Source organism: Balaenoptera musculus, chromosome 4 (assembly GCF_009873245.2).
Source record: "Balaenoptera musculus isolate JJ_BM4_2016_0621 chromosome 4, mBalMus1.pri.v3, whole genome shotgun sequence".
NCBI lineage: Eukaryota > Metazoa > Chordata > Mammalia > Artiodactyla > Balaenopteridae > Balaenoptera > Balaenoptera musculus.
The window spans coordinates 91,961,558-92,249,915 of NC_045788.1; the positions used below are offsets into that span (position 1 = coordinate 91,961,558).

The window sequence follows — 288,358 nt, forward strand, 5'->3', positions numbered from 1 at the left end:
AAAAGATAACTTTCTTTTCTATGTGCTGTTGCTTCCTTCCTGACCCATCTTGAGTCCCATAGTTGATCATCTGAACTATTCTTTCACCAAAAGCCTTGACTTCTTCCATTCTTGTATTTCTGCAGCACTTGCTCAATCAAAACACAAACGTGTTTTGAAGCGACAACCTTACTTCCCCAGTGCCCTGCTAGAGAAACTTACAGATCCTGCCAGGTTGGCACCACTACCCAATGCATCGTCTCCAAACTCCACCGTGTATTCAGAATAGATTCTCAGTCTTTCTTTTTCTTGTACTTTTCCTTTTCTTCGACTCAAAATCATCGTTCTCCTCCAGTTCTCTTCAATTTGAGATGACAATTTTGTCTACTATTTCATCCAGAAGAGTTGGAAGCCATCAAGCATGATCGACCTCCACCTCTAATCATCTCTAGAAATGTATTCATAATAAAACTATGTGTATATAGTTTTATAGATATTATTATTTATATATTTCCCTATCTTTACCTTTTTTGTTCTCAGAGGTCTTTTTTTTGTTGTTCATTCTCATAGGATAAGGTGTCCTTTAATGTCTTTCTTTCTAATTTATCTCTCAGCATATTCACTCACTCTGAAATTTCTCATTTCTCTTCTCCATCCTTATACAGATTTCTTAATAGACTAATCTCTACTTTTCAGTTCCTCATCTCCCATTCCTATCAGTCCATTCTTTAATTGACGTCGTTCCCACCAAGGTCCCAAATGATCTCTCAGTTGCTAACTCCAATGGATGTTTTGTAATCTTTTTTTTTTTTTTTAATTGGACCTCTCTCCTGCATTGTTGTTTGCTCCAGGGAAATACTGTACTCCCCTGGTTTCCAGCATGCCACACTCAACTTGTTTCTTTTGTGATCCTCTGTTTTTTTGTGATTTTTTTTTCTCTGCTTTTCTCTGAATGTTGATCCTCAGGGTTCAACTCTCAACTCTTCTTATCCCATATGATCTCTCTTTATGACTTCGTAACTCTCAGGTATTTCTCACTTGTCAGTGTTGCCAAACCTATGATCACATATGTCCCATCATCTAACTAAAATATCCTTCTGCTTACTCAGTGGATGCCTGACATTTTCGAATTTTAAAAAGCAAATTCTCCCTTTTCCCTAAATAGACTGTCCCTTGATATTATTTATGATAGTTGTTGAGCCTATCTTTTGCCAAGTCATTAAAGCTAGAATTTTGACCATCATTCCTGACTCCTCCATTTTCTGCACTTTTCATATTTCTGTAATTATCAGTTACTACAAAGATAACTAATCTGGTTAATTAACTAATCTGCCTCAGTTGCTAATTAGGATCACCTGGGAAGTTTCAACGCTATACTAGCTCAATCAAAGCAGAATCTCTGATAATGGGGCCCGGAAATTTGTTTTTCTAATGGGTAGATGGGAACTACTTTTCTCAATATTTCTCAAATATGTCACTTGTTTTTTATCTCCAGTACCACTGCCTCATTTTAGGTCCTCATCATTACTTATTGCATATGTCCTAACTGGCCACCCTGCCTCAGTCTCATCCCTCTGCAATCTATTATCAATCTGACCATCAGGGTGATCATTTGGAAATATAAATGTCACAATGTCATCTCCCTTACTTTTCTAATCCAGAACACTCTCCCCTGGTTTCAAACACTTTAATGGCTTCCCATCAAAAAAAGGATCACATCCAAGTTCTTCAATTGGGCACCTGAGGCCTTATTTTAATTTACTCATCACTTGCCACTTTTTGCCTTTTATTTACCTTTCTCTGCTTCCCACAAAATGGACCCACTTATTCCCTGTACATACATATTTGTTTTCTTTCTTTTTTGCCCCTGCTCATGAGGTCACCTCTGACTAGAATGACCCTTTCGTGCTTAACTGTTAATCCTATTCATTTCATAAGTCTCGGCTTTGTAATCACTTTTTCCAAGCTGGGTTAAGTGCCTTTCCTCAGTTTCTCATAATGACTTCTGCCTAAAGAAATTACTGTTTTTACCACTTAAGTTTATAATGATCTTTTATATGCCTGCTCTCTCTTTGGAAACAATGACTGGTGCTTGGTCATCTTTGTACTCTCTGGTGTCTAGCATAATGTTTGGCATATATTAGATGCTCAGAAAAGGTTTGTTGAATAAATGAGTGAATGAGCAGTTAGAAGTCGCAGCTGATAAAATAAAAATGGATACTAATAAATGTTGTGTCCTGAAACAATCAAGAGATTTAAAATAGAAAAGGATAATTACTGTACCTTGAGAATGGGAAACTGTGAAACCAGTAGAGAAGACCTTCTGTAGGTCTAGAATATATTAGAATTTATTGACATTATTAGACTTACTCCTGCAGGTAATTTGCTTCTGATCTATACATTCATTTTGGAACTTTCTGGTCTTAATTTGGCTTCTTGAGGAGAAAAATGAATATATAACTGGTCTATATTAATACTGGTCTGATTAGCAGTTATATTTCTCACATAATTACATGGTTTTTATACTACACATTAATCTGTGAATTTGAATTTATTGTCTGTATTTTTTTAGGGTCCAATCACCTTGAATAAATTTGTCAGTTTCCAGATCTGCCAAACTGAGTGATGTGATCAGTAATGAGATGCCCTTCAGCCTTGAAATTCTGAATTTATATTTTGTTTAATTGAAAAATAAAAATTCAATGTTGTATTAATGTGGTATAAATCAAAATGTGTAGGGACTATAGATAAATTATTGTGACAAATTCTATCACATTTTACATTCTTCACACAAACTCTTGAGGGAAAAGAAAATTATCCATATATTTCTGAATCAAGGCATGTTAGGGAACATGGAAAATGTACTGTGAAATAAAAAGAATGCAATGGGGTACAAAAGAATACGGAACTGAGACAAAGTAGTAGGTTTATTCCAAGTTTTAAAGTAGCTATATTTAACACTTTGGTATAAACCCATTTTATCCCAAAGAATACCTGCCAAATAAATCACAGTCTGGAAAATAATTAATCTGAGAATCAATAGCCTGGGAAAGAAAATCACAAGGAAGTGATTTTGCAGATGTTATTTTTTCCAAATATGCAACTATTTAGTCTGATATAAACTTTAGGATAGAAATGTATTAAGGAAGCTGCTCACTTAATTTTGCTCATTCTGCACCCTGTGATGTTGAAATTGTTCAGGATTACTGGGCTCACATGTTGTAATGAGAATTGTATATAATTTACTATGTTTATTTACATATAATAAACTTTAATGATATTTGTGTCCAGTAATAGCAAATAGCAGATGCTGGTTTCTTCTAAGGAATGTATATATATTGTGTGTGTGTGTATATATATATATATATATATATATATATATATATATATACACACACACACACACACATATATACACATACACACATACATAGATGTACCTCATATATATAAATATCTCATATATAAATAAATAAATTTACATATATAAAACATATATATGTTATCTGGTATCTGGTATTTCAAATTTTTGGTATCTCATTCCACCTGCAATCTCTAGTTTTTGTTTCAAGAACTGATTTATTAATCATAAGTTTAATTCTTGAACAAGACCTTTGTGATAGTATTGGCTGGTTTCTTGCCAAACATCTATTCACTGCTTTCTCTTTAGAAACAAAATTCAAATGTTTAGCTGGTTATATTGTTTCCTATAATAAAAAGCACATTGCTTTCCAGATATTTTAGCAGCTAAGTTGACCATGGGACTGAGTCCTGGCCTTGAGCTATTAAAGAGAAATATTTGTGGGAGTTCTCTGAAAATTACTTAAAGGAAATTGATTCAGGGAGAAGTTTGTAATACCCTTCTACCTTTCCTCTTAGCTTTTAACCTGAAAATAAGTGATGACAGCTGCAGCACCAATAGCTATCTTGGAACATAAGGTGATCTGAGGGTGAGAAAAAAGGTGCTGGGATGATACAGAGGAAAGATAGGAACTCGGGATCTTGAAAAAATTGTGGAGCCACCATTCTTACCTGTAATTTCTACTTTCAGACTTTTTCTACGTGTGAAAGAAATAAGAGTCTATCTTGTTTAAGGCATTGTTATTTATTGTTGCTTTTGTTGTTAAGCAAGAATTCCAGTTGATCCCAAACTAGTACTTAGATTCTGGTTCTATCTGGTGAATCCATAGATCAGCATACCTCACTGCTAGCTATTGGTATGTGTTGTTAAGGAAAGATGGAAATCTATTACCCTTAATAAGGGATGACTTGTTATACCCCAATATGACTAGGTAATAATCCACTTATTTATCTTTAACCTGTGAATTTGTGTCCACAGTCTCCCTGGGAGATTACTGTTTTGTGTTGTGTCATTCTGATTTTGAGTTGGAGGGGCATTGTAAATCTACCTGGTAGGAAGAGTAACATCTTGCTTGAAATTGTGAATAAAGTGGACACTGCATTGCACAGAAACAGGGACAACCTTATACTTCCTATACAATATCCTCAAACAGTCAATTCATTCATTCAACAAATAGTTTTTGAGTAGCTATTTATAGATCAAATAAGTTACAGGAAGGCTTTGTTACTTAGTCAACTAGTCTAATATCACATGGGTCACCTGTGAATTTGGAGAAAGTAGAAAAAAGAAAAGAAGAAAAATTGAACCAAATGAAAAAAGTATAAATATTTGCCCAAATAGGTGTCTTCTTTTTAAAAAACTTTTCCTGTGTTTAAAGACAGGACTCTAATCTGCATTTTCTCAAATGGCACCAGCCTGTGACTACATATATTAATGTCTAATATTAATGCTCAGATGACAAGCGTTCATATCTGCCATTACAGAATTTCTCAGTACCCCCGCCACAATGTCTCCCAGTTTTTTCTGGGAGTCCTAAGGGAAGGGTCTCACATAAACTTATAATCAGTTTGTTTATATTATTCACTTACTGGCTGTTATGGTGCTTGGAAACTCTTTGTTAGGAGTCTCACCATTCTCCCTCATGCCAGGATCTTCCAGGAAAACACTCCTCTCCTATAAAGGTGTCGTACCCAAGTTCCCTCTAGGTTACAAATCATCATGCTGCTGAAGGATACTGCATTCACCTTAAACTGCACTACGTTGGAGATTGACTTGTTCTATGCAGAAATGAGGAGAGTATTTCTCTAGCCAACTCTGTCACCTTGAAGTACTACTACTTATGCTCTGAGTATCACAAAGTCTCCTATGAAAACACTTCTTTGTGCTTTTATTTATAGCCCTCAGCATGCAGTCCTTTATTATGTTTTAGCTCTTGTGTCTTCATTGGAAGCATCTGGGATATGAAGGTTCATCCCAACAGGTCTTTATTCTCCCACATACATCAACTCATGCTAATAGTTTGCAGGGAGGGCTACTACTCCCTCAGTTCATCAGACATAAGCAAATCCTGAATCCTAGTAGGGTTCAAATGGGAACTCTACTACACCAGAATTTGACCTGGATTCAAGATGGCTTTGATAAAATAGCTAGTGGAGAATGAAGCTGTAAATCCTTGGTATTATATATATACGTATGTGTGTTGTGTGTGTATGTGTTTAATATATATATGTATATATATATTTATACACACACATATATATAAAACTATATCCCACAAAACTTGTAATTTGTTTCAATATGATATGCTTGATACCATAGGCAGTGCTATTTTCTCATTAAGTCATCTCTTTCAGTTGCAAAACTAACATCAAAGGAATGCCACATGCTATAACATGTATTTTACTTATTCTGCATTTATCTAGATATGAATATGAGTAATGTACTTAGTTGTAATATTTCCTTAAGCTACTCTTTTCCTACGTGCTGAAAAACCTTCTATACATATATTCTTTTTGGATTTATTTAAAAGGTGACCCAATATGTTTTTTCCTCTTGCAGTCTTCCTTTAGTAAATTTAGCTACTGTTACTATGAGTAAAGGAGATAGGCATGGGTGGAGGAGATATGGAGAGGCCAGTACTTATGTAGATAAACGCAATGTGAAAACAAGGAACTATTCTTTAATTATTGGCATAGAAAGAATGGCAAAGAAACAAAATTACTTCCTGAACCACATTTTATCACCTGACTAGTTGCAAAGAGCACGTTTTGCCTGTTTTAATCAAATGAAAATCTTAACCACCTGAATTTAGGGCTGTAAAGAATGTTTATAACAACTCAGGATCCTTGACAGTAATTACCACAGTACTAAAATGGTTATTTAGGTAGAAAGTGGTTAGAGCCATTAAGAAACATTTTATCGGGTTAACTGGTTAGAGAAAGAATTAAAAAAAATTTTTTTTGAATACAAAATATTACAACATCTGAGAAGCCCAAGGTGTAAAGTGTATTCAACACTACCAACTGAGGTGGAAAGAAAATTCCGAAGCATGACAATCTAGAGCAATTGTTAGTAGCACCTGTGGTGGGGCTGAAGTTAAATAGAAAGAAATAGAAGGCATTTGTTTAATATATGATCTTGCTGAAAGAAGGATCCCAGCACAGTAGCTTTTTCCTTTTAAGATTAGCCAGATGTGGACGTTTCTAAAGACATAAGGATGGAGCCACAGAGAGATTACAAATGCTGGGAGAGAATGGCAGACACAGAGTAAAGGTGACTGACAAAATACAAAAGCTGTTTCCTCTTCAGTCATTTACACACAACTTGCACTAAATAAAAAGGTACATTGTATACATTAGCAATCCACATAGTCTGGTTCTTTCACTGCCCTGGCACGATTAGTAGAGACAATTTGGCCAGCGGTGTCAACTATTTACTTTTTCATCAGCCTGATGTTTGATCAGCAATTCTTTAAAACTAACAGTAAAAGGGAAACACACGCAGAAATTTAGGAAGTTCTGATTGGCAATCAGGTGTTAACCCTAGTCTAGTCTGTTCTATGAAAGGCTTATACTTCATCTTAGAAGCTGAGTGACTGCTCTTTTTTTGACAGTCAACAAGAAGCCGTGCCTTAGACCTGTTTGGCTGCTGTCCTGGGTAGAAGAGTTTGGCAGCCCTAGGGAGATGAATTCTTCAGCCTCGGATCCGCCCAGAGTAAAGAAGCAACACCCTCTCAGCCACTACTCTGTTGCTATGAAACAAAAGACTAGGAAAGTGAACGAAGCAGGAAGTCCCGCCTTTTAGCCGGAGTCCGCTTTGGCTCCGGTTCCCAACGCTCACGCCCACCCGCCCACTCCTTATTGGTCAATTCCCTAGTGCCTTGCATCCTTTCTTCCATTTCCTTTCCCTTTTCCACTTTCGTTCTTGGGTGAGTCCAGTCCCGCCATTTCCCTCCGAATCCCTTTCCATTTGGGACGTGCGGCGAGCGGGCCTTCCTCTGGGGCCATTGTGTACTGTGGGAGACGTGGACCGGGTGGTAGTGCGAGGAGGACGGGCGCCTCCCGCCCATTGGCACCGCCCGCTGTCGGGCAGGGCACGGGTGCTCGGGATTGGCCCAGTCGCGCGCGGCCCCGCCCCCGACCCCGCCCCGCGCCTGGCTCTCTCTGTGTGTATCCTACAGGGGTGGGGTGGCCAGCGAGTGGTCTCTTCCTCCGGCTAGTGCTGCTGCAGCGTCCCGCGGCCTCCCCGAGAGTCGGGCGGGAGGGGAAAGCGGGCGTGGACTGGTCTTGACGGTAATTGTTGCGTTTCCCTGTCTCGAAGGCCGGTGCTCTGGGTCACTCCTTCCTCGGGAGCGGGGCTTTCACGGCGATTACACACTCCCTGCCCGGGCTGCCCACGCACCCTGGGCTCGTGCGCGTAGAGTCGGACCCGCGCACACGCGTGTCTCTGGGCAGCTACTGCGCCGAGAGGCCAGGAGGGAAGGGGGCGCCGGGGAGGCTTGACGCTGCTTTCCGCCCTGGGGGCCCTGGGGCAGCCAGGCGCGGGCCACAGAGGAAGAGGGGACAGCCCCGGCTTCCAGCTGCTGTCGCCGCCGCCGTCACAGTTTGAAGAGGGGTATTTAAAGCCCGGACCTGGGCAGGGCCAGGGAGGGAGGAAGAGGGAGTAAAGGGAGACGGGCGGCTGGGATTGCAGACAACCCGGGGAGCCGAGCGCAGAGCGCCCGAGAAGGACCGGGCTGCGGGCGCTGGAGGCGCGAGGCGATACTTTGTCCTTTCTCTGTCTACCTTCCTCCCCCAGCTGTTATCCGAGAGTGGCAGGGGAGGGGCCTGAGCCGGGAGGAGGCACAGATGTCCCGAAACAAAGCTTTGGACCCCTTACCCCCACCCCACTTGGATGAGACAAGAGGCGAGGAGCGAAAGAAGTGAACTCTCTCCTCCTTTCTGTGCCCGCTCTTGTCAGTTTCTCAGTCTCTCTTTTAATATGGGTTATTTGTGTGTTGGTTTATTTGGCTCTTAACTTGGGCGCAACTCCTCAACCGCGTTGGTTAAAGAACTGTGTGTTCGTGTGTCCATGTTCATGAGTCCGTAGTTGGTGGTTTTAGCGGGTAAAATCCAAGTCCTAAGCCTTTGTTGACAGCAGACTTGCCCCTTAAAGCTCCTGTAGAATTATCTTTACGTTTATATAACTTGACGAAATCTAACAGAGTGAAAGTGCGGTTTTTGAGGGAGGCTCCCAAAAGGTTTTCTGGGGGCTTCAGTTCTAGTCTTTTGAATTGGGATTAAGGCAGGGAGGGGAAAAACAGAACAGTGTGTTCTTATCTAGTTGGAGGAAATCTATGTAAGTTTTTATTGTTATGAGTTTGGTATTAATCAAGCCTTCACTACTTGCATATTTAACTCTTGGTGTTCCAAAAACAAATCTAAGGTCATTGCTACTAAACCTGTTTGTTGTGTGTAAAGATTGAGAGTGTAAATTCACACGCTATTGAAAAGTTGAATCTGGGGCCCTGGATTTTGTTCTCACTGATGGAGGAAGATGTAGTGGGTACAAGTTAACCTGTTTTCTGTTGGGTAAATATTTTCATCACCAACTAACTTTTTTTTTTTTTTTTTTTTTTAATTTCCCTTTCAGAGAACTAAGATTCCAGATGGCAAATTCTATGAATGGCAGAAACCCTGGTGGTCGAGGAGGAAACCCCCGAAAAGGACGAATTTTGGGTATTATTGACGCTATTCAAGATGCAGTTGGACCCCCTAAGCAAGCAGCAGCAGATCGCAGGACTGTGGAGAAAACTTGGAAACTCATGGACAAAGTGGTAAGTTCTGTCTGACCGTGTCTGTACACAGCAGGGTTGACCCTGGATGTGGCTGGTTTCTCCAGTTTTATTTGTACTGTTACTTAATAATAGTTATTGTTGTAGCAATAATCTTTTGCTTTGGATTGACCATCTTTCTTATATCTGCTCTGGGTGTTTAGAAAAGTTGGGTTCAGAGCTAAGACTTGTTTTTTTACCTTTTGTCCTACTCTTCAAGGTTCAGAGTTCCTCTACGTGACTCAGATATGCAAAGTTTTTACTGTTGGCTGCTCTTTGTTGGTGCATGGCATAGAATAGTTTGGATGTGTTCGTTACATCTTATGTAAGGTTGCCTTGCTGTTAGATAACAAAAGAGTGTATACAGGTAATTTAAGAAAAGTCTCTGACGGACCACTCATGACAACCACAGTGTGTGATGCTGAGAATGATTACTGGGGAAAGAACCAGATTAGTCCTTAAGTGAGGAAGCAGTGTTTGAGAGTTTCCATTTTCATCTTTGAGAATTCATCTTCATTAAGGAACTTTTTTGCTGTTGTTAATGATAGAGTTACAGTTTCTTTCATCTATTCCATTTTGAAACAGGAAACCTTTTTGATTGCACATTGTTTATTGTGAAAGGAAAATTTATGATGGAGGTGGTGGGACTGAGAGTATCAGAAACTTCTGTGGTTTCTGCATGTTGCTTTCAGATGAACTACAATGTTATAAGAAGAAATCATGCTGGCTGTCAGTGCCCAGAGAAGTCTAGGCAACCTGAATACTTCACAGGGGTCTATGGAGAAAACTGTAGCTGTGTCCTATTTTACTAAGTAGGATTATGAAATAAATATAATTAAGATGTAGCTTGCTGCTGTGCAAAATTAATAGTTTTTCTCTTGAAGCAGTAGTACTGTACCCTATATATTGGTAAATGTTTGTAGCGCCTTATGGTTTTATTTCATAGATATTTGGGGCTAATTATAAAGTTAGTTGATGCAGGGCTCTTGATGTCTTTATAACTGCAGAAATGGAGGTTTAAAAAAATATTTCTTTGTAGGTGTGTGCTAAAGCCTTCACAAAGTCATATGGTAGCAGTCAACTTTACTTTGGTTTGTAACAGTGTTCAAATATTTGCCGCAAAAAGCCACTGTCAGTGGTATTAGCAATACAGGAAGGGGATAAGATTTACTTTATTTTCATTTATCCTTATGAAAAGCACAGATGGGTAGATGAACAATGGACCTGGCATTATATGGCTGGTGATGCTAAAGGCAGAGCCAGAATATTTTTGTTAGATAAATATCCTTAGTTTTAGGCTTCAGTGTGACCTATTTAAGCTTCTGCCAATTTATTCAAATTGTGATATTAAAGTGCTCCAGACAGAATGATGTCATAGTGTCAGAACATTGCAACTTGCTGCTTGAGGTCAGGTTTTGATTTTAACATTGGATACTTAAGAATGAGAAGCATGCAGTTGGAAAAATTGTATATATTTGACAGGCACAATACTAGCTGTCTTTGCTTTTCTAAGGAGTAAGCAATTTAAGGTCACTCTCATGCCTGAACCGTTAGTTGGGCATAAGAGAAGGAGATTCAGGGTTTTTCTTTAACTTATCTGTTGTATGAGTGTGCAAAAATGGGTCAGATTCTACCAGGGAGCTGCTCCTCTCTCCCCACCCCTTCTTTGAGTGGTCAGAATTTGTACAATTGTGAGTAAATGTTAGAACATCAAATGAAAAAGATTTATGTAAGGAAGTGGTAAACTGTAGGTAATGTAGAGTCATTATCTTTGAAACATTAAAAAATGTGTGTGTAATTCTGGTCTCTAACCGATTGTTAACCTAAGTTTTATCCTCTTTTAATTATTTCACCGTGGGTTATGGTAAAATAGATGGTTATTTGATAGTTAAGCTTCTGCCATTGTTTGTTTTGTTAACCCTTTTGTGGGTTTGTGTTTAGCCTCTCTAATTGAGAAACTTGACTCACAAGGAAATCTACTACCTAAAGTCTCTACTCGGTGGAATGCGGGCATGGGGGTTGGCCACAGGTGCATTGTGTGGGTTTCCCTATTTGTCTTCATTATTTGTCAAGGCTGAAAATTGTTGCGTTCATTTATGAATGCATTCGTGGGCTGTGTGGAGGGAAACCATATAAATCATTTTAAAAGAGTCCAGTATGTTTATTGCTACTCTATCTCACAGTAATAAAAAAAGCATTGATAATTACTATTTGGAAAGTCTATTTTATTTAATTGTGTAATGCAGAAGAATCACCCACATGTGTTTGTCTTTCCTTCCTTGTCAGTGGTGAAGGAAGTGGTTCATGATATCAACACTGTCCTGGTGATTACATCAGGAACTTTCTTATTAGTCCAAAAGTTAATCCCTTGACACATTACCTGTTTTGTAAAATAACTGCAATAGTAGGAGTTTAGCTTCCGAATAACGGAAAATAGTAACGTTCAACTCTAACTGGTAGTTATGTAAAAGGCAAGGTTAAGCATTTGGCATTTTTTCTTTATGAAGCCTCTGCAACAAGGTCAAATCTTAGAAGTATAAATTTGTAAACAGGCTCCAAGTACAATATGTCGTCTCAGCCACTTATAAAGTAAAATAACATCTCACAGGGCAAAGAAGCAGTCTTAGACTGTAGGGGAAATATCTAGTAAATGTGTAGTTACACCATTCCGTGGCCTCTAGAATTTAAAAGTCAACTGAAATTCCAGTTCCAACTAATTGTTATGTTTTCAGAGGGCAGGCTTTCTATACAAGGTCACTGAGAGTGGGAGGGAGTAATTGCTCAGCTGTGTTCCTTGTAAGATGTAAAGTGTTTTGTAAGAAAACATCGGTGGCACAGACTTAGCAGAGTACATTTATTGAGAAAAAGAATAGTAGCATATCCCAAAGCATCTCATTTAGACATATTTCCTGGTTTTAGTTCTACGTGTCAGTGTAAGTCAATAGCTGACCCCAAACTCTTCAGGTCAGTAGATGCCTGTTTGATATAGTGACAGAACTATTACTCATGAATACACCGGAAGGTTCAAATACACCTGAAATGTGGAGTCTGTCCCAAAGCTCTTACAGAGATGGAGGTTCTTAACACTTAAACATTTCTTGAGGACCTACTGTGTTTCTATGAAGTGCTTATTACCTGCGGATGCAAAGCTATACAAGATATAACTCTGCCCTTGATCTGTCAAGGAACTCAGAGACCAGCATCAGAGCCAGGCATGTAAGTGGATGATTGCCATGTAGTATGGAAGGGGCTGTAATACAGACCTATACAAAGTACAGTGGGAGCAGTCGAGAACATCTGTCTGGTTTTTCTGGCCACTGCTCAGACTGTTGTCTGTCTGGATTATGCTGGCCACTGCCTTTAGGAATAGCATTATTGTACTCTTGTTGGAAATGCTGTGGTGAGGGTAAGGAAATGATTGCTAATCAGTATGGTAGGAATGATGATTTATTAATGTGAGGTTCCTGAGCATGGTTTTCACAAGCATCTTAGCCAGGTGATGGAAAGTGGAAGAAACAATTTTCCATCTAATAGATACTAAATGTACTGAGCGTACATGGCTGTTCAGGAAATTAAAAAGTAATTAATTGATGCCAAAGAGCAAAGCAAGTTGAGTACCTGCCTACGTTTTTGTCTTGCTGTCCTTGTCATTCATTTGAAATTACATTACTGAAAGAGTTTTAAAAACATTTAAAAAGTGATGATACCGAACAGCCTTTTCCTGCTTTTTACCCTCAGTACATTTAGTACATTTGTCAAGCTTGGAATATAATTTATTCTCTATCTTTATAATTTCATTTCAACCATAATATATTTTAAAGTTTGTCAATCAAAAATGCTTAAATTATATGCAGCTATTAAAAAATAAGAGTAAGTATTCTTTTCTAAGTTGAATTACTCATACCTCTGAAAAATATTGCATGTGGAATATAATTCGGATTTTGGATGCCTATTGTTTGTGTTTGTTCGGTTTGAGAATATCAGTCCTTGGGCCCTTGGAACAGGGAATATCATTTATTTGAATTATTCTTCACATATTTCTTTTTCCTTAGTGAGGTTGTTCTATATTAGCAGAATCATGGGCCCTAGTAGACTTTGATAGATGGTAACACATTACGTGTCTGGGTTATTTTGTTTACTACTGAGTTAGATTCTGATTTGTGCTTAGATAAAGGAAGTGATCCCAAAGTTTGCCTCTTGTCACTTCTAGGTAAAGCTTTTGGATAAAGTAAAAGATTTAAAGGAATCCTCCCAAGAGTTGCCTGGGTTTTTATCCATGTGATATGGAGCATACCTTTAGCAGAAGCCTTAATCAGTTATTATCTTTTAACTCCTGTAGAATTTTAACCATTCAGATTTTGAATCAAATTCTTTCTTTCTTTCAGAGTTGCTTTCTGTGCTATCTATTTATTTCATCATTCATTTATCATATCCTAAGTATGGAAAGATAGAGAATCATAGATAACCATGTTATCCTGTAGGGTGTAGTTAAGTGCTGTAATACGGTGTAAATAAAGTGCTGTAACACAGCATCTGGTAGATGTGAGTGTTGCTTGCTGGGGTGAAAAGTTGGTGTAGAATGCAGCATAGTGGAGGTATTATCCAGCTATTTTTTAGAGGATGCTTTGGATTCCAGTGAAGTGAGGACACATCAGGCAGAAGGAATGATGAGTAAAGGGAGATTGCTGAGTGAAAGAAGGTTAGTTAGAGAAAGATGAAGAGGCTTTGACTGTTTTGTCAAGGAATTTGGACTTTATTTGGTAGGCAAAGAAACACTGAGATGTTTGAGCAGAGTGAGAGAAAGTCAAGGCTATGCTGTGATAAATTACTGTCTTGACTCTAGAAAGGATGAATTAAGAGAAAAAAAGAAACCCTTGAAAGTAGAAATAATGATCAAGAGGAATTAAAACAGACTGGGCAAGAAATAATGAAGGGCTGAGCTAGAGAATTGACAGTAGATATAGCAAGTGTTGGTTCAAATGTGGGAGGCATTTTGGAGTAAAATCTAAGGTCCTGGTGACCCTTCAGAGATAGAGGATGAACGAGAAGTTGAAGTGAAAGTGACTCTTGAGGTTTTCAGCTTAGTTGACTCTAAGGCAGTGATGCACTTAATGAGATAAGGAACATAGGAAGAAAAGAGGAAGCTTGGGGGCTGGTGCATGATAAGTTTGTTTTTGGCCATGTCGAGTTTGACTTGCCAGAGTGAAATCCATTTTGAAGTCAGAAAATTGAATGTGCAGTTAAAGAGAGAAGTTGAAACTAGAGACATATGTTTGGTAGATACGCCCATAGAGGCAGCATTTCAAGCTATAGAACAACAAGAGAGTTGGAGGGCAGAATAGAAGGTGAGAGGTGGAGAAAAAGTTAGAGATTGGAATTCTCAGCTGTATCAGGTGTGTATCTATAATTAGATGGCAGTGAAGGAAAGAGAATCCTGCAAAGAACAGTGATGAAACAGATAGGAGAAGAATGAGAGCATACTGATTTCCTGAGTAGAGATAGCTTTAATGAGGAGATAGTTTCAAAGTCTGAGAAAACCAAGTTCAAATGGAGAAAACCAAGCCTAATGAAAGTTTAAGAAGTCATTGAATTTCTTGAGTCGAGTCCATTGTTGATCTTTCAGTGTAGTTTTGCTTCTGTGAGAGCTAGATGAAAACGAGTATGTGGATTATTTAAAAATTGTTCTAGAACTGGGACAACTAGTGCAAAGAAAGAAAGTTCTGATAGATAGCTTGAGGGTTTGAGCAGAGCATAACTTTGTGTGTAGGTGCTATTGGAGAAGTTCACGGATTTAGGGGAAGGAATGTAGGTAGGGAGTGATTTAAGATGTAAGGGAAGAAAAAATAATTGATAAAGTGGCATCCTGGATTACAATGTGAGAAGGAGAGGCTAATAACAAGTAGAAGGGTAATCCTTGGTAGATAACTGTAACTTCCGCTTAGATAAGAGGGAAGTAAGGAAATATACAGAGAAGTTTTGGGGAATTTTTAAATTTTATGTTGGGCTGTCAAGAAGTGATTTAACTTGTAACATTTGTAATGTCTAAATCATGTTTTAAAATTGTATATTGTAGAATAAACAATATATATTTAAACTAGTTTTATAGCAATTAAGTGCATAAATAAGTAAAAAATTGAAATGAAAATCAGTCCTGAGCCTTTATATTAAGATCACCTTAAAAACATGCTGTGACTTAAATGATGCCACAATGCTGTTTTTATCTCCTCTGCTTGGGCATATATTTAAGATTTTTTAAAATGTATTTGTAAGTGCTGATTTTCTCCTAGTAATTAAAGAAGCATTTTGAAAATATCTGACTAAATTTTTAGCTTTTTAACATATTAACATTTAAATAATTGTTAAGCTCACACGGTTTTCTAAGAGGAATTACAAAAAATAGTTCTTAAGTATTCTACCTTTTAAATGATTCCAGATCAGCTGAGTACCTATGTACTGATTCCAAATCAGGAGTAGTGACCTGGGCTTATTAACCTTATTTGCTCCTATTCTGTACAAAACAGGAGACTTTTTAAGGATTTCAGGTAGTATAACAAACTTTAGGAACTAAATAAAAGAACTCTTAATGATCCCCAACAAGGTGGCCAGTGCCCTTGGTCTAATTCTAATATCTTTGCAAAATCTGCAGGGATTTTGCCATGTTGTGGTATAATATGGAAGGAGAAGAAATCCTAAAAAGTTGCCAGTGCCCAGTATGTGTCAGGTATTGTGCAGAGCACTTTACATTTCCTCTTCTGAGAATTTGTAACATCTTTAGAAGTTTTCATGGTTTCCAGAAGAAGAAACTGGCCCAAGGTTGTAAAGCTAGTAACTGGCAGGGCTAGATCCCAGGTTTGATTGATTCTGATGCCTATGTTTATAGTATGAAGATTCAAGCACGCTGCTTGAATCTTCCTCTTTCCAAGAGAAGTAAATCAAAAGGATCTTTACCCCCTATATTTGAAATGATCAAGTTCTTTTCCAAGCTTTGTATTCATTTGTAGACAGGTTTATTCAATATAGGTATGGATATCCTGTTTGTAATATTACTTTACTTCTGAGAGGTTCCTCCTTAAGTTGTTCCTTTCCTCCTTTCCTCCATCAAATATTTATTGCGCATCTACTATATGCAAGATCCTACATTAGGTGATGGAGATAGACCAGTAAGATAGATATGTGAACAGATGAATAGTGAACAAATGAATACACAATTGACATCTTAATTACAACTAGTTAGTTATTTAATGGTGCTTTTTATAACAATAAAAAGGTTATAAAGAGGTTATAAAGGTTATAAAAGGTTATAAAGGTTAAAGGTGTCTTTCTAAAGAAACCTTCTTTGAAAACCATAAAAGAATTGGTAGTTTCCCCCAAATCCTGCTATGATTAATTTCTAGACTCATAACCAGTTAGTTATATGCTAACCTTCTTGTTTTGACCAATTAATATTCTATGTAGAAAGAGTTCTGTTTTATTTTTATATTTTTAAAATTTTATGCTGTATAAGTTTTTATGCTTTTATATACTTAGTGGTGTGATTTGCTGAACTAAACTGTAAAGAACCCAAAGAACTCACAGACACTTTTTTGTCATAATGACATACTTTTAAGTAACTGCAATAAGGAATCTCTTACAGCAGTTACCTGAGGAGCACAGACAAGGGATTCTTTCAGGCTTCCCATACTGTCTTTAAAAAATGGGATATTTCGTTTCGCAGATACAATACATGATTTAATATAACTGAATGCTCCACGAGGTGAGGTGTGTTTTATAATGAAAGTCTTTTATGGTATGCGCACAATTCCTTACTGTTGAAGTTTCCATTTGCTTCAGTAGAATTTCTTTCATAGGTTTCAGGGGCTGGTTTGAACCTTGTTTGCAGAAAATATGTTAGCTGACCTAATATTTCTTTGTTACCTTTTGGCTGGAAATTTTAATTAAAGCACAGTCAGGAAACTGTTTAAATGCAAGGGTGTTCCAGAATAATTAATGGCTTTAAAGATTCTAGTAGCCCTAGTAAATCCTGTGTTTATATTTGCGCCTTTGCTTTGATATGGTTGAATATATATTTTATGTATATGAATACATATTCATGTATTTACTGAAATACACATGTAGTGCCATATTAAATATGAAATATATATTTTTATGTATGTGAGACGATGCATATATAGATATGATATATACAGAGAGGTCTATTTAAAAATCTTTAAATACATTTTCAAGAAATACATCAGGCAGTTGTCTGCTGTTATGGAGAGAGTGCCTGACTTGTAAGTCCAGACAGCAGGGTTCTGAGCAGTAAACTTAACTAGGTTCCATTTCTGTGTTTAAGTAGTGTTATGTCACAAGGAAGGAGTTGGTCTTGGTGACCTCCAAGGTCCTCTTTAACTCTAAAATCCTTTGAGCCAATGACTATAATGGAATTTTTAGCCCAATTCCAATACTAAATGTTTTACCTTTTAGTTCAAAAGCAAAGAGTAATGAGCCAATCCTTTAATGTACCAGTTGGTGCCCTAAAAAGTCCATCAGTGTATAATGTGACTGTAGATGTGTTCTTTGTGAAAGCTCTCCTGTGTTGGGACCCGCTTTCATTCTAGGCAGTGACTTAGATATTTCTAGAAGAAGTCTGAGTCATTCGAATCTGAACTTGAACCTTAAATGGTGAGCTTGATTTTTCTCCTTAAAATACTGGTTTTAGAAAAGCAATTTTTCTCGCCCTGGCTTTCGCAGTTCCTTGCACATAGCAGGCACTCAATAAATATTTATTGAATGGAATTGAATTTGACCTGCTAGGAAGTCATAGTCCTGGCATAGGGTTATTCATTTTCGGCAATTTTCGGCAAGAGTTGTCATAAATCACAGAGTTTAATACTAATCCAACTGATGAACTGCACAGTCAGCGGCATACAGTAGTAGTTCAGCATTTTATGTTGCACTTGCCCAAGTGCAGGTTTAGAAAACTGTGCGGCCTACAAAGGCCTTGATGAACTGGCTCTAGCCTATTGAAGATCTCTTCATTCCACTCACTCAGGGGCTCCAGTGCCCCCACCTTTTAGAATGACTGCACTGACTGCTCTTCACACACCCTGCTCTCTGGGGCCTCTGAAGCCTCTGCACATCCCTTTGCCTGGAATACTCCTTTTGCAAATTTAGGTATGCTTTTCATGGCCCTGCCACGTAGATGTGTCTGCTTCATTCCTCCTCTAGCACTTCGTAGTCTCCTCCATTATAGCACTCTGATTCTCCTGTCATTCTTTTCTAAGCCACCAGTCTTTTTCACTAGAACACTCCTTGAGGACAGGTGTGTGATTTATTCATTGCTGTACTCCACAGGGCCCGAAACAATGCCTGACACATAAACGTTTGTAGAATTAACAAATGGGCCCTCAAGTGCATGTAAATTCGCAAATGGAGTAAAATAAAAATGTAAATGAGTTTAGCCAGGGATCATTAATTATATGTCTAATTCTGATTAAATTGTGATATAGTTAGAAAGAAGATCAGCCTGAGATTCATAAGATGCAGACTCTTTTGCTGGATTAATGATTTTTCAATAGTCCCTTAATCTTTGTAGTTCTTAGTTTCTTTATCTGAAAAATGAATGGATTGGACAGGATCTTTACTAAGATCCCTTAGAGCAAGAATTACATTGCTCCTAAGTTAATTATAGAGAACTAGGTCTCTTCTGCCAGACTCCTTGAGGCATGAAGTATGCTCTAGTCATCTATAATTTCCTGACACTAAGCTCAGTACCTGGTATACAGTAGTTATTCAAACAATTTTACTGAATAAATCAATACTCAGATAGAATTATAATTTAAATAAAACAAATGAGAAAAAGGCCAGGTAGCAAATAGTAAATTAAAAATCTGTAACATTTAAAAGAATCTATTAAAGAACAGTAATTTGGAATGTCTGAAAAATTTTTTATTTATCAGTTAAAAAATTCACCAGTTGGAGGAAGTGAATTTAAAACTGCCTAGCCCCCTAACTACAAGTTAATAATTTATCAGTCTGCGACATGTTGTACCAAGTTTTGTGTTGCTGAAATTAAACTGCCTGCTATAGGATGTTGGTGGTGATAATTTTGAAATTTGTGTATGCTCGTGATATTATCTTTTAGTTTTAAGAATTGAAAAACCATCTTGTTTCAAGCAGGATTTGTTAAATCATTGATATATTTGGGACTTCATCTGTCTTTAGGGGAGAAAATACTATTATATAGTTCAATCATGAAAATAAGGAAGTAATATAATAACATCTGTGTGTAAAAATACATATAAAGAATTTCAGAATCAATCAACCAACCATCTCTACATCCATTTATTAGTTCTGTACTGTATGCTAGACTGTTCTGCTTTAGGCACTGTGTACAGAGAGGAGGGAGATAGAACGCCCTTAGTTAATGTGAGAAATGGTTGTCTTAAATTAGGGGCTGATGCTTGATAGTTTGAACCAGATTTTTCCCCCACAGAAGATAGGGTCGTTTCTCAGAGGAAGCAAGTGAGAAAGTAAGTTTAAGAGTACTTTTTCATTTGTCATTTCCTTGATTTATTTGTTTGTGGTTCTTGAAATTATTAATGTTCAACTCTTTTTCATTTGGCCCGGGCACTTTTATCAGTACCCAAAAGTGGATCCGTGTTTTGTGGAACCTGAAATTTAGAGTGATCCTTTTAAAGAAAAAAGTACAAATACAAAATTGGGTATGAAAAGAAAGACCATTAAAAGAAATGGTTAAGTCCACAAACATCAGAGAAATAATCTAGACTCTGTACACTTTACTTATTTAATTTTAAAATTTTATTTATTTTATTTATTTACTTTTGGCTTCATTGGGTCTTCGTCGCTGCACGCAGGCTTTCTCTAGTTGCCGTGAGCGGGGGCTACTCTTCGTTGTGGTGCGCAGGCTTCTAATTGCGGTGGCTCCTCTTTGTTGTGGAGCACGGGCTCTAGGCGCGCGGTCTTCAGTAGCTGTGGTTCTCGGGCTCTAGAACGCAGGCTCAGTAGTTGTGACGCACGGGCTTAGTTGCTCCGCGGCACGTGGGATCTTCCTGGACCAGGGCTCGAAACTGTGTCCCCTGCATTGGCTGGCGGATTCTTAACCACTGCGCCACCAGGGAAGCCCTCTGTACACTTTATGGTTTGATTCTCTTCCATTGCCCACGTATGCCTCCAATTCTGTGGGTACCATTGGACACATTCAAATTACGAAATTTAAACATGACCTTCCTGCTCCTGTGCTCGGCTGGTCAGCACCATGAACACTTGAAATATTCCCGAAGCCATTCTTGTATCACAACTGCTGGCAATGATTTAACTAGTTCCACAAGTGACTGCCTTCCTTACATGTACCTTCCACTTAAAGCCAAACTAGTGTATTTCAGCTCAAATTCCCATTAGCCAGACTCCAAAAATGCCCCCAGCTCCTTCAGTGCCACCCAACAGAAGGTTAAGTTTGACAGAAAGGATGTTGTACTGGGAAAAAGACAGAAATCTTAACTAATTGTATGTAAAGTATCTTGCTCTTGAAAACTTTACAAAAAAATTTATGACGAGACCTTTAGAAGAGGGCCAAGTGTCTGAGGGACCCACAAGCTTACGCTTCATGAGCTTCTCAGTAACTCTGCTTTGATGTGTACATTTTGCCTTTTGTAAGAGTGTGTGCCTTTACACTATGTACACACTTGTGCAATTCCCAATGAGTTTATTTAAACAGTCGTTTAATTGGATGGTTCTTTATGCTGTGATTGGAGGGGTAAGAATGAGAGATGGGTAAACTTACTTATGACTAAATCACATGAACATGTAGAAAGAAGTGAATGTAGTAGTAGAATTACTACCTTTTCGTGCTAGCAGAAGGTATGGTTCTGCAGGCAGCCCTGAACGCCCCAGTCGTTGGGTGGCACCTGATGGAATGACTGAACCGTTATGTAACGTGTGTTTCTAGGCCTGGGATGTAATGTGAAGAGGAGGTGGAAAAGACTTGTTCTGACCTGACACCCATTTACTACTTAATAATTCAGTTATTAAAAGAGCACCTGTTTTTAGTCTTCTCAGGGTTTGGGAACAATACACCAAAACATAAATTAAAATCTATCAAAGAACTTTAGCTGGGAAAGTAATCTCTGAATGTGAAATGTTAAAATGGGCCAGCAGATGAGGCCCATACCCTCATTTTTGTTTAAAAAAGAGACTGTTAGTGATATATAATAATTAGCACATTGGTGTTCTGTTAAGCCATGAACAATGGGATGTTGAAGAGAGAATGAAAACTTTAGGGGTTGAAAGTTAAGGTCTGACATAGAAAAACTGAATGAGAAGAGAAGAAAATAGTATTTAATTGTATGAAAACAGATGGGAATGTAGATTCTTTGTAGATTGCTGATCATAATTTAAAAATCAAAATGTATATTATGGAAGGCAAAGAAATAGTACATAGTTTGATAATTTTCTCAGCTCTTCTGTGAAAGAAAGTGTTGCAGTTCATATGAAAATGTTTTATTTCTGTCTTTGTTTCTTTTAGGTCAGACTGTGCCAAAATCCCAAACTTCAGTTGAAGAATAGCCCACCATATATACTTGATATTTTACCTGATACATATCAGCATTTGAGACTTATATTGAGTAAATATGACGACAACCAGAAACTTGCCCAACTCAGTGAGAATGAATATTTTAAAATCTACATTGATAGTCTAATGAAAAAGTCAAAAAGAGCAATAAGACTCTTTAAAGAAGGCAAGGAGAGGATGTACGAAGAGCAGTCGCAGGACAGGTAAGAATATTTCACATTTTATTTTTCTAAGGGTTAAGGTCATTTATGTTGCTTTTTGTTTCACAGTTAGGATAAATGTTACCATGTGTTTGTTTTGGGGGAAATATCATTGCATTTGTGTGTTCGCTTTTCATATTATTTAAACCTTGTAGTTTTACACAAGGTTTACACAAATTTATCTGTGTCAATAGCTAGTTCCTGAGACAGTGTTCTTATTTTGTTTTAATAGCTTTATTTTTTATTATTTTTTTTTAGTAGCTTTATTTTTTAGAGCAGTTCAAGGTTTGCAGAAAAATGACTCAGAAAGTAGAGCTCCCGTATACTCCGTCCCCTCATTTGCCGTTTCGTCGATTATTAAAAGCTTGCAAAAGGTGGTACTTTTGTTACAGTGATGAACCAGTATTGATACAGTTTTATTAACTAAAGTTCATAGTTTGTATTAAGGTTCACTCTTTGTATTGCACGGTTCTCAGAGTTTCCACAAATGTATAATAATGTCATATATCTACCATTATGGTATTATGTAGAATACTTTCACTGCACTAAAAATGCCCTGTGTCCCACCTATTCATTGCTTCCCTCCCCCACTGCCTCCACCATACACCTCTTGAAGCCCTGGCAACCACTCATCTTTTTACTGTCTCTATAGTTTTTGCTTTCTTCAGAATGTCATATAGTTGAAATCATATAATATGTAACATTTTCAGACTGGCTTCTTTTACTTAACAATATGCCTTTAAGGTTATCCCATGTCTTTTCATAGCTTGATAGTTGATTTTTTTTTTTATTATCGAATGATACACCATTACATGGATGTAGCACAGTTTGTTTGTCCACTCACCTATTGAAGGACATCTTGGTTGCTTCCAATTTTTGGCAGTTATGTATAAAGCTGCTATAAATATTGGTGTGTAGGATTTTGTGCGGACATAAGATTTCAGCTCATTTGAGCAAATATTTAGGAGCATGATTTCTTGATATTATGATAAGCCTATGTTTGGTTTTGTAAGAAACTCCCAAACTGTTTTCCAAAGTGGCTGTACTGTTTGCATTCCCACCAGCAGTGAGAGTTCCTGTTGCTCCATTCCACCAGCATTTGGTGTTGGACAGTGTCTTCAGGACGTAGTCTTGATTGGAGGTGTAGGTGTGCAAGATGTGGGTGGAAGGTGTAACTTCAGTTCCTATACTTTGACTATTAAGTGAGAAGCAGGGGCAGTGATGACTGAAGTGACATCAACTGAATCCTCATTTTATAGCCAGGATTTTTGACTTAGAGACTCTTCATTGAAGTTTGTTGTTTGGCTATTTCAACGTTAAATTTCATGAGCTATTTCAACGTTAAATTTCATGATCTATCTTAAACTAAATAGAGTTTTCCACTTCTGGGACATTTAAGTTCTATCTAGAATATTCACTGATAGTGATAGTCTATTTAGATTTCCAGACTGGAAAATAAATATTAATTAAAATATATAATGTCTTAATGTAGTTGAGGTGAATTTTAGTTTAAGACTCTTAACGTCTCTGGATTTTAGTTTTCTTAGATGTAGGAAAAACCTCTAAGAAATCTCTAATGTTTCAGGTCAGAAACAGTAGTCTCATATAGTCTAATGAAACATAGGATTGTATAACAGAAAATTCAGTTATCTAGGTATGTAGACTCTGAAGTTGTCTGTAAATAGCAGCCAAACAAATACCCAGAGTGAGTAAAACCGTCAAGTTCAAGCATAGTAAAACCCTCTGCCAAAGGTAAAATGGCATAAATGTTTACTTATTTATAATTTGCTCTCTAAATTAGTGATGAATCCTAACATAATCATAGGACTCTAACCAATTATGTAACTGTGGGCTCATCACTTAATATTCTTGGACCACAGTTTATACATCTTGAGGGTGGTGACCCTTCCAGTTAGCTGCCTTTTAGCTTCAAGCTCTAAGACTCTGTCCAGGACTGTTAATGGGAATTTTGAATTGCCACAAGGTTCCAGAAGTAAGGAATAGAAATATCATAGTGATTGCTTCTCCTTATAGACTTCCCAAGAATGGCCAAGGTTGTGGGAAGCCAGATGTTTATGTTTAAAACTGTATTTTTGCCTTGTAGTTTTACCGTTGATCTAATAAAACTAACTTGTTTTAGAAACATCTTTACGCTTCTTATTCACATTTGGTAGCCCTGAGATTCTTCTTGATCTAGCAACGTAATCCATGAAATTTTACTTTTTAAGTTATTAGATCAGTGAGAAGGTGTGTAACTTCTAGGACTAGGAATTTGAGTGGTGTAAGTGTTTTAATTGGATGTAGTAATATATGATGGAGTAAACTTGTATCTCACTTTTACATCTTTTTTAGAAACTTGAAACATTTCTAACTCAGGAAATGTCTTATAACTACCATTTCATAAATAAACTTAGATTTTTTTGGCTTTTTATGTGGGAGCATATCATGGTGGAATCTTTATAAATTTTGGTTGATTGTGTGTAGATTTCCATAGATGATGACAGATTGCATAATGCTAACTGATCACAATGAGGCAACTCTGTAAATTCTGTGTTTTAAGTGTCCAAGTAAATTTTGTCACTGTCCTAAATTCAGTTCTAAAGTAAAGTTTATTAGCTTCTATGCTGGTATAGCATATTTCTAATTGGATTTTTCTTTCATCCATGTTCAATTTTCTGATAATGTTCAGTGGCCACTGTGTTTATGCAAAACTTACATTTGATAAATGATCATAATTCATAATAATGTACTATTCTTGGTACACTGTAACAAGACAAATTTTTGATTTATGTTTCTTTTAGTAGTAATATATTTTTAAACATTCACTACTGTGTTCCCTTAGATTTCCAAATGTAACTGAGGCTAAAACGTGCCACTGTACACGGAACTCTGGATGTTTTGCTCTATAGAATATAAAAGAAACTTCTTAGAATGTTCTCAGGGTTGGTAGGCAATTGAATATTCTTTTTAGTAGTATGACTCTTACCTAACATGTATTACACACTGCTAATTGGGAATATTATAAATTCTCTGAACAATCTTTTTTTTTTTATTCTGTAAATAACGTCACTAGGGACATTAGTATTTTTAAGCTAAAAATGAAGGACAGTAATACTAGAAATAGTAATTTGGAGTTCATTGACTAAACCAGCATTTCCCTGAGAGATTCTGTACTTTATGAGTACATGAATCAAAATGTTTATTTTAATGTTCCTGTTGTATCAAAAATAAACTTCTTTGTGGATTTGTTTTAAATGTAAGGGCAAGTGCGAAAAAAATCAGGCATCGGTTTTGAACTAGCTATGCTTTGATTGATTGCTAAAATATGAGTAGCCTGAATTTTTAAGGCAATTTCACACAAATGTGATAAATATAATAAATAGAAAAATAAATAGATATAGCAAATGGCATGCAGTGTATTCCCTGTGTAGCGGGTGAAAGGTAGAAATTATAGTTAGGTAAGTTTATTTGCTGTGGAAATAGATATTAAGAGTGCGTAATGCAAGCCTCTTGCTTTGAGAACGGCTGGAATAATGATTCCTGGTAGAGGCAGCTTGCATGCCTCGCTTGACGTTTATAGTAAACCTCTTCCTTCTCCAGTATCACTTTTGCCCCAGTTCCCCCTCCCCCCCAAACAGCTGAACCTCACACTGAGTTGGTGCTTCTCCAGCAGTGTCTAAACCATTCTGAGCTGGTATTTCTGGGAAGAGTAATTCAGTGATTTCTGGCACACATAACGTTTTCAAGTGTATGTGTGGAGTGGGCTTCAGGAATCATGTAGAGAAGGGACAATTTATAGTTTCAAGCACAGAGAAGAGGAGAAACTTTATAACATATTGCTTAAAGTTTTAGTGGCAAAAGTCAAAGTGGGTGTGAAGGTAGTTACAGGTGACAAATATGAAATTGACAGGAGATGCCTTTCTTCAGTGATGTGGCTGGCAGTTTCGTCAGTTGACCATTTTAATAGAAAAATATTTACTCTTTCATATAAAAAGTTATGTATTAATCTCCTGTTCTTCAAGCCCTGGTGTTGGACACTGTGTTTTTTAAGAACACCCAGAGGTGATGGCATAACGATAATCAGATTTTCCATATTTTAGAACTGCTTCAGTGAACCGGAGTGCTAAAACCCATTTTTCCCTCCCACACTCCGGTTTGCAACCACCGGAACAAAACCAGAAGTCAGCGGAGGTGGAAAAATAGCTCTGAGTTTGATAACCTGTCTGTGAAAAAAATAAAGGCTTTTAAAAAATTCATGCCAAAGAGTAATACACAGATGTTGTCTTAATATTAATATCATTTGAAAGCCCCTGGACCATTCTTTATGCACATGTGTTGTAGAAAACAAATCATAGTGTGCATAGCTTGTATAATAATACTCATTCTAAATGATATTTTTTTTAAAAAAAGTATTTTGACATTGAAAAATTAGTTCTAGAAGATGCTAGCCTTTATTTAAAATCCTTCAGGAGCATCAGGCAAAATCTTTTTCTCTATTGACCATTTGGCTGAACAAAGAGAAACATATAGCCTGCTACATTAATAAAGTGCCTTTCCCTCTAAAGAACTACAAATCACTCTACTTGCTGTTTATGCCGGTGTTGTAATTCAGGAGATAGTGTACCAAGAACATTTTGAAACTGATACACTAAAGAGAAATGGTTAAGTTAAAAGTTGAAACAAAACAACATCAGCTACAACAATAATAACAGTAAGGGCAACAACAAAACACAAAGCTGCAAACCAACCTGCTTGCATTCCTCATACCACTGTATGACAACATTGCTTTGGCCAAAGAATAGTGCATTAATTGAAATGTTTAAATTGGTATAAACATGAATACTTGTTGATTACATGGTCACAGGAAGCAATTTTGAAATTCCTTGTGGGTTTTCAGTTTAACCATACGAAGAGATTGACCTGTGTACACAGTTTGGGTTCTGTGTAATAGTTTTAATTATCATGGGATCTCACAGGTTAATGGCCTTGTTTATAATCCCACATCAAGTTCCACATTTTCTCCTGGGCAGCCCTGTGCATTGTGAGAAGGACATGAGGAAAGAGTGCAGGAATCTCGTGGTGTGATGCCATTTCTCCTCCAAGGGTTCTTTGTAACCTTGGTTGGTTTCCTGACTCCAGTAGTGTTTTTTCAGTCTTTAAATTATTTTCTGGATATTCACAATATTTGTTGGCTAAGACATTTCAGCATCAACAAATGAAGATGTGGTTTGTTTCAGACTAAATGTTACTGTTGCTCCATCAGTCTATTAAATAGTTTTGCAAATCCAATAATAGTTTCTAGTAAAAATACTTTTTTTTTTTTTTTTTTTTAATTACAGTAACCATTTGCAGGAGAATTAATCTTAGGGAAGTTATGTTATCTATAAATAATTTGTACAGTATTGAATGCATTCCATTTATTCTATGAAGTATCTATTGTTTAATGATGCAAGAGAGGGAATGGTTTATACTCCTTTAAAAAAACAATTTTATATTTTAAATATTAACCTAATCTTTCTATTTCTCTTTTTGTTTACTAATGGTGAAAACTGCAGTTCTTTTGCATTTCATGAGGACAAGGGACAAGTTGCAAGTAGAAAAATATGATTTCTAAGTAAGTCAAAATAGGTTACTGATAGGTTTGAACACAAGTATTTTAATATAAACATACTCAGTTGCTATTTAATTTTTTCTATATGTATCTGCATTCTAGGCACTTTTTTTCTTTTCAGTGGAAGAACAGAGGAAGTAGAAGATTAATTTGTGACATTTTAAAATGATAATATATAATCTGGATTCAGAGGAAGATAGTAATCAATCCTTTTAAGTAGAAATATATCTGCCAAGTAGGAAATGGAATTTTCTCTAGAAAAAGTGAATATCTTCCTGAGATTAATTTATCACAAATGAATAGAAAGTTTATTTAGTCTTGATAAGAATGCTTTCATTCATATTTAAAGCGTCTGAGAGATGTGAATATACTTTTCTAAAGTTTGGAAATGAAGGGGCTTATTTCTTTAACACACTATGAGAGTAGAGGCCACAAGAAAGTTTTGTAGACAAATGTTTTCAAAGTTAAACAAAGGGAGTCTGTCAGGGTGGGCAGGTGAGAGCTTGCAGAATCTTTGACTCTTAAGGACTTTATGGCCAATGACATCCATGCTGCTTTGCTAACTGGATACAAAGTAATTTATGTGTTGATTTTCATGTAAGTCAAAAGTGAAGGGTTTCTCTAGCAGTTTCCTCTTTGGGATATATTTTCAAAATATGAAAGAACACAAATTATTCTGCTATTGAGATATTCAAATTTAAGACTAAATCCGCTGTCCACTGTTTTTAAGTTTTAAATAAAGTGTTTACAATTAATCCATTTATTTGCTGTGTATTTACTTTTTTTCCCAGCCCTGTGTTAATACCATTCAGTCTCTAACACCTGGTTTATTAGGTATTAAAAATTTTATTGCAATTCATTTAAATTCCTTCCAGGTCAAAATATATATTATATACACGTGATATTTTGATTTTAAAATTGGAGAATTTTTTTCCCTGCAGTTTAGAGTTGATTAAAGGTTCATAAATTGCTGAGTGATAACCATTGTATCGTAAGACAGTAAGCCAACTCACAAGACTCAAGTGCACTTTATGGTTGAATACCTTTTATGTTTTTCAGTCTTAAGGCAGTTTATTAAAATTGATGTTTTCCTTTCAGTAAATATCTGGTGACATTCAAATTTGATAATTAAAATCCTGAAGCACTCAAGAAAGAATGCCTGTTTTCAGTTTCATAATAACAATACTCCCACAAAGAAGGTTGATGAATGATGTCTTTCAAGTGGCAGATTTGTTATTTAGTTAAAGAGAGCTCCTTTGGCAGATTTTTAGGCATCTAAATTGAAGTTTGTTTATAAAACAGACAAGCTGCAGTGATAATTCTATAACCTGAGGAATGCTTGGAAATCTAGTCCAAGAAGCGTCTTTTTTCCCCAGTGATTTAACATAGAAGTGGAGTTTCCAGGAATCCAAACAGATTAGCATCCAGCACTAATTGGGTAGGTCGTAAAATAGTACTTATATCTCACAGTTTTGAAATAAAGTGCTTCAGGAATATTCAGTTTTCTAAACCCATTTTAATATTAATCTTTGTCTCTTTAAGCTCATTATATTGTCAGAGCATGAGTTCTTGTTGGAGTTTGCATTTATACATGAGTTGTTTATAGATGTGTTAATTATAGCAGGGTACGCATAGGTCATTACAGAAAAGTACCCATTTGTAGATTTAAATCATAAAGAGAGATCGAGGCTGCCTGTCTTATTTGGTAGAACCACTGAGGAACAGATTAAACTCAGAGACAATTTAGATTTATTTTTGAAATGTGTTACTTTGAACATCTGATCATGTGATGTAATCACATGTAATCACAGATGTGTGACTATGAGTTTCCTAGGGCTGCTGTAACAAATTACCACAAACCTGAAGTTTATGTTGTCTTAAGTTGATTCTCTCACACTTCTGGAGCCTAGAAGTCTGAAATCAAGATGTCATCAGGGCCATGCTCCCTCCAGCTCTCCAGGGCAGGATGCTTTCAGGACTCTTGTAGCTTCTGATAGATAGCTCCAGGCACTCCTTGGCTTGTGGCAGCATAACTTCAGTCTCTGCCTCTGTCATCACCTGGTGTTCTCCTCTCTGTGTGTGTGTCCAAATTTACCTCTTAGGAGAGCACCAGTCATATTAACTCAGGGCCTAGCCTAATGACCCTATCTTACCTTTATGACATCTACAGAGACCCTATTTCTAAATAAGGTTACATTCCTAGGTAGGGTTGAGGTTAGGATTTCAACATATCTTTTTAGGAGGCACAGTTCACCCATAACAGTGACCGAATACAGCACAATTTATACTATGGAAGGGAAAGAAAACTGAAACTCAATAGAGTATATGTCATGAAAGTGTGAAAAACTTTGCTCGGTAGAAGATGATGCTAAACAAATTACTTAAAATTATTTTTTGAAGGGTCTGTAGCTCAAATAATTATGTAGTTTTTTTTCAGGTTTATAATAAAAAGCTCGGTGAATTAATTTATTGATTAATTTTTATGCATATATTGAAAAGCATGGTGAAATTGACTTTCATCAATAATAAAATTTTTATATAAATTGAAATAAATGAATTTATAAGTATCTTGTTATAACATTCTTACTGATTTCAATGTATAAAATGCCATCTCTTTAGAAATTATTAGTACTATGAATATGTATATTTAATTAATTTACAATATTAATAGTAGCCCTGATTATCCCTTGATTAAGAATCCCTGTTTTATTCTTTTATTTTTGTGATAAGCTCTGGATGATTAATTAAAATAGTTAATTACGACTTACATCATCATCATTAAATCTATGTTTACGAAGTTTTCTGTATTGCAAATTAAAAAAAAAAATGTGGGAGGTATTTTCCATGTTGGTGGCATAGAGGAGACTACACTTTCACTTTGTGTCTTTGCTATTAAGATATAAAGTATTATAAGTATGATTTCAAATTAAGACTTTAGAGATCAACTCAAGGATTTTAGAAAACAAGAGTAAATTATTTCTGAACATGGCATGTTGAGTGGCTTAAACCAGGGGTCAGCAAACTGTACAGAGCTAGACAGTAAATATTTTAGACTTTGCCAGGTCCCTGGTAACTAGTCAGCTCTGCCTTTATAGTAGGAAAGCAGACACAGACAGTATGTAAATAAATTGGAATGGCTGTGTTCTAATAAAACTTTATTTAGAAAAACATTGTGGTAGACTAAATTTGGCCTGGGGGCTGTGGTTTGCCAACTGTTGCCTTAAAGTATTAATCTAAATTTTGGACAGTACAATTTTAAAAGGGTTTTATCAACATGGGCTGAGTATATAAATTGCATAAACTAGGAATGTGTTTGGATAAAAGTAATAATACCTGAGCAACAGTAGTTTACATATATAGGGATATATAATTCTCAGCAGTGCTGTCAGAGACTAAGCTCTTTCTGACTTTGTAATGTCCTTCCTTAGTGTGTTGGGTTTGTCCTCATTCTAGTCACCTAATGTCTGTAGAATTCCTGCTGCAGCTCCATATTTTTTTAAGGCTACAAGACTGAGGAGAGAAGGGCAACAGTATGTATGCCTGTCCTCTTTATATTATTGATCAAAAAGCTATCCAGGAACCCTTCTACCAACTTGTTCCCTCCAGCAGATTCTCTTAGGTCTTTTTAGGCCTGAAAAATATGATATCCAGAACAATAGTGAAAACATTTAGATATAAATTTTTTCTATTCTTGTTGGCTTTCTAGGGAAAAATATTTAAAATTAAAAGAAGGAACAAATTTACTAAGACAGTTTCATCTTGAACTCATTATCTTTTAAAAGAGAAAACAATTCTGTTTCCTTTTTTCATTGAATAATACCTCATTCTCTTTTAAACTTTGATGACTGGAAACTTATGTTCAGACCCAAGTAATTGAAAGCAAATAATTAGTTTCAATAGGTAAGGAAGATTGAAATTATGTTTTATAAGCCTTGTATTATTATCTTTGTTATCAAACATACCTCAGAAATGTGTGGTAGGTATTCCAATTCCATTTTCTATCTGGAGAAGCTAAATTGGAGGTTACATGACTTGATGGGAATTTTATATATTCACGTGTGATGTATTTCTAAATGATGTCTTATTACCAGTCGGCATGTGTGAGCCTGAGGCTGTTGGCAGCTGAAGGGTATCAGCATTGTAAACCCTTTTTAACTTTGTCTCAGGAAGACTCATTCGAACAATTAGCATATTTTATACTTGTGAAAATGAGGTGTTTTCTCATCTTCATTAAACCAGTATTGATATCGTATGTCAGATGGTCAGTAAAAGGAACTTTTTTTTTTTTTGCAAGACAGCTTATATTAGTTAAGTTCAAGACTGTTTATCTGAAACATGCTTTTTTGTTGTATTTACGTGTGTGTTTGAGAGAGACAGAGAAATATTGCCTGTGACTTTTAAAACTTTTAATTTCTCCAGATGAACAAAGTCTTTTCCTTTGAGGAAATAGGGAAGGTTACCTAAGTATTTCCTTGCTGAGATATATTATTGAAAATAAAATGTTAACTCATCTTGCGGACACTGCGAACATTTCAGTTTTTGTTCTAAAGGTTTTTTATGGGGTATATTGATTTTCTATGATTGTAACAGCATGTGGAGCTGTCACGTTTATTCTTTTCGAGAAAAATTTAGAAAAATTTAATTTGACTAAAGATCTCTATTCTTGTCAGCCAGGTCTCATTTATCAGATTAAAGTAGGTTTGCACGGATTCAAGTCCTAAGAAACAGAGAATTCTCCTTACCAAATTTTTTGTGTTTTTTTTTTTTCCCCCTGTATAATTCTAATTTTAGTTTATTCTCCACAGAGTTAGATATGTAAAAATTTTGTTTTTATAAAGCAACTGAAGTCGTAAATTTGGTAATTTATCACAGTCTTTCACCCACTTTACCAGTATTTGGTAAACTACAGCCTGTAAGCCAGATCCAGCCTGTGCTTTCTGTAAATAAAATTTCAGTGGTACATGGACCTGTCTTTCTGTGGCTACAGTGACAGACGTCACTAGTCGCCACAGAGACTATATGGCCCACAAAACTGAAAATATTTACTATGTGAGCCTCTATTGAAAAAGTTTACTGACCCCTGCATTATTGATATAATCTTCTATGGCAGTCTTAGAAACTTGGCATTTTTAACATAAACGTTTTCTTCCTCTTGATTTTCTATTGTGTTCTGCTAGTGATGCTTTATGAATTACTGATCATTGTGATCTTCTGAGGACAATAAAATGTTAATGGCAGGGAGTCAATGATTGAGAGCTAAATCTTTATTAGACCCCTATTTTCTATCTTGTGTCAGTATGATGTATTTAATTTGTATATAATTTTAAAGTGCGATAAATTTAAACTTTTTTTGTAGGGTTTTTTGGTTTTGTTTTGTTTTTTTTAAACACAAGGTACACAAAATATGTCATTAATGTCTTTGGCAATCATCTAATCTAAGGGCTTCTGTACATAGCCCATGGACCGAATGATGCATTCTAACGCTCTAGAATAGTTAAGTATAGGTCCCTGACTTCCTACAATAACTCTGCCTTTACCAGTTGGGATGTGAGTTTCCACGTTTTTAAAAGTACCCTAGCTATTTCTGATTTCCTGCCTGCTCTTAAAATCCCCAAGTCAAATCATCTCATTTTATGTATGCAGTCACCTCGGATCATTGAAATGGCACAGGTGAGGCTAAAGCCCAGATCTGTTCAGAACTCTTTTCACTCTACTAAGCTTCCTTTATCACCACTGTAGGTAGGTGACCGCTCCCAGTTGTAAGTCATTTTAAAGGATCCCAAGACAGATAAGTTTCTGAAAGGCTTTTGGAAGAGTTTTGTTGGAAAAGAAGGATTGAAATTCTTTTTTTATGTTCTTTTCAGATTGGCCTAATCACTATCCTTGGAATTTACCTTTGCATGCCAGCCTTTTCGCCTGCCATTTCCCCTTCATCTTCCTATGCCCTCCCCTCCCCCATTTAGCAGACCCTCTTTCTTATTATTGGTATAGCTGAAGCTCCCACTCTGCCCCATTCATATCTTATTTCAGCATTTTCTGATCATTCCAGCCAAAATATCTCTTTTCCCTCTGACATTTATCAAGACCTTTCTTGTGACCCTTAACCAACCGTATATTATCAAATATTGCCATCTTCTTCAAATGGTAATAAGACAGGTCATTTTAAATGTCTCATTATACGTTGTTTAAAGGCAAAAATCACTTCTCCTTTGTATCTCCCACAGTATCAAGAACAGTGCTTCAGAGGTGGCCAACACTCACGAAAATATAGGATTGTTTCTCTAGAATTACTGTAGGATGATTTGAAAATTCTGATTTATTCCTCGTTTATGAGCTACTAGGGCCTAGAAACACGAGAAAATGAAAGTGTTACATGGGAAAGTGTCTGGTGAAGTGTCCAAAGGCTTAGCTTTTAGAATTTGTAGGCAAACTCTGAATATCAACTTTTTCAGATTTGGCAATAAGTGCCATTGATTTTAGAAGGAAAAAAATGTCCATAAGCATAGTAATACCACTATTATTTATCATAGAATGGTTATATTTTACAGCAATTCTTAATTTTTTTTTTTTTGGCTGGCCTGTGGAATCTTAGTTCCCCGACCAGGGATTGAACGCGTGCACCTTGCAGTGGAAGCGTGGAGTCCTAACCACTGGACCACCAGGGAATTCCCAATTTTTAATTCTGTGTGTATGCAAAATATCCTTAATGCAGTGACATTTTTGGATAAAGTTGGTGAAATTACTACGATTTGGAATCACTTTAATGGAGTGTCCTTATGGCTACCCTTAGTACCTATGAAATAAACCCCTGAAAAACCCATAGTGCCACCATGCTGCCTGTTCCTACAAACTACACATGGCAGTGAACATATTTTACAACTTTCCTATTGACATACTAGTTTTCCATCTGAGCTCTTATGAATGTTTTCACTTCCTCTTATTTTAACATTTCTTCAAAGACTGTTTTTGTTTTTATGCTGTGTTGTATTTATGACCCTGAATGCACAGAACTTTTCAGCAACTGGGGAATCCTCCAAAACTCTGTGCTTTCGACATGAATAGTCCAGTTTCGTTTGGTATATATTATTGACAGAAGTGCTTCATCCTCTTCATTACTTGCTGTGCAGCAGATCGTCGTTACATCATTTCACGACTCTTCAGGGAGTGCATAAATACATGTGCACAAATGAAAAAAAGTCTTATTATGGTGATCATCTTGTGTTGTTACTGATGGAGTTCCCTGTTACAGATAAGGATTTTCAAACTTGAAAATTCGTTTTCAATTTTCAGCTAAGATTTTTTTTTTGGTATTTATGTATTTCCTTAACCACCATCTTTTTTTCTTCCCTTTTAAAAGACAGGGTTGGACAGTTAGATCTGGTATTCTTGCTGTAAAGCTGAAAGCTTTTTCAACTTTTTTTTTGGGGGCGGGGCACGAGCATACCAGCTCTGAGGGACATCTGAGACATTTTGAATATGTAGACAGGGCTTTTAAAGAAAGGAATTGCTGTTCTCTTACATCAACCATGCAGACTTAGAAACAGACTTTAAAGGAAAACAGAGACATGTGTGTTCTCACTGTGTATCATTGTTACGCCCCCTCACATAGCTGTGAGGATTTGTCAGCAGTTTGTTTTGACTCACTATACAAAGGTGGGGGTGGTTTTGTGTGTTTTTGTAAGTTAACTAGTGTGGGATGTCAGTAATCTCAACTTTACCATTTTGATTGGCCATGATCCATCCATTTCTCAGGCCATATTTTAATACTGAAACCTGCCCAGAAATCTTTGCCAAGTAATTTTCCTCTTCCTATAACCGTGGAGGTCAAAACCCGGTCCTTAAGATTATATCCTCTTTTTTGTTTCGTGTTGCCTCTGTGATGTCTTCACCGTATCTCCCCAAACTAATTTGGGAACCTCCCTCCTTGAGTTCTTTTCAATTTATCTTAATAGTTCTTCTTACATAATAAAATTTAATGTTATTTATTTTGGCAAGATTGGGGACACTCCCAAATCTACATTTCATTTCCAGGGAGGTGGTTTTAGACACAGATAACCACAGTAGATTTTTTTGATGGGGGATGAGGAAGTCGTTGGTAGCATCTGAATGGGTCTTCTGATTTCAGAAACCATTGACAGAGGGAAGGTGGCCTAGGCAGATCTGTCTTGACCCTTTTACTGTTTCCTAAGAGAAATGACACTCCAGGAAGTTGTGCAACATGGTGGTCCTAGTACATCTTTGGCAGGACTTTATGGTTGGAAGGAAAAGTTTTGCAGATGAGACACAAAAGGCAAACAATATTTTCCTCTAGTCACCCAAAGTACCCATTACATTTAAAGATCAGTGTGGATGTCTTTTGTCCCTGACAACTTTCCATTATGTAACTGCTCTTTATTTACTTCCTCTGCTATACGTGTGGCATCGTTCCCACAGCAAGTTAATGTCTTCTTAGTAGGCATTTATTGTAAATTGTCATTTATGTGGGAGTAAAATAACTAGAATTCTTTCGTATTTTCAGTACTTGACATTTAAGAAAGAGACAGATGGCAAGTAAACAAGGTGAGAAAGGGACTTTATTTGCTGTATTACAATCTCAGACTACTGTAAATAATTTTAATTATATGTTATTTTAGGAAGTTTCCAATTCACTACAGGTCATTGAAGCTTTGACAGAAGCAGAATCTACTGCATGTAGTTGAGAGTTCATGGGGAACTAGGAGGTTATATTTTTAAGAGTGTGAAAAGTTTTCTGGGTCCCAGTGTGCCTTAGAATAAAACTATTTTTCTATGTAATTTTAAATAATATTATTTAAAATTCCTAGTTGGAGTTCAGAATTAAGTTGGTTTAAACATTTAAAAATTCATACTGATATCTTATCTTTCCTTTTTTAGTAAGCTCGTGTTCATTTTTCTTCATGGTGATTATTATTATTTTTTAAAACAAGATTGTTTTATTTATTTATGTGGACCATTTTTAAAGTCTTTATTGAATTTGTTACAGTATTGCTTCTGTTTTATGTTTTGGTGTTTTGGCCCTGAGGCATGTGGGATCTTAGCTCCCTGACCAGGGATCGAACCCACACCTCCTGCATTGGAAGGCGAAGTCTTAACCACTGGACCACCAGGGATGTCCCCATGGTGATTATTTTTAATTTCCCATAGCTCTACTGGAGATTTTCTTCACTATGAGATAGTAGTTGTTACAGATAATTCAAAATTCAGTTCTTCAGTTTTCACAAAGAATTTCTGTGAAATATGACTTCAGAGGTTTTTTTTTTTGTTTTAGATTGAAGCTGGTTTTTAGAGCTATTCATGGTATAGGAAAATAAATTCATATATGATGCCTTTTTAGGTTATTCTTTGTAGAATTACATATTTCTTTTCATCTGTACAAATAATATGAAGATCTTGGATAAACATTCTCACCATTAAAATAAAAATAAAGAGCTGGTGCTGATAGTTCATAGAGGTTAACAAGTGATACGCAGAAGGCAGACTGTCCTTCAGTTGCAAAATGTTACAAAGTGTACAACTCACCAGCTCTGGGGATAGCATGTATTCACAGTTTGGTGAGTAAGAAAAGCTTCCAATGAAAGGTCCAGTAGATGATTTTTCCCCTCAAGAGGACAACATTTCTGAAGAATGTAGAGCCTCTCATGATATGGTAGTAGTAAAGTTAAAATTGAAAAGTGACTTTCTTTGATTGGTATACACTTAGAGAAAAGATAAGAATTTTGAAAAAGACTGCATATATTATATGTTTCGTTTTGTTTTTTAACATGATTGAGTCCTTTTTGTTTCCTTCTCATTTTGGGTTTGTAATTAATTTATATAGTGAATTTTGTGCTAAAGTTTGTTGTAAATACAACATGATATCAATATTATGTAGCACCCCCCTCCCATTTAGTTATATTAACCTCCTGGTTTCTCTTCAATTGCTAGGAATATATTTATGCTTCCTTCAGCTCTTTTGTCGATTTAAGCAGCACTTAACATTGCTTATCTGAATAGTACCACCTACTGTGTATGACTGTGTAGGAAATAGTGTCTTGGATTCTGAGTGAAAGCCTTGGAAAATTACCATCAGAAGGTCTGCTGTACTATTGCATATTATGGAGTTTTAAGAACTATTTCTCCAGATGAAGTCAATACAGTAAAAGAAGTGCAGAGTCCTGACATTCTAGGCTTGATGTTCCCTATGTAGTCTGTTCTTTTATTATTAGAGGTTAACCCAGTCCTTAATGTTTTGTTTTCAAATTTTTGAGCTCATTTTAATGTACAATGAGGGTGTTTTGGTTGATATAGTTTATGATGATGTAGAGTTAAAGATCTCTTTTGTGGTAAAAAAGAGAAAAAATCAGTAGTAAAACAGAAGGACTATTTTAATGGATAATTTGAGGAAGCCAGTTTATTCTGGACCTGGTAATCTTAAGATCTAGAAAAATAGTAACTTTTCAGTTTTTTTTTTAAATTAAAGGTTTCACTTAATTATCAAGTTCTAATTCTTTTGGGATACTGGTCTTTAGTGATTGTTTAAGTATTTCAGAGGAAACTCTTATATAAAGCGTAGAATTTTCATTTTAAAATTTATGCTGCTCCAAGATTTTAAAAGAAAACTAATCTCTGAGTTGTTCATTACTGATGTCAGTAGATTTAAAAGAGAAGCATATGAGATTTTTGAAATTTTGATGACTAATAAAATTATTTGAATTGTAAGGAAAATGCCTAAGAATGTCTTACTTTTTTTTTTAAATCAGAATTAAACTCAAACATATATACTTACAGTACCGAAAACAGATCTTAACAGCATTTCTTATTTAGAAAACGATACTGATTACAAGCAGAAAGAACATATCCTCCTGAGTGTTTGAAAGCCAAATGAGTTGTAAAAGGAGTAAAAATCACTAATTTTTATCTTGCATTAAAGTTTCCAATTTTGTCTTTAGTTTTAACTGGTCATGGAAGTTAATAAGCCTACTGGTCCCAGAGAAAAATGTTTGGTCTGTTTTCACTATTCTTCTTGAATCAAGAGTCCGGAACGTTCTCCAGAACCATCATGCTGAATGAATTGTCGTTTTTATTAGCTAGCCTCAAAATCTATTCTCATTATACAAGAGTATCTGGTGGAAATGAATGGAAACTGATGGCTATAACCTTGAGTAATAACACTACGCAAAGCACTGTTTATTCATGTGAGTGGTTTATCTTTCATATTTCTTCATGCTTTGCTTTTCTAGCCCCATCTCAAATCAGTCTCCCTCAGGTCTTTTTGCTGTAGCCACTCACCATTTTCCAGTGTTTCAGGCCTGTAGAAGCTCCACATCCACAGCTTCTTCTGCCTGAAATATTTTCCACTCTCTGTCTAACTCTTGCTCATCCTTTAGATTGTAACTTAAATGTCAGTTCCTCAGAGAGGCCTTCCTTGACCGATCACTCTAAATTATTCTGTACATTATTTTCTGTCATGGTCCTCTATTCTCTTCTTTCCAGATCCTATCATAAAGTATGTATAGGGTTCTTTCTTTTCTTCACCACCCTCTCCCTGGTGCCTACTCCAGTTCCTACACATAGTAGGTACTCAATACCTGTGTATTAAAGGGATGAGGGGTGAATATACACTGATCTCAACCTATACGCTATTTAAGCAGCATCATGAAACTTGCAGGCATCGTTAAACCTATACACGGACAGGAGCTGTCATTGGTTTTTTTTTTTTTTTAAATACATTTATTTATTTTTGGCTGTGTTGGGTCTTCATTGCTGGGCGTGGGCTTCCTCTAGTTGCGGTGAGCCTGGGCTACTCTTTGTTGCTGTGCGCGGGCTTCTCATTGTCATGGCTTCTCTTGTTGCAGAGCACGGGCTCTAGGCGCACAGGCTTTAGTAGTTGTGGCACGTGGGCTCAGTAGTTGTGACTTGTGGGCTCTAGAGCGCAGGCTCAGTAGTTGTGGCACACGGGCTTAGTTGCTCTGCGGCATGTGGGAGGGATCTTCCCGGGCCAGGGCTCGAACCCGTGTCCCTTGCATTGGCAGGCAGATTCTTAACCACTGCGCCACCAGGGAAGCCCCTGACATTGTTTTTTATTGCTGTTATTCAGTTTTATTTTCTTCCTGGTAATGGAAGGAGAAATTTAATAGTTATTAAGCTGGAGAAATTGAATTAAGTTGGGCTTGTTAATCTTGTATGGTCCAGAGATATTTCTATTTATTTATTTATTTATTTATGTATGTATATATGTATGTATGTATGTATGTATGTATTTATGGCTGTGTTGGGTCTTCGTTTCTGTGCGAGGGCTTTCTCCAGTTGCGGCGAGCGGGGGCCACTCTTCATCGCGGTGCGCGGGCCTCTCACTATCGCGGCCTCTCTTGTTGCGGAGCACAGGATCCAGACGCGCAGGCTCAGTAATTGTGGCTCACGGGCCCAGTTGCTCCGCGGCATGTGGGATCTTCCCAGACCAGGGCGCGAACCCGTGTCCCCTGCATTGGCAGGCAGACTCTCAACCACTGCGCCACCAGGGAAGCCCCAGAGATATTTCTTTTAATCAGTTGAGGATTATATTTTCATGTGACATTCTAGAAAGGATGAAAAGGGCCTTGGAGCCACATGCATCACTCTTTTTGCCTGTTGATCCATAATTAGAACCAGGGTCCAGAATCTGTTTTAGCATAGAACCAAATAGCACAAAAAACATCAGATTTACAAGTGAAACCACTTTCCACATATTTAATTATTTGTTGTACTTTACTGCTTAAAGTTAGCATATTTAAAAGTTTTACTGAGAAGCATGAAACTGGAACCTGATGCATCCATGTTATGTTTCTTCTTGATGCAAATTAAATAAATTTTTAAAATCGCTGTGACAAAAGCACTATGGGGTAGTTTCTTGGTTGTAACTCTGAAGTTAATGAACATAATATTATGAATATATACAGGGGTCTTTGGCACACACCTCTCTTCATGAAACAGGTGAATAGTATTCAAGTGTTACTTTATACCTTTTTGAAAGAATTGCTGTCTTTTAAGAAAATAATTATATCATGCCAGATTATTTTTTTAACAATTTTTTTTTTACTGGTTCCTTGTTTCCAGGTATATCAACCTGAAACACTTTGAGTAGCTTTTTGGTTTCCTCCTACTTTTCTGAACCATATTCTGTACCTCCAACCATTACTCAGTATCTCATACAGTATTCCGTCTTTATTGCTTTGTTTATTTGGTTCTCTTAATTTGAAACAGTTTAAAAAGAAAATCATGTTACTCTCTTGCTTACTCTTGAATAACATTTAAACTTCAGGCTTACTTGTCTGATTTCAATTCCTGGATTGTGCCAAGATCTTTTCTACCTTGTTGCCTCTTCAAGTTGCTTCCACTTCCTGAAAAGCTCTTCCTCTGAGTCTTCACATTTTTAGAGGAGGGGCAAAGATCCAAGTGTAAGTATCACCTCCTTAGATGGGTCTTATTTGCCCACCCTATCTAAAATAGGTTTTCCCACCCAGTTAGTATTTTGAATGCTGATGGTTTCTTTCTTTTCCCAAGTGTGTTACCTGTCTTTCAAGGTATAATTGAAGTTCTTAATCCTGAAGCATTTTCTGAATAATTGAGTGCTAGAATTTGAGTTTTTTGAAAAAGCTTTTACTATTTGTCAGAACATGGTAGTTGGTAATGTAGAAGCAGAGTTCTGTCTTGGTTCTTCAATGTACTGTATCTAGTTGAGGGACATTTAGGGTCCTCCGGACTCACAGCAGGGCACCTGAGCTGACTTGGGGGTCAGGGAAGACTTGGGTGGGGAGTTATGTAGGAGTAGCAGTTAGATACAGGCAGGGCGAGAGTGTCATGGAAGACGTTTTAAAGGAGTGGGAGGGCACACCTAGCTGAGAGTGTGAGAAAGCATATTGTGTTGGGGTTCTGAGGTATTAGGTATCTCAGCAGGGTGGGAATCTGGTGATTTTGGTTACCTTTTTATACTTTTCATTTTCTCTTCTGATTTTTCAACCATGAGCATGGTTATGTTTCTGATAAGGGGTAGAGGGGAGAGTATACATCAATAAGAAAAGAAAGAATGGAAATTAATAGTGTACCATACAATTTCATATTTAAATGACTAAGTTTTGCATTTTGGATATTCACTGTTAGCTGTTCATTTTGAAGTTTGGTGTTACTGATTAGTACGTTTGGTGCTTCACTTGTTTTAGCTTTGTACTAGACCACATGCCATATGCACTCTGGGCACTCAATGAACACCTAAAAGAATCGACCCAGATTTTGAGAACAGAGTTTGACTTTTAAGTGTGGTGAGTTTTCTTCATTGTGCCCTAATTGAATTTCCAGTAGACATTGCACTTCCCATTAGGCTCCTCATGAGATAAGTGTTTGATTATATGCAGGTGTGTGTCTTACTTTGCTACCCTAAAATGGTTTTGTCTCTGAAATGATATAATCAGATATTTCACTGTCTTATAACTTCAACTTTAAAATTTAATCTTAGACTGCAGGGTTGTTTGCTTGTTTGTTTTGAAACAAACTTTTAGATACGGAGATGGTTCCTTAAAAGAAAAAAAGTAGTTCTCATCTGTGTCCTCTCTCATCAAGATCTGATTGATCTTTCTTGTTATTATGTGATGCTTCATATGATTGATCCTGTATCAAGGTTGCCATCACATTCCCTCTCAGAAGAAGAACATTCAGATCCTTGTATAGCTGATTCAGGGGAGGTATTACATACAGAGGAAAAGCCTTTGATTGGAAACGTTGCTTCCTCTAGGAAATGAAGTACAAGGATCTAAATGTCTGACGTATAGACAAGGGCCAACCTTATTAGGCAATTTTGGACACGTATTCAATGGCTTTATTTATTTATTTTTAATAAATTTATTTATTTATTTATTTTTGACTGTGCTGGGTGTTTTTGCTGCACGTGGGCTTTCTCTAGTTGCGGCGAGCGGGGGCTACTCTTCGTTGTGGTGCTCGGGCTTCTCACTGTGGTGGCTTCTCTTGTTGCGGAGCACAGGCTCTAGGTGCGTGGGCTTCAGTAGTTGTGGCACACGGACTCAGTAGTTGTGGCTCATGGGCTCTAGAGCGCAGGCTCAGTAGCTGTGGCGCACGGGCTTAGTTGCTCTGCAGCATGTGGGATCTTCCTGGACCAGGGCTCGAACCCATGTCCCCTGCATTGGCAGGCGGATTCTTAACCACTGCACCACCAGGGAAGCCCTCAATGGCTTTATTAGAAGGCTTTTCCCATCATGATTTTTGACGAATTATACAGTGATTATACCACAGATAGTCTTAAAAGTTGTTTTGATGTTGACAACAATGCATTATGGAGGAGGAGTAGAAAGTACAGATTATAACTGTACATTGTTGCTCTCTTATTTGTTTCTTAACATCTAAAGCAGTAGAATTCCTGAGTAAGTGTTCCAGTGAAAATGGAGGCAAGTCAACTACATTTGATTGTTAGGGTTCTTGGGTTTACAGGTGTGCTAACTACATAATTACATATGAAACGAGATATCCCTTTAAGTCAAAACTGTCAGTATTTGAAGATAGCATTTCAAATACTGTTATTAGGGCTGCATTGATTTAAATTTTCAGCAGTAATAAATAATTTGCCCTTCTTGTAATGACTTTCAATAGCAGGAATTTCTCCTACAGGGGGATGATCAATAAATGTGAAGAAATATTTCCAAAATCATAATAATGTATCTTAAAAATTTTTATGTACTATGCTAGACTAAGTGACAGGAAATTTTAAACGAAAGTAAATGCTAACTAACTTTGAAAGGATATTCTTTTTAGAATTTAGGTTCACCCTAAAGATAGTTGGGAGAATTGTGAAGTGACACAGGGTTAGGAATTAGTACTGATATTGGGTCTTATTCCCATAGAAATGGAGAAGAAAGGGATAGAGAATTTTGATTTTAGAAGGAGATCTTCCATATCATGAAGACAGCTGCAGTTTTGTGTGTAGGAGTTGATCTTCTGCCTTCACTATGAGAAAACAACCGTATAGACAAACAGTATTCATTACATCTATTTCACCTGAGTATTTGATGCTAAAGTGTTTGTCATAAGCTCCAAAACCAGATTGAAAAAGTTCCCTTTATTTCCTGAAGTAGGCATATTTCATGAGCTTTATAAAAATGATATTTTAAAACATTATTTTATCATTACATTAGAGGATATTACAGTGTCTCTTTAGCAGTTACTATATAGGGGGATAGGAGAAAAAAATTGATTGTTACTTAAATTGTTCTTTGTTTGCAGGAAGACTATAACTTAAAAAGAATTGCAGCACGTTGTTCATGTTAAATTTTCTGGTCTAGAAATTTGGCATAGAAGTTCCCTAGAAGCTTCTGTTCCATTGTGGTTGAAATGTTTTCTCACCTTTTTGAACTGCCTCATTACTGCTGATGTAGGTGAGATCTTGAAATGTGCCTGGAGAAAGTGGTGTAAAACTTCCTGTGACCTTTTCTGGACTCAGGGTTGAGACACCTTAGACCTGCTGCTTATTTTTAAAGATCCACGTAGGTTGTGTTCAGATGAGAAAGTTTATTTAAGAAACTTCAATTTATGTTTTCTGTATAATCATCTTTTGCTTCTAAATTTATCACGGAAAGAAAGGTAGAGGGTATTTCGCCCTGGTATTTTTTATTTTATTTTATTTTATTTTTTAGGTGGGTATACCATATTTATTTTAATACATCTCATTTGTTTGCATCCTGCTAGGAAAGGTACCGTCCCACCGTCCTGACTGTTACTGCAGCCTGGTGTTATCAGTGTAAATGTCATCCAAGAGATAATTAAAAAAAAAAAAAAAAAAGCTAGGCAAAGAGTAAAAAGGAAAGCTTAATAATCACTTTATGGTGTAAAAAAAAATCCACTTAAGGCTCTCAGGGTCAAGAGTAATGTTATTTAAGCTTATTGATACATATTTGTATATTTTCTATTCTATGCTAAAAAGAGCTTGAAACTAAAATGGGAAAATATTCATTTTGGTGGTAGTTTTAAAAGATGTTTAGTATTTCATACAATCCTACCTTTAACATAGTTTGGCATCTCTCTTCATATTTTTTTCCTTTAAGGAAAGGTGTTCTAATTTGGCTTAATTCACTCAGTGAAACTTCAATTAATATCTAATGAAAATCATTTTGTAGTTTCCATTGTCATCTCTATTTAAGTCTGTTAAGTGTTCCGAAAATTCATTTTGCTCCTTTCTCTCATTGTATGTTCCCCCATTTTTATCCACCCATAGTAAAGAGTATTTCCTGGGCTCGCGTGGACCTGATGCGGCCTTGTCAGTAAGTTCTGACTTATTGGATGTGAATAGAAGTGAGGCTTCTAGATCATGTCCTTAAAGGGAGGCCACATGCCCTGCTCTCCCCCCTTTTCCTGCTCCCTGCTGACTACAGTGGTTCTGAGTCATCTTAGGCCACGGGGAGGAGAGCTATGGCATAGGAATGGCCGAACTCCAAGAAAGAAGGAACCTCAGTCATTGACCACCTCATAGACTAGAGTTGCTATACTTCTAGGTGAGAGGGAGAGAAGCATCAGCGGAAGCTGCTACTATTCTGTATCTCTGTCACACCCAGCCAAAACTGTATGCTAAACGTCACCTCCGTGCTCAAAAGCGTTCACTGTTTCTGCCGCATTACTTTGAGATTTAAGTTCCAAATCTGTTTAATAGTAATAAGTGAAGTCATGGCCATTTGAAATAAAGCTTTATTAACTCTGCTTTGCTTATTTAAAAGAAAGCGCTGGAATCATGCTAATAAGACTCTTTAATGTTATATTATTGTGATTTATATTATACATTTACTCTATTGTATGTTAAACGAATTTATGACCATCCCTGTGTTGGGTTTTATGACGCATTGAGGGTTAAACAGGATATTGTCTATCGATGGTCCAGATTTCCTGTGTTTTTGTCTTTGTGTCTGCTTTACTATACCTTCCTTCCTTTATCTGTGTCCCCAAGTCTTTCTCTTCCCCTTCTCCATTTGGCTGATGTCCGGGGAGGCTCTGGTGTAGCTCTGCCTGGCCAAGTTCACTAGAGCTCTAGGATCTTAATAGAGACCAGGTGCCTGGCCCTGTTTCTGAACACACACACACTGGTGAAATTCAGTTACTTGCTTGGGGGGTTTGCAGGCTTATACTATAATGGATGGAAAAATGCCCCGTGCTTTACAACCTTTTAGACTAAATAATACCACTTACAAGAAATTGTGAATGTTATAGGAACCACCTTCTGTGTGGGAGATGAGTACTAGGAAAAAAAAGTTTCAAAATGATGAGTGAGAAATTTTCAGAAAGCATTGTTTGGTTTGTCATTTTCAGTCCAAAAGGCAACTTACATCCTCTCACTGGGGATGTGATATAGCTTCACTGAATGATCTGGTTCAGTTTCAAGCAATTTAGTTATGTTTCATTATGTTAAAATACTCTGTCCTTGCAGAATCATTGTAAATTACGTGTGAAGCTCTAGGTGGGGAAAGCTGAAAGGAGGGCAGTGTTATATTATAAGAACGCGTATAAGATGTTTAGTATTTCATACAATCCTAACTTTAACGTAGTTTGGCATCTCTCTTAATATTTTTTTCCTTTAAGGAAAGGTGTTCTAATTTGGCTTAATTCACTCAGTGAAACTTCAGTTAATATCTAATGAAAATCATTTTGTAGTTTCCATTGTCATCTCTATTTAAGACTGTTATGTGTTCTGAAAATTCATTTTGCTCCTTTCTCTCATTGTATGTTCCCCCATTTTTATCCACCCATAGTAAAGAGTATTTCCTGGGCTCGCGTGGACCTGATGCGGCCTTGTCAGTAAGTTCTGACTTATTGGATGTGAACATGTCCTTCTGCTGATGTCCTTTCCAGTCTCTATATTTATGGCCGTGCCAAATTCCATCGCATTCTGTATGCGTATCTATAACTGCATGCAAATAGCAGGCATCTTGCATTTTAAAGAAAACCAGGGAATGGCCACATGTAATCTTACTTGCCTATGACTCATTCACATTTTGGAATTCATTTTATATATGAATGGAAAAGAAGGAACATTTCCTTCCATATCAATCTATAAAAACCTTCACGCACTATAGTCTATATCCTGATCCTTGGAGCAATATTGAAAACCTCTTGTTTCTCTGGAGCCACTTACAGACCATTGCTTTTCTCTTTACTTTCAAACAGTTTTCCTGTCAAGGCTTTTACAGTCTTCCAGCTCCCGTTGAAGGCACAGCCTTGAAGATGTCAATATCCGTCTTCATAGTGTACTCCACACTGTTTAAAGGGAACTTTGCCCCACAGTCTTGTTTGCACTTCAGATGTTACCTTCATTCTAGGCAGCTGTAATTCTCACCTGGTTGACTTCATTCTCAGGAGCTCTTATCATTATTCCACTCAACCGTGTGTACCCCTGGCCAAGTCATGCTACCCTCAGGAATCCTTAATTCCAAAATCTCATTCTGCAAACACACTCCTAGTCCTTCTACCTTTCTTATTTCCTTGTACCCATGAAATCTGCTCTTAAATTTCATTGGTATTCTCCGTTATTCCTACTGCATTCCCTGGTCTCTTGATTGTCTTCAGGCTTCATTCATTTCCATACCCATTTTGGATTCCACTAATCATTAGCCAGACAGATATGAGTTCAAACTCTAGCTCTCCAAGTTACTAACTGTGTAACTTACATAATTTACCTAACTTCTCTGTATCTCAATATTCTTACTTGTAAGAAGGATATTATAATATCCATCTTGTGGAGTGGTTGAAAGTATAGTGTATAGAAAAATGTTGGTTAATTGCCTAATACAGTTCAAGGCCATTAGTTGTTATTAATGTGGGCTGCTTTTATCTTTAATATTATTTGAGAGAATGATAAAAGATGATGAAAACGTGAATGAAGTTGGGGACAAAATAATGGAGAATTAAGGAATATAGATTTGATTTTACAAAAGCTGTGGAGAACTATTGTAGGTTCTTCAGCAGTGAAGTGGCACCATTTAAAATTCATGTGAAAGGTTACTCCAAAACAGTTTGTGTGATTGTGATAAAGACTAGAGAACAGAGTAGGAAATTTGTTGGATTGTATACTGGAGCTGTGATGTTTCCATGTTAGTGTATCTTGTTTCATACTTTATCTTTTTAAAATTTAGATCATGTTTTGTACTGTATTGTTACATTTTGTACCACATGGCTTTATTACTTCTTTATGAATGACTTAGTAGAGAACATTTTACATATGTAGTAAATGTGAGTTTATTTCTGTAGTCAAGGAGATAATGGATTTCTTTTGAAGTATCTACTATCTTGTTGTCCTAATTGAGTTGTACAATGAACTTGAGTCTCTGTAAATAAAACTGGGCACAGGTCATGCTGGAGCCATTTAAAAGCCCAAAGTGCTTGGCTTTAAATTTCCAAAGCATTTGGATTTGTTGTTTAGGTGCTAAATCGAAGCAGTCTCCTCAGGAATTTCAATCTTATTAAATTGATATTGTCCAATTTCTATGAATTTATATGTTACCAAAGTACTCTCAATGGTGCCATTCAGATTTGAAATGAAATATGAGTGGAAAGATTGGGGTTCACTTGATGATGTGGTACATTGTTTATTCTACTGGAGAGTGAATGCTTAGTTAGTATCAGCCTAGGATTAGTGACATCGTACCTTCTTATACTGTTGTCTTCACACATTTTCATCAGGAACAGTCAGTGAGAAACAGATAAGAATTTTAACTAATGGCAAGTACTTTGTACCTTTAAAACACTTTACTAAGGAGTTGTTTTTAATTTGAAAACTGAGTTAAGAGATACATGGCGGTAAGATCTGCTGTTGTTAATTTACCTTACTCTCAAACTTTTATGAATTCATTTATTTACTCATTGGTTCCTTCAAGATGTCATTTGTTGAGCACCTTCTCTGTCCTGGCCCTGTTTTAGTTACACAGGATAATTATGAATTGTTGAGCCTGATTCCTCTTCCATATGGATTAGACAGTAGACAGAAAATACCTGGAAAACTAAACAGTATCTGCATTTTGCTTTGAATGTTTTTTTCTTCTCCTCTTCCTTCTTCCCTTTGCCCTCTTCCTCTCCTTCTCCTTTCCATCTCAGTTCCTCCCTTCTTCCCCATCTCAGGGTTCAAGGAGATGAGGAGATGGGAACTTGGAGTGGAAGATTGATTTAAGTAAACTATTTTCCCGCCATGAGTTTGAATCTCAGCATAGTGTCTGATAAGCCATTATCTGCAAAACTGAAAGGAAGAGATGACCATGACTAGATTGGTCCCTTCATCCAGCTCTTGTCTGGTGAGGGCTCTCAGGGCACCAGTTATTCCAGGCACGAGGATTCACTGGTGAACAAACCGACTGTGGCTCCCATCCTCGTGGAGTAGACATTCTAGTGGGGGAGGCAGACCACGAAATCAACACACATAACACGCTAGAATCTCAGTTAGGGATACGTTCTGTGAAGAAGAGTAATCTCTAGGATAAGGGGCTAGATGGTTACACTCTAGGATTGTGGGCATGGCTCTGTCATTTCCTAACATTTTCCCAAGTGTGGAGATAGGTCCTCTTCTTGTGAGTCTGAGAGGGAGATGGTAGAAGAGTGGAATCTCCCTCTCAGGGGTGGTGTGAAGTGCAAGGACGTTGGGGCTGCCCCTGCTCTCAGTGCCCTTGCTACCCAATCAGGGTTACTGTATCAGGCTGAGCTGTCAGCTTCTCCTCCATTTCCACCACCTGGACGTCCACAGTTGGTATAAAAATCCTCTTTTAAGTTGTTATTACCGTAAGCCAGTTGTGAGTAAGAATGGGCTAGGTGATGGGCACCAGGGAAGGGTACAAAGAAGAAAGGGGCCCAGAGAGTGGAGGGTGGAATTCACTAAAGACAGCCTGAGTCTACTTCACAGTTGCCCTGAGCCAAGGCTGTGTTTGTGCTATTAAACCCTCTTAAGGTGACAGAAATATGTGGCAGTTGGTTTAGTTTCTATTTATTTATTTATTGAAGAATAGTTGATTTACAATATTGTGCCAGTCCCTGCTGTACAGCGTGGTTTAGGTTCTAGATACATGTTTGTTAACTACAGTAGCCTTGCTTGGACAGCAGAACACCAGCCTGTTGTCCATCGTACATGCATAAGCAGAGGAGGTGTTTGACATTTGAATTCAAGGCTGTGGTTACAGCCTCCCCAAATTGTACCCTTTGCAAGGCCCCTTACACATAAACTTGCCTTTTAAAGAGAGAAGATTGGAGCTACCTCACATTCATCCCTGAAGAGTGAGCAGGACTGTAGAGGGAGTTCCAGTGGATTTGACAACCCGCAAATCTGGAGTTTGGGGAACACAGGAAGAAAACACATGTAGGCTTAAGTTTTCAGATTCCCAATTAACTGCATACTCCTCTGAAGACTGATGATGGGGAGGAGAGTTATGAAAGAGGGGGAGTTTCAGGGAACCTCTGACTTCAAAAGGTAAAGTAGGAACAGAGACCATATGGGGAGAAATGGGGAGAAAGAAGCTTACTTGGTTCTTTTTAAAGAAGAAAGTGAAGCCTGGTGGGGAGGTGGAGAGCCAGCTCTTTAGAATTAGTAGTAGGGCCAGAGTTGGGGTGGGGGAGGCACTGAAGAAGGTGAATAATGGAGAAATGATGAGTGTGGAAGTTCAAGGGCACCCTGCAGGGTGCTTTTTACCCTGAGCTGGGGAGAATTTCTGGACTCAGAGTTTAGGAGACCTTGGCAAGTTATCGAGCTCAGCACAGGAGGAGATTAGTTGCAACTTGAAACAAAGAGGGTAATTGTGACCAAGACAGAAAAGCATCCTCCTTTCAAAGGTCAAGATCGCTGAGGTTCATGGCTCAATCCATGTTGGGCAGTGAAAGAGTAAGCCAGTAGGAAAGGCAGTAATAACCTGTTTATCAAAGTGTGCAGGCAGCTGAATGGGGGGGATTTGGAACAGACTGATTGATTTGGAAGTAGGATACAAGCTAATCACGTAACATGAAACCTTCCATGTGTTTCTTAAACTGATTACTTTGAACTCAAGATTTTCTTGTAACATAAAAGTAGTTTGTGGATCTGAAAATGTCTGTATTGAACTCTTGTGGCCTGGAAGGGGGCCTGGGGTAGCAAGAGAAATGCAAATCCTAGTGGTTCTGTATGGAGGGGAAACCGTCCTTCTCGCCCTTTCCCCTTTGTGGTGTGAATGGAAGGTCTCCAAGAGAAGCAGAGACGAGATCAGGCCAGGGAGCCTTCTGTTCTGTGTGGTTTTATTTGTCAGTGACACTGATCGTAGCCAGAAACAGCTGTTTCAGTGAAGTTCAAACTTGCCATCTATTTTTGGTAGAAGCAGGAAGAATGTCAGAGGCGATGTTTGAATTTTAGGGCCTTTTATAAGGGCCTAAGATAAAGCTGTTTAGACCTTCTGTCCTTTATCATTTCACTTATCAAATTCAAGCATGGCCTTTTAATTTCAACACACTTAGCTTCTGGAGATGAATAGGGCATTGAACGGGTTCTATAAACAAGTACATTTCTGAGCCATAAACAGGAACACAGGCAGCACAAATAGAGCATGTCAGCAAGACAGGGGATGTGACGAGAGGGACAAGGCAGGAGAGCTTTCCTTGCTCCAATCTGGGGAAGCAACTCTGTTGTCTTTGATTTAAGGAGCAGTGAAGTTATAAATCGGAAGATGCTGATGTACCTAACCACCATTAGTCAGGTCTACAGACAGTGCTACGGGGTGAAGATATATGAATAATATTATAGGTTGATTAAACACATGTTGCTTTTTAAAGAAACCACAAGATGGAGAGGCAAAACAAAATGGATAGAATTGTTTGGGTACTAAGAATAGCAGAGGACCTCTGAAGAAAATCTTAAATCCTATCACATGGGAGGTTTATTTTTCCATCCTCCTCTGAAAGGGTCCTACTCTTATCCTCTCACTCTATTTTAGATTTAATTTGTTTGCTTACTTTGGCTCTGAGTGTTCCTTGAAGAGATACCACCCCCCAGCAAATGTAACTGAGTGAGAACATTATTTTAGTTCACTCTCAAGGGGAGGAGATATTCACGGTACCCAAAATTGAGAGTCCCAGTTCATTCCAAAATTAACCATGGAAAGACTTAGCATCTTTGCCTGGTCTCATGCTCATCCTGAGCATAGGACCTGAGCTATTGGAGTTGTTAAAGAATTAGTAGGCCTGAGAACTCTTAAGGCATTTTATTTCTTTCGTGTTTACCAGCTTTTCTTGAGCAGTTTTCCTGTGCCTCTTGCATTTAGAAATATTTTACGTTATCCCATTCAAAAGTGTAATTTGTTGTTAAATAGGTCAAACACCTGTGACTACGTGCGTGTGTGCGCACACACTATCTATTCATATGTAAATGCATGTGAATAAAAATAATTATAAATAAAAATGATAATTGTAATTTATAGTAGCAAATGACAAAGAATCAGTTAAAGAAATTATCCGTCAATACGATGGAAATTTATGTTTGTAAAAATAGAGTTGTATCTATATTTGCTGGTCTAGAACAATTTTTAAAGGTTTTACAGAAATAAAAAGAAAATGAAACAAGACGCAGACAGATGTGTTTAGTATGGTGACATGATGTGAACAGGAATGTGTACACAGACAGACAGGTTCACATCTATGCTTCTTTATATTTGGACCATGAAAAGAGGTGAGAAGGGACGGAGTCATGACCTTGGAAATGAGAAGCTCTGTTTCTTCCTCTGAGTTAGGAGGGAAGGAGGAGTCGAGTAAAGATACAGAGAAATACTGAAATACTGAAAAATTAGTTGAGGAATAAAAGAAGGGAAGTTAGTACAAATCCTGTGTGTGTGTGTGTGTGTGTCTGTGTGTGTGTGTGTGTTAATTCCTGGGAATCTAGAGAAAGCAGTGTCATCGGTTAGATGATTGCAGCACCTTCTCATATGTTCACGGAGGACAGTACAAACACATACTAGCATGCTGAAGTGCCACTGACCTTTGTAAATCAGTTTCTTTTTCTACCTGCCTTGCAGAAATTTTCTTTTCTTCTCTTTCTTTGCAGTAACATTTATATGAATCTGTACTCTGTGAAATTTCAGCACCCTGTCTATAGATTGTTCTTTGGGATAGGATACTGCCTATTGGTAGAACTAGAAAGGGCTTATTGGTTAGTCATTTTCTCTGGCATTTGGCTTTTAGGAAGGTGAATGTGTAAACCTTTGAACTGTTTGGCTCTGAAATATTGATGGATCTCTTAGGCAGATATCTAGTATTTGAATAGTAGGTTATGTGTCACTGATCTTTAAGGGACTAGGATTTTGAATAATGTTAACGAGGCACCTAAATTATTTTGTGTTTGTATGTAAGGGACAAAATGACTACCCAGATCAATTTGCTGAATCCCATAAAATTAAGAAAATAGAAACAATGGAATATTTAATTCTTATTTGGCATTTGTATAAAAATTTAAATGCTGGTGATCACTTCATGTCCTACCTTTAAGGAATAGGTAAAATTTAACCCGGATCTTATGAACCTCTATTAAAATAGTTGGATTATTGGTTTTCTGAAGTTAAAATTTCTCTTCCCCTAGTAGAGAACAAAATGGAATGGGGAGTAGCAAAGATGGAAAACAAACTTTCTGGGACTTTTTAAGCCATATGAATATTCATCTTATCAGTTCTGTTGAGTTTCTTAGTGGGGCAAAGTCTGGTTTTTCTGTATGTATTTTCTTGATTTTTATGGTACAAAATTCTTTAAAATTATCCTAAAGAATTTCTTTCTGTACTTGTTGAGGTTTCACATTTTTAAATTTTGTGGACGTGTGAGAGTCATATAGCTTAGTTATGATGACAGGTTTAGAACAAATGCGTTGATGTTCTGTCTATAAGCTGGAGTAGGTTGTTTTCCTGCATTACTGCGAGACCGAAGAAGGGGGTGAGTCGGGGCGGCGGGGAGAGAACTAACTGCTGATTGGTGAGGATGAACTTTGATATCTTAGGCATGCATTTATGTATGACAGTGTTTTTTCTTAGAGTCGAATTAAATGTCACTTCTCCCACCCCCCCTCACCAACCTTGCTTCTACTACTGTAAACTTTTTCTGCTGGCTGCTTCTTTATGAGCCCTAATATAGTTAGTTAGCATCAGTGGATTTCATGTATAAAGATAACATTTTCATTTTAAGAATATTTTTTCTATGTAATAATAGGAAAATAGTGTGTCAACAGAATTTTGGGATTGTTTGCTACTCTATAGGTCGGGTGAGTAAAACTGAAAGGCAACGTGGTATCCATTTAAAGAATTTTGCAGTATAGCCATTTAGTGAAAATGACCTTGTGTTTCTAGAAATGAAAGTTGAAACTTTTCAGGAGCAAGGAAACAAAGACACAAGAAACACAACAACAAAAAACTATACTGTTGATTAGTTCTGAAGTTGAGTTGTAAAACCTCTCAGGAGTGTAGAAACCAAGTAGTATTACCTACTTTCACCCCATTATGTATTTTTGAGTCTATTAATTTGACTTTCTGAGAAACTTCATGCCTCTACTTTAAATATTTAAATTTATACTTTTCAAGTGGTTTTCATAATGGTTGACTGTATTTAGCTGATATATGAGTCTAGACTTAGTCAAGTTATATCTAACATTTTGCCCAGTATGTTGAAAGCATAATGGAGTTACTGGTTACATGTAAGTAGAAGGATTCCTGTTTTGCTGATTGACAGGTGCAGTTATGAAGTTAAGGCAGAGTTAAGTTGAAACAAACTTTTTCATTTTCCTTTTGCTCATGAACATAACAGGTTTCTCTGAGAATTTTTTTTACAAGTCAGTAGCACAGGGCTGATCCTCACTTTTCTAAATCTAAATCTCTGGTCTTTAATTTTTCTATACCTTACCCTACACTTCATGAACTACTAAAGCTCTTAAAGTGATAGAGTAGCTTAAAATAGCTGTATACTTCATTGTTTATAATTGTTTAAATAAAAGTAACCTTCACAATTATCCATTTTTCTAAACTTCTATAGGCTTTTCATATTTTAATTTATTAGTTAAAGAATTCTTAGCTTCTGTTGTGTTTAGAATTATTTAAACAGTATTTGCATTAAATTCAGTGGTATGGTAATGCACAGTTGAATTTATGGTATATTTATTATCAACAGTAATCAAAATCATACATCATTTTTTCTGCTTTTAATTTAAATCTGACTTTTAATTTATTGCCTTAATTTCAAAAATGTCAGTGCTGTTCCTCAGCATTTTTATGATGTACAAAAACTGTGTAATCATTGTGCTTTATTTTTAAATTGCTTTCTTACTTTCAATAAGGAATACTATTATCATGAACGCATTCCATTACCTTTTTAATGTCTTTCCAATTTCCCTAACTACATTGTAAATACCTGGAGATTTTATGTCTCAGCCATACTTTTGTCAGTACGGGAATATAATCTTAATAAATGTTGATTGTTGATGATGGTGAACTGTTAAAATTAATGGCTTATTTTCTGTATTGAATTATTATGGAATTAAATGTTTGTTTAAGTCTAGGGTCTGATTTTACAAGATTATACCTGTAAATACATTTTTATTCTTACCAATTTATTAGTTTCCATTCTTTGGAATAATTATTGTCTGAAGTTTTTTCAGAACAAGTTTTCACTAATTCTGACGAAGTTTGTGGTATTTTTTAAAAAGCCACTTTAGTAGTATTGTGACATATTTAAATGAAAGCACATGGATTTCTGGAAACCAGAATATTTAAACAAGGGATAATTTAATTAAACCTTTGGAAATAATAATTGTTTATTTTCACAAGTGTATTTTTATTCCTGGAAACAAGTTTCAGCATAATAACTTAAAATGGTAAACTGATAGACATAAAACTTTAATAAGGCAAATTAGATTTTTATTGGCTGTGACTGTGTTCCTTGCTTTATGTATATTTATATAGTACCTCAGACATCCACAATGCTTACTAAATACCAGTTTCTTTCTCACATCAACCTGAAAACTTGCATTAGTCACTTTTCTGCTTGCCTTTATTGCCAAACTAGTGGTGCACACAGCTCTTTAATTTTTCCTAAACAACGCCTTCTGTTATTTCTTGGATTTGGGCTTCGGTATATTCCCGTTTTCAGAACTTGTTCTAAGATTTCCTTTGACCTTATGGTTCAACTCAGCGGCTTGGCCCCTGCTGCACCTCCTACTGCTTTTTGAAATAGTCACGTCTCTGGTTTTCAGTAATGTTTATCTGTCTCAATTCCTTTCTTAACTCTAAACTATTCCATCTACATTCCTTTTGTTGGGTTCCTAAATGCTGGTACTCCCCAAGGCTCAGTCTTTGACTCGAATCTACCCTTTTCTTGGTGATTTCATTTAACTCTCAACCACCTTTGTCATGCTTAGGGTTCTTTTTGTCTCTCACTCTTTCTGTTCAACTTAGCGCTCTAGTTCCATATTGCCTATGAACATGTGTGCTTGGAAATCGCAACATTATCTCAAATTGATAGGCCTGAAGTCCTCCTCTTACACCCCGACATCCTTGCTTCTGTTAGTGTCATCAAGCTTCGCGTCATCTATGACTACTAATCCTTTTCATCTATTTCGCCTCTTCACGTAGTCCCGAGTTCTATTGAATCCTCTCTTTTAAAAATACTCTTCGCTGCTGCTTCTTGTTCCCTATTCTTGCAGCTGAGTTATTTCAGCCTTCCTTCACTCATGGCTAGATCACTGTTGATGGTTGGCCTTCCAATATCTTGTTCCTCCATTGTGCTAAAGCTAAAGAAGTCTTTTTTAACACTTCATTCCCCATTGGAGTCATTTGCCTTTGTTGCAGAAGATTAAACACCTTCTTTGTAAGCTGGTTTACTTTACATATCCTATCTCATTTCTCACTACTTCAGACTTGTCTCCATCTCTTTTTCATTTGCTCATGATCCTAGCAACATGTCATGCTAATTTTTGTCTCTATCCCTTTGGCCATGATTTCCCTTCCCACCCATCTGGAATCTCTTCATCATGCCCACCCAGTTCCTGTTCCAGCTCTTCCTTGAGTCTTTAGACCTTTCTGATTTCTCCTTTTTCTGAAGCAGTTTTATCTCTTAAAAGCTGGATACTGATGTTTGCCAAAGTATACCTTGTTTTACATTGCTTGCAGTTGTGGTAGACTTGTCACTTCAACTGAAATTTGGATCCCTTTGGAGAAGATCATTTATTTTTGATATCCCCTTCAGTAGTACTGGGTCCATATTTTGGTGCTCAGTAAACTTGATGGTTGATTGAATTGATTAAGGAGGTGATTATTCAACATTCAAATACAGACTTTGCTTCTTAAAAGCACTTAGCTTGACATTGGGTAAACAGCCCATGCGCACAAACACATAAAGTAGAATTCAATTTATGCGCAATTTACTTCTGTACTTCTAAAAGATACTTTCTTCTTTTTTTTTTGAAGACCACTTTCTGGAGTGCTTTTATATTTTTTAAATGTATTTTTTAGCATAGGGAATAATGAATAGTATTTGTAAGAGTTCCATTAATGCACTTGGGACCTTAGGTGTACTAAGGAGCTTAAAATAGCAAAATTAAATTTTGAAGGAAGAAAAGCTTAAGTGCTAAATATGAAGATTGGGCAAACCTGCTTAGTAGTTGTTTAAACCGTTTAGGTGAAATTAATTGACAGGTTTGCTTCAAGTGGCTTTGAGACAGTCAGCTTGCTCTTTTTAATTTTATAGTTTAGCAAAGTGGAAACCAAGACTAAGTCAGATGACACCATGCAACCTTTGTATGTTTCAGTGGAACTGATAAAAGTTATCATTGATATTCCATTTTAATATAAATCCATTAATAGCCTTTCTTCCTGTGGTATTTCTTGTCATCCTTTGAATGAGATGGATGCTTTTATTTATCTCTCTTTTCACTACTACACTCAAAGGGAAAAAAGATATTTTTATCAATCATTCAATAAAGGCATAGGTGCCTATGGGTGTGTGAGGCATTCTCCCTAGATTTAAAGCTCAGACTGCCCTGAAGGAGTTACCAAATCAGGGAAATAATGTAGGTATACAAGAGATATTATGATTTTGTGGCGAAGGGTGCTGGAGATTGATTTGAAAGAAATATAAATAAAGAACTCCTGAAGAAGGAGAGATTTCTTGTGCTAGGCTGGCCTGATCATGGAGTTTTGTGGAGAGCATTTGATTTCATCTTCAGAAACAGATGGGATATTAGTGGGTAGAGAATGGGAGATGGGGGGACTGAACTGTGCAAGACACAAGTGCAGCAGAAACGAGGTTTGTGGTGGTCCTGTGGGGAGGGGTAGGAAATTTGGCTCTGCAGGTGGCTGATACCAAATCTTGGAGGTACCTGAATCTTAGACTAAGAAATACGTCTCATATTCATTAGGACGTGAGGAATAATTGAAGAGCAGTGACATTACCAGAGGTGTGTTTATGAAGATTTGACACCACTGTGCAGAATACATTGAGTTGATGAAATTGGTAATCAGCACATTTATAGACAGTGTTGGTGGTAGTACACATAAGTCATAATTGAAGCCTAAACTTACAATAGTGGCAATGAGAATATTCGGTAAAGAAGGAATGGGTACAAGAGTGATTTCAGACGAATCATTGAAATTTGGTACCACATCCCTTTACGCTTCCATGAAAGTATTTAGTTATCTTTTCATCACATATTATACATTTATACTGTTCTCCTCAAATGTGGTCAGTGGTGGCAGATAATTCATTGATTAAAAGATTATACTAATAGCATCAAAGTCTGTTTAGTCTCACGATAAGTAACTTAGATCAGATTTGTTAAAAAATTTAAATCAAGTTAAATATGCTACTTTGCATAAAACAAAACTAAATGAAACCAACAGTTTACTTAACCTCCATGATGCTTGTTAATTGATTTAGATATATTGACAAGTCCTCATATCTGTGTTCTATCTAATGTTTTGTTTTTTATCAAATTATATTTTTCTTATTATCTCTTATGAACATATAAACATAAAGCACATAAAAGCTTTGGTTGAGAGAATTTAATCCTGTCCAAAATCCTATTCTGATTTTAAGTCTCACTCCTTTATTTTTCAAATTCGGGGCACGACTATTTGAGTTTAAATCCAGATGATCTTTCTTTTCATTTTCATTGAAGAGAATTTAAAAAAAAAAATCAAAAGTGCTTCTTTGAACTGCATTTTAAGCCAAACTGCATTTAAGTTTCAATATACCATCAATCATCTTTTTCTATTCTAGGATCTTTCTTCATGGGGGAGTCTGATAGGCTTTGCAGGCAGCATATAAGGCAGATTTTCTTTACTGAAATGCTGCCGTTGATGAGAAGGAGGAAAAAAGCATATTTCCCAGGAGTGGGGAAGACAAGCAAACAGTTACAGTTTTCTGAAAGTAGCTGAGTAATACCCAACTTGGAGTTCTCGTTCTTGAATTTTTTTGATATAGGCTTACCAATTATCCTCCAGTAATTGGTTCTGTATGTATAGCTGCTTACTTGTGCCTCAGATGTGAGTCTTCACAAAATTATGTATTCTCTAATATTTCTATGATAAACTATAAATGCAGTATTGTTTTTGGCCCTTGGGGACATAACCTTACAGACCTTGAAAGACAAGTTTGTAATTGTTATTTGGACTAATATTTTCATAGTCAAAATGCTAATGTTTGGGAGGAGGAGAAATGATGGCTTTTTATAATTTTACTCAGAAAATCTCTGCATAAAAATTATGTTGTAAATGTAATAAAGTGGTTAAGGAGAACTTACCTTGTATTTAGTAAAAACTCAGAAAAATCAATAGTTATCGTCTCCAAGTTTTCCTTTGTTCCCATAACTGTCATTACCAGTATTTTAAAGTATTTTCCCCCATGAAACAAGCCAACAGAGATAAGCCCCAAGATACCCATGTTGGGGATTTTGTTTGATCTAATTAATTTGACTTTTTCCTGTTTTATGTTTATATCTGTTACTCAGAAAGAATGTGTTATTATATAGTGAAATATTCTCTAGAGTTTTTTCTTAAGAATTTTATCATCCTTCTTCCTTCCATAGAAAATGACCTACCATGGTTTCCTTCTTGAATTTGCTGAGTTAGCTGAGTTTTACCCATTTAAAAATATTGTTTTGGTAGGTTAGTTTTAATAGTATTTGAAATATTTTTGAATTCATACACTACTTTATTCTTTGCTTCATCCTTTAAAATGCAATTTTCCGTTTAATTCTCTCAATATCTCTGAGACATAGATGGGCTTGGTGACTTTATTTACATTTTATAGATAGGAAAATTGATAGACTGTTTAAGTGAGCTGCGTAAGATGACTAAGTTGAAATTAGGACTCTGAAATTAAGATATTGATTTTATTTAAACCAGTTGTCAAGGGAAGCTTAGCAGTCTCCTACATAAAATTTTTATAGGACTAGGAAGAACAAAGAGGAAGAAATCTCAAGGGCTTTGATAGGTCTCAAATCTTAAACATAACCTGTAAGGGCCTCCCAAGTCTGTCCCTTGTTACCCCTCTAGCTTCATCTCGCACCAGCTTTTCCCTTGTTTCTTTGCTGCATCCACACCGACCCTTTTGTCAAGTCCCCTGGAATTGCTCTGTTCCCTTTTACCACAGAGCTTTCACGTCTCCCTGGAGCAGTCATTTTTTCCTTTCAGTATCAATAACTCCAATTTTTTCCTCAGATCTGATCTTTCTCAGGAAGGATGTTTCAGACTTCACTAGGTCAAATTCCTTTGAATAGTCCTTGGTATGGTTGAAGTGTTAGTAGTTTCATTCGCCTGATGGTTTGACTCCTGCCTTTCTTATACTGATCTGTTAGTTCTTTGAAGACTGTGATATGTCTAGGTCTGTTTTTATTCACTCTTGTCCACTGCATTGACTAGCACAGACATTGAGACATAAAGGGTGCTCAGTAAGTATTTGTTGGATGAGTGGATGGGTTTATGAAATTATCTCCACCACAGTCTTTTAACATTTATCATCAACCAGTCATCTTTGTCGGTTTCTGCTTTTACCTACTGTCCTATTTTACTCTGGGTGCCACTAGCAGCAAAGTAGTAGTATAGATATTACTGGTAGGCTTAAGTTAAAACAGCAAACAAACAAACAAACAAGTTTAAGAAAGGGGAATGGAAGAAAGGGAGGGAAACCAAGTAGAAAAAAAACGGAAGTGATTTTTGCAAGGTTACAGAATTTCAGAGCTAAATAGAATATTGGAATTTATCTAGGCAAATATTTTTTTCCAAATTTTTATTTTGAAGCTTCATCCAGTCTTCCCCAATGTTAACATTTTGCACAACTGCAGCACAATATCAATAGCAGGAAATTGGCATCATCCATGGAGCTCATTCAAATTTCTTCGCTTATGCACACACTCATTTGAGTGTGTGTGTGCGTGTCTGTGCATGCGTATGCACGCACATGCATAGGCAAGTCATTTTTAACATGAGAAAATAGGAGTTTATAGACTTGTTACAGTGACTTGCTCAAGGTCACCAAGCCAGTAGACAAAGTAATTCTTAAACTCCATGTTGCTATCCATCCACCAGGCTATGAGTTCTGTCATAGAATTCTGCATGTATCAGGATTGTTCATTAGCATTAGTGCCAGAATTGGACTAATCTTCCTATATTGAAAGATATTAACTATGCCTCTTAGCCAACTATATTCACACAGACTCAAAACATTTAGTTTTATCAACTTGGGTCTATGTCAAAAATTGGAATTAAAGTCCTACTCTTATTTTTGCCCAGCAGGAGTCCTCTGATATTCAGGGAAAGGCCTAATGAAGGTTTCCTCAAACTACTTTTTAATCATTTGGATTAGAATAAAAAAGAAATGTTTTTAATCACATACATATATGCTAAAGCTTTTCTTCTGGTAACTAATTGCTTTGATAATGTAAAGTAGTAATCAAAGTGGAGGCTTAATAGATTTTAAACATGTGGTTTCTGAACTATATATTTTATAGAAAATACATATTTAATGCATTAAGCAGTGTTTTAAACTTATACCTGTGAAGTGCTTAATGTTTAAAATTGATCAGTGGGAAACCTCAGCATTTCCTGGAAGTAGCAGGCCTTTAATCCTAACAGGAAGTATAAAGAAATGAATATGAGTTTGATTTGGTGTTGGAATCTGATATAAAATCAAATTTCTTCCTGTGTTGCAAGCAATTCTATTTAATCCTTTCTACATTTTATGATTATAGAAAAAAAAAAAACCAGCGGCTTATAACTATGAATTATTTTGTCAAACTGGAATATCTTTGATTAGGGTAGTTAAGTTTTCAACCATTTGGTATGATAGACACAATGTTTAAGCTTCCCCTGATTTTCAATTTTGAGTTTTAGAAATAAAGTTTTACCAGGTTTGGTTATTTCTCCCCTCAGTTCAAGTTACACCTGTACAATAGCTTCTAATTTGTTTTTGTAATTTCACTAGGGATAGGTTTCTTCGTGGACTATAGAATACAGCTTGTCTTTTTGAATGTGTGATTCTTATGAATTTAAAATGAAAATATTAAACTGCTTTAAATTGATTCACAAAAAAATAATTCTGGGTGTTTTAACTGAATGTTTTACTTTTTTATAAGAAAAACATTTTAAAGATTTTTGGGCTAAGAAACTTTTATTTTAGTAATAAAATAGAGAATACTATAGTGAATATAATTAGAAATATATACTATATCATTAAATTCATTGAATAAAAATGAGGGAAAAACATTTCCCAAAAGAAAATGTCTTTGGATTGGCACTATTTCCAGGCAATCATTGATTTTAAATGGGCGTAAATCTATAGCAAAACCAGTGTCACTTAATTTGTAGAGCTCCCAGCAAGACTTAAAGTATATTTCTGGGTGTATGCTTTCTGTACTTGGTGTAGCATTAGCTCATATGTCTTCTTCTTGAAGCTAGTGCGAGTTTTAAAAGTTTCTTTTTTCTTCAAATATCTACAAACGTGTTTCTTTAGGAATTTTAGACTTGCTATTTTTGATATGCTAGCTTATGCTTTGTTATTAGAGACTGTTGGTTCCGTCTCTAAATGTCCCATCTTCATTTTTTACTGAATCTCTTCATTTCAGGTGCATAACAATGAGGCGTTAAAATCACATTGTGTAGTTTACCATTGCTTTATTGTTTGGCTACAAACCATTAAACGGTGTTATGTGGCCTTTGCCCTGTCTGACCCCTCATCTGTTTGAGAAAGCAGTTAACCAACCAGGATTTGCAAAGAAAACAATAAGAACAGTGTTTGGCAGTTTGCTGGGTCTGCCTGGGATTTGTACACATTCCTATCTCCCAGTCCTTGATTTTATGACTCTAATAACTGTAAACAGCAGTGAGCATAAAACAGACCTTTTAATTAGATGTGTCGGAATTTTAAAATATACAAGACAGTGGTGAGGTTATTATTATTCTTTTGATTGACTGTACTTTTGTAGGTTCACAGCAAAAATGAGGGGAAGTTACAGAGATTTCCCCTGTATCCCCTGCCTATCAGATGCACAGCCTCCCCCATTATCAACATCTCCCATACCAGAGTGGCACAATTTTTATAACTGATGAACCTACATTGACATGTCATAATCAGCCGAAGTTCATAGTTTATATTATATAATTCACTCTTGGTGTGTACATTCTCTGGGTTTGGACAAATGTATAATGACATGTATCCATTATTATGATACCATACAGGGTATTTTCACTGCCCTAAAAATCTGTGCTCTGCCTACTCATCCCCTCTTCCACCGCCACTCCTGGGCCGCCAATCCCTAGATCCCTAGCGAACACTGATCTTTTTACTGTTTCCATAGTTTTGCCATAGGTGATTTTTTGGCATGTTATTCTTGACAGACTACATGTATGCTTAAAAATAAGAAAAAGTCTGAAGGCACTGTCCATAGGCTTACGAATGGCTACGCAACAGAAGCATGGCACTGAGTTGGTTGTATGGTCTCCTGCTAACGCGGTCAGCTTTTACGCTTTCACATAGAAGTCAAATGACTATTGACACAAGTAATATTTTTCAAGTAACAGTACTCCATTCACGTCATCCAGTTGGGCTATATTAATAATCTCCTATAATTGAATTCATGTTTTGTATATATTTGTTTCCTGAGCTCTTTGTAGATGGATATATGTTGCTTATATATTTCTTTTTTTTTAACTACCTCTGATTTTGTTGTAGCAGTATAATAAAACCAAAGTTATTTTTTATTTGTCTGTCTGTTTTCATCTAACTCTCCATTCATTCATTTATCCAATTATCTTACGTACATTAACTGCTATATCACTATTGCCCAGAAGTGTGCTTGGCAGATGGCCAAACTCAGTAAATATTTGATGAGTGAATGAGTCAAAGAATCTACTTAAATGGTGGGTTATTTTGTGTTTTCATTTATCTGCTGGCAGATAGGATTGATTCTGATCTTATAATCTAAAAGCTACGGTTACATTAGCTAATACATTACTTAGTTTTAGGAATTTTTCTTAGTCTACTTTCAGTGAGCCTAGTACTGGAGTATAGTTTAGTCTTGGATTTGTCCTAAAATGATTTTTTAAATTGTTACATGAAAGCATTTGCATCAATAGTTACTAACTTCTTTAAAGAAAATAAAACCAACTAAATAAATAACCACAAATAATAATAATTTAATATTTGGAAATATTGGCAATGAATAATGTCTACTAATGCTGTTCTTACCTTTAAAGTACTTTAAACTAATGGGTTATTGTTGGTGGCCCAAAGAGTACAATCTAAGTCAGACCGTTACTTTTAACTAAGAACAGCTAGTGCACATTTACTCTGTACAAAGCATGTGGGGCAAAACAAAAGAAATGGAGATTATGACTCCTTCATGAAACTTCGGAGTATAGTCGGATAGGGTACAATGTGAAACTGTTGTAAAGTTTATATTATGAAAACACGAAGTTTGCCCTAATGGGATCTCTGGTGAATGAATGATTACTTGAACAATTTACCACTAAAATAAACTGCAAGACAAATGCACATACTGATCCTTAGAGAAACAAGTGTTTCTAAAGCGTATGGGACAGGGATTGGGCAGGACATAAAGCTGAGGTGGGGAGAATAAAATTAGTAATTCAGCTTAGTCTTTTATAGTTTTCATGTTAAGGTAAGGTCGTTTAAAATAAATTTTCTTTTTTAGGGTCCTTAAGAATTTAACAAAAACACCATTTTAGATGAAAATTTTAATAACTTTTGTAGAAGGGATGGAAAATTAAATGTTTTCTTTTTAAATTTGTGTGAAAAATCCTTTTCCTATTGGTTTTAGAAGACTCAGTAGAAGAAAGATGTTAGTACAGAAACCTAAATAGCCAAACTGGTCAAACAGATCAAAGGATCAATAATCTCTTTTGGGAAAAGTTTTATAAACAGAGATTCCTTCCTGGGGACTTGTTTTCTGATTTTACTACATAAAGCAGTGGCATATTTATTATATCCACAGTGATAGTATAATGAACAAGTACTGATTGAGATGTTTTGAGATTGGCATTCCAGTTCAACTAGTTGTGTGATGTCAGGCAAGTGTCCTGGGTCCTTTTACTGATCTATAAATTCATGGAGTTGTACCACATGATCTCCAAAATCCTTTCCAGCTCGATATTGATTTATTAGAGTCTACCTCAGAAGCAGTTATTCTGAATAATCTTTGAATTAACAGCATAATCCTGAGAAAAAAAATCCTACGAATTTTTTTTTAAACAAGTAAGATTTTTTGTATTTGTTATAAATTTTATTATGCTTTGTGCAATCTATCTATACTCTGTTTTCCCTTAATTGTATGCTTCTCTGAACATTGTTATTTCACAAATAAAACTATATATTGAACTATTAAAAATGCTTACTGAACATATGCCAAATCCTCAGGATTCTTTATAAGATTATGTTGCAAGTTAGCACAATAATTGAATTGCTGATAATGGAAAATATTTTACCCATCATAATTTTTTAATGAAAAGTAGACTCTTTAGGACAAAAAGTGACTAATCTTTCTGTAAAATTTGATCTGGTAAAATTTATTTCAGTGAAATTTAGATGAATCAATAGAAATTTACTTAGAAAAGGTAAAGCTTCTCTTTGTATAATGGTATTCTATTAGATACATGTACGATGGACTGTTCTAAGTATTAATTGACTTAAATGTTTAGTTCGGTATTTGTTTTAACCAAAGTAACTCATCGTTGTAGTTAGTGAGTAAGCTTAAAAGAATCTAGATTTGTGTCTCTGAGTCGCTCAAAAAGTAGCTTAGTAATTCATATGGTTCCACTTGTAGGTTTGTAATGAACATGAGTTGCTTTAAAACAGGGTTTTAAAAAATTTTTTGGGCAGATGACTGAATGTTTTATACAAATCCATATTTAGTTTCTTTACTCTGGTAAATTAAGATGTAGTTTCTAAACAATTCTGTATTATTGATTTATATTTGAACAGTTTTGAGTTTTTTTTTTCTGCATCTCTTTTTTGGAAATTTCTACCCATTAACTTTTAACTTAAATACACCCTGGTATAACGTGTGCTATTTCCTGTGGCATATCTTTTTTTTTTTTTTTTGAGTTGCTTTTTAGCCAGCTATTTGGCGAAACTTAGTGAGGGGTTTAAGGCTCATCATATCTTTATGACCTTTAAAAAGAATATCAGCTTGGTGATAACAGATAGGGATCTCAGACTTTCTATCTCTGCCTTCTGTGAGATGTTTTAATGAGTCAGTTCATTAGACCCTATGAATAAAGTATCAAGTTCTACTTTTGCTTTCTTTGAAGTGGAGTTGGTGGATATTTGAGAATATAGGTAGCTTCCGTTGGAGGACTGTGTTCATTGTCCTAAAATTTCATTTGTGCAGTAAACATGGTTATGTTTGTTGAAACCTTTCCAGGTACAAGGTGTCTGTCTACCTGAGCTATAGAGAAGCAATTTATTTATTCATTGACTCAACGCATGCTGTAGAGAATGCCACGTTAAAGTGAGAATTTAAAATCTCTTTGAATTTCTAAGTTTTTAAAACCAGAAATTTCATTCATATTGTTCTTCATTTAGCAAACATTTATCCTATTGAGTCCCTGCTATGTGCAGATCATGGGAATAGGTACTGTAGGAACATAGTTGACATGACCTGCTTCCTATCCTTCATAATCTTTTTTTTTCTGTTTCTTTTTTTCCCCTCTCCCTCCCTCTGTTTTATTCTTTTCTTCTTCTTCTTCTTTTTTTTTTTAAAGACTCACAGCAGAGGAGACAGATATGTGAATATAATTCAAGGGAAGAAAAAATATAAATGCTGTACTGTTTATACTAGCAAAGGGGTATGGGGCTTTAGAGTGTAGAGTGATTAAGTGCAGCTTTGGGAACCGGAGATAGCTTCACTAAGGGATGAGTGGGATTTTTCAGCACCCATGTGAGGGAAGGGTCTTGCAGTCTAAAGTATGTATAAAGATAAGGGGTTCTGAATGTACCTGGTACTCCAGGGAATTCTAAATAATAATATAAAAAGTTCAGTTAAATATTTTAAGGAGAGATGTAATGAAAAATGTGGCTAGGATTATCCGTTCAGGCTAGAGAGAATGAATGCCATGCTCAGAAATGTGAACTTTGTAAAAATCATAAGGTTGACCTTTATTCCAGGAGGTGAATGAAGTGATCTGACCTGTGCTTTAGAAAGATGATCATGGGGAAAGTATGCAAATGTACCAGAGGGGAGAGACTGGAGGCAGGGGAACCAGTGTGTACATGGCTGTCGTTTGGATGAGAGATGATGAGATGTCTGACCTCTGAAGAACCATTGTGGTGGTGGATATGGAAGTTACTGTGTGGTGAGGACAACCAGCTGACGAATAATAGTGGTGGTGATTTTTTTAGGTATTGGAAGTGAAGGGTATTAGAGATGAAATGCTCTCTCACTATGGAGTGAGGATAGAGGAACAGCTGTTCTATAGTAGAGGAATATCTAAGTGGATTCAAAGACTGTTAGATGAAAACTAAAGAAAAATGGAAACAAAGCAATAGATATAACAAAAGGTGGGAGAAGATGAGCTCAAAGGACAGCACTGTCCAATAGAAATATAATGCAAGGCATGTGCAATTTTAAGTTATCTAGTAGCTATATTTAAAAAAGTAAAAGGAAGATAAAGTTAATTTTAAAAATATAGTTGGCTTAACCTAAAATATCATTTCAACATGTAATCAATATAACAGATTCTTAATATTTTACATTGTTTTTTTCATACTAATTCTTGGAAATCCAGTGTGTACATATTTGCACTTACAGCAGATCCCAATTTAGACTAACCACACCTGAAGTGCTGAATAGCGCGTGTGCCTAGTTGACTGTCCCCATAGGATAGAGAAAATTTAGGAAGCCCTTTTTTTTTTTTTTAAGTCATCTCCAGTTTATACATATTAACAGTATTGGAGGCAGGGACTTAAAGTGTGTGACCAGAGTGCTATGTGAGAACTGCTCGTTTCTAATTAATAATTAATATAATGGAGTAAAGTTTAACTTAAGAGAAAAAACACAGGTTCTTGGATGAACGGAAGAAACTTCCAGCATTAACCTAAAAAGTGCTCCTGTAATTGAATATCTTGCTAGTTCCAGTAACTATTCCTGGGTTCAAATATTTTAAAGCCAGCAATGCATTTTTTTTTTTTTAGGTTGTTTCCAGTTTTTGCTCTTTTTTTTTTCCTAACATCTTTATTGGAGTATAATTGCTTTACAATTGTGTGTTAGTTTCTGCTTTATAACAAAGTGAATCAGCTATACATATACATATATCCGCATATCTCTTCCCTCTTGCGTCTCCCTCCCTCCCACCCTCCCTATCCCACCCCTCTAGGTGGTCACAAAGCACCGAGCTGATCTCCCTGTGCTATGAGGCTGCTTCCCACTAGCTATCTATATTACATTTGGTAGTATATATGAGTCCATGCCACTCTCTCACTTTGTCCCAGCTTACCCTTCCCCCTCCCCACGCCTTCAAGTCCATTCTCTACGTCTGCATCTTTATTCCACTCCTGCCCCTAGGTTCTTCAGAACCATTTTTTTTTTTTTTTTTTTTTTAGATTCCATATATATGTGTTAGCATATGGTATTTGTTTTTCTCTTTCTGACTTACTTCACTCTGTATGACAGACTCTAGGTCCATCCACCTCACGACAAATAACTCAATTTTGTTTCTTTTTATGGCTGAGTAATATTCCACTGTATAGATGTGCCACATCTTCTTTATCCATTCATCTGCTGATGGACACTTAGGTTGCTTCCATGTCCTGGCTATTGTAAATAGAGCTGCAATGAACATTGTGGTACATGACTCTTTTTGAATTATGGTTTTCTCAGGGTATATGCCCAGTAGTGGGATCAGCAATATGTTTTTGAGGGGAAAATGTAACTTTAATAAAAAGTATAATGAGAAAATAAGTGGCCACTTCGAGGGGTATAACATCATAAATTTAAGTTTATTCCATTATCTTTAAGAATATATACCCAAGTTAATATTAACTTTGTCATATAAGTCAACTTCTGGATTATTTTAATTTTATTTTCCACCGAGAATCCACTGCTCCCCACCCCCAACCCATTGGAATGAGAGAACAAATAATAAAAAGTAGCACTTGAAAGAATTCTAGGACTCAGCTGAGGAGGGCACAGCTGAGCCACAACTCCACCGTGGGCCACTTGACCTTCCACTCCAGAAAGATAGAAGGTGTGAACAGAGTGCTTTGAGGTGGGCTCCTTTATTCCGAGCTTTGAGAAGCTTGAGGAGGTGGTTCACTGCATGAAAATAAACTCAATGTCTTTATGGTACCTTGGAACTTTGAAAGTAGCTGTATTTAACAACAAATAGCAGTTATGGGGGGGGAGTCAGAGACATACATACTGCCATACAAAGGTATCTCAGTGGGGGCTTGAAAAATAAATCTCAAGCCTCAAATTTTCTCTCCTCAAATGCTGAGCCTAAAGGAATAAATAGAGGTTCCATAATTATTCTACAAATTGTGTATTCTAAATCTCTTGGGTAATTATCACAACTAAAAATTACACATTACAATAATCACAACTAGCAAATTACCTGGAATTGCTTGCTCAGTAAATATCTTCAGTAACCAAAATTTGTACATCAAATGACTATGCATGAGTGCTATTTATAATGGAGTGCTTGCTAGCTTTGGCTGATGTGAAGACTTTGCTGATTTCTCTAATTTAATTTTCATCAGCACTACAGGTTTAAATGTAACCTGCCTCAGTATCTAAGCAAATGAATTGTCCTGTTTTTAGAATAAAGCAGTTAAATTGGTGACATCAAATACTATATTAAAATATATGCATATACATTTATAAGTTCCAAGAAAATATTAACTTATTCATCTGTTAATACTTGCTACCTTCATTAATTTTTTCCCATTATTAAATGCAAATTTTAGTGTCTTCTAAATGTTTTAGGAAGCAAGTAATTTAATAGTAGAATCCACTGATACTATAAAATGTCTGAGCTACTTCAGCTGGGCCAGCTGCATCCTGGAGTGTGATTGAAGGTATGTCTAGATGGAGACAGCTAACCATCTCCCTCTTGCCTCTTTCTGACCTTCCCTCCCAAAACAGAAGGACAGGGGAATGATTTTTATTGGTAGACTGTTGGGATTTGAACACTTTTTTCATCTTTTAGTCCTGGCTGTGAGCCTCTTGGAAACTCTGCGGGACCTGCACTGGTGACTCTGTCTGGGACTTTAATTTGGTATTTGGCACCTGCACATAATAAAACTTTCACTTAACTTTTTAGTTGACAGCTCTGAAGAGCACTGGTTCCTAACCTCTTTTGGCTCACAGACACCTTTAAAACTCTAGTAGAGACCTATGGATTCTTTTTTTTCCCCCAAAAAGCTGGATATAAGCTCATGAACAATTTTGCATAAGGCCAAGGAGGAATTAGTGAGACTAAGAAGCAAACTGGGAACTGTTTCAGCTGGAGAGGGCTGGATATGAGAAGGAAACAGAACCATTTAGGTGACTGCAAATCGTGTGTGTGTGTGTGTGTGTGTGTGTGTGTGTGTGTGTGTGTAGGTTGTGGTGAAGAATGAGGCTAGAGGCAGGGGCCAAACAATGACAAGCAGGAATCTGTGGGTGTGGGAGTTTCTCCTTGAGGTGTTGTATCACATTAGTGGCTTGCTTACAGGATTATCTTGAAAATTCTTCATATGATTCAGCTAGTTATTTTTGGCAAATTGCTTTTTTTATCATCTCTGATTCAGATATGTATGTTTCCCTTTATATATTTGAAGAAAACTGTTTCTATTCCCTCTTACAACCCAGGCAACCTCGTCATCTTACTCCAAACATCCCTGGCATCTTTCAGGATTCTGTCCTCGGTTACAGCTTTAAGGTGTCTTGCTGACAGAGGTGGAGTCCTGAGCTTGTCGTCATTCTGAAACATGTTTTTGAGTCAATGCTATTTTTAATTCTTACCTTTAGGAGTTTTAACAAGTTGCTGTTGTTGTTAGCACTAGGTTAGCTTAGAGTTGTGTCTAGCCATTCCCAAACAACAACACGCTGCAAAGGCACCTTCAAGCCGAGCAGTGGGCCAGGCCCAGCCTGTTTTAGGAAGTCCCCTGGCTGTTCACCGTACTACATGGGGTAGAGGAAGAAGACCATTTCATGTAAATGAATTCAGCGATGTGGTTAAGCACAACAAAGTTCTTTATAAAATGAAAATTAGAATTGTTCAGACCTGTCTTAATGTTTAATAAGTACTTAAAAGGCTAAATGACTAATTTGACTAGCCATTTGTTACAGGATTACTCATTTTTAACCTTTGAGTTCATTATCCTTTAAGTAGCTAAACATATTTTAAATAGTCTGTAATACACTGAAGTCTTAAAAATATGATATGCTTTCTCATTAAAAATAACTGTCTTTTTCCCCTTTTATAAGTATGGTATTTAATACAGTGATTAAATATCATTTAGTCTCCTGTACCTGGACTTTGCAAGCTATTAAAGTTATAGACTTTTTATGCGTTAATACTGGCTGCTGCTGCTTCTTATGTTATTTTCCTGGGTGTTTTAAAGATTACTTTTATTAATAACCCAATATTTCAGTGCCAAAGAGAGGGTAATCCTCTCTAAAATTTAGCTTTTAACCTGCTCAAGTCATGAGTGATTAAAAAAATTTCTTTTTGCATGAAAACTCATTAGTCACACATTCAGGAAGTCTAAATGTCTTAAATCTCTTCCCAGGATTTTTTTTAACATGTTGAGGTAGCATTCTCTCTCTCTCTCTAGGTACTTGAATAAGCCAAATGGGTCAACGTTATTTTCTCGTAAAGTACGCATTTGACTGTCTTTCACAAGTTGTTTTTGTATACGTTTACTAAATTTGATTTGTGCAGTAGTTTTCTAAAGCCCAAATTATGTCTTTATACTTGCTCTTTTTGTTTCTAGGCCAATACGCTATAATTGTAATTTCCCAGTAAGTCAGATCATATCAGGGATTTCTTTCAGAATTACCAGTAGATGTCCAAAGGATATTACTTGGCTCATAGTTTCGGATTGGGGTTAGTGGTTTCATGTATATTTTCTTTTCCTAGAAGTTTGTATGTAATTCGAGGTTTTTATCAACAGACCTGTTATCATCAGATAAGAGCTTGCCATTTAAAGAATTCTAAAGTTAATTTTTCTGTAAATTAAAAGTGTGAGTCTTGACAGTGAATCCCAGCCACTGTGATCCACCAGAATCATCTGCAGAGCTTTTAAAAGCGGCACCAGTGCCTGATACGCTCTGAGGCTCTGATTGGCTTGGCCTGGAGTGGGCCCTGCCAGAGGCAGGCTCTACGAGCTTCTCAGGTGATTCTGATGTGCAACTCACCTTGGGAACCACTGAGTGTTAGAAGGCACCTCGAGAGCCTCCTACTCAGTGGTTTTCAACCTTGGCTGTACAACGATGTCACTTGGGGAGCCCTAGGCAACTCTGATATACGGGTCCCACCCCCAGAAGTTTTGATTTAATTGTCCTAGGAGATTGCCTGGGGCATGGGCTTTGATAAAACAGCCAGGTGATTGTAACACAAAGGCACATGGAGAACCACTGGTCACAAACTCCTTTTTTTGTTTTTTTCAGATGAGGAATCTGAGGCTCATACCAAAGCGATTAAGTAACTTGTCCAAGATCCACAGGACAGAACCAGAATTCTGATCTTTGGACTTGGAGTCAAATGTTTTTACCAGGACATCCCATATTTTTATGGAAGTGTAGTTTTTGGTATGTCAGAAGTACCCACAAAATTATGTTCCTTGGCTACTTAGTCCAGAAAATGACAAATATTTTCTCTATTTTAACACTGGAAATGTGGAAGTTCATAGCCAAGATTCAGCCATTACCTCAGTTATGCCATAAGAGAAATTAAGAGCTAAGAATTAAGACACATTCGTGTATTCTAGAACTTGTGCACATTATCTGGAAGGAAATTAGGCAAAGAGATAATCCAACCGAAAATGCTTTAGGCCAGGTTAACCCCATGTCATTATTGCTGTAGCAGGAGGTATAGGTGATTGTGTTTATAACATGAGTCATTCTTTAAGAGAAGGTTGTGCAGGCCTGTACGGTTGGAGTTACAACTACAATATACATTACGAAGTGTACTTTATTAGTAACGTTAATAGCAAAGGTAAAGATTAGAGCAGTGGTTTAGAAATATAATTTCTAATGTCACAGAAGGGAAAAAGAAATATTGACAAAATATAGGCTAACTGTATAGTCTCATATATTTGAGAAACAAATGTGTATTTGATACTCTTAGGGCAGAGGGAAGGTGTTAAGGTGGCTGTTACTCTTTGGCCCACATCTGATTACCTGCCAAACACACAAACAAGCCTTTCACTGGGTGCACCTGTAGCCCCCATAACACCTGTACCTTCCTTTACTTACTACACTTGTTGTCTTTCTGTAGCCTGTAGCCTAGCACCTCCATGATCATAGGGTGTGTTTAAGAAGTATTTGTTGAATGAATGTTGGAGACTGTAAATTCTTAGGGTGGTGGTTTGCAAAATGTGATCTGCAGACATGCAGAATTAGCAGCAGCTCTTGGGAAACCTGCTGGAAAGGCAGATTTTCAGTCTCTACCACGGAGTTACTGAATCAGAGACTCTGGAAGTGGAGTTCAGTCATCAGTGATTTAAGAAGCCTCCAGATTTTCTGAAGTTCCCTGTTATGTGGTGAGGATTACCAAACCTTTTTGTATTCTTGGAAGGACCTAGAATAAAGAATAAGATGGTAGCATTTATAAAGCAATCATAGATGCCAGGTACTATGTTAGATGCTTTATAGATATTATTAGGGTGTTCAGTACTTAGTATCTCTATCAGTTTGCTTTTTGCTGCATAGAGAACCTAGTGGCTTAAGAGAATGATTATTATTTCTCATGACTCTTAGGCTTGACTGGATGGTTCCTGTGGTCTGGGCTACTCGGCTGAGGCTAGATGGCCTAGGATGGCCTCCCTTTGTGTGTCTGGGGCCTCAGCTGGATGGCTGGAGCTTCTTTTCATGTGTCTTTCATCCTCAAGGAGGATAGCCTGGGCATGATCACATGATTGCATAATGGTTCCCAGCATCAACAGAAGGGACCCACCAATTCACAGGAGCTTACAGCCCTGTTGCATTAACTAATGGCTCATTGGCCTAAGCAAGTCACATGACCAAGCCTTGATTAAAGGGGTGGAGGAAAAGATTTCCCCTCTTGTGGAAGGAGTGGTCACATCACAAAGGTACATGAATATAGGAATGAGGAATTCGTAGCTGCTTTGTGATTCAATAAATATTTGTCGACTTTTATTCTTATTAATATTAATGGTCTTATTAATCTTAATGGATTATTAATGGTCTAAAGGTACAAGATAGGTATACTTTGAAAACAAAAAGGACATTTTAAAAGAATTACCTTTGTGATTATTTGTTAGCATCTTGCTCTTTTTATAATGGAGAACTGTTTTATTCCTGCCTTCTACAGAAATAAGGTCTTTGTGGACATCATTTTAAAAAATTGTGGCTCTATAACAACAATGGGTACAATAAATGACATGTTCAAATTCTGAAATATTTCAGTATAGCATACTTCTTTTCTTTTAAAAATATGATTATATGGATGTGCATTTTGGAGTCTTGGTGAGGAGCTTCCTTGGAGTAGGTTTATCAGTTATAACAATAGCCTTAAGACTATATGCACCTGATTCCAAGTTGGTTGAGGGGAGGGGTGATTGGTGTAGACACCAATTCAAGGTATGTAGTAAAATCTCAGTTGCTAGGAGAACGTTTTTTCATGTGGTGCCACCTCAGACCTCAAAACTGAACGTTTGAAAGTATATTTGATTCTTGTTTGGATTATAGGGTGAATACATACTCATTATAGAAAATTTGGTAATGTGAGTATAAACAAAACAATAAAATAAATCACATGTATGTAATCTTACCACCCAGAGATAACAGAACACAAATATTATTTGTGATCAAACGCTGAAATACCTTTTATTTTTTTGATTATTCAAGTGTTTTAATTGTGGATGGGACTAGTCTGTATAAGATACTAAAGCTTCATGATGCAACTATTGCCTCATCTATTTAACAAATGTGTACCAATATGCCTATTTTACGTAGCTAATAAAAAATGGAAAGACTCTCAAGAGTTAGCTTTTTCATGCTTAAATGTTCTCTTTTATAACTTCTACATTAAATCCTTGTTTGTTTTTCCCTACCCTTTATTGTGTTTAATGTGTTTATTTTGTCAATTCCTTTTTGGTGTTTTTCTTTTTTTTTTCAATGTCTCAGTTGCGGGAACTGTTTTCTTTCTTTGTTCTTGCTCATTGTCACGTGTTCTTTCTCCCACTGCTATTCTTCTTTCCTACTTTTCCATCTTTATTACTCTGGTCATTTTTGTACATTTCATTTTTCCATCTAGTCATGTTGTTTATTAGACCTTGACAGATTAGCAACAAATAATCACCCTGGAGTTCTCATTTTATCTTTTACTATATATATATATAAAATCTTTCAAATATATATATATATAAAATCTTTCAAATATATATATATATAAAATCTTTCATATATATATATATATTTTTTTTTTTTTTTTTTTTTTTAAAGGAAGTGGGTGCTTCCTTGCTGCTTAGCCCTAGCACTATGTGGTACTCTTCTGAGGAGTCCAACTTAATCAATTTTTGGCTTTCTTGTGATGCCCTACCATCCCCCAAACAAAACGAAACCAAACCATAAATGCCTCCTTAAATTCCTGACCTCCCTACATACACACATTCACTAACAGTTAGGAGGTTTTGACATCTAGGCTGCAGCTTTTCATTTGAAACCTTGTATGTTTGCATAAAGTCATGTCACTCAAAATAAGCAGTACGGGGTGGGGGGGGATGGGGGGGAAGGGTAGTTCTTGGGTTAAAAGGGGAAGTTTCCTTTCTTACCCCTAATCTCAATCTCTAACATTTGGTTCTGACTACAGATGGGGAAAAAAAAGAGACTTAAATCCCCATTCAGCCTGCTCTTAGCCCCCAAGTAGTTTGCTTTGTGATAACATTTCTATTTTTATTGTGATCTGTAGGGTCAGATGTTTTGGTTAATGACTTGTAACGGGAGATCTGAAGGTTTTGCCTAGCACCTTATTTCTCTGAGTGTTTATAATGTAACATGCCAACATTTCAGATCTCTGGATAGGGTTAAATTTAATCATCCTTTAGTGAAACTTTGAAGGAAAGAAATTATTGTTGAACTCCATGTGCTTCTGTCTTGTTTTAGAGACAACAAAAACCAGACATGTTTAATTCATCTGAAGGCATTTTATTTTTATTTTTTAATGTATTTTAACTTTTGAATAGGTGATACATTCACATGAATAGATTTCAAACAGTGCTATGGAATATCTGTGTATTTTTAAAACTCCACTTTTTAAAAAAATTTAACTAGCACTTTACATCTCTTTGTTTAATATAACTAGTTTAAATTTGCATTTTTGAAAAGGAAATGTTTTATAATTTCCTGAGATTACTCTGGAGGTTAGCTTGTATCTTACAAAAACTAAATGTGTGCCTGCTTCTGATAATGGTGTCACCTTAAAATTTGGAATGACCAAAATGAGGTGGTCTGGATCTGCTTTTCACCTGGCACCTGAGCACAGCTCCACAATTAGCCCTTGCTGCACTTTTCCCATTGTAGTGGGTACAACCGGGGAACTGCCTTGCTCGAGCTTCAAAAGCTTGATGAAAAGGAAAAGGCTTCCACTTTGCATTATTTTTTCGGCTTCAATGTGCAGCGTTAGGGGATACCTGAGGAAAGATTCATACCAAGAAAATCCAGTTGTCCTGATATCTGAATTTATAAATTAGAAACTTAAATTAGGCCTAAGTTTACCTACAGTGTTTTGCCTATTTATATTAGAAATTCAGAAGCATTTTATGGGAAAACTGAATTTTTATTGAAATCTTGAGTTTATTATGTGAAATTGGTGGTTGGGTTTTTCAGTGGAAGGAAGATTTGTCATAAACAAATAGACAAAAGTATTATGATACCCACAATGGCAGGTTGAAAAAATGGTGAGACAGCTTTCTTTCTGATATTAACCTCAATTTATGGATTCTGGCAGTTTCACATTTAGCTTCAGGGGTGTTGAAAGATAACCTGAGGCATACTAAAATTTTTGAGAGTCGATTTGAGCAAAATCACTCTGAATCTGGCAGCATCCAATCTAGCAGAAAGAAAGGAGCTCCAAGGAGCTGTTCAGAAGGAAGGACTTCTACAGGCAGATGGGAGCAGGAACAAGGAGGTTATACTAGGCAAAAACAGTGGGTTGGTTATTACAAGGTTACTTTCCTTTGAGGGATGGCAGGGGTCTACCAGGCAGATGACCTAACTAGTGCTGATCAGGTGATTCCTGATTGACTAGTTTAAGATTCCATTCCTGGGAGAGCCAAAAACTGTAATTGTCTCAGTTTGATGATCTGGAATTTAGCATAAGTGACTCCACTTTGGGCCTGTTGTCTTGTTTTTAACAGGGGGTAAGCTTGGACTGGAAAGTAGCCAGTGGGGAGGTTATAAACTTACATTTCAGGGAGTGAATGTAAAGAAAAGAGCAGAAGTCTCTTTCTCCTTTACCCAGAGCATGGGGGGGAAATATATAGATATATATTTTTTACATACACACTCAGCACATGTCTATTCACATATTTATGGATAGCTATATCCCTTAGTTGGTAGTATATCCCTATATAATCTAAATAAGTAAATATTAAGAAGTGAAATCTTATGGTAGATACTCTTGAGTCTGGTTGCTTTGGCCCAACATTATGAGTTGAGAGTCATCCTTATTACTACATGTTGCTGCAGTTTGTTCATTTTCATTACTGTTTAGTGTTCCATTTTACGACTATTTCACACTTTATCCATCCTGCTATTGATGGTCATTTGAGTAGTTTTGGCTTTAGTGTAGTGCTGTGAAGGTTCTAGAACATGTCTTTTGGTGTACCATATGCATGTATTTCTGATGGATACACATACCAAAGAGTGAAATTGCCGAGTCCTAGGGTATGCATGGATTCTGTCTTAGTAGAATATATGTGTATATTTTTAACATATTTTAATATATTTATGTGGTATCTGTTATTAACTTTTTTGGTCATTTAAAAATGAGTTATGGCTGATTAATTGGTTAGTTCACAAGAAAGTATTGCCTATTTATATTGGGGGAAAATGTATGTGTGGTTTCATTTAGCTAGGAGTTTGAAGATTCAATTCTAGCCCCTAATTGGTCTGTGACATTGGTCCCGTCACAAACTTTTCAAGTTGCAATTCCATTTCTATAAATGAGAAGGTAGAAATAATTATATGATTTCTAAGGTACCTTCATCTCTACATATCTGTGATTATTTTGAAATGTCCTAAAAGACTATTATATAGGTATGCTTTTGTGATAGCTGCTAACTCAGGCAGAAAAAAACCAAACTACCCAGTAAGGTTAATGTCTGATTATATCATTTTCACAACAATTAAGTAGTATTGGGATATGCAGAAATCTATTTGGGTTTTTTAGTAAGCAGGGATGACTTTTAGTAATAGTCTAATTCAGCAGTCCCCAACCTTTTTGGACCAGGGACCAGTTTTGTGGAAGACAGTTTTTCCATGGACCAGGGTGGGGGAGATGGTTTCGGGATGATTCAAGTGCATTACATTTATTGTGCACTTTATTTCTATTATCATTACATTGTAATATATAATAAAATAATTATACATCTCACCATAATGCTGACAGGAGGCAGAGCTCAGGTGGTAATGTGAATGATGGGGAGCGGCTGTAAATACAGATGGAGCTTTGCTCGCTTGCCCACCACTCACCACCTGCTGTGTGGCCTGGTTCCTGAGAGGCCACAGACTGGTACCAGCCCATGGCTCGGGGGTTGGGGACGCCTGTCTGATTCACATAAGACCCATGTAAAGGAAGAAAAATCATTAGTTTAACATGGTAACAGTTATCACGAAGCTTAACAGAATACTTGAAATTAACTTACAGCACTAAATTTTACTCCAAATAATTTGATAACCTGGAATTTCATGTCCATAGAATCTTTGTGTTTTATGTTAAACTTTCATTCAAATCAAATGAATTAAGTGGGAATGGTTGTCTTCAGTCTTACTTTTAGGGTTGGCTTTGTATATTTTAATAGTCCATTCATTTTCCTCATGGCCTTTTCCCATGTGTAATCTGTATTTGCAGGTCATTTCCAGAGTTGGAAAAAAAAATCAGCTAATATTTCATAGGTGAATAATAACTACTTATTAGCAGTCCATATTATTTCATTTTTGTGAGAAGCTTCTTTTTCACTTTTTGTTTCATTTTTTTTTTCAAAGCTTGTAGTGTGTCCCCAGCTCAGTTCTTCAGCTGTGATTAGAGGCACGCGGAGGTACAGTGGGGTGAAACCTTTACGCTCTTCATGATTGGACCGCTCTTGACAGGGTTACCTGTGGAACTGGAGGTTATAGCAGGCATTTTAGTGAGTCTTTCAGGAAGTTAAATTTATCCAGTTTAAAGGAATACCCTTTTTGTTCTGAAATTATTCCCCTTTTGTTCTTGTGGTGTGAAAATATTTTTTAATGTCAAAAAGATGATAGGCTTGGTGTTAATGCCCTTTTGGTGAAATAAAGAGGAATCCGAGGTTAGTTTCCCCTATTTTTGTTGTTGAGCGTTGTTGAACATTTCAGTTTAAACATTTCAAGAAAATGTATTCTTTTAAATAAAAGCATCTAGGAACCAGCCATGTATAGGACACCTTCCTCCAGCACCCCTTTTATATTGAGAAGGCCAGCTTCTCTGCATCAGTTTTTCAGAGCCCCTTCGTTAACTTTATCCTTGATTTAGTACTCCTCACTGGCCTCTCGAGAGCGCTGGGCACGCTGAGGTGCTCTGCCGAGAGTCTCCCGCTGCCTTTCCATTTCCTCTTCTCAGGTGCCAGAATGGAGCAGCGTCTCCCTTAGGCTTCCGCAGCTGCTCCTTTCCACTTCCCACACTCCTGGCCTTGTTCCAGCCTCTGGCGTTGCGTTCATCACTCCACCACGGGCTGTGCCAAGATATTTCTCTCCCTGATTAGAGGTTCTCATGATAAAATCAGTTAGCCTGGCCTGATTGACGTTTTCCAGGGATATTTATGCTGGTGGGTAGGCAGGCAGGCCCTGATTGCTCTTTAATTATTAAGTTACAAGGAGATACATAGCAGTGGGAAAACTCAGTTCTAGGAGGAAATAGCACCTTAGTGGCATTTGGAGAAGATACTTTTTGTTTCTCAGCTGGTGGGTCTGACATCCCGCCCCCCCCCCCCACCTTGCTGTTCTTAAGGAGGTGGAACCAAACATAGCAGATGAATTCCTTGCATTTAGGGATCTCAAAGGTTAATGGTGATAGAGGGAGATTATTGAAGGGAGAACTGGTCTTTCTCAAGAGTAGGCATAGGTGAGCCACACTTAGGCTGATCCAGTGATGTGTGTGGTCGTCTTCTATTTCCTGTAGTAGGAGGAAGCAAGCCCGCTCCCTGACCTCTGACAGTGTGTTAACCAATCAGAAGAATTTAGTTCTTCTCCCAGGGTAGAGATGAGTGGGGTGAGCTGGGGTGTGGTGATGAGGTTATTATCAGTCTGATGTTGATATTTACAAATGTGAAAAGTACAGGCTGTCCCAGGTTGGGGCCATCAAGGACTTAGGGGTGAGTTCTTTAGGGTTATTGAGCAAGAGGGATGAGAAATGAAAGTCCCATCAGCAATTAACCTTGACGTCTGTCCTCGAAGAGAAGCTGAATCACTCTAAAACAATGATGTTCCAGCCCAGTAACGATGACTGTGACTCCCAGCGTGTTGACAGCATCAGGGGAGGGACTGATGGATAGTATGTGGTGTGGGACAACAGAGTGGAATCTCTTTGCAGATTCCACTTTAAGAAGGTATTTAGATCTTGAGGCTGCCTTAGATGCAGTTTTACCTAGAGGCAGAACAATGAAAAATAAAGTACCTCTTGAGTTTCCTGCTAACCCTGTGCTTTTCAGATATTAAACATGCACATGAATCACCTGGGGGGCTTATCAAAGTGCAGATTCTGAGTCAGCAGTTCTGGGATGGGGCCTGAGGGTCCGCATTTTTGACAAGCTGTGGGGTGACATTTAAGCTGCTGGTTCAAGGACTGGATTTTGAGTATAACTGTTAGATAGCAATATTTATTTTTGTTCTTGCCCTGGGTCTTGACTGCGGAACTGAAGCTCACTATTATCATTCATTCTTCTTCATGTTTAGTCTTCCTTTACACTTGACTATGAAAATGCTATTCACAGTGAAGAAGATAATACTTTATTATTCCTGGTGGTATGTATAGTATGTGTATTATGGGAAGAACAGTGATTAGTAATAGATATTAATAGGATCCAAATTAAATCCACCAACCAACCTACTGGAAATTCTTTCTGATCAGAAACCAAATGCTAGGCTACGCATTGCTATTTGCAGACATCTCCATGCAGTACCATATTCACATGTGTGTTATACTAAACAGATGTCCGAGAAACAGATTTTTGTGACAGATTTTGACACAGGAAACGCGTCAGGCTCCATAAAACTTAATGGAAAATGTATTGCTTAACTACAGTCCATTTTTTTTTTTTTTTTTACTGTCCATTTTTAAAGAACGTATTGCAGTGCTTTCAGTGGAATCAAATGGGTCTTATACTTGAGAGCCTTGGCAGTCTCCCTACCCAGAGAATTCACTCTGAGAATGTCACCTGGTGATGGTACTTGATGGGTTATTGATAATGTTGTGTTTGGGGTTGGAGTTGGTCAGCTCAGCGTTCTACTTTAGATCATGGAAAAAGGATATATTTCTTTACTACACTAAATATTTATCTGCTGAATCATTTCTGGAAGTGAGGGAATTACTGTGGTATTTTGAAATGGAAGCACATCTTTTCAGATGTGCATTCGCAATGTGATCTCTGAGTCGGTTTCAAATGGTAATACACCAGGGGCAGAGAGCTTGCCAAAGGAGAACATCTGCTTCTGAGACATAGGCTTCTGGAGCATTCCTCTCTGAGAGCTTTTCTTTTGCTTGTTTTCTTAATTTGTTAAATCTAGATTATATTCTATTAAGGACACAGGGAAGAAACCCTCAAAATTCAGTTACTATCTTACAACAGAGAAGTCTTCAATGAAAGCTTTTAAATTTGGATGAAGATCTAAGAACTCCTAGTTATTCAGCTATAGCTTGTGATGCATTTTATTGAAAGTGGTGTTCTTTTTCAAACTCCCCCTGGAGATAGTGCTCCCTTGTGGAGTCATGGTTGGCTATGTAGGCTACCGCATCCTTGAGCAGCCTGAGTAGGTGGTGGGACTGTGCTGGTATAATGGGCAGGCCTGCAGAGCGAGGTGATTTAGTGTCTGCAGTGTGGTCTTGCTGCCCTTGCAGTCTCTTCCGTGAATACAGATCACTTCTGACCCTGCAGTCTGTCATATGGCCAGGCTGATCTACACCCACATACATTTGTCTACCAGCCTTGCTGCTTTTATCTGGCACGCTCTTTACCCTTTACCCTGCTTCTCTGAACCCTTTTTAAGAGGCCCAGAGTTGAATACACTCTCCCCTGGGCTCCTGTGTTGCTGAAGCACCTTGAATGTACTTCATTTGTGCAGTTACACTGCATTGTAGCTGTGTGTTTTTATATCTGATTACCCACTTAGATTATAAACGCCTGGAGGGTCATCTCATTATCCCCATTGCCTAGTGTAGTGGCAGATCATAACAGAGCCTCAAAAAATATTTACTGAGTGAATAAACTTTATTTTAAAGTCACTGGAACTTCATATATGCAGATCACAATTTTTATGCATATAAAATTATTCCGAAAAACAGGGAGAACTGACTTTTGTGCAAGTAAGCTAGACTTTTAGAGAAGCAGCGAGCTCCATCGTAAGTAAGATATGCCAGAAAATGAAAAGATTAATTGGTGCTGCTTTTACAGTCTGATCTTTGTGGATTATTTGTAGCTTTTCTTTCTCTTAGTATTTGATTCCTTAAGAAATACTTCATTAAGCAGGAAATAATTAAGCAGGAAATAAAATGTTCATAAGTTAATACATGATCCTTTGCTCATCATTCTAAAATTTAACTGAAATATTAAAAATGGTTTCTTTTTAAATATTTGGGTATTCTTATTTCTATTAAGCTTTAAATGATAGGTATCACCAGGAGAGGAATAATGATTGATTCTCATGCTAAGTGTATACATTGAATCTTACAAGTCTTGGGTATAGCAATATATCTGTTGAATAACCATTTCAGTAAATTTATTTACATGGATAGACAGGTACAATAATCTGTTCAACAGTATCTTTAAATGTCTTCTCAAGATTATTATAGTGATGGTATAGGTACAGCTGGAAGCCAAAAGAATTATGCTTAAAAAAAAATCAGTGTGTACACTTCAGTGTTGATAAGTAAGGGATTCTTAATAGTGCTTGACTTTTTTTTTCTTTTAATAGATCTTTAATGGAGTAAATTGCTTCACAATACTGTGTTAGTTTCTGTTGTACACCAAAGTGAATCAGCCATATGTATACATATGTCCCCTCCCTCTTAAACCTCCCTCCCATCCTCCCTATCCCACCCCTCTAGGTCATCGCAAAGCACCGAGTTGATCTCCCTGTGCTATGCTGCTGCTTCCCACTAGCCATCTATTTTACATTTGGTCGTGTATATATGTCGATGCTACTCTCACTTCTCCCCAGCTTCCCCCTCCCACCCCGTGTCCTCAAGTGTATTCTCTATGTCTACATCTTTATTCCTACCCTGCAACTAGGTTCATCAGTACCATTTTTTTTAAAGATTCCATATATATGCATTAGTATATGGTATTTGTTTTTCTCTTTCTGACTCACTTCACTCTGTATGACAGACTCTAGGTCCATCCGCCTCACTACAAATAACTCAATTTCATTTCTTTTTAAGGCTGAGTAATATTCCATTGTAATATGTGCCACATCTTCTTTATCCAGTCATCTGTTGATGGACACTTAGGTTGCTTCCATGTCCTGGCTATTGTAAATAGTGCTGCAGTGAACATTGTGGTACATGTCTCTTTTTAAATTATGGTTTTCTCAGGGTCTATGCCCAGTAGTGGGATTGCTGGGTTATATGGTAGTTCTATTTTTAGTTTTTTAAGAAACCTTCATACTGTTTTCCATAGTTGCTGTATCAATTTACATTCCCACCAACAGTGTGGGAGAGTTCCCTTTTCACCACACCCTTTCCAGCATTTATTATTTCTAGATTTTTTGATAATGGCCGTTCTGACCAGCATGAGGTGATGCCTCATTGTAGTTTTGATCTGCATTTCTCTAATAATTAGTGATGTTGAGCATCTTTTCATGTGCCTCTTGGTCATCTGTATGTCTTCCTTGGTGAAATGTCTATTTAGGTCTTCCGCCCATTTTTTAATTGGATTGTTTGGTTTTTTGATATTGAGCTCCATGAGCTATTTGTAGATTTTGGAGATTAACCCTTTGTCTGTTGTTTCATTTGCAAATATTTTTTCCCATTCTGAGGGTTGTCTTTTTGTCTTGTTTATGGTTTCCTTTGCTGTGCAAAAGCTTTTAAGTTTAATTAAGTCCCATTTGTTTATTTTTGTTTTCATTTCTGTTACTCTAGGAGGTGGGTCACAAAAGATCTTAATGTGGTTTATGTCAAAGAGTGTTTTTCCTATGTTTTCCTCTAAGAGTTTTATAGTGTCTGGTCTTACATTTAGGTCTCTAATCCATTTGGAGTTTATTTTTGGGTAAGGTGTTAGGTAGTGTCCTAATTTCATTCTTTTACATGTAGCTGTCCAGCTTTCCCAGCACCACTTACTGAAGAGGCTGTCTTTTCTCTGTTGTATGTTCTTGCCTCTTTTGTCATAAATTAGGTGACCATATGTGTGTGGGTTTATCTCTGGGCATTCTATCCTGTACCACTGATCTATATATCTGTTTTTGTGCCAGTACCATACTGTCTTGATTACTGTAGCTTTGTGGCATAGTTTGAAGTTGGGGAGCCTGATTCCTCCAACTCTGTTTTTCTTTTTCAAGATTGCTTTGGCTATTAGGGGTCTTTTGTGTTTCCATACGAATTGTAAGGTTAGGTACAATTTTCCTAGACTGAACCAGGAAGAATTAGAAAATATAAACAGACCTATCACAAGTAATGAAATTGAAACCGTAATGAAAAATCTTCCAACAGACAAAAGTCCAGGACCAGATGGCTTCACAGGCGAATGCTATCAAACATTTAGAGAAGAGCTAACACCAATACTTCTCAAACTCTTCCAAAAAATTGCAGAGGGAGAAACACTCCCAAATTCATTCTACGAAGTCACCATCACCCTGGTATCAAAACCAGAAAAAGATATCACACAAAAAAATTGTAGACCAATATCACTGATGAACATAGATGCAAAAATCCTGAACAAAATACTAGCAAACAGAATCCAACAACACATTAAAAGGATCATACACCATGATCAAGTGGGATTTATCCCAGGGATGCAAGGATTCTTCAATATACGCAAATCAATCAATGTGATACACCACATTAACAAATTAAGGAATAAAAACCATATGATCATCTCTATAGATGCAGAAAAAGCTTTTGACAAAATTCAACACCCAGTTATGATAAAACCTCTCCAGAAAATGTGCATAGAGGGAACTTACCTCAACATAATAAAGGCCTTATATGACAAACCCACAGCAAGCATCATACTCAGTGGTGAAAAACTGAAAGCATTTCCACTAAGATCAGGAACAAGACAAGGATGTCCACTCTTGCCATTCTTATTCAGCATAGTTTTGGAAGTTTTAGCCACGGCAGTCAGAGAAGAAAAAGAAATAAAAGGAATACAAATTGGAAAAGAAGTAAAACTGTCACTGTTTGCAGATATGATACTATATATAGAAAATCCTAAAGATGCAACCAGAAAACTTCTAGAACTAATCAGTGAATTTGGTAAGGTTGCAGGATACAAAATTAATGCATCTAAATCTCTGGCATTCCTAGACACCAACAATGAAAAATCAGAAAAAAAAATTAAGGAAACACTCCCATTTACCATTACAACAAAAAGAATAAAATGCCTAGGAATAAACCTGCCTAAGGAGGCAAAAGACTTGTACTCAGAAAACTATAAAACACTGATGAAAGAAATCAAAGATGACATAAACAGGTGGAGAAATATACCATGTTCTTGGATTGAAAGAATTAATATTATGAAAATGACTATACTACCCAAAGCAATTGACTTTTAAACAGAGTCCTCAGTGATTAGAACTAGACAAGCCAAAATCCAGGATGATTTCTTATCTAGACATATTTCAAATCTAGTTATGTTAAGTCGTATTTAGAAAATGTGATTTAAATGGCAGCTCAATTAAAAGACTGCTATACAGTCTATAAACATTTCAGGTCTTTGCTTACATTTTATGTACATATAATATTAAGGGTATTCTCTACCTTTGAGCATTTAAGACTTGTAGAAATTAAGTCTGTTGTCGGTATAAATCAGTGGATTTTTTTTTAATATCTTTTTTAAACATCTTTATTTGCTTTACAATGGTGTGTTAGTTTCTGCTGTATAACAAAGTGAATCAGCTGTATGTATACATATATCCCCATATCCCCTCCCTCTTGTGTGTCCCTCCCACCCTTCCTATCCCACCCCTCTAGGGGGACACAAAGCACCAAGCTGATCTCCCTGTGCTATGCAGCTGCTTCGCACTAGCTATCTTATTTTACATTTTGTAGTGTATATATGTCAATGCTACTCTCTCACTTCGTCCCAGCTTACACTTCCCCGTCCCTCTGTCCTCAAGTCCATTCTCTATGTCTGCGTCTTTATTCCTGTCCTGCCCCTAGGTTCTTCAGAACCTTTTTATTTATTTTTTTTAGATTCCATATATATGTGTTAGCATACGGTATTTTTCTCTTTCTGACTTACTTCTCTCTGTATGACAATCTCTAGGTCCATCCACCTCACTGCAAATAATCAGTTTCGTTTCTTTTTATGGCTGAGTAATATTCCATTGTAATATGTGCCACATCTTTATCCAGTCATTTGTCGATGGACACTTAGGTTGCTTCCATGTCCTGGCTATTGTAAATAGAGCTGCAATGAACATTGTGGTACATGACTTTTTTTGAATTATGGTTTTCTCAGGGTATACGCCCAGTAGTGGGATTGCTAGGTCGTATGATAGTTCTATTTTTAGTTTTTTAAGGAACCTCCATACTGTTCTCCATAGTGGCTGTATCAATTTACATTCCCACCAACAGTGCAAGAGGGTTCCCTTTTCTCCACACCCTCTCCAGCATTTATTGTTTGTAGAGTTTTTGATGATGGCCATTCTGACTGGTGTGCGGTGATATCTCATTGTAATTTTGATTTGCATTTCTCAGTGGATTAACCTAATGGTATTTTCACAGTTCAGTTCATTGTATGCTTATCTAAATAAGTATGTTCTGGAAATTAAATTCCTTCTGATGCAAATCTGCGTTAGACTACTTTCCAGTTAGTATAGTCCGGATTTCTTCTAAAAACCTCTTTTGGTTAGTTTGTTTTAGTATCTGAGAAAATACAGAAGATGTAAATTTTATAATTTCCAGTGTAAAAATGCTTTAAGTAGGAAGACTAGTTTTAAATAGTGTTTGATCCTTTATCTTTAAGTTATTTACTTATTCATATTGACAGAGAGAAGAGGGCCCTAGCCTTTCAACTGCTACTATTGATGACAATAATGATAATGATAGTAAGCTAGTAGCACTAATAATACTAGTAATAATGATAAAAATTTATCAAATGCTTGCTGTGTGTCAGTTTCCTAAGCCAATTATTTACTGCTGTGTATCAAACCACATAAAACTTAGAGGCTTAATTTACCAACAACTATTATTTGTTATGATTTTGTGGGTTGGCTTCTATTTTATGTTGTGTTGGCTGGGGTGTTGGGCCTCCCTCACATGCCTAGCGCTTGTTGCTTCCTTGCAGCTGGGGACTCACTAGGGCCTTTCTGCATGACTGCTTGGGCTTCCTCACAGCATGACCACTAAATTCCAAGATCATTTTCCAAGATGCAAAGGCAGAAACCACAGATCTTTTAGGGCCTAGCCTCAGAATTTACACGGTATAATTTCTACCACATTCTACTGGTCAAAGCAACGCACAGCCTAGCCCAGGTACAAGGGGAGGGGGAATAGACTCCACTGCATGATGGGAAGAGTGGCAAAGAATTTTTGGCCATCTGTAATCCTCCACGAATTCTTTTTTTTTCTTTTTTGTATTGGCGGGATTGAAGTGTTATATGGGTACTGACAAAGTCAAAGTCGGATTAATTGGTTTTTTTTTTTTTAATTTTATTTATTTATTTATTTATGGCTGTGTTGGGTCTTCGTTTCTGTGCGAGGGCTTTCTCCAGTTGCGGCAAGTGGGGGCCACTCTTCATCGCGGTTCGCGGGCCTCTCTTGTTGCGGAGCACAAGCTCTAGACGCGCAGGCTCAGCAATTGTGGCTCACGGGCCTAGTCCCTCCACGGCATGTGGGATCTTCCCAGGCCAGGGCTCGAACCCGTGTCCCCTGCATTGGCAGGCAGATTCTCAACCACTGCACCACCAGGGAAGCCCCTCCACGAATTCTTTAAGTACTGTTGTAATTCATGTTTTGGAGATGAAGGAACTACGGCTTAGAGGGTAACTTCGTACCCAAAGTCATTCAGTTACTAAGTGGTTTAAGCTCAAGTTTAGATTAATTTGACTCTAGAGCTGGAGTTTAAACTTGAAATATTTGGCCTTCAGGGTGTGGGCAGATTAGATATGTTTGTCTTTCTACTCCAAAGCCAGTGTCTAAGGGTGGTCTTATTGATGTGTGGCTTATTTCATTTGCAGACTAAAATAGTAAAGGGATTTGATTCATGTTATTGATCAGCCATCATGTGGTAAACATTACAGTCTCCCTAAATTAAGATATTTCTAAACTCTCAGTTGAGATGAAAGTTAAAATTCTTAGACGTGATAATGTCCTATGCTTACTATTAGCACATTTCCTTACCAAGGACAAATAAATAAAATCAACTTTTTAAACCATAAATTTCCCACTGAGCATACTCTGCTTTAGTAGTCTACGTTTTTCATATGTTCTAATGTTTACTTTTCATTAACATGAAAAACAGAGTTTTTAAGTTGCCTTTTATTATTTTGTTGTTATTTCTGCTGCTTTGTGGTTTTGATTTGAAAGACAGTGTTATTCAGGGATTTTCTTTTGTTGAAAAGGAAAGAAAAAGTCAGAGATGCCTATATGGTAATAAACAAAATAAAAATTAAGGCTTCCAAATATACTAATGAATTTTTATACTTACTATAATTTCAATTTTCAATGTTAGATTTTTCTATCCTGACTTTAGGATTTCTGCAGTCTCAGATTGAGGAAAGTCTGTACACTGAAAATATTTTATAGCAGCTTGTACTTCGTATTGATTTTTAGGTTGTGAAATGGATTCATAATTTTTGCCTAAAGCATATGGGCTTTTTAGTGCCTGAGCTGTCTAGTCACCTCCTACCAGCCAGAAATAAAAGTGATGACAGCCTCATGGAATGTTATGGGACCTCAAATTATGTACCCACAGTCTCCTCATTTTATAGAGGACAAAAGTTTGGATAAGAGAAGCTTTCGGCTCTTTTCTTATCATGGAGTAATGAGACAGGCGGAGCTGTGTCTAGACCCCTGTGCTCCCAGTGCCATGCTTTCCTCTACCATATCCCAGTACTTCCTTCCTGAGGCTTGATATTGGAAATGTAGAAACCAATTGTCTACAAGGTCCTGCCGCCACCACTCGGCTACAGAATAAGCTACATCCAATTTAACTTTAGCCAGTTTAAGAAAATCTTAAACCTTTTTTCAAATTTAAAAAATATACCCGTTGTTGCTACATTCAGAAAGTTTAAGAAGTTTCTAGTGGTCCAGGGAAATTGTACTGCTAACAACTATTACAGCCATGTTTTTCTATGATTATTTTACCTTTTTTGCATTTTGAAAGAAAAAAAAAATTCCAATTTTGAAAGAAAAGTAAGTCAGTCTTTACTGCTTAAAAAAACCTAGCATTTCTTTCTGAGGCTGCAGACATCTAAATTAGCCCACTTGTCTTGAACCACTATCATATGTCATATCTGTATCGGGTATGCTGAAGGGAAAATGTGGGTTACTCTGGTCATATGTCACTATACATTTCTTTTATGCTGTTGTATGACAAAGAATATATGTGATGTGCTAATTTATCTATAATAACTATCAGGGACTCTCTTGTTCCTAAAAATAATTCAACTTGAATTGTGGTTTTTTTTTTTTAGGAGATTATTGTAAAGGTAAGAGATAATGTCACCAACTAGCTTTGAGGATAATGAGATGTAAGCAGAATTGGATGATTCCTCATTCAGTTTATCAGTTACTGGACTCTTTGACCTTTGTATTCCCTGCTTTATATCCTAAAAAAGTGAAATTATACTATGTGCCATCGGTGAATGTTCTATGGTGGAAGGGCTAATACTTTGTAGAAAATTGGGACTCAGTGGTCAAGTAAAAGGTTTGGGGTGACTGCACCAGAAATGCCTTCTGGACTTGAAAGCCAAGCCTGGGAACCTGGGTGCCACTGGGGCCTGTCAGAGGATGGGCTGTTGCAGTGGGTGTGGAAATCTAGTCACTCTCTCTGCTTCAGGCACATTGCAGGTTTGCCTGAGAAGGTCAGTATGATGGCTTGTCAATAATATTTTTGAAAATAGGAATATTTAAAGAAAAAAAATAGAAAAACCATTTATAAACTATCCAGAGATTACTACTGTTTATGTCTTTTTGTGTATATTCTATATTTGTTTTCTGTTTGTCTGTAGTGTGATATTTAGCTTTTTAATAGAACTAAGACAGTACTGGGCATACTATTTATTGTCTTGCCTTTTTCATGTCACACTTTTATTGAGCACATTTGTGTGTGTGCATGCATACACACACACACACTCTGTGTTATAATGTGGTATCCATGTCAGATTATACCAAAAATAAATGAGAATTGCTTGGCCAAATTATGTTTATTTTTATATTTGCCTCAACCGTTTGAATAAAGTAATTTTAACCCCAGGGAAGAGGTGGAATAAATGTCATGATTTTAGTTTTCTTGTCAGTAATGCAGAACATGAGCACCAGAGAGTGAGCTTCCTCTTTGCTCTGTGGTTCATTTGTTTTTCACTTGTTCCATTCCTGGGGAGCAGGGTTGAAGTGGGACAAAGGTATCAATGAGGAAAATTTCCAGAGTCAAAAGGAGGAAGTAACTGTCAGGGAACAGGTAATGTGATGGAAACTATGTTTACGCTTCCTCAGAAAGTATGACAAATGTGTTCAGTTTACTGAGATTCTGGAAACTTCACATGGGGCATACAGCATTAATTTCCTTTCATTGCTGTTGTTATATTTTGCAATTAACAAAGAAAAAATAGAGAGGGAGAGAAAAGATACTACAACTCACAGAGCAAAGATTTTTGTTTTTTCTTATTTAGAGTCAAACACTAGATTTTTAATTCTCTCTTAAAGCAGCTTTTGGTAAAATTCCTTTTCATCAAAGTTTGGAAAGTTGATGCTTCACTATGTAGTGTTTCTGTAAACTGTTCTTATGTACTGCTCGTATCGATCTGTTCATTAGCACTGTTTGGGTCAGGAAATTCTTATGTGTTTTTTCTTTAAATATTTTACTGGTCATTGACATTAACATTTATTGGGTATCTATTATGTGTAAGAAGCTGTTACAGGTATAATAAGGCTTTTTCTTCCCCAACAAAGACTTTTGCTCTGATTGAGGTGAAGTGCAATATGTATATACAATAACTGCGGTACTCTTCAGAGAGAACGTCCTGCCGCTGCAGGTAACGTGAAGTGGTGGCATTTAATAGCCTGATAGATGACATCCTGGAAGGGGGATGGAAAAGATACCGTGGACGTACTTTGACATAAAACTGGTGCAGGTGAAAGTTCAACAGGCTGAGACATTGGGACTTTGAATCAGTAAGGAGGAAGATATGGCTTAACCCGAGGTTAAGAGCCGGAGAGGTCAGGAAGAGCAGGAGGCCATTCAAATGCTCGAGGAGAGAACAGAGAAGTGGTGTGAGAAATGGTGGAAGGTAGCTTGGTCCCATGGACAGGAGAAATCCTCGAAGAAAATATTGTAGGAAAAATTTGAACCATATTCTAATGAGTAGAAGTGAAAGCTATCTCTGAAGTGTAAATGTGACAAAAAATAAAAATACTGGACTGGGGAATGTAGCAAGTAAAAGTAATTAAGAATTTTCATTAGAAGCAATAAGTACTGACTTAATTGACGTAATTCAGATTGCTACTTCACTGTATGTAATTTTTCTTATGGCGATCTACTGGGAATTGCAAAGAACAAAAATGAATCTAGATTTTTAAAAAAATTGTTTCAGGGTCAAGTTTGTCTATTTGATGATGAGACTCTTCTTTTATCAAAGTACCCCAGGTCATAAAAGTATAGTTTAAACTTCCAGTGTTTCTTTTTCTTTTGAAAAAGAACCTATCAAAGAAACTCAAAGAAAACAAAGTTCTACTATGATTACTTCTGGCTGCTTCTATTTGAATCGTTGCAATGGCAACTTTCCACATGGTTCACAGAATTTTTATTGTATTGATATTTTATCTTAAATAGAAATGAAGGAATAGTTTTTTCTTTTCTCTCTCAAGTAATAGACTGGTCTACATTTTTAAGGTTTATTTTATAAAAGGATACTTGTTACAGATTAGGTTTAAAAATCAAAAGAAGTCCAACACTGAAGACAAAAGTGTTTTCTTTATTGAAGTAGATATTGTTAAACTTTTAAACCAGATGAAAGTACGAGTGATCATATCATACTGTCATAGTTTCTCATAATAAATTTTCCATATAAAATTATTTGTTGAAATCATCAAAGGGATAATCCTACTCTGCATTGCTGCAAAGTTTAAATAGCTAACATTTAAAAAGATTATTTGGGAAGTTTTATTGAATGTACTGAGATAAGGCTTATTGTAGTCCTTTTCTTCATCCAAACTGCTGTCATAATCGTAGGAAATTTCAAAATCCCCATGAAAGACCCCATTCACCCTTGGAGTTTTCTAATTCCTCGCCTAATTCATCTTCACTGTACCGTTCCTACCCATTGCAGGGCCATTTTCTGGTCAGAACTGCATCCATCACCCCCAAAATTGTAGACTCCTCTGTCTCTCTCACTGATTACCACCTTTGTTCTGCTTCTATCTCAGTTTTATTCCCACTATGTTGTTCTATACCTTTGGCAATCCCTAAGCCCCTTAAATTCATTAAGAGTAGGATTGTGTCATCTTCACCTTTGTATCATCAGTGCCTACCTAGACATAGTCTAGTAGACACTCAGTCAAGATATGCAGAATAAATGAATGGATTAATCAAATATTCGCCCATTGTTTGCTGTGGAATTATAAGAGGCCACCATGACAATTGATGATCTTAATAAGGTGAGAATGATGGCCTTAAGATGGCCATCAGTTTAAGTAACAATAGTATTATATGGGGAAACAAAGAAAGACTACTAGGATATTTATACTTTTAAACAGAGGTGGCAGGTAGAGTTAATAATAACTCTTATTTATTGAGAGTTTTAAAAATTAGTTGTGTTAGGCTCTTACCTTCATATCTTATTTACTCCTCACAACAACTTAGTGAGACAGGCATTTCTATTTAAAACTTTTAGAGATGAGGAAACTGATACAGAGGGAGAGGTTTAGTAACTTGTTCAAGACTACCAGCAGAGTAAGGATATGAACCCAACATGCACTATCAAATTTCAGGGCCAATCTCTTTAATACACAGCAGTTGAAGAATTAGACAGTATATCTTTTGAATATCTCCTGGGAACTTGTCAAAGGATATTACATTTGAATGTGATAGGAACATTTCATGTTTTAGTTGGGTTTAGGTAAGGCATTTGTAAATTGTCCATTCAAAACTGTTTATTTTAGAAAGCAAATTTATTTACCCTGAGTGCATCATTCTTATTTTGTAAGATGGCCTGCTGCTCTTAATAGACCGTTGTGGGCAACACGTTTGAGAGTATACTGCAGAGATCAAAGGATGCCCAGGGTTCATCTTTCCCAGCCACAATTTTGCACTTGGTCTCCCTAGCCTTGTTAGTGGTGGATGATTTGTCCTTTAAGAAAGGAAAAAGACCTTCCTTGGTTACCTATTTTAGTGCAGCTTTTGGACTGACATAGTTTGCTAAATTCTTTTAAAGTGAGCAGTTCAATGGAGTAACATGGAGCAGCTTAAAAAATTGTCCTACTGCCTGTGTCTCAGGTTAGAACGTTTCTGTTCACACTTTACTTCTCTTATGACTTGGGGTAGACTCTGAGTCTTCATTGGGATTTGGACTATTAAGATCTGCTTCGTATTCCTTGTAAATTGGTGCAGTCACTATGGAAAATAGTATGGAGGTTCCTTAAAAAATTAAAAATAGAGTTGCCGTATGATCCAGCAATCCCACTCCTGGGCATATATCTGGAGAAAACCATAATTTGAAAAGATACATGTACCCCAGTGTTCATTGCAACACTATTTACAATAGCCAAGACATGGAAGCAACCTAAATGTCCATCAACAGATGAAGGGATAAAGAAGATCTGGTATATATACACAATGGAATACTACTCAGCCATAGAAAAGAATGAAACAATGCTATTTGCAGCAGCATGGATGGACCTAGAAATTATCATACTAAGTGAAGTAAGTCAGAGAAAGACAAATACCGTATGATATCACTTATATGTGGAATCTAAAATATGGCACAAGTGAACTTATTTACGAAACAGAAAGAGACTCACAGACATAGAAAACAAACTTACGGTTACCAAAGGGGAAAGGGGGTTGGGGAGGGATAAACTAGAGTTTGGGATTAGCATATACAAGCTACTATATATAAAATAGATGAACAACAAGGTCCTACTGTATATATAGCACAGGGAACTAGATTCAATATCCTGTCATAAACCATAATGGAAAAGAGTATGAAAAAGAATGTGTATATATATGTATAACTGAATCACTTTGCTGTACACCAGAAACTAACACAATATTGTAAATGAACTATACTTCAGTTGAAAAAAAAATCTGCCTCGTATTCCTCTTAGATGTATGGAAAACTTTAAAGCACTTAGGCAAGAGAATGGATAAGATCCAGTTTTATTTAAGACTCTCAGGAGTCATCTTAATAATAGTCTCTATTCCCAAGAGGGGGAAATGAAAGGCAAGGCTTGCATCAGCCTAGTATCCTCACTTTCTTAGGAATCAAAATGTTCCCAAGGTCAAAAACAGTGTGAAGTAACGCCCTAAACCCATCTTGGAAGGCACTACATCAGAAATAGAGTGAATGGTAATTGCTCTTTAACTGGACGTGAGTCTCGTTTTCAATGCCACTGTTTATATTCTTTGTGTCCTGCCTTTCTCTTTATGTTGAATTTGTTCCACCTTGTAAAGATTAAGAAGCACATGTTCTAGCTTTTAAATGTAAAAATTGAATTATTAATAGTTTTTGGATAAAAAATGGGCTCCCATTTCTTCTACCAGAAACAGTACGTTCTCAGAAACTTTGGAACTCACTGATATGAAGTGTCATTTAAAGTTTTTCACTAATTCAGCATTTAAAGCTTTTTATTTCCTCCTTGATTTATGACACAGCTGTTTCTTGAATTGAGAAGAGTCAAGGACTACATGCGATCTAATTAGATTATTCTCTTTGTGTGTCTCCTACATTTAGTGGAGGCTACTAATCAAGTCTTGATGTATTTTTTATTCATTTTTCAAATTCCTCATCTCAAGATGGCTATCGTTGGCGCATTGCCCCTACTATATTGTATGATAATAATGTAGTCATGTCCTTTTCTCCCCTACTATGTGATAAGTTTATTAAGGGTAGGATCGTGTCATCCTACATCAAATCTTGTGTACCTTCAGCCTCCTGATGATGTTGGCTGTAGCCACTTAAGCTACTAAGACTTATTCGTAAAGAGTGATGCCCCATCATTCCGACCTCACATTCTGTGCAGTAATGTAACTTGAATTTTGGAGAAATTGATTCATACTGTTTTAAAGAAGGACAGTTTTAGGTGACCAAATTCAGGATAAAAGAGGCACCTTGCTTCTTAGGTGATATTCTTGACATTGCTGATGCATTCATTACACTTTTTAAAAAAAAATGCAGATAGTTTTCCTTCTCATCTTCTCCCTATCCTTTGTCTTTGCTCCTCTCTGCCTCCCCTTTCTCAAGGCTCCTCTGTATATTAACATCTTTACTGGTTTACCCAGTATTGACATCTAGAAGATACTTTTTGCTTACCTGGTGTATCAGAATACTTTTACTCCAAAATTATTTCTTATAAAAAAATCTCACACAAAACAAATTTTAAAAATGGCTTAGCTTTTGATGGTTAATGGGAGATAATGTGGTAATAATTAGTCAAAATAAAGTATTATTGAAAGTATTATTGAAAGTGAAAGTATTGCAAAATTTCTTGTAAATTAAAGTTATGTTTAAGGTTATTGAGTCTTTGTAGATAAATTTTATTTCCTTAGTTGTTCTGGGGTAGGGGCATTTAGTAATAGATACATATCTTAATTAGGATGCTTCAAATCCTTTATTAAGCAGTCATCATTTTTGGTCTTATGATGAGCGGCAATCAAGCGGGCTTAGGGAAAATTGGCAAAGTATGGAAAAATATCATGATAGGAAAAAAATTCATCTACAAAGAAGATGTGGAGTTGTTGCCTTTCTTCCCTCTATGTCTAGATGATTAGAGATGACTGTATCCTTGGATTTTATTTTCAAAATTGGAGGTTATTTATTTTTAAAATGGGTATCTAAGAGTGCAGAGTGGGGTGGGGAACTAAAGCTTAATGTAAAGCAAAATATAGTAAACAAAAAACTCCCACACAGTCATATAAAAAACAAACCTATTTGCTATGACAGTAAATTTAAATGACATCAGATAATAGAATTAACTATAAGCTTTTTTCATTTCTTGGTGTGGATTGCAACATCTGTAAATCGATATTTCAGATAAAGGGTTTCCAGAATAATCATTTACATATGTATGGTGTGTTTTTAAAAATTAGATATAAAATAAATATAAATATGCTTTCTGGTATATGTGAAAAATAAAGTAACACAAAACTGTCGCATTCACATGTTTTTAACAACTTGAATTTGTGTTTCTTTAAAGACTAAAGTCAAAATAGATCTTTTCATTGCCTTAGTTTATGCAAAAAGTCGAATAAAAATGTGGTGATCTGTTTGTAGGAACAAGAAAATTGGACTATACACACAGTTTATAATTTAACAGTGATTAGTTATATAGTGATTATTAGAGCTTCTAGACTGTAAATTATAAAGATAAAATGTTACTATTTCTGTTTTAAAGTTTAGTGCCTACATAGCCAGTGGATCAAAAATCCAAGATGGGTAATCACTGGTATTGTGCTTCAGGCTTTAGATTTAACAAATAAAAATGAAAAACATTTGGATATGATTAAAGAACAGAGAAACAAGGGGATGGAGAGCAACCAATTCAGAAAATAAGGAACAGTTGGTTTTCCCTAATTACAGCCATCTTGATTTTTCTTTTTTCTTCTGTATGTATCAATTGGAAGTTTGGTAGAAAATTAACTCGTTTGCCTAATTATAGAAATAAATTCGTTGCAGATTTTCAAAAGTGACTTTATGTTTTTCCTTAAACTCAAATTTCAAAAGTCAGTTGCAGTTTATATTGGCTGCAATTCTTTCCTTGGATATAGTTCATCAGTTTACTTTTCATTTCCTAAGACTGGATTTCTTAAATCTACCATCACCTAAATGAGGGTGTGTTGACATAAATGAGAAGATCAAAGATTCAACTAATTAAAGAAGTTTTACCTTGGAATTAGGCTGAGTTGTGCAGAAGTGTGGCTGAATCTAAGAAGATGATGAAACTTTTTTTTTTTAAAGATTTTGATTAATTAATTAATTAATTTATTTTTTTTGGCTGTGTTGGGTCTTCGTTTCTGTGCGAGGGCTTTCTCTAGTTGTGGCAAGCGGGGGCCGCTCTTCATCGCGGTGCGCGGGCCTCTCACTATCGCGGCCTCTCTTGTTGCGGAGCACAGGCTCCAGACGCGCAGGCTCAGTAATTGTGGCTCACGGGCCTAGTTGCTCCACGGCATGTGGGATCTTCCCAGACCAGGGCTCGAACCCGTGTCCCCTGCATTGGCAGGCAGGTTCTCAGCCACTGCGCCACCAGGGAAGCCCAATGATGAAACATTTTGCATAACCTAACCATAATGATCTTGCAGATTGTTTGTTGTTGCCAGTCAGCACTAAAATAAGGCCTAAGTTCTGACCCTTCTTTCCCATAAATCTTCTCATGGATAATAAAGGTTATGGAAATTGGGACTTTTTGGTTTTCCAATAGAGATGAATTTTTTGAGATGTCAATTACTTTATACTTTATTGCTTTCTGTTCATTCCTATTTTTCCCACTTTTTATCACAAGTACCTTATTTATTCCGTATTCATATAATATAGGAAGTTACATGTTTCCTTTCAGTGACTTTACGGAGAGGTGCATGTTTTATGATCTTTTTGGTACCTAACATGTTTCTTTGCTTGTTATTTGAGAGTCATTAAACACAGATACATGAGTAAAAAAAAAAAGGCAAATAAACACAACTTTCAGTGTCAAAGTCCTATGGAGACATTGTATGGTGTTATATGCATTGCAGATTTGATGGCTTTCTTTAGTTTTCCTCTGTATTTACTTTGAGTGCTAATGCAAGTGCCTCCTCCCCACCCCCAGCCCTGACCCCTCAACACACACACAAAGCAGTTAAAGCTTCAAAATGGAACGACAGGAGATATGTGCCTGCTGTGTTCTGGTGATTCTGAGTAAGCAGGAGTATAAAGAGGCAAGGTCAGCTCAAAACTGAAAAGTTCTGTAGTATGTTGTCTTTCAATTGCTTCCTTACTATCTAGCACTAACAGTTTTGGGCTGATTAACATAATTAATGTTGTAAACTTATGAAAAGCTAAGAAGGAATGTAGATGATAACTGTTAAAGTGTTAGTCACGGTTTGAAGCATGTTCTAAATCATGTCAGAATTCCCAGAACTTAACATGGGAATTAGAATAGAGACAACGCCTACATTTCCCTCCCTTCCAAACCATTGTTTTCATACTACCATAACTTTTTCTTTCTAAAACAGAGATTTGATCATTTCCTTAATCTTTTTAGTCCATTTTGGCTTCCCATTCCTTATCGCAGTAGCGTTTTATGGACTACATTAGAATTACCCAGGGAGCTTCTAAAATATGCACATATCTGAGACTTATCAGAAACTCTGATATTTAGGTAGAAGTGGCAACAGTATTTGACAAAAACTTTGTTCATTGGTTCAGATGCCTCTTTTTGTCATGTCCCAACCAAACTTTCTCATCTTGTCTCAAGCCGTTTCCTCCACTCTCTTTCTGCTCTTCTCTAGCCATGCTAAATCTAGATATTCTCCAAATAGTTCTATTCCTAACCTCTCCTCCTTCCCCTCCTCTCCACTCTAAGTCTTTCATCTGTTGAACAACTGCTTATCTTGCTAGGTTTGCCTTAAATGACACATCTTTCCTTATTCCCCGTGTAGAAATAATCACTCTGTCTTTTTTGTTTAGCGTTTATATTTGATTATGAGTTTTTTAGGTGTCCGTCTCTCCCATTAAACCTCATGTAATTCATCTTGTTGATGTTTATATTAAATGAATACATGGATGACTAATAGAATCCCTGTTAGGAATTTAAATGTACAGTTTTTATGAACATTGTTTTTAAGGGCTTTATTGAGTTGACCTAGGTTGATAATTTCATTTTTAATAATATATATTCCTGTTAAATCTTACATGCCTATATATTTACTTTTTCATTCATTTTTCCCTCTTTGTATCTACAGACGAAATCTTACAAAACTATCCCTTATCTTCAGTCACATGTTGGCAGAAATCAAAGCAATCTTTCCCAATGGGCAATTCCAGGGAGATAACTTTCGTATCACGAAAGCAGATGCTGCTGAATTCTGGAGAAAGTTTTTTGGAGACAAGTAAGTACAAATTTGGATCCATGTTTGAAGAATGACTAGACCTGCCTCCAGTTCCATATGGTGTAGGTCTTACCTGAGTATTTTGAGAATATACTGCAGTGTTTTTGCTAAGTGTTTTGATTGCTATTTTTTCTATTTAGCCACCAGAAGTATACCTCAGTAACGGAATAATTTTGTTGTTACCAAGTAAATATTATATGACATTTATTTATTTGGTGAGCATTCATTGAGTTAAATAGTTAGCTCTAAGAAGCAGATGTTTGTAAGACAGAGTATACATGGGAAGCTCATAACTTTTTATAACTTAGTGTACACATAAAACACATATAGAAAATAAAAGGCAGAAAGGGAAAGACACTTTAAAAATTGGCCTAAATAAATTGTTCTGACAATCCAGAGGGGGGACACTTACTTCAGGACTGCAGGCATTGGAGACTGCTTCCTATACTAGGAGGTAGAGTATAAGCTTGACGAAGATCTGAAATTGAAGTGGTAAAAGGCCTCAGCACTGGCATTCAGGTTTTCTCTGTGTCATTGCGCAGAAAGTATGCACGTGTAAACAAGATACAGAAATGAGGATAATGTTATCACAAAGTTGCATTATCTCACAAAAATAGCTAAAGATGTTTTCCTTAGGTATTTCCTATCCAGACACAAACCCAGGTGAGCTTGGTAAATAATAGGAATTAAATATCTGAAGTCTGCATAACGTAAATAAAACGTGCAAAACTTTTATCAGGAATCTCTTAGTAAGATGCTTAAGAACTGAGCATCAGGAGACAGATGGTTTCTTCAGTTTCTTTTAAGGGTCCCCTTTGATGAGAGAACACCCTCAGAATGTCCTTGAATGTAGGCAGAACTGTAGCTAAGAATTAAGGAGGGGTGATTGCTTACACACAGATTATTGTTTTCATCCTGTAGTTAAATTCTATATTTATACAGTAGCTGATGAAATACGATGTAAAATGTTGGCATACACTTTAAGTGATCTGAGTCCTGTGACACTGGTGAATTAACTGTAACGTTGGGTTTCCCGTTTTTTTTTTTTCTCTATGATGTGCTGTGTTTATCTATAGCTACCACATGATTAGGACATACACAGAGCAATGCACATTTGATTAGATGCGTAATTTTTTTTTACTTCAAAAATGTTAAAGCCTTTTTCCCACTTCTTAAATAAAATGTATTCTGAATTATTTTTAGGCACTACAGAGGAAATACTATTATTGCCTTTAACACAAGACATTCTGTGTTCCAGAAATCTAGCTCTTTGTAATGCTCCTATATCCATTCACAAATGAGGACTTAAAAAAAGAAAAGGTTCATCCTCATCTGAATTAGGCTAACAGCCAGGAGTGTACGGATTAAATATTTGTGAATAGTAGAAAGCAGAAAGGGACCGCAGAGTTCTGGGAGTAACAGCTGAGGATGTCTTGAAGCTACAGCTCATATATTAACACTCTGAGCCTAATGTAAAGAGTGAGTAACCTTCAAAGTAAACTATCTTACAATTTTAAGAAAATCTATCAGACAAATTGCTTGCGGTATTTCTTTTTGAAAACTGAAAATCCTGGTGAGTTAAAAATTGCTTGCTTGTCAAAAGGTCAGTAAAAAATGGACCTTTTGACAAAAGATTGCTCACATGTTTTTCAAGAGAGGAGTTTGTTTTGCCCGGCACCTCAAACCACAAAGAATTATGCATTTGAGACATTGTTACTTCCCTTTATTTATAACCATAGACATTAAGGGGCTGAAATTTCTGTCCAACTGCTACGTGACTGAAATCACTACTAAATCAAATGGGGGATTCTTGAAATGCTGATTAAACGCTCTCCCTACCTCCTAAACCCTTGTACCTTTGTCTTCTGTCTTTGCTTACTTGAGAAGGCTTCTTAATTTGTCTTTAAGATTTTTATTTTGGGGTTGAGAGCCAAATGTAAAGCTCCTTCTGGAATTCAGACATATTTCTGTAGTCATCAAAATTAATGCTTCTTTTATTAGATCATTGGAGAAACCATCTTTATATTCTCTGTGGGTTTTCACCTTATAGTTCCACAGTATTTTATTGAATAAATGGACGAATGAATGATGTAGCCCTTTAGAAGGTTGAATTCTTTTATCTTCCTTATACTAGTTTGCATTTTTGCATAACTGAGTTCTCATACAGAAGTATTCCTGTTATTTATCTACATATTGAGGGCATATGAGAATGCTTTCATCTGACCTAACCGGTGCCTTTAAACTTGAATGCATTATTGTTTCCAAAAACAGAACCACTGAGCGATTAGTTCTAAAAACAGCCAAACAGATTATGATTTTTATAAAGCAGGTTTTAACTTAAGGAGTATTATTGTGACATTTTTCCCAAAAAGAACTGTCAGTAAGAAAAAAATATTAGGATTGAGTTAAAATTGGGAAATAGTTATCGTTCAAAGGGCTTTATAAAACTCCTAAAGGCAATTTTAGGATTCAGACCTAAAGAACAGGCAGCAGACAAAAATCTTTAGGTGTCATGTGACTAATGCTTCATTTCTGTGCTTCTCAACCTTTTTGAAGTCATGGCAGGGCCAGCCTCTGCTCAAGATCCAAGCCCAGCTGCCAAGAGGTTCTGCCTGTCTGGAGCCTTAGGGGATCAATAACATATCATGTGCCAGGGTAAACTGGTTGGAAAGTTCTGTAGTTGTTAGATTTGGGGAAGTCCTGTAGTTGGTAGATTTTTATGAGAAGTTATTGAATGTTTTAATAGTTGAGTTCTGCTTTTGCTTTCTTAGTCTGTTGACCAGGAGATAGTAGAAATATGTGGAAAAGAGGAGTGGCATTTCTGAGTGAATGTGTCTAAGTAAATTCTGCCAAATGAGACCAATACCAAACTCTGGGTTAGAGGGTGAAGTTTATAATCCAGAAACTTTAAGCATGAGGCTCAAAACATGTATTATTAACTGTTAAAAAAAGACCCATTAATGTGATTAGACTCTGGGTGACAGTCATTTTTCTAATAAGCAAGTCAGGTAGCAGTTTCTAGGCTCCTCGTACTATAAGCATTTCTTGATGTTGAGGAGATTTAGACATGTGTTTCCAACCAAATTATAATTCAACAAGAACCATTCTAACTCCTGAATCTTTGTATGCACCTTCTCCCCATCCTTACTTTACTTCAAGTTCTGTTCTTCAGTTTCATGTTCAAGTTCAAATTCTTCCCTGGACTACTGCAACAGCTTTCTGTCTGGTCTCCCTAACTTTAATAACAACCTATCCCATTGATTTTCTTAATGAGGCCAGTGAGCTCTAAAAAGCAGAACTATTCATTCTAATTTATTTATTTTTTGCCTGAAACGCTTCTATGCGTCATTACTGAATCTGGGTTAAAGTCTATAACCCCATTAATATGACAAGCTTTAGGAACTTTTTTTTCTAGCTTCATCTCTCTATTCAGTTCATCCTCAAAGAAACAACCTCCTCATACTCTATACTTATTTCCACACCTCATTGTCTTTGTTTCCCTAAACTGCACCCTCCTCTTGGGAAACCAGTTACCCACACCCTACCCAGTGTCACACCCTACCCAGTGTTGCCACTTTGGAGGCGTTCCTCAGTAACCCTAACCTAAGGTGGGCATGCCTGCTCTGTTCTTCCAAGTACCTGAGCTCACATCTTGCACACTAGACTGCAGTGAACTGCTGACATGCTTGCATTTCCCAATAGACTACGAAGCTTCCTTGATTTTTATTTCTCAGAGCCTGGCGTGTTTCTTGGAATATGTGAGCTCTAATAAGTGTTAACAGACTGGATGAATAATTGGATGGATGGGTGAGTGGTTGGATGATGTCTATTGTCCGCTCAAAAATTTCAATAACTTATTATCTACGAATTGATTTTTTTTTTATCATCAGTTCCTACAGTTCCCCCTGGCATGCCCCTCTTCCCTCCTCTTTCTTTTCTACAGTCCCAGAATCTTGGCACCCTTCCTTTAAGTCTAGTTCAGAAGTCTCCTTTTCTGGGTTCTAATATATACCCTCCCACATGTTCAACTTTACCCCATGTTTTGTGTTTATGTTGTATTTTAAATATATTTATATTATCAAATGTATTTATTACATGGGTCTTTCCTGCTCAAATATAAAGCTCCTGTTGACTTTTTATCCAAAAATTAGTAAAAACAGGTACATTTATTAGAGTTATTATATGTCAAACTCTGTCAAATGCTTTCACATAGATTAGCTCCGTTTTGAGTACAAAGTTTAAACATTATTCTTTAAATGGCTATCAGATGAGTCCTTTGGGTACTGTATACATAACAGACACTCAGTAATTATTGGTTGAGTTCATGATGTATTTTTCTACCATTTTAGTCCTCTTTTCCTTTACTTATATCCTGTTCTTCAGGCAAGTGGGATTATTTGGCTCTTTCCTGACACCTTAGCAGCTACAGGTTTCTATGTCTTTGCCCACATTGTTCCTTCCACTTGAAGATTTTTATCTCTGGTATAAAAGTTCTCACTAATCCCTCAAAGTTCATCTTGCTCATGATTCTGTCCCTTATTATTATACTGGATCTTTTAGTTCTTAAACTCCCATAAGCTCTTGCTCATCCTCCATATTTATTAGTTTTCATTGATTTTTAAAGTTATTTGTCTAGTTATCTTTCCATTAGACTATAAGCCCCATGAAATAAGGCTTATTTAATCAATCTTTGTGTTTCCCAAGGTGGATCAGCACAATGTCTCATTTGGAGACTTTCAGGAACTGTTGTTCATTTAATTCAAATGAGTTGAGGAGCAGAGGCACGTGTGTGAGTATGCGCACGTGGGAGGTGTACAGCGTTTGCTTGCTTGCTTGTTCTGGGGGCAGCGTGCTTAGTGCAGGCTCGCAGGCGGGTCGTCTGTGTTCAGGTTCTGACTGCAGCATTTACTAGCTTTGTGACTTCGGGCAAGCTACGTGCTTTCTTCATGCATCAGTTTCTTCATCTGTAAAATGTGGATGGTAATAACAGGAATACCTACTGTGTAGGGTTGTTGCGAAGGTTAAAAGAGCTAAAATCGACATTTCAGGCAGGTAGGAGAGTGTCTGGCACTTTGTATGCAGTCTGTGTTGTGGAATAATTAACCAGTTTAAACCTTTAATCTTGCTCAAAGCCCCATGAATATATTTATTATTAATTCTACAAATAATATCATTAATATTCAACTTGGCATGATAGAGTTTCCATGGTCCCTAGAAATCTAAAAGCAAAATCCAGAAAAAGTTAATAAAAGTTTTCTAAAATTGTGTATATCCCTATGTAAAAGTGAGGTAGAATATAAGAAACTGTCCTGCTGACCATGGGAAGAAAAAAAAAAAACCGATCTGTTTAAAATTCAATTCATTACATTTACCTTTGATTTCCTGGGGAAGTGGTAGGGACCTTTTTTGGTTTCCTGTGTTTTCTTTTCACTTTTAATAAGAAACAAAGGACAATGGTTTCTTTACCTTTGCAGTGAGTAAGATACATGTTTTTAGCATATTAGCTAGATCAGTTTTCCCTCTAATCAAAGAAAAGGCAACTTAGTCATATTTAATTAAAGGATGCACAATAGAAATGAAGAACTTTTATAAGAAAAATGTGCAGCAGGAGATCTAGAGAGAAAGAAAGAAAAAAAAGAACTGAAATAGAACTAAAAAAATTGCTATTTAATATTTCTGTTATTTAGTCAACTCTTATTACTGCCTGTTTCAAAAAAGCAAAGTATCTTTATTTCATACATAAGGAAAATAAAATGACAGGGCTATTTTGTTCAACTCACTGCAATAAGATCCAAGACAGAAAAAAGCAAATAAGATGTAAAATTATAATTTTCTACCTCTAAGCAGTATGTATTCAATTTGGGGAGGGCAGTATATGCAAAGATGATAAATATTTAAAATCAGTTCTGTCCCATTACAGAAGTGCTTAAGGAATGTCACAAATAGTAAGTGAATTATTTACTAGAGCCATCAGAGGAACACTCAGGCTGTATGGAGGAGTTGGTATTTTGTATGGGTTGCACATGTGTTAATAAGGAGTACACAGGGGAGAATGCTGTGAGAGGGATGGAATTCTTATGGTGTCTGCTGTCTTTCCAAAGAAAGATGCAGAGTAACTTCAAGGTTCCATAAATGGCATTTTTTTTTGTTGTTGTTCTCTTTTTCCTTCTTTTCTTCATGTTGAACTCCTCAGTAAGTGACATTTACTTCAGTGAAATCACCGTGAATTAGGTTCTGGTTCTCAGCCTTGAAACCTGATTTCATTAGAGCCATATGTTTAGAGACTGAGCATACTTTATTGAGCTCACAAACTGATCTATAATCCAGAATAGTGGTTTTATTAATTTACAATGATTAATGCTACTGTCAAGCAGATGGGAATGTTCTCATCACTGTTAGGTAAATTATATGTGGAGCTATATCATATACAGAACATTCCTTAGTGAACATGGAATCTAAATATGGGGTGGTGGTTTATGACCCACTATAGGAATTCCCCTGCCTCAAGGACCAAAGTACTTAAAATTGTTATTCTCTCTCTTGGACTATGCTTTGAAAGCTCTGTCCATTTTTGGCCATTTGGACTTTGTTTTTCCATATGCAAAGTTGCACTTTTAAAACTCTGTTCTTTGGAGCCCTGAGAACAATGGGAGCCCATGATGGGTTTTAAGTAGGGAAGTGGTCACACTTGGAGTATAGGTGGGCTACTCTTGCTGAAGTATGGATAATGAACTTGAGCAGTGGTTTCTAAACCCATTCAATCATATTCCTTATTACTACCTTATTATTAACTACTTTTTGAGCATACATCATCTATCTATGTATATCATCTACATACCCACATATGTATAAAATACATATTACTATACAAATAATGTATATTCTCATATAGAATATAAAGGACACATTATAATATAAATTTTTAAAATTGAATTAAAAATGCAAGTAGAATTTCAGTCCTTTCTTCTCATCCTAAATAGGGTCATCTTGTATACCCCCGGGGTCTATGACTGCCCTGCCCACCCTCCCCCCATTCCACTTCCCACTTTAGAAACTGATAAATTAGGAGAGAAATAGGAGAGAGATAGGTAGGAGGCTGTTGTAGAAAACTAGGTGAAGATAATAATAAACTAAATAAACAAATAAATAAATAGAAGTGCATGAATTTGAGAATTATATGAAGATAAAATTAACTGTACTTGATTATTAAGATATATGAGGTACAAAAAAATGAGCCAAATGTGATGCCTCAATCTGCGATTTGAACAACTGGGTACCATTTACTGAGACAGGAAAAGTAGGAAGAAGAGATTTGGCAGTCAGATGAATTCAGTTTGGCATATGTTCAGTTTTGTGAGTCCAGACAAATCCATGTGGTGATATTTATTAGTAGATTAGATATACAACCTTGAGGAAAAGAATATAGAATTAAAGACAGAGATTTTAGGATTGACAGTACATTTATGAGTTTGCAGATTGACAGCCTGTAGAATGTTTTCCTTGGCCTCAGACAGTATCTACATTAAAAAATTAGTTGGTAACTTTTAAAATTATTGATTTTTACACAAAAATATTGTATTGAATTTCACTGAGAAATTGGAAGTGATGGCAACACTAGATAGGAACTCTGACGTGGCGACAGTTGGCTAGACCTGGGTGCCAGCTGCCCAGTTTAGATGTGTCCCCTCCAATTGATTGCAGTCCTTACCTGGACCTCTTTACTCATATACATTATCTGCCTGGTCTCCAGATATCTGAGTTTGTAATCTCTAAAAGTTGTGTGAAGCCATTGGACTGATTGATGGAGACCATGGAGAATGTGCAGGGAGAACAAAGAGGACAGATCCTTAAAGAATTCTGATGAATGATGTATGCACAGAGGAAATTTAAGGAATGGAGGCATCACCAGGGAAGTAGGCATAAAACCTGGGGAGTGTGGTATTATAGTTGCTAAAGGAAGATAGGATTTAAAGAAAGAGGGAGATGAATCAGAATATAGTATTGAAAGATCAATTAGATAAAGACTTAAAAGATTTCAGAAGATGTGGTACAACAGGCTTTCATAACTTAATTTTCTCTTTAACATTCTGAAAGTCTCCTTTATAACCAGTCTTAATAGGCTCCACATGTTGCACTGAATAGATGTGTTGAGTTTTTGGTGTACACTGAATAGGTGCGTTGGATTTTGCTGTACACGAAGTAGATAGATTAAGGTGTCTGGCCTTCCACCAAGACTTGTGGTGCATTATCACCAGCCATCTAGGTGGTAGTCTGAGAATATCTTTTCTTATTTTGAAGTTTCTAAGCTCCCTAATGATAAGATAAAATTCTAACCTTGTCCTCTGTAGTTTAACCTGTTTGTATCCAGATTTTGGCTACTTATTTTACTTCCCCATCTTGAGAAGTAATTGGTTTTTGTTTTGTTTTGTTTTAGCTGCTCTACCAAATGAGGAAAATACTTTCATGCCACTTGCTGAGACCATTAATGTTTTTTAAATAATTTGGAATATTAAGCCAATCACTAAAACTTCCAGAAATTGTGTTTCTAAAATATCATTTAAAAAGTTCTCCTGTGCAGAGCCCTGTTTTTTTTAAAAAGCAGACTTCACATTTCTCCATCTCTTAGTTCTAGCCAGCTCATCAGTTTGATTTAATTAATTAAAACAGTTTTTAAGCCACTTATATTCCCATTCTCAGAAGTTCTTATATTGTATTCAGAGAAATAATTATTTTCTTATTAAGTATTTAATAATGTGCCCCTGGAATCTAAAAGGTCCTGGTTCTTAGTCCCTTAGCACGTTTGTTCCTTTCTCTGTGGGATGTTTCTACCTTGGTAGGTGAAGAGAGGCAGTTCCTCCTTCTGAAGCAAAGACGATGCTTGTTTACAACCCTGTAATGTAAAGATAGTATTTCTCTGCATATCCAGGGACAGGCATACTTACTAACCATTACAAAATATTTGAGCTCCCTAAGCCCTGAGTTCCTCTCCAGTTACAAAAATCACTGTGTGTGTAGGTGTCACCTGACTCTCTTTGCATCATCCTGTGGGAATTAGAGCTCAGGGAACAAGTTCAAGAAAATGGTGATACTCTGACCACTGCTTCCTGTGAGTAACGAAGTCCTTTGGCTTTGACGCCCTGACCCACAAATACTCTGTCTTCTGCCAGCATCCATGCAACTGTGATAGGCTAACTTGTTAGCTTAAAAATAGGGTAGAATCTCAGATTCTTCACAGTTCTTTAGAAACATGTTCTGCTGGTGGAGAAATTGTTTGTGACTTGAAAGCAAAGTAAATAAAGCTTCATAAAATTAATATTTAGGATTTATTTTTCATTAATAGACTGCTAATGCTTCATCTTCCTGTTTTCCTTATTCTGAATGTTGATTATCAGTAGGAAGTGACAATAATTGTTTTTCTTTGTAGCTTTGTTTTTGCCTTGTTTATCTGCAGTCATCAGTAGTTTCTCTTAATAAAAAGGAATTTTGGGGGATCTGCTTATGCACAATAGTATGTATATAGTTTCTCCTGTGAGGCTTTAGTTATTGGAAATTCTATATTTTTTTGCCTTAATTTAACTTAACATATCTAGCAGACTTCACCCATTGCTTGTTAATGTAATTGACCTATGTAGAGAGATTTCTGGGGAATTTTCTTTTATTACAGACTTTTTAATTTGTTTGTAGGACAGGCTGGGCTCTTAATGCTAAAAGGAAGATCTGTGGCAGAACTTTCTAATTTTAGGGTATATAACTTACTAATTTTGTTTAATCTGACCTCAGCAGATCAGAGGCGTCTTGCTATGGTATCTTGTGTGTATTATGAACCTACCAAGCATCACTGAACCTGCAGAGCAAATCTCCTGAAGAACAGTTGTCATTAGAAAGAAAAGAGCAAATATCCATTAATTACTAAAGTAATTACAAAGTATAAAGTAATTTCCTGGTTAGAGTAAGTTTACTGTTTATGATGTTCAAAAGTTAGGTTGTGAGACCAGAAGTTAGAAAGCATCAGATCTATCACATGAGAAGTTAGAAAGCATCAAATCTATCACGAGTGAGTTTACTGAAAAAAAGCAAGGATGATACTAAAGAATCTATTTCCTTGTTTCTGAATCTTGTAAAAAATGTTTGATTCTAAATTTAAGTTTCAGAATGTGAAAATGAGAATACTTGTCCCTTATACAGGGAAATAATGCTTGTCTACTCTATAGACAAAATGTTATAAACTTTTTTGACAAAGAAAAAAATAATCTATCACAAATATCCAGCATCTTGCTGTATGAGAGTAAGGAATTTTCACTTATGAGGAAGAATGGTTAGATCTAATCATGAATATCCTTGGTAACTGTGGTTACCATCCTATCTATGATGAGTTGTAAGGCAGCTATTTGACCAGAGTGGTTTTGATTCGTTCTTTCTGTGGGTTGCTGGAAAACAATTGTTTTTCTCTTATGGAAGAGCAACAGCTGTAATAGCTTGTTAAGCTTGTTAATAGCTTGTTAATAGCTTGTTAATAGCTTGTTTCATATCCATTAACAAATAGTCATTACCAAAAAAAGATTGGATTTAAGGAATAACTATATACAAACTGTATACAGACTTAGGAATCACAATACTAATATTTGCATCCATAATAAAAATCAAAACATATCAAATAGCTTATGAATGTTTTATTATCTTATGAACAAAAGCACCTTAAAGGTACTGCCACTGAACATATCTTTGTTGATCAAGGTGAATTTTCTGAACAAAATTCAGATGAAATTGAAAATAGGAATGAGTTAATACAGATAGAACAGATTTTCATTTTGTTTAAAGTCAAGATGACATTTTATATCCCTGAACTAGAATAGATTTTAAACAACCACCATCACAACCACCACCAGTACCACAGCAACAGAACCGAAAACCAACCAACAAACACATTAATTTCCTTGTTTATACGACGGTGGATGCTTTGTCCATTCCCACATTTCTTGCTCTCTTTTAATCTTAGAATTGTACAAATTTTTTAAGTTTAGTATATAATTAAAGCTTAATATGCATACAGAAAAGTACACAAATCATAAATGTAAGACGAGGAATTTTCATAAAGTGAACACATCAGTGTCAATGCCACCCAAATAAGGTAATAGTATTTTATGTATGGTTCAGAATCCCCCTTCCTCCCAACCCCTCAGCAAGTCCCATGCAATCACTGCCTGCCCACGGTATCCTGACTTCTAGTATCATGAAATCATACATAATTGAAATCGTACAATTACACTCTGAAAAAAATCTGGCTTTTTTCACTATTATGTTTATGAAATTCATCCATGTTCTTGCATATAACAATAGTTTGTTCATTCTCCTTGCCCCATTGTATGGCTATACCACAATTTACATATTCATTCCATTGGTGATGGACATTGGATTCTTCCTCCTTTGGATTTTTATCCGTGGTGCTGCTATGAACACTTTCTGTACATTTTTAAAAACATATGTATACATTTCTGTTGTATGTATATCTAGGAGTGGTATTGCTGGCTCCTAGTTTATGCATAGTTTTAGCTTTAGTAGCTTTTAGTAAACCACCAAAGAGTTTTCCAAAATGGTTTGCCAATTTAATCACCTATGAGGAGTGCCTGAAGGTTCCTGTTTTCCATATCCTTCCCAACATTTTATGTATCATTTGTCATTTTAAAACTTTTGGTTTTGTTTTTTTTTTTTAAATTTATTTATTTATTTTTGGCTGTGTTGGGTCTTCGTTTCTGTGCTAGGGCTTTCTCTAGTTGCGGCAAGCGGGGGCCACTCCTCATCGCGGTGTGCGGGCCTCTCACTATCGCGGCCTCTCTTGTTGCGGAGCACAGGTTCCAGACGCGCAGGCTCAGTAGTCGTGGCTCACGGGCCCAGCTGCTCCGCGGCATGTGGGATCTTCCCGGACCAGGGCTCGAACCCATGTCCCCTGCATTGGCAGGCAGATTCTCAACCACTGTGTCACCAGGGAACCCCATTTTAAAACTTTTTAATAAGCCACTCTGGTGGGGATGAGTGGAATCTCATTTTGTTCTTAAGTTACATTTCCATGATGACAAATGAAGTTGAGTGTATATTTGTGTGTTAATTGAATATTTTGATTTTTTGTGTGAGTGTGAAAATTATTTGCCCAGTTTTTGAGTAGTAATTATTAATATTTAGAAGTTTTTATATATTATAGATGTGAATCTTTTGTTGATTATATTTATGTGAATGGTTTCTCCCAATATGTGGCTTTTTTTTTCACTTTGTTAATAACATTGTTTCATGAACACAGGTTTTTAATTTATTTTTTCCTTTATCCTTTGAACATTTGGGGTCCTGTTTTAATTATTTGCCTGTAATGCAGGTATTCTCTTCTGTTTCTTCCAAAAAACTTTATTGCTTTATCTTTCATATTTAGGTCTAAGGTTCATCTAAAATTGATTTTCATATGGTATTAGTTCAGGGTCAAGATTCATTTTTTTCCATATGTATTATATTCATTTGACCCAGCAGCATTTATTGCAAACATCATCCATTCCCTACTGCTGTTTATATATAGTTGTTACATAACCAGTATCCAGATATGATTGCATTTGTTTCCAAAATTTGTTTTAGTCTATTGTCTGTCTCTCCTTGTGCCAATACCATGCTGTCTTAACTGATATGAAGAGTATAACTTTGTCAGTGTTTTTCTTATTGAAGTTCCGCTTGATTATTCTTGGCTCTTGGCATTTCCCTATGAAGTTTAGAATCAACCTATCAATTCCTACTATGAAAATGTCTCCTGGAATATTTGATTGGGGTTGTAATAAATCTGAGAATCAATTTGGAGAGAATTGACACCTTTACCATATTGAGTCTGCCAGTCCGTTAAAGCGTTACATCCCTTTATGTCTTTTACATCTCTGATCAAGTATGTCTATGTGTTTATGTTGTGTTTTTGCTTGTGTTTTGTTAGCTTTATTCCCATTTATTTGATATTTTCAGATGCTATTGTAAATTTTTTAAGTTTTATTTTCTAATTATGTATTGCTTATATATAGAAATACAACTGATTTTTGCATATTTTATATTTAGCAGCCATGTTGAATTCTCTTTTCTTCTCATAGTTTAATCTGTAAATCTTTTTGTATTTCCTAGATAGAAAACCATTTCATAGGCAAATACTATTCTAATTTTTGTTTTTAATTGGTTATTTCTGTGATTGCAAAATATACTTTAAACAGTTTTAGTATGTCTTTTACTCCTTTAAGCCACTAGAGCATATTAGAAATATTCTGAAAGAAATTGCTTGTAATCCTACCATGATCTAGATATCATCAATTAAAATTTGTGTTGATCTCTCCAGACATTCCAGATAGTTTTCAGCATTGGATCATAAAGGACATACAATGTTTTTTTTTTTTTTGGCCACACTACGTGGCTTGTGAGATATAGTTCCCCAACCAGGGATTGAACCAGGGTCCCCGGGGCCCTTGGCAGTGAAAGCACGGAGTCCTAACCACTGGACAGCCAGGGAATTCCCAAGGACATACAATTTTAAAAATGCTGTTTCCATTTAATGCCATGGACACTTTTCCATGACAATAAATATTTTTTCCGTATACAATTGTTAATTGCTGTAAAATATTCTAATCTATAGATATATGTCATATTATTACTATCGAACATATTTGTTTTAATTTTTTGCTATTATGAACAACACTGTTGAAGAGACATGGATGAGTCTTTGCATTGCTGTGTATTTTTTTTTTTTTTGACATAATTTCCTTGTTGAAATCCCTAGAAGTAGGCTCTTTCTGGGTTAAAATGTATAGGTTTTTGAAACTTGCTGCCAAATTGCCTTCTAGAAATGTTGTGTAAATTTTCATTCACACCAGAAGTACACAAAAGTTCCTGTTTCCAAACACCCTAGCCTTTGTTGAGATTCACACCTTTATTATATGGATTTTTTTTACATATGAGTTAAAAATAAAACCTATATAGCCTTTTATGAGAACTTGTGGTTTCATGGAAATGTTTTGCCCTTTTTTTGAGGATCAGTTGCCTTACATTTTTGTCTCAATTCCTTATTCGTTTGTGTTAAAACTGCAGGGTTTTAAAATTTAGCAAGTTATTATCTCTCCTGACATTGTGTGAATACACTATCACTTTTTTTTTTAAGTCATCAAACCACTTCTGTTTAGTAGGAGAGTGGTAGTACACTCAAATTTCTAGGTTCCTCCTCTGTGAAACACTCCCTTGCCTTGCCTAGACACAGTTTAATAGTTGCATACTCTTCTGTCTTAGGCAAAGATGAATAAGATACTGTCCCTGTTTGCGAGGATCTCCATCCCCTTGGGTTCCCATAGCACATGAATCTTTTTCTGTGATAACCTGAGCACATGACACAACATAAGTTATTTACAAATCTTTCCACTTATTAGACTGTGGCTTTATTTAGATTTTTGTTCTGAACCTAGTACAATGCCTGGCACATATAAGGTCTTTCTTGGGTGAATCACTTAACCTCGTTAAGCCTCAGTTTCCCCATCTCTATCTTGAGGATAAATATATTATCTGCCTCACACTGTTATTTTGACAAACTCAGTACTTAATTTGGTGATTGGCAGATAGTAAGTCATCAATAAATGGCAGCTCTCATTTTTTTTTCCTATTGGAAGTCTAAAGATCCTGAACTCACATTATTATTATAGGTGCCAGGCTACCCATTGGTCTATTATTCAGTTCTTTGTGGATTGATGGCTACTTGAGCTTTTCATTGGATTTTAAAGTTAATTCAACGTGTAATTAAAGTGATTTATAATTGTAAGTGGCAAAAGGACAAATTAAAATACTTCTGGATTGGTGGGAGCTTGAAGCTTAGTTGGACCTTTTATGTTCTATTCCTTTTCTTTCTCTGTCTCTTTCCTTTTCCTAGATCTCTGCCAGCACACTGAAGTTCCTACATATTTGTAAAACAATTTGCCATTAACGTTTTCTCTCACTAGGTTCATATCTAGGGGAAGAGGTTATAGAAACCACCACTCTGTGGTATTGCTACAGTTAGCTGAAGGTGTGAACAGTCATCCTCTGCCTTCCCTCCTCCACCCACAAACCTCAGGAAAGTATGTGGTAGCAACTTGAAATCCTCTTTAAAAAGTTAGATCCTTAGTGCAACAGTTTTAGAACTTTTTTTTTTTTTTTTTCCAGAAATCATTGTACTCTATTTCTCTTCTTCACTCATGAACCTGCCCGCCCCACCATTGCTCCCACCTTCTTCCATGGTGGGTATTTGCCTCAGCTGATCAAGGGAAGGGTATCTATTGTACAAAGTTTTATATATAGTAAGTTAACCAAATAATGCCCTTTCTTTTTAATCCCTGTTACTCCCCTTAATTAAGGTTCCGGTGAATGCCTGTTTGGACTTTAGGTTTATCACAAGGGAACTGGGGGAAAGTCTCATTTGCACAAGGAATATGCAAATGTAGCTTGCCCCTTTGTAAACTGTCGTTCCAAAGTGGTAAATTAGACTACAACTTTAGAAGTTTGTTCATTTTTTAATAATTCGCTCAGGGAAATCACTGGTTATTCAGAAGACTTATGATCTGCATGCACCTTAAATATTAGGATGAGGATAATTTTTATGGTAATGGATATCGAAAGGTGTCTGTTTGGCCAGTCTGTTTACTTTTTATAATACATACACAAGACAAAATTCTCTGAACATTTCTATACAAAAGAGAAAACACATACCCTTCTTAAATCAGTAGTTCTTTGTTTACTGGGTTTTTGTTTTTTTACTTTGAGTATTATGGTTCATGTTTCTTTTGTGTATTGAATATTTGAAATTTTAATTTGGAAAAGAAAACTGCTTCTTAGGCACTACTTCCAAGGTAGCTATAATGAAGCTGGACATAACTGCATATCTACACTTTGCCATAAATCAATAGCCTTCTAATGTTATCAAAAGTTTTCATTGTTATTTTAAAACAGCAGCATCTTGTTAACCTTAATCAGAGCCTGATGTGTGTTTCTTCTAAATGGCTTCTGATGTGGTGTCTCTCTTCGGTTCTCTGTGGTTTCCTGTTTTTTTCATACATAGAGAAAAGCCTTTTGAGGTATTCAGCCTCATAATCATTTTCTTTTAATAGCATATCAAACACAAACTTTCTTATATATACAGCATAGCATTGTAAGCCTGTTTCACCATTCATTTATTCATCTTGCCACAGATCACGCTTTCTCTGGAATTCCTCCAGCACTTCCTTAGATACCCTTTCTGTATTCCTTAGCATTACAGGTCCCATTTCTACCCTGAAAGAGTGTGTTCTTCAAGGGCAGAGATAGTATCTCATATTTCCATACTTGTATTTCTCCACAGTGTCCTGCCTTAGCAATTAATAGATCACATAGACTGGTGACGCTCAGTGAGTGGGCCCCAGCCCAGCAACATCAGCATCACCTGGGAACTCGTTAGGACTGTAAGTTCCAAGGCCCCACCCCAGTCATACTGAATCAGAATATCTTGGGTTGAGGATCAGAAATGTCTGTGCTAACGAGCCCTTCAGTGATTCTGATGCATGCTCAAGTTTGACAGCCACTGCAGCAGATAATTATTGAATGAGTATGAAAGTTTTACATTTATGGTGATGCTTCACTGGGAGGATTAGTATCAGATGGGTCCAATTTTGTCCATTCAGCCTGAGTCTTATTTCTCAAGAGATATAAGTAAAGAAAAACCTAAGATTTAAATATTTGCAATCTTAGAAGAGGGTGTATATAGCTTTTATGCTGTCCTATTATGAAAACTGCAGCTTAAAATTTTAAAAATATGAATGATTGCTTTCTTCCACCTGTTCAGGAATAGGCATTTAACATTCCAAAAGGAGGAAAAGTAAGGAACGAATAATGAATGTTACTCATTTTCATGGTGGGGAAGAGGTGGGCGAATGTTGGAAACTGGTCAGGTAGAGGATGGGTTGGGAGACTTTCTCCTGGGTACCATTCTATGCTCTTCTAAACTTTTGAACTGTGTAAGTGCATTATATAGTAAAATGCTGATATGGGGTATTTAATAAGATTAAATTAATGAATAAGTTGAATAAATAAGTTTCCATATGATAGCCAGTGGGGTTGGTTAAAAGTTATTAAAATTTCCCTTTGCATTAATATGAAAGGTTAGATAAAGTGGCTTTCCATCTCTGTAGAACATTATCGGGGTGGTGGCAGAAATGTCTTAATGACTTTCCACCTGAACTTTCTTATGCAATGAACAAAGAATTCTTACTGTTATATGAATCCATCATCTTGTTATTATTTTAAGAAAATAAACGGAGGGGAAGAATTTAACTTGATTCAAAGTTACATAACCTTGCATACACAAATGAAGAGGTCAGACCTACAGGACATTGATCTAATACCTTCTTCTGAAGTACTTTTAGAAATATCTTGATAGGCAAGGAGAGAAAAATTGATTTACATTTTTGTCACATTCTTAGCAAATGGAAAATAATCCGGTTAGCAAAACCCATTACATATGTTCTGAATTATGAACAGTATTCTCAACTGTTTGTCTTTTAGTACAAATGCAATTATATTAATGGTATGATTGAATTGTGCTGTTTCAATGGAAGGTATGTCTTAAATGACAGTTGATTCAATTTTTTTTTTTTTTTTCTTCTTCTCTTGCACAGAACTATCGTACCATGGAAAGTATTCAGACAATGCCTTCATGAGGTCCATCAAATTAGCTCTGGCCTGGAAGCAATGGCTCTAAAATCAACAATTGATTTAACTTGTAATGATTACATTTCAGTTTTTGAATTTGATATTTTTACCAGGCTATTTCAGGTAAGCTTTGTATTTTCTTAATCCTGCCCTCTCTTCCACTTCCCTCCCTTCTGCGTGTGTGTATGTGTCTCTCTCTTTCACACACACATGCATACATACGGGAAATGGTCTCATTTTTGGTAGTCTACAATTTTAAAGCAAGTTTTTTTGGTCATTGCTGTAAGTTTAGAGTTTAAGTTTGGAGGATCTGGTGTTCTGAGCCTGGAGGTTGCTTATTAGCTTTGAGAAGAATGATGTAAAGGAGCTTTACTTTAAAGTCCCTATTTAGTTTCTCACTTTACTTTGTTGCTCATTTTAGCCCAGTAACTGATAGAATGCAGGTTTTATAGGTGGACATTTGCTGAGGTTGTATCCCAACTTCTTCTCCCCTTTGCCTCCCACATTCATTAGGTGAGAAGGGAAAATAGTAAACCTGGAAATAAATAGCAAATTCATCCTTTTCTGTATAGGAGATTACTGTGATGTGTACTGTTTTTACAGCTTGCTTTGCTCTTTCATCCGTATATCACAAACATTTTTCCATGTCAGTAAGTATTTTCATCAATATAATTTTCAATTTTCAGTTGCTACAGAATATTCCATCAAAATAGTCTGTCATTAATTTAGCAAATCTCTCATTTGGGAAATTTAGATTTGTTTTCCTGGTTTTTTTCCCCCTAATATAAATGACTTTGAGATTAACCTTCCTGTTTATTGTTTTTGGTTTTTAATCATTCTTTTATAATTGTCTTCACATAGCTATTCAGAAGCAGGTGTCACATAATAAAAGCTGGGTGCCATTATTTTGTATTTTTGTATGTGTTGATAGAATTACCCTAAACATGAAGACTTGAAATATGCTTTGAATTTGCCTCTGCCACTAAATTGCATATCATCTATGAGATTCATTTCAAGTAGTCACAAAGTGAGAAGCCCACCTAAAATCTTTATGATTCTAATAATATAAATTATATAGCAAGTGATGTTAATTGATCAAAAACCAGGCTTGCTTATATTCTGACACAATTTTTTTTATTATTTTAGTCTGCAGTAAAATTTATTCTGTTTGAAACCTGCTTTCAACAAATGTTAGAGTATAATATTGGTTTTCATGTTTCTCATGTTGTAAGAATTTTGCTTCTCTGATTTATGACGCTGCTTGGTACTCGCCTGCAAGGATAGGGTAACTGAATTATGTAAGAAAACAAGATTGCATGGGATTAACTTTTAATTTATGAAAGAATCCATTAACAGAGGGCAAATTAACTCTTGTCAACAATACTTATAGAATACATTTTACTTTATTACAACTTTATAATCATAATTCTACCTAGACGTATAGAATAGGAAATTAGATAAATGACTACAGGAAGTATGCTTTTGGATATTTTCAGTTTACGGTAGTTTTATTATTATTCCCTTGGTATATGTACGTTGTCAGTTAATGTTTTTCCAATGAGTTTAAGATACATTTTAGGAAAAGGTTGTGTTATCTGATACTGATTATTTTATAATGGAACCTCTCCTTTCTTTAAAAGTTTCTGGTAATTTTACAAATACTTCATTTTATTTAACATGATACCAAGACATTCTAATAGTAGATGCTTTGCTTCTTCCCCTTGGGAAGGAAGAGAACAAAAGTTATTTTCATACATTAAGCCCAGCTGTTTATTCTAGGAAGAGTGTATTTTCTGTGGGGAGCCTGGATGACTTTTTAGTGAGGATGTGAAATACTAGAATGCCTCAGAGTTATATATCAAAGGTATGAAGGCAGCTTAATGTTGGTTAAGCACTTACCCAAACAGCTACTTAATATGTGTACATATTTTCTTATAAGCTGTTTCACTTTAAAACAGCCCAAGTAATCTCAACACTCTAAGGCACATATATCTTACTTATGCTCATGGGGATGGGAGAGGAAAAGAATCTTTTAAGTAGAGCTACTATGAAAAGTATTAGATAACAAAACCAAAACCTTACTAGTGAACCAAAGAACGCCTAGTGTCTTTTAAAACTCATAATTACAGCAGTAGCTAAAGAACTCTTGTTAGCCCCTGTGTGTTTCTGAGATTCTTCACCTCTCCTGATTTCATTATCCTTAGACTGTAATCATATATGTGCTTTAAAATACAATAAAATTGGTTGTGTGCACAGAAAGTACATGTATTAACTTTTACTGATCTTTTATTTTCACGTAACTTTAAAAATTGAATAATATTTTCTTGTTATAGTTGTGTATTCTATATGAAAGATGTAAGTTTTGTGGCTACTGTAACTGCATGAACATATATTCTGCTGCAGCTGTGATATTGGTGGTTAATTGGCAGTGACTCCTTCTAGCTTTAAATTGTTGGGAATAGGGTATTTAACGGAGTGGCATCTGAAAGGGGGCAAGGTACACCGTCAGGATTGAGGTTTGACATAGAAAACTAGCATAAGGGTTTGCAGATGGTGTTGGTGGAGGTGAGGAGATGAAGTTGAGACTTGCCTAGGAAATGAAAGAAGCAAGAAGCTGGTGGATTCTGGTTTCCCCTTTTTCCTGTCTTCCCTCATCCTCATATTTTGCCAGAACTTGAGCAAGTGCTGGGAGTCATTGGAAAGATCTTGCAATGGCTACCTTCCTCTGTCTGCCTTTAACCTTATCTTTCTCGCCTCCAGGTAGTTCAGAGATGCTGGGATTGGCAAGTGCTCAAGTCCTGGAATGGAAAGACAGGGCTTTTGCTTTCCTCTCCCTCTCCCTGGGGCCGCTGCTCCCTTCTCCTTCCATTTCCCCACTGTAAGAGAAGACTGGGTTGTTGAGAAATGGGGCAGTAAATGGGATGAGTAGGCGCAGGATAAGGAATGAGTGGTTTGAGGTAATATACTATTGACTGTGGAATATATACCATTGTGGAACAGGGAGAAAAAGAAGAATAAGAAACTCATCTATTGTAGTGAGGATTAAGAGAGTGTCTGGGCAGACCATCTGAGGCCCTACTTCCAATGTAGGTTGTAAGTCTGTAAATGGTGAACACAGTGGCCTTTGGGAGAATGGAGGGACTAGTCTTCTTAATTCACTTTATTAATTTCTGTAGTCATTTAATAATCTCCAAATAACTTCGTGTTGGTGTGTGAGAAAAGATTTCCTATAATCTAAAAACAAATTGTGAAAATAATCATTCTCCCATCACTTTGTTTTGCCTCCTTTAAGCCATTAGTTGGCAAAATACTTTAAACACACACACACACACACACACACATACACACACACACAAAATACAAAACTACCACGTGTTTCTGACTGTGGGTTGCATGCTCGAGAAAAATAGTACACAGACTCTTTCTATTACATAAATATTGTTGCAGTTAGAATCTGGCCCTCTGGATTATTACTAAGAAATGGTTGCTAAATACTGCAGCATTTGGCTCAAAACTCCAGTTTCATTTTTTTTTTTTTCACTTGTATTTGATCTGTGCATTGGCTCTCTATAAAGTTCAGCATTTTGTAAAACAACTCTTTCATTAATTTGTGTGGATTTTAATGGAAGTGACCCAAATATTTTGTATTTTTTTCATCCTTGTCCTTTGTAGATGAGGAAGTAGAACAGAACAAAACAAAACAAAACTCAGTGACTATAATAGTAATTTTTCAGTTTTTCTAAACATATGCTAATACTCTTCCAAGTATTGTTTATGTAATTTTTAGTCATCCCTTAAGAAGAAAATTAAAAACATGTTGTTGTTTTTTTTTTTTTCAAGTACATAGACAGAACCTCTCATAATAAGTGTTCTCCAGAGCTCATTTTTCCCCAATTAGGTATTTTAGTGTGATGGGGAAATACCCTAAAGATTTTTCTTGTTATTTTGGAAAAGGTTAAACTCTTCATTACTAAATCATTCTTTCCCTTGTTATCCTCATCTCAAGGGATACAATCCTTAAAGAATTGCACCTTGTAAATTTGAAACTTGCTTAACAATCACAAGGAACAAGTCTCAAAAGAAACAAAAGCAGGAGCCCTCCACCAATAATCATGTCTAGGATAACTATTTCAACAACTATCACTTGGCAACACAAAATACCTTTTTTTTTTTCTTTTATGTAGAAGATTTGAGTTAATAATGTGGCACATCAGAGTATGCTGCCAATTCCTTTGGATAAATGTAGCTTCAGCCTTAAAGATACGGCAGAGATGATTCATTCACACCCTCAAGCAAAGTTGTCTATTACTGGCTGCCTTTTCTCTCTTGCCATGGTAACTGGAGGGACAACTAATCCTATTCAAGAGAGAACAATACAAACCCTGTATGTGTGCGTGCATGTGTGTTTGTGTTTATTTCTGTGAAAGATTTTTACAGAGCTCACCTCTAAACCATAAACTTTTCTGAGTTTATGATTGTACACGGATAAACCAAATGTGAGTACAGTAAGTCTGTTACCATGGGAGTCGAGGCCTTGCAGACAAGTCACTCAGTAGAGGACCTCTTCAGCTATTCCCCCAAGCGGATCACTATGCTCTGACACTGTGCATTAGTGCTTGGTCTCCCTTTGGGAAGCAAGACAGGTGTGTTCCTTGTTCTCATGTAGCTTATGGCCAGTGTGTAGACTTTGCCAAATCATTTACATTCCATGGTAGATTTTTTTGTTCTACAAAGTGAGATGATGTCTAAATGCAGAGTAGTGAACAAAACAGACACACAGGGAGATGAGGCATGAGATGAGAGTTAGTGATTTTAAATAGGCTGGTCTGAGAAGGCCACATTGAGGAAGTGACATTTGGAGAGGAAGCAGTCACATGGATATTTGGAGAAAGAATTCAGGTATAGGGATCTGCAAGTTCGAAGGCTCTGGGTGAGAGAATATAATTATGTCCAGGCCAGCAACAACAAGGCCCGCGTGTCTAGAGGAAAGGCAGAAAGTGGGAGAGTCACAGCAGATGGGGACAAAAAGGGAACTGGGGCTCAACCCTGCGAAGGTCTTTCTAGGCCATTTATAAGGACTTCGGCTTTTACTCAAAGTTAGAGAGTTTTGAACAGAAGAGTGATGTGGTTTATGTTTCAAACTGATCACAACTGCTGTACTGGGAATAGAATTTGTAGAGAAGAGATTATGTGGTTTTCCTTTTTGCTTTCTGTATTTTATTCCTAAGAAATCTGTTTTCTGCATAATCATATTTCTCCAAAAAGAAAATATATAATTGCATGTTTGCTGTTAGGTAATAGAAGTTGGCCTAAACCCCGTGAGCTCATATTCACTTTAAAAATATCCAGGAGAATTTTAGTATGTGTATTAAATGATGGGTTGTTGTGTAATTGATAGTTGATATTCTCTACGTAATCTTTTAATTTATTTATATTTTTAGCCTTGGGGCTCTATTTTACGGAATTGGAATTTCTTAGCTGTAACACATCCGGGTTACATGGCATTTCTCACGTATGATGAAGTAAAAGCACGGCTACAGAAATACAGCACTAAACCCGGAAGGTAAGACTTTTTGGCAGTAATATTATGTGATGTACGTGAAGATGAAATGTCCTCTGTGGTTCATTCCTAAGTAAATCAGTAACACCCATGGGGATGAGGGGAGGGAAATGCTAATAGACCAAAACAGTGCTTCTTTTTTTTTTTAAAGCGCTCCTGACTTATTTATTATTTATTTATTAATATTTTTTTTGCTGTGTTGGGTCTTCGTTTCTATTGGAGGGCCTTCTCTAGTTGCGGCAAGTGGGGGCCACTCTTCATTGCGGTGCGCAGGCCTTTCACTATCGCGGCCTCTCTTGTTGCGGGGCACAGGCTCCAGACGCGCAGGCTCAGTGGTTGTGGCGCACGGGCTTAGTTTCTCCGCGGCACGTGGGATCTTCCCAGACCAGGGCTCGAACCCGTGTCCCCTGCATTGGCAGGCAGATTCTTAACCACTGTGCCACCAGGGAAGCCCAACAGTGCTTCTTAATTCAGTTCTTCAAATTAGTACATTATGCTTGTTCTGAAATTTAGTGTTCATAAAGTGAAAGAGGATATGGTAGTATGTAATTTGATGAATTTAGAGAGTAAGTCTCAGAGTTTCAAACTGGAGTAGGATATTAGCATATTAACTGTTTTCATGATACATGTTTATGTATAAAATTAGATGTGTATATTTAAATACTTGAATATTGTGCTAATGACAAAATAAATCAGTTTCATATTCATTATTTTAGGGTGTATTTCAAGACATTCAATTTGGTTCTATGATAATCACATAATTACATATAAATACATATTAATGCATGTAAGTACATATAAGTGTACATATACATGCATGATAAACACATGTAAGTACATAGACATATAAGCCCATTGTTAACAATCCAAACCAGTTTCATGTCCTTGAGAACGTCTTCCATAAGACCTCATGCTTGATGTTGAAATTGAGTGAAACTCAGAGCTTGGCTGTGTGATCAGCCCCTCTGGCTTTGACCGAGAGAACACACCTTATTAATGGTAAATCTGGGCGGGAGAAAGTCTGTCTCTCTCCTGGTGCAGGCATTTTCCCCACATGCGGTCTAAAAACGCACCAGGCACATAGTAGACATTCGTGCTGTGGCAAGCCGTGTGCTGGGTGTGACGGTACTGACAGTGGAGATCTGCCCTCCTTCACTCTCATGTTTTAGTAGGAGACACCATCCCAGTGTTTGTGAGTGCACTGACTTTCATATAGGGGTCATTTCATTTTAGGAATGAATTTGGTGGTTTTTTAAATCTACCTTTTTCTTCTAATATCGTCTTATTTGATTTGTAGTGCAAATGTCATTTGTCCTTTAGCAAAGTCTTTTTGAGTACAGTCATTGATGATTACTTTCTTCTCTGCCATAATGAAAAATTCCCACCTTTTTTATTTTTAAGAATTTATATGGTATATTAGAAGGAGGTAATGGGTACAGAAAACAGTGTGGCTCCTTGGGAGTCGTTGGTTTAGACTGAGCTGGTTCTCATTGTGACCACAAGAGCAGGCCAGATATTGTGCACATTGACAGTGGCTTAGGTGAGTCATTTTGTTTCATTCAGGGATCTCATAACCAGATTTTTTCCATAACTTTTACACCCTTGATTGGCATCAAAGTATCTTCTTGCTTCTGGAGTATGATTTGAAAGATGTAATATGGTTGGAATCACAGAATCATGCAAATTTAACACAGAAGTCGTTTGGGAAATTATCTTGTCCAATTCTAAATAAATAAAGTAACTGAGTCCTTTTTGTGTTCTCTTGTTCAAGATCATGGAGATAATTAATGACAGTGTTGGAAGCAAAAGCCAGGTCTCATTGCTATTGGAATAGTTCTCTTAAGATAGTACCCTCTGAAAGGATGTTTTCCTTTCCTTCCCTTCTTGCCCTGTAACAATGATTTCTTCTAAGTTTTAGGTAGTTAAAGATGAAATGATTAGACTGTGGTAAACTGTTACAGGTAAGGTGTGATAGGGTGTTTAGGAAAACTCAGTGAACAAATCGAATGATTTGGACAAATATTTGCTGGATATGTGTTTAAGTGGTCCTTTCTCTTGGAAAGTGGTTCATCTCTTTGGCTTCATGGTAAAGAAAATAGTTGGGTCTATTACAAGGACATTTGAGTTCTTCAGGATGTACTTTATTTGGGATCCAACTGACAGTCATAATAAGTCTGTGTGGAATTACTTTGTGTGATTACGATTAAGGATCCTAATAGGTGACAGGTTGATATTTATTTTCCGGCTTTCTAGGAGAATATGTTTTTAGAGTTTCTTGAAAAGTCCTTTCCAAAGTTTCCAAAACCAATATGAAGTTCTTAATATTTAAAAATCACAACTTCTGGGACTTCCCTGGTGGCACAGTGGTTAAGAATCCGCCCACCAATGCAGGGGACACGGGTTCGAGCCCTGATCTGGGAAGATCCCACATGCTGCGGAGCAACTAGGCCCGTGAGCCACAACTACTGAGCCTGCGCGTCTGGAGCCTGTGCTCCGCAACAAGAGAGGCCGCGATAGTGAGAGGCCCGCGCACCGCGATGAAGAGTGGCCCCCACTTGCCGCAACTAGAGAAAGCCCTCGCACAGAAACGAAGACCCAACACAGCCAAAAATAAAATAAAAATCAATTAATTAATTAAAAAAAAATCACAACTTCTTCCTTTCTTTAAAAACCCAGTTTTCTTCAAAGATGAAACCACTTAAATGGAATTATTATCATTGCTTCTTTTACAGATCAATAAATGGAGAAGGAAAATGGTGTAAAAATAAGTTTGAAGATAGAAATTTTAAATGATTCTGTATATTCTTTCACTTAAGAAAAATCTAACAGTTTGTTTAGTAGTAGTTAGCTTACATTTTGAATGTGATTAAATGTAATTTTCTTATGTTTCACAGCTACATTTTCCGGTTAAGCTGCACTAGATTGGGACAGTGGGCCATCGGCTATGTGACAGGGGATGGAAATATCTTACAGACCATACCGCACAACAAGCCCTTATTTCAAGCCCTGATCGACGGCAGCAGGGAAGGATTGTAAGTATGAGACATGGGAGTTGGGGGTGCTTATTACTCACAGATGTGGAAGATAGAGACCGCTTTGCGATGGAGGGAATGGATAGTGAGGCTGATGTTCAGGCTGGTTTTTTATTTCAAGACTAAGAAATGGATGTTCCTTAGTTTCTATTGTTCATCTCTTAAAATCGTCATTTTAAGGTAACCTAATTATTTGATATATTTTTTTCTAGCATGGTCTAAACAATCTTCGGGTCTCAATATTGTCTTACAAATATTAGAAGTATACAGTTGTATACTGTACAATTGGAGAATGGACTCAGTGGAATGATTATTTGATTGTTCCCTACCTAGCTCTGCTCCTGTGCTCCCAATTTGCACTCCCAGACAGTGTAGGGCCTCTTAATCCTGTTGTTGGGCTCATGAGCAGATTCTGACAGGCTCTGTTTTGGGGCCATTGGTGAAGTTGCAAGGGGTTCCCCTGTTTATGGGGTTGCTGCAGACAGCTCACAAAAGCAACCCCCCAAAGAGCCATCCATCAGCTCTTCTCTCTCAGAAAAATACAACTGGTTATTAAATGGGCCTGGGACTTCATGTCCATGGGGAGCACCGTGCTGGTATGTCTCTGAAATGTGTCTTCCTTCTCTCCACCTTCCTCCCTCTGTTGCTCCCTCTCTTTTGTCCTTTTGTTCTTTGTTTTTTTGTGTTGTTGTTGTTTTTAATTGAAGTATAGTTGATGTACAATATTATATAAATTACAGGTGTACAGTATAGTGATTCACAATTTTTAAAGGTTGTACTCCATTTATAGTTACTATAAAATATTGGCTATATTACCTGTGTTGTACAATGTATCCTTGTAGCTTATTTTATACCTCTTACTCCCCTTCCCCTGTATTGCACCTCCCCCCTTCCCTCTCCGCATTGGTAACCACTAGATTGTTCTCTGTATTGGGAGTCTGTTTCTTTTTTGTTATATTCACTAGTTTGTTGTATTTTTTTAGACTCCACCTATAGTTGCTAGCATAGAATTTAAGTGTATAACATAGCAAATAAATTCCAACATCAAATTACAATGAGTTTTTGTATCTTTCACAGGAAAAGAACTTATTAACTGAAGGTAGTTTAAAATTAGATGTAAAACGGTATATATTGGGATAATTCTTTAAAATAACTGACTCCTGTTGCCTCACGTAACCCTTAAATTGCTAGTTCTACTTTTTATTTTCACCGGTAATACCACATTTTCTTTTTCTTCTTCTTATCCTTTTCTCATCCCTTCCCTTCCTTTCTCTTCATGTCTCCCTTCTTTTACTGACATCAATAATAAGTCCATATTCCAGAATTGTATGTTAATAGCTAAGTTCAGTTTATCTTAAGCTGTTTTTTTAAAAAATTTAGAAATAGATAAATTCTCCTTTGTTTTTTAGGTTAAGAATGCCTTTCTTCTCCGTACATAAAGTTCAGACAATCTGATGAGTCCCTTCCTAGTAAATATGTCTTTCATTCATTTTAGTCATATGCCATTCCCTTCACCCTTTTGTGGTATTTTCAGTGTCACTCCATCTCACTGCCTTTTCTTGTCCTTTGCCTTGCTGAGTAACGTAGAGACACATGTGCTCCTGCTTGCTGCGGCATGGACTGTGATAGAAGCCTAGCAGGAGAAAGTCCACCAGGAAGAGCAAATAGTTTAAGTTTTCCAATAGCAAAAAGTTTTACTTTTCCAAAGTAATTGCAAAAACAGAAAGAAGAAAACGTGATGAGATCTATGTGAAGAGATAAAAGTTGTGAATTTTCAAGAAATAGTTACATAAGAACTGTATGGCAAACTGGTACCAAATGTCAATTTCTCTCTCTTTTTTTTTAATTATCATAAATTTGCTATTCTGTCGTTTATACCTTACCTCTGGTGCATCAAAGATTCATATGTGTAGCTTTCTATTCACTATGATAAGAGGATTTTTGTTTTGAAGAAAATGTGCTTCAGAGTTTTAATTTATAAAAAAGAGGTTATGAGTGGGCACATCTGTAAATGGAGTAATTTTGATACAGCTTTTTTTTTGTTAAATATCTTTATTGGAGTATAATTGCTTTACAATGTTGTGTTAGTTTCTGCTGTATAAAAAAGTGAATCAGCTATATGTATACATGTATCCCCATATCTCCTCCCGCTTGTGTCTCCCTCCCACCCTGCCTATCCCACCCCTCTAGGTGGTCGCAAAGCACCGAGCTGATCTCCCTGTGCTATGTGGCTGCTTCCCACTAGCTATCTGTTTTACATTTGGTAGTGTATATATGTCCATGCCACTCTCTCACTTCGTCCCAGCTTACCCTTCCCCCTCCCCATGTCCTCAAGTCCATTCTCTACGTCTGCGTCTTTATTCCTGTCCTGCCCCTAGGTTCTTTAGAACCATTTTTTTTTCTTTAGATTCCATATATATATGTTAGCATATGGTGTTTGTTTTTCTCTTTCTGACTTACTTCACTCTGTATGACAGACTCTAGGTCCATCCACCTCACTACAAATAACTGAATTTTGTTTCTTTTTATGGCTGAGTAATAATATTCCATTGTATATATGTGTCACATCTGCTTTATCCATTCATCTATCAATGGACACCTAGGTTGCTTCCATGTCCTGGCTACTGTAAATAGAGCTGCAATGAACACTGTGGTACATGACTCTTTTTGAATTATGGTTTTCTCAGGGTATATGCCCAGTAGTGGGATTGCTGGGTCGTATGGTAGTTCTATTTTTAGTTTTTTAAGGAACCTCCATACTGTTCTCCATAGTGGCTGTATCAATTTACATTCCCACCAACAGTGCAAGAGGGTTCCCTTTTCTCCACACCCTCTCCAGCATTTATTCGTAGATTTTTTGATGATGGCCATTCTGACTGGTGTGAGGTGATACCTCATTGTAGTTTTGACTTGCATTTCTCTAACGATTAGTGATATAGCTTATTTATATTGTTATAATGCCTTACATCTATTTTTCAAAAGTCAATCAAAACTAACAGATTATAATATCATAATCAGTAGTCTAGCCTCCAAACTCCTGTGCAAATTAGCTGCTAATATTTACACATACACACACACACACACACACACACACACACACATCTTCAGAGGGGTTTAGCTAGTTGAATTTGAAATTTAATGATAGATTACATTAAAATCTGATCAGATTAGGTTTCAGATTAGATTAAAATATTAGCATTTTAATTAGATAGGTTTTTTGTTTGTTTGCTTTTTTTCCTTAAGATCAGTAAAAACACGAGCTATCATCTGGTCTAACTATCAGGGTCAGCTCTCCTTTCCGTATAGTTAATCTGATATTGTAGGACGTAAGTGATAAAGAAGTTTACTTTGATAACCAGCCAAGATTCCTTATTCCTTCACTGCCATTGGAAAGGGCTCATCAGTAGCACCCCGGTGTACTGAGGACAGTAATCACTGAAAGCTCCTTATACATTAAATAGAACCATTTAACCTTTCCTCTAGCAACCTTATTGTCATTTTGTAATCTTTCATTTCTCAATTCTTCCTAGAATTCTACGTTTTTGAAGTGTGATGAACAAAATATATAATAATATTTAAAACTGGCCATTTTAGGGTATAAAAAAAGAAAGTTACCAACTTTTGCTTATCACTCATTTAATATTTGTAGAATTGTATCCCAACCCTATAATGACATTCTAAATTTGTATCATAGTCAGATGTAGTCAACTCCTTTCCCTAAATCTTAAAAAAAAACCAACACTCACTGATATGCTCCTTACCATATGAGAATTATCTATCCTCTAGGTTCATTTTTTCCTGGTTTACTTGGGTAATTTTAGATACTTACTTACATTCTTATAGACTCTTTATTTAAGGATAAATAGTTTTTGTTACTTCACAGAATAGTTTTAGTATAGTTTTGCCCTTTAAAATATTCACCACTGTAGTATTGTGTTCTTAATTTTTCATTCAAAAATCTAGAACAGAAAGATAGTAAACAAAATCAACTGTAACGTAATGAATTGATGAAATCCAGCAGTAATATTACTGCTTTCTTAATCTAAAATACGTGTTTACCAACACAATAAACTTCATTTCTTAATGAATTTCTGAATGAGTAAAAAAAAGCTGGTTTAGTACAGCAAGACAGCACTATAACTTTTAGTTCTTATTTTAATTCTCTCTAATAATGGAACCTTATGTTTATAAACCATTCTGTTTGTAGCTTGATTTGAAGTAAATGAAACATGGAATTGTAACATTTTTAAATTTCTCCAGTAAACGTGTATGTATGTGTGTATATGTGTCAGGATAAGTGGAAGGTGAAACAGAAAGAAAGAGGATGGGAAACTGGAGAAAGAAAACACCACAGAAGTGTTTGAATAACTTTTGTGGGAAAATTGTGGGCTTTAATTCTATTTTTCTTTCCTTGTGGTACTAAACTTCGTGTAAAATGATACAGTTAATGTTAACTGTGCTTCAGATGAAAGACGTAATAATTGCAAATAGGTGTATATTCAGAGTATTTTGGAATAGAATGTGAGTAACCAGGAAAATAAATTTTTAACTTACCTATACATATAGTAAAGTTATTTACTTGAAAATGATTGCTTAATGGCTGAGTCCCTATTCATTGTATATTTCCTTTATGAAAAAGATTCCTAGATTTTAAATGTCCTAAAAATAACTTGTAGTATTATGGAAACAGTGATAGAATAAGTTCTTGATGTAAGTTACATAAAAAGGAAACATCCAAATGTCTGTTTGAATATAGAAGAATCTGATTAAATAACTTTAAATGCAATTAAGACTTGTATATGTTAATAAAATTTCTGTTTATAACCCAGCTATCTTTATCCTGATGGGAGGAGTTATAATCCTGATTTAACTGGATTATGTGAACCTACACCCCATGATCATATAAAAGTTACACAGGTAAGGACAATTTCTGGAGACATTTATAATAAGTATCTATGATGCCTTTGAAATGAATAAGATTCTTATACTATACGTAAAATCATGTGCAGGTATTTAATGCAAAAGATATTTAAGGAATTTTAAGAGTGTTTGGAAAGAAATTGCATTACTTTCTCCATTTTTTGGATAAAAGTTTCTGCTTTTAATATTCTTGCTTCCAATATAATATTGGCATTTATGTGGGGAGACAGATAGATAAATCCATAGGTAGGTAGATGGATATGAGGGGAGAGCTATAGTTTTAGAAAACTCCAAAGAAGATTAGGTTAATTATATGCATTAGTTTTTAGAGTGAAATGAGTAATTGAAGCCTATTGTAGACAATGATTATATTCTTATAAATCGATTGTTGGCAGCCTCATAGGTTATGAGTGGGAGTATAACTTGGTAAAGCCTTTCTTGAGGGTGATATTCAATAATTATCAAAATCTAAAGATCTTTGACTCTAGATTCCATATACATATCACTTGCATATACACATGAAGATCTATACACCAGGATGTTTACTTTAGCATTTTTCATAAAAATGAAATATTACAAAATACCAAAATATTCAATCATAGGTTAAATACCATTGTATACTCATACTGCATTATACCATAAAGTCTTTAACAGGAGGAAGGTAGCTCTACGTACTCACATGGGAACTTCTGCATCTTGTTATGTGAAAAAGTTATGTAAAGCTTAATTACGTAACACTTTATTTTGTAAAATTATATTAAGTACAATTTTGTAAATAAATAAAAAATTACCATATATGAACATATGAATGTGCTTTTAAAGAATAAAAATAGGAAAACACCAATCTGGCAATAGTCTTTAACTGAGAGAGAACTTGAATATTTTATTTTACATGTAGTTAAGTTTAAAATTTTTTATAATTTAGATATTTTCTGCTTTGTATAATAATAAGACTGTAATAAAAAGAAATTATAGGTTTTGGGGAAGACAACAGATAAGTTTTAATTTTATTTCTAGTTCTCCAGATTTCAGTCTCAGTGGTCTTGATATTATTATGTGAAACACACTTCCCGACATGGGTACTGTGTGTGGGCAGTTTTTAAAATATATGAAAGCCATTTTAAAAATTATGTAGTGATTCTCTATTTTCTAATATATGTAAAAAGACATGAGACAATTCCTCATTATAAATCCATGGTTTAAAAATTGTTTTTTTTAATTGTTTAAAAATTCATATTCAGGAGTAGCATCATTCTCTTAAATTACTCATAAATATTTGATTAGCTTACATCTTAGGTTGTACTGAATTCTGCAGCTGTGATTTTAGCCTATTTTAATTTTTTTATAATTATAAATTGGCCCTTTGGATTTCATAACCAATATAGATACTTGTCTATTACTTTAGGGATTTCAATGATACATAATTTATTTTGGATTACTTTAGACTTCTTTTCCATCTTGATCCATTCTCTTGTCTTTTTCCTTAATTTATTTTAAGATTATTTATATAGTCACACATACATATATCATGGTAGACACAATTTATATGTGAATGTGTGGGTATATGTGTGCATGTGTATCTGTGTATGTGTTTATATATATATTTTTTTCTCGAGATTGTAAGATCTTTCATTAGGTTAGGGATTAAATATTGTCATTTATTCATCCTGTCCAGGGCCGTGTATGTAGTAGGTACTTACTAGACTAAAACATTGCCTTATTTAAACAAATTTTTATTTCTATATTTCCTTTTCTTTGTATCCCTATTAAATAACACTGTTTTTTCATACTTTTTTTTATTCTTACCAATATGTTTGTATCTTCTTTGTGACAGATCTTTTCGTTATTTGAACACTGAGAGTTTTACTGTGCCAAAAGCTTCTAAACTAGTAAATCAAGAGAATAGATGTTGAATAAAACAATTTTTGGTTGCTGAAATGATGAGATTTCTTGATGGTGTTAGACTGGGAAAAGAATATGCGAATTAGAGGTTTAATATAGAATTTGAAGAAAACAATTTAAACTTACTGACCCTCAGTTTTGTTTTGTTGTTTTTAAATTCAGTGTATCTTATTATACTTTGGAGATTAGATGACATAATAAATGTGGACGACAGTACCTAGCGTGCAGAAAGGCCTTGGCAAATGCTGCTTTACTTCCATTCTGGAATTTCTACAGATAGCTATCTAAGAAATAAGATTAATGGTCAGCCATATTGCAATTTGATATTAAAATTAGATGAGTACGTGGCATTTACAAAGAAAATAAAGTTATTTATTATTGCCTTTTAAAACCATAAGTTGTGTCTCTTAAATCACTCTATTGATGCAGGTACCTTCCTAAAGGAACAGTACAAAATGTTAAATAATCCAAAGTATTCAAAAAGCTTATGCAATTGCTGATAAAATCTGTTTAATTTTGTAGACCAAATTGTGATGACCAATTTAAAACATGTCTTAAATGGCAACATGATCTGACAGGATCAAGTGTGAGGAATTTACTGTAAGTCATTGTATTTAAGAAAATTCAGTATTATCACTTCATACTAAAAATACATTAACATTGCCTTTTTTCTCCCCCCAAATTCCAGGAACAATATGAATTATATTGTGAAATGGGTTCCACTTTTCAGCTCTGTAAAATTTGTGCCGAGAACGACAAAGACGTCAAGATTGAGCCTTGTGGGCATTTGATGTGTACCTCTTGCCTTACAGCCTGGCAGGTATAATCAAGATTTAATTAGCAACATTGATGTCTTCCTTATATTCCCTGTGAATATTTCTCTTTTCAGTTTTCTTCATCTTAATGATTCAGGAAGTAATACTGATAAATGCTTTGTTTGAATGGTTGTTAGAAAAAAATCTCATGTTTGAATCTTTCATTTATATGATATGATTTCTTTTTGTTTTTGTTTCCTTTGCATGTATAACTTAATTTTATGATATTAATCTTAAGTAGTTCTACTTCTGAAACACTGTTGATTTCAGAATTTAACTTATCAGTGTTACCAACTAACCATATTTATATTATTTATCATAGGTCAGATTCTATTTATAGTAGGTCAGATTCTGAAGCAATAAACCCTAGTAGATAAATCTTACGTTGATGTTTCAACACCTCTCTTCTCCTGAGAAGGTGTGGCTCCTGTCTCACATATGTCTACAGTTGCTCTGTAAGGCTAAAATAGAATCAGACAGAAAAAGTTTCCCAAATACCTTTAGTTCCCACAGAAACAGGCACTAAATTTTCCAGTTTACAGAAGCAGAATTTAAGGTGAGTTGCCTTCCACTCTGTAGGCATTCAATAAATATAAATTGATTTGAGGTTTTAAATTAAGGCCTAGGGAATAATTGGTTTCCCCAAGGGCTTTTTTAAAAAAAAAAATTTCTTTATCTGTAATAAAGTTTGGAGATTTTAAAAATAGATCTTTGGACAGATTTCTAGTTTTGAGTATTTGGAGGATTCACAGAATATTTTGCTCAAGTTATTTTTAAATTGCTCTGTTTAACACAGTCAGTATTGAAGTCAGTATTGCTGATTGGGTTTAGAAAACAAATAATTAAAATTTCAAGCCTTTTAAAAGATTTTCAGTTGAGCGTATCATCGGCATCCCTACCTCATTCCTGAGCCTTCTCTCCAACCCAGAACCTGTTTATTGCCTGAGGAAGGATGGCTTCAGAGGATCAGGAAGGGGCAATGCAGACTCCTAGGAGCGTTGATGTTTGTTGAGCTCATTACTTGATAATAAAATATGAATGATTCTCACATTTTCACAGTCTTACAAAGAGGGCCTCTTTTTTCCTTTGGGGACATTTTAAAAATGGATAAAAAAAAAGTGGAAGAACTAGGAAATGAATTACAATTGATTTACATTTTCAAAGCCGTTTCTGAACTCCCAGACATCTTGGCTACCTCGGTAAAACTTGCTCAACATCCCTACACTTCTCTCTTTCAATATGCGTTTGGTTTATATTTTACCTGAGGTTTTCCTTGTTATCCTTGCCCTAATTTCCCTTTATCCCTTTGTGAATTTTGTGTAGTACAGGGAGAAGTTGGAGGAAAAGGGACGCTAAGTATGGCATCGGCGAACTCTCAACATAATCACGTGATTGCTATTCAAGTTACGTTAGCAATAATAGTACTGCAGACGTGGCAGTGTCTTTTTATAAATGAGTTTCAATAAATTTAGTTACACTGATAGAAGACAAAACTGTCGGTTTGCAAGTGGGTTTCAAATGTATCAGTAGAAAGTATTATAGAGATGTTATTGACTCAGTGCCTGGCTGACTGGGAGGGGACTACTTTAGGATGATTTGTTGTACCTGAAACCCATTAACTCTTTCAGGGTAAGTATTAAACTGATAGGGGCCAAATGTATATGTCACCCCTTTAGGTTGACTTATGTCCTCAGTGTGGTAGTATGGCTCTCACAGGTATGAAGAAACTAAAAGTTTGCTTTTCTCCCTAAAGAAAACCAGAATTTTAGGCGGGTACAAACTCCCAGTACTCTACCTCCATACACGGCCTGTGTATTTCAGCCCCTTCTCTGGGGGCCCCCGGCTTGGAGCATACAAATACATACATATTGCAGGACTCAGCATCTTCAGCTTGAAACTTACCTAGCATTTGGAAGTTAAGAGGGTTAAAAGTCGGAAGCTCCCATTAGGTTGGCAGAACCTTTGATTAGTAAAGATTATTGTTTATAGTGTCATGCAAAGTAGTTGTTTACCTTGTGGCTCAGGGTGGGTAAAAGAGTAGGGCTGAATGTAAAGCAAGGAGGTTTTACTTATTTTACTTTCTGTATACTTCTTAAATGAAATTTATCTTTTAAAACTTTAGGGCCAGTGCTATATATTTAATTTAGTGATAAGTCTGTGAACTATTTGCAATAGGTATGTTATGTGCAAAACACACAGGAGTATTTCCCAGTTGTCATGGCTATGTTATTAACCCTTTGCCCTTTACATCACCACAGGTTTTCTATGTATTACTCTGTAGTCTCCAAATGGTGCAGTTCTCTTGCCTGTAGCTAAACAATTCCTTGATTCTCTTCATGATTTTTTATGTTGATCTAATGGCCTTATATTAAGATATGTCCAGTCATATTTGTAAATTAACATTTGCAATTTCTTTCTTTCTCTTTTTTAGTCTGAAGTACAGTACTTCTTAGTTTTACTTTTAGAGATTGAGGAAGTGCATAAATTGCCAAGTGCTAAAAACTGTCTTTGAGTAAAATTTTAGGAGAAGCTGTCTGAAAAAGTAGTACTAAAGTAGTAGTTGACTAAGTGAAGTAGTAAAAAACTGACAGATTCAAAAGTGCTTATTAGAAGGTTGAAATAATCAAAATAAATCACACTCATATCACTAGTGAATAATGTTATTATCGTAATGTAATTATAGAATTTTGCATATAAGTTAATGAAAAATATGCAAAGGCATTATTTCAGCATCTTTAAAATTCTTCTCACACAAGACAGTTCATGATCAGTAAATAGTTTTCTGATACATCTTGTATATGTCCCTGTAAGCTCTTACCTCCTTGTATTTGTATTATAAGAATTTACAATACATATTTATCTGTTTTTCCTCTAGGATGTGGATTGCTTTACCTGTTTTAGAATTCCTCTCCCCTAGCATGCTACCTCCACGTTGGTAGTTATTCGGTAAATAACTATAGACCGTATGCTAGATAATGTAAAGGAAAGAGAAGAATAGGGCTAAGAGTACAACAAATAAAAAGACACTGATATTATAGATCAATTGTGAAAAGCCCTTGTAATGTCTCAGTTCTGTCCATTTCTCCTCTGCAAAGTATCGGTGGACTTTTCAAAGACCTTTTATCATGCTTAAGATCTGAGAATGATTCCTAAGAATATTAAACCTCAGATCCATTTGTTCCATTTAGTAGCTGCTGGGTGATTCCCTTCAACTTTTCACATTTTGGTTTTTTTGCACTTTTTTGTTTTTTAATTCTTTGCAATATTACTGGCACTAACCTACAGGCAGGAAGACCAAGTTTCTATTTATTGCTTTTTTACACCAAGAAACATGCACAGTGATCCCTGATTCAAGTTTTCTCTACCCTGAAAAAAATTGTTAGGTCAGTGTTTGAGAATTTCTAAGTGATGTTCCGTAGTCTCTACATCTCAATGGGATTTTAGTGGTTAAAGAAGCTTCAACTTTTGAACATTTCTACTTTTGGATAAACTGAATATTTCTACATTTTCATATAGGTTTCACACAGTGCTGCCTCCTGCCAACCAACAGATCTGTTTTGGCAGTTTTCATATTTTTGTATGAACAGCAGTATTTGACAGTCATTTAAATATGTTATTGCAAAATGCCCCTGTTATTTAATAAAAATAAGTCTTATGAAGTTAATCCATTTAAAATACAGTTAACAAACATTAGCTATACTAAAAACCTCACATCTAGCCCCAATGAGCTGCTCACTGGACTTAACCTAATTGATGGTCAATGTGAGGACAAAAAGAAACAAAATTATGAAACATTTCCATAGTTCTGCACTGTATTGTCAAACACTGTATCTAAGCTTGTAGATGTAATTGGAAATGTTATGTGAGTAGTAAGTCTCTGGATATGAGTACATGTAGTAATATGTGTCTTTTTTTTTTCAACTTTTTCCTTATTCAAAATGGTAAAAGGCTAGAGTCTGTTTTCTAATTTTAAAGCCAGTGTTTTTGTTTTTATATGCTTGCTTGTTTTTTCTATCAGAGAAAAAATTAAGTTTTCAAACGTAATTGTGCACAAGGATAATTTGGTTTCCCTTAACTGGCTTGGTAGAAGCTGACATAGAATATTTCATCCATCGGGCTCCAAGATCTCAAATCCATTCGTTTTCATTTATTTAGCAAACATTCTTTAAGCAGCTTCTGTTTCCCAGGTTCTGTACTAAAGACACAGTCCCTACCCTCAAGAAGTTAAAATTAAATCTAAAAATTTTATCGAGGGGTATGGTACTAATAATCACTTGAAATGAATATCCTGTTATCTTTCAAATTTAATTATGGATTTGAGACATTTTTGTTACTTTCTACTACTTTGGTTGGGCATGCTGATATGAAAAGGATTTTAAAGGCTGCATGTCTGCCAAGAAGCTCTGATAAATCAGGTCCAATAGGAAATATTAAATCCTGACCATAAAATATTATATGTTCAATCAACCATTGTGCATTTTTAGCAAGTAGTTCTTCACCAACTTTTCCTTCCATTTGATGCCCTACTTTGGTTTAATTGAAATTCATTGGAGATTTAAACTTTGTAATTAATGGAAACCCTAAGAAATGCACAGTAGAGGTGTCAGTTAGTTGTTATGGGCTGCAAGTGGTTACTCTTTAATTGCTGTCATAATGGCCCATTAGTCATGCCTCTGAAGAGGTGTCAGATACTTTTTTTTCCTTCTGAAACATCTGTGTTATTTAATAGATTGAACTGGCAAGTCTGAGTTTGCACAGAATACTAAGTAAACTGAGTAATCACCTCTCTAGAGGCATTCTTTGAAGTAGTATCACTCTGGGTTCAGCATTTCTTTCTTTTTTTAAAAAAATAAATTTATGTATTTATTTTTGGCTGCATTGGGTCTTCGTTGCTGCGCGTGGGCTTTCTTTAGTTGCAGCGAGCGGGGGCTACTCTTCATTGAGGTGCGCAGGCTTCTCACTGTGGTGGCTTCTCTTGTTGTGGAGCACAGGCTCTAGGCGCACGGGCTTCAGTAGTTGTGGCACACGGACTCAGTAGTTGTGGCGCACGGGCTCAGTAGTTGTGGCGCACGGGCTTAGTTCCTCCGTGGCATGTGGGATCTTACCGGACCAGGGCTAGAACCCGTGTCCTCTACATTGGCAGGTGGATTCTTAACCAGTGCGCCACCAGGGAAGTCTGGGTTCGGCATTTCTATTCCATCCTTGGCAATGAAACTTGGAGAGTTTTCTTTCACTTCCACACTATTACACGAATATTAACAAAACATGTTCTTTACTTTGAACTCCTCCATGTCTTCTTTTCTGTAATAACATACTATGCATCAGTGATATTGCAGGGTGATCACATAAGGTGTAAAGTAAGGAACTGTTTTTGTTCTATTTTTCTTTCCAGGAATCTAGAAAATATCTGCTGAATACAGACTCTAAACTGTGTTCTTCAAATCTTCCTTCCAAAATAAAAATGGATACACATATGCCAATTGGATATGCAGCCTTTGTTTGAATTATTGCCAAGGACTTTAATTCAATTAAAAGCAAAATTAATTTTCCTCTAATTATTCCTCCTGCATATTTTTTCAAAATAATTTAAAGGAAAGATATTGGAGTATTCAAAATACTTGGCAAAAAGTCAGTAGATGAAAATTAATAAGCTCTGATTTTAATATGACATGTGATTAAAGAGATTTATAGGTGTACCATATTTAGAGAGCATGGTTGGGGAAGAAATGTGTAACTGTCTAAGAGAGGTGAGAAGCCAGCTCAAAGAATCACATTCAAGGCACTAAGAAGTAATCTTAATATATCTGTTTTCAAAAGCAACCAGCCTTTAAATTTCTAGCCTCAGTGAAGCTTCATAACCTTAGTACTACAAATAAAAAAATATTTGCCTTTAAGAATGTTATAAATTAGTATTTGTCCTTGATTATATGTTATATCTTTTTGTATAAATGTGATAAAGTGTTGGAGCTCCTCTTTCACTTTGAGAGTCCTGTAAGGGCTGTGGTATGTTTCCTCAGCTATCTTACTTCTTTTCTTTGTTCTTGAGACTATTTTTGTAGTAATTATACCAACTGGAATTTAAGTGGCACTTTGGAAGGCTTTGAGTTAATTTACCTCACTTTATCTTTAAGATATCCCTTAAAATGTGCATTCTCTCATTATACCCTACAAAGAAGATGAAATGGCTTACCCAGTGTCACACAGCTGCAACTGGTCGGTATAGGATTCCAATCCAAGCTTCCAGATACAGAATGTTTATGCTTCTTTCCTGATTCACTGTTTTCATGGTCCTTCCAAATTAAAACTATAAGAGTCTAGATTTGTCAATGTCGTCTTCCCTTGCCCACCATAAAAGAACACCAAAACCAAAGATCTCTCTCACTGTTACTTATTCTAAGATCACTATTAACTATCCTCATTCATTCTTTATAGCAAGAAGTTACTAAGTTTTTGTGGGATATATTGTGCTCTGAAAATGCTTAGTATGGACCCAAGCTACTCTCAGTATATGTATGTGCATATGTATCTATCTAGTTATTTATCTATAATTGTTTCATGTTTAGAAAAAGAGATTTATGGTAACTTCAGATCTGTGTGAAGTATAGCAAAGTAATGTACATTAGAAGTTACTGAGATGGGAAACACACATATAGTAAAAATATAAACTGCACTCCAAAATGAGACTCATGAAGTCCTATGTATTCTCTAGGGCCCTCCATTTATATTGTATTTGTGGGAAGGCATGAAATGATTGACCTTAAAGTGTGCCTTCAAATAATTAATCATCTTGGGAGCAAAAGAAATTGTACTATATATGATGTTTATCTTTTACAAAATTAAAAGAAAGTATTTATTTAAGAGATAATATTGATCTGGACAACATTTAAACAAATACTATGGAAGGTGACTGATACACATGATGATGATGATGATGATGAGATGATAGTGACGATATTTATTTGGATTTTTACATAAGGTGCTATTGGGGAATGGGAATTTTGGGGGGAACTTAAATTTTTTTTCTATTTCTCTGTCAATGTTAATTTGTTCTCAGGTTACCTAAAGTTATATTTAATATCATTAACTTGCACTATTTATGGTTGCCAAATGAGTCTGAGTAGTTTTATCATGAGCATATTACATAGTTAAGTTTCAGATGGTGTAGAACTCACTGATAACTTCTGTCTCATTTGGTTTGGGAGGATTTATTTGAGGAAGTGAAGTCTACTGAGTGAATTAGAACGGATGGAGTCCAAGTACTTCCTCTTAACTTTCTCAGAATGTGAATATGTTGGGGACTAGAGAAGGAGTTATTTATTGGTCCTTCTTCTTCATTAACATATGTTCTGTGATCTTGCATTAAGTGTATATTGACAGAAACATTATTTTAATTATTGAGGCACAATCCTGATGAGTTAGGTGTCTATCGAAGACATTCTTCATATGTGTTTAATCAACCATCTGACAGAAATGAGGGTGGAGTACCAAAACAGCACCACAATTTGAGATTCTGAGTACCAAATTTAACAATATGGTCAAACTTAATTTGCATATGACAGTAGTCAGTTTACAGAAAAAGTGGTGGGTGAAGTCATATTAGAGGAGGCATGTTGTGTGATCTATGTTTTCAAATCAAAATGGAAGTACATTGCAGCTGGATTTTGATCCTGGTAAGTAATGTAAACGCTCAACAAAGATAAAGCTTAACAGAAAATATATTTTGTGACATATACTCATAAAGCAGCTACTCTCACATCAGTAATTTGTATAGCATTAAACTTTAAGGTAGGAGAGATGGCGAAAAACCTAAATTCAGTTTTAGATGAACTGTTCCCAGTCTTTTTCTTGTACCATCAAGATGCTATTATTGCCTTTCACCTCCTTCCCTTTCCAAACACAATCTTTCCAGTTGCCCTTTATCAGGAAATAGATCACATAAACCAGAAGTCATCCTTAACCAAACAGCATGCAAACTGACCCTGGAGGTTCTAAGGAAGCCTTTGAAGGGGAATACAGTTGCTTATGCATTCTAGCCACTGTACTCAAAAATAATATGACTTAATTATTTAGATTGAATAGATTAATTGTAGTTATGATAACTGTATTATAGTTAGGTCTTAAAAGATTTTCTGGTTTTTAGGTACACATACTAAAACATTTACAGATGAATTTATGTAATGTGTAGGATGTACTTCAAAATTATCCAGGGGCGGAGGGAACAAGTAAACATATAGCTGAAACAAGATTGGGTGTGAATTGGGGTGGGGGGTGTGATGAATTGGGACATTGGGATTGACATATATACACTAATATGTATGAAATGGATAACTAATAAGAACCTGCTGTATAAAAAAATAAATTAAATAAAATTCAAAAATTCAAAAAAAAATTGGGTGTGAATTGATAATTGTTGAAGTTGGGAGATAGGTACATGCAGATTCATTACACTTTTTTCTCTGCTTTTGTTTATGTTTGAAAATTTATGTAATAATTTTTTTAAAAAATGTATAAATGCATGAAGTGTCTACTTAGGGCCCAGAGTACAGCTTTCCATCCTTCATGCATTAAAGACACAGGGAACATCAGCTCTATTATATTTTAATTTTTTACTTAGTGGCATTCAACTTACTTAAACTAAAGAAAAAAACTGTACACCCGTTTCTTCCACCACCCACTCCCCTACCTCTGGCAAACACCAGTTCTCTGTATCTGAACTTATTTTTGTTTTGAGTTAATTAATTTTTAGATTGCACATGTAAGAGAGATCATATGGTATCTGTCTTTCTCTGCTTTATTTCACTTACCTAATGCCCTTGAGGTCCATCCATGTTGTGGCAAATGGCAAGATTTCATTCTTTTTTATGGCTGAATAATATTCCATTGTATATATGTACCACAATTTTTTATCCATTTATCCACTGATGGACACTTAGGTTGTTTCTGTATCTTGGCTACTGGAAATAATGCTGCAGTGAACATGGGGTGTGCATATATCTTTTCTAATTAGTGTTTTCATTTTCTTCAGGTAACTATCCAGAAGTGGAATTGCTGGATTGTATGGTAGTTCTTTTTAATTTTTTGAGGAGCCTCCATACTGTTTTCCATACTGCCTGTACCAATTTACATGCCCACCAATAGTACACAAGGGTTTTTTTTGTCCACATCCTCACCAACACTTGTTATTTCTAGTCTTTTTGATAACAGGCATTCTAATAGGTATGAGGTGATATCTCACTTTGGTTTTGATTTGCATTTCCCTGATAATTAGTGAAGTTGAACATCTTTTCATGTAACTGTTTGCCATATATATATCTTTGGGAAAATGTCTATTCAGATCTGTCCATTTTTTAATCAGATTGTTATTTTGTTTTTGTTTTTGCTGTTGAGTTGTCTGAGTTCTTTATATATTTTGGATATTGGCCTGTTATCAGGTCTATGATATGGAAGTATTTTCTCCCATTCAGCAGGTTGTCTTTTCATTTTGTTGATGGTTTCCTTTGCTATGCAGAAGCTTTTTAGTTTGATATAATCCCGCTAGTTTATTTTTGCTTTTGTTGCTTCTGATTTTGGTGTCAGGTTCAAAAAATCTTGCCAAGACCTATGTCAAGGAGCTTACTGTGTATATTTTCTTCTAGAAGTTTTATGGTTTCAGTTCTTACTTTCAAGTCTTTAATCCATTTTAAGCTAATGTTTGTGTATGGTGTAAGATAATGGTCCAGTTTGTTTATTTATTTATTTATTTATTTATTTATTGCCATGTGGCTGTCTAATTTTCCCAACGCCATTTATTGAAGAGACTGTCCTTTCCCCATTGTATATTCTTGGCTCCTTTGTTGTAAATTAATTGACCATGTATCCTTGGGTTCATTTCTAGGCTCTCTATTCTGTTCCATTGATCTAGGTGTCTCTTTTTATGCCAGTTCCATACTGTTTTAATTACTATAGCTTTGTATTGCTCTGCTTAGGGCCACGAATACCACTTTCCATTCTTCATGCATTAATGATGCAGGGTACATCAGTTCTTTCTCATCTTGCTCTTATATATTAGAACTATCTGTTTGAAATTATCTTATGTAGATCCGTAGGAAAATTCACTGCAGACACACAGTATGGGTCCATTTTGACTTTTATAATAAGGGGATTTTACGTGGATGACAACCTATATTGAAAATGTACTTACATTTAATGTTCTTGTTATCAAAAGATAGGAGAAAGGTTTAGCTTTCCTTAAATATTTCCTACTGTGTTAGAAAATAATCAGTGTAAGATGGGAGAATTAAGTATCAGTTTTATCATCTGTAAAATGATGGAGCAAATAATTGAGTTGCCTTGAAGCTCACCAGACTTGAGCACACGTGGCAGTAAACATCAAAGGATTTTGTATTAGCCTGTCTGTATCTCTTCATACCACCTTAGTTCAACTATTTTACCATTCCAAGTTTCTTTCCCAAATTATGTAGCAGTAGATGAATAAGGAATTGTTGCAGTTTCTTTTCATTAACCAATCCAGAAAGCATTTGTTTTTCTTTTTTTGACAATTTGTTTGGCGAAGGAGATGTTCAGTTTGTTAATCAGAGTGATGCTTGGGAATGAATAAACTACGTACCACGGAATCTGCCACAGAGTGTATGCTAAGTAATTGTCCAGTGAAAGGAGAGAGAGTGTTACTCCACCACTGATCAGAGTATCACTGGAGGGCAGGTAGATCACCACGTTCCCATCATACCAAGTGCATGGGACAATCTTAAGTACTGAATGGTTTCTTTAAAGATGTTAGCTCTTTTCATTCATAGTTTCATCTCTAAAAGTGATGCTCTCATGCCATTTCTGCCTTAAAATGATCTTATAATTTTTACAATTTTTTAAAATAACATACTACTAAAGTCAGGGTATAATGGAGAAACAAAAATATGGTGGTGAATATCATATACCATCTATCTCTAAAAGTCAGCATTATCTGCAGGGCAAGAAAACAGTCTTGTCCTGTTTCCCTCCCAACTGTGAATTCTTAATGTAGTTAGTTTTTGAGAAACGGAATTGGGAGATTTTCAGAAAACTTCAGTAATCACCAGTAAATGAATTTCTGGCCCCAAAGTATTTGCACAAATCTTTTTGCAGTATCTAGTTTGAAAGCAAGATGAGGGGCAAAACTTGATATCTCACGTATTATTACATTCCATATGAGCTGTGTCAGGATGACAGGCTCTCAGGACAGATGATGATTTCTGAAAATAAACTTATTTTTTCCCACTGATTGCTTATAAATCAAGGCTTTGAAAGACCTAGGCAATTAAAATGGAAATATGTAGCCATAGTTATGTGCACAGGAACTTTTCCAGAATTGATTTTGAAATGGATTGTTCTAATTGATACTACTACTTTATAATGAATTTTTATCAAAATGTCCTTTTTATAGAATGTTTAATTAGCACTGGTGCCTTTTGGTAAAGAGGGACATGATTCAATTTCCAGTTTTCTGCAGGATTCTAAAGTTTTGATACATTAAAATTGTAAATGAACATTCAGTAAAATAAAGTTAAGCTCCTAACTTTTTGATTTATCCTAAATCAAAGGTTTTTGTAAAGAAATTTTTCTTCAAAAATTTGAAATTTTAAATACTGAACATATATTTTGTTGACTCCCTGTTCTACTCTACCACCTTCAAGGTAGATAGATCTTCCTCCACCCCCACTGCCTACCTGAAAACCTATTTTTTGCAACTTCTTTTTATAGTAGAACTTTGGCCCCTCTCAGTAGTGTTTTATTTGAACAAAGACCAATCAGCACAATTTTTGTGTTTGTTCAGGAGTCAGATGGCCAGGGCTGCCCCTTCTGTCGCTGCGAAATAAAAGGAACGGAGCCCATAATCGTGGACCCCTTTGATCCAAGAGATGAAGGTTCCAGGTGCTGTAGCATCATCGACCCCTTCGGAATGCCGATGCTGGACTTGGATGACGACGATGACCGAGAGGAGTCCTTGATGATGAATCGGTTGGCTAATGTTCGAAAGGTAAAACTAGAAAACATAGGATTTTTTCAGTTGTTGTGTGGACATGAAAAAGAAATGATGCTGTCGCAAGTTGGGTATGACGGAGTGTGGGTTTGGGAAAGAAAGATTCTGGAATCAAAAGAAAGGTGAAGATATAAGTAATGTTGAAAGGCTGATGGGATCATAGGCTGAGAAAGAACTAGACTAATCAGAGTGCTTTTGCTGGTTTTAAACTCCAAAATGAGAGATGGTGAGAGCTTTCGTATAGAGACAAACATCATCTGAGACTGGCAATAGCCCATCTGTGAAGAAAAATTTAAGAAAGAAAATTATTAAAATTAGAAGTGATGAAACTGATGAAAAATAGTCTTTGTTGAAGTCTAAAAGAAGTGTCTGATAGTTATTTTTCTTATCAGGAAAGCCAGCCTCCTGTTTGGCTATTAAGAGGTCACATAAGATTTACCTTTATGAATTTACCATAGTCTGGGGTTTGCTTATCAATGTTGCAGACTCAAAAAATTAACTTTGTCAGTTCACTGGGAATGGATGCTGCTGCCCAGTTGGAGTTTATGTAACCGAGCCCACAAGAGACTAGTCAGTGAACCAGAATGCCAACTGAGTAATTAACAAACCAGAAACATAATGGTCAAGAGAGCTGGACCCTGAGCTATCAGGCTATTCTCTGTACAAAAAGATACATGAAATTCAGATTACACTCAGAAGTTTTTTGCTGCTAAAATCAGAGAAATGGCAACGAGTGTTATGAAAGCATCTGCACACACAGTATGAAGGTGCCCCCCGCTTCCTTCTGACTTACGGCAGGCATGGCTAATCAATCATGGTTCCCATTCCTGCTGAGTTCAGACTTGGCCTGCACAGCCTTATAGAACCTCCACTGCAATTCGTTAGGATTTGGCAGGTAACATGCAGCCTATTTGCCATCTAGGTGGAACGATGACAAAGTGTAATGGCAGCAGATTGTATTTGCCATATGCATCCATCTCTGTGGTAGGGAAGCACTTGGTGCAGGAAACAGATGAGGTGTTTTGGGGGTTACCCGTTCTTTACGGCTGTGTCAAAATTTACTTCTTGGCCTCCTGCATCTTCTGTGTTCCAGTGTTCCATGCTCACCAGGTACTTATCCTTAGGATTTTTGATTGATTGATTGATTGATTGATTGTAGAGGGAAGGATTTTTTATTTATTTATTTATTTATTTATGGCTGTGTTGGGTCTTCGTTTCGTGCGAGGGCTTTCTCTAGCTGCAGCAAGCAGGGGCCACTCTTCATCGCGGTGCGCGGGCCTCTCACTATTGTGGCCTCTCTTGTTGCGGAGCACAGGCTCCAGACGTGCAGGCTCAGTAGTTGTGGCTCACGGGCCTAGTAGCTCCGCGGCATGTGGGATCTTCCCAGACCAGGGCTCGAACCCGTGTGCCCTGCATTAGCAGGCATATTCTCAACCACTGCACCACCAGGGAAGCCCTCCTTAGGATTTTTAAATAACAAATTTCTACATATGGAGATATATTAATACCACCAACATGGGTACTCTCAAATTCTACTTTGGTCTGGGGTGATTTTTATTATTCACCTCATTGGTTTTTCATAAATGTCATAATTTAACTCTCATAGTCATAGTTTCTCTCAAGAGAAACTACTCTTGATTCTATCCTCTAATGCTGACAACTACATTCAGTTTTTACTTTTGAAGTTTGTGATCCCTTTGGCCCAAGAGATGGAAGAAAGGACGTAGTTATTCCTCAGTAACCCTAAAGGATGAACAAGAAAAAAAAATCTCAAATTGAAACAGGGAACTGAGACTTGATTTTAAGATGAACTCAATCAGTAACCAACATTAATATGTATATGAGCAAAACTTTTTCACATTTTATTCTCTCAACTTGAAGAGGTAAATATTCTTCTCATCTTCAGATAAGGAAATGAGGCTCAGACTAGTCATGTGACATGGCCACATTAGGAGGTTGTAAAGCCAGAATTCAGAGTTGTGTCTGCTGGATAAAAATACAGTGCTATATCCAACACTCCATATGTAGCTTTCGTACATGCTGAGTGATGAAATGCTTTCTACCAAGTCAGATTGTGGACTGTATCCTAAAATATTTGTCATATGACGTTATTTTAATAAAGTAGTAACCTTTATGATTTCAGTGAACTGGCACTGTTCTGTGTTCGTTAAGTCCTTGATCTCATTTAATCATGACATCAATCCAGTAGAGAAGCTACTGTTACTGCCCTGTTTTACAATGGAGGAAATTGAAGAAGAAAGAGGTAAAATAACTTGCCTAAGATCCCAGTACTACTCTAAAGCAGAACTGGTGCTTTTTTCCTAACTTCAGAACTGTAGTTATGAGCCGTCATGCAACACACCTCTTTTGCCCTCTTTGGAACCTGCTGCACACATTGTACTTCACAGAGTACAAGTCTCTGTTCTCTGAAGGTCTATAATATAATGTATATCAGGAATAGTTACCAACTTCCAATGAAATGTTAACCAGAAGTTAAGAATAATTTGAACTGTGATCTGTTGGTATTAACCTGTTAAAGATATTTATGCCCTAATTGGTCACCAAAAACCCAAGCAAATTCAATTAGGCCCTGCTAATTGATGTATAAAAAACTGTTACATCTGTTTTTCCATATACTAGCTGTATGTGGCTATTTAAATGTAAATTTTCAATAATTAAGATTTAATAAAATTTTAAAGTTTTGTTCTTTAGTCCCACTCAACATATTTGAAATGCTCAACAGCCCCTTGTGTCTAGTGGCTACCCTGTTGAACTGTACAGATGTGGAACATTTTCTGTAGGTATTGAAATATCTAGTATAGATAGATATAATAGAAATAACTAATATCCAGTAGATAATTATATTGGACAGAACTTTATTAGATCATTCCTGCAGGTTCTTATTAGAAGCAGCTAGGTCTTGTTGCAAAAGACCTTTTCTTTTAATTTAGTAGCCTAATGGTCTTAGCTTGGTCTGAATATTTGACTGTGATCTAGCACTAAAATCAGCAATCTGTGCCCTGTTTTTGTTTTTCTGTGAGCTAATGATAATTTTACATTTTAAATGGTTATATATTTAAATGATTTTTTAAGTACCTACATAATTTCCTTGATTTTGCATCTTGCCTTGCAAAGCCTTAAATATTTACTATCTGGCCCTTTAAGAAAAACATTTCAGGCCCCAGGTCTAGGGCACCTTAAAGCATTTAAAGAATGTTTATTGAATGCATGGATAATAGGGAATGACAGAAAAGTATTTGAGAAACATACAACAGCCCAGGTAGTTCCAGTGAATGAGGTGGTAATGTTTTCTAGCTAGGAAAAAGGCATTTCAATTTTCTTTACTAAATGGGCTTTCTTCCTTCAGTGATTGCTGTCAGGGGACGGGGAGCCGGGCCTTAAGGGTAATTCTTTCAAGAACTTGGTACACTTTACTGCTTTGGGGAAAATGGAGTTTACCCTATATGAGTTTGGGAAAGGTTGCAGTTTCAGCCTGATTTCCACTGAATGAAGTTGAAGCTTGAGCTTTGCTTCAGTAGTAGCACTGACAATTGAAGGGAATCACTGGTAACATAAAGTGAGCACAGGACATTCAGAGGTGACTGGTGGTTTTCCCTGATCTCTCACGCACTCTCAAACCATGCATGTTGTGTTCCCTCTGGCACACTGGTGAGCTTTTTTTTGAGGGAGCTGAGAGATTTTGACAATGATCTTCTCTTTAGTTTACCCAAAAAAGAGAAGGCTGGTGCTGCTCTCAGACATTATCGTCCCAGCAGTCAGCAGTGTCATTTAACAAAGCTTTCACTCGAGTCAGTGTCATTTCTATACTTTCTTGTGACAGTTAGAGATTGGAGAAATTTAAAGAACCTGTAATCATTTAAGTTGAGGAATCATATTTCAATTAAATGTCTTTATATGCACTGATCTGCCTCTAGTCAATTTTAAACAGATTGTGAATTTTATAATATTTTGTAAATCACTGCCACTTAACTTTCAATAAAACCTAAATTTTACTGTAGATACAAGCATCAATTCTTTCTGAATAATTGGGAAAAACATTGCTATAGTATTATGCTCCCATAATACTTTATAGGTACTTCTATTTCAGGAGTTACACTAAATTGTTATGTTTTATTTAGAGGACTGTCTTCTCCATTAGACTAGTAATTCTTAAGGCCAGTGCCAATATCTTATTTATCTTTGTGTTTCCTGGTACCTAGCATTTATTAAGTGAAATAACAAATGCACATGCATGTTCACATGGTCTGTGAGGGCAGTGGCCTGATTCTGTGCACCTTTTTCATTCCAATCTGAAGACTGAGTATATCTGTACAAAATACCAAATTATAGATTCTATTCAGTTCTGTCTTATAGATGAGGCTATGAACAAATATCACAGATCACTTTGACACAATAGCGCTTCTACCTGCTTTTCTTCCATTCTGTTTTTTTCAGTCGTTCTGTTGCCTCATTCATTCATTCATTTTAAAAACATTTCATTCTCTCAACTCCACGAGTGACTGTCAGTCATGGTCCAGCAGAAGGAATCAATTTTCTTTTATCTGCCATTTCAAATACTCATCTCTGTCTTTCTCCTCTTTTATGAGCAGGTTGATGACTATATTGTGAAATTGTTTCTGTCTGTCTTAAGCATATTGCATTCTTTAAATTAGTAATGCTTCCATCATAGCATAGAGAACTGAGCTGTTTGTATATTCCTGTTGCCATGGTGATGTCCTGCAGCTGGAGTTTATAAATAGTAGCATACTGAACATATAGAATGTAGTTTTATTGTCTGTTTTATATGTTTATTTAGTAATGCTAATCGTACAGAAGCAAATAGAACCTATAAATCTATAATACAAGTGTATTGGTTGCCTTTCTAGATATAGGCTATTTTATGAGTTTCACTAGAAGATGTTGCAGGTTTTGCTTGAAATTGTACCATTGCCTGAGTTATCAAGCTGTCAGAATTTCTAGGATAATTGGATCTGAGTGAGCCCTTGGAGGAAGTCCAGGGTGTGATCGATAAGATCACATCCTTCTCTTTGACTTCAGTCAGATCAAAGCTAAGAAAACATGTCTGTTGCTATTGAGAATTTTGTTTCATTTTGCCAAAGGTGTACAGAATCTCAACAGTTCCTTAGCAATTACTCTGATAGAAAATGTTATTCATGAAACACATAAATTACAAACAAATGAAGATTTGATACAAGATATGTTGACAGGCTGACCTAGTGTATGAACTGAGATTAATTCCTTTGCTCTTAAACATTATATTTTCTTAAAACAATATTTAAAATTTTAATGAATGACCATATAAGAGGAAAAACAGGTGTGACCAGAGGTCAAAGGAATTATTCTTCCTTTATCTTTTTTTATACATTCTCCTAATGCTGCCATCACCAATTAAAATACATATTACTAATTGAAAACTTAATATATCATCTAATTCTTGCTTTTCCTAATAATGTGTGAAGAAAGGATCCATAGTACTCCTGATCCTGAGGAAAGAATTCATGTGTATAGATCACAGTATTTTTGCAGTGTTCTTAGGCGACTGTTACCTTTTTAACGTGACTTAGATTCCAACCACAGGGCTCAAGTACATGCTGGAGCAGTAAGGACAAAATCTACAACAAAAGTGAAGTTCAAAAATAACAAGGCATTTGAAATGTAGAACATGGTTCTCAAGTATGGGCAGTTCTACCTCCTGAGGGTATTCAGAAATATGTGGGGACATATTTTGTTGTCACAATGACTGAAAAGTCGAGGGAACCACTGATATTTAGTGGATGGGGTCAGAGATGCAAAACATCCTGCAACCGTGGGACAGTCCCACCTAAGAAGAATTATTCGGACCACATGCCTACGGTCCTCACCTCTCCCGCTGTGCAATACAGGCAGAGTCATGGATGACAGTGAGCAATCCAAAGTCACAGGTTCATTGTTTGCCATTTAACTGCATTTTGTTTACTGATTTTCTTAAAGTTCTCCATGCAGAATAGTAGCATTTTCTATATTAGTATGTGAATATCAAAGGAAAAAACTGCCTTGTCCAAGTGCAATGTGATGACATAGGGCAACGGTCCCCAACCTTTCTGGCACCAGGGACCGGTTTCGTGGAAGACAATTTTTCCACGGACTGGGGCCAGGGGCAGTCATGGTTCAGGTGGTAATGCGAGCGATGGGGAGCGGCAGGTGAAGCTTCACTCGCTCGCCCGCTGCTCACGTCCTGCTGTGGGGTCCGGTTCCTAACAGGCCACGGACTGGTACCAGTCCTCAGCCCAGGGGTTGGGGACCCCTGATATAGGGGACCCTGAAGACACTGTCACATATTCCTCAAAAATAGTTTGAATATGTAGTAGTTTAGGAGAAGCTAGCACTTGAACTCTTGTACTTAGTTTTGGGTTGGCCTCCTGTGGTGTAGACTGTGAGCTCATGGAGGGCAGAGGCCGTGCCTTGCTCTTCTTTTCATTCTCAGAGACTTGCATAGTGCCTGACCTATGTTATATGCCATTGAGAAAGTTTTGTTTTTCTTTTTTTTCATTGAATGATCAGTGGTGACACTGTTCTTTACTGTTCTTCAGAGAGCTATGGTCCCTGGAGTCCAGCAGCCTGAGTTCATGTTCTAGTTTTGCTACTTAGTATCTATGTGCCTGCATTGGTTAGTTAACTCCCTGTGCCTCAGTGACCTTGTCTGTGAAACCCTACCTCTGAGAGTTGAGGTTAAATGAGTTAATGAATGTAAAGCCATTGGAACAGTGCTGGTACATAGTAAATGTTAAGTATCAGTTGTTATTAACATTATTTTTTATATAGTGTTATTTAAGACTCCTATAATATTGCTGTGCTTCTGAGAATTAAATATCAGTATTTTTGAGATGTCTATGGAAGTATTTTTTCTTTTAGATACTATTACCTGTCATTGTTTAGGAAGAAATAGACACCACAACTGGATTGGTTTGGCAAGAGTTGGTTGTATTTCTTTACTGTATTAATGTATACATAATTATGATTACATTACATGACCACATTAAATTTACTGTACAACTATCTTATAGATTTAAAACTCAGAGAAAATGCAACATTGCCAACATGTCTGCTGGCATATTATTTTAAGGACTATGTAATTTAGATAAGCTTACAATAGTCTTATTTTCTACATAAGTGAATTAAAATGATTAAGTACAGGGAGCTCTAATCAATACTCTGTAAATGACCTATATGGGAGAAGAATCTAAAACAGAGTGGATATATGTATATGTATATCAACTATACTCCAATAAAAATTAATTTAAAAAAATGATTAAGTATATATTCTCTAAAGTAGGATGAAGAACTTAAGTAACGAAATAGCAATTGCTTATTGTTCAAAGCAACTGTAACTGGTATTTTGCCAGCAACAGGGCTTTCACATGAGGGCATTTTTCAGTGGCTAAAGTTAATTCCCTTAATTCCCAGGGTGTTCTTGTTTCTCAGCCATTTTTATGGAAATATTTCTAAATTGTATGTCACTCTTCCCTGACTTCTCAAAGTTGGTTATGCGGCTGAATGAACCAAAGGGCATAAGAAGCCACTATAATCAACGTGACATACTTCTTCAGGTTTACGTTTTGCTACAGGATTTAAGGGGAGGTTGCACGCAGACAGGGGAAACATAACTTTGAATTAAAATCACATATATATTTGGATTAGAATGCAAAACTCATATAAATGTTTAAAGTAAAATATGAAACTTCAAAAGAAATGTCAGGGTTATAGAGGCTGGTCACAGGCTAGGAGGTTATGTCCCTCTTATAAAAGGTACTTCAGGGAGAAGCAGTATAGCTCTATGTAGCTAATAATGTTTAACATTTTAATGGAGAGGGCCCTTGGGGTTATTCCACTTGCGAGGCTGTTTGCAGTTCTTTAAAGTAGACCCTATTGCAGTTTTATTGACCACCTCCCTGTCAAACCTCAAAGAGAAGTCAGCTCTTACTCCGTATGTAAGTTTCTAACCATTTTCCTTCTCTTCATTGCTTTGAATTTGTAGTGTCTAAAAATTTTACCAAAGTTATTAGTGGAATGTCAACAATAATAATAATTTAAAATAGTGAACCTCAGTTTACACACAAATTTAATATCCATATTCTTAGTAAGCTAGCAAGGTGCTTATTCCTTGTTACTGTTCCTAGAGGGAGAAATACAGCAGAATTTTTCCATTGAGATGACTTTTCCTTTTTTTTTTTTTTTTGGTTGGTTGGTTTTTGTTTTTGTTTTCTAAGACTGTTAGAGCAGTTTTAGGTTCACAGAAAAAATTGAGGGGAATGTACAGAGATTTCTCATGCACCCCCTGCTTCCACACATGTGTAACCTCCCCATCATCAACATCCCCCACCAGACTGATACATTTGTCATAATTGATGAACCTACACTGACACAGCATTATTGTCTAAAGTCCATAGTTTACAGTAGGGTTCACTTTTGGTGTGGTGCATTCGTGGGTTTGCTCAAATGTATAGTGACATGTATAGTATCATGCAGAGTATTTTCACCGCCCTAAACGTCCTCTGTGTTCTGCCTATTCATCTCCCCCACCAAAACCCCCAGCAACCATTCATCTTTTTACTGTCTCCATAGTTTTGCCTTTTCCAGAATGTCCTATAGTTGGAATCATACAGTATGCAGCCTTCTCAGATTGGCTTCTTTCACTTAGGAATATGCATTCAGGTTCCTCCATGTCTTTTCTTGACTTGATAGCTCATTTCTTTTTAGCACTAATAATATTCCATTGTCTGGTCGGGCCACAGTTTATTTATTATCCATTCACCTACTGAAGGACATCTTGGTTGCTTACAAGTTTTGGCAGTTATGAATAAAACAGTTATAAACATCTGTGTGCAGTTTTTTGTGTGAACATAAGTTTTCAGCTCCTTTAGGTAAACACCAAAGAGCATGATTGCTGTATTGTACGTTACGAGTATGTTTAGTTTTGTAAGAAACCACCAGACTCTTCCAAAGTGGCAGTAGCATTTTGCATTCCCACCAGCAATGAATAAGAGATTCTGTTGTTCCACATCCTCATCAGCATTTGATGTTGTCAGTGATCTGGATTTTGACCATTCAAAAAGGTGTATAATGGTATCTCGTTTTAATTTACCTTTCCTTGATGACATATGATATGCAGCATCTTTTCATATATTGATTTTCCATCTGTATATCTTTGGTGAGGTATCTTATAAGGTCTGCGGCTCATTTTAAAATCTGATTGTTAGTTTTCTTATTGTTGAGTTTTAAGAGTTCTTTTTATATTTTAGAGAACAGTCCTTTCTCTGATGTGTATTTTCCAAAGATTTTCTTCTAGTCTGTGGCTTGTTTTTTTGTTATTCTCTTGATAGTTTCTTTCACAGAACAGAAATTTCTCATTTTAATGATGTGCAGCTTGCCCATTATTTCTTTCATGGATGGCACCTTTGGTGTTGTATCTAGATGACCTTGTATTTGGTGGTCACTTTTTAGATTTCTCCTATATTCTAGGCGTTTTATAATTTTGCATTTTACACTTAGGTTTGTGGTCCATTTTGAGTTAATTTTGTGAAGGGTATAACGTCTATGTCTAGATGGTTTTTTTTTGCATGTGGATGTCCAGTTCTTCAGCACCATTTGTTGAGAAGACTGTCTTTACTACATTGTATACCTTTGCTCCTTTGTCAAAAGATCAGTTGACTATATTTTGGGGGATCTATTTCTGTTCCATTGATGTATTATATGTCTATTCTTCTGCCAATACCACAGAATCTTGATTAATGTAGCTTTATAGTAGGTCTTGAAGTCAAGTAGTGTCCGTCTTCCAACTTTGTTCTTCTCCTTAACTATCCTGTTGGCTATTCTGGGTCTTTTGTCTCCATCTAAACTTTAGAATCAGTTTGACCATATCTAAAAAATAACTTGCTGGGATTTTAATTGGGATTGCATTCAATCTATAGATTAAGTTGGGAGAACTTTTCTTTTTCACTCCAAGTTTCTCCCTAAATTCCTACATATTGAGACTTCTTGAAGTGTGACTGTGGATAAGTATGAAATGATTGTACTACTCTTACACCATGTTCCTCATATAAGCATTTGTTATCTAAAAGGGAACAATGGTACAGTACTCCAAAATAGACAACATAAATCATTTATACTTATATTACAAATTACACATGAATATGTGTGCATGTAAATGGTTCTGTAATGGATACCTTCTGAATAATATTCTGCATAGGCTATTTTAAAGTCTTTTGATTTTGTTTTGTTCACAAATGAATATGAGAAGAAGAAGAAGAACCAAGAGGATAGTTAGTAGCAGGAAAATATTAGAATATTTTATTTTAATTCTATTTTATTAGAATGTTTTACTTAGCATATATTTTATGTGATAAAAGTTTTATCAATGTCCTTCATTAATTTTCGTGCATTTAGAGAAATGTCGTCCTTTTCATCATCCTTATAATACATGTATCTACCTTGTTCAGATATGAAAATTCATTAAGTAAAAATCTTCTTAGAAATATTATAAAATTGACTTTGATTATCTCTGGGATTGTCAGAACTCTCATCTTATTAGTAATTGGAGAGGTTTTTTCTTGTCCTGTTTTTAATAATAGCCTGGCAGGGTTTGAAGTTTCTTACCAAATGTTTTGCCATTTCCATAATAATGGATCTTATTAAGGCTGTTATAAAATCGCTCTTTAAAAGGAATGGATAAAATGAAGAGTGACTAAAATAGAATGAGTCCCTGATTATTACTGGTAATTGCAGAGCATGCTGAGATGGGCTTTTGACTACTTACTTCTTGGGCCTTTTCTCTCAGGATTTTCCGTTAAAATTGCAAATTCAGATTTCTCTATTCCTTATGGTAGTCATTCGCCTCCTATTCTAAGTGCTAAAGAATTCTGTAAATTTTGTCAGAAAAAATAAAGAATAGCATTTATTCATTTCATGAAGCAGAGGGTTTGGAAAAATTGGTGAATATATAGACATAAAAGAATCAAATGTGGTCTTTAAATTTCTAGAGCACCAGGATTTCAGCTTGTTAAATTTACTTATCAACAACCAGCATTAAAGAACTTAAGAGAAATTGTTAGTTAGACAAATAAGCTGGTGTGATGATAATACAGGCAGGAATCAAGGCACCCAGCTTTTGTATTTTGAAAGGCACGGAAACGAAAAAAGATCATATATTCTGAAGTTCTGAGAGCAAGTGTAATACTAGAAAAAAGTGAGAATTACCTAAAATCAAGATAAAGGAATTATTCAAATCAGCTATCCTATAACTTGAAACTATGATTCCATCCTTCCCAGTTCTTGCAGTTACCTCTATGTAAATGATTTTCTTTATATTGTGCAATAAATTCTGTAAAGTTAATTCTGTGTCCACATCCTGGTTTCTGCTTCCTATGCTTTCCTAGTTAATCTTTTCTTAGCTTTCCATTTCCTTGTCCTAATCTAATAGAGTGGACAGATAGAGATGAAGGAGTGACAAAGAAAGGATTTCATGTAATGCAGTGGCAAAAAGGGTATGATCCTTTTAAGAATCCCTTGATTAATTTGCCTTTTTATTATACTAATTAATTGTATTTATTCTCTAGAAGATTAAAATCAGAAGAGCAGTAGCAAAATCGCTACCATTAAAAAATTAGAAGACAAACTGAGAAAAAATTATTCCCCACAATTGAAAAAGATAGGGGTTCACTATCATAATATATAAAGAGCTCTTTCAAATCAATGAGGGGTAAATAAAAGAATATGGTAGATAATGGGACAAAGAACATAACATGAGTGGGCATGTGAAGCATTGTGTAAGACTTCTCTTCTTAGACTTTCAAATAGGAAGGGAAAAAAATATAATTGGTGATTACTCAAATAAATTAAAAGTGACCTTTAATGTGACCATCTACCAAAAATGTTTACAAATGTTCACAGTTAGCATTTGAATTTTACCAGCAATGAAAGTTAATGCAAAGTTTCAATATTCTAGTTGCAGAATTGTTCACAGAGACAACAAAAAGGCTTCAGCAAGAAAAATGCATTATTATCTAAAGGGCACTGTTAAATTATCTACTCTTACATGGGGATTTTACTATAATTTAGGAGAACTCTGGAAAATGAATAAGCTGTGGTGAATTTAGACCACATAATAAAGATAAAATATTTTTTGTTTCTTCACATACTCTTCACCTATTCTCCATAAAATCCTTCTGACTAAGCCAACTTACGGTTACTGTAATGCTTCAAAATGAATTAGTCTTTCGGGAGGGCAGTATAAAATCACCTTGAGAATACAATATGAACTGTTCTTTTTTTTTTAATTTTTATTTATTTTATTTTTGGCTGCATTGGGTCTTCGTTGCTGCGCGTGGGCTTTCTCTAGTTGCGGTGAGCGGGGCTACTCTGTTGCGGTGCGCAGGCTTCTCATTGCGGTGGCTTCTCTTGTTGCGGAGCACGGGCTGTAGGTGCACGGGCTTCAGTAGTTGTGGCTCGTGGGCTCTAGAGCACAGGCTCAGTAGTTGTGGCACATGGGCTTATAGCTCTGCGGCATGTGGGATCTTCCCGGACCAGGGCTCAAACCCGTGTCCCCTGCATTGGCAGACGGATCATGAATTTTCTTAAGCAAGTTCTGCTTCAGATTACATTCACAAAGCTGTAGAGAGTATGCTTGTCTGGAGGTAACTAGAAGTTCAGGGTTACTTCTGCACCACACACAGTGGTTTGGATGTCTGTCCAAAGATTTTCAATATACCCTTTCAATATCTTAACAGTTCACCCACTTCAAATCAAGTCCATCCCATTATTTAAACACACTAGGAATATGGTAACTGCTTAAATATTAAATTAGTAGTTAAACCAGAAGTCAAGTTCTAATGATGATGGTGGGCTGCTGGCTCTGTCAGGATTCTCCTTCCTGTTCCAGGTAATTAGGGCATCAGGCAGGGAGTTGTGGAAGAAAAGTGCTTGGAGGAGCATAGATCTTTGCAGTAAATGCAACAAGCAGTGAAAAATTTCTCTGCAAGTAACTGAAACAATGCAGTGCTATGTATTCTCTGTATATCTATGTAAAAATTATTTCTTTACAGGATAGGAACCATGTGGATAGCTTTGCTTCTTGAGTCTTTTTTTGTAAAGAATAATAACCAGATCAGTAAAGGATTTTTATCAGGTAACATTTTTTCTAGTTCTCAGAGAATGTAATTTACCCTTAATGGGAATTGTGGAGAATTAGATGTCCTGTGACATCTCCTGATCTGATTGCTACGAACTGTGATACACTTAATTTGACACAAGGAGTTTTTTCTGTTCTGTCCGTGATCATTTTTGGATTGGTATTACTCCGTAAGGTTCAAATTCATGACCATGTGAGGCTCCATGACTTTTGGGGTAAAAGTCATGTTATTTTATTAAGAATACTGGCTGCATGAAAATCAGCTTATGACTCTACAGTTTCTGCTTTTTCTACTTCAGTTAAGTAGGTAAGAGATATAAAAAAGAATCATGAAATTAATAAGAAAGGGGTCTTAAAATTTACATGTGAAAGTGCATCTGAATTTATTGACCTATTTTAAGTTATTTGGCATCTATTGAGAGAGACAAAGAATTGACAGTCTAGCAATGTCGTGGCAATATTCAAGTATACCTGAAGTGTGGTCTAGAAGCTTCTGCTTAGACACTCAAATTTATTTTTAAAAAGCCTTTACCAGGGGAAGCATAAGTCCCCTCTCCTTTAGTGTGGGCTGCACATGGTAACTTCCTGGCAAAGAGTACAGTAAGGAAAATGGAAGAAAAAGTAAGTAACTTTATCGTGTAAAGCCTTGACAGTCAATACCTCAGCCAGGTAATCAAGGTCAACATCAACACTGATGAATCACATTGATAGTGTAGACCCTTGACGTGATGTGGTTAAAGTGTTACTTTACCAACATGACCTTCCTTCCAGAAACACATAATGCTAGTCTAATCATGAGAAAAACATCAGACAAACCACAATTTTAGTAAATTAGAAAAAAAAGACCTTACATGATGTAACTAAGTGTGGACATGAACACAAATTTATTATCACATCTCAGTTAAGGACAGAATGGCTAAATCTTTCTCACTATTGCTAGAGTTGAAATTAAATTGTCAGTTGACATTGACTACTCTTACAAAGGTAAGTAATGTTAGGGGGAAATGGCTTAAAAACAAGCTTAAAACTCCTTATAAATACTAGCACTAGGAAACAGATGAATATCAAAGCATGCTAGATTAATGTAGTAGGTATAAAAATTAAGCCTAGGTCTCCAAAGAGGTAGGTAGTAACTTAGCCTTGAAAAGGAAACTGCTTGATATTTCAGAACAGAATATTGTGATCCTAAGTGAGGCTATCTGGTTAATTAGGATGGCTTTTATATCGAATAGGAATCAGGTTATGTCAAACACACACACACACACACACACACACACACACACACACACACACACACTTCTGAAACAGAAAGGGTTACACACATACATACAAATCAAAGTACTTGTTGATGGCTTTTTGGTGCTCTTTTATCTACCAGATAACATGGAAACCCTGTAATAGAATAGAAATCTATCAGATTTTTAGAAGTACAGACTTTCCTAGATTTAATTGTTTTTAAAGAAGAACATTTAACTTGAGGATTTATTTTCCATGTGAAGGCTTGGGGGAAAATATCTGGTCTTAAACCTGTTTATTTTAAATACACAAATTTTTTAAAAACCTTGTCTGATTTAATTGGTTTGTAGGAAAGTAGATTATGCACTGGATACGTATTTTATATGGAACAAAATGATTTCTAAGTTCTAGAATGTATTATAAACCCAAAGACCTAAGAAAATTCTATAATACAGATAACCAAGAGCAATGTGCATTACTGCATTGCATGTTTCTCATAAAATGTAGACAGGTTTCTAGAAGAATGCCTGCATTTGATTGTTTTTAAACTACCCTTTTGCTGTTTTTTTCCTAGGCCCTTTCTACAATATGTAGGAAAAACTAATCCGTTTATTCTTTACATAATACTGCTCTTGAGGGACAATGTGAGCTCTTTCCATCTACTAATCAGAGTAAACTAAGTGAGTTTATTTTAACAGATGTGCAATGGCAGATACATTCTCAAAACCAAATGTCTTAAGAACTGAAAGGTATGTACTTTACACATCAAACAAACATCATTCTCTTTTTATATTCTAGTGCACTGACAGGCAGAATTCCCCAGTCACATCACCGGGATCCTCTCCCCTTGCACAGCGAAGAAAGCCACATCCAGACCCTCTCCAGATCCCACATTTAAGCCTGCCACCAGTGCCTCCTCGCCTGGATCTAATTCAGAAAGGCGTAGTTCGGTCTCCCTGTGGCAGCCCAACTGGTTCACCAAAGGTAAATCAATTTTATTAGAAACATAGATAATAATTTTATGTGATGATTATTGATTGCTCAGGTTTTTAAAATTCCGTTACTCATATTTCTTATGCTCTTGTTTACGAACACCTTTGATGGGGCTCTCGTTTTGTTTATAGTGAGTCCACTATCATATTCCTTGCTTAATTGATATAAAAGTTACATAATTATTCAGAGAGAGCACATGTCTGTAACAGCCCCCCTGATTTGCTAAAATAAACAGCAAAGTAAGTATAGTTATTCTGTAAAATGGATTTAAAAGGTCATTATATGTATTAAAATAAATTGCATGCTCTTATTAAATGATATTTTACACTCATTTTCATAGTGTCTTGACAGGAAAAATGTTATGGGAGTATATTTGCATAGGGCTTAAGATGTGATAGATTATCACCCATGTTTCAGGGTGACTCAGAAGAGGGAATTATATGGACCTTTTATACCTGAAGGAATTAATTACCAAGAATTACAGTATTTGCAAAGTAATTGCATTACTGTTTAATATTAAAGACATAATTCTATCTGTACATCTAAGTCCACAGTTTTAGTTCTGTGCAGATTTTTTTCCAAATTCGAAGATGGAATATTTTGCTTTATTAAATATAAGATTTTAAATATTAATCCCATTCGGTAATATGCGTTATGGTCTAAAACTATTTGGAAGCACAGTATTTTAATAGTATTGGACTTTTCTACATTATAATTAACATGGTTTTAAGATCATATTAAGACTTTTTAGGATGTTATTTAGTCAGAATTATGTAAACACACATTTCTTCGCTAATATTTTCAAACAATAAAAGCACAAATCATTCATCAGATGAACTATGTAAATGAAAATAAAAACTGTGAAAGTCACATAGATTCAGTTCAGGAGCTTATACCTTCATATTTCCACATAAGAATCAGACTGATTTTTTTTTTTTTAAGATCCATAAAACTCAAGTAAGGTCTGTAAATAATGCTGCTCTATTATTTGTGAATTTTCACTATTCTGGTATTAACTGTTAAAGAACTGGAGCACATTTCTCCCTTGTCACTTGCTCTGTATTATAGAGGTGAACACAAAAATAACAAAACCAACATTTTCAGTCTTCCAAAGATATTACAAATCAAGGTGCTCTTTTAAAAAGTAAAACAACAACAACTTTGATGGTTTCTGCTGTCTCTCCTAAATCACAGAAACATGCAAATAAAATAATTAATGACTCATTATTATTTTAATGTCAACCAGTCAAAATCACAATATAATTTTGATATTCTGCTACGTTTTCCTGTAGTCCTTATAATCCTAACATTTGAGTCTATGTATTCATTTTCTACAAAGAAATCTTAATGAGATATATTTGAGTTTTTCATTAATTTTTTAAACTTTCATTAGTTGGTGATAAAAGAAACGCATTAAAAGATGGCACAGGAATCTAATAAAGCCCTACTATGGCTTAGAAAACAAAAGCAATAGTATACTAGTCTGGAAGTCATTTCAGTGCATGGAACCTCTTTTAATTTCTTTTTCCTCTTGTGTTTCTTTAGTCTTCTCCTTGCATGGTGAGAAAACAAGATAAACCACTCCCAGCACCACCACCTCCCTTAAGAGACCCTCCTCCTCCTCCACCTGAGAGACCTCCCCCAATCCCCCCTGACAATAGACTGAGTCGTCACTTCCTTCACATGGAAAGTGTGCCTTCCAGAGACCAGCCGATGCCTCTGGAAGCCTGGTGCCCTCGGGATGTGCTTGGGACTAATCAGTCAGTGGGATGTCGCCTCCTAGGGGATGCCTCTCCAAAGCCTGGAATCACAGCGAGTTCAAATGTAAATGGAAGGCACAGTAGAATGGGCTCTGACCCAGTGCTTATGCGGAAACACAGACGCCATGATTTGCCTTTAGAAGCAGCCAAGGTAAGAAATACTCAAAGCTGAAGCTAAATAATCTGCTTATAGTCTTCTGATAAGAGGTAGTATAAAAGGTTGAGTGGTGTTTTTGTCACCTAGTGTGACACTTCCCTGCAGGTCTTTAATTATCTGCAAATTATAAATAATCAGAAGCTCTTTAAAACTTGAAACTAACAGAAGTCAGGAAGAAGGTTCTAAGTAATGATTTAATTTTCATATGAAGACACTAATTTGCCAGAGATTTAGTTCACCTTCCCTTATTTCATCTGCAAAATTTTTTCCTATTAATGTTGTCAATGGGAGAATCAGCAGTCTTTTTTATTTAACTCTCTTACTTCTATCTAATTTGAAAAAAAAGTTGTATGATTATAGCATATCATCAGTCAGTCATTGGAGTTACTGTTACCTGGGACAGCACACCTTAGGCAGCCAGGTAGAATGAACTTCTCACATACATAAAAACAACAGGTCCAGTTCATTGTTGGAAAGCAAGGTCTTTATAAAACTGAAAGACTGTCACACATGTTGAGTTCTAACATGAAGGATATTACCACTGTCATTTATATGTACAGAAAAGAATTTAAGCATACAGGGAACCGAAGAGGCAGCAGCAGAAATCACTGAGTTTCGAACCCTCAGTGGGCCCCTGGCAGAGCTGTCCTGTAATGTTTCCTGGTATTTGTGTCCATGATATTTTTGACTCAGATCAGATCGTCACCATCTTCCTTCAACTGAAGGAGGCTTTGCCTCTTTTGAAGACTGTAATATTTAAGTGTTCCCATCTCTTTTGATCTTAAGTTGTTATTTTAGGGGAGTAGACTATTCCTTCAAAATAGTAGTTTGTAGTTGGTGAGTTAATCAAGAAACAAAGAAGTGTGAAGAATGACATGTACTAAATTCCTGTATGTGTGTACACACATGCGTGCACATGCACATGTGTGAAGGAAAACTCTGTATAAGATTTAATTATTAGTGATATTCTAGGGTAGCCAGGATAGCAAGAGTCAAAACTGTCTACTCAAGCACTCAAAACACAGGGGAAGAGTGGTGGTGGTTTGCCGTAACTCTTTGTTAGTGCCTTGTTGGTACCTGCAGGCTTTCATCTATTATAAATATGAAGATCTGTAAAGGTTTTCTTCAAGGTCAAGCAAAGGTGATGTAAATGGAAGAGAAAGCACTTATAAAAGCATTTTTATAATGTTCTCTGAAAATGGAGAGCTTATCTTCAAAAGTATGTTTCTACAACCTAGAATCTTGATCAGAAGGACCTGCCTTTTTTTTTTTCCAGTGATTTTTTTCTTCCCTTTAGTCTCTATTGCTTTTCATTCATACATGATCACACTTGCCTTAAGGAGAGTGTTCAGAAGAGCTCCGACATGAGTGGTTATATCTTAGCAACATATTACAATTTATTTCCTGAATGGACTTCAGAAATACTTAAAATATAATAATTATCTTAGGCAATTCATTGAAGACCTCTTGTTTCAGGGTTCTTCTTAGATAATATGTTATACAGTCTTAGCACTAAATAAACCTGCCCTTCTAAGCCCTAGAATACAGGCTGTTAATTTTTGTATGGATAGTGGTTGTTTTAAATTGGGGTTATAATTTCTTAGGTTATAGGTATGAAATTTTATTTTTATTATATTAACTATAGGTATGAAGTATTAGTAGTGATTTCAGTTATAAAGATTCCTTTACATGTTTTCTATGTGAACTTTCATGTCCTGATCATTGATACATGTTAATATCCCAGAGAACATTGAGTAAAGTGCAAAATTTATGTCTTATTGAAAGCTGAATTTGTTTAGTTCTATCTAAATTAGGCTCATTAAAATTCATGAAGGTCTAATCTCATATGTTGTGTGTATTAGCATTGCAATGCTTATATTCTCAAAGTTAACTTCAAGTTACAACTAGATTAATATTTTAACCAAAATTAGACATCTAAGATTTCTCATTTCAGTATAGTTGTTTGACTTTTAAGGCAGATTATAAAGAAGGATTTATACATAATGTATTAAATGCTATAAAACAGACCATGTTTCCCCTTATTCTCCTCTTTTATTGTCTTTTGAAGGAAAAATGGGTCCACTTCAGTAGACCACAAGGTATATCACAAGTGACATAAAGTAGAAAAAGCCCAATTCCTCTTCTTATTTTACTGTTGGGAGACTTAGAGGCTAGCTTCAACCGATGGAAGACTGCGTCCATCTAGGATCCTGTAATTCTCAGTCTCTGCATGATCCTGGGTTGGAGTTTGTTTCTTAACTTACGTCTCTGTAGTTCCTCAATCCAGATTGATTTAATTACATATTTGTATGCACTTTCTACATACAAGACTCTCCTAGTGTTCAGGATAACCAGAATCCCAATGTTCTCTCCCCTTACAAATTCAACAATGTTTTTATAGAAGAGGAACTGTTTAACTCCTTTAGGCAGAAGTAAAAATGATAAGGCAAACCTGATAGCTGCATTGTAACAAAACTAAAAATCTGATCAACATAAATCCACCAGGCTCTGGAATCAGACCTCAGTTTTACCTCCTGCTCTAGAATTCACTGGCTTTGTGGATGCAAGCAACTTACTACATCTATGCCCCCAATTCCACTTATCTCCCTTACTTTATGAAATGAAATAATAATAGGACCTAGTTTCTAGGAGAATAGTTACCCTCTAAATATCTAAGCCCCCATACCCCTTGGTTATGGAATAAAACCAAACTAGATGTGGAGTCTTAGTATAAGTTGTAACAGTTCATTTTCATTTAAAATAGTTGTCCTTATTTTTTTTTAATTTAAGACCCAAATCATTATCTCTTTCTCCCCTTCCTCTCTGCTCTTATTTAGCATAGTGCCTAATGAATACTCTGCAAACACTCAATAACTGGGTTGCTGAGTTATTGCAGTTAGGTTGATGACAGGGGCGAAAGAGTATATGCATGCTGGGGTTGGAGGTGGGCGGGGTAGGGCAGGAAAGGGCTTGGAGGAAGAAGATCTCTATGGTACACTAGGAGCGTAGACAGTTCTTTTAATGTATTTTTCCAGCACTGGCCTTCAGCCAAAGGTAAAATGTAACTTTCTTGTTTAAAATAGGATTTTTTACTCTTTTAGAAAAGTAGTCATTTTCTATAGATAGATCACATATTCACAATAAGAGGGAGACAAGGGAGAAGGGTTGAAGAAGAAGGGGAAGTGATTTTGATTTAAAAAGACTTGTAGGCCTTCCCTGGTGGCGCAGCGGTTGAGAATCTGCCTGCCAATGCAGGGGACACGTGTTCGAGCCCTGGTCTGGGAAGATCCCACATGCCACGGAGCAACTAGGCCCGTGCGCCACAACTACTGAGCCTGCGCGTCTGGAGCCTGTGCTCCGCAACAAAAGAGGCCGCGATAGTGAGAGGCCCGCGCACCGCGATGAAGGGTGGCTCCCGCTTGCCGCAACTAGAGAAAGCCCTCGCACAGAAACGAAGACCCAACACAGTCAAAAATAAATAATAAATATATAATAATAAATAAAAAAATTAAAAAAAAAAAAAAGACTTGTATATTAACGAAAATGTAAGTGTTACGATATAGTCTCACCCTCCATACCTAGTGTGTAGTCTTTAAAAAATTTTTTTTTTAAATGTTATCATGGGAATAAAGGGTATAGGGATTTAGATACTTGGAGGCTGATGTGTTATCTTCACATAACCCGTCAGTCTCTCCAAATGTAAGCAAATACATTTTTGTGTCAAATAGTAACAACTATCGTTCAGACTTGTTTTCATTAAAGGAAATATCTCAAATTAAATATCATCTGCCCATTTTAAAGATAAGAAAACTGAGATGAGTGCTAAAAGTTTAACATTAAGTGTACATATGTAATACCATAAGGGGAATTCATGAAACTAAACATTCTATAAATAGGGTGAGGACTTGCTCCCCTTTGTTGTGTGTCCTCTGTCAGTGTGCCAGTTCCCGTCGCCCATTAGAACCATTTGCCCTTTTTATTTGCATCTTCCCTAGATAAATGGTAAGGGAAGCAAGGATAAATTAAATTCTAATTACTCTATTTGCTAACTGTAAAGAACTCTAAGGAAAAAAGCCCTCTAATTCATAATTAAAATGAAGTGTAAGAATTTTTTGTGACTTTCACTTACTCCCTTTTCTCTTCTCCCTCCCACCTAGCCTAATCAAGGTTAGCTAAGGTAATACTTTACTTTTTAACATGAACCTGAAAGCTAAGAGTTGTTAGGTTTATTTACCTTGTTTTATTTTATTGGTAAGAGATTTCTTTCCTATAGGACTGTTTCCATTCCCTCAAATTCTAGCCACATTATAAACCTGTTCCTTAATTAATACTTTGTTGGCTAGATATTTATTTATTGTTGTTGGTTTGTTTAATTATTTTATTGCACTAAAATGTTTTAAAATATCATTGGAGACTTGAAATGTTAACTCCTTATATCTAGATACTAACACTGTGTCCAACTATCTTTATTTGTTCCTCTTAAAAGATTAAGAATGCTACTGTTTCTTATGGGATAAAAATGATCTCTGACTTATGTTACTTCAAGTGACATTATTCTAAAATGACCTTGTGTACAATAATCTGTTGAAGATGTTGCTAGATAAATACATAGAATGATTCCTCTTTTTGAGATTGCAGCTTTTGCTATTTTGGTGGAGAGGCACATGTTTATTAGAATGAACTTAAACTTATCTATGAATCTCAGGTGTTGTCTTTCAGAAAATAAGTCCTCTGTGTACACAGGTTTCATTTTTAATCTAATGTTGCTGAAGGATAAATTATAGCGATATTTTTGGTGTAGTGTATGTGTGGGCTTACATGTGTGGGATGGGGGAAGGGGGTTGTGTTTGGGGTTTTGTAATTAAAAATATTTTTCTTAATTGTGCTAAGATTATCACAATTGTGTTTGTTTTCCCTACATCTCAAGGGTCCCAAATGCTTTAACCTTAATTTTTAGACAATATCTGAATCATAAGAAGATATTTCAAACTTAAAAATTAGGATGAAATGTTATCTTGAGGCACGTGAAAAATATTAATCCAGGGTAACCTAGAGTAACCTAGAGTTTATAATAAACTTCGTGATAACTCAGATTACACTTCTTCCACAGGTAGTATAAATTCCCCTTAATGTATTCTTATTCCTTCAGCCTCTTTCAGTTAAATGAGTAGGATGTTCAAGACACTGTGGCAAATACAAAATGAATCAAGCACAGTCTAGTGAGGATGAGACAGGTATATAATTAAGGGATGAGGCATAGGAGAAGCATCCAGAATATATAATGCGGGATGCCCTAGGGGAAGAAACATTCCAATTGAGAGGCAGGGTAAAAGAAGGAATAAAGAAAGCTTCATGCAAGAGGGATCTGTAGACATTAAAAGATCAGTAGGCGGTGTTGTTGTAGACATGACAGGAAGGAATAGCATGGAGGTGGGAAGGTAAGCACAGTGCAGGAAGTCAATTTTGGACAGACTCTAGGGCATACAGAGAGAGTAAGTAAGGTAGGTAGAACTATGGCAATATAAACTGAAAGCAGTTACGGGGTGGAGTGTCTCATATTCTATACTAAGTTATCTTTAACTTGGTAGACAAAAAAGAGCTTTGAAAACTTTTTTGGCAGAGGAATGATAGGATCAGAATATTTAAGTTGGTAGCATGTCCAATGGAATTGTGGTAAATTTGCAACAGTGAACTAGGAAGGCAGAAGAAAAAGATGTTTCCTTAGTTGAGAGTTTAAGAAGGCCTGAATCAGTGAGATTTCATTGTGAACTGCTTCAGTTGATACTATCAATCTACACATTTGAGGAACTACTGTTTTCTCCTTTTTGCAAAAGGCTTTGCAGATTTCCAGAGGACGTAAAATATTTATTTTTGGCTCAAAAAGTTGTGACTTACTGCAGTCTCTACAAGTAGTTTTAGATAAAATGATTTTGTCTAATGAAATGGATGCAGGTGGGAACATGGAGTTCAGAATGAAATAATCGTAAATCTTGTCATCCAGCCACTTTAGATGAACAGAAACATGAACGTCATTTTAGTACCTGCATTTTTAGGTCCTTTAGACACATGCACATATGTATAATGTAAGTCAGTCAGCAGTCAATGTTCATTTGAGCCCTACTGTGTGTAAAGCATTGAAGGAATGCCCTATAAAATGAGGAAATTAGAGTCTTTGTCCTGAAAAAGATTCATGTAGAACTAATACAACAGAAATTGTTATTCCCATAGCTCTCTTTTATTTTATAATTGCTGAAATTTTACTAGGTATTCAACAGTACATTAGATACTTGCTCCTATTAAAACAAATAATTGCATATAAACCCTTATTACATTTCCCAGAATGAATTTTAAATGTGTTTATGACAGAAACATCAAGGAGATTTGATTGCAGAAATCATACATTGTATCCATTCTGGCAACAATTGCACAGGACTCAAATTAAGGATGACTTTATATGCCCATTATACAATGAGCACTTGCGGTTTGACACATGTATTTGTTGGTTAAAAGGGATTTTTTTATGTTAGAGGTTTTCATTGAACTGTACAATAATTACTATCTACTGAGACATTTCTTTTCTCTAGCAAAATCGAAAAAACTCTGCCTTGTTCTGTTATTTGGTCCATAGTCAGAAACCCTAAGAGGTATTTTTGTCATAGTGTATCTCTAGTGTATTGAATCTAATGAGAAATCAAAGCTATAGCACAGGACTTATTTTTAGAGTGATACTTTAATGCTATAAAATTTATATTGTGTAGCTTTAAATTGCAAACATTGATATATTTCAAATGGATTCTTTAAACATGTTCCTTTTCTTAAATTGGTAGGGAAGGATATGGCCTTTTCCATTTTGCACTCTAAAGCTTCAACACCATTTTAGAACTGAGGGGTGAAAAAAGAAATTGGTAGGTCATTGATTGGGTTACCCAGAACTATTCAAGTTACATCACATCCTTTTTGCCAGAAATCAGCCTACACCTTTTAAATATGAACTAGTAAAGAGTTTGGGAAAGAGCTTCATGATAAAACCCTAATGATTAAAGGTCTTAAAATATGTTTAATCTGTCTTTGCAAAGTTACTTTTTTTTTCTTTTAAGTTGCTTTCATCGCAAGTTGTTGGATTAGTTAAGAGCAGTTATTCAGACAGTTCCCATATGTAACTGAGCAATCTGGAAACCAGAATTTCCGAATTCTGAGTAAACACTGGCTCTCTATGGTACCTTATGAGCAAGGTAACAATTTTGGTTTGTGTTGTTCACACACCAAAAATTATGTTTAAAATTGCTTGGACTCTGAAAGCCAGACCAGGTCTCTAGTTACCAGCAGTGCTGAAGCTTCAGCCTTGAAAGAACAAAGGCATTTCTGATTATACTCATGTATTGTTTTATCAAGAAGTTTAGAAATGTTCTGTTAACCCCAGAGAGATATCATTTAGAACACTTTTATTTGGGAGGAATTGAAATAAGAATTGCACCAGTGCTGCTTTTTTCTTTATTGAATCCTCACAGAGAATGCTAACTTTTCAATAAAAACTGATCATGTTTGGGGACTTTTACTATTTATCTAGCTATCTATAGATTTATAGAAATTATAGCATCTCCTCTCAATATGTTTAAGAATCAGGTTGTATTTTATTTTTTCACATAAAAAATGGTGCTACTTTCGGGTGGCGGTAAATAATCACTATGGTGCTCCTAACTCCTAAGTATATTATATGATATTTCACTTGTTCAAATAAACTGAAATTATATATTCTCTTCAAAATTATAGATTGTCTAAGAACTGCTATTGTTTTAAGGTCCTCCAGAAGTTAAATTCTAAACTAACCCTTTGATTTCCTTTAGGTCTTTTCCAATGGTCACCTGGGAAGTGAAGAATATGATGTTCCTCCCCGGCTTTCTCCTCCCCCTCCAGCTGCCACCCTTCTCCCCAGCATCAAGTGAGTTTTACTGAATTTGGAGATCAACTGTCCATGCATAAAGTTGTTATAAAGAGTGGTTTTGAGGTTCTCAGTACAGAAAGTACAGGGGTGAATATGCATCAATAAAAATGAACCAGCTGGATTTTTAAACTAAAGTACCAGAAATCGAGATCCTTTCTGATTCTTTGCTGATAACTACAGCATTTTTGAGACTTACCTACACTCTGAGATTACACATAAAGCAACAGAGAAAAAGCTAAGTCTTCCCTGCCTCCAAGAAGAGGCTCAAGTAGCACAATGAGCTCTCCTTTCCAATTCATGTCTCTTCCTTAGAGGTATCACATTTATCCCACTACCCAGTTTGACATCATAAAATAATCTTTGGTTCCTCCAGTTTTCTCATTTCTCAAATCCATTCCGCCACTAAGTCCTGTTGATTGTTCTTTTAAAGTTTTTCATATTCAGCTAATCTTCCCCATTGCCCTGATTCTGGCTTATAACGGGACAACTGAAAGAGCCTTCTACCTGATCATATGATATGATCTCAGAATGGAATATCAATGGATTTTAAAGCTAGAAAAATGAGTTAAACTAGGTGTCTCATTTGAAAAAATGGGGACACAAGAAGCATATCAGACAGTTAAGGGATAGTGTCTATCCAAATCAAACCTGGATAAAACCAAGTCTCCTGATGGCCATTTTCCTACTCTATATTAAATCAGGCTGCCTGTCTTTCCTCCAGTATATTTTATTCAGGTAGCTGATATAAATTCTGCTTTCCCCAGATCACTTTCCTACTCAAAGCCCAACATTTTTCTTTCTTTCCTTCTAAATTAATTCTATGCTCTCCTGCTATCCACAGAATTTTACCCAATTAAAATATCGTTCAGGAATTCCTAATGCTTGCCCTCTAATCTTGTCTTGATTTTTTTTCTGGTTTTATGAGTCTTTCATGCTGTTCCCTTCTGTGCACCAAGTTTTCAGAATCTTTATTCTAAAGATCCATGTCTCAGGCTCTATTTCTGTATGAAAACTTCTGTGACTTCAGTCATAATCATGGTAATAAGACTGATTCTCTTCCTCCTCCTAGAGTTTATTTTCTACACATTTAATTATGTACTTTGCTCTACTGTTTTCTAATACTAAAGTGCCTCTCCACATTAAAAAGATTATAAGGTTTTAAGGGCAAAACCCTTTTCTCGTAATCTCTGCTTCTCCCTTAACACCTTACTATGTTTGCTGTTTAATGGTATACTGATAGCACTTGGTTGCTTGGTGGATTGACTTTATCATCTGCTAAGATCCTCATTTCTAACTGAAAGTCTTAGAGCATCTTCACTCCTTCCTCTGCTGGTCACTGGATGCAAAAGAACGATAAGCTAGATACCAGCTCCCAAGAAATTTACCATCTACTTTAAAATAAAGTTAACGTACATGAAATCACAAGAGAACATTAGCCACTAAACTGTATGCATCTAACTTGTTAGTTTTTATATAAGCTTGGAGAATAGACTATTATAGACTTTGTAAGTCAAGGATGTCTTATAGAGAGGATGGAAATTTCCTGAGTCATGGAGGATGGGCACAGTTGGGAAGGGGTGTGCATGAGAAAAAGCATGAGTGTGAAATTTGACATCATTTAGGGGGCAGTGGGAAACTAAGCATTGGACCATTCTTTAGTGGCCACTTTTCTTGGAGCTGCCAGATACGTAGCAGACATAGAAGTCAGAAGCAAATATATATATTCTGTGTAGTAGGTTGTACATCACTAATAACATATGATATTGTAGCACCAAATGAACTCTGGATATTTGTATATGTAATTAAAACATCTAAGCTCAATTACCTCTAATTCAGAGAACATCAAAAAACAAAGTACATGAAATCTTGCTAATTGGAGATTAAAATTTTACATTCTGTTTATTAAATTCATATTGGCAAGTGGGATAAAAGGCAGAGGTTACCATTTGCTTCATTTATATTTAGTATTAACTGCTTGTTTTTCTATAAATAAAGAACAACAAATTCATAGTAAAATGCCTTTTATTGATATTTTTCTAACACTTCAGTTTGTATGTGTACCTGGATATACTTTCACCCCATTTACTCTTGATTTTTTTCCCTCAAACAATGCAGTTGCTTTACTTAACCAGAGAAATACTTTAACAATGCATCCTTAACAGCAAATTAGTTTTCTATTTTGCATGCTGCAAATTAACCATAGTTAAAATTACAAGTGCTGGCTTTTAATGGCATGTTTATCTCTCCATTTTGTTTTTTATTCTGAGATATAGGTAGCAGTTATTCATTGTAGAAAATATGGAAAATATATAAAATAAAGAAAAAAATTAAACAAATACATAAATATAAGCATTTACATACCCCAAATATCAATGCCCAGAGTTTTTTGGGGGTTTTTTTGTTTTTCTTGAATTTTTGAATTTTATTTATTTTTTTATACTGCAGGTTCTTATTAGTTATCCATTTTATACACATCAGTGTATACATGTCAATCCCAATCGCCCAATTCATCCCACCCTCACCCCCACCCCACCGCGATTTTCCCCCCTTGATGTCCGTACATTTCTTCTCTACATCTGTGTCTCAATTTCTGCCCTGCAAACTGGTTCATCTATACCATTTTTCTAGGTTCCACATATATGCATTAATATACGATATTTGTTTTTCTCTTTCTGACTTACTTCACTCTGTATGACAGTCTCTAGATCCATCCACGTCTCTACAAATGACCCAATTTCATTCCTTTTTATGGCTGAGTAATATTCCATTGTATATATGTACCAGCTCTTCTTTATCCATTCGTCTGTCGATGGACACTTAGGTTGCTTACATGTCCTGGCTATTGTAAATAGTGCTGCAGTGAACATTGGGGTGCATGTGTCTTTTTGGATTATGGTTTTGTCTGGGTATATGCCCAGTAGTGGGATTGCTGGATCATATGGTAATTCTATTTTTAGTTTTTTAAGGAACCTCCATACTGTTCTCCATAGTGGCTGTATCAATTTACATTCCCACCAACAGTGCAAGAGGGTTCCCTTTTCTCCACACCCTCTCCAGCATTTCTTGTTTGTAGATTTTCTGATGATGCCCATTCTAACTGGTGTGAGGTGGTACCTCATTGTAGTTTTGATTTGCATTTCTCTAATAATTAGTGATGTTGAGCAGCTTTTCACTTGCTTCTTGGCCATCTGTATGTCTTCTTTGGAGAAATGTCTATTTAGGTCTTCTGCCCATTTTTGGATTGGGTTGTTTTTTTAATATTGAGCTGCATGAGCTGTTTATATATTTTGGAGATTAATCCTTTGTCCATTGATTCGTTTGCAAATATTTTCTCCCATTCTGAGGGTTGTCTTTTCGTCTTGTTTATGGTTTCCTTTGCTGTGCAAAAGCTTTGAAGTTTCATTAGGTCCCATTTGTTTATTTTTGTTTTTATTTCCATTACTGTAGGAGGTGGATCAAAAAAGATCTTGATGTGATTTATGTCAAAGAGTGTTCTTCCTGTGTTTTCCTCTAAGAGTTTTATAGTGTCCAGTCTTACATTTAGGTCTCTAATCCATTTTGAGTTTATTTTTGTGTATGGTGTTAGGGAGTATTCTAATTTCATTCTTTTACATGTAGCTGTCCAGTTTTCCCCCAGAGTTTTAACATTCTGACTTTCTTTTCTTTTTAGACTTTTTTTTTTTACATGATTTAGATTACATTGTAGAGATAATTTCATGCTCTCCTTTGTCACTTAATATTTTAATAAGCATTTTTCTTAATCATTTATGCTGTACTGTATTTATCATGGAACCAGCATGGAATTCTGAAGTGACCATTAAAATAAAATCAGACTTGGTCCCAGACGTGACTCCAATATTAATATTTGTCTGTCTTTGAACAAGGTAACTTCTCTGGGCCTCACTTTCTCCATCTGATAAATGAAGGGATCTGATTATCTTAAATGACCTCTAAAATCCTCTTGAGCCTCAACCTTTTAGGTTCCATGCAATTTTTTTTAAGGGGTACTCATCTGTAGTATTAATTACATATGAATACTTGGCAACTTGAATGCTCATTTATAATTGGTTGGTTGCATCCCATTTTTGAAGCCAGTATAACTTGGGATTACTGCTCTGGGTTTTTTGTTTGTTTTGTTTTTTTGTTTTGTCTACTTCAGCTTCATTAGAGTGTATAACCAGAGTACAATGAGAATAGATCTTCAGCTCTGGAGGGGCATAGAATACAGGTCTTAGCAAAATGTCACTCAGGGAAATAGGGATGTTGGATGTTCAAGTGTATCCTTTCTGTGTTAGCGTCTTAGTACATGTTTCAAAATTAGGCCAAAGCAAAATAACAGATTGCTACCCAACATAGACTTTGATAGTTTTCACAAATGTTGAGAGCCCCAGTGTTGAATTCAGTAATGTCAAAGCTAATATTTACCTTTAAAGCTATACTGTGTTGTTATTAATATTTACTGAAGTGTAATTGTTAAATTATTTGATGTTGCTCTGATTCCCATTAAATTGATGGAAGAGGCTACTCTGTGATAGTGTTTTCTTTCTTGTAAAACAGTATGACTGCAATTATATGACTTTTATTGTATAATTTATCTGGAGACCTAGAAGAATATAGAATTTATTTTAAAAATATATTCTGTCGTAAAAGTAAGCTGAAACTGTACTAGCGCATATAGGTTTACTTATTTTTTTTCCTAAATGGCTTCTACTTAAGATGATTGACACTTTGCTATAAATATAAATTCTTAAAAGCTTGAAATACGGGTAATCTTAATTTTTTAGGGGAAGAATGAAAAAATCTATGTGGATTATTTTTATTGTAGTGTCAATTTTTACTAAATTATATTTATCTTGAAATAAGTTGATTTTTCAAAATTAAACTAAATGAAACCTGAAACAGTTAAAAATATTTATTTTACTTAACACAAGATATTGGCCAATAAGCAAAGGAATTACTGTAATAATGGAATAATTACTTCAGGTAAGATAATGTTCTGGAATGCTGAGGAATGTCATTTTTTAGAAGAATATTTTTCTTGTTCCTTGTCTTTTAGAAATGGACCTTTTGTACTTTTGACATATTAAACTTTCAAATACGTGTGAATCAATATTACTTAATATTTTTGTAAAAAGGGTTTTTTGTTGTTGGAGGTGGTGGTGTTGATCGTTGTTATAGATTTTTTCTAAACAGATAAGGTGCTGATAGTTTAAGCTCAGTGAATAGAGTATCCAGGTTCTGCCTAACTATCCTATTTTCTTTTTTTTTTTAATTATTTTATTTTATTTTTTTCCACACACACACACACACACACACACTGTATTTTATTTTTACAAGAGATAAATAACTATCCTATTTTCATTCAGTTGCGTACTGACGGGAGAGTCAGAGTGAACAAGATAAAATCCCATCCTCATTGGAATTTGTGCTCTAGTTAAGGAGAACAGCAAGTAAACACATAACCATAGTATATTGTCAGGTAGTGGTAAGTGCTAGAAGGAAAAATAAAGCAGGAAAAGGGATAAACAGTGATTGATAGGGAGGTTTATACTTTAGACGAGGTCATCAGGAAAGGTAATATTGAACAGAAACCTCAAAGAAGGGAGCAAGCCATGGGACTGCCTGGGTGAAGAGCATAAAAGCTAGACAGTGAGGCAGGTGAATCCCTTTGGCATATCTGGAGAACAGCAAGAGGGACAGTAGGGCTGGGGTTGAATAAGGTATATAGGAGCTAAATCACATATTGCCTTTAAGGCCATGATAAGAACTTTGGTTTGGTTAGTTTTAGGAGCCATCGAAGGTTTTGATCAACACGATGACATAATGCTGGTTTGTGTTTTTAAAGAGGGTCACTGGCTGCTACGTGAATTGTCTTTAGGACGGCTGAAGTGAGACCAGTGGAGAGTGTAGTCGTCTGATGTGGTGAACCAGTAAGAGGTGGTCAGGGCTTTGGGGTGATGGCGATGGAGTTATACAGTCCACTTTGGGTTGTATTTTGATCCAACAAACAGTACCTGTTAATAAATCAGATGTCTGTGAGGTACAATAAATCAGGGATGATTGATTCTTATATAGGTTTTTGCTTAAAGAAACTGGGTGAATGGGTTGGTGCCATTTACCAGAGGGAGGGAAATTGGAGAAGGGGCAGGTGTGGGAATGGGGCAGGGGTGGTAAAATTAAGAGTTAAGGATCTGTTGAGTTTCGGTGCCGATTACACACACATCCAAATAGTGATGTTGAGGGGACAGTTGGACATACCATCTAAGCTTTCACCTTTATATTATATTCAAGTAAATACTTCAGTAGGTACTATTTAAAGCTGATAAAATCATTTCTACATGACCAGTGCCCAAATTTAATTAGATTTGTTATACTCTTAGACATATAAATGTAATCCTAGAAGTTTTTTTTCTAATATAGGAACTTATATATGAAAATATCACCTTAAAAAACTATATCATTTACCCCTGAAATGTTGATATTGTAGAATACGTATTTAGAACATTTCTGTGTGGTAAAAATTATAATAAACATTATCTATTATTATCATAATCTAAAACAAACTAGAAATGTGGATTTGTGAATGCAGCCGCAACTACTGCCACCTTCCAGTGAGTGATCTAAGAGGTCCACACCGCCAAACAGCATCAGCATCTGTGCCTGCGTGTGTGTATGTGAGAGTGGTTGTTTTTAAATAAATAGTGGCCAAAATGGTCTGTAGATAGAAAGGTGCAAAAGACAAAACAAGACCAATTTGACTGAAATGGTGGTCAGATCCTTGGGAGAAGGGAAGTTTTGTTTTGTTTTGCTTTGTTTTTGACTGGGGAGTGAAAAACAGAAAGAAGAGAAAAAAGCACTATGCCACAGGAGCTATTAAAGCAAACAGCACATTGTAATTTTTAAAAACTTAAGAGAAAGAAGCTTGATGGAAATTTTTCATCTTATATACTGTGCACACCAGGCTTCATTGTTTATGCTTAATGGCAAAAGAGCAGGGAAACATGTTCTGTTATTGTTCACCTGAGGATTTGTATAGACAATACACACTTCAGTTTTACATTAATTCTGTTTATGTTCAATGATAAGAAATTAATTTCATTGATTTAAAGAAAATATGGTAGAGAACTTTAAATGGAAGATCCAGCTGTAATTAAGAGCTACTCTTTTCTTAACCCTAGTGAATGAACAGTGATGCTCTTTTGTTAATTTTTGAACCAGCTTTCATTCAAACACCTTAAAATATTTTCAAGGTTTGCCAAGATGTTGCACTAGTTTTGTTTGTTTTACCTTGGGTAGATAGAAAGGTGAACTAATATTGAAGATGGCAGTCCTTTGTAAGTTACAATTGACATGATGTGTATGGGATAGTGGGGGATGGGTCCATCTTTTCAATTTATTCATTATGATCACTATGGCATTCTTCTCTCATTGTGTATCATGTTTGTGCATTTGGTTTTGACCTATTGATGTGACTCAGTATTTGAAACTCAGACTTTATTTTTTCTGCACATTCTTATTGATTTATAAATTTTGTTCAAATCTCCCGTGGAGCAGCTTGACCATCCTAACGTAGGTTTTCTAATGTTTTGTGGTGAATCCCTAGAACCTGCTTGTGGACGCACTGATGACAAGAATTGAGGGCTGCAAGCATATCATTTTAAACTAGTCTCAACAGAAAGAGAAATAGTGTGTGGAAAGGGTACAAAATAAATACTATGGGTATTATTTTTCTCCTTTTTATTTTAGTATTATAATTTCTAAATTCAGATAGAATTGTAATCCCTCTCTCATCATTTGTAGGAAAATGGCATTTGGCGGATGGCTATAATCTGGGTGCAGGAATGCCACTAATTCCACTAATGTTTCATTTTCTCTGACTAAAATCTAAGATGAATACTGATACTAACACTAATCCCAGTAGTCTGACAAATCTGTTACTTGTAGTTTACCATACAACTGATTTATGATCACAAATAATTAGGTAGCCTTACACAGAATTGTGAGCCATTGGATTCTATTTAAATATGCAATCTAAATTATATTCCTTATACTGTCTCTTTTTTGTCCCATAGAGGCATAATTTGCCATATATTCTCCACTTCTCCATGAACATATTGATCTGTTCATAGAAAATGCATAGGGTTAGAATGAGATTCTATTTTCACATTAAGTGAGAGCATCTTGACATATTCCACCATATTCAAGCATTCCTTGTTTCTGTCCACATTTCTCTGTAGGCTCAAGTAGAATTAGGTAAGTGATTTGAAGGCCACTAGGGATATTAAGCATATTTGTTTGTGAAAGATGCTTATCTGCCGTATCTTAAATGAGTTAAAATGAATTTTTAACCTTAAAATGAAAATTTTCCAGTTGTTAAATTAAAGCATAATTTTCATACAGTAAAATTCGCCCTGCTTTATTAATGTACAGTTTTGTGAGTTTTGGCAAATGCACAGTCATGTATTCACTACCACTGTCAAGATACAGAACAGTTCCTTCACTCCAAAAACACCCCCCAGGCCTGTGTCAGTTTCTCCCGTTACCCTAAACCCTTGGAAATTATCAATCTGATTTGTGTCCACATAATTTTGCTTTTTCCCAAAGGTCATATAAATAGAATCATATAGTATAGAGCCTTTTGAGTTTGGGTTCTTTCTATTAGCACAATGAATTTGAGATTCATCCAGGTTGTCAAGAGTATCAATAGTTTGTTCCTTTTTTATTGCTCAGAGTAAGTATTCCATTGTAAAACACACTGTTTTCTTTGGTTTCTTTATCCATCCCTCTACTAAGGGATTCCATTGTAAAACACACTATTTTCTTTGGTTTCTTTATCCATCCCTCTACTAAGGGACATTTGGGTTGTGTCCAGTTATTGGCGATTATAAGTATTTAATTATAAGCCACATTTAATATCACCGTGAAGTCTTTACTGTTCAACATGTATTGGAAAATCAGATTCTCAAAAAAAAATGAGTTTCCTCAACATCTGTCTTTTTGATTTCTAAAGCAGTTCCCTAAAAGTGTTAGAAATGAATATTGGCCTTGAATAAGTTAACTTAAAAATTAACTTCAAATTTATTTCTCCAGCTTAAAAACAAGTCAGTGAAAACTATACTTAAAGTATAAACTATACTTAAACTATAAGTGAAAACTTAAAATTAAAGCTTACATTCAGCCTAATAATATACCACACTGATTCTTCTGGATGTCATGAAAGAATCCTCAAAATTAGTATGTATATTTATAAAACCCACTCTTGAGATGCTGGGGAAATGGCTTACAGGTGGCACATGGGCAATCCTCATTTCAAATACAGCTAGATTTTGTGTTACCACTTCTCTGGGCTATGATTTCTCAAAGTTGGGTGTTTTGCCTGTTAGGATAGTTAGTACAAGAAATATGGACTAATGTATATGGCAGGCTCTGAAGATTCGGTTTTAGTAAAAGATATTTTTCAAAACCTTGCTTTCAGAGATTATTAAATAAGATTTTACATGTAGAAGGCAAGCAAAATAATATATTTAAAATATTTTTCTACATTATGAAAGTATCCTAAAAATGATTTTCTTTCCCGTAACAGTTTGGTCATGTATTTCTCTAATAGCCTCTCGTTCTTTTTGTCTAAAAGCTGTGAGTGCTTCGTGGGACACACACCGTGCCAGGCCTTGGCTGACTCAGGGTCTGCCCTTAAGCATTTTCCAATTAGACAGAAATAGAAGAAAGACATAGATGAATATATAGAAAACACAATGTCAATGTATGAACACTTAACCAAATACATATAAAAGATTAAAGTTCAAAGAAAATTACTGTTTTGTGGGACGTCACAGGAGGTTCATCTATAGACAGTAAAGATGGATATTTCTACTTTGCTTTATTTCTGGAAAAGTTGAACTAGTCAAGGTATCAGGAATTGCTCAAATGAAGGAAAGAAAAGTACTTGGCAAGGGTGATGTTTGAGGTATGTTATGTAGGAAAAGCCAGTGGGATATGCAGAAGGTCACCCCTCTGATGATATGCCTCTCACACCAGGAATGTAGAAGGCTGTAGAGGATTGTATCTGTGAGCCTTCAGCTTCAAAATGCAAAAATCACTAATTAAGAAGAGCATTAGAAAATATATTCTTGGTTTGTTTCAAGTGTGCACATGCAGATAGTGGATGTATTCCTCATTAAAGTTTAAATAACACACATTGAATTTAACAAGAGGCAAAGGCTGTGGGGAGGATGGCTGTGTATCTTTAAGACTATGTGTCCTTGTGCATTACCAGTGTATTAATTCAGGAATGACAGCCGCAGTGCAGAACACTCTGTGAATGTCTGATGATAATATAAAGGGAATGAAGTACTGGTGTAAATGGTAGGATGGTTTACTTAGCAGTTTTAACGTGGAACCAGCCAAATAAAATTGATCTATTTTATTCCTCTGGTATCCTAAAAATTTCCCATGAGCTAAATCAATGACTGAACATTTTCCTATGTCCCGTGAGATATTTTCGCCACTACCAAAAGTAAACATACATGATTGCTAATGAAAATTCTTTATTTTTACCACGTATCTAGTTGCAAGTAAAACTGAACCTACTTTTTGAATGAGTCTGTGAAGGGAAAAAGAAATCCCGCATGTAATTACAAATAATGTAATTATTTAAATAAATTGAGATTTCTCTTTTGGTATTTTATATACAAATTCTTCATCTATTTGTACCTTCCTCATTTATTTATTTTTTATTAAGACGTTATTTTTTTAGAGCCATTTTAGATTCATAGCAATATTGAGGAGAAGGTACAGATATTTCCATATACCCCTGGCTCCCACACATGCCTAGCTTTCCTCATTTTCACCATCCTCCACCATAGTGGTACATTTGTTAAAAATGATGAACCTACATTTATACATAACCACCCAAAGTTCATAGTTTACATTCCCTTTTTTACATGATAGAAATTGCTTTTATTTTTCCCTTCAGAATTGAATAAGATCAATTTTGTACAAAAATTTATATAATATTGAATAAAGTCACTGCAATGATATTCTTATAAATTGGCTTATTTTAACTAGAATATTATACTAATATAAAAAGTTTGCATTAAAAATATAATAAGATAAAATATGACTCTTTAGAACTTTATTAAAATGGTGATAAGCAAGATATCCAGGCATTTTTTTCAGATTTAGATACGCAACAAATGCCACTCGAAGACTTTCTTCACTTCTAGTATAATTCACTAAAATCCATTTAAGCTAATTACCTGCGACTAGTAAGTTTTAGCAGTAAGCCCCTATAATTCCATAAAATATTAGATAAGCTTTGCTTTTCATTTTCTTCAGGATACTCCATCTGTTGATTTGCAGCAAAGCTAAAGAGTAGGGGGAAATTACCCTGATTAAATTCTTTATCATTGAAGATAAAATATAGAATCAGCCAGAACAAATGTGATTTCAAAAATCATCCATTCTTGTGTCATAGTGCAGTGCTTCTTTGAAAACTCTTAAATCTTTGGAACTAAGCTGCACCAGGCAGATAGAACACTCCTGACATGGATGTGGTTGTTGAATACTTGGTCAGTAAGTCTTTTTCTTTTTTCTTTTTTTTTTTTTTAAAAGATACCCTTGTTTTTTATTTATTTTTATTTTTGGTTGCGTTGAGTCTTCGTTTCTGTGCGAGGGCTTTCTCTAGTTGTGGCAAGTGGGGGCCACTCTTCATCGCAGTGCGTGGGCCTCTTGCTATCGCGGCCTCTCTTGTTGCGGAGCACAGGCTCCAGACGCGCAGGCTCAGTAGTTGTGGCTCACGGGCTTAGCTGCTCCGCGGCATGTGGGATCTTCCCAGACCAGGGCTCGAACCCGTGCCCCCTGCATTAGCAGGCAGATTCTCAACCACTGCGCCACCAGGGAAGCCCAGTGTTTTTCTTTTATACAGTATATGCTTAAATTGCAAAGGAAAAAAATTCCTTGTACATGACAATATAGTAGGACATAGAAAGGATGTGTATTTTTCTTATTTCTTTTGCTAACAGAACCCTCTGGCCCTTGATTTAGCTAAATTTATATCCATGTTTATAAGAATTTATGAAAAGGTAATGTTTGAAATCCCTGCTCTAATTCCCATCAAATCACCATTTTGCAGTCCGTGTACTCACTGGCCTTCATTTGGGATGTACATCTTCCAAGGTTACACCATAGTAGGTGTAACCCTTAAGTTATTAATAAGGTTATTAGATTGTGCTCTGGGTGGTGACAGTGGACTTTCTGTCACTGTATCACTGTGCTTTCATTTCACCTTAAACTGTCATTTGAATTCCAAGGTCGCTCAAACAGAATTCAAAAATCGGTATTGAAAAAGTCTTCAAAGACGGATAAAAACACACTTTTGAAAAATCTTAGGAGAGATTTTTTTCTTTCATCTCTGAACTTCCTAGAGACTCAGATATATAGTTGAAATTTGAAAACCTTTAGGTTTTTCAAAATGTCTTCTTGCAGTGGGCACAGAGAAAAGCCCTTAAAGTTGTTTTCATTCGAACTAGTTAGGAGAAATAAAAATGAAAAAGTTATTTCAGTCTTGATGGTTCATATACCAAAGGCCTCTTGCTCCCTCTACAGAAGGTGCTTCAAAATTGCAGTCACAAAGATTAAAAAAAAAAAAATTAACGAAACAGATTTGTCTTGAGGTTCATGATTTAAAAAAAGGTTTGGATCCGTATGTACCTCCAGTGTCCTGCAAACAGGTTGGTTGTCCTAAAGTTGGTCAGGGTAGGTTTGTGTGTTTCTACTTTGGTGTTTCTCACTGGCGTCAGCTTAGGATAAACTCCATTAGCAACAACTGTTAAAAAAAAAAAAAGTACGTTTTTGTTGTTTTGTTATTAATTGGCTTTGTCTGTTTACTCAATGGATGAGTAAAATGCTTGGGAATTTCTTTTGATATTAGGTAATTGTTTTACATATTTGCATTCTTTTTTACTTAGCCAGGGAATTTAAGCCATAAAAATAATGGCCTCTACCTTAAAGACTTATAAAGTTCTCTTATTATCTACTTCTAATTGTTCCAGTCATTTTTAGATCTTTGTTAATTTTTGTCCCAACAACAACTATCTGAATTGTAACTTCACAGGAGAAAGAATTGTTTCACTTAATTAAACTGGATTTTTTCAACTATAAGTAATATTCATGAGAGACAGTTGAACTTTCTATAAATACTTCATTAATATATAGAATAACCTTGCATATATATCATCTTAATTTACCAATTTAAGTTAAATAAGAACAAAATGTTAATATTTTAATAGCTTTGGTGTAAATAATTTTATGCATTCACTTACAACTCCAGGACCTTTTTATTTTATTTGACAGGTTACTGGTTTCTCTTATTGTGCCATTTTAAAATTATAAGTATGAAAACTCTTATTTCATCAAGAGTTTTAAAAATCCTTTTCATTTGTATTTAGTATAAGAACAGCCCTTCTGATGTTACCCTGTAATTGAAAAATGAACACAAGTGACAAAGTAGTTTATTTGATTTGAATATGTCACATCAGACTTGCCTGTCCTGAATTATTATGCTAAAACTAGACTGGATTTTTTTTTCCCTCTGGTAGGTGTACTGGTCCATTAGCAAATTCCCTTTCAGAGAAAACAAGAGACCCAGTAGAGGAAGATGACGATGAATACAAGATTCCTTCATCCCATCCTGTTTCCCTGAATTCACAACCATCTCATTGTCATAATGTAAAACCTCCTCCTAGGTAAGAATATGGGCCATTTTTTATCACCTCACGTCTGCAGTAAGCATTATCATTTATGGCATTTGTTTTTAAACAACTGAATCACATCTGTTTAATAAAAACCCTTGATTTCTTGTTCAAAGCCTCCTCTACCTATAATACTATTTTTCTCCATGACCTTTCAGAGAAAATGAAAAGATGTAGATTTCTATTAATTAGGAAGTCCTTTGACTAAATTAGTTGACTAGTAAGTCTAATGGAATAATTTGTTGCCCCTCTCCCCAAAAAACAAATTGTACTGTAGTAAAACTTTGCTGTAGGTTACATATAGTGGTGATTAATTCATGAATTTTCAATAAGCTATTTTCAATGCATTTTATCAGTTCTAAGCACATATCTCATGAAGAAAAATTAGTGCTTAGAAAATAAGGTATTATACTAACCTTCCTTAGAATTGTTCTTCATGAAGTAAGGACTAGTATAATCTATATTGATTTTCTTTCTTGATGTGCTACCTACTTATATTCAGATCTCGAAGAACTGAAAAAAATTATTTCCCTTAGCTATTTCTATCAGGTACTATTTTACTTTTCCTTGGATCAAACAAGAATGTGAGGAATTGTGTTCTGTTTTCTTCTTGTCAGTTGTTTATTCTCACTGTTATGGAGACATCCTTGGTCTTTGAAGTGGCAGCCCCATGGAGGTATAGGAGTTATTAAAAATGGGTGGTGTGTATTGAAATATTAGTTTGTCTTTAAGTAGAAGGACAATTCTGTGTTTATATAATTGAATTAGTAAATCATAATCTTATTTTTCTGTTTTTTTAAATCTAATTGACATATATGAAGTACTCAGTAAGTCAAATCTCAGTTTCAGACTTATTTCTGAGCTCCAGTTTTCTTTGTCTAATTACATCCCTGGAGCTCTGCTTGGCACATACAGAAGAGGGCTCAGCTACTGCTGGCGGCCCAGCCTTCTTGCCTTTCAGTATCTCTTTACTGACTGAGGAACAGGAGAGCTGTTTAACACTTCAGTCATCTATGTCATCTTTACTTAGTGTGCCATTTCCTTTTGAGGTCAAGTCAATCAACAGAAAGCACTTTATGAGTGGAGTGTTCCTTTCTTTTCAGATGAAAAGTCTAAAAAATGTTTTAATGCCTTTCTTCAAGTATTGTATTGCAGTACTTGGAAAAGAGAAGCAAAACTCCATTTAAACCAGAGATCTGCCTTAGTGAGTTACAAGGTTAGAATTATCAACACTATGCAGAATTATTAACCATGGTTATTAACACTTTGCTGTCCAGGGCTTCATATTTCAAAGCAAGAACCAAACGTTTCTTTGCTGATTGCTGGTCTTTAGGACATTTGTTGGTAACGTTGAGAAGACAGAGAAATAACTGAGAGATAATAATTTGTTATGTTGGAAGAACCAAATGTCTACTATTCTTATTAGAGAAAAAAGTTATTCCTTTACATCAAGTATAAATTTTTACAATTTTCAGTTCCCTTGGCTCTTATAAATGTGTAGTAATTTTTAAAAACTGAAATAAGATGAGCTTTTTTGGTCTCTTTGGGATCTCATTTTTTTTCATCACTGGATAAGTGAGTGGTATAATTGTAATACTTTAAATTTTAATTGTCACATCATACTGGATGAGATTTTTGGTGGCAGGCCTCCCAAATCCTGAAAATAAATTTGATTTATGACCACCATTACCATCTTTCTACAGTTACAGAGAAGTAATAAATGTTGACAATCCCTAATCTTAATTGGAGTGAATTTTCTGTCTAATTTGTTCTTGAAAGGCAATGGATGAAGTGTCTTCTTAGGTCCTCTACAAAGCACTCTTTAAACTTAGAAACATCCTTTCCTTCTATGTTTTTCCTCTCTTTGGAACATCAGGAGAACTAAATTGTCAGTATATGGAAAAAGTTAAACCATATTATTCATAGATTCATAAACCATATTATTCATAGATGAATAATTCCATTTCAGTAAAAATCCATCATTACTATGAAAATTCAATACATTATAACTATTTTTAAATGAACCATCTCTGGCCCCTTAAAGAGATGTGGCCACGAGAGAGAATGGAAATGCATTTCAGATGAAGCACTTTGCAATAACTATTCAAATGTCCAATATCTCCTCCATTATGTATGTACTTTTACTTTGCCCCAAGAATTCAGAGTAAATCAGGGGAAGGTAAAATATAAACTCTGCCTTCTATAGCTCTTTGTGAGCACAGTAACTTGGTGAGCAGATAGTCAGTTGCTACACAGCTATATTCTGAAGACAAAATATGCTCCATGCCTTCTCTTCCTGCTGCTACCTTCCTGTGCCCCCAGATTTGTGCATTGTGTTCACAGTATGATTTGAAAGCATTAATACCAACAATAAAAATACTTTTTTTAGTATTATCCTTTTACAGACACCCAGATTAAAATATTTGTTGTGTTCCCAAGGCCTTTGCTAAAGTCATTTTTCTACAGTTGTCAGAAGTGCCAGTTTTGTTCATGGCAGTGGTGAAATTATACTCCAGACTCTAGGTCTTTGAATATGCCTATCTGAATTTTAATGGACTTTCTGAATATTTAATAATTCTCCTTCCTTGACAGGCTCTAGTTTATAATAAGGAAAACTTAATTTACAGAAATAAAAATATACTGCTAAGTACCGTTAACCAGTAATGATGTCATTGGGACTTTTACATATTTTTTGCCTGCATATTATATTTTCTTCTTCAAAACCTTGATAAGGTAACATTGAAATCTTCCAAAATGAAATGTTAATTCCACAGGTGTGTTTAGGGTATAAGCAATTTTGTGGCCCTTGTAATTCTTAGTTTCACTTAAAAAAAGAAAAAAACCTTTGTCTTCCATGGAATATTTACTTCTGCTTTGTAAAAGTATTCAAGTATCTAGATAATATTACTTTACTTTCTCCAGAAAAGGAAATTAATTATATTTATATCCTAACTTTATTACATGAGCAGCGTTGCTAGTTCCCATCATCTCCCCACCCCCAAATGACTTTTAAATGGAAAGTAATTATCCTTATGATTTTTGTCCTTTGATTTCTGCTTTAGGTCTTGTGATAATGGTCACTGTATATTGAATGGAACACACGGTACGTCTTCAGAGATGAAGAAATCAAACATCCCTGAGTTAGGCATATATTTAAAGGGTATGTATAAGACATATTCTCTTTGTATTCTGTGTCTTAATGGTCAGAATTTAAAGGTAAAATTCCATGCCATTGTTGTACTGAAAATACATTAAGATTTTGTGTTATCCTCTAGGAGATGTTTTTGATTCAGCCTCTGATCCAGTGCCATTACCACCTGCCAGGCCTCCAACTCGGGACAATCCAAAGCATGGTTCTTCACTCAACAGGACGCCCTCTGATTATGATCTTCTCATCCCTCCATTAGGTTGAAACCTTTAAAACAATTTCAAGCAAGCCTCCCTGCCACCTCTTTCAATTAATATCTGAATTATCAGAATTCTTAGTTCAGTGCAATGTAGACTCACTAGGTTATGAATTTGTCTGAATTAGAATGGAATCTCCAGGTGATAGTGGCTCTCAGTTCATGTGACCATTATTCCATTTAGATGACTGAAGCAGTGGTGTAAATAGCTGGCATCAGTTAGGGTTTTATCAAGTTGTCTCTTCATGTACTAACTGCAGTCTACAAAATCTTATGAGGGCATTGTTCATTCCCCCAGGTGCTTGTGTTCTAGTAGATGTGGAGTATTCATCTGAGATTTTCTTTAAGTATAATTCTTAATGAATGTGTACTTACTTTTTCTTTCAATATAAAATGACCCACTTCCACTTAGCTAATTACATTATGGGAAATTATATATTTTATTGTAGAGAGCGGAAAATAAATTCTGTCTTATAATCACTGCAACTAGAACACAGCCAAAGAATCTCAATTTCTTTGTTTCAAATTTTACCATGAAGTACACTTAATGTGTGTGTGTGTGTGTACATGTGTGAAGGTACACACAGGTGTGTATTTATGTTAAAATTGGCCAGTGCAGGTGTCTGTTTATTTCATTAATTCTAGGTAGGAAGCTTCTCACCCTATTTTTAGAGGAAGACAATTAAGAAACCTTCACAAGTTAAGGCTTTACAATAATGAGTCACCATAGCATAAAATAATGTATAATGAAGGTTCATTTATAAGCTTATCTGAATCATTAGGCTACTATAAATGAACCTCTCCATTTTTTTCCCCAAAAACACCATCAACTGGTGTTTCCAGTTAGTTATACAGTTGAATGTCTTGTTCCTGTTCTTTCTGCAGTTCAGTGCTTTACTCTCACCTACGTGTATTACAAGCACCTCCCAACTTCCTTCTTTACCTAGTCTTTTTCTCTTCCATTTCTTCCTGTATGCTGTTTTTGACCTATTACCCAAGTCTTTATGACTAGATCAGCACTGTCCAATAGAACTTTATGTGGTGACATAAAAGATCTATATGTGTGACTGTAGAACTGAATTTTAGTTAATTTAAATTTAAACTAAATAGCTATATGTGGATAGTTACTACCATATTGGACAATGCAGATAAATGTTCCAACCTTTTTAACTCATCCTTCCTTTGGCTCTTCATGTACATCTCATATTTTATTTATGCTATTCACTCTGCCTAGTAGACACCATCCCTGTATTTGATGAACAAATGTTTTTGAGGCCCTGATATCCCAGGCCTTCCTGTTCTTGGTAACACCTTGCTGAATGCCACTTTCTGCATTCCTCTTCCCTCTTACAATGCATCTCTCTCTCCCTCTGGGACCTATTCACCTGTGCGCCTTTTGTGAACTTTTCTTAGATCTCATTGTGGAATCTAAGCTCCTCGGGGTCGAGGACTTATGATTTTGATCTTCACATTACCCATGTGTCTAGCATGGTGCCTGACATTTAGGGGCTGATTGATAAAGGATTTGAATAAATGAGATAATGTAGGAAATAGCTGAAGGTTGGAATGATAACAAAGCTCTTTCTTTCTCTCTCCTATACCTTCATATATTTTACATTAGAAAAATATTTATGATCATTAGAGAAAAAATTTTGAATACTTTTTGCAAGGCAAGCTGGATGAGTGGTGAAACCATTTATATTTAAATATACCTTTATATTTAAGTCAATGTATTTAAATCCATGAGAATTTTTATTACTAGAAGATGTAGGTATTTATACCCTGTTTCATTCACAAAGTATTTGTGATTGCTTACAAAAATACATACACTGCAATTTTATTTTTTAAAGAATCAAGATGAGGGAAAATATGAATAGGATAGTAAGACGTGGCAGGGGAAACACAAGTAGACATAAAAGCATACTGCAGTATTCTACAGTTACTAAAGTTGGGAACTATGCAAATATAAGTAACTAGCTTTGGGACCACCACAAGAGGTAGTTCTATTGACATATTTAACTGTTTCTCCCTAGAGATATCTGATAAGTAGAAAAAGATCATATTCCTCTACTGCAGGTGCATTTTCTGTATATTTTGACAATGAAATATATGGAGCATTAGTTTAAATGAATTAAAATGCCGTGGAGCAAACTTTTAAAAGATAATCTAAACTATTCTGTGACATTAAATTTTTGTGCATAGTGTGATTTTCTAATTAGAGGCTGTGAACTCTTATTGTTACACAAAAATTGTTTTGATGATCTGTATTATATTATAAAGGTTACAAGTGAATAATAAGCTGTTTCATAACCTGAAATACTGCTTTTTAATAGAAAGGGCTGAGAGATCGAAAAAGTCTGTATGCACACATGTGTGTTTGTGTGTCTGTGTTTCTCTCCAAACACCTCCTACAAAATAATCAGCTCCCATTAACAAAGTCAGTGAACTGCTGGGTAAACACTGCAGGTGAAGTTGCTTATAAGCAGCAAGAGAAAATCATTATTTTTGCCTGATACTGTGGTTTGATTAATGAAGTTCTGCTGTTGATACTGACCTTTCTTTCAATGCAGGTGAAGATGCTTTTGATGCCCTCCCCCCATCCCTCCCACCTCCCCCACCTCCCGCAAGGCATAGTCTCATCGAACATTCAAAACCTCCTGGCTCCAGTAGCCGACCATCCTCAGGACAGGACCTTTTCCTCCTTCCTTCAGGTAGGAGGGAAAAACCAAGCAAACCTTTTCACTGAAAGCAAAAATATTTCTAAGATGATACTGTCAAATAAGCATTAGTGATTCATTGGTTTCTAGCTCCCAAGCTGAAAAATCCCTGGGTGGGGAAAACAGCAGTTGGATAGGTTTGTCTGTTAGTTGTTTGGTTTAATGCCAAAAGGATTACAAAAATGGCAAAAGCAACAAGGAATCATAGAATTTAGAAATGGCGCTGAAGAGATTATCAGGTCCAAATAACACCTGTATGTTACAAAAGGTGAGAACCAGAAGTGCTCTGTGTTTGGGCTAAAAGTGATGGAGACAAATTTAGACTTTCTCCTAATTCTGAGTGCAATATTTTTTTCAAAAACAATGTGTTTAAAAATTTTTACTAAGTATGCTTTAGGGTCATAATTTTATTCAAAAACGTAATATCTTGGTAAATTATATTGTAACATTAATAGATATGTTTTTCTGAAATATCTGCATTTTATTGTTTTGTTACTGTTTTTATTTTTAATGCCTCAATGTATCTACTAAAATTATTGGTCTTCAAGGAAAAATTAATACATAGCTTTTTTTTTTTTTAAATGCTATATTTCTTTTTTTTTTTAATTTTATTTATTTCTTTTATTTATGGCTGTGTTGGGTCTTCGTTTCTGTGCGAGGGCTTTCTCTAGTTGTGGCAAGTGGGGGCCACTCTTCATCGCGGTGCGCGGGCCTCTCACTATTGCGGCCTCTCTTGTTGCGGAGCACAGGCTCCAGACGCGCAGGCTCAGTAGTTGTGGCTCATGGGCCTAGTTGCTCCGCGGCATGTGGGATCCCCCCAGACCAGGGCTCGAACCCGTGTCCCCTGCATTGGCAGGCAGATTCTCAACCACTGCACCACCAGGGAAGCCCCAATACATAGCTTTTAAAAAAAAACTCAAGTGAGGAGTAGAAATAAAAAGACTTAATAAACCATCCATCCCCTCCACTAGTCAGAATTATCAGGAAAAACAAATTCAGTTATGTTGAATCTGCTGATATTAATTGTTCCTGTCAGTCCTATTGGTGATACTGTGATCTGTACTCTGAAATGTCTGCCTCCTCGACTTGGTTTGGTTAAACATAGGGTAAAGATTTTCTTTTTTTAACAACTGCTTTACATTTGTGTATGAGATTAATCATGAAAGCCTTCTAAGAGTACTCACTTTGTCCTTTGGCCACCTACATGCTTCTTTGAAAACTTGGGAATCTTAACCATTATCATTCACCTTTAACATTTTTCTCATTTTTTTTTTCCATTTGGTTTGATAATTTAGAAGTTTGAGGCAGTTTGTAGATACGACCCACAAAATTATAGACATATAACTTGCAATATATAGCTTCAGTTTCTAAAAGTAGTTTATTTTCAAGGAATAATTTTTCGTCAGTAAATATTGAATTGTCCTCTGTGTCACCCACTCTGTGAGATGCCTCCCTGCCCTCATGGATCACATTAATTCACTGAATGCTACCAATCAAAGAGCAAGGTTCATCACCCTTCTAATCCAAGCAGAAAGCATGGATAACTATTAGGCTCTTATTCATATAGCTACATATACACGCTAACATTTTGCTATCTTTTTCACTTATACTTATTCAAATCTTTGTTTTACACATGGACTTTAATTAACATTTAAAAATGAATATATACAGCAGAAACTAACACAATATTGTAAAGCAACTATACTCCAATAAATTTTTTTTAAAAAATGAGTATCTCTAAATCTTAGTAAACTTAACCTTTCCCAAGGCAAACTTCTGGATAATTTCTAGCCAGATTCCTATAAGGTACCTATCAATCACCTTTTATATATGTAATTTAAGCCCCATTAAATGAAAGTTAAATGTAGTGCCTTCTTTTAAAATTAAGCCAAGCTTTCCAGGCTTGACTTAATTCTTACACTTTTTTACACAAATACACCCTTTAACCTGTTTTTATCAGAAGAATTAATTGTAAAATATTTCAGTTCTTTATCATAATTTCACTGTTCATTTTGCTTTTGTAAAAATCTTCAAAAAGTTTTTTCTCAAGATTACTAAAAAAATTACTTCAAAATAAAAAGGCCCCCTTTTATTAGAATGGAAGTTGAATAAACTGATTTATTTCATATATAGCTTTGCTTGGCTGCCAGGTAGGCTCAGTAGCAGTTATCCTTAACCTGTGGTGTGAGGCTAACATGGGAGCAGGGTCCCATGACCAGAGCAGGGTCATCTGAACCTGTTGACTCTCTCTTGAACTCCTTTTATGCATGGAAGTATTCTAATTCCATGCAAGTAATGTTGATATCCCTCGATAATAAATACTTCTGAGAAAAAAATGGCAACTTTTCCCCCCTTTCCAGTCTCATATAATTAACAGGACAAATTTCTAGTCTGTTGTCAGATCCTTTATGAGTCAACTGTTTTTATTCAATTTTAAGCCACATGTATAGACCACATCTTTTTCAAAAGAAATATTTTAATTCTTAACATAATGATATCGTAGAACATGAAAGTTTCTTTCAGCTTTAAATAAGCACTTGACTGTATCATTTTGCAAAGTATTCAACACATTACGCTGTCTAAGGAAGTGTAATAGAAAATTCACAAAAGCAGTTCTTCATCCTGAACTGAACTTCATGAAAGAATACTCTATAAATGCTAAACAAAAGTTTAACTTAATAGCTGTAGAACCAAACAAGGTAAACAACGGTGATTGCTAAATTTAAATGGACTATATGAGCACTTTACTGCTATTATTTTCACTATAGTTTAATCTGTAAAATTTTAGTCCAGTGTAATGATAAGCCTTTTCTGGCATTATGAAGATTTGGTTTCCTTGAGGAAATCTTTATCCCTAATTAAAGACAAAGGTTGGATATCCCCATGATGTTGTATTAAATACCTACTCAAACCTACCTCTTTATTCCAGCATTCAGTGCCCTGCACACCTGAGTCGGGTCCACCTTTCCAGCCTTACAGCCCAGTGACTGCTCTATAGTAGTGGTTTTCAAACTACAGGGTCCTGTGTTTCTGCAAAGGAGCCTTAGGACTCCTGTATGATCAAGCGGGGGAAGCGAAGCAGGGGCACAGCTCTGATGCCGCTTTTATCTGTTTTCTATTTTAGGCCTTCATGCAAGATTTCTTTTGGCAAAATAGTAATGCCCACTGCTGTACATGAGCCATCTACTCTGGACAGGCCAGTCATATCTTAACAAAACCTGAAGAGTCCTCAAAAAAAGCTTTACACTTTACTGTCTCCAAACCCAGGGCTACTGCTATCATATATGTGCTTTTGTCCGAATTACAAAAAGGCATTTCTTTTGTGTTGGTGGGTTGAAATAGGCACCCCTCCCTCTGCTTTGTGCCAGGGCCAGTGCTCCAGGAACAAAGCCAAGGCTGTATTTAAGTCTGCTCAGTCCCATTACTGCATGTCTTTGTGCAGTGCACAAAATACACAATGTATTTGGCAGCCCTTTCTGAACCTTTTCCTCACTGTATTTCTAACCTGGAATCTCTTTTGAAGTCCTTATCCAATCTTAAAGTCACAATTCAACTCTAAAAGCCAGCCAAATTGACTTTATTAGAGATGAAGGAAGGTTTTCCACGGGATCCAGAAATGCAATTGCATAAGTAAAATACAAAGAAAACTTGGATCATTAGCAACAGTTATTGGAAAGGGTTTTTAGGGGTTTGGTTGACTGTGACCTTTATGAAGCACACTCATGACGTAGTTACCAGGGACTCTCATGCCCTCTGAGGGTTGCACTCACAGAGTTCAAATCAGAGATGGAGTGAGGCAAGGTCCTCCCCCAGGCTCAGCCAGTGTGGAGACTGCTGTGTGCAGGTGTTGAAGGACTGATGGGTAGAGCCGTGGTTCTCAAACTGTGGTCTTGAGACCAGCAGCATTAACACTCCCTAGAAATTTGTTTAAAATGCCAATTCTTTAGACCTACCCAAGCCTTACTAAATCAGAAACTCTGGGAGTAGGACCCAGCAATCTGTGTTTTCATAAGCCTTTGGGGGTGATTCTGATGCATGCTCAAGTTGGAGAAACCCAGGGCTAGGCTATATCTGGAGGAGTGCAGCCAGGATGGGAGAGGGAAGTAAAAACCACACCGTGTAAACTATGGTAAATTAAAGGAACTGAGGATGTTTAACCGATAGAAGAGAAGAGAAGATCTTGAGTATGTATTAGAGGAGTTGCTTTCAACCACAGTATTTGTAAAAGAATCATTAGATTTCTTCCATGTCTCCTGAGACAAAGACTGACCAGTGAGAAGAATTAGGAGTGGAAATTTCATTCCTGTTAAGAAGCTTCCTGGATTATTAATACTTCTTATATCTCAGAGGGGTAGTGAGTTCTCTAACACTTGAGGACTTGATCAGTGGCCAGATCACTACATATGGGGGTTTTATGAATGTGAGTTAAAGAGTGAGGAGCTTTGTTTCACCTAAATAATAGGTCTTCAAATCCTCTTCTATCAATTAGATCTAGCATTGATATTCTTTTAAAATTTTCAGAATAACTGATGATAAATCTTTCAGATGGCTTTTGGACAGCCCCAGAGGAAAGATGCCATTGTTTTAACTGTTCAGTTTTATTTGCCTCTTTTCCTATGCTTGAGTAAAAAATTGGAAGTGTTTCCGATAGTGGGGGAAAAAAAAGAACTAAGAAAAAAATTCCATAATGCCTCCTCCCAGAGATAACCACTTGATAGGTTTCCTTCTTACACAGCGTAATTTTGATTGATGCGTATTTCCCCACTTCTTTTATAGTTAGCAAACCTTTTCCTCCCAGTGTTTCCTTAGTTTTTAATAATCTCTTAAAATAAGTCTTAAAATTTTTGAATTTAGCATTACCATACTGTAAATCACAGGCACTTGTACTTTGCTTTTTAGAGTAGACTAATCCCATCGTGTTTATTCATTCATTCATTTCTCAAACATGTATTACTATATAAATGGTACATTGGCTGTGGTATTTTCAATTTGTATGTTTTAATCCTAAGTGTGGATATAAAATTTTACTTTAATGAATTTTTGAAGAATTTACTTTTAAAAACCTTATTGATTTTCAAATTTGGTAATTATTGTACTCTACTCTCTGTAGTAATTGTATTAGATATAATATCTTTTCCCATCGAAGCAGGAATGCTTCCAACTTTATAACTTGCTACAGAAGCCCAGTTTACCCTATACCTGACCAGTAGCCAAACTTAACATGAAGCATTGTAGTGATTCAGAACTGAACTAAGTATTTTGTGCTATTTTTGGTAATATTTTTAGTGTACCTAGTGACCTTTTAGGTGCAACAGATTAATGGAGCAATATCATACTACTGTATATTTTGTACTCTATTTATGACTCAATAATGTATCCAGAATCTAATGTTTAGCCTTAAATAAATAGATGATTAGAAATAGCATATCTAACAAACCTATAAATTTACCCCTAAGGAAATAAAAAAGTGTAATTATAAAAGACAGTCTTTTCTCTGACCTAATATTTTATCAGTGATGTTTTAGAATGAACAAGAATTGAAAGTAAATTTTATTGAATATTTATTGAAATTTATGCAGAAATCACCACATTTGGTTCCTTTGGTTAGCCTTCCAAATCAAAAGACTAACAAACATTTGTTGTATGGAATTTGATTTATCTTCTTACTCCTTCCTAAAATGTTTCAGCAAAATTAATGAGGCTGAACCATTGACTTTTCAATTATTGAAAACTCAGAATCTAAGACTTATTTTAATCTCAAAATTAATGAAAGCAAATTAAGTAGCCTTGCTTAGGTTAAAAAAAAAAAAGTCTCCAGTAAAGCTGGAGATAATTATTGTACTCAAATAGGGGCTTCAACTAGTCAAAATTAATATAAATAGGCATGTATTTCCTTCTCAAATAATCAAATTGTTACATATTTTTAATATCAAACTCAAATGGAAGTTAAAACAATGAAATATTTATCAGGTCTTCTTTAATAGTTATAATTTTAGCCTTATGTTAGCAATACAAATTTCACAGAATTTGAATTTATGAAAAATCTGAATCTGAGTTAATTTTGGTAGTTAAAGGTAAATATTTGTGAAGTGCAGGCTATTTACCAAGCAGTGTGCTTGGTACTGTGTTTCTATTAGGAGATATAATTCAAACACAATTGAGAGTAAGATAAGGTCCCTGCCCTGAAAGGAACTTACAGTACCTTTGGAGATACTGGCAGACATAAAAGAAAGTGTTATGAGAGAGGAAAACAGAGGAGCCCGAGATGGCAGTGGTGGCAGATGATAAATTATCAGTGAACCAAAGGTTGCAGAGGTAATGTCCATCTCCTCAGAAAATGAATCAGTTCTATGGATTTAAACTCATATACTACTAATTTTAAACCAGGTAGGTTTATAGTCCTAATGATTTAATATAGTAGCACTGATATAATCTTTTTCTGCCATTAGCTCTGCCATTAGCTTCTGCCATTATTCTATTTTTAATAAATATAATTAAGAAGTACAATAATTTTTAATTTGTCTGCAATTCATATTTTTCACTATTTCAGATTACCCCCTTCTCTGTCAAGGTGGTAAAAAAAAAAACACATTTTACTACTTATACAAACCTTACTGTTAATAATAGCATAATTTTTAATAACTGAATTTATTGTTCAGTGAGCCAACTAACAATTTTTTGCATAGGACGCCCAATGTAGTATTTTAAAAGGCACATTATATGTACAGGAGATTTCATAGACATGAATTCATTTAACCCTCACAAATCCCAAATGTCAGGTACATTTTACAGATTATGTCTGCCTAATGCTTAGACAGATTAACTGATATAATATTCTTACAGGCAAAATTAAAAACCCATTTTTTTCTTTGACTTTACAACAGTTTCTATTCATTGTACAGGACAGACTGGGACAGAAAATTAAAATTAGAAGCAGTTTTTACCATCAACCATTTTACCATCAAATAAGAGATCTGAAAACTACAAAGTTAGTAGTGTGTATTATTTAGGAACAAATGGGAAAAGCATATTTGAGCAAGTGATGAATAAATTAGAAAATATGCAAATTAGAAAATGGTTACTATCAGTCATGAAATGTTTTATTTTCAAAAATTGATCTTTATAGAGAATTTCTAATTTTTTTCTTTACCCAGTTAGCACAGATAATAGGTTTTTTTTAAGGAATTCCTTTATTATTATTAATTAATTAATTAATTTATTTATTTATTTTTGGCTGTGTTGGGTCTTCGTTTCTGTGCGAGGGCTTTCTCTAGTTGCGGCAAGCGGGGGCCACTCTTCATCGTGGTGCGCGGGCCTCTCACAATCGTGGCCTCTCTTGTTGCGGAGCACAAGCTCCAGATGCGCAGGCTCAGTAGTTGTGGCTCACGGGCCTAGTTGCTCCGCGGCACGTGGGATCCTCCCAGACCAGGGCTCGAACCCGTGTCCCCTGCATTGGCAGGCAGATTCTCAGGCACTGCGCCACCAGGGAAGCCCAAGAGATAATAGTTTTAATCTGAAAATTATCTTTATTTTTAAGATCCCTTCTTTGATCCAGCAAGTGGCCAGGTTCCTTTGCCTCCTGCTAGGAGATTACCAGGTGAAAATGTCAAATCCAACAGAACATCACAGGACTATGATCAGCTTCCTTCATCTTCAGGTGAGTTGGCTAATAATAGTAATAATAATACCTTACGTTTGTACAGTGCTTTTTGGAGCACCTTTTTATTCAGTGTATAATTTAATGAGCACCGCCAGCCTAAGAAAGTATTTTTATCACCTTTGCATTTGCTTATAAAGCATGTATTATGAGAAGAATGCCTACAAAATTGTCTCACAGAAAAGGAAACATTAAGCCTTAATATTAACTTTGATATGTCAGTAAAGCATGTTCTGGGATTCAGAATCTATTCATTCTCTAACTTTTGTTTTGCCTTATCATCAGATATGAGAAATGGGATTGATGTCTTTATATACCGAACTGCTGCATTCTCTTATTTCTCCATTAAAGGAAGAAATCTCTTTAGAATTAGTATTAGCACCAAACTATGAATTTTCATAGCTTATTTAGGGCTATCATGCAATGCTCTACTGCCAGTTATTAAGTAGAAGCCTGTACCATTTTAGTAAATACAAGTTGTACTCATAACCATTATTAATGGAATGCTGCTGCTTTGCTTCTTTGGGAGGTCTTCCTCGACCACCATATCTAAAATAGCTCCCCCTACTTTACACAGTCACTTTCTATCCCCTTCTTTTGCTTTATGTTTCTTCATAGCACCTTTCATTCATTTATTTGTCTATCTCATCTGCTAGAGTATTGCTTTGAATATACACATGTGGTTTGGTTCACTGCTTTATCCCCAGGTGTCCAGAAGAGTGCCTAGCACATGTTTCTTGGATGAGTGGATGGATAGAAGGGAGGAGGGAAGAGTAGCTGATATCTGTGTTATGCTGAACATACACATATTTTGAGCAATTGAAACAATATATTTGTCTCATAATTACAGACATCAGAAGTTTTTCCTATGTAGATTTTTGTCCTATATCAGTATTTTTTTCATTAACTGTATTTTGACTTTTTTTTTGAAGTATAGTTGATTTACAGTGATGTTTTAGTTTCAGCGGTACAGCCAAGTGATTGTTATATAACTGAATATATATATATATATATATATAACTGAATATATATATATGTATATTCGTCTTCAGATTCTTTTCCGTTATAGGTTATTACAAGATATTGAATATAGTTCCCTGTGCTATACAGTAGGTCCTTGTTGTTTATCTATTTTATATATAGTAGTGTGTATCTGCTAATCCCAAACTCCTAATTTATCCCTCTCTGCTCCTTTCCCCTTTGGTAACTATAAGTTTGTTTTCTATGTCTGTGAGTCTGTTTCTGTTTTGCAAATAACTTTGTATCATTTTTTTAGATTCCACATATAAGTGATAGCATATGATACTTGTCTTTGATTTACTTCACTTAGTATGATAATCTCTAGGTCCATCCACGTTGCTGCAAATGGCATTATTTCATTTGTTTTTATGGCTGAGTAATATTCCATTGTGTATATATATCACATCTTCTTTATCCATTCTTCTGTCGATGAACACCTAGGTTGCTTCCACGTCTTGGCTGTTGTAAACAGTGCTGCTATGAACACTGGGGTGCATCTGTCTTTTCGAATTAGTTTGTCTTTTCCAGATATATGCCCAGGAATGGGATTGCTGGATCATATGGTAACTCAATTTTTAGTTTTTTAAGGAACCTTCATACTGTTCTCCATAATGACTGCACCAATTTACATTCCCACCAACAGTGTAGGAGAGTCCCCTTTTCTCCACACTCTCCAGTATTTATTATTTGTAGACATTTTGGTGATGGCCATTCTGACTGGTGTGAGGTGATACCACATTGTAGTTTTCATTTGCATTTCTCTAATAATTAGCAGTGTTGAGTATCTTTCCATGTGCCTCTTGTCCATCTGTATATCATCTTTGGAGAAATGTCTATTTAGGTCTTCTGCCCATGTTTTGATTGTTTTTTTTTTTTTTGATATTGAGCTGTATGAGTTGTTTGTATATTTTGGAGTTTAATCCCTTTTTGGTCACATCATTTGCAAAGATTTTCTCCCCTTCCGTAGGTTGTCTTTTTGTTTTGTTTATAATTTCCTGTGCTGTGCAGAATCTTTTAAGTTTAATTAGGTCCCATTTGGACTTCCCTGGTGGTCCAGTGATTAAGACTCTGTGCTTCCACTGCAGGAGGCATGGTTCAATCCGTGGTTGGGGAAGTTCCACATGCCATATGGTGCAGCCAAAAAAAAAAAAAACAAAACACAGGAATTAGGTCCCATTTGATTTTTTGCTCTTATATCCATTACTCTAGGAGATGGATCCAAAAAATATTGCTGTGGTTTATGTCAAAGAGTGTTCTGCCTAGGTTTTCCTCTAGGAGTTTTATAGTATCTGATCTTCCATTTATGTTTTTAAATCCATTTTGAGTTTATTTTTGTATATGGCGTTAGAGAATGTTCTAATTTCATTCTTTTACATATAGCTGTCCAGTTTTCCCAGCACCACTTATTGAAGAGATTGTCTTTTCTCCATCGTATATTCTTGCCTCCTTTGTTATATTGGGTTGGCCAAAAAGTTTGTTCAGGTTTTTCCATAACATCTTACAGAAAAATCTGAACGAACTTTTTGGCCAACCCAATATATTAATTGACCATAAGTGTGTGGGTTTATTTCTGGGCTTTCTATCCTGTTCATTGATGTATGTGTCTATTTTTGTGCCAGTACCATACTGTTTTGATTACTGTAGCTTTGTAGTACAGTCTGAAGTCAGGGAGCATGATTCCTCCAGCTCCGTTCTTCTTTCTCTGTTTCGACTATTCAAGGTTTTTCGTGTTTCAATACAAATTTTAAAATTATTTGTTCTGTGAAAAATGCCATTGGTAATTTGATAGGGATTGCATTGAATCTGTAGATTGCCTTGGGTAGTATGGTCATTTTAACAATATTGATTCTTCCAATCAAGAACACGATTTCCATTTGTTAGTGTCATCTTCAGTTTCCTTCATCAGTGTCTTATAATTTTCAGAGTACAGGTCTTTTGCCTCCTTAGGCAGGTTTATTCCTAGGTATTGTATTCTTTTTGATGCGATGGTAAATGGGATTGTTTCCTTAATTTCTCTGATATTTCATTGTTAATGTATAGAAATGAGACAGATTTCTGTATATTCATTTTGTATCCTGCAACTTTACAGAATTCACTGATGAGCTCTAGTAGTTTTCTGGTGGCATCTTTAGGATTTTCTGTGTATAGTATCAAGTCGTCTGCAAACAGTGACAGTTTTACTTCTTCCTTTCCAATCTGGATTCTTTTTATTTTTTTCTTCTCTGATTGCTGTGGCTAGGACTTCCAAAACTATGTTGAATAAAAGTGGCGAGAGTGGCATCCTTGTCTTGTTCCTGATCTTAGAGAGAATGCTTTCAACTTTTCATCATTGAGTATGATGTTAGTTGTGGGTTTGCCCTATATGGTCTTCATTGTGTTTAGGTTATTTATGTTCCCTATATGCCCACTTTCTGGACAGTTTTTATCATAAATGATGTTGAATTTTATCAAAAGCTTTTTTGCATCTATTAAGATGATCATATGGTTTTTAGTCTTCAATTTAATATGGTGTATCACATTGATTGATTTATGGATGTTGAAAAAATCCTTGCAACCCTGGGATAAATCCCACTTGATCATGGTGTATGATCCTTTTTATGTATTGCTGGATTTGGTTTGCTTTTAAGCTCAAACCTCAGTTCACAGATTTGTTAATAGTGAGAGCTGTCCATTCTGTAACTTCCGAATCAAGATAATTATTTAGCTGCTTTGAGAATTATCAACACGGTAGTTCTGTACTTGATGACATGTATGGGAGATGCAAAAATCCCTCTGTAGTTTTTTAAGTTTTTACATTTGAATATAACTCAGAAAAACAAAATTTTATTAACCATTTCAAATTTTGGTCTGTGCTGATTTTACCAATTTACTTCTAGTCATTCCAATATTTCAGATATATCCATGGGTACCCACTGAAACACTGTATTTCCATTTGAAAGGGTAGATTTCCAGAATGATGAAAAAATGTGAAAGTCAAGAAGAAGGAGAGACAGTATCTGACAATATATATAGGAGAAGGAAGCAAATCCCTTAAGGAAATAATGTTAAAATACAACTTTGAGAAGAGTGCCATGACTGATTTAAAATAACATATTCAGTACCACCAGCTCTGGATTAACAGAAACATATACTCAAGTTATGAGAAGAGTTGTGGCCCAAATGCTCTATTTTCACAGCTTCTTTACAGTTTGCACCATAACATGCAGGTATTGTTGAGCCCAGAGGAACATCATTCACATATATGATTTCAACTGGTAGGAATTCCAGTTAGCATTGCACTAGAAATTTCAAGGAAGAACTTGAAATCACAAACCCTGTTGAAACATCCCCAAATAGGCATTTACCAGAAGCCTGAACTGGCTTTACCTGAGTGATAAAATAGTCCTGATTATTACTCTGAGGGCCTCAGCTAGCTGTAACATCAACTATTTCAGCCTACTCCCTGAACTCTCTTTACAAACACAGTCAAACCACAGAAAATAAGATACTTTTTTCCAACAAGATATTTGCTCACATGCTGCTTCACAGGGCTACCAAGCTGTCCACTAGTTTATTTCACACCAGGAGAGGGACTCAGCTTGCCTTCTGGATTAGATCTTTCCATCAGAAACTTAAATAAGACTATGCAGTGTGCCTTTGGGATACTAATAGTGCTTATTTTGCAGTAGCGTTTTTATTGATATCAAGGCCTTTTTAAGACGATCGTTGAGGATTCTGGTATAATTGCCGCATCTTATAAATTCCATTTCTCCTATTTTTATGGTGACGTAAATAATTGATGGTGACTTACTTATGTATATAAGCTTTCTATGAAAAGAATATTTCTAACTCAAAAATTTTAACTGATTTGAAAATATTTTCCTTTTTCTAAAGAGGATGTGTGCATGTAAATGTATGTCTACATATACAAAGAGCCTTCCAAATGTTTTATTTCTCCCCCCATAAAAGTTTATAATTTTCTGAAGTAAGTTTGTAGATGTAACAATATTTAATGATATGAATATGTCATAATGATAATCAGAATAAGTGGATTTTACCGGCTTGTGTTAAACTTGGATATACCTTATATGGGCCAAATGTTTTTGCTAATAGTCTGCTTATTTCTTCACATAGGGTTCATGTCTATACTAGCTATGCATGAGTTTTTAGACATTTTTAAGTTTGCTTTTCTCTTGTGGTTAAGATATAATGTGCTACAGTTTGAATACCATTCTTTCTTTAAAAACCCAGGGAATCCAACTTACATTAGAATACAAAGTTGTAATGATGATGTTGTACTCATGCTGATGAAGTGCAGCTGAGCTCTTGAGATTTTTTTTTTTAACATTCTTATTTAAAAGGACATTCAAGGTAATACTTAAAAATAACACTAGAATTTCAGAATATGACTTGTATTAAATGTGTTTGTAACTGGTAACAGATATTATTGCCAAGTATACCTACAAAATAAAGGAGGTCTCATAAAAGGAATTAATTCCAATACTACTTTTCCTTTACTAGCTTAAAGGAAAAGTGACCAGATGTTGAATGAATTTTATATTAAGACCTCAACTGGAAATCACGGCTTCATTTCACATAAGAGTTGGAACCGTGTATTGTTATAAGTGATGTTTTAAGATAAACTGTGTTTTTAAGATTTTGTTTTGTGTTTCAACAAAGGAAATTGCAGCATTAGAGTTTTACCATAGTTCAACTACCTAAAATGTTTTTCCTTACATACAGCTTCAGTTTTAAAACCACTGAACATGGGGTCATTTTTCTTACAAATCTAATACTAATGTAGTTCTTTTATAACCATTTTCTGGATGTATTAAAAAAGTTATGTTATAACCTTGGCCCTAACAATCATAATTACCTACCTTAGTGTATATGAAGATATTTTATTTGTAATTTAGTGAAAACTGTGTATTAAAACATGTCCTTCTAAAATTCAATAGTATAAAAACATGTCTTTCTAAAATTAAATAGTATATCTGTAGTGGAAGCAATTCAAGTTTACATAAACGAGTTCCAGAAATAATTGCTCCAACTTACAGGAGAGTAACAAAGTCATAATGATGATGTGTTTGAGATTTCTTTTATGCCTTGATAAGTTAATTTATATTTTTTCTTTTAATTCTCAAATATTGTTACACTTGAAAAAATCTGTAGTCTAAGAGTCTTGATGTCCATCCCAAGTATCGTCAATGAATTACTAAATAATTTTAGAGATTATGTCTCAGATTGTATGTAGTAATCATTTTTAAAATTTGTTAAGCACTTACTCCAGGACAAATGTTATGCTAAGTATTTTAAATACAGATAACAGAGATAATTTAATACATAACATATATTATTATATTTATAGTTGCACATGTAAAATATATTTTATATAATAGTTTCTATATTGTATTTTAATGTTTTGAGTAGTTTAAATGTAAATTTACTGTAAGATACAGGTCTAGTAAAAAATATTTTACTTTTTATTTTATATTGGAGTATAGTTGATTAACAATGTTGTGTTAGTTTCAGGTGTACAGCAAAGTGATTCAGTTATACATATACATGTATCTATTCTTTTTCAAATTCTTTTCCCATTTAGGTTATTACAGAGTATTGAGCAGAGTTCCCTGTGCTATACAGTAGGTCCTTGTTGATTATCTATTTTAAATATAGCAGAGAGTACATGTCAATCCCAAACTCCCAATCTATCCCTCTCCCCCAACCCTTCCCCTCTGATAACCATAAGTTTTTTCTCTCTGAGTCTGTTTCTGTTTTGTAAATAAGTTCATTTGTATCATTTTTTTTTAGATTCCACATATAAGTGATAGCATATGATATTTGTCTTTCTCTGACTTACTTCAGTTAGTATGGTAATCTCCAGGTCCATCCATGTTGCTGCAAATGGCATTATTTCATTCTTTTTCTATGACTGAGTAATATTCTTGTATCATTTTTTTTAGATTCCACATATAAGTGATATCATATGATATTTGTCTTTCTCTGACTTACTTCAGTTAGTATGATAATCTCCAGGTCCATCCATCTTGCTGCAAATGGCATTATTTCATTCTTTTTCTATGCCTGAGTAATATTCCATTGTATTATATGTACCACATGTTATTTATCCATTCTTCTGTCGATGGACATGTAGGTTGCTTCCATATCTGGCTATTGTTAACAGTGCTGCAAGGAACACTGGGGTGCATATACTGTTTCGGATCATGTTCTTCTCTGGATATATGCCCAGGAGTGGGATTGCAGGGTCATACAGTAGTTATATTTTTAGTTTTTTAAGGAACCTCCATACTGTTCTCCATAGTGGCTGTAACCATTCACGTTCCCACCAACAGTGTAGGAGGGTTCCCTTTTCTCCACACTCTCTCCAGCATTTATTGTTTGTAGACTTTTTCATGATGGCCATTCTGACTGGTGTGAGGTGATATCTCATTGTAGTTTTGATTTGCATTTCTCTAATAATTAGTGATGTTGAGCAGCTTTTCATGTGCCTCTGGGCATCTGTATGTTCTTTTCTTTGGAGAAATGTCTATTTAGGTCTTCTGCCCATTTTTGGATTGGGTTGTTTTTTGGATATTGAGCTGCATGAGCTCTTTGTAAATTTTGGAGATTAATCCCTTGTCAGTCACATTGTTTGCAAGTATTTTTCTCCCATTCTGTGAGTTGTCTTTTCATTTAGCTTATGTTTTCCTTTGCTGTGCAAAAGCTTTTAAGTTTCTTTAGGTCCCATTTGTTTTTGTTTTTATTTCCATTTCTCTAGGAGGTGGGTCAAAAAGGATCTTGCTGTGATTTATGTCATAGAGGAAGACATAGGCAGAACACTCTAAGAGTTTTATAGTGTCTAGCCTTACATTTAGGTCTTTAATCCATTTTGAGTTTATTTTTGTGTATGGTGTTAGGGAGTGTTCTAATTTCATTCTTTTACATGTAGCTGTCCAGTTTTCCCAGCACCACTTATTGAAGAGGCTGTCTTTTTTCCATTGTATATTCTTGCCTCCTTTATCAAAAATAAGGTGACCATATGTGCGTGGGTTTATCTCTGGGCTTTCTATCCTGTTCCATTGATCTAATTTGTTTCTGTGCCAGTACCATACTGTCTTGATTGATTATTGTAGCTTTGTAGTATAGTCTGAAGTCAGGGAGCCTGATTCCTCCAGCTCTGTTCTTCTTTCCCAAGATTGCTTTGGCTTTTCGGGGTCTTTTGTGTCTCCATACAAATTTTAAGATTTTTTTTGTTCTAGTTGTGTGAAAAATGCCATTGGTAATTTGATAGGGATTGCATTGAATCTGTAGATTGCCTTGGGTAGTATGGTCATTTTGACAATATTGATTCTTCCAATATTTTTTTCTTTTAATTCTCAGATATTGTTTGTTATACTTGAAAATATCTGTAGTCTAAGAGTCTTGATGTCCATCCCAAGTATCATCATTGAATTACTAAATAATTTGAGATTACGTCTCAGATTTTAAAAAATATTACATAGTTTTAAATATAGATAACAGAGATAATGTAATACCTAACATATTATTATATATATTATTATTATAAAACATTTTATATAATAGTTTATATATTGTATATTAATGTTGAGTAGTTTATATAATACAATGTAATATGTTATATATAAAATATAAATAAATGTAAATTTACTATACAATACAGATCTAGTCATAATTTTATTTCCCACAACCCCTCTGAAATAGGTATTATTAATGTCAATTTATAGAAGTAAGTGAGACACAACAAAGTTTAGTAATTTACTCAAGGTCTCACAGCTAGTAAATGACTGATTGATAGGATTTGAATCAGTAAGCTGTGCACCCATTTATGTTGTTGTTATCCCACCAGTAGTATCGCACCAGTAGTCAGGCCAAAAATTAGGTTTAAAAACTTAACTCACACATTTATATAACAATGATTGCTAAGCTGAGTTTGGAGATAGATAGCCAATCATAAAGTCAAGACAGTAGCAAAGGAATAGTTAGTAGTGATAGAAGAGGGTACTAAGAATTCTAAAATAATTGTAGTAGAGATTTCAAAACCTGGATTGTGATCATTTTTCACATGACTTTAGGAAGCCACTCACTATGTACTTTCTGTACTTTTTATACCAGCAAAATCAATCTCTGTCTTAGATTCTTGAGCAGCTCAGACCTGTAAAACCAACAGATGGGCTCTGAGGCTTTTTTTTAAATTATGAAAGTGGTACATGCACATTAGAGAATAAAGTAGAATTAAAAAAAAAACAACAACAAGAAAAGTCACCTAGAACCCTGTCATCAGTAAGGAACATTATTGCCATTTTGGAGCCCTTCTTTCTAATGATTTGTCCATGCACATGTTCACACAGTGGAGATCATACTCCACAGTACAACATAGTATCATAACTTTCTTACCACATCGTTAAATTTTTTTAACGTCACTTTAAATTATTGTATGGTAGTCCATTTTTATATGCTGTCAAACTATTGCTTCTCAAATCTTTCTCCCCACCAAAGAGCTAACGCCGAATGACATGGGTACTAGGGATTTAACTAAAAGTGGACAATCGCATGCAGGAAATTGCTTCAAAGTCTGTGTCATTTCAATAATTTATAGAAATTTTGCATTTTACTTGGTATATCTGCATTTATTTTCATATTTAAAAATATTAACTCTCTCATATCCTTGAGTAAAATTAGTGCTCCAGGAAGATGTACTGTTTATATATAGCCTATGGCTCCACACCTTCTTGCACTTATTTGGATGTTGTTGCCCTTGCTCATAGGAGTTCAAAAATACCATGAGCACGGACAGCAGCACCAGAATAAAACATGTCCTTCCAATCACATTTCTAAGGATGACATGTATTCAGGTACAGAAATCCCCATAGCGTTGGTAAAATTCAGTCATTCCAGTGTACTCCAAAACTACAACATGGCAGCTTTGGGAGAGCTCTGGGAGAGGTTCATCTGCTGTTTCATTGCTCCTTTGCATCATCTACACATTCCAAAGTGAATAAGGACCTGGTATCTCCTCTTTTAGACACTGTGAGAAAGAAGAAGTGGAGACAGTGAAGGCTGTCCGTGAGTTTTAAGAAGAGTTGTCTAGAAAGAGGGATTGGCTTTAAGTGCTTTGCTGTAATGACCGGCATGAAAATTGCTTTTTTTTTTTTTTTTTAAATGGCTTTTACTATTAGTTCAGGTTGTAACAGACCTTTCTTATTAATATCTTGCTTAAAAGTTTCATATAGAACTAGGCGCTCACTACAAATTCCACGTTTTTGTCCTCTTCCACATTTGAATTCCTATTAATTTGTAGTAACTGCTGTTCTATAGCATTGTAGTATAGTGGTTATCATTACAGATGTGAATTCATTGTCCTTTCTTTTTAAAGTTCTCCTCAGCACACATAACAAGCATTAAATTAATTAATTCCGTACTACCTGACTGAGAAGGGATAAGTAATGCCTCTAAAAATGGAGACACAAAAGTAGATTTGGAGAGTGAGAATTATGAAAGTAAACTGCTTACCTCAAAGTCACTCAAAATCTTAGCGGCCAAACTGAGATGCACCTAACCGACCTTGGTGCTCCTCACCGCCATCCTCATCTTGAAAAGTTGTAGCTGTCGGTTACCTGGTGCAGAGCTACACTATCCAGTTAAAACAAACAAATAATTAAAACATTCCAAATTGAATAAATATTCAGCAATAAATAGAAATGTATATAACAGGTGGCAAAAATTTGCAACAAAGCTTCCACGTTACTTCCATTTGTGGGCTCTAATACATGATACAGTTCAACTCTGGGCATTTGTAAGATTCCAAAGAGATGTCAGCACTGTTTTGGGGAAACAGATTTTGAGTTAGGGCAATGAGGACTAGGATTAAATGAGTTGGGATATATGAGTTTTGTATTTAAAAGGAAAAAAAAAATCTATCTTTTGGAAAAATTAATCTTTGCTTCAAAGTTTTTTCTTTTTTTACTGAAAATATCTTCAAAATCTATTGTGATTCCTTCCAGAGATGGTTTGAATCATTTCCTCTAGTTGGTATTTCAAACAGATCAGAGATACCTTCACTCCTCTAGCTAGATAGTTTTGATTTAATCATTTTGTGTGTGTGTGTGTTTTCCCTAACATTTGGTTTAGCCTAACTTAGCCTTCCTGAATTATGTTTAGTACTTATTTTTTTTCAAGAAAAGAATAGCTTTCTCAAATAAAATTTATCATCCTCAAATTCCATTGCATTTGGCCAGTATTAATTATAGCAGCCTCACAGAGTGAATAGATTTCTTGGGGGGTTTTCCTGGTGATAGGCGCCATCTACCAAGATCAAAGACACATGTTTATTACATCTAGAAGTTCTAAATCTTAAGACTTAATTTCCAATTATACCATTAGATGGGTCTCTCGCTGCCATAGCATCTTTCCCAGTTTAGTAGTATTCATAGCTGTACTTTTCAGAGATGCTTGATATTCATGTGCCCTTCTCAGTATTTAGACAGAAACAAAATAACAATATTAGAAAAATTCTTCGAAAATTACCAGTAGAATACAAGGAATTTAAACTTGTGTTTAATTCTGGATACTTTTCTCACCTAAAAGTAAGTCAGAACAGACAATATTTCAATGTATAAATTCTGTGGTAACTGATTAAAGGAAAGCTTGCTAGAAGAATCTCTAATAGTTTTTGGAAGTAATTAGAAGCAAAGCATAATTTATTGTCCCTCTCTGCATGGCATAATGGAAATACTTAATAGAAAAATAAATGAAACCTCAAAACAGTAAGAAATGCAATTTACTAGACCATAATAATTTGAGATATTTACAGATATACAAAACAGTATAGACTTTAGCAAGAACCAGAAACTGTGTGTTCTTATGTATGACCAGAGTAAGCTTTATCTACAGCTATAGTATTTTTTTCAAACTAGATATCATTCTGTAAGAAAGGAACAATTAAAAATAAGACTATCATTCAATTTTGTGTAGAACTAAATATTTTCATCCTGGAGGCTTTTGTTTTGTGTATGTTATATTGATATTGCTAGAATTGCAAACAGGATGATTTTTTTTTACAAGTTACCTTCTCAGAGAAAAATATACTTACGAGAAAAATATGAAATAATGTATCAGATAATTCTTTATGATTTACACTTGATTATTATTGAAAGTATCAGCTTATAATATTTCCATAGGCCATCAGGAAAGTTGGCAAGGGAGCAGAGACCAAGAGGGACAGGATGAGGACAGGAGTCAAGAGGGTTCTAGCCTCACTTCTTCATTTATTTGTGTCCTTGAATTTGGCACCTGTCAGTGGTCTAAGAAGAAAAACATTAAATAACTGTTGGTGTCTACTTTATCTTAAACCCATAAATGTTTCATGGAATAAATTTGACAACTTTTAACCTTTTTTAAAAATCTAGGCTTTTGATATTAAGTACCAGATACAGATAAATGGAAATCCATGATAAAAGTGCCACCTCAAGTTACTAGCCCATGTCCTGGTGATCTGTATGGGATGGTGGTCTATTAACTAACTTTCTTTTCTCCTAATAAGATTACTTTCCATTCATGGATACCAATGTCATTTGGCTTAACTCTGAGAAACTATTATCAGGGGACTGATCTGGAACCGAGTTCTCCGCTAATGTTTCTGCTGGCTTTGCTTTTTCTCAGGCTAAGCGTTCTACATTGGAATCTGGATAAAGTATTTCAGCAAAGCACTGAGTTTACTTCTGTCCAACCTATTGACTAATAGCAGACTCAAAGCATCTACTATTTCATTATTTGCCCCCTAGCATCAGCAAGGTATCACTTTACAGCATTATTAACTTGAAAAATATGCTATAAAGCATATTTCTCAGAAGTTTTGCTCTGACATGGGTGGGGTGTAGGACCTGGTGGGGATGTTCTGCCAGGAGTATCCACGAGCTTGTAACAGTTTCCTCTAGTAGAAACTTCCCAAGAAAATGCCTCCACCATAGTAGAGAAGGGTGAACTGTATTGCCGAAGTGAAAGCTTTTCTTTTTCAGTTATTTTTGGTTTTTCCTTCTGTATCTTTTATTTCATACGGTTTAAAGAACAATATGTAAAATTGGGAAAAAATTTGTGTTAATTTCCCAGTTAAATTTCCAACACACCCTACCTTAGTTTTCTTGACGTTCAAAATGGGGACAATATAACCTATCCAACCGTAGTATAGAAAAATGGAAAATGGTTTTTGTAGAAACAATGAAAAACTGTTTTCATATAAAATAATGAGCTCATACTAATGTATAATGTCTTTATTTTTATCTCATTATTTAAATGATATCTCTCTTTAAAAATCTATGCAGATGGTTCACAAGCACCAGCCAGGCCTCCTAAACCACGACCCCGCAGGACTGCACCAGAAATTCACCACAGAAAACCCCATGGGCCTGAAGCAGCATTGGAAAATGTCGATGCAAAAATTGCAAAACTCATGGGAGAGGGTTATGCCTTTGAAGAAGTGAAGAGAGCCTTAGAGATAGCCCAGAATAATGTCGAAGTGGCCCGTAGCATCCTCCGAGAATTTGCCTTCCCCCCTCCCGTCTCCCCACGTCTAAATCTATAGCAGCCAGGACTGTAAACACCAGAACACAAAGCAATTGCTGAATATTCCAGATGTGTGGAAAGGAGAAAAGTGAGATGGAATTCAAGAGAGAACGTCTCCTCCTCACGTGGCATCTTGAGAAGAGAAAGGCTCGGAAGTGCTGCTTCTCAGAAGACAGCTTATTGCTCAGGATGCCAATGGCCGCGGCTTCCTTATTTTTGCTAGCCATACTTTTAAATCAGGGTTGAACTGACAAAAATAATTTAAAGACGTTTACTTCCCTTGAACTTTGAATCTGTGAAATGCTTTTCCTTGTTTACAAGTTGGCAAAGTTGCAGTTTGTTTTTTAGTTTTGTTTGGGGACTTTTTTGATACCTGTACTGTGTTCTTGATAGACCCTCTGTACAGTGGTCAGGTCTGCTGTAACATTTTCTACCAACTCCCTTGCTGTCTGCGTCAACAGCTAAGTCACATATTCATTGTGATCGCTCCCGTCCCACCCCCCCGAACCCAGGTCCAGTTCCATTTCTCCCATTTACAAGATGCTTTAAAGGTTCTGATTTTCAACGTATCAAATTAATGCAAAAAAAGTGTGTGGCCTTCACTACTGAGTCTTTTCTTTGGAAACCATCACTGTTGAGAGATGGGGAAAATCTGAAATGTATAAAGCATTTTTTGGTCAGTGAACTGCCTTTTATAAGGGGTTTTCATATAATATAGAAGAGCTTCCCTTTTTGTGTAAGTTTTGTGATCTTCCACACTCTCATCTTTGTCATCCCAGGGGTGTCACGACTCTAAAAAAAAAAACCTAAAATATTAGAAAGCAACTACCGCAGAGGTGGGAGAATACACTTGAACATGACAATGCCATATTGAAGTTATATAATGAGGTCCCCTGATATTTATGCCACATTACTTTGAGGCATGCTGAATAAGAGGGCCGTCTCCCAGAAGTACATTAATAATTTTCAGATAAAACTATGACCATACCTTTCCCAAAGTGGAATAGAGTTCATTTCCTGTTTGAGTGATTACACTCTGGTACCTAAAAAGTTTAGGAACCAGTTCATATTGCAGTGGAAATGTTACATCTTTGATGCACTGTTAAGTAAGTGCTAATGCTACTGTGGCAATGTTTATTTTTCTTTTGCAAAATTCTTAGTAATTTTCTCTCTCCCATCAAATTAGGGTTCGTATTTAATTTTTCAATTCTCTCATTCATTGCTCCACATTGCTCCATCCAGTCAGGTATAAGAAATTTATATAGTTTTGCCTTTTTTGCAAAATGGAGGTTGGTTCTTCAGAAACCGTGTTATTACTTTTAATAAACCTACAAATATTTATTGGGCATCTATGATGTGCTCCACGCTGTCAGGCACTGTGTTCTTAAAGCACAAACCGTCACAAACTGATTCCATTGTAATATTCTGTTATCCTTTATCTGCACTTTTGATGGTGAAAGTGTCTCTGCTGGACAAAGCCTAGAAGGTTTCCACCAGCGCTTTAGAATTTTCAGGCAATCTGCTTTTTTTTTTTTCTTCTTAAGTTAGTGAAGAAATTAGACAAAACCAGGTCTGTGTTAAATGCTTGAACCCACAGAAGGTTTTCTAAACGTGGACTGATTGCAGGTTTGTGCACATTTCTGCCACTCCTTTAACTTCACACAGTGTGATGTAAAAAGATGCATCTGATAGTGAACCTTTCTTCAGGATTTGAAAGCATGTAACCAAACATGTGGCAGAGCCAAAGGAAATTAACAGTCAAGACTTGTGTAGTCATTGTGTTGACCTGGGGAGGGAACTAACGCATTCCTTTGTGAGCTGACATGTGCCCTTACTTGACAGTTTCATCTCCTGACATGAGGTACCTGAGGAGTCACAGGCCTTGGATAGTTTGTGCTCATATTTTAATTTCTTCAGCTGATTCTGAGCTGGTTCATGTCCCTGGAAGAGAAGTTTTAATTTGCTTTAGATGTTCTTCCTGTAAGTAGGTATATGAGGGCAGTTTTTTACACTTTTAAAAACTGCATTGGCTAATTCTCCATTGCTTTATGAACTCCATGTTATGTCATCATGATTTTTCATTTATTTTATTAGTTTCTGATGTCACGTTGGAATAGCACTGTGGTTTTTTTTTTAATGACTTGCTGATCTTAGGTACAGTCTAAAAGCCAAAAGTTGCCACTTCATTGTGATAACATTGTTATAACATTCTTAATAGATTAGAGAAGGATGTAAAATACGAATATTAGGAAGCATAGTATATTCTCATTCAAACAATTTTCAAAAAATGTGTGAAAATTTCCAGTGAGGATTAGAAAAAGACTGGTGACAATATAGTAAATTTAGGCCTGAATTTTTAAAAATCTATTTTGCAAAGAAAACTTACTAGCCTCCACCAAAATCTCTCTGTATCTAGTACTCAATAGCAACAATTAGTTTTATCATTAAAAAGAACGAATCAAAATTTTGTATGGAATGGAAAGAGGGAAACTTTCTATCAAACACTATCATGAAAAACCTATTGCTACCTATTACCTATGACTTATCAAACTCAGAAGTTTTTTTTTAGGAAATAATTAAACCAAAATACATTTTTAAATTATAAAAGTGACTAGCCATTAATGGTTGGAAATGAACCAGGTTTGGTTTCACTGAGATCCAAAAAGTTTGACATTCCTCCCATGTCTCAAGACTTGGTAATACTATTTTTAAAGCCAGTATGACATATAATTCATATAATTAAAACAGATTGTGGCCAACATTAACCTGCTCTCCCCTGTCCCCCAACATATTCTGGGGGTAGAAATACTTATTCTCAAAGATAGTCCAGTAAATTAATCTCCACAATCTCTTTTTCCCCTTGATGTCTGTAATATCTATCCTGGCCAAATTTTCTAGAATTGAATCAGCAGTGCTTATGGTGATCTTGAACTTCCTTCCACAAAGATGACCTTTAGCCCCTCCCCATCCATATTCCCTTGCCTATATTGCAAATAGTCTTCGTAATAGAGCCCTAACTGCAACTTCAAAGGGCCCATTGGTTAACTCAATATTTCACACACAAGAACACTTTCAAAGATTTCTTCGTAATGTGAATTTTTTCTCTTTCAGTTCCAGAAGCGTTTCCTACAGTTTGGACATTATTTTTCCTCTCGGATCTTCAACTTGAAGCTTTAATTTGCACTGAATTATCTAACCTGGTTAAAATTTTAATCTTTTCTCTTATGCTGACAGATTTGGAAGCAAATTACAGTATGTTTTCAACAATACAGGTACTGCCTGTTGACCTGGAATTTTAATGCTTCTAGGAAAAGTTTCCAGAAAATGACAGCAGTTGAGTGAAGGGTTTTCTTCCCAATTTACTATTTTATTTTTTTAATGCCTTTTTTAAACTTGTCTAATATGGCAAAATAGTTATGTGTTCAATTAATTTATATTTTATTCATCCTTTTTCAATTCTGGTTATTATGTAAACGCCAGTACTTTATCTGTTCTTTTAAGGTATTTTATAAAATGAATGTTAACAAAAGCAGAGTTGGTATTTTATTTTTCAAATGAATGCAAACATTTCTTTCACAGCACTTCTATGTTGTATTTTTTTCCTTCGTGTTAAGCAAAAGACATTTGACTTAAGAGCTAACCGGCCAAAGTGGTACAAAATACCCATCCCAGATGACTTAGTTATTAAATACCAAAACCATATCATTTAAAGATATTTCACAGAGATAAGCTACTCCCATGTCTTAGAACTGAAAGTCAAAAGTTATATTAAGGTTCTGAGTAAGAAATATATCTGGGAAAGGCTGACAGTCTTCTGATGACATACCATATAATTGTTCATTCTTAACCAACAGTAACATTTATTCTTTAAATTCTTGATTTTTCTAATCATTTGTTACTGGCCAGTACACATTAGGGAGAGAACAATGGCGATAAACCATGTTAATAAGTGCTTTTATATCAGGAACCATAGCAGAATGTTGTGAAAAATCATTGGTACATGCAAAATCTCATGCATAGTAGTGCTTCAAAGCACACAATTAAATGGAAGATACAAGCACGTAATTCCAATACAATAAATACTGTACATAAGTTATCACATTGTACTGGCATTATGTGCTTATGGTAAGTGCTGAAGAACTATACTGGGCCCTTAACATATGCAAGGAACTTAGTATCAAAGCATTTAATGCTTTGTGACCACCTAGTGGGGTGGGATAGGGAGGGTGGGAGGGAGGGAGACGCAAAAAAAAGAAAGAAAGAAAAATAAAAAAGCATTTAATCCTTTCAACAACCACATGCCTCTTCTAGGACTGTGAAAGTAAAGCAGGGTATGATACGTTCCTTCTGGTAAGCTAGACAAATGATAAGGCTGCGTAGCATTTTGTCAGCCCGAAAGAGAAGCAAGGTTTTTGCTGTTAAGAAAGAACTCCGGAGGTAAAGCTTTTCAAACAGGAACAGCACACATGATAAAAACACTTATTTAGGCAACGGTGAGAAGTAGTAGGGCCTATGGAACACAGCAGAGACTAGGGAGGGTATACTGATGTCTGAAGGTGAAGGACCATGCCAGTCACTCTCAGATCCTATGAACCATAGGATTAGAAATCACTTGCTGGAGGTCAGAGATGCTAATATCCATGAAAATGCCCAGAGAAATTAGGGTGTGTCTAACAGGAATTGCCACATCAAATAATCATCAGGATAAGGGAAATTTAATTTTCATGGCTTTCTTTCATGTCCCTCTTTTGTTTGATTTTTTTCAAGGGAATCTGGGCAGTATTCTTAACCACCTATTTTTGCTTCTTTTTCATCCTTACTGCCACCACCCTCTTTTGGGTCTGAATTTTGACTGCCCTAGAATTTTAAATAGCCTGTAATTGACCTCTATGGCTCTAGTGCAAGACAGAATGAAGTTTCTGAAATTCAAATCCAGTGTTACACCGATGTAAAACTCCTGATGACTTTCTATGGTAGGGATTCCTTGTCTGCATTCCTCTTTCTACTCATCTCCCACTCCAGACCCTCTTCACTTCTGCTGAGCTGGCAACTGCCCAAATGAGCTCCATGTTTTGTACTTGCTAGTCCTTCTGAATATTCCTTTCCCTTTTTCCAGCCTGTACTATTCATTCTTCAAAATCCAGCTCCATCATTTCCTCTGTGAAGCATTTCCTATCTTATCCCACATGTCAAGTTGAGCATGTCATCTACATCTCACACGGCACCAATATTCTAATGCTTACCATGTGGTTTTTGCAATTACTTCATTCTACAGATGGCCCCAACTAGACTGAACTTCTTTAATCTATGTCTGTGTCCCAAGCTCCTAATATAGAGCCTAGCACATAGTAAACAAATGTTTCGAATAAATGAAAATGGCACTCTTAAGCAGCCAACAGTGGAAACAGTCCTGAAAGCTAGTAAAGCTCTGCAACTAACTACCTGTGTGGAATGCCATCTCTTTGATTCGTCTTTCTTCACCCATGGACTAGGAAATATAAAAGTGTACTCACTAACGTGATTACAGTAGATGCCTTAGTTTTTCTTCACTGTTTGGATGGGGAGCAAAAGTTATTTCATAACAAAAAAAAAATCATTCACAAAGTAAAAGCTAGGAGGTTTTGAAATTTAATTTGAAGATTTAACTTTTTAAAAATTTATTCTTTTTAGTAACTTGAGAGGCTAAGAGAATACTTAATTCTTCATAAAGAGGTTATGACAAACATGTCTGTTCAAGAGACTACTGCTCACATATTCCCATGGCAATGTAACAGTGGTTAAGAGTGCAGGCTCTGGAGCCAGACTGCCTAAGATCAATTCCTATATCTGCTCCTTCCAAGTTACATGACCTTAGACAGGTGTCCTAACCTCTTAGTGCATCAGTTACCTCGTCTGTAAAATAAGAATAGCAACCAAACCTACAGTAAAGGATTTATAGGGGGCTCAGTGAGTGAATACTGATAAAGAACTTAGAACATGTCTAGTACCATTGAATGCTCAATAAATGGCAGCTCTAATTACCACATACCCTAAAGAACTTAAGCCACATTTCATCTCCCAGGACCCCCAGAGTAGATGGCAAAGAGAAGCATGTCAGATTTATCCTATCTTTTCACATAGCAAAAGGTAGACAACAGTAACAAGTTTGTTCTGGCTAAACTGAGAAAATTTAAAACTTTGAAAGGTAATGAGCTACACATTCTACTGACAAATTGCAGAGTTGAGTTTTTAACGTAAAACATTTACTATCATCATGCACTCTTCCTGTGTGTTTGCTACACAAAGCCCAATACAATGAAGGTAGAGATTAGAGGTGGTGAGATGGCTAGATCACCAAGGTTAGTCTGGGCTCCTCCAGAGCTGCTTTCTTCTGCATTGACCACCACCTAGACCAAATACTCAGAAGCTCTACTTTATTAATAGATGAAAGCTTTTTTTTTTAAGTTTAAAATCTAGTTCAAGCACAACAAATAATTTTGTCTTTGGGATACAGAGAAAAGTGGCATAACTAGTGGGTTCCTTTAGTCGCTTCATACTAAACCAGAGGTAGAAGAAGATTTTCCCTAGAATGAGGCTATAGCCCCAATGCTGAAAACAACAGGTACTAACTAAATGCCTCTATATTCTACAAACCCACCTAGCGAAACTCTGCAGGACTCATTGAGAAGCTGGTAGCAGAACTCTCATCCACAGCCTTCAAAATATATACACAGAAGATGACTGACCTGGGAGAAGTGAGTAATGGGTGAGAATGTTATGGACTGAATCCACCTCTCCTAATCCAAGTAATGTTATCTGCAGAAAAAAGTCAATTACAGAGATTAAGAAACTGTCATTTAATTCTACTGAATGTCTACTTACACCATGGACTGATGTGCCATCTGGGAGTATTTGAGCAGAGTGAAAACAAAACGGTCAAGAGGGACTTGCAATGAATCACCTGACAAGCAGCCTCACCAGTGGGAGGGCAAGGATACACATTCTTACAAGACAAGCAGACCCCTGTTGAGGCAGCTGACCTTAAGCCATCTTGACACAAGAAGGCTGCCTCTAAGGCACAATAAGCCAAGCATCAAAAGACTTTGAGTTGTATGCCACTGGACCAGGCATGAGGGAACCCTGCCAGTGAATATCTTTTGTGTCAGATAGTAACCCAGTGAAAAGAGAAAATTTTAAAAGCAGCAAGAGAAAACCATACAAGGGAACCCCCATAAGGCTGATTTTTCAGCAGAAATTGTGCAGATCAGTAGGAGTGCCATGATATACTTCAAGTGCTAAAAAGAAGAAAAAAAAACCCTACAACCAAGAATTCCCTATTTGGCAAGGTTATCACTGAGAATTGAAGGAAAGACAGAATTTCCCACACAAGCAAAAACTAAGAGTCATCACCACTAAACCAGCCTCACAAGAAATGTTAAAGGGTCTTCTTTAAGGGAAAGAGAAAAGGATATCGCTAGAAATAAGAAAATATATTTTAAAAATCTCTATATCACTGATATAGGCAAATACATAGTAAAGGCAGTGGATCAACCACTTAAACAGCTAGTATGAAGGTTAAAAGACAAATTCAAAAAATCAGCTATCACTACAATAAGTAGTTAACTTAAGGGATATACAAAATAAAAAGATATAAAATATGATGTCAAAAACATAAAATATTGGGAGGGTGGTAATAAAAAATCCTAGAGCTTTTAGAATATGTTAAACTTAAGTGACTATCAGCTTAAAACAGATAGACAGACAAACAGATGTGAACCTCATGGTAACCACAAAGCAAAAACCTACCATAGATACATAATAAAATAAAGATAAAAGAAACCAAATATAACATTAAAGAGAGTCATCAAACCACAAAAGTAGAGATTTAAAGAAGAAAAAAGAACAGAATTACAAAAGCAACCAGAAAACATTTAACACAACAGCAATAAGCACATACCTATTGACAATCACTTTAGATATCAATGGACTAAATGCTCCAGTCAAAAGACACAGGATGGCTGAATGGATAAAGAAACAAGACCCGTCTGTATGCTGCCTACAAGAGGCTCATTTCACTCACTTTACAACTCACTTAAAAACACACAAAGTGAAAAGATGGAAAAAGATATTCAATGTAAATGAAAACAAAAAGAATGCTGAGGTAGCAATATTATATTAGACAACAGACTTCAAAACAAAGACTATAAGAAAATACAAGGAACAGCATTACATAATGATAAAGGGGTCAATCCAAGAAGAGGATATAACATTCAGAAATATTTATGCACCCAACACAGGAGCACCTAAGTATATAAAGCAAATGTTAACAGACATAAAGGGAGAAATTGACAGTAATACGGTAACAGTAGGGAATTTTAACACTCCACATATAGCAATGGATAGATCATCCAGACAGTATATAAGGAAATACTGACCTTAAATGATACACTAGAGCAAATAAAATATATATATGTATGTGTATATATATATATAATGTGTATGTATATATGTATATGTATATATATGGAACATTCCACCCCAAAACTGTAGAATACACATTCTTTTCAAGTACACATGGAACAGTCTTCATAACAGACTACATGCTAAGCCACAAAATAATTATCAATAAATTTAAGAAGACTGAAATCATACCAAGCATCTTTTCAGACCACAATGGTATGAAACTAGAAGTCAGTTATAAGAACAATACTGGAAAAGACAAAAACATATAGAGACTAAACAACATGCTACTAAAAAACCAATGAGTCCCTGGAGAAATGGAAAAGGAAATTTTAAAAAACCTTGAAAAACACAACCATACAAAATCTATTGGATGCAGCACAAGCAGTCCTTAGAGGGAAGTTCATAGCAATACAGGCCTTCCTCATAAAACATGAAAAATCTCAAATAAACAACGTAACCTACCACTTAAAAGAATTAGAAAAAGAAGAAACAAAAGCAAAAAACCTAAGTCAGTGAAAGGAAGGAAATAATAAAGATCAGAGAAGAAATAAATAGAGATTAATAAAACAATAGAAAAAAAATCATTAAAGCCAAGAGTTGATTCTTTGAAAGGGTAAACAAAATCGATAAAGCTCTGGCCAGACTCACCAAAAAGAAAATAGAGAAGTCCCAAATAAACAAAATAAGAAGTAAAAGAGGAGAAATAACAAGAGATACCACAGAAGCACAAAAAACTATAAGAGAATACTATGAACAACTATACGCCAAAGAATTGGACAACCTAGAAGAAATGGACAAGTTTCTAGAAACATACAGCCCACCAAAACTGAATCAAGAAGAAAGAAATAATTTGAACAGACTGATCACTAGAGGTGAAATAGAATCTGTAATTTAAAAAAAAATATATATATATATACTTGCTGCAAAAAAAGTCCAGGACCAGATGGCTTCATTGGAGAATTCTACCAAACATGCAAAGAAGAACTTATACTGATCCTTCTCATTCTTCCAAAAGACTGAAGAGAAGGGAAAACTCCCAAAGTCATTCTATGAAGCCTCCATTACCCTGATACCAAAACCAGACAAACATACCACAAAAAAAAAAAAAAAAAAGAAAATTACAGGCCAATAACTTTGATGAATAAAGATGCAAAAATTCTCAACAGAATATTAGCAAACTGAATCCAACAACACATAAAAAAGATCACACACTATGATCAAGTTGGATTCATTCCAGGGTCACAAGGATGGCTCTGCATATGCAAATCAATCAATGTGATACACCACATCAACAAAAGAAAAGACAAACACCATATGATCATCTCAATAGATGCAGAAAAAGCATTTGATAAAATTCAACATTCATTCATGATAAAAACTCTCACCAAAGTGGGTATAGAGGGAACATATCCCAACATAATAAAAGCAATTTATGACAAGCCCACAGCTAACATAATACTCAACAATGAAAACCTGAAAGCCTTCCCACTAAAATCTGGAAAAAGACAAGGATGCCCACTTTCACCACTTCTATTCAACACAGTATTGGAAGTCCTAGACACAACAATCAGACAAGAAAAAGAAATAAAATGTATCCAAATTGGAAGTGAAGAGGTAAAACTGTCATTACGTGCAGATGAAATGATACTATGTATAGAAAACCCTAAAGCCTTCACACAAAAACTACTAGAACTGATAAATGAATTCAGCAAGGTAACAGAATACAAGATTAACATACAGAAATCTGTTGCATTTCTTTACACTAACAATGAAATACCAGAAAGGGAAAATAAAAAACAATCCCTTTTAAAATTGCATCAAAAAAACTAAAATACTTAGGGATAAACCTGATCAAGGAGGTGAAAGACTTACACGTTAAGAACTATAAAACTCTGATAAAGGAAACTTAATATGATTCAAAGAAATGGAAATATATCCCATGCTCTTGAATTGAAAGAATTAATACTGTTAAAATGGCCATGCTACCCAAAGCAATCTACAGATTTAATGTGATCCCTATCAAATTCCCCATGACATTTTTCACAGAACTAGAACAAATAATCCTAAAATTTATATCGAGCCATAAAAGACCCAGAATTGCAAAACCAATCCTGAGGGGAAAAAAAACAAAGCTGGAGGCATAACCCTCCCAGACTTCAGACAATACTACAAAGCCATAATGATCAAAACAGTGTGGTACTGGCACAAAAACAGACCTATGGATTAATGGAACAGAATAGAGAGCCTAGAAATAAACTCACACACCTGTGGTCAATCACTCTTTGACAAAGGAGGCAAGAATATACAGTGGAGAAAAGAGTCTCTTCAGCAAGTGATTGGGAAAGCTGGACAGCCACATGTAAATCAATGAAGTTAGAACACTTCCTCACATCCTACACAAAAAATAAATTCAAAATGGCTTAAAGACTTAAATATAAGACCTGACACCATAAAACTCCTAGAAGAAAACATAGGCAAAACATTCTCTGACTTAAATCGTAGCAGTGTTTCCTTAGGTTAGCCTCCCAAGGCAACAGAAATACAAGCAAAAATAAACAAATGGGACCTAATGAAACTTATAAGTTTTTGCACAGCAAAGGAAACCATAAACAAAACAAAAAGACAACCCACAGAATGCGAGAAAATACTTGCAAATGATGCGACTGACAAGGGCTTAATTTCCAAAACACACAAACAGCCCATACAACTCAATAACAAAAAAAAACAAACAACCCAATCAAAAAATGGGTAGAAGACCTAAATAAGACATTTCTCCAAAGAAGGCATACAGATGGCCAAGAGGCAAATGAAAAGATGATAGACATTGCTAATTATTAGAGAAATGCAAATCAAAACTACAATGAGGTATCACCTCACACCAGTCAGAATGGCCATCATTAAAAAGTCTATGAATAATAAATGCTGGAGAGGGTGTGGTCAACAGGGAACCCTCCTACACTGTTGGTGGGAATGTAAATTGGTGCAGCCACTATGGAAAACAGTATGGAGGTTCCTTAAAAAACTAAAAATAGAGTTACCCTATGATCCTGAAACCCCATTCCTGGGCATATATCTGGAGAAAACTGTAATTTGAAAAGATACATGCACCTCAATGTTCAAAGCAGCACTATTTTCAATAGCTAAGACATGGAAGCAACCTAAATGTCCATTGACAGATGAGTGGATAAAGATGTGGTGTGTGTGTGTACATATACATACACACACATACACACACACACACAGGAATACTACTCCACCTTAAAAAAGAATGAAATAATGCCATTTGCAGCAACATGGATGGACCTAGAGATTATCATACTAAGGGAAGTCAGTCAGAAAGAGAAAGGCAATTATTGCATCATTTATATGTGTAATCTAAAATATGATACAAATGAACTTATTTACAAAACAGAAACAGACTCACAGATATAGAAAGCAAACATGGTTACCAAAGGGGAAAGGAGGCGGGAGGGATAAATTATGAGTTTGGGATTAGCAGATACAAACTACCATATATAAAATAGATAAACGACTGAATCCTACTATATAGCACAGGGAACTATATTCAATATCCTGTAATAAACAATAATGCAAAAAATATCTCAAAATGAATGAAAATAGAAACACAACTTTCCAAAATCTGAGATGCAGCAAAAGCAGTTCTAAGAGGGAAGTTCACAGCGATGCAGACCTACCTCAAGATATAAGAAAAACCTCAAAGAACATAACTTTATGCCTAAAGGAATTAGAAAAAGAACAAATAATCCCCCAAAGTTAGTAGAAACAAGGAAATAATAAAGATCAGAGTGGGAATAAATGAAATAGACACCAAAAAAATTAGAAAATTTCAAAGAGGTGGTTCTTTTAAAAGATAAACAAAACTGACAAACCTTTAGACAGACTCTTCATGAAAAAAAAGAGAGGGCCCAAATAAAATTACAAATGAAAGAGCAGAAGGTCCAATTGATATTGCAGAAATATATTTAACCCTTGAACAATGCAAGAGTTAGGGTGCTGACCCTCCATACAGTCAAAAATCTGTGTACAACTTATAGTTGGCCCTCCTTATACATGATTCCTCCATATCTGTGGTTCCACATCCACAAATTCAACCAACTGTGGGTCATGTAGTACTGTAGCATTTACTACTGAAAAAAATTCACATATAAGTGAACCCATGCAGTTCAAACCAGTGTTTTTCAAAAGTCAATTGTACAATCATGAGACTACTACACAGATATGCTAACAAACTGCACAACCTAGAAAAATGGATACATTCCTAGAGACATACAATCTTCCAAGACTAAATCAAGAAAAAAATAGAAAATCTGGCCAGACCAATTACTAGTAATGAAATTGAATCAGTAATCAAAAAACTCCCAGAAAACAAAAGAAGTCCAGGATTAGATGGCTTCACAGGGGAATTCTACCAAACATTTAAAGAGGAGTTAATACCTATCCTTCTCAAACTGTTCCAAAAAACTGTAGAGGAGGGATCACTTCCAAAGTCATTCTATGAGATTAGCATTACTCTGATACCAAAACCAGACAAAGATACCACAAAAAAAAATTATAGGCCAATATCCCTGATGAATATAGATGCAAAAATTCTCAACAAAATATTAGCAAACTGAATTCAAGAATACATTAGAAAGATCATACACCATGATCAAGTAGGATTTATTCCAGAGATCCAAGGATGATTCAATATTCACAAATCAATCAATGTGATACACCACATTAACAAAACAAAATGACAAACTCACAGCTAACATCATACTCAGTGGTGAAAAGCTGAAAGCTTTTTCCCTAATATCAGGAATAAAACAAAGATTCTCACTCTCACTACTTTTATTCAACATAGTATTGGAAGTTCTAGCCACAACAATCAGAAAAGAAAAAGAAATAAAAGCCATTCAAATTGGAAGGGAAGAAGTAAAACTGCCACTATTGGTACATGACATGATCCTATATATAGAACATCCTAAAGACTCCACCAAAAAAACTATTAGAATAAATAACATTTATTTGACATAGTGATTTGATATTTGTATACATTACAAAATAATTACCACATTGCAACACTGTAGTACACAAAATTAATATACTGAAATATCTTCATTTTTATATACTAATAAGAAACTATCAGAAAGAGAAATTTAGGGGAAAAAATCCGTTTACAATTGCATCAAAAAGAATAAAATACCTAGGAATAAATTTAACCAAGGATGTGAATGACCTATATACTCTGAAAGCTGTTAAGACATTAATGAAAGAAATTTAAGGCAAACAAATAAATGGAAAGATACAGTATGCTCATGGATCAGAAGAATTAATATTTTTAAAATACCCATACTACCCAAAGAAATCTACATATTCAGTGCAATCCCTATCAAAATACCCAAGGCATTTTTAATAGAACTAGAACAAATAATCCTAAAATTTTAATGTAACCACAAAAGACCCCAAATAGCCAAAGCAATCTGAAGAATGAAGAAAAAAGCTACAGGTATCACACTCCCAGATTTCAAACTATACTACAAAGCTATAGTAATCAAAGCAGTATGGCATCAAAACAAACAGATCAAAGGAACAGACTAGAGACCCCAAAAGTAAATCCACACTTATGTGGTCAATTAATTTATGACAAAGGAGGCAAGAATATACAATGAGGAAAAGACAGTCTCTTCAATAAATGGTGTAGGAAAAACTACAGGTACATGTAAAAGAATGAATGTAGACCATATTTGTACACCATATACAGAAATAAATTCAAAATCAATTAAACACTTAAATGTAAGACCTGAAATCATAATACTCCTAGAGGAAAACATAGGCAGTATGATCTTTGACACTGGTCTTAGCAATATTTATTTTGGATCTGTCTCCTCAGGCAAGGGTGGCAAAAGCAAAAATAAACAAATGGGACCACGTCAAACTAAAAAGCCTTTTCATAGCAAAGGTAAACATCAACAAAATAAAAAGGCAACCTATTGAATAGGAGAAGATAATTGCAAATGATATATCCCATAAGGGGTAATAACCAAAATACACAAAGCACTCATATGACTCAATAACCAAAAAAACCAATCTGATTAAAAATGGGCAGAGGATATGAATAGACATTTTTCCAAAGAAGACTACAAATGGCCAACAGGTACACGAAAAGATGCTCAACATCACTACTCATCAAGGAAATGCAAATCTAAATCACAATGAGATATCACCTCATACATCATACAAGAAACAAGTGTTGCTGAGGATGTGGAAAAAAGGGAACCCTCATGCACTACTGATGAGATTGTAAATTGGTATAGCCACTGTGGAAAACAGTATGGTGGCTTCTCAAAAAATTAAAAATAGAACTACCACACAATCCAGCAATTCCACTTCTGGGTATTTTTCCAAAGAATACAAAAACACTAGTTCAAAAATATATATGCATCCCCCCATGTGCATTGCAGCATTATTCACAATAGCCAAGGTATGGAAGCAACCTAAGTGCCCACTGATAAACGAATGGATAAAGAAGATGTGGGGTGTGTGTGTGTGCACGCGCGCACACACACAATGGAATACTACTCAGCCATAGAAAAGAATGAAATCTTGCCATTTGCAACAGCATGGATGGACCTAGAGGGTATTATGCTAAGTGAAATAAGTCAGACAAAGAAAGACAAATACCATATGATTTCACTTATACATAGGATCTAATACACAAAACAAACAAACATAACAAAACAGAAACATACTCACAGATACAGAGAATAAACTAGTGGTCACCAGAGGGGATGGGGGTGGAAGAACGGGCAAAATAGGTGACGGGGATGAAGAGGTGCAAACTTCCAGTTATAAAATAAATGTCACAGAGATGTAATGTACAGCATAGGGAATAATAACTTGGTATACTGACAGTAACTAGACTCATAGTGGTAATCATTTTGTAATGTATAAAAATATCATATCACTATGTCAAACACCTAAAGCTAATATAATATTGTCAACTCTACCTCCATTAAAAAAAAAAGACAATAACCCAGTGACAGTGTTTATACACATTAACTCAATGACAGTGTTTACATTTAGGGACTTAATACACAGATGAAATAAATAAAAAATGCACTACAATAGCACTTGTGAAGCAAAAATAATTTTGCTTCCTTCAACTCTTCCTCCCCTGTCCCAATCCTGAAGAATCGGAAACATAAGTGTGAATAGGAGTAGTAGAAAAGAGTAGATCTTACACCTTCTCTTCTCCTAGCCCTGAGGTTGAAGCCTGGCCGGGGCTGGGAGACAGTGGGCAGGTTAGACTGAACTAGAATGCTGGTGACCAGACAAGAAAAGAGAGAACCAATAATCAAAACTAGTGATTAGAGAAAAAACATCATACATTATTATCTTGGCAGACTGTTAGTTTCAAAGTGTTCAGTTAATGGGTTACTAAAGATAAAACAAAGATCATTTCATTTCAAACGGACTTGGGTGGTTTCCTTAGCTTCAAATAAAAGTATTCAAAGGCAGGTGGCCATCATTAGAGGGTCCTTCTCTGGGAAGATGCTGTGGGAGCTGGGGAGATCCATTTTCTTTCTCTGGAAAAACTTTCTGCCTGGCAAGTGGAATCTGTCCAGCCCTCACGCTGCAAACTCTGGCTAACCGCCACCATCCCCAACAGTCTCTTCATCAGAGATCCTCTCCTCTTTGTCACCCAACAGTTTAGGGTCCAATCTCATCCCCAAATCTCCCTTCACAGTAGACACTCCTCCCCCAGTAAACTACTCAAACCTCATTTGTTAGCTTGTTTGTGGAGTAAGTATGTGGGGCATGAAATACAACATCTGGCAGCAATGTACCCAGAATATCAGTGACTGTGGTGAAATTACTCTCAAAAGGAACCGTACGTTTCCCTGAAGAAATGTTCCAATGTAAAATGCAAGGTATCTTTGCTGAAAATTAAAGTTAATCACAGATACCTAGGCCCTAAGGCTACTCAGACATGAATCAAAAACAGCGGTACCAAGGCACTTACTTGTATAAATGTCCAATCAAGAGCAATTGGCAATGTTATTTATCTGGAATTTCTTGCAAAATAAGGCAGACTAGATGGTCAAAAGCAAGACTAATGTATCTCTATTGGGCTTTTTAATCAGTGCTAACATCATTAAACATTTATATAGCACTTTGGGTTTGGGAAAATTTTATATTTCGTTTTCAAGCTTATGTTGAAATGGGTACAACATACTTGGTATCTTCTCTTCGCACACAGAATTCATAAGCTAGAGAACAAAAATAACTTTCCCTGAGTCTCTTGACAATTCACAAGAAAAGCTAGAGTTATAATCCATCAATTAGTCCCACTCTACACATTAGATATTAAAAACAGACCTAAAAACAATCAGGCAAAGGTCTAAGCAATCCTTTTGCGGACAAGAAAGAGAATTGAAAATGAGCAAGTTACTTTCGCCTCTTACCTGCAGCAGGTGTGGGCCAGAACGATAAACACGTTTGCTTCCTGACCAGTTGTTTTTTATGAAGAACAGTTTGGTAATTGGTAAACACCATCAACAAAGTAAACAGAATCACATAGCTGAAGCTGCACCATGCACTGGAAATTCTGCAAAGTGATTAGCAGCTTGAAAACGTGCAGAACTTAATCTGCATTCTGAAGTGGCTTAGCACTATGGGTCATTCCAGCTAGCCATTTTCAATGCGTATAAAATACTTATTTTGTTAGTAATTTACTGTGTATATTAAAAAGAGGCAGAGAAAAAGATATGTTACAGCCTGCCATTTCTCAGCAGAAGTGGTTAATTGCTTGATTCTGTGAAAAGCCAATAAATAGGGAAAGGGAACAAATTAACATTCTCACAGGTTAAATCAAAAAAGCACCTGTTTCATTTGTGGAGCTCCAGTGTGTAACACAGAAGCACTTTTGGCCGCCAGGCTGTTAATCTCTGAGAGGCTATAAACTTGTCATGTTAAGGACACTGCAAATTCAGCTTGAATATACTTTGCTTTTCACATTAATAGCATGTAAGGACACTTACGCCTCTCATCATCACTTCAGCGCCTTGAGAAGACCAATGTTCTTGTTATCTTCTCAAAGGACCACTACTACTTCAGCGCGTGACTTCTCAATCCTTTGTGATATTAACCCCTTAAATTAAACTGACTTGGAGTTGAAGATTGCTACAAGAGCACTTGCTTCCCTTTAGAGATCACACACTACCATTCCACCTGGAAAATTCAGAAGTATTCAAACCCTCCACTGTTGATTAAAATCTGTTCTGATATCAGTAAGGAGATTCAAGCTTTCATTTACTCAGGAGAATGGCAGGGATTTGATAAAACATCACAGATAAAATGCTAAATCCCAGCACAGTTTAGCACTGTTCATGCTCTCATTTCGTGTTCTTTAGCTAAGTGAAACTGTAGCATCCTTCGATTTTACTTCATATCCACATTTCTTCACCTAGAGAGAAGAGTTAATATGTGCCACAAGACACTGTAAAAATCTATGGGCAAGTTTAAAAGACTTTAAATGGGTTTGGTGATTCTCTCTACATTTTTTAAAGAATATATTCTTGGGACTTCCCTGGGGGGTCCAGTGGTTAAGACTCTGCGCTCCCAATGCGGGGGGCCTGTGTTCTATACCTGGTCAGGAAACTAAATCCCGCATGCTGCAACTAAGACCCGGTGAAGCCAAATAAGTAAATAAAATAGAGAAAGAAAGAATATATTCTTACATTATTTACACTTTTTACAAAGATCAGGAACCAGAACTCTCTTTCACTGGTTGTTTATAGACTATTTTTTCCCAACTGCGCTAATATACTGCCTCCACATATTGTTCCATCTCATCCAAGTTCTTAGGGGGAAATTCTAGAAACTTGGTCGTCTCAATGGGAAAAGCCCCCAGAAAGAGTTGTGGCCTCTAACATTGTTCATCCATAACTTCAGAAGTCATCAGTCCATGATCTCATTCTATTAACTTTCTTGTCACATAAAGACACAGGAGAAATGTTCTACTCTCACTGAAGTCAGATCAGTGACCGCCATTTTTGTTTTTGAACCACTAAGCAAGTCATGTCATCTCTCCAGGCTCATTTCCTCATCTGCAATACATCCAGTTTGAACTAAATTTTTTCTACAGATTCTTTCAAATCTAAATCTACTTGGGGAGGAGGACATCACTAAATTGGCAACATAAGAGGCTCCTGATTGTCCCACCTCCCACAGATGTACTGAATATACAGCAACACACAGATTATCTCTCTCTCAGAGAAATCCAGAAACTAGTTAAGTGACTCCTACACATTGGACAACTGACAAAATCTAAACACATCTAAACAGGTAAGAAAAGCTAATACACACTCTTACCATAAATCCCACACCGGCACAGCACCATTCAATCCCAGAGGGACCCACCCCCCCAAATCCTAGCTTCTCCCTGAGGAGTGAAGGCGTTGATAAAAGGGTACAAACTTCTGGTTAGAAGCTAAATAGGGCTGTAACTATGGTTGATAATATTGTATTGTATAACTGAAATTTGCTATCAGAGTAGATTTGTGTTTTCTCCAAAAAAAAAAAAAAAAGGTAAATATATGAAGTACGGATGTGTTAATTAACTTGATGTGGGAATGCTTTCACAATATGTATATCAACTCATCACAATATATGCTTTAAATATATTACAATTCTATTTGTCAATTATACTTCAATAAAGCTAAAAAGTAGACACACGAAAAAAATAAATCTATATGGCAAAAATATTCTATATAGACTACTTAACCTCTTGATCAGGACTGTGAAGACAATCAAACCTTACATTTCTCTGAATTTGAAAACTTGTATTTCCTTGACATTGGAGAACTGGTAGAGCTAGTTTAATGACACATGACTCATATACACCTAATCTGATTGTTGGGACCTCCATGAATAATAATCCAGAAGTAATATGCATGACGCTTTTTAGACAAGGGTATATTTCCGTTGAACTTCAGCAATTCAGGAATTTGGAAGCCAACACAATTTAAGGCAGAACTGCTGGGAGACTTCTGCACCAGCTTTCAGTTCACCACATGGCTGTCTCTGGTATGTTATTAGGGAGATTAACTTTAAGCACTTCCTGGTTTAGTTCTGAGCAAGAAGAGTGACCTTTTGTTTCCATCAGGGCAGTGGGTTTGCTATAAATCCCTAAGTGTTAACATCTGGGAGCCTAGAGATAAGCAGCAGCCGAGGGCTTTACATTTTCTCATGTTATCTTAAGACACCCACAGCACATACTGCAAAACCTACCCTCTTGAAGAAATCTTTAAAGCCCATGTGCTAAATGTGAACTTGTTTGAGGCATTACTGACGAGCTATGTTCATAGATGGATAGACCTGGAAGGGCCCTCAAGAGCTCATCCTGTTCGACTTCCCGACATCACTGCTTTGTCCTTGTTATCTTAAGAGATGTGCACACCACGTACCATCCAGACCCAAGCTTGCCTGGATTTCTGACTAAGAGCTGTTTGCTATTCTTGATCATTTCATAACATTCCTTCCAACTCTAAGAGGGAATTCATAGCCTTCACAATATTTTTCAGTTATGTAAATTGAAAGCAAAGACATATTCTTGACATACTGCAAGACTACCCAAACTTCTGGTCATATGCAAATTTTTAAAGTATATTTAGAGACAATTAAGTTTCCCTTAGGTTAAAATATATATTCTGGCTCCCTATAAGTCAAATATTATCAGTGCTTTACTCAAAAATATCCACCTTAGGGACTCACTGCCTAATGGAATGGAAAATTCCACACTAAAGATCTTTATTGACAAACTTTAATATTAGAGCCAAATCACTGTAAGCTCTCTATATTAATTTTACATCAATTAACTGTGTATGTGTGTGTGTGTGTGTGTGTGTGTTGAGAAAAGATATATAGTCTGAAATTGATTTAATGGAAAAATACCCTGAAATACTAGCTGTGCCATGATTCTTTACACGATGATGAGAAAGATCACTGAAAATATTTGTGACCTAGTTTCCTTATCCATAAGGAAAAATAGTACTATAGCCTCTTATTCATTTAAAATAACTTGGTAAAAATTAAATAGCATTATCTTGAAAAGTTCTGAAAAGATTATTCAAAATCAATAATATCATGAAAGATACATTGCTTTGACCATTGTGAATGAGTGTGCTCGTGTATGGTTAGTGATTCCATCTTTAAAGTGAGGGAAGGAGGCATTTCTTGAGAGACAGTCACACCCTTACTTGAGGCATCCCCCCCCCCCCCCCCCATATTAATCGGCACACAGCAAATCTCTTTAGTCGGCGTTAAAATTGTGACAGCCTGCTACGCCTGCCAACTTGACATAGCAATTACGGTGCAGGAACAAAACATTACTATCAATCTCTAGCTGCTGAACCAGTGACAGTACCCCCAAAAGGGAGTAAGTCAGAAGAATTGGCAGAAAAAGACAAGGAGACAACTGCACAGAGAGGAAGGGAGCAAGGGAACGCAGGACACAGAGATAAAACAAAACTCTAGAGGAGAATAAAGATATTAAAAGGACAGAGAAAATATGGCACCAAAAATTCACTGCTGAATCACACTTTTATTTTCAACAGGCACCTTTGACAGATTTAGCATATTCGATGAGTGTTAATTAATAAAACTTATCAGAATTTTTGAAGTAGGATGTGAGCCTGTGATTTATTTCCCACCATGAGAGATCTGAGATAAGAGTAGGACTAGTTTCAAGGAAAAAGTGTAAAGGAGGGCAAGGTCATTTTGGACGATTTGTCAGCCCTTTCCATTTAATTCAACATTCATTAGTTGAGCGTCTACCCAGTGTCCCATATAAGATAATGGAAATGAGACACAGTCCTTACTTCAAGTTCAAGGTCTGCGGATATGGTGGGAAACATTCATAACGAGTTAGAATGGAATGAATCAAGGATCTACTTGCAAGTGTGAATAGTCTCTCCGTTATTGATGACACTTAACCCAGAGGATGGGTACCTTCAGGGTAGCTATCCTCATCCACATGCTCAATACTAGAGGTCCTTTTAATTTGACTTTTTTTGGCAATCCCCTGTGCTCTGGAATTTTCTCTTCCACGGTACCCATGCCCAAGAACATTCCTGGAAATTTCTGCAGAACCATTGCTGTCTACTAGTTACCTACATAAGAGAAATTTCATATTGTAATCTAGGAATGTGATCTGGAAATTTAACCCATAATCTAGGAATTAAACATATAGACTTGGAGTCAGGCAGCATACAGTAAAGTCACTGGACTGCACCTTACTACCTTCATGATTTTTGACAAGTTACTCATCCTTTCTAAGTATTTTCTGTAAAATAAAGATAATATGTAATTGTATTTATCTCATAGAAAAGTTGAGAGGATTAAATGAGCATTTAGTAAACACTTAAAATGTTAGCTATTATTTTCTATTTTGGGATTGTATTAGTTTGCCAGGCTGCCATAACAAAATACCACAGACTGAATGGCTTAAACAACAAAAATTTATCTTCTCACAGTTCTGGAGGGTGGAACACCAAGATCAAGGTGCCATCATGGTTGGTTTCTCCTAAGACCTGTCTCCTTGGTTTGCAAATGATCACCCTCTTGCCACCTCTTCACAGGGTCTTCCCTCTGTGCACACATGACCCCGGTGCCTCTTTGCGTGTCCAAATTTCCTCTTCTAATAAGGACACTGGTTAGAATGGATTAGGGCCCACTCATATGACCTCATATAACTATAATTACCTTCTTAAAGACCTTATCCCCAAATACAGTCACATTCTGAGGGTGTTAAGACTTCAACATGTGAAGTTTTGCTGGAATTCAGTCTATAACAGAGGGTATAACATGCTTACAGTAAATTTACACACACGCACACACACACACACACACACACACACACACTCACATCTGTGACTAACTCTTAGATGATGATGTAGAAATCTTTCCTTCACTCCAAATGCTCTATCATGTGCTGTCCCAATCATTACTATGTCCTCTTCCAGAAATGACCACTATTTTTGACTTCTATCATGACAGATAAATTTTGCCTGTCCTTGAAATTCATATAAAGGAAATTATACAGTGTGTACTCATTTGTGTCTGGCCTCTTTTAGTCAACAATAGATCTACAAAATCCATCTGTCTGGTAGGTTCCATGTTGCAGTAGTTTGTTCTTTTTAACTGGTATGTATGAATATACCATATTTTGTTCATTCACCCAGTGAAAGGCATTTGGGTTATTTTCTGTTTGGGGTTATTATGAATAAAGCTGCTATGTACATTCTTACACATTTTCTTCATGAACATATGCATTCATTTCTCTTGAGTGGAACTGGTTATTTAGGAGTATATTACTTAATTTACAAAAAATGAAATTTTCTAGTTACCTTTTTATTTATTTCTAGTTTAATTCTAAAGTAGTTAGAAAATATACTGTGAATTATTTTAATCCTTTGAAATCTGTTGATATTTGCTTTGATGCCAGTGTATAGCCAATTTTTATAAATATGCCATGCACAGTTGAAAACAATGTCTATCCTGCAATTGCATACTACAATGTTCTATAAACGTAACTGGTGCCAATTAAGTCAAGTTGGTTACTCATGTTTTTTTTTCATCTTATATGTATTTACACTTTTGATTATTAAAATATCTAATTATGTTTTTTATATTTCCTTTTTTGTTTTACTAACCTTATTTATATATTTTGAAACTACAGTATTAGATGCATGTAAATTTGACCTGTTACACATTCCTATTGAATTGACTTTTGTCATTATGAAATATCGTTCACTATCTCTGGTAATATTTTCCCCTTAAAACCTATTTTTCTTATACAATAAAGCCACACCTATTTTGTTTTGGTTAATGTGTTCATGATACATTTTTTTCAATACTTTTACTTTCAACATTTCTTTCTCTACATATTTAAAGTGTATTTCCCATAAACATATATAATTATCTTATTAGCCAGCAAGATCACCCTTGTTTTTTAATTGGAGTATTTAGACCAAAAGAATTTCAATTAATTACTCATACACTTGGGTTTAAGTCTATGGTTTTTGCGATTTGTTTTCATATATTTTTATGTGTTTCTTCATTTTTTGCCTTCCTTTGCATAAATCAAACTTTTAAAAATTATTCCAATTTTTTATTCCATTATAAGTTTTTCAATGATACAGTCATTCTCTTGGTAATTACAAAAGTTATGTTTTTCTGTTTTAAAACTGAATTTCTGGGCTTCCCTGGTGGCGCAGTGGTTGAGAATCTGCCTGCTAATGCAGGGGACACGGGTCTGGGAAGATCACACATGCCGCGGAGCAAACTGGGCCCGTGAGCCACAGTTACTGAGCCTGCGCGTCTGGAGCCTGTGCTCCGCAACGAGAGAGGCCACGACAGCGAGAGGCCGGCGCACCGCGATGAAGAGTGGCCCCCACTTGCCACAACTGGAGAAAGCCCTTGCACAGAAACGAAGACCCAACACAGCCAAAAATAAAAATAAATAAATAAATAAAGAAGCTTTCATTTAAAAAAAAAAAAAAAAACTGAATTTCTCTTTGACTTACATTTATAAAATCCAAGAATATTCTGAAACTACAAACACATTTCTCTGTTTTCTTGAACATATTAGTTGCATTCATTTTAAAATTCTTTTCTGAAAGATATAAATATCTGAATCATATTTGTATCTCCTATTAGGGTTTTTTTCTTTTGGCTTATAATTCTGATTGGAAGCTAGACATTGTGGATGGGAAACTGTAGAGGCTCTTCATATTTTCTTTCTCCAAAAAAGCATTAAAATATTTTTTAAACATATTCGGAGTTCAGGTTGATCACTTAATTTTTTTTTGGGGGGGGGATCACTTAATATTTTAAGGTTAGTTTTAGTCTATGATAGGTCTGGCCTATTTCGGTTTTGCTCTTAATCCTAGGATATGACCTTTCGGGGCCTCAAGGGAATGGCTGTTTACTGGGACCCTCTGATTTGACAAGGTTTGAATATCCATCTGTATGTCCCCTGAAGAGTGCTGAGATCTCCACTAAACTCTTCAAGTTCCAGCTGCTGCTATTTTCTTGGTTTTGTAAAATGTTTCTCTACGTTTATGCAGTTTAGGAGTCAGTAAGTTAAGGTAAAATTATACATGAATTTTTATCCTCTCTTCTTTACGGCTCCACTTTCTCTGGGATTGTACCCCTCTGGCAGCCCTCATATGGGTATCCTCAGCCCATTTAAATCAGTGTTTTGGTTTGTGCTCTACTCTCCTGCTTAGTTCCTCTCCAGTATCATTAAATACACACACACACTCCATTTCTTATTTGTTGTTTATTGGCCAATGGGTTGATCTAATACCAACTACTCACTCATAAACAGAACAGGTACTTACTTCTGGGCTACTATTTTTAATATATTAGTGTGGTCTCCCCCAGATTTGACATTTATCTAGGGTTTTAAGAAAGTGTACAGTGAGAAAAAGTGAATAAATGAAATGAGAGGAGAGTAGGGAGTTGGTAATTATGTGAAAAATGGATGTCAAATAAAGACCATGAAATCAAACATGTATGGAGTACTTGTGTATTAGTCCTCTACTAGACACAGTGGTAAAACTGAAGGCTATTTATTTTGTGGTATTTGACCCCCAAGAAGTTTATAATATTCTTGAGAAAAAAAGATTAAATGGAAAATTGTAAATAAAAATTCAAGCACTATATAGCAATTTAGAAAACAATAAGAAGATTTCTGAAAGAAGTACAAAGTAGAACTCAGCATGTGTATACAGCATGTGTATATTGAGCTTAAACTTTTCTCCATTTAAAATAAGCTGAAGTGAATAAAACAAACAAGCAGGACATTTAGCTCCAGTTAGCAGCAGGATAAAAATTTTAAATTTCTGTATCTTCCAAAAATGAAATGATGCCAACTTGCACTTTACCACAGAGGGTGGCAGGACAGAAAACACTAGTTTGCATGCCCTAAATAAAAATGTTATGATTCAAATATTATGGGTTTTTTTCTGTTTGCTATCAACAAATTCTAGGGCTAGTTGGATGCTGGTTAGCGACATTTTAGACTCGGTGGGGCACAAGATTTTTGAGGCCATGAGAGTTTCAGGACATGTTTGAAGTAGGATTAAGACTTAATTCCATTTATACATGGCTACACCCTAGATTTACTGAATCACAATCTCAAATTATGTTCACCAAGCTCTAAAAATTTTTCTAACATAGAGCCAGATTTACAAACCACTGTTTCAAACTAGGAATTACATTTTATCACTCCTTAATTTGCACAGTGCCATTCAAAAACTGAACACAGAACACCCTTGCATGTTCAACTTCAGTAAGATATTTTATAAGTCAAAAAAGGTAAGAAATATATTCCTCCCCAAATAAAATTAACAGATAATTCCAAAGATAAAGAAGAGCTAGGAAATCTTTCTTGACCATTATGACTCTCATTTTTATATGTGATTCCTTGAGAAGCAATTTTCATTTTTGATGCTTTAGAAAATAATATAGAATTTCTGGTCAGGCAGTTTGATTGTGGAACTGAAACATTTCCTCCTCAAAGTAAGTAGAGATGCTGAACACAATAAAATAAAAACAATTTGGAATTCGTAACAGGGCTTGCAAGGATGAAAAGAAAATCTCAAGGTGTAAGAAAAAAACAGTGAATTGAAAACTAAGGTAATAAGCATGCGAATTCATGTTGTTGCTGCCCAAGCGGCTGTTACTGTAATGAATCAGGGAGGGACTTATTTTATAAAGTTCATGCAAAGAGAGTTGATAGGACTGTGGGCCCTTGCAAAGTAGGAGCTAAAACTTGAGACTCCTACATAAAGCTAGGATCTCAAAGGGCTAAAAACTCAGCAAAAGGCAGATTATAAAAAAGTCTGCACATAAACACAGGGAATTGAAAAGGAAGCTTACTTGTATCGACCTAGACTATAGATAGAAAATAAGTATCATTTGAAAATTTGGAGAGCTAAGTTTTGAAAAATCCCGCATATTTAGATCTTGAAATTACAACACCTTTAAACTGATAAGATAATGTGAAAAACAGCACAAAATAAATATGAATAATATTTACTGTGGTAAAGAAAAAATTAAAAACATAAGGATGAAAAAAGAACAATAAAAATTTGAATAAGGACCAATTAGAACACCTAGATACAGAGACTGAATAACTAGAAGATGGATGTAATATATTATAGTGAAATTCCTAAAGGCCATGTTAGAAAGCTGAAAAGCAAATACAGCAGAAAGATCACACACAAATGAATAAGTAGACTAATAGAAAAGTTCTCACTTCTTTCCAGCAATGAAGACATAACAAGAACAAGACTTAACCTCTGGAAATAAACAACCAGAAAAATGTTCGAAAAACAACTGTTTTCAGACATTGGGCAACAGGCAGTTTCCAGACCAGAGACAGAAAGAGGTAAAAACTAAACAGTATGTAGCATCTTCTAGAGTTGATCAGTTGGAGGTCAGTGTTAAGGGAGACCAACACAAAAGAAATTTGTGAAACTCTTAGAGGAAAACATAGGAAGAACACTCTTTGCCATAAATCACAGCAAGATCTTTTTTGATCCACTTCCTAGAGTAATGGAAATAAAAACAAAAATAAACAAATGGGACCTAATGAAACTTCAAAGCTTTTGCACAGCAAAGGAAACCATAAACAAGATGAAAAGACAACCCTCAGAATGGGAGAAAATATTTGCAAACGAATCAACGGACAAAGGATTAATCTCCAAAATATATAAACAGCTCATTTAGCTCAATATTAAAGAAACAAACACCCCAATCCAAAAATGGGCAGAAGACCTAAATAGACATTTCTCCAAAGAAGACATACAGACGGCCACGAAGCACATGAAAAGATGCTCAACATCACTAATTATTAGAGACATGCAAATCAAAACTACAATGCGGTATCACCTCACACCAGTTAGAATGGGCATCATCAGAAAAATCTACAAACAACAAATGCTGGAGAGGGTGTGGAGAAAAGGGAACCCTCTTGCACTGTTGGTGGGAATGTAAATTGATACAGCCACTATGAAGAACAGTATGGAGGTTCCTTAAAAAACTAAAAATAGAATTACCATATGACCCAGCAATCCCACTACTGGGCATATACCCAGAGAAAACCATAATTCAAAAAGACACATGCACCCCAATGTTCATTGCAGCACTATTTACAATAGCCAGGTCATGGAAGCAACCTAAATGCCCATCAACAGACGAATGGATAAAGAAGATGTGGTACATATATACAATGGAATATTACTCAGCCATAAAAAGGAAAGAAATTGAGTCATTTGTTGAGACGTGGATGGATCTAGAGACTGTCATACAGAGTGAAGTAAGTCAGAAAGAGAAAAACAAATATCGTATATTAACACATGTATGTGGAACCTAGAAAAATGGTACAGATGAGCCAGTTTGCAGGGCAGAAGTTGAGACACAGATGTAGAGAACAGACATATGGACACCAAGGGGGGAAAACTGCGGTGGGGTGGGGATGGTGGTGTGCTGAATTGGGCAATTGGGATTGACATGTATACACGGATGTGTATAAAATTGATGACTAATAAGAACCTGCAGTATAAAAAACAAACAAACAAAACAACTAATACTAAACTTTCATTGGGTTATTTGTATGGAAATATGTTAATATAAATGTTTCAGACATTACATGAAATTTCTAAAAATCTTATATGTTCTGGTATAATGTTATAAGTCATAATCCTAGTTATTACTTTAAAATGTATATCTCAGAAATAACTAATTTTCTTGTCAACTGCATTATTATGAACTTTCATCAAATCTTTAACCGTGGTAATTTTTAAGTCTTTTGTCATTTACAGACAGTTCTGGGTGTACTCTGATGCTTTTGCAAGTATGTTCCTATAAAAGGGCTTCATCTTCAAGAAATTCATGGAAAAGACTCTGACAAGTACAGGTTTCTGGTAACTGACTGTACTGCTGAACTGAATGAATAAGCATTTTCAGAACTCTAATGAAAAACTGATGAACTCATAAAAGTGCTAACAAAAGATCAAGATAAAAAAAAATTAATTACATGGGACTGAGTGAACTGATGAGGATGAGTATACTTTTTGTGACTTTCTGTTTGAATTAAAAAAAAAAAAAATCCCACAAGGACTCAGAGGCAAAGAATATACAAATCAATTTTCACTGCAAAGTAAAGGAGCTGTTACAGTGGAGGATTACTGGACTGAATGTTAATATTATGACATAGTATGAGTGTGTTTCATGTTTGGTAATTGCAATCATTGTTGCTTTTGTTGTGGTTATCCATGTACAATGCTTGGTGTCAGTCTATTTATCTCTTGTGAAAATAAAATACAGTGTGTGTGTGTGTGGAAAAAAAGAAAAAAAGAAAAACGAACCTAAGTTGATGACTTTGGGGACAAAGCTGTGAATTTGGGATAGTGTAATCATTTAATCAAAATTAAAGGTCAGACCACACCGAGAAAATAAATAAATAAATAAATAAAAATCCCTTCAAATTTTTATTAGTCAAAAAAAAAATTTGTGGACAGAGTTCCAGAAAAAGAGAGAGGTACGCAGAAAAATTGCCCCAGATATCTACACTGGCTTCTCCTTGAATCTTTGGTAAGGACTATGCCTCACATGCATAGAGTAAAACTCCACAACATAAAATGAAGAATGATGAGGGACTTGAAGGAGAGCAATTCCCAGAGCTCACAGTGGGTAGGGAGTTACCTCAGTTGCAACCAGAGTGGAAAGTCCTCAGTGGTCATCAGGTCATTCAGTGGAGACCCAGCTGCATCATGCCTTAGAAGTAGGACAGAATTATTCCCAGAGTATAGGCTATTCTAGACCCACTTTAACAAAGCTTAAAAGAAAGACCTCAAAAAGGTCAAACTGATCTGTAAATAACTTAATTACTTGTTAAAAGAAAGCCCAGCAGCCCTTCGAGTTAGACAACAAAATCCAGACCTTCAACAAAGTGATCATCATAATGTCCAGTATCCTGTCAAAATTACTAGATATGCCAAAAAGCAGGAACATGTAACTCATCACCAGGAAAAAATTCAATCGATGGAATCAGATACAGAAATGCTAGAAATGCCAGAAAAAACATAAAAGTATATCACAAGTTTATATATGACATTATTTAAGTATTTAAAGAAAAATATGGATAAAATTAGAGAAATGTTAGATATTAAAAAATAAAAGGAACTTCTAAAGATGAGAACCACAACGTCTGAAGTGACAATATCACTGAACTGGCTTAACAGCAAATTAAACATAGTATTTGGAGAAATATCAACAACATATATCCGAATGAAGCATAAAGAAATAGACTGGAAAAGAAGGAGCATCAGTTGACCTGTGATCTAATTCCAAATGTTCTAACATGTATATGACTGAAGAATCAAGAGGAAAGGAGAGAGGGGCATAGAAAAAAATATGTGGAGAAATGTTGTTTGAAAAATTTGAAATTTGGTAAATACTACAGACACTGACTCAAGATGTTCAACAAATCCTAAGTAAGATAAACACTAGGAATACCATACCAAATCACAACATTTTCAATTCCAAAAGACAAATATTGAGAGAAAAATCTTAGCAGTAGCTCCTTCCCTGTCCAAAAAGAAATATTACATACAGAAAAATAATATTTTTAAAGTGATAAAAGAAAAACTCTCAATCTAGAATCTGCATCCTCTAAAAAAAAAAAAAACTAAATACAATTTTCTTTTAGACAAACAAAAGCTGAGACCATTCAATTTAAGCCCAAGATGACTAGAAGAACAGAAATTTCCACAAGAATATCCAAAGAGTAGAGGAATTCTAGGTTTCCAGTTCAATGCCATTTCATTTGATGTCCAAAAGATAAGGTGACCTTTTCTAATATTTGGGCTATGTATGTTGTAATTTTGAACCAGTGGGGAAAACTTAGGCTATCAAAAATGGCTTTGGGAATTTTAAAAGTATAAATTTAAGTTGCTATCTCATACAAGAAATTTGAGCTGGGTTAGAGACTTACATATGAAAGATGAAACCATAAATGTGCTAGACTACATTGTGGGAAAACATATTATCTCGTTTTGGGGAAGACTTTTTTTTTTTTTTTTTTTTGCCGTGCTGCGCAACATGCGGATCTTACCCTGACCAGGGATCGAACCCCATGCCCCCTGCAGTAGGAGTGCTGAGTCTTAACCACTGGACCACCAGAGAAGTCCTGGGGGAGACCTTCTGAAACAAGACATTAAAGCCAGAAAACATAAGGGAGAAAGTATGTGTGTGTGTGCAATGGTTGGACAAACACATAACTTCCCTCTTTTCCCTTCCCACTTTTCAGAACGATTTGAGGAACAAGGCTCATGAGATGGAGATCAAAAGATCAGTTTTATTACTGATAGAGCTGACTGGGGAACAGGACTTTACTCCTCAGCCAGTTTGCTCTCCACCATGTGAGATATTGGACTGAATAGTCTCTGCCTCTGTGGGGGGAACTTGGGGCGAGGGGAATGAAAGCTCCAACAGATAAAATTCCTAAATCTGATAACACAGAATAATATCAACAGTCTCAGGTAGCAAAAGAATATTCAGTCCATATCTAGGGACATTAGTCCCAAATTCCCACAATTTATGTGCTCTGATTGGCTCCAGAACATAATTTTTGTGCCTGCACCAAGAAAGTGGATGAATTTTTCTGGAGTTTCCATGTCTAACTCCTTGAGGGAGAGGGTGGCTTAACCTTTCTTCCCTGTTCCTCTTCCATCTGATCACCCCGTAACTGTTTTCCTCACATCCCTAGTAGGCGCCTCCAGTGAGATAAAGAGGGCAGCAGACACACAGATTCTCCATGTTACTGACTCTACTATTCCTTCCGTTCAGTATGGATAAGTATCTTTAAGAATCTGCAAAAACAGGGCTTCCCTGGTGGCACAGTGGTTAAGAATCTGCCTGCCAATGCAGAGGACACGGGTTCGAGCCCTGGTCTGGGAAGATCCCACATGCCGCGGAGCAACTAAGCCCGTGAGCCACAACTACTGAGCCTGCACTCTAGGGCCCGCGAGCCACAACAAGAGAAGCCACGACAATGAGAAGCCCGCGCACCGCGATGAAGAGTAGTCCCCGCTCCCCGCAACTAGAGAAAGCCGGCGCACAGAAACGAAGACTCAACACAGCCATTAATAAATAAATAAATAAATAAATAAATAAATAAATAAATAAATAAATAAATAAATAAATAAATAAATAAATAAATAAATAAATAAATAAATAAATAAATAAATAAATAAATAAATCTGCAAAAACAGATTCTAAAATACTATCACCTCTGGGTGGTGAGATCATGTGTTATTCTTAATTTCCCCCTCATCAACAAAGGTCAAGAAGGACCATCAGATCCCACGAGCTCTGCTTCTCATGGAATTTTATTAAATCGATGACATCCCCCTTACTGTTGCTGTTCTTTACCAGCTCCTGGGTCATTCCCCATCATTTCTTAATATAAGTCCTAGATGCATACAATTTTCTCTCACACTATTACTGATGTAAATCTTAGTGATTTTAATACATAAGTTAACAATCCTTCCAACAGAGTAGCGTCCTAGCACTGTGGCCCTCTCCCTTCCAATTATCTTGTATTCTATTCCATCTCAGCCACTCACGCTGAGGGGCACACCCGAAACCTTATCACGGCTAAAACTGCGACCCTCGATAATCTCAACTTCATGTAGCAAGGCATCTGACCATTATCTTCCCCTAGGATCCTGACTCCTGACCCCTCAACCCTACCAGTGACTCCCATCTACTGACTCTGCCATCTTGTCATTCTCCCTCATACCCTTGGTGTCCTCTTTCCCCTCCTGTCGCAGCTTAAATTCGAGACCAATTATTATAATCCCTGCACACACTCTCCACTCCCCTGTCCCTCTCTTGTCGTCATATTTTTTTGGCCATACTAAACCCTGAGTAAATTCAAGCCCAGATTAAATCGAGTTCTCTGCCTACTCCATGCTTGCAGCGATGAAGCTGAACATGGCAAAAGAGAAATACAAACATTCTGACTGGTCTCACTTTAGAATCATGACCACGAACCTCGAGACAGTCTGTAACACTGGCCAGAAATCCTGCCATATCTACCCTGGCCATTTATTCCCACTGTTGCCTAGGAGATTCTTTTACCCACCTCTCTCTCCTCAAACATCCCAAACCTTCTACCTTCACTCTCAGCTGATTTTGCTTCTATTTCACTGAAAAAATTAGACAATTGAAGCAATCAGTAAAAATTCTCTAAGACTCCCACTACCACATGCACCCACTATGAGCGCCTGCACTCAGCCTCCTCACCTGACAAGGCAGAAGCCTCCCCTTGCTCCTAAGGGAAGCCATCCTCTACATGTTTGCTGGTTTCATTCTCTCTCCAGGCCTTCCTCTAACAATGGCAGGGCGCAGGGCAATAGTAACAAATGAAAGTCTCTCCATGTACATATTTGCACATCATATTTTATGTATATACATGAATTCACATATTGGGAGATTGGGATTGACATATATACACTATTGATACTATGTATAAAATAGATAACTAATGAGAACCTACTGTATAGCACAGGGAACTCTACTCAATGCTCTGTGGTGACCTAAATGGGAAGGAAATCCAAAGAAGAGGGGATATACGTATACGCATAGCTGATTCACGTTGCTGTACAGTAGAAAATAACACAACGTTGTAAAGAAACTATACTCCAAAAAAATTAATTAAAAAAATAAAATAATAGTATCCTGATATACATATATCATGTACATTATATACTATGTGTGTATATGGGTGTATCTAAAATGGTGGTGAGCATAAGAAAGCAAATTTAGGTACAAAATACTGTTTAAAAGGAAAAGATGATTTTTCTAATCAGTAAGCAAAAGAAGAAAACGAAGATTTCTTGAACATCTGCTATGTCCCAAGCACTGAGCTAAGGTCTTATATCATCTCATTTACTATATAAAGTAATGCATATAAGGAAATTGAGATTTTGAGCATTTACATAACTTGCCCAAGGTCACACAGCTAGTAAAATGGTCAAATTGGGTTCTGCTCCAAGGATGGTCTGACTCCAAAGCCCATGCTTTATTCATTATGCTATGAGAGAAAAATACTATAATTTCCCATATGGCTGGTCCTGATGTAATTTCCTAGACATTCGCATTTCAAGACCATGCCTTGTCATACCAGCTTCACAGCACTGAATCAGTTGCCGACATGCGGTTGGGTAGGTTGGGGCCTCCTTGCCCCTGTCCGAGTGTGGCTTGGCTGTCTTGCTAAAGAGCTGCCAGATAGCCCCACAGGCAGCAGTGTTCCAGTTGTAGGTGTGCTGATTCCTAAATGTTTTCTAAACAGGTTATAAAGTGCTCTGGAATTCCTCTGGATGAAATGTATCCTGTAACTGCAATCTGCAGTTTCATTTGCCTTATAGTTGGGAGCTGCCTGGTGATTTAATTCTCAGTGCACTGTATTTTTTAAAGAATATTTAAAAAGCATCTTTCATCTACTGGCAGACTTTGTAAACTGCTCTCAGAAGTTTTCAAAACAAGCGGGAAATTCTACAGCAATGTTTTTTTTTTTTTTGGAAATTTGGAATTTTATTTATTTTTTTATACAGCAGGTTCTTATTATCCATTTCATACATATTAGTGTATATATGTCAATCAAAATCTCCCAATTCATCACACCACCACCCCCTCCCACCATTTTCCTCCCTTGATGTCCATACGTTTGTCCTCTACATCTGTCTCAATTTCTGCCCTGCAAACTGGTTCATCTGTACCATTTTTCAAGGTGCCATATATATGTGTTAATATACGATATTTGTTTTTCTCTTTCTGACTTACTTCACTCTGTATGACAGTCTCTAGATCCATCCACGTCTCTACAAATGACCCAATTTCGTTCCTTTTTATGGCTGAGTAATTAATATTCTACTGTATATATGTACCACATCTTCTTTATCCATTCGTCTGTTGATGGGCATTTAGGTTGCTTCCATGTCCTTGCTATGGTAAATAGTGCTGCAGTGAATATTGGGGTGCATGTCTCTTTTCGAATTATGGTTTTCTCTGGGTATATGTCCAGTAGTGGCATAGCTGGGTCATATGGTAATTCTATATCTGGTTTTTTTAGGGAACCTCCATACTGTTCTCCATAGCGGTTGTATCAATTTACATTCCCACCAACAGTGCAAAAGGGTACCCTTTTCTCCACACCCTCTCCAGCATTTGTTTGTAGATTTTCTGATGATGCCCATTCTAACTGGTGTGAGGTGATACCTCATTGTAGTTTTGATTTGAATTTCTCTAATAATTAGTGATGTTGAGCAGCTTTTCATGTGCTTCTTGGCCATCTGTATGTCTTCTTTGGAGAAATATCTGTTAAGGTGTTCTGCCCATTTTTGGATTGGGTTGTTTGTATTTTTGATATTGAGCTGCATGAGCTGTTTATATATTTTGGAGATTAGTCCTTTGTCCGTTGATTCATTTGCAAATATTTTCTCCCATTCTGAGGGTTGTCTTTTCATCTTCTTTACAGTTACCTTCGCTGTGCAAAAACTTTTAAGTTTCATTAGGTCCCATTTGTTTATTTTTGTTTTTATTTCCATTACTCTAGGAGATGGATCAAACAAGATCTTTCTGTGATTTATGTCAAAGAGTGTTCTTCCTATGTTTTCCTCTAAGAGTTTTATAGTGTCCGGTCTTACATTTAGGTCTCTAATCCATTTTGAGTTTATTTTTGTGTATGGTGTTAGGGAGTATTCTAATTTCATTCTTTTATATGTAGCTGTCCAGTTTTCCCAGCACCACTTATTAAAGAGACTGTCTTTTCTCCATTGTATATCCTTGTCTTTGCCAGATTAGTTAACAATAGGTGCGTGGGTTTATCTCTGGGCTTTCTATCTTGTTCCATTGATCTATATTTCTGTTTCTGTGCCAGTACCATATTCTCTTGATTACTGTAGCTTTGTAGTATAGTCTGAAGTCAGGGAGTCTGATTCCTCCAGCTCCGTTTTCTTCCCTCAAGACTGCTTTGGCTATTTGGGGTCTTTTGTGTCTCCATACAAATTTTAAGAGTTTTTAATCTAGTTCTGTAAAAAATGCCATTGGTAATTTGATAGGGATTGCATTGAATCTGTAGATTGCTTTGGGTAGTATAGTCATTTTCACAATATTGATTCTTCCAATCCAAGAACATGGTATATCTCTCCATCTGATTGTATCATCTTTAATTTCTTTCATCAGTGTCTTATAGATTTCTGCATACAGGTCTTTTGTCTCCCTAGGTAGGTTTATTCCTAGGTATTTTATTCATTTTGTTGCAATGGTAAATGGGAGTGTTTCCTTAATTTGTCTTTCAGATTTTTCATCATTAATGTATAGGAATGCAAGAGATTTCTGTGAATGTTGTATCCTGCTACTTTACCAAATTCACTGATTAGCTCTAGTAGTTTCCTGGTGGCATCTTTAGGATTCTCTATGTACAGTATCATGTCATCTGCAAACAGTGACTGTTTTACTTCTTTTCCAATTTGTATTCTTTTTATTTCGTTTTCTTCTCTGATTGCCGTGGCTAGGACTTCCAGAACTATGTTGAATAATAGTGGTGAGAGTGGACATCCTTGTCTTGTTCCTGATTTTAGAGGAAATGCTTTCAGTTTTTCACCTTTGAGAATGATGTTTGCTGTCGGTTTGTTGTATATGGCCTTTATTATGTTGAGGTAGTTTCCCTCTATGCCCACTTTCTGGAGAGTTTTTATCATAAATGGATGTTGAATTTTGTTAAAAGCTTTTTCTGCATCTATTGAGATGACCATATGGTTTTTATTCTCCAATTTGTGAATATGGTGCATCACATTGATTGATTTGCATATATTGAAGAATCCTTGCATCCCTGGGATAAATCCCACTTGATCATGGTGTATGATCCTTTTAATGTGTTGTTGGATTCTGTTTGGTAGTATTTTCTTGAGGATTTTTCCATCTATATTCATCAGTGATATTCGTCTGTAATTTTCTTTTTTTGTAGTATCTTTGTATGGTTTTGGTATCAGGGTGCTGGTGGCCTCACAGAATGAGTTTGGGAGTGTTCCTTCCTCTGCAATTTTTTGGAAGAGTTTGAGAAGGATCGGTGTTAGCTCTTCTCTACATGTTTGACTGAATTCACATGTGAAGCCATCTGGTCCTGAACTTTTGTTTGTTGGAAGATTTTTAATCACAGTTTCAATTTCATTACTTGTGATTGGTCTGTTCATAGTTTCTATTTCTTCCTGGTTCAGTCTTGGAAGGTTACACCTTTCTAAGAATTTGTCCATTTCTTCCAGGTTGTCCATTTTATTGGCATAGAGTTGCTTGTAGTAGTCTCTTAGGATGCTTTGTATTTCTGTGGTGTCGGTTGTAACTTCTCCTTTTTCATTTCTAATTTTATTGATTTGAGTCCTCTCCCTCTTTTTCTTGATGAGTCTGGCTAATAGTTTATCAATTTTATCTTCTCAAAGAACCACCTTTTAGTTTTGTTGATCTTTGCAACCATTTTCTTTGTTTCTTTCAGTTATTTCTGCTCTTTATTTCTTTCTTTCCTTCTACTAACTTTGGGTTTTGTTTGTTCTTCTTTCTCTAGTTCCTCTAGGTGTAAGGTTAGATTATTTATTTGAACTGTCTGTTGTTTCCTGAGGTAGGATTGTATTGCTATAAACTTCCCTTAGAACTGCTTTTGCTGCATCCCATAGGTTTTGGATTGTTCTCTTTTCATTGTCATTTGTCTCTAGGTATTTTTTGATTTCCTCTTTGATTTCTTCAGTGATCTCTTGGTTATTTAGTAACGTATTGTTTAGCCTCCATGTGTTTGTGTTTTTTACGTTTTTTCCCTGTAATTCATTTCTAATCTCATAGCATTGTGGTCAGAAAAGATGCTTGATATGAATTCAATTTTCTTAAATTTACTGAGGCTTGATTTGTGAGCCAACATGAGATCTATCCTGGAGAATGTTCCGTGCGCACTTGGGAAGGAAGTGTAATCTGCTGTTTTTGGATGGAATGTCCTATAAATATCAATTAAATCTATCTGGTCTACTGCGTCATTTAAAGCTTGTGTTTCCTTATTAATTTTCTGTTTTGATGATCTGTCCATTGGTGTAAGTGAGGTGTTAAAGTTCCCCACTATTATTGTGTTACTGTCCATTTCCTGTTTTATAGCTGTTAGCAGTTGCCTTATGTATTGAGGTGCTCCTATGTTGGATGTATATATATTTATAATTGTTATATCTTCTTCTTGGATGGATCCCTTGATTATTATGTAGTGTTCTTCCTTGTCTCCTTTAACATTCTTTATTTTAAAGTCTATTTTATCTGATATGAGTAGTGTTACTCCAGCTTTCTTTTGATTTCCATTTGCATGGAATATCTTTTTCCATCCCCTCACTTTCAGTCTGCATGTGACCCTTGGTCTGAAGTGGGTCTCTTGTAGACAGCATATATATGGGTCTTGTTTTTGTATCCATTCAGCGAGCCTGTGTCTTTTGGTTGGAGCATTTAATCCGTTCACGTTTAAGGTAATTATCGATACGTATGTTCCTATGACCATTTTCTTAATTGTTTTGGGTTTGTTTTTGTAGGTCTTTTTCTTCTCTTGTGTTTCCCACTTAAAGAAGTTCCTTTAGCATTTGTTGGAGAGCTGGTTTGGTGGTGCTGAATTCTCTTAGCTTTTGCTTGTCTGTAAAGCTTTTGATCCCTCCATCTAATCTGAATGAGATCCTTGCCAGGTAGAGTAATCTTGGTTGTAGGTTCTTTCCTTTCATCACTTTAAGTATATCATGCCACTCCCTTCTGGCTTGTAGAGTTTCTGCTAAGAAATCAGCTGTTAACCTTATGGGAGTGCCTTGTATGTTATTTGTCGTTTTTCCCTTGCTGCTTTCAATAATTTTTCTTTGTCTTTAATTTTTGCCAATTTGATTACTATGTGTCTCGGCGTGTTTCTCCTTGGGTTTATCCTTTATGGGACTCTCTGTGCTTCCTGGACTTGGGTGGCTATTTCCTTTCCCATGTTAGGGAAGTTTTCAACTATAATCTATTCAAATATTTTATCTGGTCCTTTCTCTCTCTCTTCTCCTTCTGGGACCCCTATAATGTGAATGTTGTTGCGTTTAATATTGTGTCAGAGTTCTCTTAGGCTGTCTTTATTTCTTTTCATTCTGTTTTCTTTATTCTGTTCCACAGCAGTGAATTCCACCATTCTGTCTTCCAGGTCACTTATCCGTTCTTCTGTCTCAGTTATTCTCCTATTGATTCCTTCTAGTGTAGTTTTCATTTCAGTTATTGTATTGTTCATCTCTGTTTGTTTGTTCTTTCATTCTTCTCGGTCTTTGTTAAACATTTCTTGCATCTTCTTGATCTTTGCCTCCATTCTTTTTCCAAGGTCCTGTATCATCTTCACTATCATTATTCTGAATTCTTTTTCTGGAAGGTTGCCTATCTCCACTTCATTTAGTTGTTTTTCTGGGGTTTTATCTTGTTCCTTCGTCTGGTACATAGCCCTCTGCCTTTTCATCTTGTCTATCTTTCTGTGAATGTCGTTTTTGTTCCACAGGCTGCAGGACTGTAGTTCTTCTTGCTTCTGCTGTCTGCCCTCTGGTGGATCAGGCTATCTAAGTGGCTTGTGCAAGTTTCCTGATGGGAGGGACTGGTGGTGGGTAGAGCTGGCTGTTGCTCTCTACAGCAATTTTCACAAATAACCATTTCTTACCTCTTGACTTATTTGTGCTTAATACTTTATACTCTCATGCTTGCCCTCGCCTCCAAGTTGTTGTGCAGTAAAAGTACCTTTCAGCATAACACAAGATACTTTAAGGTGAAGTATTAGAGAAGTGTGTGTCTGCCTTATTCAAAACTCCTAATTCTGCAATTCAGGAACACGAATGCCTTCTGCAGCAACAGGAGCAGCAAACATATTTTAAGAGTATTTATTTTCTGAAAGCATGGAAAGTTAAATACACATGGTCTCTTTTCCTTACGGGGCCATAACTTAACATGCAAGGTAGAGTAGTAGAAAAAGTAGTAGAAAAATTGCAGTTATGTTAGAAGCAAGAGATCTGCCCTGTATCTACTACTGTAACTGCATATGATTCTATAGCTGTGGGCAAAGCACATCAGCATTCAGAAAAGCCATCAACATGGTGATACAAAGCAGGAGTAAGCACAGTTTCCTCATCTGTTAAATAGAGGGTTAGACATTCCATGACTCTGTGAAGCTTACAAAGTGACATCACAATATGTAGACAGTCCGGTAACCTTACGGTACACTTGGGCTCTATGATACAGTTCACTGACTGAAACATCCATCACTTCTTTTTGTGTGTGGAGACAATTTTAGGGTGGAAGAGTGCTTTATAAATCATTTAGATCAACTCCTTATCTAATACGTAAAAATATTGCCCCAATATTCCCATCTGGTGGAAATCCAGCCTTAGTTTAACTTGGCTTCCATTTTAGGTCAATCTTTATTGTAAGGTTTTTCTTACATTATATTACATTTCTTACATTACAATACATTACATTATATTAAGGTTTTTCCTATTTTGACAGTTTTTCTCCAAATGAAAAGTTTCTTAATCAATTACTACTGTCTTTGGTAGTGGACACAGCACAAGAAAGAGACTGTTGAGTCCACAAACCAAGTGGTGTGGATCTAGTGTGTAAGGCTAAATTTTTTTCCAAAACTGTTTTTTTGTTGTGGTTGTTGTTGTTTTTTAATTAATTAATTAATTTATTTTTGGCTGTGTTGGGTCTTCGTTTCTGTGGGAGAGTTTTCTCTAGTTGTGGCAAGCAGGGGCCACTCTTCATCGTGGTGCACGGGCCTCTCACTATCGCGGCCTCTCTTGTTGCGGAGCACAGGCTCCAGATGCGCAGGCTCAGTAATTGTGGCTCACGGGCCCAGCTGCTCCGCGGCATGTGGGATCTTCCCAGACCAGGGCTCGAACCTGTGTCCCCTGCATTGGCAGGCAGATTCTCAACCACTGGGCCACCAGGGAAGCCCTCCAAAACTGTTTTGAATTTTTCTTAAAATATTTAAATTGTGATGAACTGATGAGATTGACAATCAAAAAGGTATTGTCATCCACTGTTCCAGAGTTCTTTATTAGTTTTGGCTCTTTGCACTAAGTGTTTTTGAAATTAATTTTCACTTATCTTTTGGTTAGATTTCTTTTCTATCTCCCTTGAAGAAATTCATAGCCCTCTATGCATCACAGCAATTTAAAGGTGGGCAAAGAGGACTACAGAGACTGTAGTTATACAACACATTTTTGAATGAATGATCTCAGTTGTAGATATGAAATTGGCAGCTTGATTTAGAAATGGGGGCAGAAAGTCATTGAAGTAGATTTCATCTTCTCAAGTTCAGTGTCTCGCTAAGAGGCACCTCTGAATCCTTCCACAATTGAAGAATTACCCAAAATACTTCTCATTTATATTAATAATAGTTATTATTATTCATTCTCACTATTCATTCCTTTGAGATTTTACTGTGTCCTTAGATGTGAATAATATGAAGGTCTTTATCATAAATAAAAGAAAGAAATATTACTTTATTGAGACCCAAGACAGATTTCTTTGCATTCAATATTTGGTTGCACAATATCTGAAGAAGACGGATATAAAGGCACCTGACTTACAAGGAAGATTTAAAAGGTACACATTTGTCTATTTATCAAAACAAATGGAAAGTATATCTGTATTTGAACACTGCTCACAAGGAATCCAAAAGGATAATTTAGTTATTTTATTGTAATATAATCCAGGACCATCTGGGGGCAGTTCATGGGCATGTAAGTGAATCAAGCAATTGGTAGACTGCTTTTAGACAGAACTGAACTTCTCTGTGCATTTTATACTTTTCAAAGACATCAAACATCACTTTATTTGTATTCAAAATGTGCACAGTTTTACTTTTTCATTAATTCAACAAATATTTATTTGGAAATTCCCACTATGAGCTGGGTCTGGGGTGCCACTACTAGATATTGGGAATACAATAAAGAGTAAAAGCATATAGGGTTCAAATATTCATGGCTCTTTCATGGAAAGGCACTGCACAGATAGAGATGCTAATGAATATCTATAACGAACTGACGTAAATTCTGAGAAGGAAAGAAGCAGTCCTAGATTTAAGGATAATCAGGTGTGTACTCAGCAGCTTTCTAAAGGTGGCCCAACCAGCCAGTCTGGAAACCCCAGACTGACACACCCTCTATCCCTCTTCAGACAGAAGTCACAGAGATTGTACCAAACACCTTGAATCAAACACCACTGCTAGCCTTCTAACCCTCTCCCTTTACTCCAAAACTACTCAATAGTGGTAATAGCTTCAGAACCACACGGAGCAAGTGTCCTAACAGGCCTCAGTCTGCCTCCAGGGCAAGCCAAAGCTGTACCTAAGTGAACACTTCTTCCACTCTGCTAGGAAGCCTGAGGTGCCGCAGCCCTCCCTGGAAGGTCCTCAAGAGCTGATTATGCACATCTCTTTCCATTTTCAATGGCATCATGTTGATAGCTCCACATCGGCTGGCCATGATCTCAGAGGGAGAACTTACATTCTGAAAACACTTAATGCACAAATCAGGGCTCCTCCCAGAGTTATTTTACCATCCCACCACTGTAGAGGTACCCCCAATTTTTTAAGTGTCTTAGGGTCCTGTGTCATATATGAGGTATAGGATTATTAATGTGCCAGATCTATGGTCAGTATCCCTACTATGAAATAGGGAGGCCTGTCTAGGCTAATCATCTGGGTGGTACACCAGACAGGTCCTGAGAATGAGCTCAGTGCCCTTCACAGCAGTCCTGTCTCCAGTCTACTGGTCACCTACTTCCTGGGCACAGACAGAGCGGGATCACTATCAGAATGAGGGCCAGGCATCCTGTAATCTACAACACAAATTGTAGGATTTTAACAACACATGACTCCACATGTGACTGAAGGCTGCAGGATAAACCCTTAACAAAACAACTTCACAAGGTGGGTCCTCACTGCATAAATTTCTACTTTTTTTGTGTGAGAACACGTAAGTTGTAATCTCTCTGCAAGGTTAAATTATGCAATACAGTGTTAACAACTATACTCACCATGTTATACATTAGATCCTCACACTGAATTCATCTTATAACTGAAAGTTTGTACCCTTTTACCAACATCTCCTTGATTCTCCCACCCCCGGCCCTGGCCCCAGCCCCAGAAACCACCATTCACTGTTTCTATGACTTTTTTTTTTGATTCTACATATTAGTGATACCATTCAGTATTTGTCTTTGTCTGGCTTACTTCACTTAGCATAATGCACTACAGATTCATCCATGTTGTCCCAAATGGCAAGATTTCCCTATTTTTTTTTAAGGCTGAATAATATTCCATTGTGTGTGTATATGTATACATAATATTCATAACATTGCATGTATATACATATATATACATATAACATTATGTCTGTGTATATATATTGATATATATACCATTGTATATATATATATAACATTGTATACATTTATAACTGTGTGTATGTATGTGTCACATATATGTATGTATATATACAGTCATATACATAACATTTTCTTTATCCATTCATCCATCAATGAACAATGAACACCTAGGTTGTTTGCATACCTTGGTTATTGTAATAATGCTGCAATGAACATGGGAGTACAGATATCTCATTGAGATAATGATTTCATTTCCTTTGGATATATTCCTGGAAGTGGGACTGCTGGATCATATAGTAGTTCCATCTATAATTTCTTGAGAAACCTACACACTATTTTCCATAGTGGCTGTACCAGTTTACACTCTCACTAACAGTGCAAAAGATTTCCCTTTTCTCCACGTCAACACTTGCTATCTCGTCTTTTTGATAAGAGCCATCATAACAAATATGAAGTGCTGTCTTGTGGTTTTGATATGCATTTCCCTGATGATTACTGTTGTTGAGTACCTTTGCATGTACCTGTTGGTCATTTGTATGTATTCTTCGTTAAAATGTCTATTCAGGTCCTTTGCACATTTTTTAAAAAAATATTTATTTTTCCTTATTTATTTATTTGACTGCATCGGGTCTTAGTTGCAAAACACGGGATCTTCATCGAGGCATGAGGGATCTTTCATTTCAGCATGTGGGCTCTTCGTTGTGGTGCTCGGGCTTCTCTCTAGTTGTGGCATGCGGGTTTTCTCTCTCTAGTTGTGGTGCACGGGCTCCAGGGCACGTGGGCTCTGTAGTTGTGGTGCGTGAGCTCCAGAGAGCGTGGGCTCTCTCACTGAGGCATGTGAGCTCAATAGTTGTGGTGTGGGCTTAGTTGCCCCGTGGCATGTGGGATCTTAGTTCCCCGACCAGGGATCAAACCTGCGCCCCCTGCATTGGAAGGCAGATTCTTTACCACTGGACCACCAGGGAAGTCCCCCTTTGCCCATTTTTAAAAAGTTTTTTTTTTCTATTGAATTGTATCAGCTCCTTGTTATCTTGGATATTAACTCCTTATTGGATATGTGATTTACAAATATTTTCTCCCGTTTGGTAGGCTGCCTTTTCATTTTGTTGGTGGTTTCCATTGCTGTGCAGAAGCTTTTTATGTTGATTTTTGCTTTACTGTCTTTGCTTTGGTGTCAAATCCAAAAATTCACTGCCAAGACTAATGGCATCTTAACCCATGTTTTCTTTTAGGAGTTTTATGGTATTGGGTCTTATTCAAGAGTAGGTCTATTTTGACTGTGTGTGTGTGTGTGTTGTATGAGGTAGGGGTCCAGTTTCACTCTTTTACATGTCTATATTCAGTTTTCTCAGCACCATTTATTGAAGAGACTATACTTTCCCCATTGTATATTCATGGTGCCTTTGTTGATAACTGACCATATAGGCATGGGTTTATTTCTGGGTGGTCTGCTCTATTTCACTGATCTATGTGTCTGTTTTTGTGCCAATATCATACTGTTTTCATTACCATAGCTTTGTAATACAGTTTGAAATCAGGAAGTGGGATGTCTCCAGCTTTGTTCTTTCTCAAGATTGCTTTGGCTATTTGGGGTCTTTTGTGGTTCCACACAAATGTTAGAAATGTTTTGTTTTCTACTTCTGTGGAAAATGCCTTTGGAATTTTGATAGGCATTGTACTGAATCTGTAGATCACTTTGGATAATATGGACATTGAAGCAATATAAATTCTTCCAGTCAATGAACACAATGAACACATTTATTTCTGCTTTCTTTCTTTATATATTAGTTTCATCAATATTTTATAGTTTTCTATGTACAGATATTTCACCTCCTTGGTTAAATTTATTCCTAAATTTTTTTTTCCTTTTGGTTGTTTTTGTAAAAGGGATTGTTTTCTTAATTCCTCTTTCTCATAGTTCTTTGTCAGTGTATAGAAATACAACTGATTTTTGTGTATTGATTTTGTATCCTGTAACTTTACTGAATTTTTTTACTAGTTTTTTTGCAGTCTTTAGAATTATATATATGTGTGTGTATACATATATATATATATACACACACACACACATATATATGTATAAAATATCATGTCGCCTACAAAGAGAAACAATTTTACTTCTTCCTTTCCAATATGGATGCCTTTTATTTGTCTAGCCCAAATGCTCTGGCTACGTCTATGCTGAATAAACATGGTAAGAGTGGGCATTCTTATCTTTTTCCTAATCTTAGAGGAAAAGCTTTCAGCTTTACACCTTTGAGTATGAAGTTAGCTGTGGGCTTGTCATATATGGCCTTTATTATGTTGGGGCACATTCTACCTATATCTAATCTGTTGGGAGTTTTTATCATGAAAGGATACTTCATTATGTCAAATGCTTTCTCTGCATCTATTGGGATGATCATATAACATTTGTTATTTATTTTGTTGATGTCATGTATCACATTTATTGATTTGCATATGTTGAACCATCCTTGCACCCCAGGACTAAATCTTACTTGACCATGGTGTATGATCCTTTTAATGTACTGTTGAACTTTGTTTGGCAATATTTTGTTGACATTTTTCATCTACATCCATCAGGGATACTGACCTGTAATTTTCTTCTCTTTTTAGTGTCTTTGTCTGGCTTTGGTGACATGATAATGTTGGCCTCATAAAATGAATGAGAACGTATTCTCTCCTCTTCTAGTTTTTGGAAGAATTTAAGAGGGATTGGCATTAATTCTTCTTGAAATCTTTGGTAGAACTCAACAGTGAAGCCATCTGGTCCTGGACTTTTGTTGAGAGGTTTTGATTACTGATTCAATCTCCTTACTAGTAATTGATCTGTTCAGATCTTCTATTTCTTCATGATTCAGTCTTGGTAGAGTGTTCATTTCTCGGACTGTATCCATCTCTTCTAGGTCATCTAATTTGTTGGCATATAATTATTCATAATAGTTTATGATCCTTAGTACTTCTTGTTATCAATTGTAATGTCTCTTCTTTCATTTCTGATTTTGTCTCTTTTTCTCCTAGTTCATCTAGCTAAACATTTGTCAATTTGTTTATTTTCTCAAAAAAAAAAAACAAAAACAAACAGCTCCTAGTTTCACTGATCTTTTCTATTGTCTTTCTAGGCTCTACTTTTCTACTCTGATCTTTGTTATTTTCTTCCTTCTACTAACTTTGGGTTGAGTTTGTTCTTCTTCTAGTTCCTTGAGGTTTAAAGTTAGGTTGTTTATTTGAGATCATTTTTCTTAATTTATTACTATAAACTTCCCTTTTAGAACTGCTTTTGCTGCAACCTGTAAGTTTGGAATGTTTGTTTCCATTTTCATTCATCTCAAGTTATTTTTTGATTTCCTTTTCGATTTCTTCTTTGATTGGTTGGTTGTTCAGGAGCCATTTTGTTTCATATCCACAGTTGTGTATTTTCCAGTTTTCCTCTTGTAATTGATTTCTGGTTTCATACTATTGTGATAGCAGAAGATGCACGACAGGATTTAAATCTTCTTAAATTTGGTCTAGTCTGTTATTGAACCCCTTACTGAATTTTTCAGTTCAGTTATTGTATTCGTCAGTTCTATGGTTTTTATTTGGTACTTTTTAATATTTTTTGAAATTACATTTCAAATAATATTTGTTGAAATTCTCACTTTGCTTATGCATTGGTCGCCTTACCTCAGTGAGCATCTTTATGACTATTAATTTGAACTATTATCTAAATTCTTATTGGGTAAATAACTCATCTGTTTCATTAAGGTTGGTTTTGGGGAGATTTATCTTGTTCTTTTGGTTGGAACATATAACCCTGTCTCTTAATTTTCCTTAACTCTGTGTTGGTTTCTGCACATTAGATAAAACAGGAACTTCTCTCCATCTTGACAAACCAGCCTTGTGTAGATGAACCTTGCCAATTAGCCAGAACAGAGCTCCTTGTTGCCTCTCAAACCTCTGTGATCGTCTAAGGCACCGTCTTGGTAATTAGTGGTTCCCAGAACTTGAGGATATGCCAAGACCTGTCAGTTTCCCAAAGGCGTGGGAAGTGTCCTTATGCCTGTTCAGGCTCCAGGATGACTACTAATTGCTTGGCCCTTCAGCTCCCCAATGCAGGCTAACTGGAAGCTCGACTTTCAGGCAGCAGCTGGGAAAGTCAGGATGTTAAATATGCAGTCCAGCCTCTATCAAGGAGAAAACTGGAAGGCGGGTATTTTGCCCACTCACTCTGTGCTGAGCCAGAGGGAATAGTCTCTGGAATTGTTTATGTGCCCAACCAGAACTGCTTTTTTGTTTCGTGTAGTCCCTTGGGACTCACGAATGCCAATCCCTGTCAGCTCCTAGTGCTAGATTTGGGAGTCAATAAGAGTTGGGTGACAGCCATAACAGTTGGGGTGCTACATATGTGGATAAGCTCCTTCCAGGGAGAAAATGGACACTTGGTTTTATTGTTGGAGGAAGCTGGGGGGAATATCAAGGGATGTGCCCACCAGCTCTCTCAGGGTCCTTGGAAGACCCCAGTTAGCACACGCAGTGATTAGAAGCCAGAACCTCAAGCAGCAGCTGTGGAGGTATGCAGTCAAATCTCTTCCAAAGACAAACTGGGAGGTGAATATTTTTGCCTGCTCCCTCTGTGCTTAGCCCTGGGGGGGACAGCTGCAGGAAGTGTCTGTTTGCCCATTTGAAAATTGCTTTATTTTGTTTGTTTAATATGGTCCTGTAGTGCTTGTGAAGGCTGAGCCCTATCGGCTATCAGAGCTGGTGATTTGCAGGCCTCGCTGGAGTGGCTGCCTCAAAAGTTGGAACATCAAATGTGTGCACAAGCTCCTTCCAGGGAGAAGGTGGCGTCTTGGTTTTATGGTTGGAGTGAGACAGAAGGGAAAGACAGGGGAAGGCAGCGGAAGTGTACACTGACTCCTCTGGGCTCCTGGAAGGATCACAGTCTGCAGCTAGATTAAGTCTGATTAGAAGCTGAACCCTCAGTTACCAGCCTGGTAAGTATGTAATCAAATTCCTTCCAGAAAAACACTGGGAGATGGATGTTTTTGCCTGCTCTCTCTGCACTGAGCCCTGGGGGGAAAGCCACGGCCAGTGCACCCATGCCTGTTAACAACTGCTTCTTCGATTGCTATGGTCCTATGGGACTCATGAATGCAAGCCCTGTTGGCTTTCAGACTTAGGTGATTTGGGGGCCCCTCTCGGGTGAAGGAAGCCTTAAAAGTTGGGGCTCTAGATGTACGGCCCAAATCCTTCACTCCTCAGGGAGCTGGGAGTTCCCTCCCAATTTCATGGCACTGTGACGGGGGTGGGGTTTTTGTTGAGAGTGTGTCTCAGACTTTCCTGTTTTGATACTGGTTTTTCTCAGTTGCCTGATGTGTAGGAGTCACTTACCTAGTTTCCAGATTTCTCTCAGAGAGAAATGCTGTGTGCAGCTGTATATTCAATGTGTCCATGGGAGGAGGGAATTCAGGAGCCTCCTACGTCACCATCTTGGTGACATCCAGATTTCCACTTCTGATAAAAATTGAGTAAGGGCTCACTCATCCTCTAACTGACCATCCTATTAGGTTGGAAAGGTGTCAACTCTCTTTTCCAGACTCCCTTGCAACTTAGATTCTTTATCTGATTTACAACCTGTTATATGAACTGGTTTAATATTTGGAAGGCTTAAGAGAGGCAGTGTTAAGAGGCAATGTTTAAGTGTCTATTCTCTTTCTTCCTCCATGTTAAGATAGGGTTTCCATGACAGCTTCTTATTTCCAATTTTACAAAGCCCGAATCAGAACCCCAGGGGTGTTCTTGAACTCTTAACTCTAGTATTAGCCTCTAGTGAAATAATGCTTTTGTGAGTCAGTCCTGTATATATCTGAAAGTCAGCCTATAGACCAAACCTACAACTTTCTCCTAAAGCCCTTTGAATGATGTTCTAGCCACCTAATTTTCTATATTAAACTTCTTCTTCTGAATATAAGTGGTTTCTTTTTTCAACACATAAAGTATTTGGAGTAAGAAGTTAACACTTAAGATGATCATCTGCAATTATCTTTCCTGGTTTGGATTAAAGGCAGTAATGGCATGATGTCATTGGAAAATGGGAACATGCAAAATACAGTGCATGAATGACCAAGAAAGTTACTGAAATTATCATACAGTGTCACCTGAAATAAAGACTAGACTTTGTTAAAACAACAGATTTCTAAAATGGGCCGTGACAGAGACAAAACGGCATACAGAGACTGTAATTTGGACTGGCAGTTTGTAATTCCATCAGATATAGATTAAGGAGAAGGGGAAAGAGAAGGAAGAAAATGGGGAGGGAGGGAGGGAGGGAGGGAGGAAAAAGAGAGAGGGGGGAGAGACAGAACAAAGGACAGAGGGAAAAAGGAGGATGCTTTGAAGAAAAAGACAAAAATCAAGATTTTTAAATTCTTTGCTTAAGGTATTAGTATTATCAAGAAGTCTGTGCCTGCTCTAAAATGATCTCTTATTAGTATGATACAGCTAAAAATCAAAGGCACAGGCTGATCATGTAGGCTACCAAATTAAAATACAGATTGAAGTACAGTGTCATCAACTCTCTTATACAATTTAGTGCAAATTTTCAGAAAAAAAAAAAATTCTCCCACTTGGAATGAACATACTTAGGTGGATTCAAAGGAATCTGAGCTCTCTGGCCCTCCAAACCTACTAATTTTCCCATGTCAGCAGAAACAGCCTCTCCTTCCAGTCTTATACAGTTGATTCTACTTTGTTTGGAGATCCTGTTAAGTCCTCACATGAGGTAGTTATCGATACTTTGTAAGCAAAAGCCCACTCTCCTTATGACACAGCTACAAAATCATTGCCTCTTGACTTAGTCAGTCTCTGCATGCCCAGGGACCAAAACCAAAACCCAACATGGGATGAGATAGCTTTACAGCAAACTTTCTAGATTTTGTTAATTTATTTGGCATCAATATAAAAAAAATTGTGCAAGAATAGATTCCTGAGGTCCTAAATAGGAAAAGAGTTTCAATTTTTTAGGTTAGGTCTAATTTATCAATGTGTGTACATTTTCCAGAGATTTGTAATTCAGTGGGCTAGCTCAAGTATCTGGGAGTGTTTCTGACTCAAGATTGGCTTATGAAGAATGAAATATACATTCCAGAAAATTCTTAGTATTATAGAAAGAAGAATATAAAGATTCAGGAAGATAAGAATGATGGAGCAGATTTGTTATCTACAGCTTACTTATCCAAACTGAAATTAACATCTGCAGGAGAACCCAAAAAGCACACTCTTCACCAAAGCACTGAGAAATGCATAACTGAGAGAAGTACCAGATTATCATAAAGCTCTATAGACACTGTCCCTTACAGGCCAGCATTAATGTGGCAAATGCTGCCATTTACATGGTCTGACTTATTTCACTGAGTTGATGGATCCCCAAAAGAGAAATGTGGTGGTTATTTTTATGTGTCGGTTTTGATAGGATATAGCGCTCAGTTATTCAATTAAACACTATTCCTGAGTTATTTTGTAGATGAAGATAACGTCTATAATTAGTTGACTTTAAGTGAAGGAAATTAATCCTGATAATCTGGGTGAGCCTCACCCAGTCAGCTGAAAGCCTTAAGAGCAAAACTGGAGGACAGCAACATCACCAATACAGTGACATAGATTGTTCCTGACTTCACTCTACCTCACAAGAAGAGGAACTAATAACTATTCAAGAACAAGACACCAGGAGGGAGCTTCAAGATGGCGGAAGAGTAAGACGTGGAGATCACCTTCCTCCCCACAAATACATCAGAAATACATCTACACGTGGAACAACTCCTACAGAACAACTACTGAACACTGGCAGAAGACCTCAGACCTCCCAAAATGCAAGAAACTCCCCACGTACCTGGGTAGGGCAAAAGAAAAAAAAAAAAACAGAGACAAAAGAATAGGGATGGGACCTGCACCAGTGGGAGGGAGCTGGGAAGGAGGAAAGGTTTCCACACACTAGGAAGCCCCTTCGCGCAGGCAAAGACAGGGGGTGGTGGCGGGGGGAAGCTTCGGAGCCACGGAGGAGAGCGCAGCAACAGGGGTGCGGAGGGCAAAGCGGAGAGATTCCCGCACAGAGATCGGTGCCGACCAGCAGTTACCAGCCCGAGAGGCTTGTCTGCTCACCCGCTGGGGCGGGCAGGGGCTGGGAACTGAGGCTCGGGCTTCAGAGGTCAGACCCCAGGGAGAGGACTGGGGTTGGCGGCGTGAACACAGCCTGAAGGGGGCTAGTGCGCCACAGCTAGCCGGGAGGGAGTCCGGGAAAAGGTCTGGAACTGCCGAAGAGGCAAGAGACTTTAAGAGTGCTGCTTAAAGGAGCTCCAGAGACAGGTGCAAGCTGCGGATATCAGCACGGACCCCAGAGACGGGCATGAGACGCTAAGGCTGCTGCTGCCGCCACCAAGAAGCCTGTGTGCGAGCACAGGTCACTCTCCACACCGCCCCTCCCGGGAGCCTGTGCAGCCCGCCACAGCCAGGGTCCCGTGATCCAGGGACAGCTTCTCCAGGATAACACACGGCATGCCTCAGGCTGCTGCAACGTCACGCTGGCCTCTGCCGCCGCAGGCTCGCCCCGCATCCGTACTCCTCCCTCCCCCCCACCCCGGCCTGAGTGAGCCAGAGCCCCCGAATCAGCTGCTCCTTTAACCCCGTCCTGTCTGAGCGAAGAATAGACGTCCTCAGGCGACCTACACGCAGAAGCGGGTCCAAATCCAAAGCTGAACCCCGGGAGCTGTGCGAACAAAGAAGGGAAAGGGAAATCTCTCCCAGCAGCCTCTGGAGCAGAGGATTAAATCTCCACAATCAACTTGATGTACCCTGCATCTGTGGGATACCTGAATAGACAACATATCATCCCAAATTGAGAAGGTGGACTTTGGGAGCAACTATATATATATATTTTTTCCCCTTTTTCTCTTTTTAAGAGTGTGCATGTGTACGCTTCTGTGTGTGATTTTGTCTGTATAGCTTTGCTTTTACCATGTGTCCTAGGGTTCTGTCTGCCCATTTTTTCTTTTGTTTTTGGGTTTTTTTTTTAAGTATAGTTTTTAGCATTTGTTATCATTGGTTGATTTGTGTTTTGGTTTGGTTGCTCTCTTCTTTCTTTCTTTTTGAAATTTTTTTATTACTTTCTAAAAAACATTTAATAATATTTTTATTTTAATAACTTTTATTATTATTTTTTATTTTATCTTCCTTCTTTCTTTTTTTTCTCTTTTATTCTGAGCCGTGTGGATGACAGGCTCTTGGTGCTCCAGCCAGGCGTCAGGGTAGTGCCTCTGAGGTGGGAGAGCCAACTTCAGGACACTGGTCCACAGGAGAACTCCCAGCTCCACGTAATATCAAACAGCGAAAATTTCCCAGAGATCTCCATCTCAACGCCAAAACCCAGCTCCACTCAACGACTAGCAAGCTACAGTGCTGGACACCCTATGCCAAACAACTAGCAAGACAGGAACACAATCCCATCCATTAGCAGAGAGGCTGCCTAAAATCATAAAAAGGCCACGGACACCCCAAAACACACCATCAGATGTGGACCTGCCCACCAGAAAGACAAGGTCCAGCATCATCCACCAGAACACAGGCACTAGTCCCCTCCACCAGAAAGCCTACACAATCCACTGAACGAACCTTAGCCACTGGGGGCAGACATCAAAAACAACGGGAACTATGAACCTGCAGCCTGCGAAAAGGAGACCCCAAACACAGCAAGATAAGCAAAATGAAAAGACAGAAAAACACACAGCAGATGAAGGAGCAAGGCAAAAACCCACCAGACCTAACAAATGAAGAGGAAATAAGCAGTCTACCTGAAAAAGAATTCAGAAAAATGATTGAAAGATGATCCAAAATCTTGGAAACAGAACGGAGAAAATACAAGAAACGTTTAACAAGGACCTAGAAGAATTAAAGAGCAAACAAGCAGTGATGAACAACACAATAAATGAAATTTAAAATTCTCTAGAAGGGATCAATAGCAGAATAACTGAGGCAGAAGAATGGATAAGTGACCTGGAAGATAAAATAGTGGAAATAACTGCCACAGAGCAGAATAAAGAAAAAAGAATGAAAAGAATTGAGGACAGTTTCAGAGAAATCTGGGAGAACATTAAACACACCAACATTCGAATTACAGGGGTCCCAGAAAAAGAAGAGAAAAAGAAAGGGACTGAGAAAATATTTGGAGATTATAGTTGAAAACTTCCCTAATATGGGAAAGGAAATAGTTAATCAAGTCCAGCAAGTGCAGAGAGTCCCATACAGGAGAAATCCAAGGAGAAACACGCCAAGACACATATTAATCAAACTATCAAAAATGAAATACAAATAAAAAATATTAAAAGCAGCAAGGGAAAAACAACAAACAACACACAAGGGAATACCCATAAGGTTAACAGCTGATCTTTCAGCAGAAAAGCCAGAAGGGAGTGGTAGGACATATTTAAAGTGATGAATGACAAAAACCTACAACCAAGATTACCCTACCCAGCAAGGATCTCATTCAGATTTGATGGAGAAATTAAAACCTTTACGGACAAGCAAAAGCTAAAAGAATACAGCAACACCAAACTACCTTTACAACAAATGCTAAAGGAACTTCTCTAGGCAGGAAACACAAGAGAAGGAAAAGACCTACAACAACAAACCAAAAACAATTAAGAAAATGGTAATAGGAACATAAATATCGATAATTACCTTAAATGTAAATGGATTAAATGCTCCAACCAAAAGACATAGAATGGATACAAAAACAAGACCGTATATATGCTGTTTACAAGAGACCCACCTCAGACCTAGGGACACATACAGACTGAAAGTGAGGGGATGGAAAAAGATATTCCATGCAAATGGAAATCAAAAGAAAGCTGGAGTAGCAATTCTCATATCAGACAAAATAGACTTTAAAACAAAGACTATTACAAGAGACAAAGAAGGAGACTACATAATGATCAAGGGATCAAACCAAGTAGAAGATATAACAATTGTAAATATTTATGCACCCAACATAGGAGCATCTCAATACATAAGGCAAATACTAACAGCCATAAAAGGGGAAATCAACAGTAACACAATCATAGTAGGGGACTTTAACACCTCCCTTTCACCAATGGAAAGATCATCCAAAATGAAAATAAATAAGGAAACACAAGCTTTAAATGATACATTAAACAAGATGGAATTGATAGTTATAGGATATTCCATCCAAAAAAAAGAGAATACACATTCTTCTCAAGTGCTCATGGAACATTCTCCACGATCGATCATATCTTGGGTCACAAATCAAGCCCTGGTAAATTTAAGAACACTGAAATCATATCAACTATCTTTTCTGACCACAATGCTAGGAGACTAGATATCAATTACAGGAAAAAATCTGTAAAAAATACAAACACATGGAGGCTAAACAATACACTACTTAATAACCAAGACATCACTGAAGAAATCAAAGAGGAAATCAAAAAATACCTAGAAACAAATGATAATGAAAACACGATGACCCAAAACCTATGGGATGCAGCAAAAGCAGTTCTAAGAGGGAAGTTGATAGCAATACAATCCTACCTTAAGAAACAAGAAACATCTCAAATAAACAACCTAACCTTACACCTAAAGCAATTAGAGAAAGAACAAAAAACACCAAAAGTTACCAGAAGGAAAGAAATCATAAAGATCAGATCAGAAATAAATGAAAAAGAAATTAAGGAAACTATAGCAAAGATCCATACAACTGTGGTTCTTTGAGAAGATAAATAAAATTGATAAACCTTTAGCCAGACTCATCAAGAAAAAAAGGGAGAAGACTCAAATCAACAGAATTAGAAACGAAAAATGAGAAGTTACAACTGATACCACAGAAATATAAAAGATCATAAAAGACTACTACAAGCAACTATATGCCAATAAAATGGGCAACCTGGAAGAAATGGACAAATTCTTAGAAAGGTATAACCTTCCAAGACTGAACCAGGAAGAAATAGAAAATATGAACAGACCAATCACAAGCACTGACATTGAAACTGTGATTAAAAACGTTCCAACAAACAAAAGCCCAGGACCAGATGGCTTCACAGGTGAATTCTATCAAACATTTAGAGAAGAGCTAACACCTATCCTTCTCAAACTCTTCCAAAATATAGCAGAGGGAGGAACACTCCCAAACTCATTTTACAAGGTCACCATCACCCTGATACCAAAACCAGACAAAGATGTCACAAAGAAAGAAAACTACAGGCCAATATCACTGATGAAAATAGATGCAAAAATCCTCAACAAAATACTAGCAAACAGAATCCAACAGCACATTAAAAGGATCATACACCATGACCAAGTGGGGTTTATCCCAGGAATGCAAGGATTCTTCAATATACGCAAATCAATCAATGTGATACACCATATTAACAAGTTGAAGGAGAAAAACCATATGATCATCTCAATCGATGCAGAGAAAGCTTTCAACAAAATTCAACACCCATTTATGATAAAAACCCTCCAGAAAGTACGCATGGAGGGAACTTTCCTCAACATAATAAAGGCCATATATGACAAACCCACAGCCAACATTGTCCTCAGTGGTGAAAAACTGAAACCATTTCCACTAAGATCAGGAACAAGACAAGGTTGCCCACTCTCACCACTATTATTCAACATAGTCTTGGAAGTTTAAGCCACAGCAATCAGAGAAGAAAAAGAAATTAAAGGAATCCAAATCGGAAAAGAAGAAGTAAAGCTGTCACCGTTTGCAGATGACCTGATACTATCCATAGAGAATCCTAAAGATACTACCAGAAAACTACTAGAGCTAATCAATGAATTTGGTAAAGCAGCAGGATACAAAATTAATGCACACAAATCTCTTGAATTCCTATACACTGATGATGAAAAATCTGAAAGTGAAATTAAGAAAACACTCCCATTTACCACTGCAACAAAAAGAATAAAATATCAAGGAATAAAACTACCTAAGAAGACAAAAGACCTGTATGCAGAAAACTATAAGACACTGATGAAAGAAATTAAAGATGATACAGATGGAGAGATATACCATGCTCTTGGATTGGAAGAATCAACATTGTGAAAATGACTATACTACCCAAAGCAATCTACAGATTCAATGTAATCCCTATCAAACTACCACTGGTATTTTTCACAGAACTAGAACAAAAAATTTCACAATTTGTATGGAAACACAAAAGACCCCGAATAGCCAAAGCAATCTTGAGAACGAAAAATGGAGCTGGAGGAATCGGGCTTCCTGACTTCAGACTATACTACATAGCTATAGTAATCAAGACAGTATGGTACTGGCACAAAAACAGATCAATGGAACAGGATAGAAAGCCCAGAGATAAACCCACGCACATATGGTCACCTTATCTTTGACAAAGGAGGCAAGAATATACAATGGAGAAAAGACAGCCTCTTCAATAAGTGGTGCTGGGAAAACTGGACAGCTACATGTAGAAGAATGAAATTAGAACACTCACTAACACCATAAACAAAAATAAACTCAAAATGGATTAAACACCTAAATGGAAGGCCAGAGACTATAAAACTCTCAGAGGAAAGCATAGGCAGAACACTCTGTGACATAAATCACAGTAAGATCCTTTTTGACCCACCTCCTATCGAAATGGAAATAAAAACAAAAATAAACAAATGGGACCTAATGAAACTTAAAAGCTTTTGCACAGCAAAGGAAACCATAAACAAGACCAAAAGACAACCCTGAGAATGGGAGAAAATGTTTGCAAATGAAGCAACTGACAAAGGATTAATCTCCAAGATTTACAAGCAGCTCATGCAGCTCAATATCAAAAAAACAAACAACCCAATCCATAAATGGGCAGAAGACCTAAATAGACATTTCTCCAAAGAAGCTATACAGATTGCTAACGAACACATGAAAGAATGCTCAACACCTTAATCATTAGAGAAATGCAAATCAAAACTACAATGAGATATCATCTCACACCTGTCAGAATGGCCATCATCAAAAAATCTACAAACAATAAATGCTGGAGAGGGTGTGGAGAAAAGGGAACACTCTTGCACTGTTGGTGGGAATGTAAATTGATACAGCCACTATGGAGAACAGTATGGAGGTTCCTTAAAAAACTAAAAATAGAACTACCATACGACCCAGCAATCCCACTACTGGGCATATACCCTGAGAAAACCATACTTCAAAAAGAGTCATGTACTAAAATATTCATTGCAGTTCTATTTACAATAGCCAGGATATGGAAGCAACCTAAGTGTCCAATGACAGATGAATAGATAAAGATGTGGCACATATATACAATGGAATATTACTCAGCCATAAAAAGAAACGAAACTGAGTTATTTGTAGTGAGGTGGATGGACCTAGAGTCTGTCATACAGAGTGAAGTAAGTCAGAAAAAGAAAAACAAATACCATAAGCTAGCACATATATATGGAATCAAAAAAAAAAAAAAAATGGTCTTGAAGAACCTAGGGGCAAGATGGGAATAAAGACACAGACCTACTAGAGAATGGACTTGAGGATACGGGGAGGGGGAAGGGTAAGCTGGGACGAAGTGAGAGAGTGGCATGGACATATATACACTACCAAATGTAAAATAGATAGCTAGAGGGAAGCAGCCACATAGCACAGGGAGATCAGCTCGGTGCTTTGTGACCACCTACAGGGGTGGGATAGGTAGGGTGGGAGGGAGGGAGACGCAAGAGGGAAGAGGTATGGGGACATATGTATAACTGATTCACTTTGTTATAAAGCAGAAACTAACACACCATTGTAAAGCAATTATCCTCCAATAAAGATGTTTAAAAAAAAAAAAAAAGAACAAGACACCACTGAAAGAATCCTTCAACACGGGGGTAGGGCTGAACCCCCTGCCGAACCACAGAGTCCAAAACATACTGCATTAGAAGGGTAAGAGAAGTGGCTACATGTTGACTGCATTGCCTCTGCCCCGGGCCAGCTCAGTACCATGCAGAAAAGTCTCCCTTGAGCCTCCGGTTCCTCCAGTGGGAAAAGACATCAGCCCCCTCCAGCACTGTGGGTTATTCTGTGGGAGGCCCTACTCTGATCTTTCACCACAGGGATTGCAGGGGCATCTGTGGAGCCCAGCCTCTACGAATCTCAGGGGGATGGAGAAGGGGGATTGCAACAAACCAGTACACAGAGCTCACACTTGCAGTGCCCAGGTAGATCCAAACCAGAGAATTTGCTCATCCACAAAACCATGTTGGTGGCACACTCTGAATCAGAGAATTCAGCAGGGTGCAGATCTGCCTGAGTTGGATTCTCATATAAGGAGTTTTGCTGGCCCTAGAGGCTGGTTTTCCCATGCCTTGGGCAAGGAGCTGAATCACACCTCCAGGTGCTGTGGAGAGTGGCTCCAGGTCACATCTGGCTAGAGGGCCTGGCAGGAACATCTGGAAGCTCTGTACTTCAGTAACCCTCATACCAAGAGATGGGCAGGCAGAGCTGATTGCTCCCAGAGCAAAGTCAATACTGAGCGTGGAGAGTTCCCCTGCTGTGCATAGGTAGGGGAGTTAATTCACAGCCAATTAACCAACATAGCTGAGTTAAGGGTGGCACTCAGCCCCTCCCAGCTGGAGAACCTGTTTGGGAAATTGAGAGTTGCCTAGAGTGGACCCTCCCCTTGCCACCAAGGCAAGGGAGCTGAAACACAGCCCCACCCCTTGTGGCTCCTAGCCCCATTTGACCAGAGGGCTGGCAAGAACACCTGGAAGCTGTGCACCCAGGGGGTGCTCAAGCCAAGAAAAGGGAAGACAGAGTCAATAGTTTACAGAGCAAAGCCAGTGGTCCTGTTCAGCCAGGGAGCTTAGGGCATGGATCAGCTTAAGACAGCAAAGAGCTTTACCAGATTTAGAGTTGCTTCTCCCACTGCTCCCATGCAAGGAAACTAATTCACAACCACATTCATTGCTGAATACACTCTCAGCCCACATGACCAGGGAACCTAACCAGAGCACATGGGAAGCTGCATAGCCCATTCAACAATGCTGCTTATAGTAGCACTTCAACAGCACAGCCTGTGGCTTTCCCTATCTGCAGAGCAAAACCAGTGGTCTCATCTGACCAGGGAATTAAGTGCACACTGTTGCCTAATTCAAGTTCCCAAACAATGAGCTGTACAGGCCCTGAGTCCCATCCTGCTGCCCTGCCAGGGAAGGGAATCTAATTCATAGCCCCATCTACTACTGAATATAGTACCCACCCTCAATTATCTAGTAAGCCTGAGCAGAGAATCCAGGCAACCGTGGAGCCCATCCTATGGACTCACTTAGGTAGGGGACCAAGTCAGCAGTCTTATCCAACTGCTTTTAGCCAGTGCCCTACCCCCATCCCCAACCTCAGAGCTTAAACAGTTGCCACACCCCCAAAACAGACCATAATAGTAGGTCCCTCCTGCTAAACGACATTACCAGCAGACACGCCCAGAAACCCACACCAAGCTGCCTGGTGAATATCTGTCTCTGTCAAAGCAAACCTGTAAAGTCTGGAAGAGGAATCCAATTGCTCAAATACACAGATACCAACATAAGGAATCAAGGATCATGAAAAACTAGGTAAATATAACGCCATCAAAGGAAACTAATAAAGCTCTAATAACTGACCTCAAAGAAACGGAGATCTGTACTGTTAAAGAATTCAGAATAATCCTCTTAAAAAAGTTTAGTGAACTACAAGAACACAGAGAGACAACTAAAAAAAATTAGATGAACAATGTATGAACAAAATGAGAAGTTGGACAAAGAAGAGAAACCATCCCAAAATACCCAACAGAAATCCTAGTGCTGAAAAATAATGAACTGAAGAATTTAATAGAGAATTTCAAAAGCAGACTCAACCATGCAGAAGAAAGAATTAGCAACCTGGAGAATAGGACATTAGAAATAATCCAGTCAGAGGCGCAAGAAGAAAAAAGAATAAAAAAGAATGCAGAAAACCTATGAGACTTACAGAATACAATGAGAAGAAACAATATTCACATTGGAGAATTCCAAGAGAAGAGAAAAGAACAGAAAGTATGTATAAAGCAATAATGGCTGAAAACCTGGGGAGAAAAATGGACATCCAGATCCATGAGGCCCCAAAAGACCAAAACAGGTTTAATCTGAATAGGTCTATACTGAGATACATTACAATAAAATTGTCAAAAGTCAAAGACAAAGAAAGAATTTTAAAAGCAGCAAGAGAAAAGAGAAAAATTGCACACAAGTGAACCTCTATAAGACTAGAAGCAGATTTTTCAACAGAACCATTTCAGGCCAGGAGATAATGGGATGACATATTCAAAATATTGAAAGAAAAAAACTGTCAACAAAGAATACTACATCTGGTGAAGCTGTCCTTTGAAATGAAGGACAGATAAAGACTTTTCCGAACAAACAAAAGCTGAGGGAGTTCATTACCACTAGACCTGCCTTAGAAGAAATGCTAAGGGGAGTTATTTGAGTAAAAGTAAAAGGACACCAATTAACATAATAAAAACAGGAAAAGGTAGTGTAAAATTCACTGGTAATGGTAAATATAGAGTCAATGTGAGACTGTAAATTGGTAATGGTGGTGCATAATTAACTTACAACTCTAGTTTAAAAGTTAAGAAAATAAATGTAAAAATAACCATAACAACAATAATCTTATTACACAACATAAAAATATGAATATTGTAATAATAGCAGTAACCTAAAATATGAGGAGGACGAGAAGAAGTAAAAGTGTAAAGTTTAGGAATTCTATTGAAGCTAAGTTTTTTTCAGCTTAAAATAGTGTTATAATTTTAAGATATTTTATGTAAGTCTCATGGTAACCACAGGGGGAAAACCTGTAGCAACTACACAAGAGAATGTGATAAAGAAGTCAAAGCACACCAGTACCAAAAGACATCAAAATACAATAAGTAAATAAATAAATAAAATAACAGCAGGATAAGAAATACAGAATAATGGGAACTTCTCTGGTGGTCCAATGGTTAAGACTCCATGCTCCCAATGCAGGGGGGCCCGGGTTCAATCCCTGGTCAGGGAACTAGATCCTGCATGCCACAACTAAAGGAGCCTGCATGCTGCAACTAAAGATCCCACGTGCCACAACTAAGATCTGGCACAAATAAATGAATAAATAAATATATAAATATTAAAAAAAAATAAGGAACAATGAATCCACAAAACAACCAGAAAACAATTAACAAAATGGCAGTAATAAGTCCTTATCTATAAATAATTACTTTAAATATAAACAGATTAAATTCTCCAATCAGAACACACAGAATGGCTAAATGGATAAAACGATCCAATGATATGCTGCCTACAAAAGAGATTCACGTTAGCCTTAATGACATAAACACACTGAGAGTGAAGGGATGGAAAAAGTCATTTCAAGCAAATGGTAACCAAAAAAAGCAGGAGTAGCTGTACTTATAATCAGACAAAATAGACTTTAAACTAAAACTAGTAAAAAGAGACGAAGAGGTCATTACATAATGATAAAGGGGTCAATCCATCAAGAAGATTTAACAATATAAATGTTTATGTGCTCAACATCAAAACACCTAAATATACATAGCAAAAGCTAACAGAGCTGAAAGGAGAAATAAATAGTAATACAAGAGTAGTTGGGGAACTTTAATACCCACTCTCAACAATGGATAGACCATCCAGACCATCCAGAGAATCAGTAAGGAAACAGTAGATTTGAATAACACTATAGACCAAATGGATCTAACGGACTAGACGTAATCAGAACATTCTATCCCACTTCTGAAGTACACATGGAACATTTTCTAGAATAGATCATATTTTAGGCCACAAAACAAGTCTTAGCAAATTCAAGAAGACTGAAATCATATCAAGTATCTTCTCTGACCACAACAGCATGAAACCAAGAATCAGTAACAAGAATAAAACTGGAAAAACCATGAACACATGGAAATTAACACTCTCCTGAACAACCAATGGATCAAAGGAGAAATTAAAGGGGGAATTTTAAAGTTTCTTGAGACAAACAAAACACAGCAGAACTTGTGGGATACAGCCAAAGGCAATACTGAGAGGGAAGTTCAGAGAAATAAACACCTATAGTAAGAAGAAAATTCCCAAATAAACAACCTAACTCTATGCCCTAAGGAGCTAGATAAAGAAGAACAAACTGAGCCAAAGTTAGCAAAAGAAAGGAAACACTACCGATCAGAGCAGAAGTAAGTGAAATAAGAACAGAAGAACAATAAATAAGATTAATTAAGAGTGTTATTTGAAGCCAGGACATAGAAGCAACCTAAATGTCCATCAACAGAGGAATGGACAAAGATGTGGCATATATATACAATGGAATGTTACTCAGCCATAAGAAGGAATGAAATTGTGCCATCTGCAGAGACATGTATGGGCCTAGAGACTGTCATACAGAGTGAAGTCAGAAAGAGAAAAATATCATATAATATCTCTTATATGTGGAATCTGGAAAAATGATACATAGGAACTTATTTGCAAAGCAGAAATAGAGACACAGACATAGAGGACAAATGTATGGATAACAAGAGGGGAAAAGGGGGGGATGAATTGGGAGATTGAGATTGACATATAAACACTACTATGTATAAGATAGATAACTTATGACAACCTAATGTACAGCACAGGGAACTCTACTCAATGCTCTGTGGTGACCAAAATGGGAAGGAAATCCCAAAAAGAGAGGATATATGTATACATATAGCTGATTCACTTTGCTGTACAGCAGAAACTAACACAACATTGTAAAGCAACTATACTCCAATAAAAAAATGTTTTAAAAAGAGTTGATTATTCAAAAAGAAACAAAATTGACAAACCCTTAGCTATACTAACCAAGGAAAAAAGAAAACACAAATCAACAAAATTATGAATGAAAAAAGATACATTACAACTGATACCAAAGAAGTGCAAAGAATCACAGGAGGCCATTATAAATGACTATACTACAAAAAACTGGACAACTTAGAATAAATGGAAAAATTCTTAGAAACATACAATTTAGCAAGATTGAATGAAGATGAAATTAAAAATCTGAATATACCAATTATTAGTAAGGAGATTGAATCACTAACCAAAAATCTCCTAACAAAGAAAAGCCCAGGACCAGATGGCTTCACTGGTGAATTTTACCAAATACATAAAGAGGAACTAACACCAATCCTTCTCAAACTCTTCCAAAAAATCTAAGAGGGGGGAATGCTTATTTTATGAGGCCAGCACTGTCCTGATACCAAAACCAAAAAGGACACTACTAGAAAAGAAAACTACAGGCCAATATTCCTGATAATACAGATGCAAAAATCCTCAACAAAATACTAGCAAACCAAATTCAGCAGCACGTTGAAAGAATCATTCACCATGATCAAGTGGGATTTAATCCCTGAAATGCAAAGATGGTTTGATATATGCAAAATCAATTAATATGATACATCACATTAGTAAAATAAAAGAAAATAATCATATGATCATCTCAACAGATGCAGAAAAAGCATTTGAATTTTTCAAATTCAACATTCATTCATGACAAAAACTCTTCACAAATTAGGTATATATTAGAAATATATTTCAACATAATAAAGGCCATAAATGACGAGCCAAGCCCACAGCTAACATCATACTCAATGGTGAAAGGTTGCAAGCTTTTCCTCTAAGATCACAAACAAGACAAGGGTGCCCACTCTCACCACTCCTATTCATCATAGTACTGGAAGTCCTAGCTGGAGCAATTAGGGAAAAAAATAAAATAAAAAGAAGAAAAAAGATATAAAAGGCATCAGAATTGCAGACGGCATAATTTTATATATAGAAAAGCCCAAAAACTCAACCAAAAAACTGTTAAATCTAATCAATGAATTCACTAAAGTTGCAGGATAAAATTAACATACAAAAATCAGTAGTGTTTCTATACACTACCAACAGATTTTCTGAAAAATAAAGAAATTGATCCAACTTACAATAGCATCAAAAACAATAAAATACTTAGGAATAAATTTAACCAAGGAGGTGAAAGATCTCTACTCTGAAAACACAAGACATTGATAAAAGAAACTGAGGATGACAGAAACAAATGAAAAGTTATCCCCTATTCATGGATTCAAGAATATTGTTAAAATGTCAATACTATCAAAAGCTATCTATAGATTCTATGAAATCCCTATCAAGATTCCAATGGCGGGCTTCCCTGGTGGCGCAGTGGTTGAGAGTCTGCCTGCCAATGCAGGGGACACGGGTTCGAGCCCTGGTCTGGGAAGATCCCACATGCCGCGGAGCAGCTGGGCCCGTGAGCCACAACTACTGAGCCTGCGCATCTGGAGCCTGTGCTCCGCAACAAGAGAGGCCACGACAGTGAGAGGCCCGCGCACCGCGATGAAGGGTGGCCCCCGCTTGCCGCAACTAGAGAAAGCCCTCGCACAGAAACGAAGACCCAACACAGCCAAAAATAAATAAATTAATTTAAAAAAAAAAAAAAAAAAAAAAGATTCCAATGGCATTTTTTTTTAAACAGAAGTAGAAAAAACACTTCTAAAATTTATATGGAACCAAAAAGACCTTGAATAACCAAAGAAATCCTGAAAGAACAAAGCCAGAGGCATCACACTTCCTGATTTCAAGCTATACTATAAAGCTACAGTCATCAAAACAGTAGACCAATGAAACAAATTTGAGGGCCAAAATATAAAACCAAGCATAGAGGGTCAACTGATATTTGACAAAGGAGCAAAGAATACTCAATGGAGAAAATACAGTCTCTTCAATAAATGGTCCTGGGATAGTTGGATATTCATATGTAAAAGAATGATACTGTACCCCTATCTTAACCACCCACCACAATTAACTTAAAATGGACTAAAGACTTAAATGTAAGACCTAAAACCATAAAATCCCTGGAAGAAAACATAGGAATAAAGCTCCTCAATATGGGTCTTGGTAATGATTTTTTGGATATGACACAAAGCACAAACAACAAAATCAAATATAAACAAGTGGGACTACATCAAACTAAAAAGCTTCTGTACAACAAAGGAAACAATCAACAAAGTGAGAAGACAACCTACAGAATGAGAAAAAAGTATTTGCCAGCTATATATCTGATAAGGGGCTAATATTCAAAACATATTAAAAAACTCACATAACTCAATAACAAAAAAAAAGCAAAAAACAAACAACCCAACTTAAAAATGGGCAAAGGACCTGAATAGACATTTTTTCCAAAGAAGACATACAAATGGCAAACGGGTACATTAAAAGATGCTCAACATCCCTAGTCATTAGGGAAATGCACATGAAAACCACCACACCTGTTAGAACGGCCATCATCAAAAAGACAAAGGTAGCAAATGGTGGCATGAATGTGGAGAAAAGAGAACCCTGTGTACCACTGGTGGGAATATAAATTGGTACAGCCACTATGGAAAATAATATGAAGGATTCTCAAAAATGCCTAAACATAAATACTGTATAACTTAGCAATTCCACTTCTGGGTATATATCCAAAGAAAACAAAAACACTAACGTGAAAATATCTGCACCCCCCTGTTCATAGCAGCATTATATTTACAATAGCCAAGACATGAAAACTACCTAAGTATCCACCAATGGATGAATGGATAAAGTAGTTGTATATATACACAATGGAATATAAAAATGAGGAAATCCTACCATTTGTTACAGTGTGGACAGACCTTGAAGACATTATGCTAAGTGGAATAAATCAGAGAAAGAATACAAATAGTGCATGAACTCATATACAGAATCTTAAAAAAATAAAAAACAAAGCAAACTCATAGAAAAAGAGGTCAGACTTGGCATTACCAGAGGCTGAGGGTTGGGGGAGGGGAATTGGAGGAAGGTGGTCAAAAGGTAAACGTCCAGTTATAAGAAAAATAAGTACTAGGAATTTAATGTACAACATGATGACTATAGTTAACACTGCTGTATGATATAATACAGAAAGTTGTTAAGAGAGTCATCCTAACAATTATCACAGGAGAATTTTTTTTTTCTTTATTCTTTCTCTTCTTTTTCTTGTATCTACAGGAGATGACAGATGTTAGCTGAATCTATTGTGGTAATCATTTCACAATATATGTAAATCAAACCATGATGCCATGAACCTCAAACTTGTACAGTGGTGTGTGTCAATTAATTCTTAATAAAACTGGGGGAAAAAAGAACAAAACTGAGGTGCCCCTGAGTTAGAAGAAATTCCATCTATGGGCTGCAGTTAGCTCCTGCCTGAGAGTTGCCAGCCTGCTGGCCTGCCCTGCAGATCTCAGACTTTCCAGCCCTCCAATCATGGAAGCCAATTCCTTGATATCTCTCCCTCCCACTGGTTCAGGCAGAAAGAGGGAAAAATGACAGCACCAGAATCAGTAAGCATGGCTGCTGTAATAGAAACCAAGTCCAGATTATTAATCAAAATGTTTTGATAATTAGGAATCATCCTCAGTGGCTTAAAATATTTGGGTAGAATATTGGTGTTGCCAAACAGATTTTTGTATGAACCACCACCAAAAAACCTATCAAACTATAGGTCTGACCTGTGTACACCTAACTTGAATCACTATCATTATAATGAAGTGTCACTGCCTCTCGCCCACTTCCCAGACCTGTTTTATCTAGACTGGCCTATCTAAGGTCTTTGACTCAAGAGATAATGTGTCCCTTTTGACACATACTTGTCACAAGGATGTAATATGAGGTTTCTTTGGCCTCCCTCCAAAGGTGCTGCACCTCTTTACTAGAGTTACAGTCAACCAGGAAAGGGCACTGGCTCTGGGAGTCTGAACACCAGCATGAGACAAGACAGGCTGAGGGCACGGGGTCAGGAGATAAATGGAATTTCATTCTAAGTCCGTATCAGAATAGGCTTAGTGAGTTTGCAGATACACTCTGAGGTTATTTTCCTTGTTTCTGAATGCACTGTTGGTATATACATAAACTGCAACTAAATGCAATCCCACTATTGGCTCCCTGACCAATGGAGTGAAGGCCACTAAAATAGAAAGGGCATATTTGAAACCTCTGAAGTAATCCTTACCCATAAAACACAAGACTGAATCTTTGGAGAAATTTCAGAAATGAGTACCAACGTCAAGTCTTGAGGAGAGATTGGGGTGCTGTTATGGGTTAAATTGTGTTCCCCTCCAAAAGTTATGTTGCCATCCTGGCCCTCAGTATCTCAGAATGTGACCTTATTTGGGAATAGGGTCGTTGCAGAGGTAATCAGTTAAATTAAGATGAGATCAGACTGGTGTAGGGTGGGTCCTTAATCCAATATGACTGGTGTCTTTATAAGAAGAGGAGAGAGACAGAGAAGAGAATGCCATGTTAAGACACAGACACTCACAGAGGGATGATTCCATGTGATGAAGGAGTCAGGGACTGACGTGATGTAGCGGCAAGCTAAGGAATGCCAAGGATTGATGGACACCACCAGAAGCCAGGAAGAGGCAAAAAAGATTCTCCTCTGCAGATTTCTGAGGAAGCACTGTCCTCCAACAACTTGATTTTGGACTCCTAGCCACCAAGACTGTGAGACAATAAATTTTCTGTTGTTTTTAGACACGCAGTTTATGGTACTTTGTTGCAGCAGCCCTAGGAAACTCATATAGATGTTACCTGTTTCCCATCTTCATTTAACTTCCGTTTCATCACTGAAAAAGTTAGATGGGTCTTGAAGAATGACATAGCAATATCTTAACAGACCAGGTGGTAACCTCAATCAGAGCTGACTAATCAGATACACCTTGACTGAAGAAAATCAACAAAGCCTCTAGTAATTGGTATGAAGTTATTGAGAAGGCAGAAGATTTTTTTGAATAGTAATAAACCAAGTCTATCAGAATCAATTTTCTTTCACTTGGCAGAGCCAACAGTATTTTTTACAATCTTAGTTCATCTCTATGTTACCTTTCTAATTCTCTATCATATCTAGGTCCACAGGGATTTTCATCATCTCACATTCCCACAGAACATTACCTGTCCACTACATTAAAGACATCATGTCTACTGGACCTGATGAGCATAATTCACATAATATCTCAGGAAGAAAAATGCATGCAAGGTAATGGGCAATAAACCCCAAGAAAATTCAAGGATATGCCAGTTCAGGGAAATTGCTGGATGTCTGTTTTTCAGGCATGTTACAGCCTTAAAGGAATGACAATTGCTGCACTTTGTGCTACGAACCACAGAGAAAAAGTTAAACATTTAGTGAGCCTCTTTGATTTTTGGATGCAACATAAATCATATTTGGATGTGCTGCTCTGACCATTTACCAAGTAACCCGTACACCTTTAAATATAACCTAGAGAAGGCTCCCCAGCTGTCCGAGGTTGCGTTACAAGAGCTCTATCACCTGAGCCTTCACACCCAGCTGATCTAATGGTGCTTAAATTTCCCGTGGGCTAGCTGAATGCTAAAGGGAGCCTGCCACAAACCTCCCTGTGAGTGTTTCAGAGTTCTGAGCAATAAAATTCTCCCTTCAGCGACTACGCTCCATTTGAGACACAGCTCTGGATTGCTGTGGGTCCTAGTAGAGGCTGAAGAAGTCAGTCACCATAGAGCCAGTAACCAGGAGCTTGAACTACTCTTATACTGAGCGTCATCCACTCCCCTCAGCCACATCTGGGCATGTGCAGCAGCACTCCGCTATGCACTGGAAGGGGCAGATATGAGACTGGGCTTGAGCAGCTCCTAATGGCCCAAGAAATTTGCATAAGCAGGTGATTGATACTCACAGCACACTTCAACCTAATGCATTGATTTCTCTCCCTCAACCCACATTTTTGGTTTCATGAGAAAGTTCCCTATGACAGGTTGACTGAAGAATAAAATATAAAATAAAACCACCTGCTTTACTGATGTTCTCTTAAAAGATCTGGAAGATTTGTCCCTTAATTGTGATTTCCCGTGGCGGAGTTGTCCTGGCATGGGAGTTGTTTATGTTTTAAATACAGCAGAATCCCTTCTTTTTTTTTTTTTTAAACCTGTATTCCTTTTTTTTTTTTAACATCTTTATTGGCGTATAATTGCTTTACAATGGTGTATTAGTTTCTGCTTTATAACAAATTGAATCAGCTATACATATACATATATCCCCATATCTCCTCCCTCTTGCGTCTCCCTCTCACCCTCCCTAGAGCTCTAATTTGAGCCATAAAACACGCGTATTAACTGACTGGTAATTATTTTCTGCTCTAAAGATATTTTGATTTTGTTTATTTCTTTAATCAAAGATGGGACAGCTGAAGTGGTGGTGCTGGGATTTGACAAATTCACAGGCAACTCTCAAGGCTGAAGGAGTCAGAGCCACATGGGAGAATACCAAGCTAAAAATAAAAGTCTAAAATCAAAATGTGAAATGAAAATCATTAATAGAAAATAGAGAAGGATGCAGAAGTCAAGATAAGTGTCACAGATGTTCTAACACATAAGGTCAGCAGAGCAGATTTGTAGTTGTCCTGAGGGTACAATAAAGGGAGCTTTATGACAAGTAAAGTAGGTAGAGTTAATTGGGGAAGGGAGGGGGATATATGGAAAGAACCTATCAGGGAGATTTTTCAGAAGAGACCAGGCAGACAAGTATTTGAAATTTGGGGTTAGGTTGGATGTTATTGACTATGTTTTATCTAGTAAAGAGAATACACACACTAAGTATTTAAACCTTCACAAAAGAACCGAGCATTTAAACATTTTCTTTAAAAACTAGGAATTCTTATTTGGAATTCTAATATTTAAAATATATAAAAGCAAAGACACTCTGATTGGATGGGAGACATGCTGCAAGCTGACAGTTCCCTTGCCTTGGTCTCCTTCCTACCGTTAAGCTGCCACTGGTTTAAAAACCATCAGTGTTTATGCAAGTTTTTACTGAGAACAAAATCACTGCTGCATTTTTTAAAAAACAGCAATGAATTAAAATGGAAGACAACCTAAGTTTTCCCCCAAAATGTATTTGAAAGTTATAAAAATGGTAGCTATAAATTCTTCTCCTATATCTTTGACAACTTTTACATTTATATAAGTCTCATTTTTTTGCAGTCTCAAACAAGTCTCTGAGTGATTCTAGAAGCACAGAGTAATGTAAATGCTTGAAATAGTGATAAAATATTTGTTTACCAATTGTGTCTGGGCCCCATGGGGACTTAACAGTCTTATCCTACACCTACCTTGAAGCGGGAATTAACATTTCAGTAAAACCTATAGTAGTTTCTAAGGCTTTGTGAAATTAAATTTGCTTTGGGGGATTCAATAAAGATTTTGTAGAAAAAAGGAGGAGAGCGTTGTATTCGCATGCCACACAAAAATACTCAATATAGGGCTTCGCTGGTGGCTCAGTGGTTGAGAATCTGCCTGCCAATGCAGGGGACACGGGTTCGAGCCCTGGTCTGGGAAGATCCCACATGCCGCGGAGCAACTGGGCCCGTGAGCCACAGCTACTGAGCCTGCGTGTCTGGAGCCTGTGCTCCGCAACAAGAGAGGCCGCGATAGTGAGAGGCCTGCGCACCGCGATGAAGAGTGGCCCCCGCTCGCCGCAACTAGAGAAAGCCCTTGCACAGAAACGAAGGCCCAACACAGACAAAAATAAATAAATAAAAAATAAAATAAAATAAAAATCCCCACCATTAAAAATGCTCAATATAATTCCCTCAGACATCTGAGTTCTATCTCCAAAGTTCTAATGCATTTACAGTCATGTCCTTTCCCTCTCACCCTTCCAGAACCCAACGTTCGCAGCTCTCTTCGCTTCGGTTTTCCCCACCACTCCTATCCTCAGGTCTTGCTATAATCCTTCCCTTACTTCTTCCCCAAGGTACGGAGCAATTGAAGAGCATTCCCAGCCTCACCATTTGCTCAGCAAAGAATACAATCTCCCCACACTCTATTCCTCTCAGAAGTCAGTAAATAGCTGATTATTTTTCTGTCATTTTTTCTTTCATATTTCTAACTCACTTAGCTTCAGATAACTGGTGGAGTAAATCCCCCCAACCACCAGTTATATATTTTTCCTATCTCCTTCATTAATTCTATAGTTCCTAGCCCTACCTCTACCTAGGGCCTCTCCATGGCATATTATGGCAAACTTTCTAATACTGTATAGGCTGGACCAGAAAGGCTAGATTAAGTTGTAGTAACAAAGAAATCCAAAATCTTGGTGACAGGAAAAAAAAAATCTAAATATATGTCTTGCTCTTTCTATTTACCTATTGTGCCTTTCCACCACACTCCAGAACCTAGTCTGATGAAGCAAACACCATCTCAGACATTGCTGGTCACAGTGACAGAGGGAAAGAGAGCTCTGGGGGGCAGGTGGAGGGGCAAGGGGGATGATCTCGCAGCAATAATTGAATGCATAGGCTAAGATGGGATCTATTTCTTATAACTCATTGTCCATCCACAAAGGAGCCAAAAAGCACATTATTCTATACACCCAGAAGGTGGGAAGCTAGAAATAATTGCAGTCGTCACTAACGATTACCACACTGTGTTCATAACATCTCAGCCCACCTCTCATTTTTCTACCCCACAAATGCAGAGGTATAGTTCTAAGGTTTTGACTCTATTTGTGCCCTGCCCACTTATTTTATTTCTTGCAAAAACAGCTCATTCTACTCTGCCATCCGTATTGCCTCCTTTTTCTCTTTTTAATCTTTACTTTCCTTTTTCTAATTATTCTCAACAAAATATTTTGTCCATGCTATAGAGGACCCGGAGGATGAAATGTGGAATTTTGCCAAATTCACTCTAAAATGTGGTTTGAAAGCTTTCCTGCGTGAGAACTGTCAGAAAATAATCAGCAGATTCTCAGTCTCTTCAATTATCCCAAGAAATGATAAAAGCTAGCCATAGATTTGTGGTGGATAGAAACCAAAATTAATTTTTGTCACTTGCATCATTTTAGTCTATATGTGAGGGGGCAGCAGTAATTCACGACTGGGTTATAACTGATTCTTAAAATTTTCTCCTATTTAGATTGGAGGTGATTGGTGGCTGGTATTATAATTTATTCTTTTTCATCAGAACATCCAATACTGATGTGCACATAGTAGGTGGTTCCAAATTGTTAGTTATAATAGGCCAGTAGAAGCAAGGACCACTTTTCTTTCTGCAAAGGCCCCTTATTGATTATAATTACTGTTAATACTCTACATAATCCACTTTCACATACAATTTTACACTTAATTCTCACAACAATTTTACAAGTATCCATTATCTTCCCAAATTTGAAAGTGGAGGAACACGTTCTCAGAAAGATTAAATTACTTTCCCAGTTGTAAGTGACAACTTAGTCGTCAGGGAAATCTGCAACAGGAACTCATATTTTCTGAATATAAATCCAGTTTTTTTTCCATTAATAATCTATTATAACTCTTGAAGCCAGATGTATTAGTTAGGATCAGGTTTGGCTGCATATACCAACAACAACAGAACGAGACAGAAGTTCTTTTCCTTTTGCCTCTATGTGGAGGTGGGCAGACTAGAGCCGCTGTGGGGACCCTATGGAAACATCAGGGACCAGGCTTCAGTCTTTCTTCCTCACCGCCTAGCATAGGGCTGCCACCCTCAGTATCAGTTTATGTTCCAAGAGGACAGTTGGTTTCCAGGGTTTCCAGCCATCACCTCCCTGTTGAGGGTTATGCAGAGAATTGCAGATAGTGCTAAAAATGAGCGCTTCCCAACCGAGTCAGCTCTTTGTAAGCAATGTTCTCTGAAGTCCCCCACAGAACTTCCATCTATGTGTCATTGGTCAGAACTTAGCATATGACCACATCTCACTCTAAGGGTGGCTGGGAGATCTGGGGAATATAGTCTTTAGTTCTGAGAGGCAATGAACTCAAGGTAAAACTCAGGGATCTGTCACCAAGGAGAAGGGGAAGAATGGATATTGTATAGGACAATGGCAATCTCAGCCAGTTCGGTACCTGATTTCAATCTGAATTCTCTCTCCATCTCCAACCTCCAGGAAATAATTAACCAAGAGACTTACCATGAAATTGACAGTACTGTATTTTATCATTGTGAGGTGTACTCTTCCACCAACACCTTTTCACATGATGTGACTTACTATCAATAGAATCAATAAAATCAGTGAGAATTTTGATTACCATTACTTGTCACCTGTCCTAACAGCCAGATTCTGTTTGCCTTAGTTTGTCATAGACGCTGCCTACATGTAGGCTTGCAAGAGTCCCAGGCCCTGAGCCTCTCCTGACTGAGGAAGGACAGTGCTCCATGCCCTGCCATGCTTGGACTCAACACATTTATTCATTGAGTTATTATTCTTTCATTTACTCAATAATTCAAAAATATTTCTTGAGTACCTAAAGCCAAGTATTGTACTGGGCCCTGAGGACACACCAGAGAACCATGCCTTTGCTTTAATGGGTCTTGCACTCTTCTGGGGACAATGTGACAAGAGACAACAAATTATACAAAACTATATATACCAGAAGTGCTAAGTGCAAAGAAAAATAGAACAGGGTATGGGATAAGGGGTGTGCCTGTGGGGAGTGGGGGACATTTTAGAATTTATAGTCAAAGAAAGTCTGTGATAGGTGATATGTGAGTGGCTATTTAATTGAAGCAGAGTGCCGATGTGTGTACCCAGGGGAAGGACATGCCAGGTAGTGTGGGATTTAGGATCAAGCTACTCTCTCAGACCCAATATTTGATCCAGTGACCCCGTGATAAAAAAAAAAAAATGAGCTATCAAACCATGAAAATACATGGAAGAAACTTACATGCTTATAGCTAAGTAGCCACTCTGAAAAGGCTATCCAATGTGTGATTTCAATATATGACGTTCTTGAGAAGGTAAAACTACAGAGACAGTAAAAGATCAGTGGATAGATAACAGAGGTCTGTGAGGAAGGAGGGATGAATGAGTGGAACACGGGATTTTTAGGGCAGTGAAACCATTCTGTATGATACTGAAATGGTGAACACATGGTATTATGCATTTATCAAAACCCACAGAATGTACAACAGAATGAACCCTAATGTGAACTATGGACTTCAGGTAATAATAATGTGTTGATATTGGTTCATCAATTGTAACGTACCACACTAATGCAAGATGTTAATAATAGGGGTGTGTGTGCATGCGAGATAGAGAGGGAGAGAGAGGCGGGTGGGAGAAAGGGAGTATATGGGGAATCTGTTCTTTCTGCACAGTTTTTCTGTAAATTCAAAATTCTCTGTCTCTTTTTTAAAAAGGGAAGAATGCATAAAGGGATGAGAAGAATTTGTGACTGCTTTTGCAATCGACCACAGCATCAAAGACCATCTGCCAAACCTTACCCTCCAGATTCACTTCCTAATTCATCTATCCAGCCTCCTGGTCCAATGACCTACCAACCCCCAACCCAGTCCCTGATACAACTGCATTTCTATACCCAGGTGCATTTTCTGATGTTCTTCCCTTAGCTGGGGGGCTCTGAATTCCTCTTCTCTGTGTGTTAAAGTTCTGTTCATTTCTTAACCAGACTCTCTTACTTTCTCCATGAATCTTGTCAGTATCCTTTAGTCAAAAAGAATCCCTTCTTCCTTTGCATTCCAGCAACATCCTGCAAGTACCTTATTACTGATCCTGGTTGGCCTTCTATTATGCTGTTATTATATCTGTTTTTAATCTGTTTTCCTTGAAGGCCAGTTCCTTGTCTTAATTTTCTTTGATTCAACTATAATGCTAAACACAGTGCAAGGCACATAACGGGAATGGAGTGAATGTTGACTGGAAACTGTAATTAAACGTAGAAGAGATGTGATAATTTAGTCATGAAGGTCCTGTTTTCTTGGCTTTTTTCCAAGTAGTCTGGATTTCCTCTTTCACTGCTAATGACCCAAATGCCATTTTATTTGTAAAATATAAAGAATGGTATGGAGAGAAAGTTATTAAATTACACAAATGATAATAATAGCAAATGATTTCATGTAAAGTATGTGGTGGAAAGGGAAATTGGATCTATTGCATATAAAGAATATCACATTTAACTTATGGGCTGTGGTGAAGGAAAATACATATAAATTATTAGCTATTACAGCCACTAGATTCCTACTGTAATTGGCAATGCTAACATTATAAACACAGACAGAGAGTTTCACAAGGATGAATTTGGTATTCAATACTGTACCATTTGGGGGTACATTTTTCTTTATTACTTTGACAATCGGAAACAACAGGAATTTGAGTTGCTGATTTTAATTGATAAGCAGATTGCCTTTTGCCAACTATTGAGCTCTAATGGCCCAAGGTCTGTTCATTTTTTCAACATCATTTCTGTGCAACTGAAATAAAATGATCAATTAGTCTTTTAAGCACAGCATCTGTGTTTCGAGGGCAAGTTGAGAATGGAAGTAAAAATTGATTTTGTGGACGAGTCTCAGAGGGGTACTGGCTCTTTCCCTTCAGGAAAGTTCCCATCTCTGAGCAGAAGACAGCTGCTAGAATTAGGGCACAAGTGAAAGATATGTGTAGGTTTAGTACACAACCTATGGAGAAGTTTTAAACTGGTAACAACTGACATAAGTGAGAGCTAATCTAATGCTACATTAGCTGAGAAAAACAAGTGAGCAATACTTACTCAGTGTTACACACCTGGAAGGGAAACAAGGCCATGACCCGAACTATACATGGGCTCTACCGCTGCCACTATGAGGGGCAAGTGGG

The 288,358-nt window shown here is 36.3% G+C and overlaps 1 protein-coding gene across 5 annotated transcripts; it reads left to right on the forward strand.

Moving 5' to 3' along the window:
* The first annotated feature begins 7,514 nt into the window (after nucleotides 1-7,514).
* Nucleotides 7,515-216,233, forward strand: CBLB (Cbl proto-oncogene B). Of its 5 annotated transcripts, none has more exons than XM_036850161.1 (19): nucleotides 7,515-7,632; nucleotides 8,972-9,155; nucleotides 21,676-21,926; nucleotides 100,180-100,326; nucleotides 118,002-118,158; nucleotides 123,477-123,598; nucleotides 126,490-126,627; nucleotides 131,457-131,544; nucleotides 134,138-134,269; nucleotides 146,071-146,274; nucleotides 161,495-161,680; nucleotides 163,235-163,600; nucleotides 171,451-171,545; nucleotides 185,144-185,290; nucleotides 188,359-188,456; nucleotides 188,572-188,703; nucleotides 191,271-191,411; nucleotides 198,955-199,074; nucleotides 212,412-216,233. In XM_036850161.1, the coding sequence occupies exons 2-19, from the start codon at nucleotides 8,988-8,990 to the stop codon at nucleotides 212,669-212,671; spliced, it is 2,952 nt and encodes a 983-aa protein (XP_036706056.1). In that variant the 5' UTR covers nucleotides 7,515-7,632; nucleotides 8,972-8,987; the 3' UTR covers nucleotides 212,672-216,233. The 5 variants fall into 5 exon arrangements, with proteins under 5 accessions (XP_036706056.1, XP_036706058.1, XP_036706060.1 ...); XM_036850164.1 differs by lacking the exon at nucleotides 7,515-7,632 and adding an exon at nucleotides 7,871-7,954; XM_036850162.1 differs by lacking the exon at nucleotides 7,515-7,632 and adding an exon at nucleotides 8,125-8,294.
* The last annotated feature ends 72,125 nt before the right edge of the window (nucleotides 216,234-288,358 follow it).

Bases quoted from the DNA above. Each gene is read 5' to 3' on its own strand.
- CBLB (XM_036850161.1), top strand. From the start codon at position 8,988: ATGGCAAATTCTATGAATGGCAGAAACCCTGGTGGTCGAGGAGGAAAC. The intron at 188,457-188,571 runs GTATGTATAAGA...GTTATCCTCTAG, and splicing joins GTTAGGCATATATTTAAAGG to GAGATGTTTTTGATTCAGCC. The intron at 188,704-191,270 runs GTTGAAACCTTT...CTTTCAATGCAG, and splicing joins TCTTCTCATCCCTCCATTAG to GTGAAGATGCTTTTGATGCC.